This window comes from Desmodus rotundus, chromosome 11, assembly GCF_022682495.2.
Source record: "Desmodus rotundus isolate HL8 chromosome 11, HLdesRot8A.1, whole genome shotgun sequence".
NCBI classification, from domain to species: domain Eukaryota; kingdom Metazoa; phylum Chordata; class Mammalia; order Chiroptera; family Phyllostomidae; genus Desmodus; species Desmodus rotundus.
The window spans coordinates 100,067,877-100,356,234 of record NC_071397.1 but is presented as its reverse complement, the minus strand read 5'-3'; the positions used below and the strand labels follow the sequence as shown (position 1 = coordinate 100,356,234).

Genomic DNA, 288,358 nt, shown 5'->3' with positions numbered 1-288,358 from the left:
TGACATGAGGGTGGAGGTGGGTTTGGGGGACTGCCATCACTGCGGGACCATTCTGGCGCCACGTGGAGAGCTGCCACAGCTGGTAGGTGAGGGCGGATCAGCATCCCTTCAGATTCCAGAGGAGTCAGAGGCAGAGCAGGGGATGCTGGGAGAATTAGCATCCCTAAATGAGAGACGTAAGTGCAATGGGAACAGAGCCCATCCCAAGGGGCCCCTCCGGCCTGCTCTGCAATCGTGTGAGTGTTGAATATACAGCAAGGTTTGGGGGAGCCCATAAAGAAATAGTGTGAGGGCTGAATATATAGCAAGAAATGGAGGGACCGTAAATGAAATAGTGTGAGTGTTAAATATACAGCAATATTCAGGGCAGGGAGACCCATGAATGAAATAGTGTGGTATTAGAAATAGACTTTGCTCATGTTCATAGGCAGCTCACCCACAGGGCTGTTTGGACACAGAAATCAGGCAATATTTTTTAAGGTAAAATATTAAGTAAGTTCATTGCAACTGGATCTGTGTTCTGGACACCCTGCCTCCGTGCCTGGGCAATGGAGACCGCGCCTCGTCAGCCAGAAAGTCTGCAGGGTGTGCCCCACTCCGATCCAGGAACGAAGACCGCCTCCTGCACGGAGCGACCCCCTCTGAATGTCAAAGCGAGCTGAGTCGCCTTTCGCACGTGTAGAATTCCTGTTCCCGACCTAGTTGCAGGTTCTTTAAACAGAGAAGGTAATAGCAGGCCCACATGCAGGCCTGTCTCCGTGTCTTCATTCGCTGTTGTCCTGGAGACACTCCTGTCTCCCACAGTTTTGCCTTAGAACAAATTTGTTTCCAGGGTGCACTGCCGGTCTTCCTGTACAGAGAGCCCCAGGGAACACCTGTGGGTCTTCCAGGGGGTCTGACCCTTTGAATAATCACCACTTGGGCTCAGAAGGAGAGGTTCCCCTGCCCCCCACTCCAGGCACCGATAGCATCCCTGTGATTTGAAACAGCTTATAAGACATTGTGCGCACTCAGCGGTCCTAGGAACCGAGGGTCCATGAAGTGGCCACAGCTGCACCTTTAAGCGGAGCAGAGTGGAGATTCCAGCCAGGTGCTCTGCATCGAGACCCAAGGCCCGAGTCCACAGAGGGAGGTGTCGCTTGCACGTACCTTTTATTCCTTCCACTTTCAGGCACACCTGTGAACTAATCAGAAAAGGCAACACTTGCCTAAGGAGAGCCAGCCACAGTGAAAACAGGAGGCAGACAGAGCAGGCCTAGCAAGTGTCCACGTGGCTGATGGCAGCCACCTCAGAGCTCTGCAAGCACCTCACCATGTGAGTCGTCATAACGTGTCCTCACGGGGGCCACTCAAGCAACGGGCAGTGCTCCTTCCATAGGCAGCCCTGTACCCCAACTGCCCGGCCCTCATGGGCCCCTTCCAGCAAAGAGATGATTGTTTGGCCACAAAAAAGTACACACCTCCCAAAGCATAAGCTCACTGTCCTGGAGTCCCCCCCTGCAAAGGTCCTGCTCTCACATGAGATGCCTTGGGAAATGCCTGTGCCATGGAGCCCACGTAAAAGACAGGCTTAGAGCTTCCAGGCAGGACGGTGGCCCAGGTAAACCCAGTGCTCACCACCTTGCACCACCGCATCAAATTACAGCTGAACTACAGAACAGCTATCACTGAGAACCGCCTGAAATCTAGCCGGACAAAAGTCCCACAACTAAGGATGTAAGGAAGAAGCCACATCGAGGCTGGTAGGAGGGCGGAGACCCAGAGCAGGCTGGTTCCACACCCACGTGCAGCAGATAAAAACTGGGAGAACTAGAAGGAACATCTCACCTGTGGGGGTCCTTGCCTGAGGAGCCAGGGGTCCCAGGCACACACAGGCCCCAAAGCCTGGAGTTCCAGTCCCAGGAAGAGAAGTTCCCATAATTTCTGGCTGCAAAAACCAACAGGGATTATGGCTGAGTGAGAAGGAGGCCCCTGGAGTCCCAGGTGTTCCTCCTAACTGGCCGGCAAGGACTTACTCAGACTCACTGGCTCACTCTGAGCTCCAGAGCTGGAGTAGCAGGGACATTCAGGGAGGAACCGAAGCATCCTGCATCGAGGCAAGAGCTGGGGGCAGATTTCTCCCAGACAGAAGTGCTGGCAGAGGCCATTGTTCCTTTTCCGGGCCCTCCCCCCACAGAGCCACAGAGCCCACAGGCAGGCACCATATCTGAGTCTCTATCAACCTGGCTAAAAACGGTGAAGGAATTAAGAAGCACATTGGTAGTTACAGAAAAGTCATCAGGATATAAAGTACAACATAGGGAATACAGTTAATAACACTTTAATAACCATATATAGTGTCAGATAAGTACTAGATTTATGGGGGTGATTACTTAGTAAGTTATATAGTGTCTAATCACTGGGCTGTACATCTGAAACTAACATAATACTGTATGTCAACTAATTTAATTTTTTTTTCATTTGTAAAAAGAAACTTAGAATGCCTGAACATCTGAGAGGAACACTTCACCAAGGATGACAAAGGATTTCAGAAAATTAATGGAGTGAGGACAAACTAGCTAAAGATATCATAGCAGCTAGGAAATGAAGTGTTTTCATCCAGCAGTTGAAATGGGCAACTCTGCGTGACTTAAAAAGGCTCTCTTGATTTTCCTAACGTGATTGAATTTGTACAAAAATGTTATTCTAAACAGAGTCTTTGATCAAAGCACAACTTCACGGTTACACCACATACCGAATATCTGCATATAATTACATAATTATTCATTTAAAAGGCTCTCTCTGGACTATTTAAAGTTTCAGGTTGGCTTTTCCCTAGAAACTAGCGTGTACTCAGAAAACACAAACTTTTAATTTTGTTCTGTCAAAACAACTAACAAAACCAAGTTTCCTAGTCAGAGTTAATTAATTAATTAATAATAGATAGAGCAGCTTCGTCACCCTCCTTTTAAATGAATCTCGTGTCCACTGTTGACAAGGCCAACCGCAGCCGATTTAAATCCTGCCTGTGGCCGTGGTTTGTGGAAGGCCCGTCCGTGGGAAGTTGTTGGTATATGTTACACGTATTTCGGGCAGGGCCAGACTGACATCCGCCTTTGAACCGTCTTTGAAAACACTGCCTTGGCTAAGCAGCCAGTGTCACTAGACCCGCCCAGAAAGTGCTCACTGTCAACACCCACTTTAGGAACGAAGGCGTTGCCTAAAGACAGGTCTCTTGTTCGTGAGTTGTTCTAGTACCAGAATACTATGTATTTGTAAAAGCAACACAACTTTTAGTTTCCTTACAAGTTTCCTGTGTGGGTCTTTCTCGCTGGCTGTTCCTCCTTTTAAAATCTAACAGACAGTTTCAAAAGGCGGCTGAGACAAGGAGACGGGGCTGTGCTGGAAGAGCAAGAAGGCCAGGAGCGCCGGACTCGGCCAGGGAGGGGAAGGTGGACAGAGGCACCCGGCTCGGCCTCTGCTAGTGGGACCAGCTCTCGGCCCCCCGGGGACAGGGCTGGCAGCTCGCAGGCAGGCGAGTACACAGTCTCTGTTTGCTCTGGACTGTGGGAAAAGGCCCACCGAGCTCCCGCCAGCTGCTCAGAGCTCCTTGCCAGGCTGTGGGTTGGATGACATTTTCCCTAACCTTTTTAACAAATGTGGGATGAGGACCACACTGTTTGGCTGAAAGACTACATTTCAGAAAAAAAATGGATAGAAGGGGAATTATTTTGGAGCCTTCAGCAAACAGTGCTAATCACCATGATCCCGAAGTATAGCAAACGCAAACTATACTGGGACAGCTGGGGACACCCGACATTTTTGGACTAACCTCTGCCAGTCTCCAGGCACGCTGAGCTGCACAATAGAACAGCCAACTTAGCACATTCCTATGGACCAAATATGATCGCTTTTCAAATCCGCCTCAGCTACGGCTTCCCTGTGGCTGTACATGTGAGGAGCCCTCTGGTGCCATGAAAAGGGACCCTCACAAAGTTCTTCAAGGAAATGGAACCATCTGGAACTGGTCCCAGAAAACTCTGGGGCACAGAAGCAGGTGCTTCCTCAGGTCTCCCTCAGGGTCCATGGACCCCATGCATAGCATATCTGTCTGCTTTCTGAGTGGGCTCCATTCTCCTTTCAACCACTGGTATCCTGGGAATTCGCAGCACCCAGGATGCACCCCAAGTCAGAGTCTCTATAGTGGGTTGAATGTGCCGCCCGAAATGTGCCTCTCCCTATGCTGAAGTCCTAACTCCCAGACTTCAGGAAGGGACCCCATTTGGAGATGAGGTCTTCAAAGCGAAGATAAAGTGCGGAGAGGTGACTGGGTCAGGTGCTGATCCCCCGCGATGGGGTCTACATCAGGGGAGATGAGGACACAGCAAGCCTGGGAGAGGGGCCACGGGGGACCCGAGGAGATGATGAGTCTCTCACACCAAGGAGAGGCCCGTGGGGAACCCCCCGCCTGCCCCTGGCCACCTCCACGATCGTGAGCACAGGATGGTCTATTATTTAATCCACCCAGCTTGTGTCACAAGCAAACTCACGGTCTCCTTCTGGAATGTTCACCTCAGATTCTCAGCAGCAGTTCCCGGGAGAAGAGCCCGGTGGCTCCAGTTCACCTGCCAAGCCAGTGCCACAGTCACAGGACACGGCTGGCCTGGCCCCCATCTGTCTGTCTGTGGGCAGGACAGCCCATGCTCAGTCAGCATGGGGCGCGTGGGGACACAGGTCCTCCGGAGGGCGGGCCGTAGGTGAGCAGGCACCACCTAACACTCCGTGTTGCCAGTCTGCCAGCTTCCGAAGAGGAGGTGGCCCAGAGTTGACGGGAACATCGTCACTGCAGCCACGCTCATGCAGACAGAAGGACGCTGAGGTGTTTATCCCACCTTGAGAGAAAGCAGAAAGCGCTGCATGGAAGGCGCCTGTGACGGCCAGGCTGGGGACTGGGGAGGGCACCTCCATGTTTAATGAGTGCAGAGCTGGAAAAGCTCAGAAGACAGACAGGCGGTGGCGGCGTCTGCCCCTGACCGCAGTGTCACTGCCACTGAACCCGCACACTTAAAAATGGGTAAAATGGTCAATTCTGTGGTGGGCGTATCTTACCACAATAAAAAACAAACAACCATCTTGAGGAAGTATGCGATCCAATGAGACGAAGCCTTCTCCTCTGGGGGAGTCACGGGGAGCTGGTCGCGTGGGAAGAGCCCTTCCGAGCAAGCAGGAAGCACAGAGAGAGAAGCCGCTCCTCCAGGCTGAAGTGCCGCACCACCTGCCAAGAGGGGGAAGGGCGACCTGCAGGAATCAAGCAACGAATCGCATACCCAACATTTATGTGTAGTCCCAGAATGATACTTTTTCAAGAAATATGCATATATTCAAAAAAAATTTTAAAGGATTTTGAGTGAATAATGCTCAAGCACCCCCAGATATCCTTTGCGTACCGCGCTAGTGAAGTGTCTGAAGGAAGAAATCTGGAAAGTGACTTTGCAGTGGGCCCAGCAGGGTCCTGGAACATCTGATTGCTGCTAACAAATAGCCTTTTAGCAAATTAAGTGTAAATAAATCAGAAGCTTATGGATCATGTTTTAGCTGAAACAAACAAAGGATCCAAATTTTGTAAGAAAAGGTGCTTGGCAAACTCAGCGTAGTTTGTTGAACCCAAGCATTTGAGAAATAGTTTGATTAATTTTGCCAACTCAAAACCCTGCCAATTTTCTATTGTCCCCAAGTATTTACTAGCATTTTTCCAGATTGAATTTCCCATCCATATTTCCAAATGTTCTTGGCCGCTCTGCCGATAATCATTTGGAGTGCTTTCTACGCACAGGGCAGGGCGCCTCATTCCTAGAGAATTAATCCAATGTCATACCAACTCTGGATGGCTTTACCTTCCACAGAATTCTTTCAAGGACATCACTCCATTTAATTCTCCCAACACCATGGATCAAGAAACTAAGTCACTGAGGGCAAGCGACTCCCTCAGAAAAACACAGAACAAGGATTAAAACCCAGGCCTCCTGATTCCAATCTATACCATAGGTATAAAGAGGGTGCTAAGCTCTCCCCAAGCTCCTCCTAGGAGGGAAATCTGTGAGACACTTGCCAGGGAACAGGTGACATCTAAGGAAAGGGAGGAGGCCCCCCAGGGTCAGGTTCGAGGCCCATCTTGAGCCACTGAGGTAGCTGGCCCCCCACTCCTGCGTCTGGTGTTCTGTCCTGGCTTCCTACCCCCTCACTCTTTCAAAATTATTTCCTCTCCAGTTGGGTCCTCAGTATACAAACAGGAAGAGTCCTCATTCTGAAACTGACATAAATAGAAAGGCACCCAGTGTAAGAACACACATGTGAAGAAAGCCAACCAAAATGCCAGCTACAACTTGAGCAAAGTGTGTCAGCCAAGCAATGCTCCACTTTCAGTGGGCTGCAGACCCACGGCAGGGCAAGCTCTGAGCCCCGAGGAGATGAGAAAGTGATCCGTCCGTCTGTTGGAACACCTCTGATTTAGTGTTCAGGCATTTAATTAATGTTCTGTTTACACCCCACTTCCAGGTCATTAATGAAGATGTGTAATGAGAGTGAATTCACACCTGTCTGCGTGCACAACACCCTGCCGAGCCTCTCCCCCGAGGTGTGTGCGGCCCTTTCCCTCCCCACCTCTCGCCCAAGACACTGGGTGTTGCCATCTACTTAAAACCCTAGAATTGCCTACTCTGTGTCCTCACACTAGAAATGTGACATGCGGGGGCCTAGGGGGCACTGGAGAGCCTGTCTGGGTGCTACGTGTCCTTTAGCTGGAGGGATGGAGAAGCCACCTGGAGGCGGTGGGGCAATTTGGAGTACGACCCAGGAACCCTGGACCCTACCTTGCTCCACCCAAGAACGGCTGTTGAAGACTTAGTTGGGTCAAGAGGAGGAAGGAGCAAAGTGGAAGCACGCTAAAGATGAGGGGCTCGCAGCAGCACGGCCTTGGGCCTGCCCAGATGTGGCTCCCATGAGGAGAGCTCCCTGCCCCCAACACACACACACACTAAAGGCACTTTGACCTCGAAGGTCCCTGTCCTGGGGGCCGGCTGGTGTCTGCCATGGTGGTGGTCCCTGGGGCAGCAGAGGTCCCTGGAAGTTCTGGGGCCATCGGGAAGCAGCACCCCTGATTGGAACCCACACCCACTCTCATACCCATCTTCCAGGTACGGCCACCGAAATTCAAGAAAGGTAGAGCAACTTGGCCAAGGCCCCAGTATCTGGGTCACTTGCCCCCTGCACAGAATTAAACACAGCACCCGGCAGCTCCCAGACACGCCGTGCCCGAGAAAACCCAGGGAGACAGACAGATCCATCAACGTGACGGGCCGCAGCATCCATCCACTGCGGCCTGGAGCAGCTGACGCCGGGCTTCGCCCAGCCCGAATACACCAGACAGCACCGTTTCTTTTCTTTTAATTTGTATTTATTGATTTTCAGAGAGAGGGGGGAAGGAAGAGAGAGAGAGAAACATCGATTTGTTGCTCTACTTATATATGTATTTATTACTTGCTTCTTGGTGTATCAGGATGATGCTCTAACCAACCGAGCTGCCCGGCCAGGGCCCAGAGGATCCTGTTTTCAGTGCAGGGACAGCCTGGCCACATGCCCAAGGGGACGCAGGGAGCTGCCCTGCTGTCTGGGGCCAGCAGGCCCCCATGGGAAGAGGACTATGCTATCGCCTCCTCATTGGGATGCCTTGTGCCGTACACCCCACCCCCACCCCCACCCCACCCCGTTGACAATAACCAAGCTACTTCCACTGAAATCTGGGAACCAGCACAATTCTCTACCAAATTCCTCTCTCGAAGTAGTCGTCAGCCTTCCTTTCCGCGCGAAGCAGCATGGGACAACATGGCCAGTCAAGGCTGCGTCCAGGCCTCTCTGCGCATCAGTAAATATCTGCTTCCTCCCAGCTTCCTCAGAGGGAAGAACCAGCCCTGCGAGCTTCTGCTCGGCACTCGGCACTCGGCACTCGGCACTGGGCACTCAGAGCCCTGCCGCTGGGGAGCCATGGGGACCGAGTTGCCTTTAGGCAGGGAAATTAATATCCCTGCAAATTAATTAATAAAATAATTAATTCCAGGCAAACCCGGTTGCATCAGGGTTCTCCCCGACAGGGACCTGGGCACCCCGCAGATTCACATTATAGGGGAAATGCTCAGAGGAATGAAGACATGGGGCCCACAAGGGAGGAAAGAGGCGAGGCCTCAAGATCGCATTTCCGAGCCCCGGGAAACAAACTGAAATTCATACGAGGCCTTTCAGCGAAGGCTTCAAGCACACAAGAAACTTCCTCTCCAATGTTTCTGAACTCAGATAAATGTGGCAATCACCAGGTTCCCACCAAGCAGTTCTTCCTTCCGGGGGCCTTCCCAGGAGCAGGCTGCAGGCGGGACTGGTTAGCATGTCCCTCCTGATGGAAGATTCTGGCTGACCAGGGGTCCAGGCTCAGCCTTGAGGGTCCCTCTGCTCCATGAAACCCATTCCACCTGGGAATTAGCGAACCCTAAGTCTTCCCTAGTAGCGGAAAAACACCACAGCCCAAGCACTCGCCTGACTGGCCGCTGAAGCCAGCGGGAATTGATAAATTGCTTCCTGTCCACCTCGTGGGCATCTACCAAGTTTCAGATTCAAACTGTATGAGAAATTACTTCTGCAATTCAGCCAACAAGAGTACACAGAATTGTGTTTTTAAATCCCATCAGAGTGTAACTAAAATCAGAAAATTCATGGACTTCAGGCAGCAACATACAAAGACCTGAGTTGCAAAAACCCTGTTCAGAGAATTGCAATGCAACCTGCACATTTGCCGGGGTGGTCTGGGAGGTGGGGTCTCCCATCACTGCAAGGTGGCTTCTAAAACCCCATTAATTTCCCTGCCTAAAGGAATGTATTGCAAGTCCCCTCCCTGGACGGCCCGGGCCATCTCAGGCGAGCCCTTTGCTGGGGCTCCAGTCTTTCCAAGTTGTCCCAGGCTCGGGGTCTAGGGGCAGGGGCGTCCTCGTCAGAGCCCAGCTCAGAGGCTTTGCATTGACAGCTGTGCCTCATAGGAGCCTCGAGGTGAGAGAGAATGTACTGGGCCAGCTTCCCCGAAGTCCTGCCCCTAAGTACCCACACTTTCGACCGCACAGGCTGTGTGCCCAAGGGTGCCTTGTGTTTCCAGGGACTGAAGCCAAGTTAGGGGTAAGGAGAGAAGCAGGATAACGAGAGGGGGCATTTGTCGAGCACATGGACAAGTCAGGCTTTGTGCCATGCCCTGTGCCTGTGTTAATGAAGTGAGCCATCGCCAGAGCCACAGACAGGGCACGTTAGGGTCCCCACTGTGCAGATTAGGGACGGAGGTGAGAGAGGGGTGGAGGCTGTCCTGAGTCACACAGCAGAGCAGAGCTGGGATGGGAGCCCGTGCTCTGGGCTGCCCACCCACTCCGGACAGTGGGGTGGGCTTCTCTCTCCTTCCCTTTTGTCTCTTTCTGGTCCATATTTAGGGATGGGGGGCTTCTGATAGATGGGCCGCGCCAGCCCCTGAAAGGAGGACAGCCCCCAGGAGGCTGCTCGGCTCACAGAGAGTGCTCACGAGAGGGACTAATGCCCAGGTTGCAGGGCTCGGACCCTGGCGGTGTCTCCCCGCCGCAGGGGGTCACCGGTGCTCTGTGACACGGGACCTGCTCTGCTAGAGGCCAGGGGAAGGGAGATGCCCCGCAAGCCCACCTAGCAAGTGGGTGTGGCAGGAACAGTGCGCTGCCTCAGCTGGCCTGCCATCCACGCAGATACCCTGCGTTTCCAAGTACCCCCGGGTCTCCCCGTCAGAAACCCTGCTGTCGAATCTTCATGCAAATAAGATCTTTCATGTTGTCTCTGAGTTGGGAAGAAATCAAGGAGAAGATTATTTTTCTCCTATGGCTCAACGCTTGAAAATTAAACAAACTCGGAACTGATAACCTCCAACAAGACAAAAAGGTTTTAACAAGAGGAAGTCAGACTGGAAGTTTTCCAGATGTCACAGTCTCTAGATTTACAGAGGTTCGAAATCTGGAGGGGACCGTAGACACGGTTACCCCAGCTTGCTCACCTGATAGAGGGGGACGCCGGGTGCAGTGTGTGGTGACTCCCATTGAGGGGGGAGGCGCCAAGACAGTCCCCACACTCAGCTACCCGCTGCCTGTGGGCGGGACGACTTCACTGCACATGGGCCCCTCAGGGGAGACGGAGCTTCCGAGAACCTGTTCCAGTGTCTGGACTCACTGCTGTTTCTCTCAGGAACAGTGTGTTGTTTATTAATGCCTCTGTTTGTAATGAATATTTATTAAGCAATTACGACATGCCCAGGAGTTTTCAGTGTCCTGAAGGAGACGTAATTACGAGAAGTGTGAAACTATCACACGTGAGATTTTCTCACAGGTGCTCATTGGCGTGACAACCACCCTGGTCTGGACCCCGGACAGTTCCTCACAAGGACCCTGGCCCTCCCCTTTCATGGAAGTAAATGCACACGCGCACACACACACACACACACACACACCTGTGTGCATGTAAAACTGGAAAATCTGAGCGAGGTCAGTGGATTGTATCAAAATCGATTTCCTGGGTGGAGTGTAGTCATGTAAGACATCTTAACCACGCCCCACTGGGGGGGGCGCTGGGGAAGGCACACCGATCTACCTGTGTTATTAACTCAGCAGCTTTGGTTAAAGTCATGAGAAGAGGGCAAAGTCAGAAACAAGGAATAAACAGGTCGGAGGGAAAATGCAGGAGCTGGCAGACACTGGGGAGGGGCGGCCTGAAGAGTCCTACCTCAGTGTCCCCATGCTGTGCAGGGCATGGCGAGGGGGCCTGGAGCAGGAGCAGTGCAGAAGGTGAGCCTGCCAAGTGCCAGAGCAGGTGGGCTGGGGGGCACTTGGCCCTGGGTCACGGGGTCACAGAGGGAATGGGGAGCCCAGGAGGAGCACAGAGCCAGCATCCGCTCCTCTCAGTGCAGACCCAGGGAGCTGACTTAACCCTCCTGACACCCTGGGAGGGGAACCCCGGCCCCAGGTGGGTGGTTAGTGGTTAGTGGTCAGCGGTTAGGGGTGGCTCAGCCAGCCTTCCCCAGACCCATGGCTTGGCCACCCCCGGGAGACAGCACAAGGATTGGGTGTATTGGACGCCGTTTCGTCACTGGCAGCCACTATGGAGGGAGTGCGGATGCTACCCTGCAAACCCCACCTGCTCACTGCTCCCTGCCCCGCAGAGGGGCTCGAGGCCCGGGCCCAGGGAGTGCGGAAGCGGGTCCCCGTGGTTCTGGCCAGGCCCAGGGGCCATTTACTGCCGGCTCATTTCACTGTTCCGTCCACCGGTCCCTGAGAACAATCAGTCCTGAACTCAGGGGCCAGATTCATCTCATGCCTCTTCTGACAGAACGGGTGTGACAGAGGCAAGCACACTCCCCCAGGACAACTGATACATCTTCCGTCTCCCATTATTTCCAGCAGGTGCCACAGCCAGATCCCTCCCCCTCAGCAGCTGGAGGCGGGGCTGCCGGCAGTCAGACTCAGTGACCTATTGCAAATGGAGACGCTGCAGCCCACAGTCCTGACTGGCCCACATCATAAATTCCTGAAAAACACACTTCCCGTTCCAGTTCTGCTCGGTTCTTCCCACCCAGAGCCCACGTGCAGCCTGGCATGGTCGCGAATCAATGCCAATTATGCGTAAGGAGAGGTCCCTCCGGCTCATTAGAAACAAACCAAGACAGCCCGAGGGATCGGCCAGCTTTTAGGGGAGTGAGCAGAGCTGCGCGGCCGCCTTCGGCGCATTCTAAACCCGCGGTCCAACCAGGCTCCCAAAGTCCTCATAAAATATCGCCTCCGATGACAGAAACGAAGCACAGAGGAGGGAAGTAGTTAAAAAAGAATGAATAAGGTTTTTGGGGTTTTTTTTTTTTGCTTCGGGAGCAAGTGAGCCCAATTTTAACTGTCGTGTGCCATCTGCAGCCTCCGTCGTTTCTCATCCAGGATGCCCGGGAGGAAGGAGGCCCTCCGGGATACCTGAACCTCAAAGTCCCCTCGGACTTCTCCACAGCCCTGTGCACACAGTAACTGGAGCTGAGATGTCCCCGTCAAGAAATAAAGTGCTTTGAGACAGGTGACAAACACACACCTGTCGCCGCCCCTGCCTCCCCAGCCTGCTGTCATCTTCTGCCCAAGTCAGGCACTGTCCCTGAGAACAAGAGGCCACTGGCCCTGGTGGTGACCACGTGCTCCTGTGGTGGCTGAAGACTGCGACTGGGGCCCTTGGAGGTCAGCGCAGCTTCCTCCCGCCCTGGGCCACCGCCACACCCAACCGCACCCTGCCCGGCCTGGTCTCAGTCCAAACCCAACGTGCTCAGGGCCCTGCTGGGCCCACAGGGTCCTCTAGACCCGCAGCTGGACCTTCCGCCTCTTGGAAAGAGCAGTGTAGAGTGGGGTTTCTGCCCAGCAGCCCCGGGGACATTCAGACTGGATTGTTCCTGGTGGTGGGCCGTCCGTGTTGTGCAGGGTGCTGTGTGTCATCCCCAGTGTGTCCACCCATTAGAGTCCAGTGGCACATCTGCTCCTGTGTGATGACAACCGAAACTATCCCCAGGCACATGAGACGATGTGTTTAGAGCTTCGGGGTGTAGGTTTGGAACGATCGCTGGCAGACAGTCCTGGATCCAGCCACCTCTGCAGACAACTGCAAGTGGCAAGGAGGAGGGGGACAAGGCACCTTTGGAGAGAGTCCACTGTGGAGCTGGGGAGTCCCAGGAAAGTGCCATCTGATTCCAATGACCACAGCGTGTCCACTGTCCACTGGAAGTCCTGTCCCACCGACCACTCACCCCTCGGGGAGAAGGCCTTATCAGGACCGGAGAGCCGCTTGGGCAAGGACGCACGCCCCTGTAGTCTTATTGGTAACGGCAGGCTGAAGGCCACACAGCTGCGTCCTCACCAAAGGACGTCCTCCTGCTTTAAGAAGTCCCCCCCATGCAGCGATGTTCCAGGAAGCCACTCGAAAACGCAGCGTGTGCCGCTAAGGAAGGGGCCCAACCCCGACTCGTGAAGGAGAAGAGCAGGGTGCACTGGCGTTCATGGCACGCCTCCTTTTCCATAAAACGAAGTGCGTTCAAGGGCGTTCAAGGGCGTGACTGCGCAGGCTCTGTCGGAGACAGTGCACGAGAAACCGCTCTGGTTGCTTCTGGTGGGCCGGGCGTCTTCGGGAGAAAGGAGACCATCATTTCCATTGTGTCTTCCCGTCTAACGGTTCTTCCGCAGGCATGTGGCTTCGTCAAAATAAAATACAAATACGTAATTTAAAAATATACATGTGTTCACATCCACGCATACATACACCTCTGCCCACCCTGGACCTTAGACATCTGACAACAGAGAGAGTGGTCTTGATCGAAGAAGGACATGCTGCGTACCCCTGACGTTTGTTCCAGCGCAGGTCTGCTAACTCAAGTCCTTCTGCACAAAGACGCACGCCTACGGGTCAGGAGACTGATCCAGAACCGTCTTCAGAAGCACAACCCTGCAAGGTGACCCAGGGAGAGGCAATTTCGCTAAAAGTTGTTGGCAGCCAAGCCCACTTGGCACGGCCCTGAGCTCTCCCGCCTTTAAATTTAATGTGCTTTTTAAGTCCTTGGTGCATGTTCACACTTGATAAATGAAGTCCAAACATTTGGTGGGTTTTTATGTGACTGTTATATTCTCGTGATTGCTTATTCAAGACAAACACACAATGACACTGTAAACTGGGGAATCTGCTAACATCCTCAGACTGGAGTAATTTCTGCAAAACATGAACATTCCTTAGTGGAGGCGGGGGGTTGGGGGGGAATGAGGAAGAGGCGGAGTAAGATAGGCAGATTGCAGAGGTGGAAGATGGGACGATTAGGAGGGGGAACCTGTTTGTAGGTCAGGGAGCAACATAATTTTGTAACTAGCAGTAATCCTGACTGATTCAGTTCCTTCCAAGGCACAGAAACGGAAATCTCCTTGTAAACCAACAAAGCCACATTTTCTAAGCCTCAACACTACCCCTCCAGTTGGTGCCGAATCAATGGGACAGAAGCTAAGAAGACAAAGAATTAGGAATAAGTAAGAATAAAAAGAAGAACATCCCAGTCTATTTCTAAAGTCATAAAGCTGTGTGATTTCTCCAAGTTTTAGGTAGGGTTTTAAATGTAACTTAAAATTACCTAAAGTCGCCAAATTTTAACAAAATGATCAGCTCTTGGAACGTTAAGCTGCATGTTCTAAGGTGTGTTAAAGGTCTTTGGCACGGAAAGCTCTCATTTAGTTTGACAAGTGGAGTTCTGTGTTTGCTTTTGGTCCGTGCCCTAAGCCACCTAAGACAGGGGACTAGGTTGCCTGCCTTGTGTGTAGTAAGGTCTCCCTCGGGGGACCGCGGTCTCGGCCGTGACATATATTGGCCAATTGCTAGGAAATTTGCCAGTTTCTGCTCCTGTGCATGGGCAGGTAATCTCACAAAATATTTGTTTTGCCAAGAAGAGGAAGAAGCCAAAGCAGGTAGAAACTGTCAGGGCTCTAGCTCCTCCCCTTCTGTCCTCTGTGTCCCTGGAGGCTCGGCGGGGCGAGGTGCCCAGGCCAGGGGACAGGGCCTCTTCCGGCTGGAGTGCGGCAATGTCTCACCTCCCGGGGTGAGAAGACACAGTGCCGGGCATGATCCAGTGGTTTTCCACCAGTATTTCAGCTCATGGCAGAAGCTGGAGTGGCCCCAAGCTGCACCCCAGGCCCAGCTACAGCACTTGGGACAAGTGACATCAGCTGCCCTCCATATCGGGGGTTCTGCAGCCGCAGATCCAACCCACCACCGAATACTCAGAAAAAAGTTATGTTGTTGCTGACATGCACCATGGTTGCATCTGTACAGAGCAGGTACAGACTTTTTCTGGTCATCATTCCCTAAACAATACAGTGTAACAACTGTTCCCACAGCAGTGGTGGTGTATTGGGTATTACAAGTACCCTAGAGATGATATGAAGTATACAGGAGCAGGCAAACGGAAGGTCTTGTGCAAACGGAACCATCACCCCTTATCAGCAGTTTTGCTTTCCACGGTTGCAGTTACCCATGGTCAACAGAGTTCCAAAAGTATCAAATGGAATATTCCAGAAGTAAACAATCTGTATATTTCAAACTGTGCACCGTTCTGAGCAGCGTGGTGGAATCTCTCACTGTGCTGCCCCAGCCGGCCAGGACGTGAATCCCTGCCCCCATCCAGAGTCACCACCTCACTTCATCTCATGATGGAGACACTGTGCCCCCTCATGTCAGCAGGAGAGGAGGAGAGGTAGGTATAGCCCACTAGGGTGTTGAGAGAGGGAGAGAGCCCTCATCCACATCACTTGCATTATCATATACTGTTATAATTGTTCTCTTTAACTACCAGTTACTGTTAATCTCTTCCTGTGCATAATCTACAAATTAAACTTTACCGTGGGCATGTATGTATAGGAAAAAACATAATATACCTTAGGTATTATCCATGGTCTCAGACATCCACTCGGGAATCTTGGAAAGCGTCCCCCATGGATGGGGGATGACTGTTCTGGGCCATTTTACTTAAGGGGCTTGAGCATCCTTGGAGTCTGGTATCTGTGGGGGGGCCTGGAACCCACCCCCACAGAAGCGGAGAGACCACTGCAAGGGGAAGGGAGGCATCCCTGCCGCACAAATCCACTGCCGCCTCTTTCCCTGTGTGAGGAGAAATGAGGCCATTTAGAGAGTCAGTTGAATAAACTGATGACTCCAATGGGCTGGAACCACAAAACAGGTCCCACGGTGGCGCAAGTCTCCCCCGGAGGGAAAGACCAGAGAAATATGCCGAACCCCGTGCTCTCCTGGTTTCATCGGTGAGGAAAACCCTCTTAGAAAAGAGAACAAGGAACAATAAGCTGGCCTCATTCTTTACATTTCCCATGAGCGAGCACCCTCCTGGCAGGACCCATCAATTCAGCTTTTGGACGCCTGGAGTCCAGCCAGGAAACACGCAGCTTCCATATGCTCAGCAAAGTGCCGGGCAGCAGCTCTGCCGAGCCGCCGGCGGGCACGGGGCTGAATCACCGCAGACGTCGGCGCAGGCCCGATGTCCCCAGTCTATGACTCGATTTTGGGAAATCTCCTCCCTGCACTTGCCGCCCAATCCTGGCCTTGCAGGGGTCGATGGGGCGCAGAGCCCACCAGGAAGAACCGGTTTCCTGGTTCCCTTAGCTCTCACCTGGCCACGTTTCCACCCATCGCGTCCATCACACTCCGGCTGTGGAAGCGAGAAGCCGACATCTCAGCCGCGACACTGCTGGGCCCGTGTTCCTCCAAGCCCTGAACCGGGTCAAGGAGAAGTGGCGAGGACACACGTGCTCACACAGGCACTGTGCACTCACAGGCATGCACACATGTTCTCATGTGCATGCATGCAATCACATGCACAATGCTCTCCGAGGCATGCACATGTGGGTGCTGTGCACGCATGGGCATGCACATATGTTCTCACACGTGCGTGTGCAAGCACATACAAATACACACGGCTGCCATGGTCATGCACATGTGGGGCGCTGTGCACTCATGGGCATGCACATGTGTTCTCGTGTATATGCATGCAGGCACGCACACAATGCTCTCAGAGGCATGCACACATGGGTACTGTGCACTCACCAGCATGCACACATGTTCTCACATGTGTGCATGCAAGCACACACAAATACACACGGCTGCCATGGTTGTGCACACATGGGGCACTGTGCTCATGGGCACGCACATGTGTTCTCACATGTACATGTTCAGGCACATGCACAATGCTCTCGGAGGCATGCACACTCAGGCACTGTGCACTCGTGCACTCACGCACATACCCACACACGTTTTTATGCTCCCTAGTCCAAATCAGGCCTGCTGAGCCCACACATTGTTCCGGCCTGGAACTGCCTGTGCGCTAAGGCCTCTGACTGGTCGGCTTGGCCCAGGTGGGCCCCATGGAAACGTCCCCTGGGTACAGAAAAGCCCAGTATTTGACGCCCAGGGGGCATCAGGAATGACTGGGCCTCCTTCCAAGCAGTAAGGCTACTTGGTTCTCCCCCACAGAGTTCAGAATGTATTGAATTGATCTAGCTGCACAGACGCCGGCAAGTCATTTGACCTCTCTGTGCTTCAATGTCTCCACTAGTAAACCGGAGAGCCACAGCCAGCTCGCCAGGCTGCGGTGCAGATGACAGACTTGCACAGATATTGGTGTCTGCCACTGAACATGGGCCGTCTGTTGATGCCTCCTTATCGATAGGACACAGAGCAATGAAGGCGTGTGGTCGAGGCGCCTCTCCCTAAGAGGTGATTAGTCATCGTGAGGATGTCAAAATGTGCATAGCAAGCAGACCACAGGGGCCTGAGACTCAGAAAAACAAGGCTGACCCTTCCAGCCCCCAGCAGGCCAGCTGCCTCCCCCCATCCCGCACGGCCTGCCCCCACACCCCGGCCCTTTAGGGACCCCACCACGGTTCCAGAGCTGCAATTAGAGAGGGTGTGGCATGAAGAAAGGGGGGGGAGAATGAGCAAAAGGAATGCATTCAAGAGATGCACCCAGCCAAACCCCTAGCAAAAATTCCAAGCAGGAACAGGTCCAGATTTGGTGGGGTCTGAATCTCATACAATCTCAGGGATGCTCTTTCGGAAAAAGAGCACAACATAATAAATGTACAATTAGGGGTTCGTAAGAATATGTATTTATAATGGGAAGAGAAAGAGCGACAAATTACCAAAGATTGGAGTCCCTTTTTTCAAATACCTTGAGCCTGCTGGACATTAAACTCCCACAGAAAAGCATCCGGATTGTGAGCTGGCCTCCGCACACCCAGGACGCTCGGACGGCCATGGGTCAGCATGTGCGAGACACTGCTGGTGTCTCTGCTTCAGTGCCTGCGAGTCCCTCGGGGACGGAGGGGCTGCTCTCACTTCATGTGTAAGGAACGATGGCAGCTTTGTCCACCCTGGAATTATCTCGTGATTCAGAGTGTCCACCTGCTGGCTTCAGGGAGAAAAATGAAGCTGAGACTCACCTGTCTGTGTGTAAGTGACCCAGATCACCTAGTAATCCCACCAGAGCCTGTCTACATTCCGAACGTGAGTGGAACCATGGCTGCATTAGTGCTGAACGTTCGAGCCGGCGAGCACGCTGACGGGCTCCCACGGCTGTACCTGCAATGCAGCAGGCTGGATCCCCCAGTAAGCACTCTGCCAGGCACACCTGCCTGTCCCATCTGTCCACAGCCCACCCGCCCCTTCCTCCCGCTGTCCACTCGCCTGCCCTTATGATCTGCAGAGCTCCATTTGGGTGACAGTAGCCTTGGGTTGTCATTGCGGAGGGTTCCAGAAATCTATGCCATAGATCTCATTCCATCTTCCCCAGACTAGAGTGTGGTGGGAGAGAATGCCCACCTCCCCCAAACCCACACACAGCTCCACCCCACCTCCATCCACAGAGTTGCATCCCTGTGATTAGTCTTCAAGTCCTACCCGTCTGTGCAGATGGGCCCAGTCACGGGTCGCCTTCACTGGGAGGGGCCTCTCCTTGCTTGAAGTCCTGTGGCTCCACCTCTGCCACCTCATGCTGAGTCTCATCCCAGCTGCACAAGGGCACAGTTCGGCTGGCCTCTCTGGATGGCCACCTTTCCAAAGCCCAGGTCCCCAGGGTACCCCATACGTCTCCACAAAGGAATGAAGGGTAAAGGAACCAAACATGCTTTTTATACTTTCCACTGAAAACTACAAAACTTTGAAAATTATTGTTAAATTCATGTTCTTTTTGAGAGCAACATTGGATGTCCGGGGGAGCCTGTGTGCCCTTGGACTGGCTGTTTACCCTTTTGTGCCGAGGTCCCCTCAGCAGACAAATGACAGCAAAGACAGCACCTGCCTGCTGGGCTATTCGCACACTCAGATGGGCGGGGGGAGCGCAAATGGGCACACTGTGAGCACCCAAATAAATGGTTAATTGTTCTGGCCTGGACCCCTCGGAAGAGTCACTTTCCTCCCATCTGCCCGTCTCACCTCCTGCAACAGAGTTAAACATGCTTGGAGGAAGAAGGCCTGATGGAAGTGGGATTTCTGGGAGGGGCAGTTCTCGGGCTGTGTGGGAGGCTGCTGTCTGGGAGGCTGCCAAGGCTTGCTGGCCCCGCAGGGCCCATGTCCACGTGCATCTCCCACCGCCTCCAACGGTGCCCCTCCCAGATTTGTCCCAATAACAGTCACCGCCTGAACACCACCCATGCCTGCTGCCCCGGTCTGCGTGTGAACAGGGGTCAAGTCCAAATCTCCAGGAAAGTGCTGATCCACGCCGATTCTCTCCACCCAGGAGTCCAAACCCTCCTTTTACCTGAACCTCCTGACACATGAAACTCCTCTAGATTAACACCTGGACTTGACCATGTAAAGCGGGGCCTCATCCACTCTGCACGGGTCTTCTGTTCCATCAGAAATGGCCCACAGGGCAGCATGCTCCGCTTCCACCAACTGCAAGGTGACCCCCCTGCTGGTCTGACTGCGCATCTTTTTAAGGGTAAAAGAGGAGACCCTTAGCCTGCAAGGCCCAGGACAACGAGTCACATTGAAAGTGCCCAGAAATGACCTATCATGGCTTCACTCTGCCTGAAACAAGGAGCCAGCGTCCTTTGTCACCATCTCCGCGGCCACATGCCACACCCCTGTGGCCCTTGGCCTGACCTCCTGCAGCACGTTCCAACTGGGCTCCCAGCCCCCAGCCCGCCCCCACCCCCACCCCCCTGTTCCTTCTACAGGCACCAGCTAATTTTAAAAACTCTTAACTGATGGGGTTTGGGAGAAAGATAAATAAATTATAGCTGAACTTCAATATCAAAAGGCTTACTGCTGAAAATAACTAACATATGTCATTTCTGCTAGGTCATTCGTTTAAGGTCTTGAATTTTCTAAAGTGATTTAGAACCCCCCACTTGGCAAATCTATAAAAAGACATTGATCAGTGAGTGATGAGTGGGGAGCAGCGAAGAACAGCTTTGGAATTCTGCGTTTTCATAGTCACACCCTGTCCTCAGTCTCTGCACCTACCGAAAGTGTAATTGCGACTGTAATTACCACGTGGCCGCAAAAATGGGGGGAAACCACCCTGGCCACACCTCACAGGGGAGGTGTCAGGTGCTCTGTGTCTCAGTTGGTTTAAAACTTCTGAGTGTGTTTCAACCTGAAGACCACCCATCGTCCTGGGGGGTGAGGACATTAGTCAGCATACTTCACTACTCAGTGTCTTCATTTTGAAAAACTTAAAAATAACATGCCACCTGCATCCGAGCACACAGGTGACGGTACCCTGCGTCCCGCCGTGCGGCGTCAGGGCTGGTGTCCCTGTCACTGGTCATAAGCCCGGGGACACACCTGTGCAGCCCGCACCAGCCTGGTGCACACACCAGGCCACCTTTTGGTGTCGTGTCCTCCTGTCAGGGCCCGTTAGCTCCCCGTTGAACTCGCGCTGAGTTTTTTTAACTAGCTTTCAAAAGAAAATTTCTGCTTGGAAGTGCTCATTGACAATCAGGAAAGATATTTCAAATACTAAAAGTCTGTTTTCTCCAATCACTTGGTGGGTTTTGTTTGACATGAAACCCACCCCCCCAGTGGGGGGGGATGTCCAACATCTGAGGGAGGGTGTGCACGGGGCAGGGGTTATGAGTGGGGACCCGAGAGCCACAGTGGCTGGCTTCCAGTTCCAGCACTGCCCCAAGTGACCTATCCGTGCCTCGGTTTCCCTGACTATAAAACGGATATGCTCGGCTCGTGGCAAACATCACATTCAGCAAGACTTCTTGTTCTCCACTATTTCCAGGTACACGTGCCCTTGAACTTGGGGGCATGGCCACACAGAGTGCTTCAGCCACTGAAATGGCAGTGGGAGTGGTGTTCTTATTCGTGCGCCCATTCATATAACGGAATAATGGCGTTATTTAGTAGAGAAATACCGAAGAGCTAGTGCACAATCCTCCGAGTTTTCCTCTCCCAGAGAGATGATCCAGAAACTCACGTTGATTTTGAGGTGACGCAGATGGAACCTGGGCCTTCGTAAATGACTTGACATGTGCGAGAAATAAACATTTGCTGAGTTAAGCCACTGAGATCCGGGTGTTGCTTGTTACCATAGCTCCGGCGGACACATTTCCCCACAGGGTGTTGGGAGGTAAGCGACTAGTGTGCATAAACACCGCAAAATGCCCAGCCCGTCAGAGCCACACAAACACTTGCTCAGTTGCCTCCACTGCGTTTGGTCTAACACGCATATTTGTCACACTTTCCCATCTTATCATCGATGGCATTTTCTATTTTAATCAGCAACACCATCTCTCTCTTAATGGTCCACAAGATAATGGTGCATCGCAGATCCCATGAGAAAACCTTCTCATCGTTACGATTCGAGGGACCAGTGAGTAACAAACAGAGGCCACGGTCTCGGTGTGTGAGTGCTGTGTGCTCGCGGCACAAACCAAGGTCTGCAGTAGGTCGAGGAGAGAGCAGGGGGGGAGAACGGAGTCGCTGTCTGGGACACAAACAGACACGCGCTGCATTGAATTCGTCCAGGGACCCCGCTTGCTTTCGGAGCAGGCGCACTGCTGGGCTCGATCTTGGCACACGCCCACTGCCAGTGGTCTGTTAGTGGCAGGTGTGACAGGGAACACGCACGGAAGGGCTGTTTGGCAAGTGCTTTTACTTAAAGGTTCAGGATTATGTCTGGGCTGCACTAATAAATTAAGTGGCCTATCAGAATAATAGATTGGCAGTTCAAAGAAAATTCATTGAGGTTTTCTTTGTAGCAAAACATCACTTATCACAATAAATCAATGCTAATCTGAATTGTATTTGTTTTATCATTTCTGTATTGAAATTATAAATTAGTTTTAGTTTTGTAATTGTATTGGGATTAGAAGTATACATTTTTTTCTTGTCTTTATATGTGCACATATTAATGTAATGGAATAAAACACATAATTAAATCAAAACAGGAAGCCCTTTAATTTTGAGAAACATTGTCTCAGTATTTCTGCCAACATTCTGAACACATGCTCCGTGGTAAGTCCTCACAGCTGTGCAGCCTGGGGAGGAACCTGGGCGTGCAGCGCCCCGCAGGTCAAGGTGGGTCTGCGTCCGCCCTCTCCATCCACGGCCTCATCGCTGTCCCAGCCTTTCTCCTCCGTGTGGCCAGGGGTCTGTGGTGGGGCCGATGCTCGCAGCTGCTGGGGAACGGGTGGGACTTAGCAGGGACAGAGCATGTGCCCAGCAGTGGATTCTGGGAATCAAGTCCTCCACTTCCAGGGAAGACCAAGAGATGGGGCAACGGTAGCTAGTCCACACGCGCATTGACGGCCCTCCCCCACCTCGCAGGCCCAGGCCCGTCTGTGCGAGTGAACACGCAGGTCGAGGGCTGCCGGGTGGAACAGGGGCGGGGGGGGGGGGGGGTGGCGGCTGGGGGGCCGGGTAAAAAAGGTGAAGGGATAAAGAAGTACAAATTGGCAGTCACAGAATTGTCTGGGGAGGTAAAGCCCAGCACGGGGAACAGAGTTGATAACGCCGCAAGGAAGACGTACAGCGCCAGGTGCGTGCTCGACCCGTCAGGGGTAACACTCCGCATGTCATACAAATGGCCAAGCACAGCACGTGCACCTGAAACTAATGTGAAGTAACACTGAATGTCAACTGCAACGGTGGGGGGGGGGGGGGAGGAACCCCAGAAAAATGAGAGAAATGTGAACATGCGAGGATGGGGTCAGGGTGTCGTTGACGGCTAAAGTGTGTCCCCAAAAGCTCTGTGCCGGTTCCGACCCCCAGTGCTTGTGAACATGACCTTCTTCAGCAACAGGGTCTTCGCAGATGTCATCCAGTCACGACAAGGCTGTCAGGGTGAGGTCATATGACTGGTGCCCCCACAGAAGCAGACACATGCAGAGGGACGGCCATGTGCAGACGGCACCTGTGAGAAGCCAGGTGATGACAGAGGCAGAGGTCAGGGCAACAGGCCCACGAAGCAGCCCCAGGATGGCTGGCACCCACCAGGTGCTGGGAGTGAGTGGCAGGGAAGGGTCCTCGCCCACAGGTTGCAGAGAGAGCACAACCCTGCAGACACCTTAACCTTGGCCTTGGCCTCCAGAGCTGTGAGAATAAGTTGTCTTCAGTCCCTCAGTGTGTGGTGCTGTGTGGTGGCAGCCCCGGGATCGGACACAGGTGGCAATACAGCGCGCACTCGCTTGGTGGTAGTGGTGGTTTTAGACTTTTAAACTCTTATGCAAGGGCACCGCCCAAAACTCCTGGTATCTGAAAATATCCTGCAAACATGAAATAATAGAGAACAGCTGCCCAGACGTTCTCATTTTCCCCAGACGCCTGCGTTTCTCCTAATCACTGTTTACACCCTCACCAGAGCCTGCCGGCTCTGCCGTCCACCACAGCACAGAGCCCCTCCCAGCTGTCCACGCCCCGGAGTGAGGGCAGAGGCGGGGAAGGCGAGGGCTGACTGTGCCTGAGCCTGCTGCCCGCATCACAGCCACACCCAGGTCACTCCTTCCAGCCTTCATTCAGGAGGCACCTACTGAGCCCCTTCCACCAGGCGGGTGAGGCCGGGGCCTGGGGAAGCTGCCGTGAACCGGGGATTACACAGACAGACAGATTGAGTCAAGACACAGAGATGGGACAGGCCGACAGAGAGGTAAATGAATAGAGAGAGATGCTATGTGGATGGATGGACAGGTACCTGGATGGGTAGATAGATAGACAGACAGATGATAGATGATAGATACACAAATGAGAAAAAGATCAGGTGGTGATAAATGCCAGGCCAAAAAAAAAAAATGTCGTGATTGATGTGGCCTGCCAGGTGGTTATTTTGTCTGGGCTGACCGTCGCCGAGGGCGACTGGAGCCGAGGACTTGATGAACCGTCTGCTGCAGCCTCTGAGGGTGCGGTGGGGGGAGGAGGGGTGGCTGAAAGAGCAGCACTGTCTCCCGGGGCGCAGAAGGTAAGCAGGGAGCCCTCGGCCCTCCACTGAAGACAGCAGAGTGCAGGACAGCTGCCCGAGGAGCCTTCGACGAAGCAGCACATCCTGAATCACTGCTCTGTCTGTCTGTCCCACAGGTGCCTGCACCCCCCGAAAAAGGCCCAAGGCTGCTGAGAAGGGGCCCAAGCAGGTGACCACACTTAGGGGTGGGGCAGGGCTGGCAAACGCAGGGATGACCTAAGAAAGGGTGAATAAAACACAGCTCCCAAATGTTCCCCTAGTAAACACCACAGCATTCATTCATTTTTCACTCTAACTTGCAAACCTCTTAGTAAGTAAACATATTATAAATTAATGACGATTGGGCACTGGCTCCCAAGCCCTGATTTAGTGTTAACAGCATCATTAGAAGTAACCTCGCCTTTGTTCTCGGGGTGTGAGCTCACGGCACCCCTGGGCTTCTTCACAAAGAGTGAGCTCACCCACCGACGCACCCTGCAGATTGCAAACCCAGACCCGGAACGGGGCAGCAAACGCCACGCTGACCCTCGGCGGATGCGAGCTGTCCCACCTGCAGCAGGGACTCCCTGTGCATGGAGTGCTATGGGACCTGAGTGTAAACGCTGGCCTTGGCAGGAGACATGGTCCGCGACGAGGGTGCTGGCCCTGCCTGGTGCCCGCCGTGCCCACCCCTGAGTCTCCAGGGGCCCCAGAAGCCCGGAGGGCCCACCCGTGGGATGTTCAGGCCCCACCCCCATCACAGGAGTGAGCGGGGAGCCAGGGAGCCCCCCGAAGACGCAGATCGATCACTGTTCCTGACCCAGTTCCTCATGTTCAGAACTGTGAATCACCCCCTCCTTCCCCTGCTCCCTGTCTGCCACAACCTTCTGGGGGCACCTTCTTCTCCTGCCACCTGCTGTCACCCCCCAGAGCCAGAGCTCTGCCCCACCTCAGCTCCTTCTCCACCCTTCCTGCCCCTACAGCAGCCTCCTCTCACCCCAATCCCGGTGCCCTCCAGGCAGGCTACGCCCACAAGCTCAGGGTCACCCCGCCATCCATCACCTTCCCTCTTCCTCAGGTCCTTCTCCTCCTCCCTGGTCTCTTCAGGGAGCCCCATGACACCCCGATTTCCTGAGCTGCAGAGTCCCTGGCTTCCCCTCCCTCATCTCCAGTCAATCCTATTCCCTGGCCCTGCCCCCCCACAGCTGTCCCCTCAATGTCACCACAGACCCTCCAGTCTCCATCCCAGGGTCTCATTTCAACCCCTTCCTCACACCTGCACCTTCTACCCAGCCTCCCCCAGAGATGGGTCTCTCCTTAGAGAACAGCCCCTCCAGCACCTGCCCCAGATCCTTGGGGGAGACAGGGATGGAGAACTGGAAAAGGGTGAGGACAAAGAGGGGAGCAAAGGATGGGCAGGAGTGGAGGGGGAGAGGGAGTGAGAGAGAGAGAAGGGAGGGAGATGGTGGGAGGAGGGGGGGTAGGGCTTGGGGAAGAGTACAGGGGCAGGGAGCAGTGGGGGAAGAGGGGGGAGAGTGGGTGGGAAGCATGGGGGGAATGGAAGTGGGTGTGTCCACACAGAGCTGCCCTCTCTGAGGGTCACCGTGGACCTAAGGATGGACGAACTGGGTTCTCTCCCAGCACAGCTACAGAGCAAGGTGGATGGGCCCTGAGGGGCCCCCAAAGCCGGACTCTCTGAGCAGCAGGGCCACCGAGGAAGGGGCCGTAAAGGGACGCTGACTGGTGCGGTGGGCGTGGTCCTCACAATGGAGCCTTCCTGGGGGGCGGGCGCAGTCACCTGGGCACAGCAGGCCCCTGTTCCCCACAACCTTCAGAGTGCTCCCGGTGGGGCGCCGGCCCGAGGGGCCACACTGAAGGTGGTGAGGGGGAGGCTGAATCCAGTCCTGTCGCTCGTGGTGTCCTTCTCACACTGCCTCATTGAACCCCTTCCTGCACCCCCGCGTGGGGCCTGCGGCCGAGACAGGGCCGCCAGGGCAGGGGGTCAGAAACATGCCATCACTGTCACCTGTCCAAAAGCTGGGGCTCAAAACCAAACAAGGCCAGCCACGAGAGGAAGAGCGCCGCGGGGTCAGGAGGTGGGAAACACCCACAGGCCCTCATGCCTTTTGTCTCCCTAAAATAAAGGGGCAGGAAGCGACTGTCCAGCTGCGGCACCCACCCAGGCTGCCGCGGGCGTGGGAGCCCCTTCTCACAGCCGCCCCGACTCCACGTTTGTCTTTGTGGCACCGGGCTATCTCCACCCGAAACTCCCTGTGAACAGAGTCCGGCTCATCTGCACTTTCTCCACCGACGTTCCAGTCCCGCGCACAGTAGGAGCCTTTCAGCCCCTGTGCACAGTAGGAGCTCAAAGGTCTGTGGGATTGAGCTGAAGTACACAGAACTGAACAGAAGCCTGGCCCCCACGGCCTCTGTGTTTCTGCAAGACAGAGGCGTCCAGCCACTGCCAGCCTCGCTTTTCCTCAGCAAAGACTCCTTCAGGCCCACACGGAAACCCACCCACAGGGAGCCGCCAGCCCGGCCCTCCCACCGCCCGGAGGGCTCTGTGGGCCAGGGCACCGTGTTCGGGGGGCCACCCCCACAGAGCTATATCTGTAACTATGTCTGCGGGGGGCTGGGAGAGAAAAGGAAGCGCCACCGGAGGCCAGCAGGCTGCCTGGAGGTGGGGGCTACCCAGGCAGCCTCTCAGCATTTCCCCAGCACCAGACATTAAGTCCATCTCTCCTCAATAGGGCCTTCTGCTTGTTCTACAAAATCCTTTTCTTCTTCTTTTTTTTTTACTTTTAAGCATCACATTCCTGCCAAAAAAATGAGTTGGATTTGCTTCAAAACTACTACAAAAGTCAGAATGGGAGAGTGCAAATGGCTCTAAATTTAGCCAATCCTGCTCTTCTAACCAATTGCAACCTTTCTCTTCCCTCCCTTCCCACCCTTGCTGAGGACTGGAGGTCAAAGTTGAGCTGGACGCCCACCTCCCACGCCCGTCCTTGCCTTTCTCTCTCACGTTCTACCTGGCTGGGTACCTGAGAGAGGTGCACCCTCAGCACACGGGCCGGGCCGAGCCCCCTGCCCCCGCCAGCAGCGAGCTGCATGCCCCCCCCCCGCCCCGCCCCACTCCCCTGGCAAACAGCGGCGGGGCAGTGGGTGGAGATGACAAAAACATCTGCCTTCCTCATCTGGCATCCACAGTGCAGCGCTCCCTGGAAGGCTCCAGCAGGGAGGACAGGGCGTTCTCACCGGCCGGATGCTGCTGAGCAGACAGGCGGCTCGGGAAGCTGATTCCATCCCCGGTGATGGGCGTGGACAGCTCTGACCGCTGGGCAGCAGGCCCGTGACCTTTCTCCCTCCCCTTCCACCCGAGACTGTTCTGACCATTGTTTTTCTCCTCGATGTCAACAGCGTGGCGACTGCCAGCCGAGGACACGTGTTCAATGTGCAGCAGGCCCATAGTTTCCAAGAGAACACGCAAGGCTTCCTACAAGGACTATTTTGACATTCATTTTATGTGCTGTGCCAGCTTATGACCATTCTATAATGTTTTAATAAAGCGTCTTACATTCATAATCAAATCTTGAAAGGGGAGGGCCCCCAGAGCTAATTTTTCTCAAATTGGCTTTATTTATTAATGCAAAATGACACTTAGGGGCCACAGGTCTAGACCAGCCCCCAAAATGCTGCTAAATTGCAGCACCCTCAGGAAAGCGTTCCCTATTGCCCAGCCTCTGGTGTGCTTGCTAAGAAGTGCGGCATGCTGAGAGCCCGCAGCCTGGGCGGGGTGCCGGGGTGGCACACACAGGCACACTTCAGGGCCTGCGCTCCAAGCACCACAAAGAGAATTCCCGTCCGGCTCTGTCCTCTCAGCAGGCCATGCACTGGGACCCTGCAGCTGGGACGCTGAGCTCTGCCTGCTGCTGCTCAGACCCAGCCAAGGGAGAGCCCGTGGCTGGGAGATCGAGGGTCATTTTGCCAAGACAGCTATGTGTCCCCTCCTCCTTTCATCCTTCCTGGTCGCAATCAGCGCCAGAGTGCGGGAGTCACACTGAAGCAAGGGAGACATTGCTGTCTCCTGTCCCTGTCTGGGGGCTCCTCTCCTATGGGAGGGAGACCGGACAGGTCCTCATCACCGATGTGGGCTGGAGGAGACACAAAGAGTATCTGTGTCCCTGGGGAGAGCAACTAGGACGTGACCACAACCAAAAGGTTCCTATTCAGTCAAAAATTTCAAAGGAGCCCTGGCTGGTATGGCTCAGTGGATTGAGAGCCAGCCTGTGAACCAAAGGGTCGCAGGTTCGATTCCCAGTCAGGGCACAAGCCTGGGTTGTGGGCCAGGTCCCCAGTAGAGGGCACATGAGTGGCAACCACACATTGATGTTTTTCTCCATCCCTTCCCCTCTCTCTAAAAATAAATAAATAAAATATTTAAATAGAAAAGAATTTCAAAGGAGAGGACGTCGAATGTGCTGGCCGCCCTGAGGGCCTGCGGATGGCAGCTGTCAGAGAGACAGACGCCAGGGGTCTCTCCCCTCCCTCAGCCACCTGGTCTTGCATCTCCAACTTGAGATCACCTCTTGGGCAGCGATAGAGAACATTGTCTTCCAGTGGCCCCCCTCAGCCGCCCACCCACTGGGAGGACAGTCACCTCACTGGAGCAGAGCGAGCCACACTCCCTGGGCAGGACAGGGAGAGGCCACAGACTCGTGTGTGTTCTCCATGGGAAGCGCGTCACTGAGCTGAAGGGAAACCCCTCTCACACCACAGCCCGGGCCTCTGTCCCTCCGGTGCTGGGGTGGCGGGTGTGGCGGTGGCCACAGGTCACACACCCAGGAGCACCGCTGCCAAGGCCTGGGGCACATCTGAGCACCCACCACGTCTAAAGACGACGCGCGCCAAATGCCCAGAGGGCGCTAAAGAGAGGCTTGGCTGCGGCTGCCCCCACAGACCAAACTGACCGAGAGAAAACTGCCCCGGGCCTCCCCTTTCCCGGTTTGATTGGGAAGGTGAAATGCCGTGTTAAATAAAGTCTTAGGGGCTGTTTGCAAACCGGCACGGCACGTAAAGTGAGTCTCAAAGGGATGCTCAGTAAACACTGTCTTTAAATAGCATGGGCATTTTTTCTTTGTCTTTTACACTCACTTTTCAATCCTTGTTAGAGGAAAGCCCAACATTTCCTTTTATTAGGTTGGGGGTGGGGATCAGGTGGTTTTGAGTCAACGAAAATGAGCAATGTGGCTTCACAGTGGCCAGTGCCATAACCTCTCAGCGCAGAATGAGGGCCAGCATGCCCGCCTGCCACACCGGCGCACCCCCAGGGCCTGGGCACGCCACGCCCAGCCCTCCACCTGGCCACTGCAGACGGAGAGGAGGCCTGAGTGCGGGGAGAAGGCTGAAGAATGCTTCCAGCCAACAAGTCTCCATCCCTCAGCACAGAAAGGAAGTTAAGGTCAGCTTTCTCCAGAGCCTTCTGACCACTGGGCCTGAGCCCCCCAAAAAACAGCACAGATGTCAGCTCTGAGAAACCAAAGTGACTCACACCCTGTCTCCCCAGTTCACCTCCTCCCCGGCTTCTCGGATCCTCCGGCTGCTGCCAGTCCTTCTGGGGTGAAGAAACCCAGCCAGTGACAGAGCCTCTCACCAGTCAGGGCCGCCTCTGTGTGGGAGCTTGGCAGTGGTGACATGGGACATGCTGCTTGCTGGGGGCAGAACAGACCCTTCCCACCTGTATTACACTGTGCCGCTGTGGTCGGTTTCTGCCACATAAGGATTGGGGTGACAGGTTTTCAAGATTCCTCTGGAGCGCCTTATGTGAGTCCCCATCCAGGGACTCAGCTTTGGAGGAAGGTTTCGGCCCTGTCCTTGGGATACTCCCTCCCTTGCGGCCATCGGCAGCAATGCTGCTGGCCGGAGGGCGGGCCCTGGACCACGCTCCAGTGCCGTGTGAACGTACAGCCCAGAGCCTCTGACGTCACTGTTTTGTTTCCTAGCCACAGCCCTCGTGCTGTGAGGCATGACAACCTCTCGGAGGAGAAAGAGGCAACTCTCCGGGGGAGCATGGAGCCAGGGAAAGTCTCACAAAATTTTTTTCTTTTGGAAATAGAATCAGCTCGTCCCTAGTCGACATCATGGCCCTGTGACTTGAATCCCATGTGTTGGACCAATGGCGCAAGTGGTTTGCCAGACCTCAACATGACAGGGTGTCCCCAGGGGGCTTGGTCAGGGGCTGCCTCCTCATCTCCCCTCGAGGTTACAATTTGATTCTTCCTCCTTTTCTTTCTTTGCCTTGTGTCTGGGAAGACTTGGAAGGAGGTTTGTTGTTCTGCCTTCTCAGCCCTACTTTCCAGAGAAATCACCCTGCACCCCCATCCCAGGAACCTCCCAATGCCAGGCCTCTGTCCAGAGGCCAGTGTTTTGTCCTTTGTTGAGACGTTGCTCATGTCTTCGGCAACCACGGGAGTGCTGGCTGAAGGTCCTCTAGGGAAACCCGCGTTGTTGGAGGTGACCCTCGTCACAGGGGTGTTGCCCTGCGGATGTCACCGAGGAATGCCTCCTCCTCCCTCACTCCCTCCTGCCTGCCTTCGGCAGACTTCCTATAAACTGCCTCCCGCATCCCCAATGCCTCACCTCTCCGCATGCTCACAGCTTGTCCCAAGGGCTGTGTGTTAGATCACAGGGTCGCACTGGGGGCCGCACTGGGGGCTCCGGACATCTAAGTCTCAGCCTCTGGCGATGGGGTTTAAGATGGCTCCGTTGTACCCAAATTCCAAAGTTATGAGAGAAAGGAGCAAGTAAAGTAAAAGACGTGAATAAACCCATCAATGGAAAGAGGGGAAAATGCCACCCAGACGGAAAGAAACGGCGCTCCTTTCCCACGGCATGTCAAGGAGCTGAGGGGCTCTGATAAGCAGCTCCCATTCCATACCCATACCCGCAAGCTTTTATCCCAATGGCTCATCACCATGGGAACCAGGTAGGTTTTGGCTGACACGTTAAGTATGACAAAGACTCAGAAGAAAGAAAAAATTGCCAAGATACAGACCTCCTCTGGGTGTAGGGAGCTCTCCAGGCGGTGATTTAGTGAGTTGACAATTTGAGGGATGGGGCGTATACACTGTAGCCCCATCCTGACACCAGACCTCAGCCTGGTGGTTCGCGGTCTAATGCAGGCCTGTGCGGGCCCCGCCTTTCCAATCCCCTGGGCCGGGGGTGGGGTCCAGGGGCCTGCATTTCTAACAGGCACCACCCGTGCTGCTGCGCGCGGGGACCACACTGTGAGCACCGTGGCTTCACTGGGGGCTTTAAGGTTTTTGCAAAGGGGAGGACACCTGGGAGACCAGGCTGACCGTCACACCCACCCACGGGCTCAGGCTTTGCTGGGACAGTCCTTGCTGAGAGGCTCCTTCACGTCCGTGTTCAGTACTCGAGCGCTCACGCTAACCACACGGCATCTCAGCCGCAGGGAACGAGCCAACAGCATTCTAAAGGGTCTCGAGTTGACGTTGGACAAATTGAATTTGGGTTGAACAGGAACTTTTACATGTTAATTAAACACCCACTGATTCCTAAGACATACCCACTGAGGATTACCGTGTCACCGATGTGGACTTGAGACACGACTGCCGGAGCCAGTACTTAACGAGGACTAACCAGCCGTCTCTGCCGAGAGCACGGACGTGGCTGTTGCAGGAACCATTTTGGTGTGCGAGCATTTTTCGTTGTTCGACTTGCTGGAGCATGGCAGCAGACATCCTCGATTTGAGGCAAAATATTCAAACTATTTTTCTTTTCCTGCCCCTTTTATGAAGTGGCTCACACCACAAGCGGACGGCTGTCTCACCTCCTGGTAGTGACTGGCACACGCCAATCCTCACGGGAGGTCCGCGCAAACCTGACCTTGACTTCTAACCTCAGGGCACAAAAGAGCAGCCACTGCAACAAAAATTCCAGCACCACCTACTGGGCCTCCTATGCTTCGGGTGCTGTGTGAGACAGGGAGGTGGCCATGTCCAGGGGGCGGAGCCAGGGCTCCGGCAGGCCAGGGAGCTGACCAAGGCAACACATGCATCCCTTGTGGGACTAAGGTGAAACCGGCCGGTCTGGCCCTGGCGGTCTTGTGTTTAATCACTAAGCTGTACTGGGCTTTACACAAGCTAGAGTTTATAAAATCTTTCACATATTTTGTTAAGTACATTTACGTGGCACCTGACAGAAAGCTATTTGCATTTTGCAGGTAAAGGACTGAGGCTCAGCAAGGTGGGGACATTGGCACAGGTGCACAGAGAAAGTCCACAGAAACCAAGACCGGAGCTCTCCTGCAAAGGCCCCTCTAAACTCCGCCTTCCGTTAGGGCGAGAGGTTAATAGGCTTCACTGAGTGAGTTAAAAGCTATTCACCAAATGTGTGTTATGCACTAAACGCTGCTAACGCGTATTGCTGTGCATTCGTACAAATGCTCCTCCCTTTAGCACAGGGCGAGTCTCTGGCCACGGCATTCATGAACAGGGTGGGGAGGACAGTTCTGGGCGGAGCCTTCGACGGGACTGGCAAGTCCCACCTTGGTCTCCTGGAGCCCACAGTGGTCAGGTAAGACATCTGACACTATCCTGCTTTAGAGGATGACATGGGGAGGGAGAGGGCCCATGGAGCCCAGCCTTCCAACCATCTGAGAGGAGTCTTCTCGGTCCCCCAGGCCAGCCCACCCACGAGCTGAACAATCCCAGGTCAGCGCCACCTGGGATGAAAGACTCCTCCAGGTGAGTCCACTCGAATTCCTCATTCCCCAAATTATGAAATATGATGAAACTGTTCATGGTCTTAGTCACCAAGTTTGAGGTTAGCTTGGTGCACAGCAGCAATCACAAGAAAAAATCTTGGGACCCAGAAGTGGCATGCTGCTGTGACCAGAATGACCACGGCAGTGTTGGGACCGGGACCTGGTATTGCAGGCAGGTCTGAAAGGCTGGGGGCACGGGTTCGTGGTGAGGAAGGACAGTGAGAAATGGCTCCTGGAGGCCGGGGGAGGGACGGCCCACGTCCTGTGGGCAAACCGTTTCATGGAAGCCCCCTCACAGTCACGTGGGAAGTAGGAGGTGCCTCTGAGTTCATGAATTGGCCGAGGACCCTTTCAGGAAGCATTAGAACTCTTCTTCCAGGGGTTCACGATGAAATTCAAGAAGACAAACATGAAGCAAAGAAAGAACTGTCCTTTTTTTTTTTTTTTTTTTTCTTAGCAGCATGTAGAGAAAATATAAAGGAGCTGGGACTTGCTAGGTTTGAAAATAAAACTCTTACCCTTAGCTTCTCCAAGCAAAAGATTCTCAAAGGAAAAAAAGTGGCTTCGGGGCCAAGATCTGTGGGAGGCCTGGGAAGATCTGAGAGGTGTCTCACGGGTGGGTTCAGGTAGACAAACACCCCACCAAAAACACCCCAGGCCTTCTCTGTTCCAAAGGCGGTCTCCCCGACTCCTAGCGGCCTGGCTCTGGAGCAGCCTCCCAAAGAGCCAAAGATGAAGAAGGGCCTTCGTGTCTCGAGGACATGGGTGAGTTTTGAGAAAGAGGCAGTCCACTGAGCCCAGCCCTGTAGTCAGCCCGTCAGGCCTCAGGGTCGTGAGCAGCCATCTTCCACCCTCCGCTCCAGCCCGCTCACCACTTAGCACCGCCAGTCAGCTCCCCTGAAGTAGAGGAACTGCCCAGGGCCTGCCCAACGTCCTGACCCACAAAAGGGGACATGTAATAAAATGGTGGGCATGGCAAGCCACTGATTTCGGGGGTCACTTGTTATGCATCAAATAATAACAATTATTATGACATGAACTCTCACAGTAAGTGACATAAATAAGCACTCCGAATGCCAAGCAGTGATTCCTGCCGCCTCTTCTGTGTCTATGACTACAATAGTTGCCACCAAGGTATGACCTGCTACTAACGACCCAGTAACCAATTCCAAGAGTTCCCCACATTTTCTGAAGCAGTAAAATGTGGCGTGCTACTGACTTCACCCCCCTTTTCACGAAACTCCTCTTGCCTTCGACTCACTGCTCCCTGGGCTTACAATCCATTTAGCTTCACTTTTGTAAATGGCTGTCATTGGACTCTATTCTCACTTCTACCCCTCTAGTTTGAGCCATCCTGTGTCTTACCTGGACCCTTGTCATTGTTTTCTGACTAGTGTCCCTACATCCAGGATGCTCTAAACCTCATGCCGGAGTAACGTTCCCAAAGCGCAACTCTGATTATCCCCGGCCTAACTTCCTGCGAACTGAAAACACTTCATCAGTTGAAATAACTTACTCATCATTCCCCAAATAGATGCCCCCTGGAACTTTTCCTCGCCGATATCCATCCTGGCCTTTGAAAATCAGCACCATTCTAGTGTAATCCCAAAGGCACGACTGTACCGTTATTTTTCTCACTGAGGAGGTATGGGCTCCCACGGTTTGGGGAGACGGGTTTTTGGCCACATCTGCCCCATGGTCAAGTAACTAATTCATAGCTTTATCTTCTACTAGATTATGTGCTTCCTAAGATTGGGGGCTCTATTCCGCCTATAGGTTTCACAAAACTGTTAGCCGGATCCATTGGGAAAGATGGACTTTGCCCTCAGAAAAACATTATATCCAACCAAAAGACAAGGCTAACACCATGAACCATCTGAAAACAAAATGGAGAGGGTGTAACTAACTTCCAAGTTCATGGCCGGAGTCTAAGTACTGCGGAGTCTGGAGAGGTGGGGAGCTGTGGCTGCGAGCTGGACTCATTGGGCGGAACTTGATGAACGAGGGCAACACGGCACCTGGACCGTAAGCCTGTTGGGGGGGCGGGGAGGTAGCCACGGCAGATGCAGAAATCAGCGTGAATGAAGAGTGGTGAGAATATGCAGGAGGACGCGAGGGGCAGGGAGGAGATGGGCTGCCAGGCCTTCTCCAGGGAGGTCAGTCAGCTCAGCCCACTCTCCAAGGCCAGGCTAGTCTCCTGAGCCCTGAAGTCCTCATTTCTGTACTAACCACAGTCCTAAGATCTTGGGCTATAAGTCATAAAACTATTCCCCAGACAGAAAATTGGGACTTCCAGGGGTAAAATATTTGAAGCCAGTACTGTTTAGGAAAATCCAGGAAATACGATAGCCCTGCCCACTGAAGTTCTAGGTAAGTATTTCCCCAGCGTGTAGGAGGCGCGCTTAGGAGGCTGGGCCACTCCCACAGGCTTCTCCACCGCACAGAACACTCGGCCAGAGGCCCTCCGCTGCACGCTCCCCTTGCAGCCTGGAGACCAAGCATCAGTTGTTAAACACACCGGAGGGGGCCTGGAGGAAAAGGGCGCATGGCAAGTGTGGCAGAAACCCCAGTGCTCCTCCGTGTCCAGTTCTGCTTTGCTGGGCACATAGGAGGCCATGCTCCTGTGCCACTCTTGTGGTGAGGCGGGACTGGGGGCCAGCTCTGCCAGGCATTGCTAGGGAATGTCCCCTGTCATCTCCACCAAGGTGACCACAGAAGCAGGTGGGAAGGTGGGGCTGCCCCAAGACTGAGCCAGTCACCCGGAGAGTCACTGAGACCCTCAGTCGACAATGTGTGCCAGAGAAACCAGCATGTTTGTTTGACCGCCGAGACTTGGGGGCTGTCGCTGCAGCATAACCCAGACCATCCTGACTCGTTCGGTGAGAACTGAGTTACACGTGCTTCCTCGGCCAGGCCTCTGACCCTCGTTGCAGAGATACTGCACCTGCAAACTGGAGAGGTTTGGGGGCATTGCCCGAGATCCCACTTCCTAGTGTAGAGTGGATCCACCCTACAAACCAGCTGACTCTGAGCCCCAGTGGAGTTCACCTGTGTGGTCCTTTCTCCCAGGAAAATAAGGCCTTCCACAGGTTATGGACATTACCTAGAAAACAGGCCACGCCACAGAAATAATCTCACAGCATAATTCAGTAATAGGGTGTTCGTAAGGGGAGCAAGCCCTCCCTGTCCTCCCTGCTTCCACCTCTTGGGGGGGTTGGGGCAGAGGCAGCTGCCTTCTCTCTGTCACTTGGCAGCTCTTTGCTGGGTGGGTGAAGAGGATGTGATGTGTAAAGAGTGGGAGCCTGATGACAACTGGTCCCCATTGCTCAGAGAGCCAGGCTTCAGGAAGAAGATGAAACTGCTCATGAGGGACCTGCCGCTGCTGTCCTTGGAGTCCCTGCAGACCAGCCAACGCCCTGACCAGCAGGCTGCCAGGTCCTGCCTGTCACTGGGTCTGTCGACTCAGCCCGTGGGTTCAGATTCGGGGAAAGGAGTGGGAGGCTCATTTTTGCCTCACATATAAGCCCCACTCTACCCAGTTTTTCCAGTAAAGAGCAAATTGGACCCCTCTCCGAATCCTGCATATCTTCCTTCCTTAGTTCAGAATTTACAGGGTTAAGAACATCGACTCCCTCAAAACCCTCAACAGCACCATCCTGAAAGGAAAGTCAACAAAAATTGGGCTTTGCGTGAGACCTCAGCTCAGGGGACAGAAAGGACGCAACTCGCCAATTACTCATGGGAGGTTCCTGGACCTCCTTTAAACAGGAACTGGCAACCCCACCCCCAAATAAATAAGAAAGCTCCGGGCTGGACGGCAGTCAGCTCATTTCATTCTGTTCTGGGGCCGCACGTTAGTCCCCCCTCTTTATCTTAGGTTCTTCTCCGTGCGTGCACAGGGGAGGTGGCTTCCTGCAGGGACCCCGGGGTGCCACCATTGTTATCAGAGCTGACGCCAGCCCCGGGGGGAAACTCTGACTGCACCATCACAGCCTCGGAAAGAAGCCCCGGAGCCGCAGTGCCTGTGAGGGGCCCGATGGCAAGCGTGTGTTCTCACAGTTGCCTTTAAAAATGGGAGGCCAAGGAAACAGGCCTAGACCCACAGAGAAGAGCGGAAGAGCGGCTGCTCACTGCTGCAGCCCTGGATCCCCATCTGCTGCTCGGGCTGATGTCTCCGTCCAGAGTGGCCAGGGCACCTCCTCCCAGCTCAGCTCTTTAGCCTGGAGCTGGGCCCCATGACTCCCTCCTGCTGAGGCCTGGCTCCTTCCACATCCCGCCCAGCTTCCAGTCGATCCACTGACTGGCTTTCTCCAGCCTACAAGCGTGTCTCACTTGCACCCATCCAGGGACAGGGACAGGGACAGGGACAGGGACAGGAAATCCTCTACCTGCCTCCTTCAAGCTGCCGCTGCTCTTCTCTGTCTGGCCTACTCCCGAATCCTACCCGCCTCCCATGCTGGAGCTGAGACCATCCTCTCTCCCACCATCTCTGAAGATGACCTTAACTGGGGTGACTGGTGTCTCCCGAAAATCCACGTCCACCCAGGGCCCGTGGACGTGGCCTAACTGGGAAACAGTCTTTGCAGGTGTCATCGAGTGAAGGAGAAGTCATTAGGGTGGGCCCTAGTCCACCATGACCTGTGTCTGCTCAAGAAGAGACAGAGAGAGACAGCCAGGGACAACACCATGTGGGGACAGAGGCAGAGAGACAGCCAGGCAACGCCAAGGGCTGACAACCACCCGCAGAGTCGGGAAGAGGCAAGGCGGGGTTCTTCCCTGGAGCCTTCGGAGGAGCACAGGCCCGCGGACACCTTGATTTGGGACTTCTAGCCTCCAGAACTGAGAGATTTATTCCATGTGTTGTTTTATGCCACCCAGGTCATGATGCTTTGGGACAGAAGCCCTGCGGAGCTAACACCTAGCCTCTTCCAGCCCACACTGGACATCACCTCTTGGCAGAACTGGGCCTCTTTCACAATGCATCCTTCCAGAAATTCCCTTCGTCAGTGATTCCTGCAAGGGGACTTCCTGGCTGTGCTCCTAGCTGTCTGAGTGTCCCTTGCCTTTTTCAACGTTGGTTTTCTACAGAGGTCTGTCCTTGCCCCTCCCTTCTTTTCTTCCTAGTCTTTTCAAGCGTAGCTTAGTGACTTCCTGTAGGCAGTGCCTCCAACATTTGCACCTTCCGTCTCTCCTGAGCTCCAGGCCCAAATGTCCAGACCCTGGCCAGCCGTGTCCACCACCTGCACCCCCTGTGCCACCCACCCAAAACTAAGCTCGTTCTTGCTTATCTTAATTTTATTCTGGAGCAACACAAAGTACCACCCACTCCCCACAACACAGGTACACATACCTCATTGCCCCACCGCCACCCTGCCCCAACCCGCCCCTCTTTTGAGATTCTCTCTTAGCTCAGGTCATTAAGAGTCACCAAATATGTACCATTCTACATGAAAATCATCTTTCATTCTCGTCTCTTTTTCCATCCCCATTGTCATTCCCGGTAGCATGCCTTCAACCTCTCTCAAAGAGTCTACAGCCATGGCTTCTGTCCCACGACCGTGGCTGCTAAATACATCCTCCCAGACTTAGGGGCCTAAAGCAGCAACCATCTACCTTGATCACAGGCCCGAGGGGGTGTCAGGTGGGAAGACTCAGACCAGGGCAACTGCATGGCTGGACCTGCCTGTCAGCTGAACACGTGCATCTGGCATTTTTTATGGCTGCTTGCGCTTCCTTGCAGCATGGCGGCCAGATTCTGAAAGTGAGCATCTTAAGGGACACAGGGAAGAGACTGTACAGCCTTTTATCACCAAATCCCACCAGTCACGTGGCATCACTTTCACTAAAGTCACAAGGGCCCAAGGGGAGGGAGCACAGATGCCACCTTTTAATGGGAGAGCTGGCAGAGTCCCACTGGAAGAACCTTCCATTAAGGGAGAGGCATGTAAGACCAACATCTGCCCCACAAGCCTCCTCCCCATCCCAACCTCCTCCCCACAAGGCTCTCTGCACTCTGGCCACACTCCGGCCTCAGGTTTTTCCCCTGAAACCCTTCATTTCATTCGTGCCTCTGTGACTATGTACAAAGTGCATGGTGGACACATGAGGGAAGGAACTAAGTCTCGTTCATTTTCATCACTTCCTTTTGCACCTCCTCGCAGTCCTTACCGAGGCCTGTGTAATGTCTCACATGCAGCACCCATGGCTGAAGGGACGCAGAGTTATCAATTCACCCGTTACGTGCTGGAGAGGCGATCACTGAGTAGACTTCTGGCATTGGACACAGACAGGTAGGGCGGACCCTGAGGGCTGGGTCTCACCTGAGCCTCACACACCACACCGCATCCCTGAGCAGCCTCCCCTTGGCCTGCAGACTAAGGGAGGCACGGATACAACCTGAAGGTGTTTTTTTTCATGTATTAACTGGAAAATCCCAAGAGGTCAAGGCATGAATCTGAGCCACAAGCACTTGAATATGCTCATCGCAGCTTTGACATCTGATTGTGTGGCCCGCGCCACAGCAGCTCTGTCCCCAGTGCACAAGGGGAAATTACGAGGAGCCAATGGGGTTTGAGTCCCCCTGTGATGACCCTGAGAATTAATCTTGTCCCTTTTGCTAAGGTATGCAGATGCCCACTAATGATAACATCAGAGCCTGTAAGAATACCTAGTCGCTGGTCCTCAGACACGAGGCTCGGACAGCAAGCTGGAGTGAGTCTCCCACCTCCACCAGCAGCCAAAAGAAGGGCCCAGGAAAGCCTTCGCCAGGGGGAGATATGAATAATGGAGAGAAGTTTCCAGACACTTTGAATTACAGATGAGTCAACGTACAAAACCAACTTTGCCTTTCATTCAGGTCTCCAGCGAAAACAAATAAGCAAACAAAACCCTAAATTAGTCTAAGTACCCCAAAGTCCATTTGTTTTTCATTTCTTCTCCAAGCACGTAAACAAATTTCCTTCCCTTTAGTGTGTTCCTGTTTTGGCTTGTTTGGTTGCAGAGAAAAATTCCCTGTAAATAGAGCAGAGATGGAGGCATTTGCTTGAGGAGTGATGAGAGCCCCTCATGGGGCCTGAGAATCGATGTCCTAATTGGGCAGGAGCCCTCTGGCCTCAGAAGGAGGGACAGTGGGGACTGAGGCAGACCCGGGCCCCCGGCTGGAGGGTATGGTCCTCACCCTACTCTCCACCAGCTCTGCCATTCCCTCATTGACAGTCACAGAACCACCCGCGGCCTTTGCTCTTACTACTGACAACTCTTTCTTCACTGCCAGTTCAAGTTCTTCAAGAAGAAGGAATTGGCCAGACTGGCTCAGCATTCTTACGGACACAAATCTGTGCGTGTGGACTGGCCGCCCAAAGCGTTGGGTGCTCACATCTCACTAGTCGGGTGTGAGTGTGAGATGCTCGTGGGGGGGGCAGGGGCGTGGTAAACTAAGCAGAAGGATATGGGAGTGCACCTAAAAGCATATGAGAGTGCACCTAAAAGCATCGAGGACTTGGGGGATTTTTTCTCCACTAAAATACATATTTTATAATTTTAGATCAACTTACTACCGCATTTCTTCCCAAATTCCAATTTCCAATATCAGTTTATCTTAGAAGTATGTAAGATGTGCCTTGAACTCCAGCAAGTCACCTAGAAGCTTATGTTTTTGTATTCGGGAAATCGTCTAGTTATGTCAAGTTCAGGCCATGGCCCTGAGGACCCTGTATCACCTAACACGGCTCCCCACTGTGCGAGCTGGCTGCTCTGCAGGAGAGGACCGACCTTGTCTCAGGACCTGACCCCCTGGAGGAAGTGGGGAGGCTCCCATTTGTGATTCTATTGTTAAGCTCTGCGATAGGCTGAGATGCGCCCAACCAGGGCTCCACTGAAAGCAAATGATGCAAAAATAAATAACGAAGGAAGATGACTCACCTGCTGCCCTACCTGAAAACAAGGACCTAAGATTTCAGGGCTTGGAGGAAACCTGGGAGCCCTCTGAGACCCAGCATCCCAGAATGGTGGTTTGGGAACAGTGACTACAAGTGTGAACCTGAAGCGTGTCAGTCATGACACCCAAGAGCGAGGCCCCACGGTGCATAGGTGTCTCCTGAACCACGGGAGAAACCACAGGAGAAGCCACGGACACCCGGTCACTACACCTCTCAGGGAGCCAAGGGGCAAGGCCGGTCTGTGTCCATGCAGCCACCTCTTGCACGTGTGAAAATTGTTCCTTCTCCCCACACCCCTCCTTCCCCATCTCCGCCTGGCACGTCCCTGCATGCCTTTCAAAACTCAAGAGCAGTGTGACCATTCAAGGCTACCCCAGCTTCTTCCTCTGCCACCAAATTCCGGGGTCCATTGATCCAACTAACCACACAATACGGTCATTAGTTGTCAGTGAGTCTGTTTCCCCCACTAAACTGTGAGCCAGAGCTTCAGGGCGCTCTTCATAGGCAGAATAAATACATGGTTTGATTGACACTTTATGGAATCGAATATAGCTTTTCATTTTGAATAACTGATAAGCACCACACTGGGCTCAACTATCGCTGCACTTCCAGCCAAATGCTCCAAGCCTTCTGAGCCAGGGGACAGACCCCAGCAGGCCCACCTGAATGGGAAAATACACACTGTCCGTGAGAACAGAGCGACCCACGGCAACCGGAGCGTGCCTTCCACCTGCAGACGACAATCACATTTATTAAACGCCTGTTGCGTGTCGGGCTGAGGGGAGGGGAGGGTCAAAACCTGCAAGATTCCCTGAGGAAATAGGGTACAGAGAAGCAAAGGGGCTGCCCAGTGACACCGAGCTGGTGAAGGACGGAGCAGGGCTGTCACTGCAGCTCTGACCACATGCCATCGCTGAGTAGATGCGGCTTTCCCCGTGGCTCTCCCTCAGGAGAGGCTGTCGAATCCCTCGTTGGAGGTTTGGTTCTGTGGATGAACAGCACCACCTGAGCCTTGCGTAGGTAGGCGTTGTGACCTCTCAGGTGTTTCAGTTTGCTCTGCTCCAAGCTTCTTCCCTGTTCTGAGCCACTGCAATCCCCAGTGCCCCTGCCCCGGGCCTCTCGCTTCTCACGGGCGGCTGTGAACTCTCTCCGGGGCGCCCAGCCTGGGCCACCCTGTCCCGCCCTGGAAGCATGGAGGGGGAAGGTCACGGCCCAGTTCCTCTCCCTTCCTGCCACCCGGGAGCACATTTCGCAGGTCCCAGGCTTCCTTCTCCTCCAAAACCACAGCCCCTTTTCAAAGGAAGGGCTGGATGTGAGAACCAGAAAACGCTGTGCTCGCAGGAAGACAACCAGGCCTTGGCCCCGTCCATCGGGGCTGGTCTGCCCCCGTCCAGGAGACGAGGTGCAATTTTCACGTCTCTCAAGCGCCTGGGGCCTCAGTTTCCCCTCCTGTAACGTGAGGAATGCTCTAATGCAAAGACAGACATGCATTAGGGTCCGCCTGAACTTTCCTCAGCTTCCTCACCCGGGGCTACGAATGCCAAAAGGGAAATAAGCAACTCTCTTTCTCAAAGGCGTGACGCTGTTAGAGAGCCCACACTTGATCGACGTCTACAATGCTGGTGACCCTCGAATCAGACGGGAGTGTTCCGGTAGAAAACAGTTCGAATGGGATTTTCAGGGACCACAAAGGTGTCCTAAGAGCATGTCCACAAATCCCTTTCTTGGAGATCTCCTCTGCGTCCAGAACAGCGTTGGCAGGTTGTTAAGGGAGATCACTTCTTCCTCCGACGGTGGAACCCGCCACAGTTTATCCTTCAGAAAGGCAAAAACGAACTGGACTCCAGCCCAGACTATTCCAGCCTGGGCTGTTCAACTCACACACGAGCACCCGCGACCTACAGAACATATGCAGAGTACACAGAAGACTAGAAAATATTTGAATTCTTCTACTTTATGATAAAACCACTGAATTGGACATAAAATCTGATTTTGCCACCTTCGCCCTCAAACTCCAAGCCAGCTGTGCACTCCCAGGGAGACCAGTAACTCCAGGAGCACAACACCCGAGCTTGCGTGTCCAACACGCCTGCTGGAGGGTCCTGCTTGGAGCTGCATCCTTGTCACTAGTCACAGCTGACATAGGCATTCCCAGCAAGGCAGTGGGCCCTCCAGGTCTGTCCTTCTCCGCAGCAGAGGTGGAGCCTGCTCCTGTGTATAGCAAAGTTCCGAGGCAAAGCGGCTGTGTGACATAGACCAGGGTGGTCCCACCCAGGACACTCCTTCCTGAAGGCTGGAGCCAGGGACACAGCACCACGCCCCTCCGCAACAGAATGAGAGCAGAGCTGGGCCCAACATGGGACCTCTCCGGCAGGTGGAGCCCGCTGCTTTCTGACACCTTTGTCCTGCTCCGCACTATTTCAGAAAACAGAATTAGCCGACCTGACTGCATGGAACTATGCTCTGGATTTTATTCCAGTTATTGCCAGGGGGTCATTTTGTTTGTGTGTCTATTTGATGGTCAAAAGGGGAAAAGGACAGAACAGGGAGAGGGAATTAGAGAGAGGAAATTAGAGAGAGCATTACCCTGTTGGTGCTTCAGTTCATTCGGGGCCTGGATGTTCTCGAGAAAGAAGCCTGTGGCCATGGACTCACGCGAGGGTAGGTTACGCAGGGAAGATGGTGCCCAGGCAAGATCGTGCTCACGCTCACACACACTCATTCATGCTGAAACTTTGGGGATACGCAGCACATTTTAATTTAGGAGAAAAAGATTTAAGCATGGCAGCCAAAGGGGTGAAATTTTTCAGGTTATTCACTAGTATGAACATGACCGGTTAGTTACCACAACGCGGACGCTTCTCGCTATGTTGTCTCCTGGGTTTAAAAGCACTGGCTAACACTTCAGTAAGGAAAGCAGATTTCCTGACCCCAAAGCAGGAAGGCAACCCCTTTCAACTTGGCCTAAGGCAATGGCTAATCCTTCACAGCCACAGACAGAGAGCTCCCCATGAGCCAGCATTGCACTTGGCTCCGATGGGAGATGCCAGAGTCTGGCCACTGTCCTCAAAGTGCCCCCGTCCTCATGGGGGTGGAGGGGAGTAAGTGTGGAATTACCTTTAGTGCAAAGAACAGTGTTCAAAGTGCTGAGCTGAGCAGAGGCTGCTGGAACCCCGGGAAAGAAGGCACCCATCCTGCCCGGTGTGGCCTCGGAGCCTGCCCACTGTGCCCAACCTTGAAGGGACGGACGGTTCTCACAAGCAGACACGAGGAATGACAGAGCCTCAGAAGGGAGCAGTGTGTTCTGGACAACAGGGCCCCTGACAGCTGTAGGTAAACCAGAGCACACAGTAGGTGCCGTGGTGTGTCTCCCTCAGGGTCTGACGGGGACAGCAGAGTTAGGCGAGATATAGGCAGGAAGAGGTGGATTCCAAGACATTAGCTTACAGGATGGTGGGGCTGGCTAGGCAAGTCTGAAGTGCACGGCAGGAAGTCAGGGAGAGCAGACCATGGGCAGGAATCTGTAATAGCCCTAACTCATCAAGAAACACCCCGCAAATTTAGGTCTCCAACAGTAGGTCCTAGATAGCATAGCTCGACTTAGGAAAGAATTAATTTACCATCCTGAGTCCCAGGGGCTCAATACCACACACAGAGCTTAAGGACACCTCTGCTCATGACTTTTCCCTTCCATGGAGTTAGGTTTCTCCTGATTTTTCTCTAGCGGTAAATTTAAGTGAAGCAATAGATACAGCGGCTGATACCTGATATTAAAAGAATAGCCTCACCACATTGGCACTGCTAAAGGATTTTATTTTACAAAACCTACAACCAGAAAACACTGGCTTCGCCTTTTGTACTACAGATGTGATGGAATTAAAGGATTCAAGATCGCAAAGCCTTCATGAATAATTTAGAACCCTCCACTCCCAGCCAACGCTCGCTTTGCTTTCGGTGGGCCAGCATCGCACTGACATTTGAGGAAGGTCTAACGGTGCTGAGTGTTTCTTAATTCAGGATCATCTCCAGCCAACACGCACACACACACACACACACACACTTTTTTCAGGTGTTCTGTGCCACTTTATGTCTAAACTCCCAGAATTCCTTCATTCTCAATACGCCAGGGCCTGTAATATTTATGTTAACACACACTTGATTGACATTTACTGAGCACATCCCAAGTAATAACTCATTACCCTCCTCACAGCAAACCTAGCAGGTAGGTTTGTTATGCAAATAAGATAATATAAGCACAGGTCGAGTCCCTTCTGCAAGCCACACCCCCAGGAGAGGCGGAGCTTGGACTCAGAGGCAGGTTCTCCGCTGAGTCTACCCTCTGGACCATTACTCTGCCTGTCGTGTCTGTCATTAAAAGAGTAACAGTGACACACAAGGGGTGCAATAGCTTCTCCGCTACATGCTCAGGAAGGGTCAAGACATTGGGTGGATCCCTGTCCAATTTGGAAACTCTATTCTCAGCTTGAATCCCAACTAGCAGTTATCTTCCCATCAACCCGAGGACAAGAGAGATGTCCTCCGTTGACACACGTGGCAATGACAAGGCACAAAGGACAATGATCACGCATCCAATTAGAACTGCATCCCCACGCAGAGGAAAAGGCCTTCCCCAGGCTACAAGAAAGCTGTGGGACAATGCACAGCCCACGTTAGGGGAACAATGTGGACACCATTGGGAGACATTTAAAACTCTGAAGAAATGTTGAATGTTTACCCCTGGAAACTCGGAATTTTCCCCTCAAGGTCACAAAGCTCCTCAGACGACAAAGTGACCCTCCGAATGCAGATCCGCATGGGACCCAGAGAAAAGCGCCCTTCAGCCTGGACCACTCGAGGAAAGGGGGAGGCTCTAGACCAGCAGGGTGTGTCCCCTTGCCCAGCCTGGCCGTGGGCTCCCACCAGAGCTTTGCAAATCTTGCACACCGTTTGCATAGCAACGTCTGATGTCATGAAGACAGTGATGAGAAAGAAATTGGGAGTCCATGAGAACTGGCCGTTCTTCTATTGACTGGTGACTTCTCAGGCTGTGACGACTTTTATTTTTCCTAAGCAGACTTGTAACTAAGGAGACCAGGTCCATAAGAGCAGAGACCAGGAACCTCCTGTTGTGGCACCCCCTACAGACTGATCCTTTTTATGTTCCTGTGAGGACCTGCCATAGAGAAGCTCTGCAAGGATTCTAGTCCCCTAACAGGATCAGGCGAACCTCGCCAAGTTCCTCCAGTACCTGCCATTTTCGTTGAGATAACCAACGGCAAAGACTCAAAAGCATGCAAATACAGAACTATGAGAATGATATGCATAAAATCCATAGTTAATTTTTTAAATTTTAGTTAGTATACAGTATCTTCTATTGGTTATATTAGTTCCAGGTATATAATATGGTGAGTCAATGTTTTTATACCTTACAGTGTGATCACCCCACTAATTCTAGTAATCATCTGTCACCACGCATGCAAACTTACCGTGATATTACTGACTATTTTTACTTTTTCACCCCTCTTCTCTGACAACCAACCCTTTGGTCTCCATTCCTATGAGACTGTTTTTGTTTTGTTTTGTTTGTTCATTTGTTTTGTTTTGCTTTTATATTCCACATGTAAGCAAAACCATAGGGTATTTGTCTTTCTCTGTCTGGCTTACTTCACTTAGCGTAATGTAACTAGCCTGGCAAAAATTTAAAGGAGATTTTGACATACCCAAAATGATGACAAGTGCTAAATAAAAGCTGGTAAGCAAAGGCTGAGCCTGGAAGGAGCAGCCATCTGCTCACTTCTGGGGGCTGTGCAGGGAGAACAGGAAAGCAGGGCTACTCAAGCAGGTTGAGGCCATCACATGACAAACACAGGACCCCGAGCAAACAGCACCCGCAAGGAGGAGACAGTGTGGAAAGATGGCTGCAGTGTTGGCCCAGAAGGAGGGGAGATTTCCCACTCCGAGGATTTCTAACCACATGCGAGCCCTCCTCGTGCCAGGGACCAGAATCGTGCTGCCTGCGCGGCCCCGTGACAGCGAGTGTCTGTGTCCACAGGCACCAGGCAAAAACCCAAACATGGGCCTCAACGAGTCCTGAGCACACTGCTCCCAGTAACGCCTTGCGCAGCTCCAAAGCAGGCGATACATACAGCTCACAGCCACCGCGAATAAGAACCAACACAAGGAACAAACCCCGAAAGCAAATCCACAATAGGATGTAGAATGACCAAAGAGAAAATATAAAATACACACTTCCAGTATGTTCCAAGAAGTTTTAAATGACGTCACATTCATCAGGTAAAACTACTGAAAATCATTAAGATTTGAAAAAACAAATTTACTAAAATTAGAAAATATATAAATAAAATTTAGTAAACAAAAAGTAATAAAGTTAACAATGCCAAGGATGAGTTAAAAGAGATTATACATCTTTGGCGAGAGAATCAGTGAGCTGGAGGATATATTTGAAAAAGTATGTCAGAATCAATCTCAGAGCTATAAAAAGGAAAAGGAAATAGTAACAAGAAACTGGGAAATATGGTCATAGAGTCATCATCCCATCCAATTAAAGTTTCTAAAAGAGATAATACAATGGAGAAACAGGAAATATTTGAAGAGATAATAACTAAGAATTTTCTAAATTAATGATAGATCTATAAATCTTCAGAGTCAGGAGACCCAAAAGATCCAAGTAGGAAAATAAGTAAAATAAATGCTGAAATACTGCAGAACAATAGTACATTAGTCGGAAAGGGTGTGATTGGAATTAAGACAGTCTAAGTTCCTGTGTTCTCTAAGAGGAAGGTAAATATATTGATTAACTTTCCATTTTTTAACGAATATATTTTAATTTTTTAGGGAACCACTATATGATATTATTCCAAGTAGTAGAAGGAAAAATTATAATAAGGAAGGAAAAGGAAGAAAATCACAGTCAATCCAAAAGTAGGCAATAAAGAAAAAGTACTAAGAAAAGCCAGATATAGAAAGCACATAAGATGTTATAAATCAGTAAAATATACCAATAGTAACAATAAATATAAATGGCTTAAATACATCAGTTAATAGGCACAGACAGTCAGGCTGCGTCTTTTCTTTAAAAATTATACATGCAGTATATTGGTGACACGCCTAAAACAGAAAGATCGAAAAAGTTGAAAATTAAAAGATACACATAGAAAATACTAACCAAACTAGAGTTGACATTAATAATAGAAAAATATTCTTAAAAGCACTAAACATTAATAGAGATAACTGAGGTCACTAGACCATAATAAAATGATCAATTTTGTTATCATCTCTATTAGGACAAAAAAATCTTAAACTTGTATGCATCCATTAATATAACTTCAAAATATAGTTTTTAAATGGCAGAACTTCAAGAGTAATTGATAAATCTCTAATATAGAGGAAGACTTCTAACATTCTTCTCTAAGTAATTGATAGACCGAGCAATTTAAAAATCAGAAAAAATATAGAATATTTAAACAACATACTTAACGATCCTGACTTGCTACCTAAAATTCTTTTCAAGCATATATGGACTATTTATAAAAATTGACCACGTCCTGGGCCACAAAGCAAGCTTCAACCCAACTCTAAATTTGTTAATATAAAATCCACATTCTCTAGCCCGGTACAAATAGAAATCAATAACAAGTAAGATTTTTTAACGCTCCTTTCATGTGTAAAGTTTTAAACGCCTTGTTAAATAGCCTTAGTTCAAAGGAGAAACCATAATGGAAATTTAAAATATACCCTGAACTAAACAATCATAAATATATATATCACATAGCAAAACTCACATGTTGCAGCTACAGACTACTAAAGAGAAAACGTATGGGTTTGAATGCTTATTTTAGGGGAAAAAAGCCTTTAAAAAACTAAAAGTTAATGAACTAAATCTACAACTTAAGTAATTATACTCTTATAAAGAACAACAGAATAAAAGTTTTCAAAATGCAGAAAGGGAGGAACAGTAAAAATGAGAGCAGAAATGACTATATAAAACACAAAGATACACAAAAAGGGAATTAAGTGAAACTCACTCCCTGGGTGCGGGTGCTCAGGGAAGTAAGAAAGTGGCCTTTCCGTGTGAAATGGCAAGTAAGCCCCTGCGCGCTTTTCCACCCGGGGTCTATGGCTAACGGCGTGTTACAATGTGGAAATGAGCCCGCAGTCTCTCACAGAATTTTGCTTCTCATTGCTCCATCTGCCTGATTTAGTGATTCATTCAGCAAACATCTTCCTCCTGGCTACAGCCTAGCAACTACTGTGCTAACTGCCGGCACACAAAAATGAATAAGGAGCAGTGCTTGTCCACCTGGGCACCTCACCACCGGAACCTGCTTATACCACCAGCTGCCCAACAGCAGAGGGAAGTCGGCCTTTCGTTGCCCCATTAGTCAGCCATTGTGCTGCACTGGTTGGTGTCTTCCTGAAAAACCTTCCTCCGGCAGGACCGCAGAGGTGGTTACTAACCCTATGTTCTCGCGTCCGAGAGTGTTGCCGCCCGAGGCGACACACCAAACCAGATGTTCCAGGAAACCGTCCGGACCTGCTCTATCATTAGCGAGAAGACTAATGATCTGTTTCAAACCAGCCATCCGAGCAAAGATTCAGTCATTCTCTTCTACAACTCATCAAGGCTAAGAGGAAACCTGCTTCCACCGCAGACGGTGGCCCCGGCAGGCCCAGCTGCGAGGGTCCCGACGCAGCCACGTGCAGAGCCAGCCACTGGCACCCTGGATAGGTCACCCACACCCAGCGCCCTCTGAGCACCCGAGGCACATCTGCGCTCCCCACTGGGACTCAGACGCTCAGGCGGATGGCCTTCTGCCCAGGAATTAGCAATCGATCTAACTGACTTTGCACCGCGAGCCATGGAACACGTGCTGTTCCATGAGTCGTGAGGGTGGCCCTTCTGGGACCCAAACCAGGCCCGTGCGCCCTGAGCCCGGCTGTCTCGTGAGAAAACACAGACAATCCTGGGGGCGGGTTGTGTTCAAGGTGTTTTCCAAAACTAACCACAGACGCTTTGCTGCTGCCCAGCTGTGCCTGCACTATAAGTACATAAAATTAATTGCTTGATAACAATTAAGTGGAATGTTTATATTTTATCTAAGTGTCCCATCACCCTAGGGAGAGGGCCAAGGACCCAAGCCGTCAGCTTCTGGGTGGGTGCAGGGCACAGAGCTGCCATCACCTTGGATGGCCCAGCTTCATGATTTCATATGTAATAGGTAATATATAAATAATGTTATATATAATACATTAATAGGTACAAATCACATATAAAAACTCTTTAAAATGCATAGTGAATATGTAACTCTACATTACGTAATATATAGGGGGTAGGAGTATATCGAAAGCCACTTCAACAACAGACAAGCTGGCAGGCGATGGCTGCTAGGAGGGGAAACGGTTTCAGCCGGTTCGAACACCGCGTGTCCTGGGCCAGGCTGTCACCCCCACTTGCCCAGACTGACACCCGCGCTGACTCGTCCCGGCCTGTGTCTTCTAAGAATACTTTCTGGTCAGTTACACTAACTGATTGGTCGTAGTGGCCATAGGGAAAAACAACAGTAAGAAAAAGAAAGGGAGAAAAGAACTCTTACTGATCTACTGGGAATTACCCTGCGGGGCCACAACACTACACTTCCTTAACAACATCTACCATAAACTTGTCTCATTTCCCCCATTGAAGACCACTGCCATTTTGGACATTAACCCAGCGCCCGTCTCCAAGGAACAGGAAACGCTGTTGGCTCAACGTCACAGCCCCACCCCATCCAGCTGTGCAGCTGGCACCTCACTGTCACCCACCGTGCCTGCTTCAGTAGTCACACTCCTACCGCCATGTTCGGCTGGAGGGGCACATGGAGAGCTTGGGCATCAAATTCCCCTATAGAATCCCACCTTGCCTCTCCAAATCTTTGGCTCCCCATCTTCTCTCCCCCACAGCCCTTCCTTCTCCCTCCCCCAGCGGTAATCACATGCACACACAAGCACACACATGTGTACACGCCCCTGCTCGCCCACCTTCCTGGGTCGCAGTAGGCCTCGGTGACCGGTGCTGCACGCTTGCTGTGCACACCTGCAGGCCCAGGAGCTGGAGGCTTAGCTGGAGATCAGGAGTAAAAACCACTGCATTTGAGTGATAACACTGGATTTTGCAAGGCTTCAGATACAGTATTAATTATTTACCAAAAAATGAGTTGCACCTGCATTCCAACGTACCCATATCAAATAAAATTTATAGCATGCAGGTGATTTCAACTCCTTTATCACATATTTGTTTCTTAAAACAATCCTTTTAAAAGAGGCTCCCTCAGGCAATAAATCCTTATGTTTAACTTAACTCCCATTTTCCATCCTAACCAGGCTCCTCGGTAATAAAACCAAAACTCATCTGACATGTTTGTAGAGCACTTTATCCAAAGAGTCCCAGAGGCTTACAGATTTCATTCTATTGGAGGGAAGGGAGTATATTATTCACTTTACAGAGAGCTGTGAATAACATTTCCTGGCTACTTCAATCACTCCCTCCAACAGTCAGGAGCCCGATGAGGTGCAGCCAGCATCCGTCTGCACGCTTGCGGGGGCCCAGGGAGGCTGGGCGGGCGGCCCCATGCCTGGCCTCCGTCCATCTTTCTGGCCTCCAGTCACAAAGCACCTTCCTTCTCTCCACTCTGATTTTTACTCACCATGTCAAAATGTGGAAACGGAAAATGAGAACACTCTAAAAACTTCATAGTCGATACACAAACTGGTCCCCTGTTACCGTGCAGTGTTAACGTCATTCCCAAGCACACGCCTCCATTCTATCTTAAAAGCCTCCTCTTGCCATCCAGCCCCAACAGGAAAGGCAGTCTCCTAACCCGCCCAGGACCCACTGGGCTGAGCTTTACAGGTTCTGCCGCTGACTTAGACATATCTGGGCGGTCTCCTGGAAGAGCTAACCTCAGGATATTCAACTTCTCACTAGAAACACACACACACCCCCAAATATTCTTTTTAATGTTAACATTACTTAGAGCATAGGAATAAATACACGCAGAACAGCAAATAAACCACTTTACAGATTACAAATCGATGCACTAAACGTTTCAGCATCACCCTAGTGCCTAATCACTCCAAGAGCAGCTTATGGCTGTGCATGCTCCAAATCAATAAAACAATACACCTTAAAACACCCATAAAGTAGAACACTATGGAGCAGATACTGTGGGACTACGAGAAGCAATCACACTGTACAATTATGGAGCATAATACCAGGAGCAAGCAGTTACCTTAACTGCCCATGAAAAATTACGGGATGTTTAAAGCTAACTTGCTTCCCATTACATCTTTCTCAAGGAAAATCCAATATCGGGAAGTATATTTATAGTCCTTTACCCAAGTATTCTGGCACTGTCACCAAAATTGAAATTATCAGTGCTAAATAGGGCTCATGGAGGGATTGAAAGACTCTATGCAAACCACGAGCCCCTCTGGGTTCCAGGCAGGACACTGCTTGAGGCTGCAGAAACACCATGTCCCCACGCTCACAACGGCCATCTGTGCTTCTTCACCCACAGAGCGGTACCCTGTCCCGGGTCCCGTCATACGTCTCTGCCCCACTCTGGCACATGTGAGATGGAAGCAGGATTTCGCCAACCGTCCATGCCATCAACCCTACGCCTCCCTTCTGCTGTGACTTCCTCCAGCCAGAGTCCCCGTGTCACTGGACCCTCCTCAGCACCTGGAAGGACTTCCCTTCAGCAGCAGCAGTCCCGAACAACAGCTGGTCCAGCCAAGGACAGGGACGGACAGACAGGGGAGAGGAAGAGAAGAGAAGAAAAGAAGGGAAGGAATATAAGAGAAAATAAAGACGTGAGGAGAAATGAAGGGAAGTGAAAGATGACCCAATCATTTGAAAGGGGTGTCGACCTGCCCCGGCAGGTGCTCTGGGCTCTGTGAATCCAAGCATTTCCCCGGCCCCCATTCTAAGGTCTCTACCTGATAGTGAGGAGGTGTGAACGGCCAGGCTCAGGTCCTGAGGGGTGTCTCTTTAAAAGGGCCATGCCTAGTACATCTGAAACAAATGCAAAATAATAGTGCATGGAAACTGTAACTGAAAAATAGAATTGAAATCAAAAGGCCATGGCCATAGAAAAGTGAATGGATGACTTGTAGGGTAAATATTGTATGAAGAACACAAGGAAAAAAATGCTTCGGTATAATCTGAACAAAACATTCCCAGAGGGAAAGGATCACTGTCCTCAAATAAACGGGTGTCACATAAAGAGAAATGAGGCCCTCTCCAAGGACCCAAAGCCAGGAGAGTGGGAGCTACAGGGAGAAACCGTTTTCAGGGTAAGGAACCATTCTCTAATCGTTGGGCCCCGGTTCAGGGATAGGTCACCGCAGGCCCCAGGGAGTGCCTGTCACCGAAGACGGCCGAGACCACACAGACACCTGAAGGACAAGCAGAAGGGACCCTCGCCCTCAGAGGAGAAGGAGCCCCATGCCCTCCGTGGGCCCTTACACTGCAGTGTCTTGAAAGATTGGTGCCCCGTGCATGTCAGTGGCCCAAGCAACTCACTCGTGACTTCAAAGGGGGCGGAGAGAGTGGCTCTCCTGGGGCCCAGAAGCTGAAGGGGGCAGTAGCCCGAGGGGCTGCCACCCAGACAGAGCAAGTCTGACCTAAGTGGCCCAAAGCAGGTGTGCAGCTGAAGCCCCTGACTGGGAAGCAGTGTGGGTGTCCCGGACGGCCACCAGGGATGTACCCTGATGCTGACCAGGGTCAGAAGGGACTAGACCACGGCTTTGCAACAGAAGTACCTGATCTCACTAAAGAAGCACAGTGACCCCGCCCCCAGGGAAGTCCCCTGAATGGACTGCAGTTTCTGGGGGAGCCACAGAGACAATGGCCTCCTAAGGCCCTCTCCCACCTGGCCTCCCCCATGTCCTCCAATCTACGGCCTCCTGAGAACTTGGACATAGAATGACCTTCTGGCCAAATGTGCTCACGCCAAGTCCCTCGGAGCATTGTGGCATCCCTGCCTCCTGGCTCTTCATAGTCCTCATGTCCAGTTATCTGGTCCAAGGGCAGTTGGGAGAGGGCAAAGCTGAGATCAGGGCAAAGTGGACGCTCCAGTCCAGCCTCAGCCTTTCGCGGGGCAAACATCTTCCAGGAAATCATCCCAGGGAGACAGCTGCCTCGTTAGGGTGTATCGTTAACTGAGAAAAGGAAGAAGTCTGTAAAGCATCATTATTCTTTCTTCCTGAAGGTGGCTAGAATTTCAATCTTCTCCAAGGAAACGTGGACCCATTAGGTTGCGTTAGAAATGAACAGTCTTTACAATTCCTGTGGCGGCACCGTCTCCCCATCATGGCGTGCGTGCTGGGGGACCCTGGAGAAAGCAGCTGGGACCTCGTCCTCATCAGAGGCAGCGCCGGCAGCCCCTGCTCTGTCTGTCTCAGCTTCAGGGGCAGGAGATGATCTGCAAGCAGCCAAGGCAATTACCATCCAGCAGGGTCCAATTGTTTTCAATTAAAAGCTTTACTGCAGTCTTCAGTTTCCAATACCACTGTGGCCATCTGCTTCACTGACGATCTACCAGCCAAGAGCCCCGGCCACGTCTAGTGCCATTAACTCCGGAGAGCCATTTTCCTCCTAAATGAAGAATCTCAATCGTCCATGGAAAACATGGGAAGGCCTGGCGCATCTTTGGTGACCCAGGGAACGCTGTAGGACAGGACTTGGGATGTCACTTCTAGGAAAGATAAGCCTTTCCTCCTGTTGCCAGAAGTACTCGACAGTTGTCTTAATTCTCAGCCCTCTGTCAACTGGGAAAGGTCAGCGTGGACTGCTCCCCTTCCCGTTGCCCATCCACCTCGAGAGCTGATGGTGCTCCAATAGAATGTCTCCAAACTACAATTTTATCACATGCATCATTTGGGTGGAGACAGTTTTTTATTTGTCATATTCAGTATTGATCCTACACTGCATAGTTCACCGTGAGCCAAGACCTAGGTGGAGTAGGTTGTACGGAGCCACCCAGGTGACCCAACAGGAGCTGACAGAAGGAATGTTCGCTGTGTTTGTAACTTAGAGCCTGGACTCCATTGGCAAGGTCAAAAAGTCATTAGGAGTTAACTTGGGTGCTTTAAGGACCTAGGAAGGGGACATACCAAGGGCTGGACTTGGCGTTTCCAGCACAAATTCAGCCCGCTCCTGGTACTTATGCTGGAAACTGGCTCCACAAAAGCCATTCACACAGCTCCATGCCCCTTGCCTCCCTCTGCAACAGAAGTTCTACTGCAGCTCTGGGGGGCCATGGGCCACAGCCCTGGCCCATGAGAGGGACGTGCAAGTCCAACAGAGGGGTCCCTTCCCAAATAAAAAGGCAAAGCCTTGCAAAGAGAAAGCACGGGGCCCTTTCGATCCCTTTCCCTTTGTCTTTCCTCTGCGTGAATCTTGGACAGGAGCCTGAGGGCCAGTGGGCACAGAGACAAAAGCTCAAGCCCTGGAGATGGTCGTACAAGATTCAGAAGGAGCCCGAGTCCCATGTGACGAGGGCCCAGCCGAGGCTGCTGGCACGTGACCTGTGGTCCGCGAGACAGAAAAATCACAGGCTGTGTCTGACCTGCCAGTGGGCTTTGCTGCCTCTTGGGGGTAAACGCATTCCCAACTAATCGAGCGATCAAACCGAGGAAATAGCCACAGAAGGACTTGAGGAAACCAGAGGTCCTCTCCTCCTGGGTCCAGACCAAGTATTTCCATCTTGAAGCATCAAGTTTAATCTCTTGATTCTCAAAATTGTAAGAAATAAAATTCTTGAAGATCATTAACCAAACTAAAAGAATTTTAAATGCAGAATCAGAAATCCAAGGATAATAGTTGATGCTATTTTCCCAATATTGCTGGCCTTCTTCCTGGACTGTGATAAGATTAGTTTCCGTGCCCCTTTGACACAAGGCAAAACCATGTGACTTTCTTTGACCATTTTAAGAATCAGTGTTCTCTCTTTTTCTGAGGTGATGGGGAAGCACAGGTCAAAATGGAGCATCTGGTCAATCTGGGTGCCCAGAGGTCTACCATGTGTGGCGCCCCTTATGGACCCACCCTGGAAATGCAGCCTGAGTGAAGAATAAACCTACGTTGAGGACTCCACGGAGAAGCAGCTAGTGGCTTGTTACAGCAGCACAGCCTGTCCTGTGACCGGTTGTGCTCACTGCCACTCTGTGCTCACACTCATCTGGATAATGCAGGAATATTGTGTTGGAGAAAAGGACCTACAAAAAGCCAGAAAGTCTCGCTAAGGGGCTTTTAAGCACATGTGCCAAGGAACGCCTCAGCAAGCGAAGGACCAGGGCAGCGGTTCCCACACTTCACGGCAAGTCACCATCACTGTGGAGCCTCCGACACCCTGACAGCCCACTCAGCACCCCACGCAAATTGAATCCCAGCAGCTCGGTGGGAGCCATGCACGGGAATTTTGTAAAGATCCCCGATGTTTCCAGCGTGCCAGAAAGCTTAGGAACCATTCTATTGTTATCTTTTTCCTTAACTGAAAAAACAATCACTTTTTTGTTGGGCATAAAAATATTCACTGCAAGGAAAGCGGAGAACGGTGGCTGGCCATGCTGGAAAGGCTGTTGTAGAGCCGAAGACCTGACCAAGATGGCAGATCCCTGCCTGTGCATCCACAGACGGAAGGGGGCAGCCCTGCCCCCAAACGCTCCTGTGACGCCGGCTTAGGACACACTGTCTGCAGCTTCAGTCACCTAATGGTGTCTGAGAGTCGACTTTTCAGCCAAATGTGACAGCATCTTTCTCAAGGACACAGATTGACCATGGGCACTGAGATCACTTTCTGAATGACTTCTCCCCAGACTCTTTGGCCTGGGTTACCCCCCAAGAGGCTGGTGCCCCCCCATTTTGGGTGTCAGTCTGGGCTGCTGACAGGAGAGGGCAGCCTGCGCTCTGCAGCCCAGTGAGCCCCGGACACAGAGCCCTCCCCAGTCTTCCACCTGCCCACGCCCTCCTGCAGGAGAGTCCCACTAGGCATCTCATCGTATTGCATTGCCCTTTCTAGAAAAGAACAAGGTAAGACAGCAGGTACTTTTAAGTTCCTCATGCACGACGTGGCCCCTGAAATACCCCCAACTCTTCTTATAAGGCGTATGACGAACCTGCATGGGGCCAGCTCAACCTGGAGAAGTCCCAGGGGGGTGTGAGAGAGCCAGGAGCACAGCAGGCTGTGAGCCTCAGCACACTCCTCACTAGGCCATCCCCTGCCTCCTCTTGGTGCCCTCCCACCCCCTCCAGCAGGTGGTCCTGTGAGCACCCCCTCCCCCGCAGTTATTCAAGAAACGAGCGCGTAGCCCAGCAGGCAGAGGCTGGCTCCTGAACAGCTTGGCTGCTGGCCACTTCCTGTGGTCATCAAACGAAAAGAGAAAAACTGGTATATCCCCAATGACTTATTGTATCCCTTCCCGTATCTGACTCTCTGGCGGCGGCATGATTTAACATCACTCGTAAATTAAGCGCCTTTTGTGAGGGCGCCACCGCTGAGCCCAGCACCCCGTTTTGCTGATTACAAAGAAACTTTGCCAGGACTTCCATTACGAATAGTCATTTCCGAAAACGTAACCCCAGCGACACCGACACGGAACCATATATTAAATGAATGGAGGTTATGTATTCGCCCTGTGTCCCTCTGAGCTCATTCTGATGATTAAAGTGACTTCCTCTGATGTTCTGCCAGCATGTGCCGTCCCCACAATGTCAGCTTTCCCCTGGCCACCCCCCACCCAGCAGCCTCAGGTTCGGGTCACCTCCCCCCACCCACCCCCACAGTTTCCCCCAGTTTCCTCCGCTCTTGCACTTTGCCCGACCCTCAGAGGCTGCACAGCCCCAGTGGGTGCCCAGGTGGCATGGGCTTCGCCCAGCTGAGGTCAGCAGAGCCTCCCCCTCTGCCTGGCTTGTACTGGGGGGGGGGGGGGGGGAGACTCTCTTGCTGCCATCGGAGGTTTGCGTGTGTGTTTGCTTTATTTTGTTCACTCGCTTTGTTTGTTCGGGTTTGAACCGTGAATGGGCTCGAGACCAGGATCGATTTTCATCCCGCTTTTCTGCACACGGCGTGACTCCAGCAGCCCTGTGGGGAGTGAGCTGGGTTTGGGCAAATCACAACCTCTCTGACCTTCAGGGCCACCATCCACACAACGAGGACACTGCCAACATCTACGCTCACAGGGTTGTTGTCAGGACCCGCAAAATGCTCTGTGAAAACACTTCACAGAATGAAAATATATCGGCTGTTCTACTGCTAAAAGCCATAAGAATGGACTAACCAAGCCAGTTCTAATCGTGAACTCACCCTCTCTGAGCCGCATGCCTCACCTGAGGTGCATCAGAACCCACAGCTCGCTCGTCCCTAATACTGTTTTGAAGGTGACAGCGAGATGATGGGGAACACACACCGCAGCACTCACCAAAAATCCAGAGCCCAGTGGACAGCAGCTGCTTTTATTTTTGTTGTTAATATCATTATTAGGTGACTAGGGTGAGCAGATAAAAGACGTGTGCCAAGAAAAATAAGTGAGATGCCCTTCCTTTTATCTGACGAGTCTTGAAGAGGAGATCGGGAAGCAGGCGTCTCACATTCCCGAAACGACATCGATTCCGAAATAAAGGCCAACACTGAGAGCACCGGAATATCGTCGAACGGACTCGGGAGTCTGGAAGAACATAGGAGACAGCTGACACGCTACAGCTCAAGCGCAATCAGCCACCGAAATTGCTCTGCAATTTGCTTCCGTTCTTTCTGTGGAGCTAGTTCCTTTTTTAACCATGCGTGTGTCCTAAATATATAATTATATGGCAGAACAGAATGGCTCATTTGGAGTTATTGAGGCCTGTTAGCTGGTCCAACAGGGCCCTGGGGCGGGGTGAGGAGAGGAGGGGGGTGCTGACGTGAATGAGTGTCAAGCGTGAGCCTGGGCAGAGGTCAACGAATGGCCGGGGCGCCGGTTCTCTTCTTGTGCTGGCTGGTCTTTTCCAAAAGACACATCGCTGTTCTCCCAAAACTCAGTTGCTTTAAATCGATGGCACATATTCTTTCAAAAGATCAAAGCAGTTTCTACACAAAATGTGGTAAGGGCAGAGTGTAAGTGTGCGCATATGTGTTATGTCTATGTATGTGTCATGTGGGGAGGGGGGCTACTTCTCTGTATCAGTGTGCATGTCCGTGTGTCCGTCTGCCTAAAGTCTGTGTGTTCCAAAATGCTAACAACTGTGTCTTGGACACAGCAGACACTCAGTTCTTCAAGGAATAAATAAACAAGGCAACCCCCCCTCCCTGGACATCTCCCCCCTGACCGGTCCATGAAAGGTGCGCATGTGTGTGACTGTCAGGCCAGAACACTCTTCGTCTGCCCCCCTGACTTGGGTTTTCAGTGGAAGTGGGCAGAGCTAATCGCCTCGTCAGTATACCCCTGCGATGGACCAATGGATCGCATGCAGGCTTTCTGTCAATTTCCGTACCTATCGGAGAGATTCTCCCCCTTCAGGACACATTCGTTGGGGCATTTGAGACCACACACTCAAAATTCACTACTTAATTTATTGTTAATCCCAAGAAGCGCCAAGATGGAAGAAGCCTGGACATGCCTTAAACGGTTGTCTTCTAAGGGTCCAGGGACAGAAATGCCTCCCGCCACCCTCCCCATGTGTCCACGGACCCCCAGGGCCCGAGTCGTCAGTGAGAAGTCCATTCGGCTCACTTAAGCCGATTCGAACTGACCTGGGCAGCCTTTCGCTCTCGCAGTTAAAGACTGTAAAGAACAGCATGTCATCCGAAGTGTGTTCGTCTCCTGGGGGACAGCCCCATCACTGCCACAGCCCACCACCCAGAGGCCGACGGACCACAGGGCTGATTCTCACGTGTGGCTAAAACGCCGCGCAGGCTGCTCCCGAGTGTCCGCACTCACCGCCCTGGGAACTTCCTCATGACTCCTGGGTCTCACCTTCCAAAGACTCACATCTCTGAAAGAACGGCTTTAATGGGGCGTCAGTCTCCTCCCTGGAATTCCAGGAGCCTCCGGGGGGCTCCAAGGATGGTGACTAGAGCAACCACCTCGGGGCGATTTCATGTTGAATTTTGGACTCTAAGTAATTGCAGCCAAAACTTCAATTCTGGGATGTCATTTCCAAGATCGTTTGTTCTCCAGGCTGCATTCCAGAGCCAGGCTGGGCCAGGCCCACCTCTCTGACCCCTTAGTCCCCACTTCCCCAGGAAGCTGGGCAAATGCTGCATGGACTACATTCTGGGGGTGACTGCTTCCTTCCTGTCACTGGAAAGAAGCCACTGTGTTGCCCAGGGGGACATGGGTCTAGGCCAGGCAGAGGGGCTCAGGGTCTGAGGCCACTGAGTAGCAGCCTCATATCCAGGCTGGCCCGTTGGTCCCCAGTGCAGAGGGAAGGTGACCACAGTGAGAGAGGGGCTGTCTCCAGCCAGGGGCACGGGAGTGAGAGGGGCACCGTGATGCTCAGCCAGGGAGCAAACAAAGACGGACAGGGGGACAGAAGGGAGACCCCTGGCATGGAGACCATGCAGCCAGCCCATTCTTCCCACGGTGCCCTTAGAGTAGCCCCTCGTGGACGGAATCCACTCAGGGTCGCTCGGAGGCTCCACTCTCAGGACGGCACCTCAGTAGAACCCTCCTTCCCCTCCTCCAGCCCCTTCCTGCTTCGGCCTCACCCTCAGTGTCCCTCACCACCCCCCGAAAATGAGCCTCTGCCCCAGCCAGCTGGCAGGTGAGCCAGCTCGCCTCTCCCAGTGCCGGCAGCGTTGGCAGCCCTCTGTGACCGTCCTCAGGATCCACCAAGACCCTCAGGCGTGAGTGGCCAAACAGAACTGGGTGCTGCCCTCCACCCTCACCCCGACCCCAAACCAGCTTCCTGCCTTGGTTCTTGCAGCTCCTCCTACCAGGAATGCTTTCCCTCGTTTTCTTCATCAAGCACGCTGACCGTCTCCCAAGGCTCAGCTCAGATCCCTCCTCCTCCATGAAGCCTTCTCCACTCGGCCCAGCCGGACAGCATCCCTCAGGCCCATGAATCTACAGGCCCTCCGCTCAGCCAGAGACGCCACGCACCTGCTGGGAGCCCAACGCCCTTCCCGGTTCTTCGCGTGCAGCACTGGTGTAACCCTCACCGTCAGCCGCCTCCATTCACAACTTAGGAAATGGAGGCACAAAGAGGACAGGTGCCGTGGACAAGGTCACCACGAATACGCAGCCCTGCCGAGGTCGGCTGTCGCCTCCTCCCTGGTGTTGCGCTCTGTACCCCACCTCACCCTCTCGGGGCACACTCCTGTCCCTCTTTCTCAGGGGACACTCTGCCCAGCCTGGCCTTGGGCCAGCTTTTGGTTTTGCTGTTGTATGTGACTATGGCATCACTCCGAGGGACTGCCTGTTCCGTGGCGGCAGGGACCCCAACTCTGACTTCTCAGGATGAAGCTGACAGACACGAATCAGGGCTCTCCTGCCTTCAAGCATCAGGAGGGCCCTGGTCAAACCATCTCTGTTTTGATGCAAGTCCACAGCAAAGCCAGCCTTTCTGTTTGGGGTCCCTCCGATACGTCACTCTCCAGGCCCACAACCCAACTCGGAGTCACAGGGTCTCTGTCTCTGTGGTGGGGTGTCTACACGCAGTGCCACTGGACAGTGGAGCTCAACCCCTCCACACCTCCTTCCTTCCTGGCAGATGGACTTTCCGCCCGAGCCGAGGAGAGAGTGTCTGGGCTTGGGAGGCATAATTATTTTGAGAGAGAAACCAGTCTGTACGAGAATCCAGACTCGGCCACGTCCAGCCTAAAGCCCGTCCGGTCAGGGCTGAAGCGGGAGGGACAAGTCGAGTCGCTTCCCCCACATGGGGAGAGTCAGCGTGGACGGACCTGCCCCATGCTCATCCATTTCGAAGTTCCTGCCAGGTCAAAAAGTTCACAAAAATGGAAGGAGAGTGTGTTACTGGCTAGTGTGCCATGGTTTCAATCAATGGCGTATTAAATGTTCAAAAATAGGATTGAAGAAGAGGCTCTTCATTTGTATTCAAAGGTAAGTTATCAGAAATGCCATTCCTTAGGGTAACATCTGTTCTGTAACAGTTCATTTTTATTTAATAAACTTTATCTATTTTTAAGTGAGAAAGCTACGGTTCTATTATCTTCTTCTGTTGTGGCAGAAACACCCTGTGATGTAGAAAATAAGCTTTGAGAAGATATATCTAAAATAAATAAGACAGAAGATTCAATGAGGTTTTTTTTTCGTTATGCATTTGTACAGATGACAGCCAGTAATTCTTGAAATTATGTGTCGCCTCCCGAATCGCTCAGCTTTCCAGCACTGGCGTGGGACAAAGGGGCGTGACCCACTGCAGCACAGCCCGCAGTCAGGGGGACTGACCACACCAGCAGGCGCATCTGTGGGAGCCCGCCAGGAGCGAGGGAAGGACAGCCATGGATTGGATGTCCCCGACTGCCAGTCAACTGATCAGACAACGCCCACTCACATTATCAAGGATAATCCTAAAGTCAGCTGACTGTGAAGGTTCATCACACCTCCAGGAGGCGCCACTGAAGAGGCGCCACTGAAAAGACGCCCCATGGAGCCCTGTGGGAGAGTCACAAGGAGTCTCCTGGCTCTGCAGTGAGGGCATGCCACCTGCAGCGGGAAATCATGAACCTTCGACTCCTGACACTCGGTGGGACTCTGGTAGAAACAGACTGCCCGGCCATGGGCCCCGAGTGGCATGGGCCCCAAGTGACGTGTGGCCCAAATGCTCAGGAGGAGCTGGCGCCTGTCTGACCCACTAGGTCCTCGCAGTCCCAGCACAGTGCCCACAAGAAGAGGTCCGGAGGGCACAAGCGAGGTGCACAGCAGGTGGCCCAGACCACTGTCACAGCGGCACCTGTTCCTGGGGTCACACCTGTGGCTGCAGGGGCTGATGGCGTGTGACCGGGAGGGTAGGCTGGGTGTATGCTGTCAGCTGGGCATGTGTGACGGACATGTGACCATCATCGGGGTGACCTTGAAAGATGCTGCTGAGGGACAGCCCTCCCAGGGGGCGGAGCTTTGGGCAGTGCACCTGCTCCTTGCTCTTGGGGCAGTTAGAGGAGTTCACTGACGTTACACTAGAGGTGGCCTATAGGTGGCAGTTGTGAACGGCCTCGCAAGTGGGTCAGGGACCTGAAAATAAAAAGTGGGGAGGATGGGGGACAGAGGAGTCTGAGGTGGAGGCATAGAGTCACCTGAGAGTGGGCACAGAGTGTAAAGACACTGTGTCACGTGAAAACAGAAGAAGCTGAGAAGAGCTGAAAAGGCAGGACACCTCCCTCAGCCTTCCCTTCTCCACGCTAATGAGCTCTGGTCGGTCCCCTTACCCCTGGGACTTAGATGTGAGCCTGCGTCATAATGAGCTGGAGAACTTGCTAGAATACTGAGTGCTGCTCCCGCCCCTCAGCATTCTGATTCCAGGGATCTGGACTGAGTTCGGATTTCTAAGAGGCTCCTAAGGAATGCTGATGCCGCTGGCCTGGGACCCCATTTCCACAAGAATTGCCTTAGCCTGTCCTTGTGGTTCTTAGTTTCCAAACTTAGACAGCTTTGTGACCTTCTCCTGACCTCTAGCATGGACTCTTCCATGAAAAGCCCTGTTTGCAAAGCATGTTTTCCACGGACTGCCTGGCACAGAGCATAAAAGGAGGATTATTCTGCCCGCTGCTGCGTCAGCCGGCTGTGCACGCCCGTTAGCGCGGCGACCGCTGTGACTTTCACTCTGCCGGGGCGACACCCGGTGCCCCCCTCACCCCATCTCCCTGCCCTGAGAACATCCGCTCCAGCCCACACACGAGACCCACGCATGACACCCGCAAGCAACCCTAATCAGCAACGAGAAGTTTTCCATACGTCCCAGCTAAGGGACTTGTTTTATTCGTGACCACGATGAAAAAAATACGAAACACAAACTATTTCCAAATAACGCAGAATCGTAAGTGACTATTGATCTCTTGAGTTGAATGGAAATAAATTGCCGAGAATCCATGCATCGACGCCCCGCACACCCGTGTTTCCACCTCCTTTTCTTTGCCTGCAAAGGAAGTCTGCGTTTGACACTGAAAAGCCTCTACCTCAATTCCAAGTAGCAGGCTCAGTTCCTCCTGCGACAGCAACGCGGGACCAAGGCGGGCATGGCTCTGCTCCGCGTTCAACAGGACGCGGTCTCGGGGATCATTCCTCGAAGTTTCCTCTTCTCTTGACTCTCGGGCTATAACCACATTGTCAGCTGTGTTCTCCCATGGGTGGCCAAAGTCCCCCCGAGGGTGTGTCTACTCTCAAGACGTCACAGTGACACTTTGGAGGAGGTCCCTACCCGCCCCCAGCACGCTTCCCGAGGGTGAGGGGGTGCTGCTTGGAGGGCACTGGTCCTCAGGGGTGCATGCTGACCTTGCGCGTCTCACCTGAACACAGTGTGTGTGCTGGTGGCGGCCCCTTGCTGCCTGGCGTAGCGGCAACAGGACGACACTCTGCTCAGGGACCTATCCGAGACCAGAGAGCCTGATGGGGCTCCTCAGCTTCTTGAGCCTCGGACAAGATGAAATTCTCTCCAACGGTCTAAGCCTCATGGTCAAGGGCTTAGGTCAACAAAGCACCCTGAGCCAAGGACCCAGAGCCAAACAATGCCAGCTGATCAGGAATCCCCCCTTAGTCTCCCCTCTGAGTCAGAATCTTCTGCCATCGTTTCTGGCTGTTCTGGGAGGTACCCGGCCATCGGTCGGTCGTATGTCTGGCGCATAGCATTCAGCTACATTAGCTGACCCAGTTTCTGCGCGTATATCGCTTTCATTTTTATTAATGTAGGTGATGTTTTATACATTCTAAGCTACCGTATTAATAATAAAGCATCCGTAGCATAATATAAAAGTTGGGAATTCACATACCATAAGGGCCAGCAAGTACCCTAAATGAAGTGGGCCAGCTGCAGGGACTGGTGGGGACTGTCCACCGAAAGCCACTGGAACCAGCCCCAGTAGCCGCTGCCATGTGGAGCCTGTCGCCAGAACCCTGGACGCTTCAAGAAAAGCGGAAACTCCAAATCCGCATGCGAAGTCCCCTGGCTTTTCGATGTTGTAGTTCAAAAGTATGGCAAAGCTTGACCAGCTCAACACCACAGGTCTAACCCCTAAGCTGGCCCCTGAGTCTGCAGCCTCCCCTGCTTACTGACCAGATCTGAGTTGGAACAGCACCTCCGCTTGGCAAGGCAGGGAGCTTGTCTCCTCTTCCCAGGGGAGTAGACAGAGTCGGTGGGGGGCTAACTGGAGCAGAGCCAGGACACAGACCACAGGCCGCTTCTGCCCAGGACACGCCGTGGGCTTCCCCTACAGTGAGAAGCCCCCAGAAGGTGTTCGGAGTGGGTAAGCAGCTTCCTCCCTTCTTCCATCAAGGGGCTCAGCCATCTTCAACCTGTGCCTTCTGAAACCACCTGGCCCAGGATGAGCAAGCCATTTGTGGGGACTCATCTGGGTAAGCCCAGAAGGGGCGTGTGTCACCTGCTTACCTCCAGTTGGCCATAACTTGGTGACATGGCAACGGTCCCAGCAGCAAAGGAAGCCGGTACGTGGCATCCAGCTGCATGCTCAGAGGGAGGGGCAAAGTGATTTGACGATCTCTTTGCTGCGCTGCCAAAAACTTCCATGAACATAACTCATGTTTTCCGATACTGTCCTTGTTTTGGTTGGAAATAGAACTCTTTTGCAATGAGGCTTCAATTTTTCAAAATATTCAGATTAAAACTGGAATGCGGACTGCCAGATCTTCTACCTGGTAAAACACCCAACTTCCATTGGGGCTCATTAACCCTAGAACAGTGCTACGCACGTAGGAGGCACCTGTGACGTCTACTGGAAAGTCCTGAATTGGTCCTAGGGGTTGGCACGGTGCTGAAGGGGTCACGGGCAGAGGCTGCATCTTCTCCCCAGCCGACCGGCTTCCAGCTTGGCTGCACTTCCCCCTGGGGAGCCGGGAGACCCGACACCCCGCTGTGCTGGTGGCAGTAACCTTATCTAAGTCACCCCACCTCTCCGAGTTTCAGGTCCCACTAGCAGAATGGAGTGACCATCCCATGACATTGCTTTGGAGCCACGTAACGTAACTGACCTGTCACAGTGCCGAACACAGAGGGCCTTCAATACACAACTGCTAAGTAGTCGAGAAATTAGGCAAGGCCCTGTGGCTGCAACAACCCAAAGGTGTCAGCATCGCTGGGGAAATCCCAGGTGACCAGGTGAGTGTCCTGAGTGAGTGACATCCTCCCCAGCAAAGACAAGCTCCTCATACACGTGGGGTTGTCACAGGAACCAGAGAGCAGAGGGCTGGTGGCCACCCAGGAGAGAGGCTCTCTAACCAGTGTGCTGGGGTACATGGTCACTCCACAACCCACGGACCCAACCAACCCTCGGGTGACTGACAAGTGGGCTCCTATGTGTGACTTCTAGCCCCCCAGTGGCTGGGCCAGGGCTCAGCTTGTCCCTGAGACACCGTGACAGAAGGTGGGAAGCTCTCTTTCAGCAGAACACAGAGTTTTCGTCCCCAGAAGCCCAAGTCAGGCCTCTCCCGTTGTGGGGAACAGGTAAGAGAGAAGCAGCCCAGCGTCAAAACAACTGCACCAACCCCGCTGCAGCCCCAGGCTCCGCTCCAGGAGGGGCGGTGGGCTGTGTGCAGACGCATGTCGGGTCCACAGCCTTGCAGGTGCATACGTCCGCCATGACAGAGCCATGAAATCGGGCTAAATCAAACATCAGGTACAGCTTTAAAAGGGAGAAAATAAAGTCATCCGCAGGCAGAGAAGGAAGTAGAGGAAATGGCGACCTTCACTTTAGTGAGAAGGACAAGGGAGGTGGCACTTCCCAAACTGGGAGGGAACTGCAGACCCCTGAGGGGGCCTCTCGCTCCAGGTGTGGGGGGTGGGGCCCAGGAGGCTGCAGCTGGGTGGGGCTCCCTGGGAAGTCCCCGCAGCACCCACTCTTTCAGAAACACTGACCTGAGGCTTCAGGAGCTGGGATGTGTGCTGAACCCAGACGGCCTGAAGCGTCGGAAGCTTCTAGAGCCTCCCTTTCACTTGACAGCTTGTGCGGACAATCCCGTTGGCCACAGGCCACTCGCCGGGGTTGTTCTCAGATGGTGGTGTACACCAGGCTTCCCTGGAGTGTTTGCTAAAATGGGTGCTGGGCCCCAACCCAAGTGTCTGACTCAGTGTCTCTGGTATGCACCCCCAAACCTGCATGTCTGACAGGGCCCCAAGTTCCCAGGCGAGGCTGATAGATATGTGGTCCAGGGCATGGTTTGAGAAGCTCTGCTCTAGACCATGGCCTTCAGGTCTGGCCTCCCGAGTCACGGGCCGGTGGCTCCCTGCTGGGGGCTGTCCTGGGCGAGCAGCACGGTAGGCAGCATTCTCGGCTTCTACGCACAATGCCAGCAGCACCCCGACTTGTGACATCCAAAAGTGTCTCCCGACATCACCAAATATCTTCTGTGGGGCAATTTTTCTCCACCTACCGCCACCCGTTTGAGAACGGCTGGTCAGGGGACCCAGAGCCTGTCTTAAGGCGGTCACGGCACCCTGAGGGGCTCCGGGGTTGCAGCTTTCCTGCCTCTTTTATACAGACCCCCACCTGTTCTGACTGTGACCCCTGCCTGCCCTGTGCTCACCTTGACCTTGATTTCCCCTAAGCACAGAAGCAGCTCGTACTTCCCATCTTTAAGGAAGTTTCCCCCCAACTTCCCTCAGTACAAGAACCTGCTGATCCTCTTATTACATGGAGATTCCCTGGTCCCCCTCAGGGGGTTCTGAGACCCAGGGCTGCTTGGGGCCCTGGTCTGCATGAAAAGCAGCCCCGGTGAGGCTGACATCACATCACCTGCAGTTCTTATTAAATTCCCAATTTTGATTCAGTTGACCTGGGGTGGAGCCTGATGTCCTGCATTTCTAAGAAGCCCTCAGTGACGCCAACAGGCCCGGAGCCCACAGACCGTGCCCAGGGTTGCAGGACCCTAAAGGCCCAAGCAAGGCTGTTGGGCATATCCGGTGGTGGGCGGAGGCAGGGGCCGTGGAGGGTGGGGCTTCTGGGCATTCGTCCACCCTTTCCTACCACAGGGAATCTCTCACTAGCCAGTCTGTCACTTCTTGTACACGTATCAGCTGTACCCCAGTCCTTCAGCCTTTCCCATCCTCTGCGGCCCCACGTCTGCTCCCCAGCAACTGGTCAACCACAGCTCCCCACTGGGCACACAGAGCTGCTGCCCTTTCCCCTCTCCGCTTGACTTACTCTTTTTGGAACAGAACCAGCTCGAGTGGACACCCTGACCTCATCAGCCTAAAAAGGTTCAATCGCACTGCTCTCCTAAAGGAACTCCAGCTGCCCCTGCACAAGGCCCCCTCTGTTCGTCCAGCCCTGGGGTTCTCCACGGGTGACCAGCATCCTGGGGACCTTGCCAGACATGCAGAGCATCCAAAACTCCGGGGGTGGGGCCCGGCCATCTGTGTATGAGCAGGTCCGCCAGGTGGGTCTGCACCTTCAGGTTAGACAGCACGGGGGCAGAAGGTCACCATCTGCACAGGGAGTCGCAGGCCTTGAAAACACCGGCCAGGCAAGTCCCTGCTTCCTGGTTTTGCTGTGCGCCTCTGTCAGCCAGTGAGGTTTAAGGATTGGACGAGCTCTGCAGGCTAGAGGCGTCTTCACTAAACACAGTGTGACCCCCCGCAGGCGAGTCTGGAAGCAGGAGCTCCCCTTTGGTGCCTGTAGTGACACTTAGCCTAAATTATGGACACGGACGCGGTGTGACGGTCTCACAGTCGTCGTCGGCGCCCTGAAGTGAGCCTAAGACAACTGCTCTCCTTCTTGAAAATAAAATGTGTCAAAACAAAATAACGCGGCATTTTCTTAAGAACAAGGTGCTGATGTGATTTGCAAACGCAAGCTTTCGGGGAGTGAGGAATATTCCTGTTCTTCACAACCTCCACGCCAACCCGGAGTCTAGGAGATGGTCGCAGAGGCAAACGAGGTGGAAGTCCAGGTCTAAATATGCCAAACGCGTTGGTGTTTCTTTTTGAATTATTTAGACTGTATCGCCCACACACGCTGATTGCTTCGTGCCGGCGTTAATTACCTGGCTGAGTCACCTCCGTGCACAGTGCCGACTGCCGCAACACCTCGGAGGTGGGTCTGGAATCGGTCGTGCCCTAAATGAGCAGAGAACACTCCGAACAAAGGAAAGGATAAAACTGTCACCTGGAGACCTCAGGAGAATTTAACGAGGTGCAGACGCCCTGGGACTTGGCTTCCCATCGGCATTTACAAGGACTGCCAACCACACAGCAGCGGCACCAAACTGAATGCTCTGGGAAGCGGGGCTGGCATGGAAGATGGGCAAGCATCTATCTGGTGAGTATGATCTTGCACTTGTAACATCCAAGTTAATTAACTTGACAAACGTCAGCTTTTCTCTAGGCGGTGTAGACAGAGCCATTTTCTGGGAAAATACCAGATTACTTTTCCCCATGGAAAAGCTCAGTGATGGAAAGTCATTGGCCTACATCCTTCCAAAGTCTAGAACTTCCTGAAGGGCGAAACTTTCACCTTTTTCCTCTGACGGGAATATCCTGGATGCTCACACGAACCTATATGGCCACTCAAAATTGTCACAGTCGAAAGAAGCAGCAAACCCACAGAAAGGATCTTGTTTTCCAATTTCACATACTTAGGGATGGGGAAAGGATGAAGAGAGACTATTTCAAACAGGCAATTTAGCAATTATGTTTTGGGGGAATTTTTAGAAAGCAGCTTGGTGCATTTCTGTTTTAAAATTAATGACATGTACTTGATCAAAAATGCTATTTTCAGCAAATTGCACAGATAATTAAGTCTAATTTCAATGATGTTTGAAATAATAGCAATAAATCTTTATGGGTTCTTGCATTTAATCCATACTGAAAATTCATTCTAATACAAATTTTTCTCATCTTGGTGACTTTTTTGTGAGTTTAGTTAACTAAGCCTATGTCTTTATAGACAAATAGACAAGAAATAGTTATTTGGCTAACTTGAGTATTTTAAAAAACAGATTTATGTTAAGTGAAATAAGGCAGGCGGTGAAAGACGAATACCATATGATTTCACCTATAAGTAGAACCTAATCTACAAAACAAACAAGCGAGCAAAATAGAACCAGAGACACGGAAATAAAGAACAAGCTGACAGTAACCAGAGGGGAGAGGATAATGGGGGAAAGAAGGGAAGGGTTGTCAGGGAACCCATATAAAGGGCCCATGGCCAAAGACAACAGGGGAAGGATCGAGGGTCGGGGGTGGTGGGTGGGGGTGGGGCAGGGGAAAGTGATGGTGGGAAAATGGAGACAACTGTACCTGAACAACAACAAAAAAATAAAAATTAAAAATTAAAAAACATGTATCTTGTGTATAGTGTCACTTCAATTCTTCATTATTTTCTTTTTGTGGCTTTGGTACTGATATTGTCAAATCCTCTCCCTCAAGTTCCAGAATAAATGGATCATAATTCTCCCACACTCCTAATTTGGATTGAAAGTTATAATAAATACATCATGTAACAAAATGACTCCCAAAATCTGAATGAGGGTAGGCTGGGGAAGGTGGTAGAGAGTTGTTGGTTTAAATAGGTCCCCGGACCAACTGCTTTGGGAAAAACCATAGCTCAGGCCCACACGGAGCTCACAGACCCCCCCATACCTCCTGCCACAAAGTGAGGTTACAGGGAAACCCACTTCCATGATGTCCTCTGCCCCTCGCACCCCCGCTGAGAGGTGGGAGAGCTGCCGAGGTGTGTTGGGGAGGTGAAGGGCTTCCCAGAGGCACTGGGAATCTATCCAGGGAGGGAACATACAGTGGGTCCCCCTCCCTGATGCCAAGACAGGCTTCGCCACCCAGGAGTGACCTCAAGTGCTGTCACCGGGGGTGTTCACTCACGCCTGCAGGTCCCGCCACCCACAAAAGGTGCCCCTATTGTTTTACCATCAGGCCAACTGAAATTATCTGGAGACATGAATTTCTCTGCTACCTTCCTTTTACATTGTAGTTCAGGGGTCAGCAAACTGCTATAAAGGGACATAGAGTCGCCAGTGGGCACTTGCAGGCTCTGAGGAAGCTCTCTGTCACCCTACTCAACTCTGCCATTTTAACACCACGACAGCCACAGACGGTCCATAAACAAATGTGCGTGGCTGTATTTCACATAAAAGTTGATTTGCAAAAATATGCAGTGGGCCCAGTCCAGCCCTAGTGCTGTAGCTGGCCACCCCCTGCTGCGTTAGGGATGCGAAGACACAGGATGCGGATGCTGCCTGGCGGGCTCATCACATCACAAAGTAGAGGGAGGGACGAGCTGGATGCATGGAGTGAAAGTCTATGGACCCACATCTCCATTTCAACACCCACCTACTTCCCAGCAAGAATTTAGAAAAGGCTTCCAGTAAATCTCCTTTTGGAGATGGGCAAAAGATAATCAAAATGACTTGAAGTTACTCCGGGAAAGCAGGAACACGTGAGGAATCGGGTGTTTCACCCTCCCATGCAGAGGCTGTGTGCGATTACATTTCAAACTGGGGAAGCATCAGTCACGGGGTGGGCCCTCAGGCTCGTGGTGGGCCAAGCTAAAGGTCACACATCCACTCCTCGGGGACATAACATTCCTCCTGGCAGCCCGTTCAAGGAGAAATTCAAGAGCCACGGTTGCATGTGGACGTACCTTTAGCAGAGACATAATGTGGCTGCATCGCTGAACCTCGGTCAAGGCAGCCCCTTCTGCAGAGGAGCATGTGAATCGAGCGTGTGAATCGAGCGTATTGCTTTCACGCAGTGCCGCAGAGATGGAGCGGGGTGTTGGGGGGAGATTGGGGGGGGATGTGCATGTCCCATAGGCCCACCTTTCCAGCCTGAGTTTTCCCATGAAAGAGACTGACCGTGTGCCAGCAGTACGGGAAGTCGCAGAATGAACATGCAGCTGCTTTCTGGAGCAGCGAACTGATTTGTCCTAAGTCAAGATGTGGAAGACAGGCACAGGACACGGTGGCACTATTTGAAAGGCCATTCCCTGTGGAGTAAAAGGCAAAATGGATATAACGTTCAGATCAACCCCCGGGCTTCCAAGGACAGTGCCGAGCAGTGGTGAAGAGCACACATATGTTCTAAAACCTGAATATCTGCGTGCAAATTCGGGCTAACCTGGGAAGCCTCGAGGAAGGTATGTTACCTGTCCGGACTCGGGGCACGAAGCTGTAACAGGGCTGAGGAGCACCTCGTGGGGTTGGTGGTATAAGGATGAATCATCTGCCTCAGTGCAGCTCTTCCCCGCAAACTTGCCCCACGTCTCAGTCTCTGGGAGGCTGGTCACACCCCCTGTGTCCTCCACGCTCTCTCCACCCCTGGCCTTCCTGGGACACTGTTCTCACTCAATAAACAACCGACTGGTGCTTCCAAATACCCGGACGGTGGGCACAGGAAGCTTCTCGCCCCGCCGCTATTGCGTCTCTTTGTTACCTCCCGGAAGTGTTGCAGAGAAAGGCTCGGGAGCTCTCCGGCCACCGTGGGGTGGACCCAGCAGGGAGCGTGCAGCCAGCGGGGCCCTGCTCACACCGGCAGAGAAGCCCGGAAAACAGTTCAATACCACACTTGACATTTTCAAAGATGAGATCTGAATTATTTTCCATGTTGAGGGAGAAATGAAATAATTCATAACCCCGAACCACTGTCGTTGGAGCCGATGCGATTTGTCAGAAGTGCGCCGCTGTCTGCGGCCGAGCAGGAATTTGCATTCGCCGCAGCTGAGCCATTTATTATCTTTACAAATACCAGGTTCGTACAGAGTGTGCATTTTTTTAAAACAATGCTTTGCACCTCAACATAAAACCACTTGTATGTTATACTTAATCCCTCACATTATTTAATTCTGTGTAATTATTTGTTCAGAGCAAAAATTATTAATTGCCTACTGTGCTCAAGCCCCTACCTTCACAAGGCCCAGATCCCGCAGGGGAAAGTGAAGAGGGTGCAAATGGCCGTGATTCACAGCAGAGCAGGTGACCTCACGGGGGTGGAGCTCGGGTGGGGAAAGCAGGTGTTCAATCAGCCCCTCCCAGTCAGCTCCCAGCTCCACCTCCCGCAGGGGGAGCTGGCAGGTTGCTGCCCCTGTCTGGCTGCCCACCAGTACAGTGTGAGTTCCCATCCCAGCCGGGAGCGCTGCCTACCCATCCCGTCCCAGGATGCAAGCGCTGCTTGGGCCCCTGGGTGACCACGCGTCTGCGGGGATGACGTGCTGTGGTTCTCTGACATGGGCGGGAAGGTTACAATGCTGATCACGGCACTGTCGGCACAAATGTGTTATTTCATTCTTCCTCCAGAATCCAAGTTCAGATTCTGACGGTGGCATTTAGGTGACCACATGGTTGTGGCATTGTATTTGTGAATCTGAGTGGTCACGTCCTGTGCACAGTGAGGAACAGGGGGTTCTCCAAGCCCCAGGCCTCTCAGTTGGTTGCAACCTGAAGAATGGGGACACGTTTGCAGGCCCCCAGTGGGGTCACGAGGCTTCCAGCCCACTGCTGCACGGTCAAGCCCTCAGTCAAGGGCAAGGATGTGGTGTGGGGCCTGGGGGCCAAGGTCAGGGGCCTCCATCAAAGCGCACGAACGCCTGGGAACACTGGGGCCGTCCACCCAGACTGCCGCTTCTGTCTCCATTCTGTTCCTACCGCCACACGCCCAGACACATGGGGGGACAGCGCCCTTGGGGATCTCTGGCTTCTGTCTGCCCAGGGGGGCTGCTCCCAATTTCTCCTGTTCACCCTCCAGCTGTTAGCATCCCTGGAACTCCTCCTGGTCCACCCCCAGTCAGACTCCAGTCAGGAGTGGAGTGTTGGTGACTCCTCCGTGTGTGGCAGGGAAGTGCCCTTTGATGGCAACCAGTGTCGCTCACACCAACATCACACTCCCAGGCACACACTCTCACACTCGTGTTCACACACACACGGTCTCATGCATTCAGCACAGCTGGGCAGACCCCGCCCGGTGTCCACAGGGACTCCAGGCTATCCTGCGTGTGGGCGGTTCAAGAGCCACAGGGGGGGTCTCCTGTGGCCTCTGTCTCACCGAATGACCTGGTCCTGAAGGAGCCTCAGCAGGGGACACTGGTGCCCCACCCACTGCTCCCCGGGGACACATCAGAGCAGCGAGCACGTCCTGTCCGGAATGCAAGTGCGGACACATCAGGTCAAGGACAAACACGCTGCTCCCTAATCACTAGGGAAACACTCACCCACCCCACCCTCCCCCGGAACTCACGTGTAATCGAAGAAAAAGGGGTGAGAGAACCAAACTGACCGAGGCTGAGAACAATAGGAATAACTTATGAGAAATTAAGTAGCGTAACTTTTCTAGATCACCCGAGTGTGTAATCTGAAATTCAAAGCTTCTGCATGTGCCCCTGGGTCACTTCCTCTCATGAGAAAAGCCAGAGCGGAGGACGAGGAGTGAGGGGCACGGTGGACGCAAGGGTCTCCTCTGACTAGCCGGGACCAGTATGCAGCCTCACGGCGCCTGGTGAAGGGCCAGCTGCGGAACAGCACTCTGCTGTTTGAAATGACCCTTTTTAAAGAAGTATTCAAAGGGCGATGAGATCCAGCACTCAGCCTAGGATCCCTCAAAGACCCAGCCCTCTCTCCTTCCCTCTTTCTTAACTATCAAAAACATACTTTTGCCCAAAACATCCTTACGGGCATTCCGTAACGTGACATGAGCTCCCTTCAAACTTCTCTGCTTAGACACCATGAACGGACCGGGATTTGGAGAGTTCTGGTGAGCACCAAACAGCAGGAGGTTAGGCCGTCGCTTCTGAGGTTCAGATGTGAAGAGACCGTGGCTTCCAGCTTCCAGGCCCTCTCGTTTTCTATTTTACTTTCTTAATCCTCACCCAAGCATATGTTATTGATTTTAAAGAGAGAGGAAGGGAAAGAGAGAGAGAAACATTGATGGGGGCCCGAGGGAGAACGGGTAACATCCATCAGTTACCTCCCCCATGTGCCCTGACCGGGAATCAAACCCACAGCCTCTGGTGTACAGGGTGACGCTCCAACCACCTGAGCCTCCCAGCCACGGCCTCTCGGATTGTCACACTCCCTCAGAGGTACACCAGTCACCATGTTGTAAGCTGTCCTTCAGAGAGGGGCACGTGGCAGGGACCAGAGGCCAGCCTCTGGCCGGCAGCCAGCAAGAAAGTGAATCCCGCCAGCAACCATGCCCGTCGTGAGCTTGGAAGTCATCGTCCCCCAAGTCAGCCTCGGATGAGACCGCAGCCCCAAGGACAGCAGGACCTCGGCCAAGTGGGGAACACAGAGAGAGAGACAGGTGAGCTGTTGAGCGGCACCGGACTCCTCGGCTACAGAAACTTTGAGATGATAAATGTTTGTTATTTGAATCCATTAAGTTTGGGGTGACTTGTCATATAGCCACAAATAACTGAGACAGTGCCTACATACAATTTTCTTTAAAAATAACTTCAGATTTTCCCTACATTGAGGAAGAATTGCCTTCTATGTGTTCTTTTAATTTTTTCTCAGTGACAATTTTTGGGTGAGCCCTTTAGAAAAAACAAAGTGAAATTCAGCTTCCACCATTAAATAGCCTTTCCCATGTTCTACCCTGCTTTTAACTGGACTTTAATACATTCTCCTTACATTTTAAGTGTTTACATTTTTAAGTGTTAAAGATAAAAAGGAGAGCTAGAGATATTTTCTCGGCGCATGAAATTCCTGCTCTTAAAACAGAAAACACCATTCCCCTCCATCTCAATTTCTAGCCTCGTGCTCTACCAAGTGTTACAAAATTAGATTCCTCCCTGCATTACCTGAAAAGATTGTTCCTGTTCCTGTCGCAGACTCTGGCTGTCCTGACAGTGCAATCTCTGCGCAAAATACAAGGAACCTGTTATTTGGTAAATTAATGCTTCGGTCACTGTGGGCGTTTTATGGGATCGTGACATTTTTCTCATTCCTGCCCCCCGGGTGGCTACACTGAGCATCACCAAACCTCCCAACTAATTTCAGCCGTACATCAAGACTTTGCTCTCAGCAGCGTCTGCCGTATTAGCCATCTGTCCTGGGTGCTTTCTGCAAACAGAGGGTAAGTCTTAAGCAGAGTTCATAAAAGGAGGCTTTGAAAGAGAATTTGTCACCATGTACAAAACATAGTGCAAAAGTGAAGTCACCTTCTGGGGTGTTCAAGGGCTTCCTCCATCAGAAGCTACTTGCACTGGAAATATCTTGATAAATTATATTAAAATATAGAGGAGGGAGTTTTCAACCATCAGCATCCTGTGGCCCTGAACCCCCTTACTGGCTGGGCCATACCCTCTTCTCTGTGAGGGGAGGGATGGGGCACTGTGGCTGGACCCTGCAGGGTGAGCTTCATTGGCGTGACCCCTCACCTCTGGGCAGGGTCCCGGTGGGAAGGCCTGCTGACCCCTCCAGCCCTGCTCTCCACCCGGCAGCCCTTCCCCTGCCTGCCGGGACGCAGAGGCCTCTCAGGTACAGAGACAGCTCCTCCCTGCCGCCTCTCTGGTTCTCTGTCCCCGTCCTGACTGGTTTTCCTCCAGCCCCATCACTTCCTGAAATGAGGTGCTTGCCGGTTCATTTGCATGTTACTTCTCCTGCTCAGACGTAAACCCCAGGAGGACGGTGCTGCGTCACTCCCCGTGGACATCCCAGGCACGGAAACATGGCGTGGCAGCCATGATCGAGCCCTGAATGGATGGGTGTGACCAGCTTCCTGAGCAGAAAGACAAGAGAGGCAGCTGGGGGGGGGGGGGGAAAGCACATGGCATACCAGCAGCCAAAGTAGCTGGATTATAAGAACATAAAAGAAGAAACCTTTTAAAAATTGGGAACACAGAAAGAAAAAGTGAGCTCATCTTACAGCACGAGGCGTTAGAGGAAAAGTCTGCGTGTGACTTTAAGGAGCAGTGGCTCATCGAAGGGTGCTCAGCCACCTGTGGGACCGCCTCCCCCCACCGCTCAGGTGGGGTGAGTGGAGCCATCAGCTGGGATGACAGGTCCACGGCTGGCTCTGTGTCACCCTCTCCCGTGTAAACATTTAAAGGCCAGAAGAAGCCAAGACGGATGCACCCAGAGCACTGGCGGACAAGGCCCGCTCCGGCACTGCAAGGTGGTAATAACCAGGTAACAGGGTCAGGAGAAGCCACAGCTGTAACTGAGCCTTAATGGCAATGGCAGTGAAATGACTGGGAAGCATGTGTCACCATGGGAACAGCGTGCTCATGCTCACCATATGGGGAACCTTCTAACGATGACAGACTCCCTGTGCTTCCCATTCCCGCAGAAGCTGCCTGACCTGTGTGCAGGGAGTGAACAGGGGGATGGCTTGGCCTGGAGTGTGGCTGCAGTCTAACCTAGTGAAGTGACATCCTTTTCTCCCTTAGAGGCCACGTCCCTGTGCAAAAGAAGTGTGCAGAGCCTTCCATATTTTCCAAACAAACTATCCAAGACATTGTCCACTTCTACATCATTCCCGGTGGGAGAGATTGGCCACTTTCAGCCACACACAGAATGTGATCGGCCAACTAACATGAACACAATCGCCACGTGGTTAAGGGCATGGGATTGTCTAGTCCAGACCCAAGGGGCAGAAAACGTCATCCATTAGATTCTTCGTGGTCAGCACTTAATAGAAGGCATAAATCGCTGTCTTTAATCCTGGTTGTGTTGGGTCTGCTCAGTATGTCCCGGGAACTCGCGACAAGCATGGTGCCAGGGAGAAGGCTTGGGAGGAGGGGCAGACTCAGAGAGAGAAGGTTGATTTGTGTAAGTCATTTCTCCGGCGGAACAGGCTGGATCCAGTTGGCCAAGTTCCAAGCATCCACAGCTTCTTCCCTTTCCCTGGCAAAGTGGCCTTTCTCCCTGCCAGGCCACTCCCTGCCAGGCACAAGTCTGCTCTTGCGCTCGGGGCCCCGCAGGCTGAGGGCAGCTCTGCCAGAGCCAGAGCACCCCTATCTGCTTCCACATGTGTGCACGGACACCAGGCCTCTCCCGGGCCCGGACGCTTCACTGACCCTCCAGCTCCTCTAGGGCAGAAGGACCACCTCTGAGGACCGAGCTTGCACCAATGGGTGGGCCCCTCCTTCAGACACGCCTATGCCAGCAGGCCATGCTCGGGTTAGTCTGGATCCAAGAGTGACTGGCACACCGCACGGGGCACCTGGGGCGGCTGGGCAGGGTGCAGCTTCCTTCGCAAGGAGGAGGGCGGCTTGCAGCTTCCCCATGGTTCCAAAGTCCCCCCACGCCCTAATTATTTATAGTTTTTAGCGTCCAGGCAAAACAGACAAACCTTCTCACGACCTTGGCATTATAACTTAAAATCACCTTATGAAGGGAAAATATGGCGATATTAATTTTTACAGGTACACAAAATATTTTTTAAAGATTGATTGATTGATTTTAGAAAAAGGGGAAGGGAGGGAGGGACAGAGAGAGAAACATCGATCAGTTGCCTCTCGTACAAGCCCCAACCTGGGACTGAACCTGCAACCCAGGCACGCGCCCTGACCAGGAACCAAACCAGCGACCTTTTGCTGTGCCGGACGATGCCCGACCCACTGGGTCACACCGGCCAGGGCTACACAAAATATTTATATTAAAGCAGAAGATTCAGATTAATAATTATATTTCACAATGGCTTCTCGGGTATGACATTACCACATTTAATCTTTATCACAACTGAAGAGAAAAAATTCTCGTAAGTGAAAATAGTGAAGTTCAGAAGGGCGATATGCCTTTCCAATTCACATACATAATGCTATTTCTAATTACCTCAAAATGTACTCTCTTCTGGTTTGACATGTTGTTTTTAAAACCTGAAGCGTGAACCATTTATGTCTTGAGATGTTCAAGAGACTTAGATGTAGCATCGAAATGTCCAATCCCGCCAAGCTGCTCTTTAGAAAACACGACAACCACACCCCCAGTGCTAGACTCCGCCCAGACAGCTTCCTGATTTTCAGTTCCAATACCCCAGATGGCCAATGCGGTGGAGCCCCTGTTCTCCTGGTTATTACTCATTTTAACTTACCCACAGCCATTCGCTTCTGAAAGTCCTGTTCATGACAAGGGAATTGAGGAGAAGTGGGGATGTTAAGAAAACTTGGGAAAAGTAGGGAGAGGGAGGAACTCAGTCTCCCAATTTCCAGCCCTGGAGCCGACCCCCACCGCCCCAGGGTGGCCAGCCCTCTCCCCTCACCTGCCTTCCCTCTGCCTGAGCCGCACCCTCTGCCCCTGCTACACTGTTTCTGGCGAGGCCTGCCAGGCATGGGAGGCTGAGCTGGAGGACAGAAGACCTCAGTCCTCGGCCCTGAGTGCCTCTCAGGTGGAAGTCTTTATGATGAGATGCCACACAATGTTTGGTGAAATAAAAATCTCAGCAGGTATTTCCAATTCCTCGGAACTGCAGTCACTAAACTTACAGATAGGTCACTGGTCACCGCAGCAGCGGGGCCTGAGACTCTGCTCTGGTGTTCCATGAGCCCCAGGAGCTGGCCTGACACAGTTACCCAGGCGCTGGTGCTGCCATGAGCCGGCCCAGCAGGCTTCGGGGTTCTCCTGGTGAACACGAACAAGCTCACAAAATGTCACATCGGACAAGGCCACGCTGTGACCATGGTGGGTCAAGACAAGAACAAGACCACTTATGTTCATGTCTGGACACAGACAGGAGGTGTACATGACAGGTGTTTCCAGACCGAAAAAAAAAAAAGGACCAAATGAAAGAACAGGTCAAAGCTCCAGAAAAATACAACTAAGTGAGAAAGAGACAGCCCACTTATCAGATGCACAGTTCAAAACACTGGTCATCAGGATGCTCACAGAATTAGTTGAATATGGTTGCAAATTAGAGGAAAAAATGAAGGCTATGAAAAGTGAAATAAAGGAAAATGTACAGGGAACCAACAGTGATGGGAAGGAAATCGGGACTCACATCAATGGTTTGGACCACAAGGAAGAAATAAACAGTCAACCAGAACAGAATGAAGAAACAAGAATTCAAAAAAACGAGAAGCTTAGGAACCTCCAGGACATCTTTAAATGTTCCAACATCCAAATTATAGGGGTGCCAGAAGGAGAAGAGGAAGAGCAAGATATGGAAAACTTATTTGAACAAATAATGAAGGAGAATTTCCCCGATCTGGCAAAGGAAATAGACTTCCAGGAAGTCCAGGAAGCTCAGAGAGTCCCAAAGAAGCTGGACCCAAGGAGGAACACACCAAGGCACATCATAATTAAGTTACCCAAGATTAAAGATAAGGAGAGAATCTTAAAAGCAGCAAGAGAAAAGGACACAGTTACCTACAAAGGAGTTCCCATAAGACTGTCAGCTAATTTCTCAAAAGAAACCTTGCAGGCAAGAAGGGGCTGGAAAGAAGTATTCCAAGTCATGGAAGTCAAAGACCTACATCCAAGATTACTCTATCCATCAAAGCTCTCATTTAGAATGGAAGGGCAGATAAAGTGCTTCCCAGATAAGGTCAAGTTAAAGGAGTTCATCATTCCCAAGCCCTTATTATATGAAATGTTAAAGGGATTTATCTAAGAAAAAGAAGATAAAAAACACGAACAGTAAAATAACAACAAACTCACAGTTATTAACAACCACACCTAAAACAAAAACAAAAACAAACTAAGCAAACAACTAGAACAGGAACAGAATCACAGAAATAGAGATCACATGGAGGGTTATCAGTGGGGGAGTGGGAGGGGAAAAGAGAGGGAAAAGGTACAGAGAATAAGTAGCATAAATGGTAGGTAGAAAATAGACATGGGGAGGTTAAGAATAGTATAGGAAATGGAGAAACCAAAGAACTTACATTATAACCCATGGACATGAACTAAAGCAGGGGAATGTGGGTGGGAGGTGGTGTGCAGGGCGGAGGGGAATAAAGGGGGAAAAATGGGATAACTGTAATAGCATAACCAATAAAATATATTTTTTAAAAAAAGAAAGAAAGAAAAAAGCCCTGGCTGGCGTAGCTCAGTGGATCGAGCATGGGCCTGTGAACCAAAGGGTCACTGGTTCAATTCCCAGTCAGGGCACCTGCCTGGGTTGTGGACCATGTCCCCAGTAGGGGGTACGAGAGAGGCAATCGCACATTGATGTTTCCCTCACTTACTCTTTCCCTACCCCCCCTCTAAAAATAAATTAATAAAATATTTTTTTAAAAGAATAAATTTTCCATGAGGCAAAATTTTGAAAAAAAAAAAGAAAAGCATCTTTGAAAAGGACTGAAAATATACCAAAAGTGTATCCAGCTGGTAGCTTATCCATGCAGAGAGTTATTCTTATAATAACCCTAAAACACAATATTTTGGTGGTATATTCCTAATGAGATAGATCCTAAGTCCAAAAACATCTGAAAGTAATCCTAAATTGCTCTATCTTTTATTAATTATAATATTATTATGTCAAAAATATGTGTATGTACACATACTAGGGAGAAAACAGATAATAATTATGCTAATGACATTAGGAAAAAGGTTTTCAATGTTAGAAAAAATATGCTTGTATTTAAAGTGCTAGCTAATCTCTATATATTCATTCACAATTATCTTCTTAGAATTTCATAAAAGTAAAAGTATGATATATGTACAATATTAGGTTTTTCAAAACACTCTGACAAAGCAGCCCGAGGGAAGCTGGCAGCAAACCTGAACACCAGCCGAGTTACCTGAGGGGCCCCGGCCCGCAGCCGCCCCGCTCCCGGGCCCCCGCGGGTCTGCGGCTTCTAACGTGGGCAGCTGGCGAACAGTGACTGCTGCCATTTCAGTCCATTTCTTCGATTGCTGGGGAAGCAGGAAGTTCTTCCCACGCGTTCGGCCCCTCAGCTCCCTGTGTGTGAAGTGTCTGCTCCTCTCTTTTGTCCACTTTTTCCTTCTGCCTGTGTTGACTTTTATTCTGCTCAATCCCCTTATACACTTGGCCTTTACTACTATAAGCTGCCCGGAATGTGTATAAGAAGCAGGCAGTATGAACAATAAGTAAATAAGGAAAAACATTGCTGTAAAATACCTATTTCTTGAAAACCCCTTATGTGTGAGGGCCTGGGAGATGGCCTCCGTGGCCACGAGATGACCTGAATGGGGCCATGGCCTCAAGGAGGCGTAGGGACCAGACAGAGAGAGGGCCAGGCATGTGCAGACAGGTCACAAGGAAGAGATAATGACCTACTGTGTAAATTCAGAGACAACAGAGAAGATAAAGCACAGGCTTAGAGGAGAAGGGGGCGGTTAATCTCTGCTGCCGGGACGGATACAATTCTGATCTGTGGATACTGAGAAGAGGCATTTAATACAGTGCCTAGACGTGATTAAACCAGAGCCTCGAGTCACGGAGCATGGTTAAAGAAGAGCAAATATTTATACTTGGCGGTGGCAAAAATGATGGAAGTGAATTATGGACACTAAGGCTGTAGTTTTCCACTGAGCCCAGAATACGTGGACCCCGGAGGACAGGCTACAAGATTCAGCACCCACTCTGTATCCACTGCCAGTGAGCCTCTGATGGCTTGACTTGGTGGGGAAGTGCTCCAACCAAAATTGCACTTGCGAAGGACCCGCCTAGCCGCTTGGGTAAGGGTTGAACGCGTTGCACCTGGACAGGGGATACCTTGTTGGGAAGCGGCCAGAACAGCCAGGCCGGGGGTAGTAAGGACCATGCCTGGGGAGCCAGCAGGGGACAGTGAGGTGGGGCAGCAGCACAAGAGACCACACCTGCAGGATATGGCAGAGGATGGTCAGTGAGTTTACGGAAGAGACGGCCAACCCTTGTATTAGGGGTGTGAGTGCAGGGGTTTGGCGGGTGGAGAAGGAAGGTGCAGAGGAGCAGGCCAGTTTGCACGAGGATGGAAAGGAAACGGAGAGCACAGAAGTTGGAAGAGCTCAGATGGCCTCAACTTCTTGTAGGTAATTTAGTAAGCTAGAGAGTTAGGCATTTTCTTCCCCTCATAGAGCAGCATTTGAGTGGGAGGGTGAGAAGGGTGGGTTATGGTGAGCATTCTGTGAGGCCTGAGTGAAGGGGGCACTCAGGACGAGATCAAAGACTGCCCAGCAGTACCAAGGGCTGACCCCATTTCCCCCCATAAATCTGGATTGATGCCAGTCTTCTGGATGCACAAGTTTCTGTGCAAAGTGCAGCAGCAGAGAGGTCACCTGAGATTGACTAATGGGTTGGTTGGGAAACAGCGCACTCACCCATTCGACCAATGCTCAGCGAGCTCTTGGGAAAGCACTCCTGGGGACGGTACTGCCACCCTCCCCTGCTGAAGATTTAGTGGCACATCCCATAGATGTCTCCTCAGCAGCCCTGTGTGTGGTCCGGCGAGGCAAGGGCAGGAGGATGAGGAATCAGAGACTCTACAAAGAGCATATTTGAAGGGTGATCAGGGGTCCAGTGGCAGACAGGCTGGTGAGGACCAGTGCAGCCTGGTGAGCCCAGAAAAGGGGCTTCAAGGCAGTTGGAGCAGGGGTACCGAGCCTACTGTGCTGTCTTTGCATCGTACGAGGAAGGCCTGCCGAGGAGATGGGGGTGGACATCTGAGCCTATGGTTCTCCGAGCACGTAGAGGGGGAACTGTTTTCCAATTGGCCTGTCCAAAAGGGAACCCACTTTTTATTTGCATACACGCACTCTGTAGGTTGGGCTGAAGGTCACAGTAAAGAGCCAGGATTACCTGAGAAAGAGAAGAGTGGGGTGTGGCCAGACAGAATGTCAGCCTTCAAGATTGGGGGAGCTGGTGAGTATTTGAAGAAGGAAGCAGGGAAGGAAATAAAATTAGGAGCACAGAGCTGGAATAGGAGACAGAGAGCTAACAGAAGACACACGAATGGAGGAAAACAGAAAAGAGACACGTGGGAAAAGTTATATCCTCTGCACTTGGTGACTCTTGCTGCACCGTCCCTCATGTCCCCTTGCAGAGCAGCTGCTGAGCTCTCGCTTCCATTGCTGCCCCTTCTCGACCCCTCAGCCCCCCTCTGCTTTAACTCCTAGGGGTGAGTCTTTGTACACATTTGGCTCAGATCACCCAAAACAGCAAAGCGAATAGCTTTCTCGTGTCGTTTCCTTTTTATTTGTGTGTGTCATTAACGTTAAGCCCATGATGTTGCAACAACAATATAATTGATGACTTAAGGGGCTGAATTTAAATTCAAGTACTATCTCTGTTCCTCTAAAAGCTATCCCTTAAAAGTCTGTAAAATTAATTTATTGAAAAAATTCCAACATAACTCTACCAGAAAATCTCCTCTGAATAATAATGCCATAGACTTTTCAGGTCTCTCTTTTTCCCTTCTAAACTCTTTTGGTCAGCTCATACATAGCTTCTTCCTGCAGACATGTTGGCAAAGATGCGACGGAAAACACATGAGGTTGTACAATATGAGTCTCCGAAACCTCCAAATTTCTCAGAGACGTTCGGAGAAAGACAGACCACCAGAGAGCCGTGCGGTACACAAGGTGTGCACCGGAAGGGTCACCAGAAAGGAGGAGTGTGCTCTCTGCTCGGATGGGAGCTGCTCCACACCCGAGCAGAGCCCCGTGTCCACACTGCAGGAAGGACCAAAGAGCCACAGCACTCAAACCAACCTCTCACCCAGGATGTCTTTGTTCCCCGGGGCTGCCATACAGATCACCACAACCTGGGGGCTTAAAAACCAGGAATTATCCTCTCATGGCTCTGGAGCCCTAAAATCTGAAATTAAGAAGCCAGAAGGGCCCCTGCGTCCAAGAGCTCTAGAGGATCCTTCCCCATCTCCCCCCCCAGCTTCTGGTGGCTCCAGGTGTTCTTGGCTTGTGGCCACATCACTTCAGCCTCTGCCTCCAGGGTCACACGGCCACCTCTGTGTGTGTGTGTGTTTTCTCTCCTGTCTCTTAGAAGCACACTTGTCCTTGGACTTAAAGCCCACCTGGATAGTCCAGAATGACCTGGTGTTCGCCCTCCCCCAGCTCTGCTGAGATGTAAGCAACATCAAACACTGGGGAGGTGACGGTGTACAGTGTGCTGATTTGATACACTTGTCTTTGCACGATGATCGTCATCATAGCTAACACCCTCCTCCTGTTACAAAATTACCATTTTTTAGGAGTGACAACATTTACCATCTACTCTCTTAGCAGTTTTCAAGCATGCAATACGGTGCTATTAACCATAATCACCACACTGCACACTCGATCCCCAGAACTCACTCATCTCAGGGCCACAAACGTGCACTCTGACCAGATCTGCCACCCTTCCCAGCCCCCAGCCCCTGGTAACCATTGCTCCGCTCTCTGTTTCTGTGAGTTCAGCTTCTTTAGGCCCACATGTAAGTGACAGCAAGCATATTTGTCTTTCTCAGTCTGACTTATTTCGCGTAGCTTAATGCCCTGAAGGTCCATTCCCATTGTTGCAAACAGTAGGATGTTCTTTCTCGTGGCTGAGTGAATACCGACTCCATCGTGATGCACACACCATGTCTTCTTTACCTACTCCTTCCCTGGAGGACCCTCGGGTTGTTTCCATGTCTCGGCCGCCGTGAGTGATGCTGCATGCAGCAAATGTGGGAGTGCGGGTATCTCTTAGAGGTCCTACTTTCCTTTGCTTTGGATACATGGGGTCCGGCAGAAGTAACGTCTGCTTGAGCGTGGTTGGCAGGGTAAGTGAATGTCTCTCACCAGATGACAGCAGCTGAACATTTCACCTAAAATGTCCTACAGTGTGCTTGAGTGTGATATTGTTATGCTACAGAATGACATGCTTATGCTTTTGTAATAGAAGATTTTCTAATTAAAAAGGAGCATTATTTGTGCTGGACCCTGAATTTCCAGAAGTGGGCTTGCTGGGTAATATTTTAGTTTTATTTTTTAGATTTTTTAAGAGCCTCCGTACTGTTTTCCATAGTGACTGCACCAATTTACATTCCCACCAACAGCACACAAAGGTTTCCTTTGCTACAGGTCTCACCAGCGCTCGTCTTCTGTGTTTTTGACGTCAACAAATGGGAGGTGACATCGTGGTCTGGATTTGCATTTCCCTGCTTACTGAGGATGCTGAGCACCTTTTCATGTACTTTCTGGCCATTTGAATGTCTTCTTTGGAAAAATGTCTGTTCGGTTTCTCTGCCCATTTTTAAGGCAGATGGTTGGTTGTTTTGCTGTTGAGTTGTACAGAACAATCTCATCTCCATACTTCATCCCATCTGCAAAGACGCTTTTTCAAAATCTGGTCACACTCACAGTCCCCGGGGTTAGGACGCGCATGTACCTTTCTGAGGGTGACCGTGCCACTTGCCACCCAGGTACAGAAAGTGATGTGTGTTTCAGACAGGAGTATCAGGACTATGTTGGCTGCAAGTATCAACTCACGGCTCAGACCAACTTAGGAAACGAGGAAGTGTATTCACACCCAGAACTGGAGACACAGGTGTGGTGCCGGCCAGTGCGGGAGGAACCCCAGACCCAGGGGTCCTTCTTCCCACCCCCTCCTGTTCTAGTAGCACCTGCTTCCCGAGGCGTGTTGTAGGATGGCCACTGCGGCCACCACGCAATGTGTGTTCCCATTCACGGCCAACAGAGACATACGTCTGACCGGGCCAAGTTCGATCCTGGCTTCCACGAAGCCACAGTGGTCCCCAGGAGGGTGGCTGGCCTGAACTCCCGACCGCACCCTGCACTGGCGACATGCTGAGCGTCCTCTGAGCTGCATGAAGAGGGAAGAACACGGGAACAAAATTCTAAAACTGGAAGGAGAAGGTAGACACTGAGTGGGGAACTGAAAGCTGCACTAGGATGAGTAACGGGCATTTCAGAAGGACGGTGACTGACCACCCGCACCCCAGCGAGCACCCAGACCCCTCCCGGTTCTCTCAGTGGGCCCCGGGCCTCGAACTGACCCCACGATGACCTAGAGAGTCTAGAACCGCCCTCAGGGACATTTGGCATTCACCCTGTCGTGGTTCCGCCTCTGCAAGTGTGGGGAAGAAGACAAACAAAGCCAGGGGCAGAGGAGAGTAGGGAAGGCGACATGAGGCTAACGGCTGTTTTCAACAAGGATGTCACAGGAGGAGGGGGCACTCAGATGCACTGCTGCTGCTGGTTTCAGAGAGCACAGCGTGGGGTCCCCGTGCCCCTCTACATGTTGCGATGCTCAGTTCACCCACTCCATGGGCTCACCCATCTCTGCACAGCTACATTCGCTCCAATCTCAACCTCAGCCCCTATTTCTCCAGGCTCCCGGGGGACTGGCTTCCCCAGTCCCTGTCCTATTTCTTCAGCACAGAAAGCAAATGACAAGGCTTTCTTTGCTCCTCTGGACTGACATCAGCCACTGAGGCTCCCTGAAGCCATAGCGTGGTCTGCACTAAGAGCAGCCCACACTGACCAGTAAGCTCTGCTGTGAGACACACGGGCTCTTCCACCAGACACCGACCGGAGCCACTCGTGAGGACTTCACTGGTTTGACCATTGAGGGTCATGGAGTTGCTGAGGCCCAAAGCATCTCAAAACCCCACCGTGAATCCGGTGTAGGACTTCTACTTCTACTCTGTGAGACCAGGGTCAGAGGGGAATCACCGAATCACAAAGCAAAGTGGGTTTTTTCTTTCTTTTTAAAGTGGTATTTCATGTGCGTGCTCCCCCAAACTCGGAAACTTTCGAAAATACAGACGAGTGGAGGGAGAAAGCGCCCTGGGGCCCTCGCCCGGGGCAACAAGCACAAAACTGACATCTGGGCGATCGACTGCCTTCTGGTTTCATTTTTACGGATAGAAACCTTCGCGGACAGGCAGGTGGGAGCCAGACGTCTGAAGGGCGATAGCCAGATGGACTGACAGCTCAGGAGACTCGACTTTCTTTTTACTTAAAAACACACTGAGCATCTTTCCATATCATTAAATGGACAACATGATTTTTGTAACTTTTTATTTTGATAAAATCTCAAACTTGTAGGAAAACTTCAAGGCAAGTTCAAAGGCAAGTTCAAAGTAATGTACATACATTTTTTCTCCAAACCATCTGAGAGGGAATTGCAAATACCACACTCCTTTATCCCCAAATACTTCAGGATGTATTTGCTGAGGATACGAGCCTTCTCTTACAACATCACAGTGTAAGTATCAAAATGCAGGAGCTGAACATTGATGCAAATGCTATTCACTAACCCACAGTCCATTTTCAAATGTCTTTAATTATCCTACTATTGTGTTTACAGCCGCTCGTCTTTTCCCAGCCCAGACTCTAATCAGGGGTTTTACGTTGCAAGAATAATTTAGTAGATCGACCGCGTACCGCCACACGGATTCCTGTGTTTTATTAACCAGCACTTATTCCTGCATGTTTATATCTGACTTCTCATTTTTCTCCCCTGTAAATAATGCTGCGATGATAGCCTTGCCCTTGACCCTTGGTCCCCATCCTCTTCATTATCTTCGAATACATTAATAGTTCACCCCGTGAGAAATGCCGTCTGCGTAGGTTGAAATGATCGGCTCTTGGTTATTCCATGTTTCACTGATGGAAAAGTGGAGGGCTGGCTCCGCGCAGGGGATGACGCGGGCCTCTGGCCGGTCCGACCACGCCCAGGAGAGACGGCAGTTTGAACTCCCGTCGGACTTGCCGCTGCCACAGGGTCCCTTCCGTTCTCATCCTACCACTCCTACATTTAAATCAGGAGTTGGGGGGTGGGGGGGAAGGAATGACATCATTGTTTTCATTTACACTCTTAAAACCCAGGGTTTAAAATATTTAAGGTCTACCGGCCATTTATACTTTCTTGCTCTGTGAATTTGTTGCTCTGGTCCTGTTTTTCTACCACTATGCTCTCCGTCATAACATTGATTTTAGGAGCTTTATGTGTTAAGGAATTACCTCTTTGTGTTCACGTAATTTCTCATTTGATTTTATGTTGCTTATTTTACTTTCTGATGATTTTATCTTTATCCAGTGAGCCTACAATTCCTCAATAATTAAAAAGGACTTCTTTCTCCCTATCCAGATTCAGAGAAATATTTACCTACTTTTTTTTTTAATTGCATAGCTTCGCTAACATTGAAAGTTTGCCCATATGAAGTTTATTTCAGGGAATGGCCCACGTGATGTGAAGCATGCATTTAACGTGAATTTTCCCAATTGTTAATTTACTGAAGACGTTTCCCAAATGATCGGATGCATCAAAGGGTCTGAAAGGCAAAATGTGCAACCAGCTGATGTCACGTGAAGAGTTAAATTCTTATGCTGGTGGCACGTAAGTGTCCTGCTAGAGGGACCCTTTTGTGAGGTCTACAGCCGTGCAGATTCGATTATAGTCACTTTATCATGTATGCGGCAATTATTTTTATAAGGAAGACCTCATCATCGCTCCTCTTTTTCAAAATTTGTTTAGATATTTTTCTTTCTTGAAACCATTTTGGAATTAGTTTGTCAAGTTGCCAAAGAATCCATTGTAATTGAAGTAAAAATTGTCTTAAATTTTTGAACTGATTTGAAGCAAATGGGAAGTTTTTACAATATTCTGTTGCCACCTTGCAAGATATGTATTTGTATATACACTTTTGGTTATTCCCATAATATTTTATGGCCCTTCGTAAAATAATTTTATTTATATACCTTGTATTTATTATTAACTTTAGTGAGCTTTATAATCTAGTGAGTTCAAGGAATTTTGAAAATTGGTTTTTAATGGAAACCAAATTTATTTGGAAGTTGCAGGCGAGCACCCATAGGCATGACCGCTGTGACTTCCTCCGTCCCTGCTCACCAGCGGCTTCTGTCTAACACCCCACCCGACCGAGTCCTGCGAAGAGGAGCAGTCAGCTGGCCAGGACTCTGGGTCCATGTGTGGAGCCACGTCCCCATGAGACGAGGCTGCAGGGCCCGCCAGGCAGTGCAGGCGCACCTGGGGAGACCCCAGACGGTGCCATGGGAGGCCCCAGCCTCAGGCTCCACTCACGGCTGGCTCTCCTGGGAGCACACCGCTGCCCAGCCAGCAGCAGCCAGCGGAGCGAATCAGGAAGGCCCGGCGGGAAAACGGGCCTCTGCCTCCCACCCAGGGCCTGGTATAATCTGTTCCTTTCCGCACCAAAGCTGTAGGTCCAGAAGCATCAACGTGTCTCCAAACTCAAACACAATTCCTTAATGTTGCAACTAGACTCTCTGGTTTCAAGGCAAAGGAGCTCAAGCAGCTCAGATGGAAGGCAGTCACCGTGTGGTGTCCTGGGCAGCGTGGGCTGGAGCCACCCCGTTGGGGCCCAGGGGCCTGAGGTTCCGCCTGCAGCTGTGGGCCCATTGGCAGCAGGGGCAGGTGGAGGGGAGGCAGCAACATCTCCCCCGCCCGTGTCCCCAGTTTACATCCTCACTGTGGCTTCCCAGCACTGTGGCCCGGGGGTGCTCTCTAAAGGTCCTCAGGGGCCTGCCACACACTCTGAGTGGTCACTGGTCACCGTCCCTTGGACTTGATGTGTCCAGCCACGACAGAAGCACACAAGCAGACTCGCCTCCTCCGCCTGCATCCTAAAAACACACCAAAACCAGAGACCAACTATTTCACACGTGTCATTGGAACACACAGTCACCCTCAAAACCAGAGGAGCCCCTCCGAGCCCAGCGAGGAGGTTGAAGTCAAGGTCACACGGCTGTCAGGACACCAGCTGCAAACTGAGGCTGACACATCTCCTCCCACTCTTGAGAGTGACCAAAACAGCCCCACCGAACTTCGGTGGCCACTTTCACGTGTCACCTTGGTGAAGCCACAGGGTGTCCACCTGTGTGGTCACGTATTAGTCTGGGTGTGTCTGTGAGGATGTTTCTGGAAGGGATTAGTATCTGAATCAGCTGAGTAAAGTGGGTCCCCCTCGCCGCATGGCCGGGCACCATGCAATATGGTGAGGGTCTGCCTGGAACAAAGAGACAAGGGAAGGGAGATCTGTCTCTCTCTCTCTCTCCTTCTTTCCTGTCTCTCTCTCCTTTCTCTCCTCTCTTTCCTCTCTCTCTCTACCTGACTTTTGAGCTGGAACATCAATCTTCTCCCACCGTCAGACCGGGATCTGCACCACCTTCAGCACTCTTGGTTCTGGGTCCCTCAGGTTCGGGGCGCTCTGCCTTCACACACCACCGTAGCCCCGCTGGGCCCCAGTTTGCAGACAGCAGGTCATGGGATGTGGGTGCCGCGACTGGGCAACTCAGTTCCTTTTCATAACTCTGCTGGCTCTGTTTCTCTGAGCAACCCCGACTAACCCAAAACACAACACAGCCCAGAAAGGAACCTGAAAAAAAAGCCGGTGCGGGAGGAGGGAACTCCGCACACAGGAGCTCTCCAGCAAAAGTTACAAACACCACCAGGAAACCGAGCTGAGGGGAGAAAGCCAAGCTGAACCCACAGAACAAAACAGGGAGCTGAAGGCCAGAGACGAGGAGCAACACCCTCGCAGTGCTCGGGAAGAGTGGCCGAGTCAGCACGGTTCTTCTGGCTGAGTCTGGAAATTAAGACCACAGACCGTGCCCTTTTTGTCTTTAATCAAATGGGTTTTTTTTAAGAAATAAGTCCTGTCAAGCCCCCACACTTGGCGAATGATCGAAGGCCACCAAAGGGACTCACCCCATGTTAATACCGAGCGGCAAAAGCGCGTATCTCCCTCCTGCCTCCTATTAACTAAATTACAGAAGCGTTATGTGAGCAAAGCAATAAAAAGGCAAAGGAGATGGAATCGGAGAGAAACCTATAAAGTGATTAAGCTTATTAGAGGAAGAGCGTTAGTGGACTAAGCTGCGTAGCTCCGAGCGCACACTGACAGCATCTTTCTCAGGCTTGGATATCTGCTAGAATGGTAATTCCACTATTGATTATACATAATTATTAAAATCTCTTCCCCAAATGAAACGCAAACTAGTTTTCTGGATGACAGACTGTTATTAACTTATGCAGCTAAATAATCTTAGTAACTATGATGCATGAAAATGGAAAAATTATTTGCCTTTCTCCATTAGAACAATACAAATGAGGCAAAATGAGAAGAGACGACTTAAATCAACAAGTTAGGGCTGAAGACGCAGTTTCAAAGCGATGTTATCCAATGAGCGAAGCTTCCCAGTGGGAAGTTCAGAAGCAGGACATGTGACACAAGGCGTGGGGATGGGGCAGGTGTGGGTGGCCGTGGGCGGGGCTCGGTGGCCGGACAGGTCAGGGCGGCGGCCCAGCTCTCCCCCGCACGCCTGCCCCAGCCTCAGCGCCTCCCGCCTCCTGTCCAAGCTCCGTTCAGAGCAAAGGTGAGACCAGCTTATTCACTGAGCCATGAGCATCCAAATGGGCCCTCTCCTCTCTCAGGGAAATTTGAATTTTAATGAAGACAAAATTTCACTCCCTAGAACCGTCTGCTAGAACAGGAGAATTTTAGGAACCAGAAATCTAGATGCTGGTGGCGTGGAAGGTGGGCCTGAGAGGAGGAGGCCGGGCAGACCGCTGTCCCACCTGAAGCACCCAGGACGTCTCCCCCCCCCCCCCCCCCCCCCCCGGCCCTAAGACAAGATGTCTGTTTCTCAGCGTTTCACTCAGTTAACTTCACGAGCTTTAACTTGGCTTCAGAGTGACCGCATGAATGACGTGAGCTGCGCCGGAGACCAGGGGCTGCTTCCTGCCCGGACACCGCTAACGCAGGACCCCTGTTAACGCTCCTGCTTTGAGTACCGCTGAAGGGAGTGCTGGGCCCGGCCGCCCTGTCCCCCGTCCATGTCCCAGGCCCCTGCGAGGGGAGGTGACTGCCAGCCGGCACACAGTGGACAGAGCTCCCAGTGGGGTTAGGCTGTGCCCACAACCCCCAACGTGACCAGGAGGCCTCTATGTCAAAGCTCCTTGACACCTGGATTTAAGTCGACCAAGTAGGTCACTCCTGTCTACCCCCTCCCAGCTCTCACGTCCCAATCTGTAAGAGGAAATCTTTAACCCCCTTCCACTCCTCCATGCAACCCGGCTGGCCCGTGGCTCTTGCCCAGGGCGGTGCTGCCAGTGGCTGTGGTCTCATTGTTCAGGAAGACTCCTCCTGAGGGGGCCAGAGCTCTGAGGAGGCATCTGAAGACAGTCTCACCCCTGAGACAGGCATCTCTCGTCACCTGTGTGTGTCCCAGCCATGTGGGGAAAGAAGGCAGGGGCGATGGCTTTTTACGGGGGAGACCACTGGGGCCCCTGCTGATGAAGCCAATAGGGTCGCCGATCCGCCACCCATGGAGGGTGTGTGAACCCAGCTGCTCGGCTGCCATTCCCGGGTTTGGGGCGCTGTGACCCAGCCAAGCCCACTCTCCGTATGCTGGCAGTCTCGGACAGAGAAGCAGGCAGTGAACTGGCAAAGCAGTACGACAACTCCAACCAGCCGTGCTCTCAGGGATAAAACTGGGCGATGAGGTGGGACTTGCTGCAAAGGCTGCTTTGGACGCCAGGAAGGAGGAGACAGTAGTTGTGGCACTTAAGTGGCAAGGACGGAGGCCCTGGAGCATCGGGAAAAAGTTCTGGGCCAAGACCATTGTCGCCAGGTGGGCGTGAGCCTGGCACCACGCAGGCACCGAAAGAGGTAGGGGGTGGGGCCTGGTGAGCTAGAGGAACAGTGGTCCCAGGTGGGGTCCTGCTGGGGTCCTAGGTGGGGTCGCAGGTGGACAGGAGAGACCTGCCCTGGTCCTTGTTGTTCCAAGTGTTACAAGAGCCAGTAGAAGACTGAAGGCAGGAAGGAGATTCACTTGGTCTGGCTGTTTTCAAAAAGACCCTTCCAGCCGCTGTTTGGGACCAGACTGTCTGAGTATGGGAGCCAGCAGGGGCTGCGGTCAGAGGTGGGAAGGAGCCGGGCTGGAAGCCCCGCTTGGGGTCCAGGCCGAAGGCACGTTCGTTTGCGCCATTTCACAGATGGTTCTTATTCCAGGCCCACGGAGACAGGTGTGGATTAGGAGGGGCTGAGCCACGTCAGAGGGAAGGAGGGGTAACAGCAACGGCAGAAGCAGCCCTGAGTCCTCAGAAACCTGAGACCGAGACTCGGAGCAGACCCTGCTCTCACGTCGCACCTTGAGTGGGACAGGCCGACAACCAGGATGGGTACTCAGACACCCTGCGCTGTGCGTGACTAAACTAATCTGCAGGAAAACATCGGCCTGATGTGAGCCAAGAACTGGTTCTCCCGTATCAACAGCCCAGACCTCAGGCTTTCCACCAGCTCTCTGGGTCTCTGCGCACCCTGATGTCACCCTTCTATCCTGGGGTCTCTCCAGAACCTCCTTCTCCACCACAAGGGGACTCTTCCCAGACACGGAGACCCCTGACATGTCCTGCTCTGTGCACATCAGGCGACCTGACACTGGGAAAGAGAGATGCCCCGTGCTCACTGATGCCACCCCTCCTGCTCTGACTGGGGCCACTTACACGGGGCCACAGGTCCGTGTTGACCAGCCAGCGTCCATGGGAAAATGAGGACAGAGCCACTGACACCAAGGCAATGCACAGCCACGTGCACGGGGTCCCGGGGGGAGCCAGGCAGCACCTGCGGGGGAACATCTGCCCCCCACGGCCAGAGTGCACATCTGCGCCCACCTCCCAGCAGCGGGAGCTCCTCACGGGCTGCCCGAACTCCTGCTCCCGGGGACTGGACGACGAACTGACATTTTTCTCAACAGCCTGCGCTCCGCCCTTGATTAGAAACTATCTTTAATTAAAACGCCACATCGGGATTCTGAGCCAATTTCATCCTGGCTCTCCTAAGTGCTTTGTACAAAACATTAGCTCTGGAATCTCATTACACATTTGCAACCCCTGTGACAAACACAAATGATAATTGAGCTCTAATGTCTTCTTGAGCAAGCCGTGCTTTCCACGGCCCGTGGATGACAGCAGCACGCGGAGGGGGAGGGGGCTTATCTGTTTGGAACAAAGAGCTCGAGCTGGGGGAGCAGTGGGCTCCGGGGCACGGCTCTGAGGGACCCCAGCTGCGCTCACCTGGGAAGCCGGCCCTTCTGCCAGCCCCGCCCCGTCCTCAGGCGCCAGTGACAAGGGGCTGGCGCTCTGCTAACCGAGGAAAGGCAGGTCTGAACCGTGTTGCTAACGACTCGCGGGGGACACCTCCAGGGGCCTGTGTCAGGGTTGCAGGAGACCCTTCCTGGAGAGGGAACACAGACTTCCCGGGCCAGACCCACGGGAGGAGCGATAAGTGAAGGTTGAAGACTGGCGGTCGCCAGGGAAGGGGGTTGGGGTCCGGGTGAAAAAGGCGAAGGGACGGAGAAGTACAGATTCACCGATTACGTTATGGGGCCGTGAAGTGCTGTGCAGGGAATACAGTCAATACTGTTGTAATCGCCATGTCTGGTGCCAGGGGGCACTTGAAATACGGGGAGAATCTCTTTGTGAAGCATGTGATCGTCTAACCTCAGTGCTGTACGCCTGAAACGAACGCGAAATAACATTAAATGTAAACTGTAATTAATTTTTTTAACTTTAAAAATGCAAAAAATAATAATAATTGAGGGTTTACATCTTCGGTGCTGCTCTGGCTCATCCCACTTGTCCCGCTGCCCCCGAGTGGCCCTGGCTGTCCCCTCAGTGTCCCCTCACGGGTGGTGGCGGGCTGTAGCCCGTGATCCCGTTCCTCCTGCCTGCGGTGGCTGCGCTGGGGGCGGCCCTCGGCCTGGACCAGCAGCGGATCACCCTTCGGCTCACGGCCCGCAAACGCTCAGCCCACTCACACAGGGGCCAGCTGCGCCAACCGGGTGCTCAGACCACAGAGCACGAGGGAGGAGACAGAACCGGACAGGTAACGGTCACGGACTGGGAGATAACCGGTGTGGCGTGTGAGGCAGCCGTGGAGGAGAGACAGGCCCAGGTGTCACAGGGAATCGAACAGGCCCTGAGTGAGGCCGGGGGTGCGAGGGACTCGGTCACAGTCGGGCCCCCCACCCCTCGCCAGGCAAAGCCGACCGGCAGCTGCAGCAGCTTCCGCAGCGCGTCACTCGGGAAGGGTTTAAATACCCAAGACAGCTGCTTTCTAGGGCTTATTATACACTGCTCTGGAGATGGCTATGGATAGTGTATGACATATTTTCAGCAAAAGGTAGAACTCCTTTCCCGCTCTCGGTTGATAAAACTTTCGCTGCTCAATGAAGCAGATCTTTTTTGTTTAGCTCTAACGTGATGATGTCCCACAACCGAATGTTAGACAGGCCATGGGCCCCAAGCCGAGCTAAAGGCTCGCCTGCGATGCGGGAATCCAGTCACTGCCGCTTCGGGACCCTAACAAAAAGGTCGTGCCCCTCATGCTTCCTAGAATCTCTGACCTTCTTAGTTCTCCTGATCTTTCTAGTTCACCAGCTCCTCAACAATGGTGACACCGACTTCCTCAGCCTCCGTCCCCTCTCAGCGGGTCTCATGAGGACCTCCCAAGTTCAGGCTCAGTGTTGTGAGCAGCAGCATGAATCCTGGCATGCTCCTCCCTCTTCCCAGCTTTGCTGAGATACGACTGACAGAAAACATCGTGAGCCTAAAGAGTGTCGTGTGATGATTTGCTCTCCGAATGTACTGTGAGATGAGTATCGCAATACAGGGAACACGTCCGTCACCTCACACAGTCCCCTTTGTGACTGGTGTCGTGCGAACTCTGAAGGTCTGCTCTTGCGGCCACTTTCAAGTCCACGACACTGTGTGTTCGCTGCAGTCACCACGGTGCACGTTTTGCCCTGGGGACCTGTTCCTCTTAGAAGTGAAAGTGTGTACCTTCGACCTTTAACCTCTACCCTTAACTCCTCCCCACCCTGCTCATCGCAATGACCGGTTTACTGTCCACTTCTGCGAAGTCGGTCTTTTTGAAGATTCCGCGTGTAGGTGACATCATGCAGCATCGGCGTCTGTCTGCCTTATTTCACTTAGAACGACGCCCTCCAGCTCCCTCCGTGTTCTCGCCAGTGGCAGCCCTTCCTTCATTTGGGGCTGGGTAAAATTGCTCCGTGTGCATACACCAGGCTTCCCGTATCCACTCACCCACCGATGGGCGCATGGGGCGTCTCCTCGCTGCGGCTCTTGTAAGCAACGCCACTGTGACATGCGGATGCAGATGTCTTTCCAAGGCAGTGTTTCTATTGTCTTCAGATAAATACCCAGAAGTGATGGGTCATATGGCAGCATTTTTCTAATTTTTGAGGAGCTTCCATACTGTTTCCCCAGTGGCTGCACCGGTCTGCATTCCCACCAAGAGTGCAGGCGGGTTCCCCTCCCTCCTCAGCCTCCCCAGTGCTTGTTACTGTTTGTCTGTTTTACGGCGGCCATTCTGACCAGTGTAGGGGGAGTCATCGTGGTTCTGACTTGCATTTTCCCTGACGGCTAGTGGTGTCGAGCACCTGTTCGTGCACCTGCGGCCATCTGTATGTCCTCTCTGGGAAAATGTCTGCTCAGTCCTCTGTCCATTTTTGAATTGGATTATTGGGGTGGGGGGTGTTCTATTGAGTTGTATGAGTTCCTTTTGGATATCAATTCCTTTACATATATATATGGTTTGCAAAGAGTTTCTCCCATTCCATTGGCTGCATTTCCATTTTGTTGATAGTTTTGGGGTTTTTTTTTTCTGTGCAGAAGCTTTTCAGTCTCATGTCGCCCCACTTGTTCATTTTTAAATTTGTTGCTTGTGCTTTCTGTGTCATACACAAAAAATCATCGCCAAGACCAATTTCAAGGAGCTTTCCCCTCTGTTTTCTTCTAGAATTTTTAGGTCTTGCATTTAAGTCTTTAATCCATTCCAAGTTAATTTTGTGACTGGCATGATCTTCTTTAGCAGAAACATGAGGGGAAAACGGAAAAGTACAGATATAGGTTCCGTGTGCTGCCCGGTGCCGGTATGAAATGAGTGCGGGACAGACTTACTACTAAACGGCGTGTTTCACCTAATGCAACAATTGTCCCGTCGTAACCCTTGCTCATACGTAGTCCCACTGGTGACTTCACTTGGCCCCTTTCAGCAGCTGGCAGATTTATATGCCTAACAGGTTCTGCTCGACTTTTATTTCTCCCCCTCCCATGTTTATTTCCAGCAGAGCCACCCAGGGGTCCAAACCCTCCACGTCTCGTCATCTCAGCGGCCGTTTCGGAGCTGGCGGCGCGTTGCGATGTCCTAGCACAAGACGGCTTCGCCTGGAGGCGGTACTGACTCCAGTCAGGGGCCATTCTGGTCAGTCAAAGAGATGACTGCAGTGCTGTTTTCCATGTTAAAAAATGGCTGAGATGCCTGGGAGTAGTAGCTCATGGAAGGGCTCACACAGGATGGATACTTAGTGTGTGCAGCCCCACAGAGCAGACCCAGGGCCTAAGCGGAGAGAGAGACAGACCTCCGTGAATGCAGAGTTTGATCACTGGGGCTGAGAAGGGACTAACTGGGGAAGAAATCCACCCTGCGTCCCCACCAGAGTTTAAGAACAAAGTGGGTGTGGGTTACATCACTATGTCCAAACACTGTCCTCTTCCACGCTGGATGGGAGGTGGCCCTGGGCTCGTGTGATCCCTAATGTCCCTCCTCCAGCTGTTGGACTTCCCCACCACCCACCTGCACCCGTCAGAATTAGTGGAATGGATTCCAGGGCGGTGTAGCCTTTTGGCATCTCTGGGCCACACTGGAAGAAGAAGACTTGTCTTGGGCCACACATTAAATACACAAACACTAATGAAAACTGATGAGCAAAAAAAGGTTTCAAGTAAATTTACGATTTTGTGTTGGGCTGGACTCATGGCCGTCCTGGGCCACAGGTGGGCCGCAGGCTGCAGGCCGCGGGCTGGACACTAAAAGCCTGAAAGAACTGTTGTCGGTTCCGCCAGGGGAAGAGCTGAGCCCCAGTCACCTCAGCTGTGGCCGCCTGGACTGGAGATTCACAATGCACACACAGATGCACATCCACCGCACGCGAGTCCATCAGGGCTCTATCCGGGGCTCTTATTGAGAGCCGAATGCCAGGGGAGCAATCAGATCATTGACCAGCACCTGGGGCCTCGACCTGCACAAGCACAGAAGCAACTTTGCACTGGAGTTCCCTTCTGAACCTACAGCAGGGGTGTCAAACTCATGTTCACGGGGGGCCACATCAGCCTCGAGGTTGCCTTCAAAGGGCCGAATGTGACTTTAGGACTGTGTAAATGTGACTACTCCTCGACAGTTAAGTGAGAGCTCGGCGCTGCCACCGGTACCAACAAGGTGCTGGGCACATAAAACAAGGTGGAGGGCTGGATTTGGCCCGGCGCCTGGTGTCGCCATCTGTGACCTACAACCTTGTGACTTCCTCCCAGCCACTCCTCCCTGCTCTGTGAGCGCTACCCAAGTGCGAGTCCAGCTCTTTCATTCATTCCTTACCTTCCTCCCCCACCCCTCAATCTACCCACCAGGGTCCCAGTACCCCTCCGGGGGGTCGTCTAGGTCCCCATTCTGCAGCAAGCCAACTCAGCGTCAGGAGGGCAGGTAGATTTTCAAGTGGGTGTCACTCCTAGTGGAAGACCGGAGCGTGGAGGAGAGGGGTTCCGCGGGGAAGACGCCCCTGCATTCCGTACATGTCCTGTCCTGTGAGGCTTGTGACCCAGGATGAGCCCGTGGGTGGCCAGGGTGACAGTCCTTCCAGGCTCACGTGTGGGAGAAAGACGAAATGAGGGAACGGAAACAGTTGTCCCCAAAGCTCTTCAGGAATTAAATAAAGAAAAAAACACTCGCACAGTAATCTTGTTCTTGGTTCCAGAAAAATTTGAATTTCAAAAGGATAAAAATAGGTATTGTGTCTAATTTTAGCTCATTTCTCTCCCAAAGCTTCTGTCTCTCCGGGTTTTATTTCAGGTGCTACGTTTTCTCACTAGGATCGCGGCCGATAGCGGCTTGCTCGGGGGCCTGCCCAGCCCTGTCCGCAGGCAGGCGGTGGAGCAACCCGACCTGTCTCTCGGGCAGAGGAAGAGCTCAGTGAATGGCAGTTTGCAAAAAAAAAAAGAAAAGAAAAAAGATTTTGATTCATAATGAAGAGAGAGTAGTCGGTTTCTACTCCAGAAAGGCAGCACCTTGGGAACTTTTTAAAAATAAAAATCCCCCTCCACACCCTCACCGGCTTCTCCGTTCCCCATAAGGGAACTGAACTCAGACTGGGAGAAATGAAAGTCCGAAATGATTTCTGGTGGAAGAGCGCTCGCTGTCCGCCCAGGGGCCCGGCGCTGCACGGAGCAACCGCGCCTCCACCCCTCACTCCTCCACCTCGCCCTCCTTCCTCCTCTATTATTTTATTTCAAATACTGTTTTCTCTTTACAACTCACTTGTTTACATACACACACACACACACACACACACACACACACACGCATCATTTTACATAATATACCGATGTTGATCTAATTTTTTTTGCTTTCCTTTCCTTTTCTCTTTCCCCTCTGCAGTCTCCCCCAAGGGTGCCCACAGCCTAACCCCAGCTGGTGAATGTTACCTCACAGGACAAAAGGGACTTCGCGGGGCTGATTAAATGAAGGCCCTTGGGGTGGGAGACTCTCCTGGATCTCCAGGTGGCCCGACGTCCCCACCAGGGACCTTAGGAGAGGAAGACGAAGGGACGAAATCCAGTTGTAGACGGCAAGGAAACGGAGGTAGCAGGCTGGGTTCGGGGAAGAAGCCTCGACCGTGGGTTGTTAACGATTGATTATATAAAGTGTCCTGGATACTCTTCCTGTGCCCATCCAATCACAGACATGTATTTATGGCAGGCTCCTGCCCGTGCGTGCGGGATGAAGGGGCAGGTGATCATTTACCTTGTCAAAGGCTAGTCATGTTGTGGAGGGTTTTCTCAATGGTCTCGCACCCAGGGAGACCTTGTAAACAATCCCTGACACTCACCTGTTATGGTTCCCATCCACCCTGGTCGTAACAGTTGCAGAATATCCCCAGCGACTGTACTAACACATAGTCACTCATCTCCCCGACTCTGGGCCTCCACCCGGCTCTGCCACTCGGGAGGGTGCTGTGATAAATGACCCAGGAGAGGGACTGTTGGGTCGAAGAGCTTATATATATTCTTTTCAACAAATATGGCCAATTTATTTCCCAAACCAGTTGTGAAATTCTGCATTCCCACCAGCAATGCGTGAAAGGGCCCCGACAGCGCCCCCAGCGGACCCCACGAGCCGTCTCCTGCGTCAGCCGGGCTTGGACGGCGCAGACCCACGGACGCCCCTTCTTCCAGCCTCTGACCACCCTCCAGCCTCTTTCCAGTCACCACCTTCGAACCACCTCAGCCGTCCCAGCCTCCGAGACCAGCCAGCACCGGGTTTGACCTTAACTCCTCCTTACTGGACAAGCTCGGGCGCCCAGGGTCGTCAGAACGACCCCACCGAGGTGGAGGCCCCGTCAACCCCCAGCACCTGCACCTGCGGCCTCCCACACCTACCTCCCTCTGGGCTTCTGTCTCCACTGTGACGCTGTGTCTCCGGAGGGCCTGGGCTTCTTCCTCCCCGAGGTGGCCGGTGGCCGAGGAGACGCCAAGGGCCCTGAGTGTCTCTTAAAGCTGCAAAACCAGCTCAGTGGCTGCACCCTCTTCCAGGACATGCGGAAGCCATCCCAGATGAGGGGTGACACTCAGGACACCAGGGAAGCCGCCCTGGCCTTGGAGAAGAACCTGACCCAGGCCCTGTGGACCTGCAGGCCCGGGTTCTGCCTGCCCAGCCCCTCAGCTCTGTGACTTCCTGGAGAGCCGCGTCCAAGGTGAGCAGGTGAAACACATCAAGATGGGTGACACCTGGCTCCCTCCGCAGTCTGGAGCCCCCCATGCTGGACCAGGAGCCTGAGGAGCCCAGAGGCCTTCAAGGGGCCCCTCTGCACCCCCTGGGGTATGGCTCCTGCCTGAGCCTCTCCCTGCAGTCACCAGGCAGCCTTTCAACCAGCTCGCGCCTCGAGGTCCCAGGCCCTGGACCAGATGGAAACAGGAAAGTTTATTGCAGCAAAAAGAAGAAAGAGAGGAAGAGGAGGAGGAGGAGGAGAATAGTGCCCCTAGCATCACATCCTCACCAGCTCTCTGGGGGGGGAGGGGCACTTTTTGGTAGTTGAGAGAAATGACGTGAAATGGGGCTCCCACCTCACGCTTCACCTTGCACACGACCGCCGGTTATACTGTCGTCCTTCCAAATCTGTTATAATTTTTTGGAGGGATGGCCTCTCCAAACCTCTTGCCCCTTTTTAATTGGGCTATGCACATATTTCTTGCCAAGTATTAAGAATTCTCTCTATTATAGAGATAACCCCCTTTCTGAACAATGCCTATTTTGTTCATTTTTATGTACTTTTTCCCCGTACAAAATTTCTAATTTTTATGTATTCACATAAGTCTGTCTATTGTTATATTGTTTCCAGGTTGCCCAATAAGATCTCTCTCTCCCTAGATTGTAAATATAGTCACTTATTTTTCTTGAAGTATTTTATTGTTCTTTCATTTTTTAAGTGTAATGCACCCCGAATTTGTTTTCACATGATGTGACGTGAGACTCTTGCACATTTTATTTGTTTTTATTTTCTTACAGACAGACGGCTGTCTGTGGCAGAACATGGCGTATTAAATGACCCGCTGTTTGCACGTATTAAACTCTCGGGGACCTCGGGTCTGTTTCTGGATGTGCGTCTCCTTCGCTGACACGCCCGCCTGACCTGCCGCTGACAGTCTGCTGTGCGAGGACGCTTTCTCGTTCTGTCCGCCGGACGACCGAGTCCTCCCCGTCTGGTCTCCTTGTTCTCGAATATTCCCAGGCATAGTAGATCTCTCCCCCATCAACATTAGGGAAGCATATTTCTATCACAATAAGCAGGAAAGCAGCCACCAAGGGGGTGGCGCACAGGCGGGAATGCTGATTCCACAGGTTCTCTCGGGGACGGGGTGCAGGTGGCCCAGCAGCACCCTCCCTCACCCTGGCCGCACGTCCTCCCGCTGCGACAGCACGCGGGGCGGGGCGTCCCGGGAGCACCGTGGGTGCGCCAGGGGGCGCGGTGCAGAGACGGGGCTGCTCTCCGGGGTGCAGGGAGCCGTGGCTGAGGGCCCCTTCATCTCCGTCTGCTTGCTGGTTTCTCCACCATTAGCATCTAGAAGAATAAACTTGCAGCCAGTTTTACGGTCGGCGACAAGGGACAGGAGGATGACCCGCCATCGCAGGTGGTGGCTGCAGGGCCTGGAGGTGGCAGAGCGGAGTCCAGGGCAGTGTGATGTGCGTTTTCTGGAAGTTCCTTGGCGGTTTGTCAGAGGCCATGGGCGCAGGCTGGGCACGCTGGGTCTTCTCCAGGCTGCGGCTCGAGTCCTTTCCACGCACGCGTGTCCTCTTAACATTCATAGTGCAGATAACGAGGCCAGGGAACGGGAATGAACACCGTGACCTCGTCGTTGGGGGGATGCGTAGTTCCGTTTGCCTCCGAAACTCTGGGGTCACGCAGACGGATGTGGAACACACAGAGCAGCCCCCCGTGGGGGACACGTAAGATTTCAGTGTCCCCGACTGCAGGGCCTTTTCGGGCAACCGCAGCTGCGTGTGTCCTTACAATTGTGGGAGGGGTTCAGCTGGGTTTCATCTGGAAACCCCCGATTCCGTATAACATGCATGCATTTTAACCGTGTGGAAAATGGGTCAAACGTCTTAACACTTCAAAAGCACCCGAGCGCATTGAGCTCCTGCCCTTCTCAGGAAGTCACGGTCCCTTTTTCGAGACCGCAGCGACGCAGAGGATGCTCGCCCTCCCCGCGACGCCAGGTAGTTTAAATGCAAGTCTTTTGTGCAGAACCAGGAGAAACAGCAGACACGGTGGCAAACGCCCAGTGAACACACCCAGACCCAGGCCAAGGGCGGAGAGGTGGACCTTCATTAGCGTGGTTTGCCGCGTATAATGCGCACCTGCGTTTATGGCCCAAACTTTCAGTAAAAACATCTTTCGTTTCAATTTTTCAATTCAATTTTTTATTTCTTTATATTTAGCTACTTGTTTTTTGTATTTTAAAGACATTTTAGCATTTAATTTTGAACACACACATATCATTATCACTTTCTAGAGTCACACTTAATTTAACGCATAAACACACATAAAAGAATTAAAAGAATAAAAGAATATATCCATTTATATGGATACAGAATTAGTACTACCCATGTATTATGCTCATCCTTATTTTTTCCTCAAAAATTTGGGCCCTGGCTGGTGTGGCTCAGTGGATTGAGTGCCGGCCTACAAACCAAAGTGTTGCTGGTTCAATTCCCAGTCAGGGCACATCCCTGGGTTGCAGGCCAGGTCCCGTACTCAAGACATACAAAAGGACATACACACTGATGCTTCTCTCCCTCTCTTTCTCTCTCCCTCCCCCTCTCTAAAATATAAATAAATAAAATCTTTTTTAAAATTTGGGCAAAAAAGTGCGCATTATACACGGCAACATTCGGTAGCCCCTTTATCCGTCCAAGGGCCCACAGTGCAGATACTGTGTCCTGCTTTACAGGTAAGACATCTGAGACTGGAGGTGACCTGTCCCAAGTGGCCGTAAACCCAAAATAGCCTGAGGGATGGTGATACGTAGATACACTTTGGTGTGAGAAAGACATGTATAAAACACCTCAAATACGGATGTTGCAACTGGAAATGCCGGAGATCGATAAGTACTTTCTAACTCTTTCAAAAGCAGCACATCTTATTTTTTCAGAGACTGCGAGCTCTGTTCAGGTGGGAGCGGGCTGCCAGGGGCGGCGGCAGGAGGAGACCTGCTTCTCCCCTTCCGCGGCTGTGGTTGGTTGACTATCACTGCCCGGCGGTGTGCACCTCCAGATGTGGCCGTGGCTGTGTCTGAAACTGGACAGATGCTCCGTGACACCTCGGGTCTTCTAGGCAATGGATTTCGAGGCCTGCGCCCTGGTTCCTTTGGGCAGGTCTGTGACACAGAGTGCCGGCTGCTGTAGATGGCAAACTCTTATTTAACCTGAAAGTCCCTTACGGCAAGCATCAACCAGGCAACAAGCACCTTGCACTGCAAAGGTGGGGGTGGGGGGAATCGCCTTATTGCCCGTATTCGGAAAGTGCAGATTGCTCCAAACCACATTACCGTGTTTGACAAAAATCTAGGTGAAAGAATTTGGGAATGAGAACTTCTCCCCTTCCTTCCTAGGGAGAAGGAGAAAAAAACGTCATGTAGAGAAATAGGGTTACAAATTGTTACAAGCCTCTCAAAAGGACGCATGAGAATGGGCTCTCTGAAAGCTCCTGGCTTCCTGTTTCCCAGGCTCTCCTGAGAGTGGGGAGGGCCGGCCCTGTCCCCCCCACCCCAGCACGCGTGGTCTCAGCACCTCCCTGCCGGTTCCCACTAGGCTCCCTGTGCTGACCGGTGCACTTCAACCTGTGCTGGGCGCTCCCTGCTCTCTGATAAGTGGTTCAAATGAGGCGATTTCAGTTCTCTCTGAGTCCTCATCTAAGTCTATACTTCCCCTGGAGTTATCAATGAAAGTAAATCAAGATCAATTGATTTTTGCTGTTGCTCAAACAAGGGCAGAACTCTCTAGAAGCCCAAATACTCACATTTTAAGGCAAAAATTATCAGACACCTATTTGCAGAGTGCTTTTAAGTATTCTGTGTGCCATGTCAAATACTGGCAGTAGGTACTTCTAAAATCTTATTTTACAGAAGGAGGCATTTGTACTCCCTAGCCATTATTGCTGTAAATGATTTTTAGGTTAAATGAAGAAGATTCTGTAGTCTAGGGTTCAATGTAGACATGGTGTAGCATTTTAACAGCAAACATTTCAGTGGGAGAAACCACATCGGGCGTCACAGCGTTGGAGGCCCCGCTGGCTGAGTTTCCGGGTGCACAGGTTTGCCTGCTTTACAAACTCACGGAACACAGGACACTTCGATCACTATGCTGGGGCACGACACCCACCGAGAACTACACTCTGTTGGGGGGGCGGAGCAAACCATGCTGTCTTCAGGGGGAACCGAAATCCCACAAAGCCAAAAGGTGAATCTGAATCAGGTCTCAGTGGGGCGGGAAGACGAACCAGAGTTGACTCAGAGTCACTGAAACCAAGACGACGTCTTCAATGGGTGGTTCACTTCCCTTGGAAAGGTGTGTAGCAGCGGGGTTCAGACAATTAGTTGACCCAGAGGGACCTCCAGGTTCCTGCTAATTCGAAATGTCCTCACCGCACAGCCAGGTGGGAGGTACCCTCAGAATTTTCGAAGCCTTCAGCTTTCTCACTGATGTACACAGTGGTGTAAAATAATTTTCCGGAGGCCAACTGTTGGTAACATGCTCTACTGCTCAGACTCAGGAGTCCTGACCAATGATTTATTTTTATTCTTTCAATTTTGTTTTGCATTGGTTTTAGGCATACAGCTTAGGGGCTAGACAATCACTTATTTTGCAAAGAGCGTTCCCCTCGATGTTTCCAGTACCCCAGCTGACACACACATAGTTACAGCAGTATTACTATGTTCCCTTCGGGTACTGGACATCCTGTGACTGTTGGTAACTGCTGCCTGGGTGGGAGGCGAAGGGAGAAGGTGACGAGTGATTTATGAATAGAACGCGTGGACTGGGCGCCAGGAAGACCAATAATCGTGCCTTGCAGATAACGGCTTGTTTCCGCAGGAAGGGAGATCAGCTTGACTGCCACCTCCAGAGAATGGCTGTTGTTCTAAACCGTGAACCGCGTGCCGTGGGCTGTGTTCTGCATGGAACGGGTAAGGGAACGACCCCAGTTCCCACAACGAGAGCACCACCCGCTCGTCCCACGCCCACCCCGGTGCAGATTATGGGCGCATCCAAGTCTGCCCCCTCAGCCGCTAACTCCTGACCCATTGTCTGTGGTTCCGTGGTTCCCAGTCACCTGTTCCATTATTTTCCGCATGTGCTAAGGCAGGAGAAACTTCTAGAAGGCCTGTTCTAGGGAACCCACTAGGCCTGCGGTTTGGGGGCAGGACCCAGGCCTCCTTTTCCCTCCTCTTCGTGGAGGATGGATATGGCACCAGGGAAGTGCCATACATAATAAACTGTGTCTGCGTGGGTCAGGATAGAGGAACTGTGGGGCGAGCAAGAGGCGAGAGTGTGGGCGGGGGAGACTGTGCAGCCTCAAACGTGAAGGGGCGCATTCGGGTAGATGTCTCCCCGGGCACCTGTGTCCCCGTCTGGATCCCCGGGGTCTTCGTCACCCTGTATGATCCATCACCAAAGGCGCTTTTATCTCAGGGGGTTTGATCAATGTTTTTATATGCTTATGAGAAGACGCCGGGCTGAAACCTGGAGAAGCTCTCTGGCTGCCCTCCCCAATAACATGGCCTCAGGTGGGTTACACCTGTGGACCCTCCACCCCCTCCTCCCCGGCTGGATGCCTCGGCATAGTTTCAGCCGGTCAGCTGGTTGGTCTCCCCACCAATGTCAAGGCCTAAGTCCACTGCCTGGATGCGCAGCTCTCTAGGCACAGCTCCGGAAATCGGACCTACAGAGACAAGTGTTCACTCCACAAATACTTGTTGAGATTTAGGTTTCAATCGCAGTTAAATGCAGAGAGATATGAAAGGGAAGGAAAAGGCTCTGGGCGCCCTGTCAGACCCTGCTGGCACACTTCCGCTCCCCTCTGCCTCACAGACAGGAAGTCTTGGGAAAGAGTAACTGTGCTGAAAGTAGACAGACTGAGATTACACGCCAGGCTGCCACTTTTAGGTAAAATTCCTCTTCTCAGACCATGACCTTGGCAAAAGGATGAAAGGAGAGGGGTTAATTTCAATGTCATTAGGTGGTGGCCCAGAGGCGCGTGAATGGTTACTGAGATTAGTAACGGATTTTACAGGGGCACAGCACCGTCCCCTGGGGGGGCTACATCACCCGAGGGCTTGGCTGTGGGCAGAAAGGAAGCCACTGGACTGGAGGACACCAGGTTAGGGGTGGTGGACGGGACTGAGCTGCTGGGCCTGAGAAACGCCTTTCTGATAGGGGAGATGAAGACGGATGGGATGAAGGGGCCCTTTCCCCAAGACTGAGCAAGCAAACCCGCCTGGCTTCCTAAAAGGTATTTTTCTTAAATAGTAATTTAGTAACCAGGCTTTTAGGAAATGGGATTACTTCAGCTATGGCTACACAGAGATGCAAAACTTCCTACTGAAATTTAGCCTTCTTTACTATTAACAGACTTTAGCTGCCTTCTTTACAAGAATTGTAACTTTACTAGGTGTGGGCAGACTTGGGGTGTGGAATGCGGTCATTCTATAGGCTGGATAATTAGCATGTTGTTGTATTTGTCTCTCCCCACCCTAGACGGGGAGCTGTGCTAACTGAGCAGCCAGACCTGGTATCCCGCTTGGTCATCTCAGCACATGAATACTTCTGAATGAATAAAAAGGCTTAGTAATTTTGGGAGTTCTTTCACTCCTACTTGGAATTTTAATACGTCAGCATAAATTCCAAATTGGATTTGTCTGTTGAAACAATGTCACTGACAGTTCAGTCTTGAAATGCCTCTTTCCATTTTTAATTACCTCTAGTCACCATCCCATTACATTCTGAAAGCAAAATGGAACAGCCACTTTGGAAATTTCTTATAAAACCAACCATGCTGTTACCACCTGACCCAGCCACTGCACTGCTGGAAATTTACATGAGGAAGTGCCAAACTTATGTCCACACCAAAACCTGCATACGGAGCGTCCGCAGCAGCTTCCTGCACACGCACCAGAACAGGGAAGCGACCAAAGATGTCGGTCAGCGGGCGAGAACATCAGACGCACTGTGCTGCATCCCAACGGTGGACTACTACTCAGTGCGAAAAAGGAAGCAAGCATCAACCCGTGAAGGACATGGGAGATACTTAAATATGTAGACCTACGTAGGAGCCAGTCTGGATAAGCCACATACTTTAAGATCCCAACTGCAAAACATTCTGGAAAAGGCAAAACTATGGAGACAGTACAAAGACCCGTGGTTGCCAGGAGCTGGGAGAGGTGGTGGAGGAATTGGCAGAGTGGAGGATTTTTAGGAGAGTGGAACTATTCTGTATGATAGTGTAACGGCGGACGCATGCCATTACACCATTTGCCCAAATCCAGAGGACGGACATCGCCAAGGGTGAATGCTCCTGTAAACTGTGGACTCTGGGTGGCGATGTGTCTGTGTAGGTTCATTAGTTGTAGAAAAAGCATCCGTTTGGTGGGGCATCCATATGCTGACGATGCGGGAGGCTGTACATGCCTAGGGGCAGGGGGTGCATGAAAAAAACCTCTACTGTCTGCACAGTTTTGCTATGAACCTAAATCTGCCCTAAGAAGTGAAGTCCATAAAATAAGACAAAACAAAAACACTTTGCCAAAACTGACAAGTGTGGTAAACAAAACTATTTGTAACGTTTCCTATCATGAAAGGACCATACAAAAAACCTGATCAAAGAGCCTCAAAAAAGATACTCTCTCTGTAAACACGTGTACTCCAAACTGGTGTACTATAGTGCGTATGCAGAACTGGCATCTTTATTTGGACAGTGGACACACAGTTTGTATTCCTTTTCACAAAGCACAGAAACTTGTAAGATGCAGGCTGCTTACATTTTGCTTTACAACACACTGAGCTTTTAGACACTTGGATGCTTTTGGCAAATTAGGTCCTTAAGTGCAACTGTGGAAAGCAATCTCTGTTGCCCTAAAAAATAGAAATGCACAGCAAACACATTGTACACTTTTTAGTTAACGGCCTTTCATAGATGTCTTACCTTTAAATTTCCTAGAGCTTTGTTGAAGAGCATTAACTTAGGGGTGATGGTACAACATTTGTATATTTTGAAGCGGCTAAAAATAACTCATGAAATGAAAGATGTCTTTGGTTAAAATGTCCTGCCTTTGTGTCTACCTAGACCACGTATTTGGGGGAACAAGAGTAACAGCGAGGTCTCCCACCCAGGCTACTAAGGGAGCATTTTTGGAAGGACACGTATTCAAAGCGTGTGTGTTCCTCTTGGTTTCTGATTCTAAGGCATTAATCCATTTTATTACATGGCTTCCCCATACGTGGTAAGTTGGGTGCATTTCTATATGCAGAGAAATGGCTTTACAGCATCACATACTGATTATAGCATCTGACTTCCACCACGTGTCCAATCGGGTAGGCTCTGAACAAGCTGGCTGAGGTGCTAAGACTTGGAACGGGACAGACACAATTCCTGACGGGTTTGACTTTGAAAGTCACTGGATACGACGACACGATTCCTTTCCCATATGCAGCCCACCCCACAACTTTCCCCATGGTGTTCCTGTATTTTATTTTCACCACAATTCTGGCTCCTGCTCTTATGAAACTTTCATGGGGCGTGCAGGCGGTACTTCAGTTGGGAAGGGGTAAGAGAGGCTACTGTGCACGGTGCTCTCGCGGCACTGCGATCTGCCAAAGCCCCGGCAGCACGGCTCACCTCGACACTGTCACCACATTCTGCACAAGCAACTGCTAGCTCACACGTGCACACGGGATGCCCAGCACACCTTACTTTCAACACTTTTGGGTCTAGTAGGATGGCCGGAAAAACGTAAGAAATGAAGTTGCTGTGGTAACCGTGTTTTCAAGTTCATATTTATATACAATTTGCATTTCCCCCGCGTTTCCTTGCAATTTACTCTGCTCAGTGCTGACTTGGAACAGTACTACTCTGAATTTAGGGGCTACTAAGAATGAGCTTCCTGCTACTCCCCTTCACATGCCCTGCCCTGACCATAATTTATTGCATATTTCCTCAATGGAAATTTCTCCTTCATTAAATAGTAATGTCCTATTGAATCATTACTGAATCATGATTGGCTAACAGTTTTCATTTAGAATCATATCCATCTGACTTTTCAGGAGGAAAAATCAGTGAACCCTGTTTTACACTAGACCCTGAGTACCACTTAGGTGAACTCCCACTCTGGATCAGGAGAGGCAATCCCAGGTGCCTGCAAGCAACGGGGAGGCGAGCACATAACTGACCGGGGCTGGACTATGGAAACCGTCAGCCCAGGTGTGGTAACACAAGGGCAGGCAGGGGTGGGGGGCAGGGACTAGGCAGGCAGCACTTGGTGCGAGGACAGCCACACTGGAGTTTCCAAGGGACGCCATGAGAGCGTGCGCCTCAGCTTTCTGGACTCTTGACATACAACGTAGTGGGGGAAGGGCTGCCCGACTGGATCCTGTGCTCTTAGAGGTGCGTGAGAAGGGTGCTGCCAGGGCAAAGGAGGTTCCAGGGAGCGATCAGACGGGAGGTAAGAGGCGGCAAGATTGCATGCTAGAGCTGGGACTGTCAGGGTGCATGGAGGCTCAGCACTTACAGCTCAACACGAAACCGAAGCAAAACGGTTTCAAAATATTGGCAACTTTTTTTTACATCAATTCTTTGTTGAGGGATGGATGACACTAAACCTTTTCATGTAGCAAAGACCAAGATCTGAGTGGCATTCCTTTCTTCCTTCTTACATCTCAAAACACCATACAAATGGTACATGAGTTTCCCAATCAGAAATGACATTTTTGCCCTGGCTGGTGTGGCTCAGTGGATTGAGTGCCAGCCTGTGAATTGAGAGGTTGCTTGCTGGCTGGATTCCCCGTCAGGGCACATGCGCCTGGGATGTGGGCCAGGCCCCTAGTAGGGGGTGTGTGAGGGGCAGCCACACATCGATGTGTCTCTCCCTTTCTCCCTCCCTTCCCCACTCTGTAAAAATAATAAAATCTTTTTTAAAAGAAGAAGTGACAACTTTTTTGGATGCGTATCCAATCGAGAACACCGCACAAGCCTGCTGACCCATTTCCTCTTAATTGCCGCAATCAGGGAAAACATTACGATCACCTTCCAGTTAAGTGATGTGAGAGCTCCAGAACGTCAGATTCTCGTACTTTCTCTTAAGTAGTAAAAGCGTCAGTAAAAATTAGAAATTGACAGTGTGCATTCTTTATTTACACGTGAGCTTTGGGGGTGGGACACAGGCAAGCATTTTCCAGTTGGTTTATTGTGCTCGTCCGCGTGCAGTCTCGGCTCTCCACCCACATGCCGCCGGGGAAGACCCTGTTTCAACTTTTCCCTGTATGCACAATTTCCACAAGTACGACTCTGCATGTTTTATGCACACCACTACAATACACACCATCAGAGATGTATTTGGTAATCAAAACTTCAATCATAGCATTTTCAAAAAGCCACATGAATTTCTTATCCCGGGAGCTGAGCTCTTCTCCACAATGCGGTGTCTGTTGCTAAGGACAGCAAGGTTGTAAGCAGTGCGAAACCAGCGTTGCTGTTGGCCGCACTTACCATCCGCATCTACCCGGAACCTGTACCTGTTCCTCCTCCTCCTCCTCCTCCTCCTCTCCCGGCCCTAGCGATTAGTGCAGCAGACAGACAGCAAGGAGAGGACTAGGCTTAGGTGAACCAGTTTGATTCGACATTGAGGACCAGTATTCATAACAAAGGTATTTCTATTTGGATTTTATATTCGAGAGACCACTCGTGTGTGTACCATCAGTGTTCTAAATAAGATCAATTATTTTCCACTTTAAATAAAGATATTAAGGAATCTGTGACTATGTTAAAAAAATTACCTTTTGAACTACTTAGAAAGTTTGTAAATCCAAAGTGTTCTGAGTTTTTGCTATTAAATAACTTATCAATACATCTCATTTTACTAAAAAACCAGTTGCTGTAAATACTGTAATTGTTATCAAGGAATACAGACGGACATCCCAAACAAGCAGCCCACCCAGCCCTCGGAGCAGCCTGGAGAAAGCTCAGGCTGCCCCGTAAAGAGTGGTAAGCTTCGCTGGTAAAGGAGATTCTCCATTTGGTAGTGCACGTTTTCATTTAAACCTGCTGGCCGCTCTCGGCCCGCCAGAAAATGCAGACCCTTTGTGCTGGTGCACCGAGTGCCTCCCTCCCTGTTTGTGTACACATGCAGACAGCATGGCATCTCAGCAGGTGGGCGCTTCGGCCCCCCACCCACGGGGGGCCCGGCCTCCATGAGTGACTGCGTTGGGCATGCATGAGTATCTACTGTCTTGCTACATTCATACTGACATGTTGCCTAAGAAAAAATGCTTAACTACTGAGTACATTCATTTCACCACCGTCTTGACTAAAAGCTTAAGTTTCAATAGTTTCATTCAACTGCTTTACAAGTAGTAAAAACTAATAAACTGACTAGCATGTTTCCCCTCTAAGTTCTCAGTAGTGTCATGTTTAGTGCCGCCACAGCCTGGGCAGAAATGAAATCTGCAGTGCCATCCTCGCCTCTGAAAAGCAGCCTCGTCCAGCTTCCCCCACAGCACAGGTGCCAGTGTGGTGTGACTGTCCGCAAAGGGCCCTCACACGAGAGCGAGATGAGCCCGCATCCACGGGCTTTGGAGTGAGCATAGTAAACCGCAGAGATCCACCGACTTGGGTGACATGGTACCTGACGGCTTGTGTATCAGCAGCTCGAGAGACATCTCTGAACCTCCAGATAACGTAGGGGCTGCGGGCAATGAGAGCTTTGCAGACAGTACTACGTTAAAGCTCTGGCTACCCAGCGATACCACACGCCGCCCCCACTCCTTTGGAGAGACCACTAACCTCATTTAATCCAAACGCCCATCTCTGCCACCACTGAATCAGCTCTTATCGCTACCCTATGTATTACATATACATGTACATATTATGGGAATAAATAGACACAAAATGAGAATACTCTGACAGTCTGATTAGTTTAAAGCAAATTGGTCATGTGTTCTGTAACATGTGACTCATTTCAGCCCCCAAATTTAGAACTTAAAATAAAATGTAACTTATAAAAATAAGCCACTATTTATGAATGCAAAAATTCATCTCGAGAATTTTTTATCTAGATGTTTCACAGACAAGGAAATTAACAATTCCTGTGAAATAAAAATGCACTTCCAGAGTTAAACTAAAGAGCCCCTGTGCAGAGGCCACTTTACCTCGGCTGCCGCCGAGAGAAGCAGGAGTGTATTTAAGGGCTCTCCAGCTGACTCGCACACAGAGCTGGACAGGTAACTTCCAGCTCTCGCACCCTCGCGTTCGTGCCGCACTCCCACTGCACTGGAGAGGAGATGCGAGAGGAGGAACACCTGAGAACCCACCGCTGCCGCCTGTGGCGGGCTCAGGGCTGTGGGGTGGCCCTCGTGATTGACGGCTTCCTCTGCACTGTCCTGAGAATCAGAGCCACTCTGCCTTGACCTGTGATGAGCGCCCCCAACATGAGCAGCAGGCTAAAACAGGTCAACAATTTATAAAGGAAAAATGTCCACTTAAAATGACAAAACATCAGCAGACTCTTTGCTGTACAATGTAACCAACAACACTACCTAACTTACAGAAATTAAAAGAAATGGTTCAACAAAGAATCAAACTGGTTTCCTGGGGTACGCCATTATAATGAATCTCTTCACTCTTAATGCTGTGAGCAGACAGGGACTATGTGGGAGAAGGAAAAATGAGGAAGTGTGGAATTAGTACTGCAGAGGCTAAAGGCACGTGGCAAGACCAGGAGAGCCCTCACACCAAAGCTACTTTGTTCCCCCTCTACCGGCACCTCCCCCTCAAAGTAGCACAGTAAACAAAGCCACTGTCACAGCAGTGGGGACTGTCAGCTGACAGACAGCATACAAACAAGTCACGCTGTGTTATCCGTGGTCAACGTTCCTCAGGGTTAGTCCAGTAACTCAAGACTTTACGTTCTTTTGTCTTTCTTTCTTTGTTTTAATTAAACACGTAAAGGTTAATAAACAGACATAGTCCAGAGTTAGTAGGTTGGTATTATAACATTTATTAAAATAATGCCATGGGTTAATAGAAACAGCAAAGAACCAAAGAATTAAAATGCAAGCTATGTAAAATCCCAACTAAAACCCAAAAGTATCTAATGTATTCATTCATTAGCTAACTAAAAAGCCCAAGAAAGACAAGACACCCAATATAATAAAGTACTGCAAAACAATTGGCGATTTTCAGTTATCAAAATTGTGGATTTTGCATTTTGTATCCTTTTCTCAATCAAGAAAAAAATTCTTTTTGAATGTTATATAACATACATATAAAACAAGATAGAAAAATACATTATAAACTTGTAACAATGGCTGTAAATACATTATCTTACATGTTTCTCATAGGCAATAGGTTGGTTATGGTACATACACAGCATGAAACTACTAGGATAATAAAGAATAGACAAAAATACATGTCAGCTGTACGGTAACATACAAGCGACACTCCCATCTACCCACGCTAAAAAATTACATAATACTGTCAAAAAAAAGTCTTAAAAACTACATATTTTAATAAGAAATAAATTCAATAAAGAATGATAATACTGAGAACCAAGGCATTCAGAGATTTCAAAAGTCATGCTTATTTTCAGTTGATCCAAAATTGTTTCAACTAAGTTTTCAAAAGTTTGTTCAGAGCCAACATTACTCCTAAGTGTCACACATCTAATTTCATATATGTACTTTCTTCCCCATAAAAGACCTTTGATAAACATCTAAAATGTCCAGGTACAACATAGTTGAGATGAAACTGGATCCAATACTGGTGTTGTTTTCAAACTACTATCACCTCAAGTGTTTGAGTGTCGCAGATTTATTCAGTCAACCAAACAAAATAAAAAATCAAAATGGCACAGCATGTACGGTAAATAAACCGAAACGACGGTGCGTGTAACGGGAAGACAAAGCAGTGGCACATTAAACCAGAGCTGGCCGCTACAAAATGATGCATGTCTATTGCATAGTAAATGAACTGAAAACGTTTCTGAGTGAGACCAGATGACGGAGGAGGTCCCCGCGAAGGTGCTTACTGAGCTTACTGCTGACGTCTGACTGTGCAGGTGTGTACGAGGGAACGAGCTGAGCAGCTGGCACCCACTGCCCCTTGATATTTGCCACGTCTGGTACTGAAGCAGCTGACGATCACTAAGTGTTCAGAGAGATGCAGGCTCTGTGCACACACCACTTCAACTACAAGGAACTGAACTTCGTGAGAGACTGGGAGCTTGAAACTCGTATGTAGTTGAGTATTTATATGCACAATGACGCTAGATTTTCACATTCTTTTAAAGTTTAAAAAAAAAGGTGTGTGTGTGAGGGTGGGGGGGGGCATCTTACGTTATTAAAACTGGCAAGAGGGGTGGGCTGCCCAAGTGACCTGGTAGGGGGAAAGAAGTCTGATTAAGTTTGGGTCATTTAGAAATCACTGTTTTCCAGAACGAAAATCAAGAAGATTCATTTTTGTGAAGACGTTTGCTAAGTATAGTATTAATCTTCAAATAATAAGGTAGAATTCAACATATACCCTCGTCTCTGAATTTAAAAATAAAGCTCTAATTTTGTCTGTAAACTGATGTTCAAATCATACATAATTTTTACCTCAGAATCCTTTGGGGTAACATTAAATATTGCAATAATCAAAAGCAATCAATTATGATTTTAAAAGAATGATGTTTGAAAATACATGTCAGGCATTAGAAAAATTATCAAATTTTTTCACAGTATCAGATTTGGCAAATTTGTATCAAGGTAACGTGGCAAAAAATATGTAATTCGAATCATCAACTCATTTATCTCCCTCTATCTGCTTTCACATGCTGGGCAGCTGAGTAATGCGCGCTAACTTGCACTCTGAGGGAGGAGCTGATCTTACGAGACACTTGACTAAATGACCATGAAGAAAAATAAGGCACTTCCTTTTCTTTAGACTTATTCCAATACTTAAAAAATAAAAAGGAAAGACAAAAAGGCTCTTTTGGTCTTTTGTTTCTTGACAACCACCAGAAAAAATCATTTAATGAAATAAAGGGTTTCTTTGTTCTTTTTCTTTTTTTATAACACTTGAAAGTATAAAATGCTACATTTCCAAAAATATATATATTTTTTCTGCACCAGCACCCTTGTATAGTAAAAGTATCTACTTTTTGTTCATTGTTTCAATGCACTACACTTTATCTACAATTTCATTACATGTATACAGCAAAGAGGCAAGCATGGCTTTTACATCCTTAATGATTTCTTCTATACAGGGAGGTTTAAAAAAAATATTTGAACAGTTTGCCCAGTAATGTGACACATAATGCATGTACCTTGTTCTCGTATATTTTTAAGGAGCTGTAAAATAAAGGTTTAGTAATTTAAACTCAGATATTTTTTTTTTTTAAATAGTGTTGCAGTTTTGTTCTTTGCATTACTTTTCAAAATTCCTTGTTAAGTTTTCTCTCATGGCACACTTCTGATACTTCAAATGCTGGCAGGCAATACAGAAAAGGCTGCCACTGCCGCCCTGGGCGGGCGCTGTAGTGACGGAACAGCGTATCGAATTTTGAATACTTTTGAAATCCCTTCACCAACGACATCCCTGACCAAAGGTTCATGCATGATGCATCACCACACAGTACATTCAGAGCTTGGACCCGCCATGAGAAGGAAGGGCTCCTAGGAAGTCTCTCACAGTAACTGCCTGTCACTGAGTAGTTAAGGGCCACCCGTCTCCCCTCCTGCGGTGAGGCCTTCTTACCGTTCGCTTAGGGCGGGACATTGAAAGATGATCAGTGCTGTGGCATGAATTGGGCCTTATTGCTTTACTACTATTCAGTGCAGGTTCTAGAACCATTTTCACCCAAACAGGAAAAACAAAACAAAACAAAACAAAAGCTGAGTTGGAGGACAACAATTTCTTTGTCTTTTGTTTGGTTAGATGGTAAGACGAACGGACAAGTGCCTCAGCTCGCTGCACTGACGACAGGCAAGCAAAGGCGATTACCAGTTAACTGATCAGCAGGCAGGCATGGTCAGGTCATCATTGGGTGAAGAGTTCAGAGGTCAGAAGGTCATAGGTTAGTTGCCGGTGGCGGCTGGGTGGTTAGAAACAAAAAACAAAACAAAAAAAAAAAAAAAAAGAAAAGAAAAGATAGAGAAGAGATTAGTTTCAGCTAGTGACGGCTTAATGACAACATGAAAAACTAATCACAACTAATAAAAAAAAAGCATGTGTAATTCTGACAAACTGATTGACACCATCTACAAAATACAATAAAAATCATGACAACTTCATATCATGATTTGAACAAATGAAGGAGAGCCCTCTCCCACAAAAACAAAAAAACTGGTTAACAGGAGAAAAATGGAAATAAAATATAACTAACAACTAACAGTTAGTAGCTCAATGGAGGAAACCGGAGGACGACGACGACGAGGTCTGGTATACAGAACTCTGCACAGTCAGTGCGGTGTCAGGGTCCGACTGCCGTTAAGCATTAGTACTCTCTCAGATGCAAGCATTAAAGCACTATTAATGATGGATGTGATTATTAACAACTGATGATTAACAGAAATGAATCTAAAGAAATTTAAATTTGTGTGAACAACTTGGTTCAACATAAACTCTGGGCCAAACAAGGTTTCTTTTGTTCAATAAATGTTTATTGCGTTTTCAATTGTTCTATGTACAAACAACAAGGGGTTTCTTGGCCTCATGATACAGAGCGACACTAACCTGCAGTCTAGCAGTGTAGGCAGCGTCATGGGAACCAGAAAAGGCCAGGCCCTTTGTGCGCCGGCCAACACTTTCCAGTTGGAAATACTATTTTACACATATAGAACACTTATAAAATGCACTTTGCATGTAAACACTGTAAAATCCTGCCATTTAAAATTCTATACTCAAAAGCTCTAAGTACATCAAAAAATAGAAGAAATTTCTAATTGATACCAATAAGGCATTTTAAAACTACAGCTTTCTTTATTCAACTTCAAAGCTAATTCTCTGCAAATACAATAAAATCTGACATTTCATATACATTCCTGCTTTATATATTTTAAAAGAAGCCACCTGTAAATACTATTTTCTTTTGCAAAATAACAAACAGAACAAAAAAAAATTTTAAAATTACAGTAAAACATAAAGTAGTTCTCAAGTGGAAAAGTTCTCGTCCCCAATGTCCTTGAGTTGTTCCTTCCTTAATCAAACACTGTCACGTTCTGCTTCACCAAACTTGGTCCACTTAACAGTAGTATGATTTTTAAGACTCATTCAACAGCTTAATTATTTCTACTATGTTCTGAGGTTTGAAAGAATTTTCTGTACTGTGGCCACTGGGACTACGGCAGAGGAGATGTGAAACGCTTCAGTGCAAAGGTAGGTCCTGTGCCGCTTCGTACATCGAAACCCGGTAGGTCTAATGCTCACAGAGTCAGCTGGTTTGCCCTCAAATAACAAAAATGCTTTCTACAGTCTATCATTTAGAATAGTTTAAAAATACTACAAAAATACTGTATCTTTAGTGTGACCAAATCGTCCCTGAATTTCTTAAAAACAGTGGAATTTTATTTAAGATAAAAACGGCTATTCCATAATCAAAGAAAATAAATATTTCACATGATGTAGTCATATCATTTCCTAGGTATTCCAGAAATAAAGAATCTTAAAGCATTTTTGATATTAACTATAATTTTGATTAAAATTGTATTAAGTTTTTATACAAATTGTATAAATAATGGTTTCTGTAAAATCACTATTCAGAAATATTCTCGTTTTTGCATGTGGAACCCACAGAAAAAGCAGACTACCATTTCCATGTACACCAGTACACCTGGAATGCCTCCTCTGCCAAGTCCTGGCCCCTACAGTACACACAGCTGTGTCAACCGTGCAAAATAACATATGGTTCACTTCAACTATAAAGTCAGTTGGTCTTTTATAGGCTTCAAATTCGATTTTGAAATATGCAGAGGTGGGTTTACTTTTAGTAAAGAACTAGGTATTTGTCAACCATGCCATAGTCTGAATGCTCACATAGAATTACACGGCTGTAGGTCCAAGGGCTGAGTTTCCTTGCATTAAATGAACACTTATATTAAGCTTCCCTTCAAAAGATTAAAAAAGCAATAAAAAACCTCAAAAATAGAGAAAACAGTAGTATCATAAAATAATCTCGGTGAAGGACCTCAGACACCCCCCAGACCCCACGAGTGCGCACAGCGGCTGTGGTAGCAGCGCACAGCAAGCGCTCTGCTCTGCGGAGGAAAAAAGTAGTGTTTCGGTTTGCTGACATTGCATTTTGAATAAAAACAGTGACAGGACTAATGAAACACATGTAACTACAAAAGAGCCACACATGGAATGTGTTCTTATTGTGAAACACGATAAAATCTTCCTGGTATTTTCAACTACCTCAAGGCACTGGAGTACTGAGTAGGCCAATTATTACTGTGTTAAAACAAATGATGAAAACTCTAAAAGGAGCACACAAGGAAAGGCTAACAAAAAACTACTCCCAAATACGCCTAACTGTTTCAGACAATAACTGTGGGAAAAAGTTTCAAATCATTCACGGAATTACTTGGATTCTTCAAATCTACATGTTTTTTCCCCTTTGAAAAAACGCCCTCCTTTGCGGGGAGACAAGCTCTGGTGCGAGCAGAGAGCAGTGCGCACTTGTGCACACACACTCACAAGAAGCACTGTCCTCCCAGATGCTCACTGAACTCGGGGGCCTCTGCATTTTGTTCACTAAATCACTACAAGTGACACATGAGTCAAAGACCTTCAAGGCCGTTTAATTATACACTATGCTAAATAAATACCATCGACATCTTTGGAAAGGTATTCTACTCTGGTATGGACAACGGCTGTGTCCAGTATTTATCATCAGTATTCAAGATAACTATGCAAAGTATAGGTAGATCTTTCACAAGTTCGTAGAAGATGCAGAATTGAGGTTTCAATCCATTCTTTTCTAAACTGATATTAGTTTTAGGATCAGCTAAGTCGGTAAGTAATAAATGTGCCATAAAAAAAAAAGCTTATAAAAAATTCTCTCCTACCTTGCTTTGGATTCTCTCCTATCTTATGATCTCAAACTCAGAAAAAGAATTCAATGTCAATAAACCGAAAATATCACTCCTCAATAAACATAAATAATTCGTAAAGGGCCCAGGGGAATATACAGGACACAGACTGCAGGTGCGGAAAAGGAGAAAAATGAAGACTTATTTCCAGTCACAGGTCAGTCAGAAAAGACGCCCAGACGCCGGGCTCGCGTCACCACAGAACTTCCAAAGACAGTTCACCTTTAGAAAATATATTTTAGCAGCAAATGACAAAAATCAAAGGATCCATTTTGGAAGAAAATATAATAAAAGGGAATTGATTTTCCGACTTATAAGTAAGATCCAACTGCACCAAAGTTCTCTTCACAGTCCGTCCTTTGCTGACTTCAGCTAAGTACTTGACATGTACAACCTCATGTTTGTACAGTGGCTCAAATGTCATATTAAAAAGGAAAATGGGACAATAAATCTTCAATTTTCTCCAAAGAACACAGGAGGCATATATTCCTTTACTTCTCTCATTAAAGCACCATCCGCTCAGTTCATTTTGCAAAACCAACCCAAATTTTCAAAATTAAAAGAAAACTTTTATCAAAAATTATTACTGAGAAATAATTAAGGCGAAAACAAAAATTAATAGCTCCCCAAATGGACTAATTTGTGTTTTAGTAGGAATAAATCATAGTACATACTAATAGGATTTAATAAGTTAAAATATGAAGGGAGGGAAAACCCCCCCACAAAAATCCATCCCCAAAAGCCCACCCCTTAAACCTGTCAATTATTATAAATTAATTTAGAAAAGGAAAAGAAATGCTGTGCAGGTAAACAGTTACATATTTTTCCATCAGGTGTGGTGTTGCAAATTGTACAGACACCCAGCGCATTTCTCATAAACAAGAACTGCAGAACTAAACTAACCTCGGTCTGCGGTCACAATCCTTTGGTAAGGATGGACACGCATATCGTGCCTTCGAACTTTAGTAGCCACCGCACCTAGTTAAATTGCAATTACCAAGACAAAGTTAGAAAACATTCACAAGGGGGGAAAAAACAAACATTAACAGGTTTATCAAAATGGATTTCAAATGTTCATTTACTACAAAAATTTTGTTTTAAGAAACATGTTAAGGCACAGTAGTTTTAAAATTAACCATAATATGTTGCGTATATATGCATCTATTAATATTGCATTTATTTCAAACATCTTGGCCTTAACCTATTTTATCCATTAATTTACAATCCCAAGACACAGTATTTCATGAACTCTACGAGACCCAAACATTTACGCTTTACTAGTCACATATTCACTGGAGTGCCTTTCTCACAGCAGGACCACTTAAAAGCACGCCATGCTCAATGCTGACAATGACTGGCTAACCTTCAGACCACTTCCAGAGTTTATCACGTAAAAAGGTTTATGAGCAATTCGTAAAGCCTACAGATTGTGGTTTTAAACTTTGAGTCAATAAGTATGAACTGCAATGAATTAGGTGATTAGTAAAGCAAACAGTATAGTACACTTAGCAGTCAGTATACTACTATACACTCCTTTATAAATTACCGTTACTTTGTAAGGTTATAGACTAAACCAAATTAATAACATACTTTTACTTCCTATCAGTGTGCAAAAAAGTGCAAGTAAGTCACTGACTGCTAGGCTAAGCTTCCCTCCCCCCCGGAGGCTGCTGAGACTAAGCATTTGTTAAATTCAGATCTGATGAGGGTTCAGTTAAGACCGTTCTTGAATTCTTAGCCTTTCGTTGGGAAAGCCATACCTAAAGATAAAAGGAAGGGAATTAAAAATTAGTCACCAATGAAGATTTGATGCTATTACCAATCTCCTCACTACCACCAACACACATGTCTGCATCTGTTTTGAAGGGCACTGCTTATTTTAAAATAATATGATGTGAGACTTGATATATAGCATGCATGTTATCTGTGTGCAAATTTACTGTAACTCAGCAATTTGAAATAATTTTGTCAGTTCTCCAAGTGGTCAATCAATATCACCTTTTACTGCTTAGGTAGCAAAGCAAGAAATAAAATTGATTATAATGGACTTTTGTCATTTAGTAGTCATTATTATTCATCTTATGAATGCCAATTAGATATCTGTATATTTTGCTTTTAATTGTCAGTCTAATAATTATTATAAATATAAATTTCCCAACACAACCAAAAACACATTGCTTTGAAATGAGAAACAGATTCTGCAGTGCCCCTTGCTGATTCTAAGCAGTAAAGTGGTCCATCACCCCTTTTACATTTCAGGTAAACTAATCTCAGACAAGTTTAATCCATGAGGCAAGACCAGTGAGCTCTTGCTTGGAGAGGGCTGGAGCAGCAGCCAGGCCTAAAGCCCGCCCTGCAGGGAGCAGCAGCCCCCCTCCCCCAGCAGACGCTGTGCGTGCAGCAGGGAGGAGCTCTGGGGAAAGGAGCAGGCAGGGGCCACAGGACAGAGCGTTAACAGAAGAAGAAACGTAAACAGGTTATATGTTACAGGTTATTTAAAAATGCTTCAAGAAATGTGCAACAGAAATAAGAATCTCATAAACAGCTCTATGGTGTGATTCTGACCTGGAATACTTTATACAATGATTTAGAGATAACCGAAAACATGTACAATAAGATGTATTTGCTCATGAAACAAAAGGCACCTGAGTGCATGCACACACACAGATAACATACAGAGCACTGTGGTTTTCTTTAATTGAACAATGAATTTTCAAGTTTAAATCTTTGTCCAGGTTCATTAAAGGCTTTCAAATTTTGATAAATCAATGTTAATGCTGGAAAAAAAAACCCTTAAAAGATCAAAGTCCTAAAAGTGAACAGCATGCATGCAGCACCAAGGTCATATCCAATTCAAGGAAAAAAGTATTCAAATTCTGTCTGGTAAAACAAGGGCAGCGTGGCAGCGGCCTGTCCCACACTGCCTGGTCGTGTTACAGCAGCTGCTGCATTCTAGTCCTTCATCCAGCAGTCAATGGGCTGAAATATCAGGCATGACTGGCATTTCAATCCACTCTATAAAAAAAAGGCATCAGTAATGTCTTTTTCAAGCACACCACTTTTTGTTCATGTAAAACTGAGCGTTTACAGTATGACCTTAATTTTTGCCTCGGGAGTGAATCTACCTCAGTGACCTGGTCTTTACTCATCGATTCCATACTGTGCTACTGAAATTATGAGTTTCTCTTATGTTTGATATTAACCAGGACTTCAAACGAGAAAAAACGAAAAAACCTGAAGAATGCAGCTACTGACTAGGACCCTTTCATATTTTAAACGATCCCAAATATTAGAAAGCACACGTAACTACAGCAGTTTTAAAAATCTCGAAGTATTTTCACATAGAAAATTAAAACTTAGCTGACAACTAACTCTCTGAGATGAAAAGAATCTGACTTCGTGGCAAAACTGAAGGAGGGAATGTGCCAGGGGAGGACTTCAGGGAGGTCAAAGGTGACAAGTATGTCCTGTCGAAACGTTCAGATCTGCCCACCCGAAGTGAACTGAGTTAGTTACCAGAGCAAATCTGACAAGTCTTAGGTGCGGTTATTTAAAGGGGACCCTTCAGCGGGCAGAAGTAACAGAATGAGTCTTCAGCCCTTCCTAATGGAGACTTGTGCTGCTTCTCTCACACTGAGGCAATGACGTCAAAGTCTGGGGCAAAAGTTTAGAAGAAAAATGTTCACCCTACAGAGAAAACAACTTACCTAATACACCACTAGGTTCAATGGGATACTCAAGGATTGACGTAGCTGGTGCCAACGTGTAGGGGTATTCATAGGGGGTGTAGATTAAACCAGCTTCGGGCCCAGGAGGAACTATTGCAGCAGTGGGGTGAGGAGTTCCGTTTGGCATGACGGCGGTCTGTATCTGTCTGATCAAAGGCATTATGGTGGGGCCAGCCGGCGTCGGGGTGCGCAGGGCAGCTGGGGGGAGAACAGGCGCAGGCCCAGTAATAATCCTTGGAGCAGCCTGGGCTGTTGCTGCAAGAGAAAAGGCAAGGGCTGCTACAGTAAGCAAAGAAATTCAGAAAGAAGTACAGAGATAGCAGTGCAAAACACAGAAAACAAGAGGGAAGTAGGAAAAAGGAAGAAAAAAGCAGGAAAGAAGAAAAATAAAAGGAAACCATTAGTACATGCGCTGATCACACAACAATGCCAAAGCACACCAATCAAATGCAACGGCTCCCCTTTCCCACATGATTAAGAATCAATGTGCAAAAATTAAAAAGCCACTGTAAAAAAAATTGAGACCATTAATAGGTTATATTTAGCTCATATAGTTGATATATCTATGTTTTTAAGATCTCATAAGGCTAAAGGTGCATGCAGAAGCACAAGAAAAACACTCGCATTAAAAGATATTTTAAAAAATATTTTGCAATTGGAGTCCACAGAAACAGTTTTGGTATCTTTCTAAAAGAGTAGATTCATTTTCAAATTAAATAAGGAATAATTTTTATTATATTAAATAAGCCAACTACTATTTATATATAAATTTCCTGCATATGTAGAAACTAATTTCTCATACAAAAATAATACAGGGTGGGGCAAAAAGTAGGCTTGTAATTGTTTGTATGGAAAATAATATGATTAATAAATAATGATACAAGAATAAACTGTTTTGCATATTCACAACTACAGAACTACTTTTGCCCCACCCTGTGCAACAAACGTCCCATTCCTCAGTACACAGCGTCCACAATGTTCGCTTTCTCATGAGTCACCGGAGCCGGCCGTTTGTAAAGTGACCACCTCTGAACCCAACAGGTTGTATACTTTTTGGAAAACTGCCCAGAACTTTAAAATTCAATTTCTTTAAAAAAATTAGTAGTTTAACCTTAGATTTTCTTAAAATACAGATTTCACATTTCATTTTAAATATAAAAAAGCATCCTCTTATAACTTGTGAAAGCGTATACAAATGCGAATAAAGGAAAAAACGGGATTAAAATAGTCAGCACCTACTGTCCTCTGTGAACTCACATATAAAATCATCAGAGAAACAACACTGGAGGGAAAACATGCAAGAAAGTTGAAAGGACAGAATTCAACAGAAAGATCACTGCATTCAGACACATTGCCTATTAGCTCTGAAGTTTCTATTTATTTTTTGGTCCTTTTCATGAATGTAACAAAATAAGCTAGAAGTTTAAATCTGAAGCCTTAAATGTATAGTTAACAGAATAGGAAATTTCATTAAACTCTTGAATTTAGAAGTAGAAATTTCATCAAAAGAGTAAGAGTTTATAAACCCCAAACTTGGAAGACATGCTGGAATACAGTACAAACAAGTACAGCATCCACAATTTGTGAAAGCAGTAAAAATGGGACTGTTGGTCCCCTATCAAGTGAACATCGTTCCACCCTTCATTCTGTTTAACTGTCCACATGCTGTGCCACCGAAAGGAGAAAGGTGTGTGGACAAACAGCTGAGGCGGCGGTCAGCCTGACCCCAGTCTCTTTCTTACGTGATTTGATGTTGGCATCTCTGTAGGTGCCGTTCAGAATCGCCAGTTCCATCAGCTGCATCTTCTTCAGGCTGTCTTCTCCCTCTGCCTGGACAAGGAAACCATGAGAGCAGTGAGCGCGGAGGGTGACGGCTGTGTGCGGCACAGCCACACCCATGGGCGAGCCTCAGAACAGATGCTGTGTGACCACAGCCACCTGTCCCAGTAGGACAAGAAGATCTGGGGACCAAGGGCTCTGACACACCACAGCCCGCTCTCTCACTAATGGCATGTTGGTACACAGGACACTCAACTGCCACGTATGGCATTTCTATTTGGAATCTTTTAATATAAGTTACAGTGATTGATTCAAGTTTTCCTAAAACACTTAGCTTTTAAATGGAGTGAATTAGGTAAGAGTAAATACAGCATGTTCTCTTCAGTATCTATCATTTTGAAGTTTTCAAAGCTCAAATGTATTCATTAAAAGACAAAAAACTAAAACAGGGATTTTAAACACACTAAGGTTTGATTGTGATATTCAGATAAGAGAATATTCTGTTTAATTCTCAATGAAGGAAAATTTAATAAAGTCATAAGAATGTCTAAAATCTGTATCTATATTCTAGCAACATCCCTCTCTCCCTTAAATTATAAAGTACTATCAATTCTAAAGCAAATTTATCTTTAGGGTCAGCACTGGGCGTACTGTCCAAACCACTGAACCACTGAAAGCGAGCAGGGCACTGGTAATAACCCTGCTAGGACAGCAGGCAGCACCCAGGGCTGTCTCTGATTAGCAGCGTGTTGAGCCACCCCATCTGCCTTGGATTCACTCCAACTCTCCAGTTACTGATGTCGCCCTGGTCCTAGTCATTATTAGGCCCCCATCAAAACTGCTGCAAAACTGGAAATGATGTCTCTTCACCAATCTATACACAATGGCCAGATTAATTGCCCAAACTGCAACTTTCATCTATCTTAATGCTACTTAACAATCTCAAAACCCTTCATGGTTTCTTACTATCTAAAAGTATAAACCATTTAAGCTACCTATGATCTGGCCCCAAACTATGTTCTCAAGTTAAACTCGTTAATCTTCTACATTTTTTTTACTTACATCTTGCTATATGTAAAACCAAATCCTCCGCTAGTCCTTTCTGTGTGCATTCCGTACCCACTGTCTTGAGTGCTCCTCTGCACCCCACCAGCCCTTTTCCAAACCCTGCTTTATTCTGCAAACTTCAACCTAAATGACACCTTCTCAAGGGCCATCCCTAGATGGTACTGCTTCTACCTTGAATTACAGTGTACATCATTATCACCAAAATAAGCTCCTTAAGAACAGAGACTACTTATTTATTATTGCCCATCTCCTCATTCAGCCCCACCCCTGCAAGTTATTTGCTGGGACTTATCTTTTAAACGACTGGTATGTGACATCTTTAATTTCATTCCACAGTCTCAAATATGTACACCCTACAGGATGAACTCCCACCACTGCAGCACCACGAAGCAGTTGCTGACAGCCCACCCTCTAAGGCCCACCTCTTGTGACGGTGGAAGGAAACTGTGTGCTGTTCACAGTTTGTGCATTACCTAGTGCTCAGGTTCCATGAGTAAAAAGTAGCCGATTATACACTGCTCACGTAGTTTTGGCCCCCTTTCCAATCAAGGAAGGAGCAGCACTGGGTAGGACAGCCCTTCTTGTCTGTAACAGCTGTAAATGATACAGAATCGCTGACCTGGGCACTACAGCAGAAAACTGAGGACTATAATCTGAAGTAAAGAGAACTGGCACTAAAACTTGTAGTCAACAAGACACAAAGAAATTAAAGAAAAAGATGAGTGAAAACATAGTGTTTAACGTATAGCTGCCATCTTTTCAGAGACCTGCTCGGCAGTAAAAAACTTGCATGCTTCTGAAATTACTATTTCCCGATTCCCATGTTATTTGTACAGATGGAAAAAAACAAAGCAACATGATTTCTTTGAAAGACAAGCAATTAATTGTTAAATATAAAAACTAGTAAGCACTATTACTGGAAGGGAAGAATTGATTGAAAATCCATTACGATAAAACTTAAACTTGGTCACTGAAAACTAACGATACTAAAAATTAAAATCATGTCATTTCAAATGTAAATCTTGCTACGTAATGAAGCATCAGACAACAGGATATAAATTCTACTTTATGTAAGTCAGAAGAAAAGCAATGGCTATACTAAGGGCGCCTTCCACAGTGACATAGTTGTTCACATTTAAAAATGTCAGCAAACTGAGCCCGAGGATTGCAAACCATCCTACCACTTACAGCAGCCTGGCGACTCCTAGCAAGCCTTACCAACCTAGCTCTTCCCCCAACCATTAATCTAACTGAAGAGCTATTTGTAGTTATATCAACAGTCTCCTGATCCAACTTATCTGTTACCCTCCTAGGATTCAACACTATCATTACAACTGTACACTCCTTATATATACCAATTACAACTCAACGAGGTAAACATACCTATCATATTAAGAACACTAAACCCTCCTACACACGAGAAAATACTCTCATAGCTATACGTACACTTCCCCTATTACTCTTATCTGTTAACGCTAAAATTATTCTAGGAGCCTTATACAGTAAATATAGTTTACTAAAAACATTAGACTCTGAATCTAATGATAAAAACTAAACTTTCTTATTGACCGAAAAAGTATGCAAGGACTGCTAACTCATGCCTCCGTGTCTAATGGCGTGGCTTTTTCAAACCTTTGAAGGACAGGGGTTATCCATTGGTCTTAGGAACAAAAAACTGGTGCAACTCCAAATAAAAGTAATAAACCTATTTTCTTCCACAAGACTTACATCACTAATGATTTTAACAGCTACATTAAAGCACTTACAATCACACTAACTACCCCAACTATATAAAAACTATAGTCTCTTATTGCTCCTAAGAGGAAGAAATAAAGGTGAACCAGTGAAGTGACGCAATGCTTCACACAGGGCCTTGTGCAGAGGAGAGGCCCTTGACCATGGGTTTTCCTTGGCTGCCTCTCTGGGATAAGCCAATTACTGCTAGTGCTGGAAGTAGTGTCAAACAGGGGAAAGCCAAGGATGATGGAAGACGAGTGTGTACACCAGGGGTTGTGCGTGCAGGTGTGTGCCTTTTCTGAGGTGCGGGAAACTGAGTTAACAGATGTGTGACATCACAGAGACCTCTGTGAGAATACAAGCCAGAGCAGCAAGCACAGCTGTCACTGGGCGGGGTCGGGGTGAGCCTTTCTGACGTCACTAGAGGCTGCGAAGACTCACAAATTGTGAACCCCCATGTGTACTGCACGGTGTCACAAGACAGTGGGCCACACGAACACTTCCTAGCAGAGCACAGCATTCAGCAGGCAAAGCTCGAATGTGAACCTGGGTCTCAGTCCAGAATGAGCATCACCCTGGGTGCTCACCACTCAGCACTGTGCACAGAAAGCAGGATGCCCTGAGTCTCAAGAGAGGCACAGTTCACTGGAGACTCGCTTTTGCGCAGAAGGGACCGTGCTGTTTCGGCCTGCTGTCCTAGTCTGTCAGTGACACTGACAGTGTACCCCTCCCTGAGTACTCTGGGAGGGGTATGCCTCCTTGTTTCCAAATGCGATTCCAGACAGGAGCACTGGCTGGTTTCCTCAGCTCTCACTGCTAAGTTTTTCCTATAGCCTGGCCTCCGACCAACCTATCTGACCTCCTCTTCTCTCAAAGATGAAAAGGAGACCAAATGTGCCACCCTGAAACCATGCATCTCAACTCAAGACCTTTCCAGAAGTGCTCTGTACCACATGATCGGAGCCAAGCACCTCTCCAGAGATGAAACACTGACTTCTGCCTTTAACAAAGGAAGCTGTTCTTAAGCAACCAAACCTAAGGTCTTAAAATGCTACCTTACCACAATGAATATAAGAGGTCATTTGGAACCTCAATTCTTCTCATTTCTCGAGTGTTTGCTCTGCGTTAAAAAAAAATCAAGGTGTGATCTGTGTGCAGTGCAATCCTGAGGTGTCAAGCACAGCACTCCCTCACTTTTGGTGAGTGTGCATCCCCACCACTCAGAAAGCCCCCTGTCCCTCTCCCCAGCCCAGCCCCACACAGAAACTACTGACAGGTCCCATCACCTTGGTTCAGAGTCGCCTATTCGAACACTTTATGTGGTGAAACAGCATATACTACTTCTGCGCCTGGCTTCTTTCGCTCCGCATAGTTACGAAACTCTTCCATGTTGTTGCATGTATAATTTGTTTCAGCAGTTGAGTAATATTTTGTTTGTTTATCCATTCTTCTGCTATGGACATTTGACAGGTTTTAGTTTTTGGATATTGTGAATAAAGCCACTAAGGAAAATTTTGTTTGTACAGGCTTTTTTTGGTGAACATAAGTTTTCATTGCTTTTGGGTAAATACCTGAGTGCAATTTTCCTGGATCATAGGGTAGATGAGTATTTCTTTCATATTTTGCATGGAAAACATTATGAAGATTATTAAAATATGCTATGAATAACACTCTTACGTTTGAAACATAAAAATATAACAAACCCTTGCTAAATTCCATAAATGCCCACTGCCCTGAATTGCTCTACTTTATGACAACTGAAGTGAGAGCTTCATCGTAAGCATCTATGCTTCATTAACAGGCTTATGGCATTGATATTATCCCCAAGGTGCAGACAGATTAGGTCACTGGCCCAAAACTACAAAAGGTCACAATGCAAACTTGGCTTCCAAGACCAGAGTACCTGTTCCAAAGTCCTTGTTATACCTTCTCCAATGTTGTAGTGCCTTAAAGTGGAAGTATCTTTTGAATTCATCAAAGATCTCATATAAGAAATGAAGACAATGTTTATTTGGTATCTTTAAACCTATAAATTACACATTAAAAAATAACCCACTACAACAATGTAAATTTTAACAATGGAGAACAAATGTATGAATATTTTCAAATCACTGAAAATGTGTCAACTCAAAAAATAATTTGAACCATTGTCTTTAGGAAAAATGCAAACTCTCCAGCTTAGCATTCAAGGCACTGACAGACTTCCACAGGCAGCCCCACGTGCCAACGTCGTGCCCTTGGTGAAACCCTCTGTCCACGGTGCCCTACCCCTACGGCGTGTCTGTGCTTTCCGCTCCTGGGTCAGACACAACCGCGAGCCGCCTGTGTGCGCCCAGCCGTCTGCCCTGGCTGGCCCTCAGCCTTTCTAACCACTCCCCACCTCACGCATCATCTCCCTAAACCTGCGCTGCTCCATTTGGGGGAATCAGTCACATACAGGCATCTGTTACCCATCCTTTCTATGTTTTGTTGCTTTTAGGAAATTTCTCATGACTCATATCCATAAATTAATCAACTGCCACTCTTCTCTGCAGCCCTTAATGCCTTGCAAAAGTGAACTTGCTCAATACATTAAAAAAATTGAGTATTTCTATAAATCTGAAATGAATATAAAAGGCTTTACAAACAAAGAAAAATCACATGACTTACATGCCTGGAAAAACAAAGCCTGGACAGGAAATTAGTAGAGAAAAGAGGAAAGGAAGAGTGACTGATACGTATTTTTAATTCCAATCATCACCGGCATTTACCTGCCAACTAAAGACAAGTCTGACAAAGAACTTGACTGACTTGAATTTAAAGAGGGTTTTAGAGGCAGCAGAGTGACATAATAAGAATTGTCTTCAAAGGCTCATTCTGCTATTTTGTGAATGGACTATTGGGAGCAAACCAACCAAACAACAACCAACCCAGTCACAAGCTTTACTCTAGTCCAGGGGACAGAGGTTAAACTGGACAGGGGTGCAGGTTATAAGAGAGATGCTAAAAGTAAGTTCCCTTGACCAGACTTGACCAGTTAGATGTTGGAGCGAGGGAACAGGAGACATTAATGAATGATGTTTAGGTTTTTAGATTAGTATATGGTGGCTCCGCCTGATGAAAAAAAAAGCTAAAGGCTAAGTGATATGGGATCCAACATTAAGCTTGAAATGCCTACTTTAAACACGTAAGTGAGGATGTCTTGTAGACAGCTGAAAGCAAATGTGGGGTCTACTTAACTCCAACTTAGCCTATTAAAGCTGGCAGAAGAACTATCCTCTCACAGCATTTTCAGAGTATTTTTCTCCAAGATGATTATCTTATTAAGCTCCAAAATGACCTGCTAACTGCTTTCAGGTGCTGGGTCTAGGGCTCCCTGTAGTGCAGCTTCCTCTTTACCAGCTGGATGTGTTATAGCAGAGGGATGGATGTGCTGGCTGAGGGCAGGAGGGGGCTCCTTCCTGGGACAGTGTGCTCCCTGCATTTCTGGACCCAGTGCTCTGGGGCTCTGGCACCTGCCTGTGGGCAGCGGCCAAAGGTGTCTCTATGCCTCAGAGCTGCCAGGGTCCCAGCGATGGCAGTGCGCCCCCACTGTCAGGTCTCAGTCGCTCCCCTGCACCGAACTTTCTGAACGTCTAAGATGTAATAACAGCACCAATCTCTTTCATTTTCCAGCCATTAGAGTAACAGCCACTTCCTGCAGTTTCTAAGTCTGTACCACACCCTGTCTCTTTTTTCCCTCATCAGTTCCTGACACCTACATAACCAATTCCTTTATTAATTCTCTCTGCTGAAACACTGGAAGATCTGATCTAATGTCATTGTTTTGTTCTGCGACTTTAAGTGAAATGACATAAAACGAAACCAGTTTCACTACAGGCTGGCTGATAAAAACAAGAGTGAAGTCCCGATGGCATCTCAACATTGTAAGAAATGATGTAATCCAAGGACTTGGGGCACCCCACGTAGTTCCTGTTTTTCTGATGCAGAAGTGGCTCCCCATTACTACTTCCCAGAATCTGATCCTCAGGCTGGCATTCACAGCCACACCAACTCCCTCTCCTTTATGTCATCAATCCCATTTTCTGTCAAAAGTCTATGTATACTCTGTGACAGTCTGCTACCTATTTCTTTAGGTCATTTAAAGGTTCCTCGATTCCACATTCCTTATTTTTCCCAGTCTTCAATGTTCAGTTAACAGATGGCTAAATAAGCACCTACTATGATGTTGATACTTAACACAGTTTTTCTATGCTAAGTCCCACACAAAAAGTGATGTTCACAAACCAAAGCACACTACAGAAATTCACAGAATTGTTAGAGAGACCCAATATACACACACTTTGGAGAAACAGAGTTCACTTGCGGACCACGTTGAAAAAATAAACAACTATTGCAATAAAGCAGGTCACACAAATCGCACAAATTTTTTGGTGCATATAAATGTTTGTACTACACTTTATTAAGTATGCAATAGCATTACATCTAAAAACGTACCCCCTAAATGTAGTTTACAGGTCGAAAGGGCTGACCATTACCTGAGTCTTCAGTGAGTCACAGTTTTTTGCAGGTGAGCACCCTGCCCTGATGTAGATGCTGCTGACTTACTAAGGTGGTGTTTTCTGAAGGCTGGGGCGACACTGTGCCAATTTCTTAAGTCAATAGAGAAGCGTGTCTCATTGACTGACTCTCCCTTTCAGGAATGCTCTCTCTGTAGCATGCAATGCTCCTCAACAGCATTTTACTGACAATGAAACTCCCTTCCAAACCAGAGACCACCCTCTCAAACACTGCTGCTACTCTATCAGCTAAGCTGGTTTAATATTCTAAATCCTTTGATTCCATCTCAAGAAACCACATTCTTTGCTCAGCCGTACAAAGCACTTCCTCAATGACTACAGTCTTATCAGGGCCGCAGCCATGCAGCCGCATCTTCAGGCCCCACTTCGAGCTCTAGCACTCTATTTCCACCGCGACTGCAGTCTCTTCCTCTGCTGAGGTCTTGAAACCCTCAAAGTCACCCATGAGGGCTGGAATCAACCTCTTTCAAATTCCTGTTAATTTTCTTATGTTGATTCAGTTTTCATGAATCACATGTTCCTGCTGTCGCCTAAAATAGCGAGTCCTTTGCAGAAAGTTTTCGATTTACTTTGCCCAGATCCATCACAGAAATCACTATGGTGACTATAATCTCATGAGGTATATTTCTCTAATAATAAGATGTGGAAGTCAAAATTAATCCTTAATCCATAGGCTGCTGAAGGGATGTGTGTCTGGAGGCATGGAGAAAACATTCACCTCCTTGTCCCATCTCCCACAAAGCTTGTGGGTGACCAGCTGCACAGTCGATGAGCAGCAGCACTATTGTGAAAGGCAACTTTTTGCCGAACAGGTCTCAGCAGTGGGCTTTAAACGTTTAGTCATCCAGACTTTATGGTTCCACTCACAGAGCACAGGGAGAACAGGTTTAGCCTAATTCTTTTGGATGGTAAATGAGCATCCACTTTGGATGGCTTCAACTGGAAGTCACCAGCCGCATTAGCCCCTCGCCAGAAGGTCAGCCTGTCCTTTGAAGCTTGGACGCCAGAACTGACTGATCCTCTCCGGCTGTGCAAGTCCCGCATGGCGTCCTCTTCTAATAAAGAGCTGTTCTGTCTGCACTGAAATCTGTTTAGTGGAGCCTCCTTCATTCATTTATCTCAGCTAGGTCTTCTGGACACCTTGCTGCCACTTTTCCATCAGCACTTGCTGCTTTACTTTGTAGTTTTATTTTGAGAGTTTCTTTCCTTAAACCTCATGAACCCACTTCTTCTAGCTTCGGGCTTTTCTTTTGCAGCTGCCTCACCTCTCTCAGACCTCACAGAATTAAGGAGTTAGGGCCTTGCTCTGCATTAGGTTCTGGCATAAGGGAATGCCATGGCTGCCTCGCTCTGCCATCCAAACCACTAACTTTCATCATCAGTAATAAGGCTGTTTCACGTTCTTATCACTTGTGTGTTCGTTTGTGTAACACTTTTACTTTCCTTCACGAACGCTCCCTTGACATTTGCAACTTGGCTAACTGCTCAAGAGACTCAGCTTTCAGCCTACCTTGGCTTTGACATGGCTACCTCACTGAGCTTAATTATTTCTAGCTGTCAATTTAAAGTGGGACATGTGTGATTCTCCCTTTCCCCTGGACACTTAAGAGGTCAATGTAACATCACTGATTGGTCAGGTTTCAATACTGCTGTGTCTCAGGGAATAGGGGAGGTGGAGGCGTGGAACGGGCGGGGAAATGGCTGGTTGGAAGCAGAACACATTAAAACATTTATTGACTAATAAGTTTGCTATGTTATATGAGTACAGTTCATGGTGCCCCAAAACAACTGCAATAGTAATATAAAAGATCACTGATCACAGATCACCATAACAAATATAAAAATAATGAAAAAATGTGAAATATTGCAAGAATTACCAAAAAGTGACAGAGACACAAAGTGAGCAAATGCTGTTGGAAAATGGCACCAAGCCTCACTGGACACAGGGTTGTCAAGAAACTTCAATTTGTAAATAATGTGGTATGTGCGAAGCACAACCAAGCCTAGTGCAATAAGACAAGGTATGCCTGTATTAGAAAGCTGCATCGAAACTGCTCTGCTTCAGTGGACAGCTACAGACCATTCAGCACCGTCACTTTCACTGGGCAATCTGGCCTGCGCATCTCTTACAGAGCAGTCTCTCAGCTGTGACGATGTGCGGACATGACTGTGTTGCTCCACTGAGAAACGTGGGGGTCGAAACATCAGAGGCACGTCGGGGGCAGAAGCTCGGCCTATCTTTTTTATCTCCTGCGACGCTACCCAACACTTTACCATATTATCATATTGACGCTTGGATTCACTTTATCACACTGGATTTGGATTCTGACTTTACGGTGGTGCCAAAGTGGCACCACTATGGCATTAGGTAAAAACTGTACTTCAGATTTTGAATGTGGATCTTTTCCTGGGCTAGCGCTCTGAGCACGACACTCCAGTGATGCTGAAGAGTGCCGTTTGTTCTAGACTGAGACTCACTGGATTTCCTTGGTCAGAAAAAAATCACACTAATCAAATCATTTCATTATTTAAGGTTCCTTATCCCCACCCCCCTGAAATTTGAATAAAAGTCTTCATTGTTAAAGTATACAATCTGTAAAGAATTTAACCTTTCTTATCCTCTTTCACCTCGTAACCAGTCTGTATGGCACGTAAGAGAGATATTAGTTGCCCCACTGGTAAAATTCAACAAAGGACAGGAATCTGCACCACTGTGTAATAAAGCACTTGAATACTTTTCATTGTGCTTAGCTACTCGGGGAGAGCTAGCAAGCTGGGTTTGGGTTATTTAGCCACACTAGAAGAATCAAATAATAACAAAATAAATTTGGATTGTAAACACATTCCTTTTGGCATGAAAAATATTTTACTTCTGAAGTAAAATGCCAGTACACCTCCACTTCTTAAGCGGGAAGCTAGATAGCAATCTAAAAACCTCATTTTAAAATAGGTATAAGATAAATCAGGTGCATACAGGAGCAAACTGTTTTAAGAGCAGGACTCAATTCTAGAACACCTTAGAAACTTTTCCTCCACAGCAAGACCAACTGTAAGTGGGACAAGTGTTCTGCTGGAGTTCAGAAACTTTACTTAAGAGGAAAAAAGCCAAGATAAGAAGTTCCTCTACTTAAGCACTTTGAAACTTTTACAGTTAATAAAACAACTCTCATTAAGCAAGCCGATTATGCACGGTCATTTTGATTTCTTGGCCATTACTGTATTCTTTGTGGCTACTATGTTTACCCTGTTTTTTGAGCTGTTTTATGGATATTGAAAATGATGCCATATCTAATAAGTGCAAACAGTAATAAGGCTGTAAGCTTTCAGTGACATACAAGTATCAACAGAAACAAAAATTTAAAAAGTGGTGAGAAAATGAGAAATGCTGGAAAGCATTTTAAGAAGCCAAGGGCGCTTAAACTGCAGACAGATGGGCGGCGTCACAGACGGGGTTGCGTGGTGTGGCTCCTAGGCTCGGGTGAAAGCTTGAACCGACACGTGTCTGCATGAGCTCTGTGAAGCTGCGGGCACACTCTGTCGGGCTGCCTGGGAACTCCCTAGGACATTTAATTGTTCATCAAGGAAAAGAGTCACCTGCCTCATCAGATTTCTTTCCATATATGCAGAACTAGTCTATTTTGGAAAAGATGTCAATGATATACCACACCAAGGGAGGAACACTGACAAAACCTTAAACTACTAAGGATAGGATCTTCATACTATTTCGTAGGGAGGTACCCTGGGACTAAAAATAGCAAATGCTCAGCCCTGGCTGGCGTAGCTCAGTGAATTGAGCGCGGGCTGCGAACCAAAGGGTCACCAGTTAAGATTCCCAGTCGGGGCACATGCCTGGGTTGCTGGCCAGGTCCTCCATGGGGGCCACATGAGAGGCAACCACACATTGTTGTTTCTCTCCCTTTCTTTCTCCCTCCCTTCCCCTCTCTCTAAAAATAAATAAATAAAACCTTTAAAAAAATAGCAAATGCTCGTTAAGTGATATGAACTCACAAACAAATGGACTAAGGTATTATCTTTCTAAATCTAGGTGCTTCTATATTACTTTAAAGTGATATTTTAATTTTAACCCATAATCTGCTACTCTATAGAGAAATGTAACCTTTTTGTTCCCATCTAGATCTTTTTATGAATGGGATTTTTCTTTTAACATTTGTTATATAATTTTAAACCTTACTATTTTATTAATGAAATAGTTATTAAATTTTCATATTATAGTCCTTGAAACTTTAAAAATTAAGCAATTACAACAAATTACAGATAAGGAGTTTGCAGGAACATCCTGGAAAGTTGCTGAACTAAGTTTGGGCAGGTGATGAGCAGGGTAGAAGGCTGTCAGGTATCAATACATCATAATATCCACTCTGAGACCAAAAAAATGACCAAGAGCTGAAGATGGGAGAATGAGTAAAGGTGGTTCTGAGAAAAAATGAAAAACATGTTCTAAAATCTAGAATCAGGAGTATGACATAAATAATGAGGCTGGTAAGGTAATACTGATTTGTAAGCCACGTTAAAGCAGGTGGATGCACTCCTTGGAGTAACTGGAAATTATTCAAGTGTTTTAACCCAAGGAGAATACAGATTAGATTTCTATTTGAGAAGCACCTCTTTAGCTCCAGTACGAGGAGTACAGTAGTCCCGTTTATCTGCAGGGAAATACATACCCCCAGTGGGTGTCTGAAGCTGTTGATACTACCAAAGCCTGTACATACTAATACACGTGTTTCTTCCTATACATACCTATGATAAAATTTAATTTATAAATTAGGCACACAATAAAAGATCAACAATGATAACCAGAACAATTATAATAACATACTGCAGCAATTTTCAACCAGTGTATTGTGGCACACTGTTGCGCCACAAGAATTTTTAAAACATTCAGTATCTGACTTAGTCAGGGGCACTGACCTCTTTTCCCTTAGAATGACAAGTAAAAAAACAACAGCAGCCAACACAACAATAGCTGTCTGGTGTGAATGAATGAAAGTTATATCTATTTCTTTTAGGTCGGCAAAAAAACCCTGGTTTTTTGGTGTGCCGCAGGACTTCTGTAATGACTTTTTATGTGTTGTGAGACGGAAAAGGTTGAAAACCACTGATACACTGTAATGAAAGTTATGTGAACATGCTGTCCCTCTCTCCCCAAATCATACTGTACTGTACTTTCCTTTTCACTTACAGAAAGCTCCTTATGGCTTCTCTTTGGCATGTGAATTGCTAGCATCACTATTCTTGCACTTTGGGGACATTATTAAGTAATGTAAGGGTTATTTGAACACAGCGCTGTGATAAGATGACTGTCAACCTATAACCAAGACGGCGACAAAGTGACTGATGGGTGAGAAGCGCATACCGCGTGGAGACGCTGGACAACAGGCTGATTCGTGTACCCAGTGGGATGGAGCAGGCCAGCACAAGGACATCATGCTACTCGGAACAGTGGGCAGTTTGAAACTTACGAATTATTGATTTCCAGAATTTCCCACTTAACATTTTCAGATCACCAGCGACTGAAACCATGGGTAAGTGGGGACTACAGTTTTTGGAAAGGTAAGATCACTCTAACTCGGAGGCAACGTATGACGATATCTAAATGGAGAGAATTCCAGTAGAGATGGAGTTAATGGTCCCCACTGCTTAACATTATTAACCTCCTCCCTTCATAAAAACTACTGTTACCAATTAGTTTTCTGATTGAGGACTATGTCTTTTGAGTCATACCAAGAAGACTAATTGTGTCCCTATTTGCTTTCTGGTTGATTCCAGAAGGTGCTCACGCTCTTAACTGTGTCCTGAAAAGGTTTTTCCAATGTATATGGTTACACAAACACATGGCTATTAATTTTACGACCCCTTCAATAACTTTATTTTAAAAAATCTAAAAGTAATTTCTAACTGAGTAAGAAAATGCCACTGAATTCCTTAAACGAAGGGTCAAACTAGACTTTTTTCAGGCCTTTTCAAGAGCTGGTATACCTCTACTTTGTCTTTTCTAAGAAAACTGTCTGCTAACATGGTATTAAAACATGCTAGTTCACTGAAGAGGCTGCACGCAGGGTGACACTAGTCACTCTGGGGCTGGGGCCGCTTATTTGACACGCGAGCCCAGTAAGCCCCAACAAAAGGTTAGAGTACCGACATCCACTAGTGTTTTTGTATAGTTCATACATGTATACGTGTGTATATAAATGTAATATGTGTATGAAGGTGTGAGTGTGTACAATACATTGTTTTTAAAAGTTACCTGTACTTTTAGGTTTTTTCTTTTTATCATGGAAAATAATCAGACATAAAAAAATTAGTATAGTCTTTAATATGTTAACTCATTTCTAGTGACAGATTTTTATATTCAAAATACTTCTAATTTATAAAAATCAATAGCTAAAATGGAGTTCATGTAATAGAAACATGCTTCAGAAATAAATGCATTTCTTTAACTTAAGAACGCAACACACCACACCGGCTGGCTCAGAGATTTTTGCCGGAGTGTGTTATAACCATGATCACAGCTAGGAATCATTGCTCTACTTGATTTTTAAGCTACAACAGCAGTGTTTCCTCGTTTCACAGGCTCCAGGGTTTCAGCTGTGTTGTTATTATGAGGGCAGCACAATTCTCACCTCGGGCACCAATACGTAGTCACTGCGTTCCTTCTCAACATTGGAGTTTTCATGATGAAAGATGAAGTGAGGAAGGGATGAAGGAGAGGACAGCACAGGCGCTGGCTAGCTACTACACCACTGGTTAACTCAGACTAATGTCCCCCCGGTTAGCACTTTTTCATCAAGGTGGTTAGTGCTTTACATTTTGAGTATGGATATTTAAGAGATAATTAGCTGCCCTGGCTCAGTGCACTGGGTGCCAGCCTGCGAACCAAAGGGTCCCCAGTTCAATTCCCAGACTAGGGCACAGGCCTGGGTTGCAGACCAGGTTCCCAGTAGAGGGCATGTGACCGGCAATCACACATTGATGGTTCTCTCCCTTTCTTTCTCCCTCCCTTCACCTCTAAAAATAAATAAATGAAATCTTTAAAACAAGAAAAAGAGCCAATTAGCTGATGGTTAAACAAAGGCATCACCTCTGATTCCTGTATTAGAAGTAATGCAACCCTGGATCTGTCCTATTATTTATTAGTTTTGTATTATTAGGTTTAGGGATTTTTCAAAGATCTTTTATTAAAATTCCCACAGAAAATAATAAATTGGTTATTGTGAGTTTGAAAATGTCCTCATTCCCCATGAAAACACTTTTTATGACCAAAGTTCTGACTGCATTTTGTTAGGAGCACACCTCTCCTTTTGCCGGAGAATGAATCATTTACAACTGTATTATCAGGTTCCTGGTATACAAAACACTAGTAACTATTGTTCAATGAGTTTAAATAGATACTTTAAACAACTATTAACACAATACTGGGTTAGATTAAAAAAACAGAACTCTTCCTTTAAGAGGTTATTAATAACAAAGTGAAGACTACTTCTATTGTGTAATAATCACTATGCACTTATCTTAAAAATCTGACAAGTACTGTGTAATGTTTTTAGGGAATACGTCTCTCTTTGCTGATCCTTTAGTACTGGAGTACTAAGACAAATGTTTTTTGTGGTTTTTCCTGAACCCAGTCCCTCCGCACCCACTGCAGAGGTCAACTGCAATACACCGTGTAAACAAGGAGTGCTCTGGACGCCGTGTATTACTGAAGGTACGGAGAGTGTAAGAGGGTGGGGGAGTGGGATGAAACAAAGCTGGAGGGCTGGTGCCCACCAGACAAGGACAGGCTGGGAACGCTGTGGTGACCAGCTTTCGTTCTGACTATGCCAGGAAGCCAGCCCGTGAAACCTGCACCAGGAGTGGGATGCTGCTTGTTATTACACAGAAAGCCCCAGCTCCAACGAGGTATAGTACTGCCTGGACCTAGTCCAACAGCGGAAACAGAACCCGAGAGAATGAGGTAGATGAGGCAGTTAAAGAAGAGGGGAAGGAGTGGGGGCAGGGCGAGAATGGGAAGTGAAATGAAGGATGCAGGACCCCCAGGCCACTGATGCCATTTCCATAAGGATGGCAGTGGGCAGAGAAGGTCAGGCTGCAGTTTGGAAAGCCTTCTGTGTGACAGGGACATCAGCCACTCTGGGGTGGTGTGGAATGGGGGTGACTGGAGTTCAAGGTTGGCAGCCACTTACAGAGTGACCCCACTGGCAATGCTCCCTGGAGACACGCTCAGGGGACAAGAGTGCCCAAGAAGAATGCACTGGAGAGAAGATCACTCAAGAAAGTGTCTGCCTTTAGTGAAAGCTCTGAAGAGCAAGCATCAAGTGATCAAATAAATAATTGGCAAACTCATTACTTTTGTCCTGAACTCATTTATATTACTAAATACAGATCTTTGTACTGAAGTCTTGATTTCTCGCCAGCTTAACAGCTATTTTTCAGTAGAAGTTTGTGAAGTGAATTGGTCAGCAGTCAGTAAATGAATCTTGTAATCTCCACAAGTGGGTTGTAATTCCACAGAATCTGAATTCAGTGATCAAAGTATTTTATTTAAATAGAGTATACTGCCATCACCCACAGGTGAACTCATAAAATAAATATCACAAAGTAAATTCATAAATCTGTTGGCTAACTCAGAAATGTATTCTACAAAAAGTGGTTAAACGAAATAAGATGATGCTATATCAGTTTAAAGGCAAAACTTTAAAAAATGATTCAATTTACATTTAAAGTACACATTAAAGATGAAATGTTTCCCCCCACAAAAGCATTAAAGGTTGAGAGAATAAAAAAAGCAAACCACATATACTTATGTAATTCTGCACTATAAGATTCAGAGTAATTCTTATAAAGAAGGAGTCCATTATTCATAAGTGTGACTTTTGAAATTAAATTTTCAATACTCAGTTATCCAAAACAAAAGGAAATTAAGCCATAGGATGAGCCACCAAATAAGCTTATCTGAAACAATCTTAATATTAACAGTCTGAATCATTAGTACACTATTTCACAATGGTAGTATCTGAGTAATTTTACTAGTAAATATCACAACACTTCAAATGCCAGGCGAAATTAAATGTAAGGGTTATTAACATTACAGGCAAATTAAATCAAATAAGGAACATAGGGTTTTCTTAACTTTTTGCCGATTCAATTTCAGTGTTCACTAACACGAAGTGAACGGATTAAGAATGCTCTGCCTGCATGTGAGGAACATGGCGATACTGACCAACAATCAGGAGGCCGTGCAAACCCATTAAAGGGGCTCACGAAAGTAACTGAGCTGCAGCAAATACAGTGAGAAATCACTCACCTAGTTTCCTATCAAACAATTTTAATTCTTTAATAAATTTTAAATTAATTTTTGGGTTATCTGTGTAGAATATCATACATTTAACAGAAATACATATTTTTTAAAAATCAAAACGCATTATCCCAGCCAGCGAGCAGCTCATTTACTTAAGGGATAGAGATATTAATATTTAAGAATAAACACGTACAAGCAAAAAAAAAAAAAAAAAAGGATTACATGATAAATTCAATATAGTCTGAGGGATGTATGAAATACAAGATTAAACAGAAGAACTTGTTATACGAACTGCAAAACTATTGCTTAGGAAGTAGAGGGCACACCCCCCAAAAGAGATTTATCTTCTGGAGGGCAGGGCCCTTGTAGTACAGGCTTCACCTGCTAGGTGAGTGTTCTAGGAACCCATCTGGATCAGTGTACCAGATGGTGGTGTTATGAGAGGCTGCATTCAGCTTCAGTGAGGTTTTTTTTTTTTTTTTTTTTAAAGACTCAGTGCGTTTGCCCATTTCACGATGGGTGATTCATGAGCATACCTGCCCACATCACGCTGAGTGTTCAGCACTTTTTGACGAAAAACAGCGTGACCCTCGAGCCCCACCCTCCCTATTCATGTATCTTGCCTAGGTCGACATTTTTTTGTTTCCCTGGATATAAAAAAGTCCTCAAAGGGAAATGTTTTGCTGATGTGGAAGAGGTGACATAAAAAACGGCAGAAGCACCAAAAGGCATCAAAACTGGTGAATAAATTTAGCCCCGGCCGGTGTGGCTCAGTGGACTGCCAGCCTATTAACCAAAGGGTTGCTGGTTCAACTCCTGGATGGGGCACATGCCTGGGTTTTGGGCCAGGTTCCCAGCTGAGGGAGTACGAGAGGCAGCTGATCGATGTATCTCTCTCTCCCTGTCTTTCTCCCTCCCTTCCTCTCTCTAAATATGAATAAATTAAATATTTTTAAAAAACTGACAAGTTCACAAACTGTTTTGAGCAGTGGAAAAAAAGTCTTGATAGTTGTAATGCACGAAAAAGACAGTACTTTGAAGGTGACTAAAGTTAAAATATGTCAAGAATACATATACAATTTTTTATAAATAAATTGTGTTTTGGGACCACTCTTGTAAACACATACTGCCCTATTATTTTAGGCCCAGAATCTGTTTTTAAAATATTTGCAACACCACAAACTTTAGCCTATCGAAAATGTCAATCTAGACAACATTTTATGTGTAGAGAAACTACTCCTCAATGGATCCTTGTAAGAATCAAAAGGACGATGGTTTTCATACTGAGTGTATTTGCGAGAGCTTGCTCAATCACCCAAGACAAGGCCCATTTCATTAGGATCACCAAGGGGCTTCACCAAACAGCTCCACAGGTGGGGGGAAGCCACCCTGCTGGTTTTTAAAGCCCTACCCCCTGCCAGACAGCATCTGGGCTAGACTGAAAGTCCAGAGAGCTCACACAGCTCTCAGTGATCTGTATGATGTTGGTATGGCAGCGACCGAAGCCTTAAAGACCACATACACCTTGTCATACTTCCGCATACATCCATATGGATTGCTCTCCAAAGGTATAGAACTTCTAATTGATTGTGAAAATTCTAGTTGGAACGATGCTATTGTGGCTGCCCCAATGCAGAATAAACAACAAGCCACAATATGAACTGGAGTATAAAACGGTATTGATTTAGAATCACATTAAACTTTATTTAGCATTGTCCCTGTTTGCAAAAAAAAAAAAAAAAAAAGTAATCAGTACATGTCAATTTCTGCACAGGTTTTTCTCACACCATGTTTCCTATAGCAGTGAACACCCGCCCACTCCTGCCCGCACACATGGTAAACAACTTGGGAGGCCACTTGGATCCCAGGGGTTCACGAGCTCTCTAGTAAGAACATCCATGATGGTCTTTTAGAAAATCTTCTCTGTCACTGGGTTAAGTTTTATTAATTTACTATAGGATTTTAATCAGACTACTTTGATAAGCAATTGTACATTAAGGAGTAAAGATTAATATATAAACAATATATTTATTGTACTTTTAATAATACTGTATATCTTCTCATCTGAATCTATCATTTGGCATACCTGTAATGCCTTGTGAAACATTTTTGTTTCTCATCTATATTTTCAGGCCACGAAAATCAGCAACAACCAAATGATTACTTTCTTATGAAACTGTAACCTAAGGGCTTGAAAATGTTAATAGACTTCCACATAGACCTTATTTTATTTATTACAAGAGAGTATTTTACAAATATTCTCAAAGTTTTAAGTACTTAAATCTCACTAAGAGTTTTTCTTTCTGGAGGGCACAGAAACCACTAGCGCAGGAAATAGGGCCCTGGCTGCTGTCTTGAGGAGTGGCTGCGGGGGTGGGTGGTGCTGGCCCCACCTCTGGCATTAAGGGAGCAGCAGCTCATTAGGAGGTCTCACACTGAGACCAGTTCTCCTAAGAGACAGGGAAGGCTGATGCTCCCTCTAAAATATTTGCCTGCAACCTGTATAATCTACTTTGTGAGCTGAGTACTCTGTTTTTCCCAAAACTCTAAATGTTCATCTAACTTTGTGAGACAAATATGACAAGTGTGAAGATACAGACTTATTACACGTACTGAGAAAAATGAGAGTAAACATCAGGTTAAGGTTTATTAAAACAAAGAATCATTTTACTAGAATCATTTGAAGATATATTTAATTTAGGGAGGGAAGTTAGATGTAGAGTTGTCTCTTCTCTTCCCTCCCGAGATTCAGAACAAAATATCTTTTCTTCATTAGGCCTATGTCACTCTATTTGGTGAAAAGGCAAGCCTTGGGAATGGACTGGCAGCTTGAAAGCATGGACTGGCCTGCTTCGTAGCCCTGCCTCCATGAGAAGCAGCCAGGACTGGCTCCTTGCAAACCTGTAATTTATGAGTTTATTCAAACCTGCCAAATTGCTTTAAGTCAATGCCTCTCACATTTAAAAATTCTCGTGGCAACTCATCAAGTTTGGCAGCCGGGCAAACCCAAATTCAATCCTTTTATCCTGCAGCTAAACCACTGCAATGGTAATTCTGCTCTGACACTCTGAAGGGCCTGCTAATTGCTGTCCTCTGGGTCCCTAGACAGATTCCCATTCAGATCAGAAGGGCTGTGCAAGGTGAGAAAGGCAGAGACACCTTTCTTTACATGAGAGATGGTCTCTCATAACACAGCTCTATCAAGCAACCAGGGCGTTTCAACTAGATGTCTTTTAAAACCTTGCCTTCCTTCTTCCCCAATAAAATGAAAAGGAGGCCAATAATACCATACATTTCAATTACTAATACCTTGGTCAAGCACTAAATGCAGAGCTACCAGTTCTGTAAAAAATCCAGTTAAAAATCTTTAACCATAAGACTAGTATCTCTAGTGTCAGTATCTCTCTTCCTAACTTACTTTTTACCTATTTTTATGTATTTTCAGGTTATAATCAAAACACAATTAACTGAGTCAAATGAATATGGCATTAGACAGAAATGAATGTTGAGAAACATGAAAAGCAAACTTAAAAAATATTTTGTGATGGATCTCCTCTCTACTACTCTCTCAAATTTTGATGACCTTGACTTCTGCAGTTTTTAAACAACTAAATTAAAATTATTTTTGTTTTGAAAATATCTTCAAATTTCATACTATTCCTTGAAATAACTGGCAACAACCTTAAATTTCAAACCCCCCATCTGGAAATTTGACAGAATCTTTCAGATCGATTATTTAGTTAACATTACTGAACTCTATGTATATAAATGCTTTCATAAAGAGATCAGCTATACATTCAAAACTGACTCATGCCCTAGCTGGTATGGTTCAGTAGATTGAATGCCAGCCTACAAACTAATAGGTCCCCGGTTCAATTCCCTGTCAGGGAATTCCCAGGGCACATGCCTGGGTTGCAGGCTAGGTCCACATGCTAGAGGCAACTGATTGATGTTTCTCTCGTACATGGAAGTTTCTCTCCCTCTCTTCCTCCTTCCCCCCTCTATAAAAATAAATAAATAAAATCTTTAAAAAAACCACTGACTCATGTTCAAGTTCTCAAACACCTATAAGTACACTTAAAGAGAAAATGAAAGACCAAACAAAAAGACATAATTATACCTACCATAAAGTACAGAAGCCTCAAATAAAACACTCCCAATTCTCTGGGAATGGCAGCACCCTGGGTGCCCACGGCTGTCCTCAAATACGATACCATAATACCGTGAGTAATTCCAGCTGCTCATTTAACCTTTCCAGGACAGTATTCTACCTCACCAGAAACCTTCTACCTCACTCCTATGGAGAGGGAAGAAAAATTAACGGCGAGAAGAGGACATTTAGGGAAGTATCTCGCACCTCTACGTTCTCAGTCTTCCTATCAAAATAGTCCAGCACAGTATCCCCCTACTTCTACTTCTTGTGCTTTTAGGTTCTTTGGAGAAGATCAGAAAAAACCATAGAATGCACATCCATAAGGTCCTAACTAATGAATACAAAAAATAGCATGTATTGTTTTCTAACTCACTGAAATGAGGACTGAAAGAGAAATGGTATTTAAGACTTCAGATGGTAGGTGCCAACCCACAGTGGGTGATTAAGGAGAGAGAGTGTGTGTGTGTGTGTGTGTGTGTGTGTGTGTTGGGGAGTGGGGCAATGTACAATGTTTTAGTAGCATTAATATGTGGTTTTCATAATTTCCTTGTTTATTATGCCACTGAAAACAAAAGCATATATTGAGATCAAAACTAGCAATGAGAATTTCTGTAAGTAGGGAATAGAACTACTACTTTCTTTCGGTGAGTGCATCCATCCTGTGACCAGGAACTGAAGCAGTAACTGATATGGTCAAAGATGTAGTTGAAGTAATCAGTCTATGTACCATATAAGAAAATAAGAGGAAAAGAGGAAACATGTGTCTTGTACTTCTACATAATTAAAATAATAACTATGACCTTCCAGGGACTTCTAAGGCAATTGAGCAATAATAACCCTATTTTACAAATAAAGACAGTCCATCGCCATGATTTGTGTAAATCTTATTGCATCTGTCATCACTTTTAATAACCTCAAATGCACAACTTGTCATCCCTAAAATGCATATACACTAATCCTCTCTGTCTCTGTGAATCTGTACCTTGAACTTCTAGTTCAAGTCTCTCACCAAACCACGTAAGATCTTCTCCCCTAAGCACCCAGCTCACCTTGCTTGTTTCCTATGAACCCCTCTAGCATTCTCTGTGACACTGACTGCCACCTATGTACTGCTTGGATACTATCTGCTTGAAAATGTGCTGCAAAACAGAACTGCAATTGTGGGGGAAAAAAAACAGACTTCAAGTTTAATACAAGGGGGAAAGCTGCCATTATACAAAAAACGAGTGAAATCTTTTACTGATGCCAAACCCTGGCCATATAGGTTGTGTATGCTAAACAAACATTAAATATAATACTTGGCAATGCACATGAGTACACCAAATTAGTTTGCATTTCAGTGAGATCAAGGAGAACACACTAGTGTGGATATTTTTACAATGAATGAATGGAGATCTTCAGACACCTCTTTCAGTAATTAACACAACTAGGGGAAAAAACAGATTAAGGAGAAGAGAAGATCTGAATATTTTTCAACCACCTTCACTTAAATGACATTTACACTGCACATTCACAACTACTGCAGAATATATGTGCTTTTAAGTGTACATGGGATTCACCAAAACAGACCACATGCTGGACTATAAAATCCTAAATAGATTCAAAAGGACTAAAATGTTATAGAATACAATTTTTTGTGCAGAACAGAATTAAATTACAGATCAGTCACAGTAAGACAGAGAAGTCCCCAAATATTTGGAAAAATTTGCTAATAATCCATGCGTTAATGAAGAAATCATGGAAGAAATTAGAAAATACGTTGAACTAAATGGTAATTAAGATACAGTATTATTTGGGGGGATGCAGCTAAAACATTATTCAGATTGAAACTTAAACCTTTAAAAGACAGGTCTCAGAAGTAAAAAAGAAAGGTCTCAAATCACTAATCTTCCACCTTTAAGAAGAGTGATAATAATATTGCACCAAAATCAGGTAGAACTATAAAAGGGGAAATAAAAAAAAAATTAAAAAGTAACACACAGAGAAAATCAACAAAAACAAAAGCTGGTTCTTAGACAAGATTGATAAAATTAATAAAGCTCTCCGAGGCAGAATGATCAACAGAAACAAGAACGAACGGGACAGGGAGTGCTGCTACAGACTCGAACGACCTTGGGATAAAAAGGGAAGGTCATGAACAGCTGCATGGCAGAAACCATAGCAACTTAGATGACATAGATAAACTCCCTGAAAAATGTAAAAACAAGAAAATAATCATAAGGGCTCAATACTTTACAAATAAATTAAACCTGTAATTAAAAGCTTTCCCACAAAAATATAAAAGGAGGTAAGCTCTACAGACTAGAATATTTGTCTTATAAAAGATTCCCAACATATACAGAAAACTGTTATATTGGGTTGGCCAAAAAGTCTGTATGGTTTTTTCCATAAAATAAAAGACATCTTTTTTCATTTTCACCAATAACTTTATTGATTTGGATATTCTGAGTGTGCTGGCTCTCCCTCGTGTCCCATGGGGTGGAATGTTGATTATCCTCCATTAGTATGTTGACTCAATCACTGTCAACTCCAACTGGTCTGCCCGACCGTGGAGCATTACCCAGCAAGAAATCTCCAGCATGAAACATCGCAAACCACTCTGACATGTTCCATCAGTCACAGCACCTTCTCCACACACAGCACAAACCTTTTTTTTTTGCATTTCAGTTGTGTTTTTACCTTTCTTGAAATAATAAGGCACAATATGCGGAAAATGTTACATATTTTCTTACATTTTCAATATCAAAATGGCTACACAAAAATTCACCAATACTGATGAGTTCTTTAAATGTACACTTACATAACAGCTGTCACAATACAACCCAACAAAATTGTTTGGAATGAAGTTAAAAACAACTAAGTGCTACCAGAGCCATCTTGTGAAAAAAGCCAAATGAACTTCTTGGCCAACCCAATTAACTCAGTAAAAAAGAAGACAATAAAATAGATTTAAACAGATACTTCATGAAGAAAGATATATGAACTGCCAAAAGGCACACAAAAGGATGCTCAACCTCATGTCTTCAGAGAAATGGATATTGAACTGCTAGGACTATATCCTAAGAACCCTGAAACACCAGTCCAAAAGAACCTATGCACTCCAATGTTCATAGCATAGCAGCATAATTTACAATAGCCAAGTACTGGAAGCAACCCAAGTGCCCATCAGTAAATGGATGGATCAAAAAACTATGGTATATCTACACAATGGAATTCTACACAGCAGAAAGAAAGGAGCTCCCACCCTTTGCGACAGCATGGATGGAACTGGAGAGCATTATGCTAACTGAAATAAACCAGGTGGTGGAAGACAAATGCCATATGATCTCACCATTAACAGGAACCTAATCAACAAAATGAACAAGCAAGCAAAGTATAGCCAAAGACACTGAAATTGAGAACAGGCTGACAGTGATCAGAAGGGAGAGGGAAGGGGATAATGGGGAAAAAGGGCGAACGCTTTACAGAACAATTATAAAGGACATATGGACAACAACAAGGGGGGCTGGAAATGGGGGAGGGAGGTGGGGAGGGTTGGGGGAAGAAGGCAGAAAACTACTTGAACAACAATAAAAAAAAAGATGCATTACATCTCTCTCTCTAAAAAAAAAAAGTAAATAAAATAAAGTAATTTCTCTGGTTAAAAAAAAAAAAAAAAAAGAAATGGAAACCACAACAGGGGAGAGGATAAACAAACTGTGGCCTATCGACTCAGTGGAATACTAATTGTCAATGAAAGGGACAACCCACTGATACATGCAACAGCATGAATGAACCTCAAAAAAAGCCATGCTGATTCCAGGCACAAAATAAGTTCCCTTTATAGGGAATTCAGAACAGGTAAACTGCACATATACAAAAGCTGACCTCACACAACCAAACTGGAAGGGTGGGTGCCAGCGGCTAGGAGGTGAGGGGAAGAGGACGAGAGATGCCGGTCACAGGGTGCAAACATTCAATAAGCAATGAATGAATCATGGGGAACCAACATTCAGCACGGTGATGACAATTACTGATACTGTATTGTGTTCTTGAAATTTGCTAAGAGAGTACATCTTAAAAAATGGTAACTATGTGAGGTGATGGATATGTTACCTATTTCACAATTTCTATTGTTTATCAAATCATCATGTTCTATAATTTTTGTCAATGATAGGTCAATAAAACTGAAAAAAATCAAGTTTTGAGACTATAAGGGAAGAAAAGGCAAAAGTAACCGCAGTACTTGTCTGGGGGCAGTGGGAGCAAGGTCGTTAATTGATAGAAAGAGTAAGAGAACGTTTGGGATGACAGGAATCTTGATGGAATAGTGATTATAACTTCATACAGATTCAAAACTCAAAACTCTATACTTAAAATGAACAGGTTTCATTGTATATTTAAAAAGGAATGGGAAAAAAAATCTTAAGAGGAGTTTTCTTTCTTCATGTCTTGAAAATACCTCCACTAGAAAAAATAATGTAGCCCTGGCTGGTGTGGCTCAGTGGACTGAGCACTGGCCTAAGAACCAAAGGGTCAATAGTTCAATCCCCAGTCCAGGACACATGCCTGGGTTGCAGGCCAGGTCCCCATTGGGGGGCATGCAAGAGGCAACCACACATTGATGTCTCTTCCCCTCTTTGTCCCTCCCTTCCTGTCTCTAAAAATAAATAAATAAAATCTTAAAAAAAAAGAAAGAAATGTAGCTTAACTGTATTTAAATCAGACCTGACAGTTCCCACATTATTTCTCAGATTATCTCTAGAACACTAAATGAAGTATTCTCAGAAAAGATTTTGATGGACAATTAAATTTGGAAATGGTTCCTACCAGAGGTTCACAACCCTTCCTACCACACTAAAGGCTTTCTTTACCCAATGAAAAAACGTCTCACAGAATCCAGTTAGGGAAATGCCCACTGCTCTAAGGATCTCACATTAAATAGTTTTCTGTGCTCCACAGCCCTAAAACACAGTCAACCTGGAGTACGTATCTGTTAATCTGAACATAACACCAGCACAGCTACACTTGGATAGGCAACAGGCATCTCAGATGTTCTAGGTCCAAAACTAAACTCCTAACAATCCCCTCAGTCTTATCCTACTAATACCATCTTCATCAAGGTAATAACATTATATCCTTCCAGTTGTTAAGGCTAAAAACTTTGATGTCATTCTTGATTCACTGCTTTCTAACACCCCGCAGACAGCCCATTAGCAAAACCTGCCAGCTTCACTTTAAAAAACATACTAAGAATCAGACCATGCTTCGCCTGGGCCACTATGGCTACCTTGGCCCCACCCATCATCATCCCCCATTTGGATTAATGCCAGAGGCCAGAAACTGGCAAACTTTGTTTGTAATGAGCCAGACAGTAAATGGCTTTTCTGGGCATAAGATCTATGCTGCAGTTACTTAACTCCTCCACAGAAATGCACAAGCAGCCACAGACACTGTAAATGAATTAAGCATGGCTGTGTTTCAGTCACATTTGTTAATGAATAATGGAATTTGAATTTCATATAAAGTGCTATTTTCCTTTAAAATACAAATTGTATGAATTTTTTTAAAGTTTCTTTTAAAATCTATTTTTACCTTTTAATATTCAAAGACAAATAATTTTAGAACAAAAATGGTGGTTAGAGGACATTTGCTCCATTCTCACTGTGTAAATGAGAAAACAGACACAGAGAAGTTTGCTTACTTTCTGAAAGACAGCTACCGTATTTTGCCATGTATAATGCTACCGTATTTTGCCATGTATAATGCGCACCCACGCTCTAGCACTATGCATGTATAGTGCACACTCTCAGTACTACCCATCTGTCATGCGCATCCTTATTTTTCCCTCAAAAATTTGGGCAAAAAGTGTGCATTATAGCACAGTAGATTTCTAATTGAATGTTCTTTTCCACGTTAACAACTTTTAGAACTAAAGTAGCTTACAGAATGATTAGAATAATCTAATAGGTCAGTAAGAGTTTTTAATTATTAGAAAACTGCCTATTTAATGTACTAGGCGAAATCATTTGTTTAGTTATATGAGCTGAATATTTTCAGTTATATACAACATAAAAAGCGCTTAATGTTAAGTTACTTTTGTTCTGATCATCGGCCTAACAGCCCACTATGCTTAGGAAAAAAAATCCTTTTCTATAAATTTTTACAATACTGCACAATTATTTTTAAAAAGGAGAAAAAGTACATGGTTTAACAGTATACATTTACAGGTTTTAGTTTATATTTAAGTTGTTTATATTCCTTATAAGACCTATCAAACAGAATTTACATGGAATTACTTTCTTACAAGGAGTTAATTCTGTTAGTTAAATGGGAACTTTTATAATTTTTAAGTTTACTTGTAGAATACACTACCTGGAAATAGAGAACAGTAGACCTCCTCATTTATGTAAATGTCAACAAATTTCTGTTAGAATATTAACAGTAGTCCTAGTTTTTTTCAATAAAGTTAGAGCCCATATTTCCATATATTTTACTAATATAAAAATTTTAATGTCTTAGAAAACCAATAATTTACTTTTATTTTCTGATGGAAAAGATGTTATTCTGGTAGGAGCTCAAACATCATTTCTGAAGTTATGACAGGTTTCTACAACCATGAGGAAAAGATAAAAGGGGATGTGGATTGGGCAGGCTAGATGGCAAAAGTGAAAATGGAGGGGAGGGAGGGAGGATGAGAACACAAAGGTGCCTGGCACACTAGTAAAAGTGACCTCTTCCTTTTGTAAAAACAAACAAACATACATATATACATTTGGTCACGCCATGGGGATATTTCACAATGGGACATTAGCCTTTCTATGGGAGACGGCGGTGTGCCAGGAGAGCACGTGGAACCCACAGGCAACTCAAGGCGCTGCTACTAACGCGGCTCACCCGACGGAAGTATCAGGCGTAGACTTCTGTACGCTCATTACTTGCACACGGAAAAACTGTTCCATAAAAGAAGGAAAGCTTCCATCACCCTGCTTATGCTTTACCGTGTAACAAACAGAGTGATTCAAGAGTAACGACACTTTGGAAAAGTAGGCCGCTGAGTTTGCTCCCTCACTAAAAATGAACAGGCTTTCCCATGTATAGATATAAGCACATTGTCTGTTTGTTTATGTATTAAAGAAGTTACAGATTATTGTTGTATTTTAAAAATAAAATTTCTAACAACTAAAACACTGTTTATTACAATAACCTTACAATAATTTAAAATTAAACTGAAAAAGGGGCTGGAGCCCAAATCTAAGATTGGAAACTGTTACTTACTGCAGGTACCAGTAACTTTTTCACTTCTTCAACAGCTCTCTTCAGTTTGATCTCTGCTCTGTTTTGAGCGTCCTCCACAGTAATCAGTACATGTAAATCTTCATTGAGATGCTCCCAGTTGGGCTTGCCTCTGTTTTGTTCCTCCTAAAAAGTTTACAAAAATCACTATTACAAATTTTTCTTTTAAAAAAGAAAGCATATTTTTCACAATACTAATCTGCTGTCAATTATTTAAGCTATGTTTGTTATTTTTCTATGATGACATTATAAATATTTTGAATTATTTTCCTCACAAAACAATCCAGTGTGTCACAGCTAATTCAACACATACTTGTGAAGCATGTACTGTGTACCAAGACTGCAGCCAGAGGCCCAGGATGTGACAGTGAGCAAGGCCACCCTGCCCCGTTGTGCTCTTCTGTCCTAAGAAATTCGTCTGTGGTGCCATCCTTAGGTTGTTGTGAAAAGCAGGCTGTTACTTCTATAGGAAGTCATAGGGTTACTGGTAATTTAAGTTTGTCATTATCAAGGTCACACAGCTAATAACTTGCCAATTTAGGATCTCCATCAAAGTTATGGAAACTCAAATTCAGTGATCTTTTCATTTTGTTACAATTACTTTTTAATAACACTGACTGAATTCAACATTAAGTAAATATTTTATAAAAAGACATTATATGAGAGAAATGTCATCTGTTTTAAGTATTTCAAGTAGAATTTGTGAAGCTATTTTGTTATAATTGCAGTAAGAAAAACTACCTTTCCACCATTAGCTTACTTAAAAAAGAGTGAACTGTAAGGTTACTCTTTATCTGTACCTACCCACAAGTACTAGTTTAATAGAGAATGTCTACACTCCCTTTCCTTGAGGTGCTCAAGCACCCTTGCGAGGAAAGCTCTGGCCTGGAAACACGGTGGAGCTACAAAGAGGCTGAGGAGCAGAGCTGGCCACGTGCATGTCCCTTTCACCTAAGATACAATCATGCCAGACCTGCCTCTTGAATTAAGTTTTAGAGATAATATATTTATAAATAACTTATAATGTATAACTTTAAAATATAATTTTTAATATTAAACAATGAGAATATAAACTTATTTTAAATATAAAAGTGGTATGATAAATGCACCTGTCTCAGAGCAAGGTACCACATAAGCAATAAATAATACCACTTGTAGGTCTCTATTACTAAATTGTAAGATTCCAATCAAAGAGAACTGTTATATGAAACAGCTTTCTGCTACAACTTGCATGTTTGACAGGCCACACTAGGAAAAAAAAACATCTATGTAGAGCTTAGCCAATAAAAACAGGAATAAGTTGTAACTTCTGCCTTTATTTCTGTTCAAATCATTATTATGAAAATGCATCCAAATGTTGTGAGGGGAAGTGAGAAACCAGGCAAAGCACAACACCTATGGAAGGTCACTCATGTGCTTCCAAAGAGTGAACTCAGAGTCACCGCAGTGTGCTCACAGGTGTGAAATTGGGTTTCTTAAAATTTCAAGGGCAACAGCAATAGTCAATGCCCCAGAACAAAGATCAAGAATACTCACATAAATACAAATAACTGCCTCACAAGTAGCACTATCTGGCACCAAATCAGAAATTACCAGCCAGGCAAAGCAGCACAAAAACATAACATACAACAAAAATATTAATCGAAACCAAACCGACACAGATGTTATCATTAATTAAAAATGACAGTAAAGTCTAGTGTATGTGCGCATGTCTGTCTGAGAGAGAGAGACACTAATGCATAAAGATACTGATACAAAAAGAACTGAGAAATATTTGTAATTCAAAATATTTTAGGAAGGCCTAAGAATGAAAACTAAAATTGTAAGTGACTTACCACAGAAACTTTTATGCATTGAGAAGACAAAACCAGATTTTAAAAGGGAAGGATATTTACTTACATGACATAAACAGAACAAAATTTTGGTATAATTTTACTTTATGCTTTATTAAAGGAATAAATTTATGAGTTGCAAAATGCCTTGGTAAATTTATACTCAATTCCACAACTTAAGTACCAATTAAAAACACTTATACATAGGACAATGACACCTCAGTCCCCTTGAAAGTAGGCACTTTGGGACCTCACACAGTTCTCCCAGTCACCATCAGCAGCCCTGTCGTAGTTGCCTGAATCTCACTGATGGCTGAAATCTCTTCCCTTTCAAAGGTGATTTTAGTTTTGGGAAAAGCCAGAAGTCCCAGGGCACCAAATCTGGGCTGTAGAGGGGCTGAGTCACCTGGGTGATTTGATGTTTCACCAAAGAACTCTGCACGAGATGTGATGCATGAGCGGGCGTGTTGTTGTGATGAAGCTGCCAATCACCAGTAGTTGCCCATAGCTGCAGCCTTCTGAATCATCCGAATAGTTTCCATGAAGGAATGTTCAAGCTCAACACAAAATTGGATGCAGATTCGTTGCTTGACTCTCTCACTCATTTTGAATGCAATGGCCACACGGCAACACAAGCTCACTCAGCAGCATCTGCCACCCCCACCGACTAGTACAGTGAAGTCGTCATTGTTCACGCACGAGCATTCCAGTCCACTCTCCTTGCCTGCCAGGTTACACTGATGTCACACAAACCATTCTTGTTATATTGACAATGGCTGGACTTTTCCTGGAAGGACTTCATATAGTAGAGTTTAAAATGTGCAAAATCATAAAGAAGAAGAAAATGAGAAACAATTTAGAAACTAGAAAGCAGATAGCTAAGTTAAGGAGGGACTTAGCCCAACCCAAGTGAGAAGGAATCAATTTACACTGCAGACTGCCCCCACCCCCCATTCCCCAGAAAGGCAAGAAAAAATGGCAGCAATGAGGCAAGGAGGGGGGAAGGCTGAGACTGAAATTCTGACACTGAATTCTCACTAAAGAGCTGCTGGATCTCCACATCTCTGCCCCCAAAGAGCTGCCTATCTAGCACTGCCTAGTTCTTGGCAAGACTAGAAATGTATTCCTAAAGAGTTCCACTTTCTGGAGCTCCCCTTGTACACTGAAGCATGAGGTGTTCAGTCTTCTCCGTCACTCTACACCCACAGCAAGGACTGCCAGCCCACTCACTGAGGGCAGGTGATTGGCAGACCTTTCTATGGGGTCTAACCAGCCCCAAAAACAAAAGAACGAAAGCAACCCCTGAGCAGGAAAGAACTGAAAAATCTCCAGAGTTAAGAAAAAATACTGCATCCTTAAAACTAGTAGAAAATGCTCTTAAAAGAATTAAAAACATATTGGATTGGTCAAAAAATTCATTTGGTTTTAAGTAAAAATAAAAGATATTTTCATTTTTATCTGTAACTTTATTGAACAATGCAGTCACTGTTTTGTTCCAGTACCTTCTCCATCTTTCAGGCAACTTCAGAGTTCCATCGTCCCAAAACTTTATCTTTTTGAGCAAAGAACTGTTCCAGGTGTCTTTTGCAGTCTTCCAGGGAATTGAAATTTTTTCCATGAAGAAAATTTTATAAAGACCCAAATAAATGGAAATCTGAAGGTACAATGTCTGGTGGATATGGCAGATGAACCAGAACTTCCCAACCAGGATGTAACGGATTTTGCCATCAAAGAAACATGTGGTCTTGCATTATCCTGATGGAAGATTATGCGTTTTCTGTGGACTGATTTCAGACATTTTTCATGGAGTGCTACTTTCAGTTGGTCTAAATAGGAGCATTACTTGTTGGAATTAATCATCTGGTTTTATGGAAGAAGCACACAATAGAGGATTTCCTTCCAATCCCATCATATACACAACATCACGTGCTCTGTACTGGCCCGGCCTTTGGTGTGGTTGGTGGTTCATTCTGCTTGCCCCACCATCTCTTTCCTTCCGCATAGTTGTAAAGTATCCACTTTTCATCATCAGTCACAATTTGTTTTTAAAATGGAATGTTTTTGTTACAGTTACATTTCAGTAGAGAATTGAATGCAGAAATAAGGTCAAGAATGTGTCTGCCCCCTCACCCCTACTCTCCAGTGAACTTATGTGCAACCCAAACATCAAAGCCATTAATATAACTAAGCTGGTGCAAGTCAATGCTTGATTTCAATATTCTAAGTAGGTCAGCTACCTCTAGTGTGGCATAATGTTGATTGTTCTCAACTAATGTCTCGATTTGATCGCTATCTACTCTAGCTGGTCTACCTGACTGTGGAGCATTGTCCAGTGAGATACCCCCAGCAGGAAACTTCGCAAACCACTTTTGATATGTTCCTTCAGTCACAGCACCTCCTCCATAGACTGCATAAATTGTTTTTTTGCATTTCAGTTGCATTTCTACCTTTCTTGAAATAGTAAACTATAATATACCGAAAATGTCACTTATTTCCTTCCATCTTCAATATTAAAATGGCTACACAAAAATTCACCAATTTTGGTAAGTTTTTTTTAAATGTACGCTGATATGACAGCTGTCACGATACAATCTTAACAGAGTTGTTTCGAATGAAGTTAAATACCTAAGCACTACTAGAGCCATCCTATGGAAAAAACCAAAAACTTTTTGGCCAACCCCAAACCAAAACATAAGAAAGAATTGACTCTAAAAATATGATAGTAGAAATGAAAAGCTGGATAGAGTAGTTAGAGGATAAAACTTGAGGAATTCTCCCTCCAACTAGAAGCAAGGACAACAGACAGAAAATGATAGAATAGTATTAAAATTATAGGTCTTCTCCAAGAGGTTCAGAATGACAAATGTCTCACCAAGAAAAAGGAAGAAGAGAGAAAAATCATCAACAGAATACATACTTTTAAAATAAAACTGAACTGTAAGAGCTTCAAATGAAAAGGGCCTACTGAGTTCTTACCACAATTGAATGAATGAGATGAAAAAAATAATCAACTAGAAGCATGGTAAGCACATAGTGTAGTAACAAAGAATCTCTTTAAAGAGTGGAAGGCTCGGGGGAAGGAGGACAGTTAGACAGCAAAGTAGGGAGAAATCTACGAACTCCATATCAGGCCTTACAGAATTACGTATTTTTAATCTGTGACCATATCAGTGACCATATCTGTGACCTCATTTTAAAGAAGATTTTAAGATAATTCCATTCTTATTATATTTATTTATAATTATTATTTAACATAACATCTCCCTTTGTTCCCCTTCTGTTTCTTAAATAGATAATAAAGGAAATCTGGAATTGGCACATACTATAGAAGTCTAAAAATATCCATAAAGGTTCTATTTCAGTCAAAAACACGGAAGAATTAGAGTAAGACTACAGGGTGTGTCCTTCTGTATGCCAAAATGCCTACATTAAGAATACATTTCCCACATTTCTCACTTCAAAAAATAATTTAGGACCAAAAAAAAAAAAGGTTGAAACAAAGCAAAGAACGGAGTTAACAAAAAGAATATACATGAAAAATGTTAACCCTTAGAAACAGGGACCTATGAGGCATTAAGTCCTTTTTAGTTACCTTTGAATAGTATTTCAGGAGTCAACAACTGAGACACTAATGTAGGGAACAAAACAGCTCAGTATCACTAATTATTGTAATGTCTGTTGTATTACTAATTACTATAGTATCTGCTTATGGTCACCCAAAGCAGTCTCATTTCATATTATTCACCAATAACCCTTCACCATGCAGAGGAACATCGGTCCTCCCCGCTGACGCCCAGAACTTCGCATCAGACTGCCAGCTGCACGTGTGCACACTGTCCCCACCGTGCTCTCAGTCAGCACCTCCAAACTGCAGCACACTGTAGTCCCTTCTCCAAACTGGTCCACAATTTTTGTCTCAGCTATTATAATCCTAAATTCCCTGAATAAATGTGCACTTGTTAAACTTGAGGACAAAGACCAACTGATTTTTCAGAAAAATCTCTGCAATTCAGCCATAAGAGAGGTCAGACATTCACCCACTCATTTCAATCTGCCCTAACTTCCAGTGCCATGTCTTGCTCACTGCCCCACAATACCCTTACACTCCACTCCCTGTACATGGTGAATAAACTGGCCTATTCCCAAACATGGGTTATGACACCCGTAACTTTATGCTAACTAGCATAGTTACCACCGATGTCCAGAATGTCTCTTCTTTACCCTTCTTTAATATTTACTTTTATTTATCTTTTAAGTATCATACTATAACTTAGGGTTATAAGAGCTTGTCTTATTCTAGCTATTCAGAAGTGTAGTCCCAGTTAAATACCAGAACCATGGCTCACTGATTTTTATACTCTTAACAGTATGTACATACTGGCTTTACACATAACCAGCCTTAAGCAAATACACACTGAATTCAACCGCTGAGCTTGTGTTACTGAGGAGCATCATTACAAGCAAGTACCAACCTGCACTGCAGCTTTCCCCACAGGGCTCTCCCGTATCACTACTACTGTGTCTGTCTGTACTGTACCAGGCTCCTCAGGCTCCCTTGGCTCATATACTCTACGACAGTTTCTGGGCCTGCCTCTTTTTGATCTCCTCCTCAAGTTGCCATTCCACTTTACAACTTTTATTCTTGTTCTCTTACTTCTTCTAGTCACCTCTCCCAGATTTTCTACAACAATGCTGCTGAGGTCTGATTTTCATATCCCACCAAAGACACTGTTTCTCCTTTATTCTATCACCTCTATACCTTGTTTCAATGTAACAGAAGTATAAGGGTCAAAGTCTTTTTTGAAGTACAAAACTAAAGTTATATCTCAATGTAACAGCAAATTGACAGCAAAAACAAATATATGCAATTACTGTACATACATATGTTCAAAGCACAAAACCACTGACTGTTTGGTTTAAGGGAAGTTGAAATGACAAGACAGTCTTTAAGGAAATAAAATATAGCTTTATTTATATAATAAATTGAAGTTCAGTAGCATATGAAACAACTTTATAATGCCCTCCAAACCTGATCATAGAGCAGTTAGACATGACTACCACGATAGACATGATACTTTATTATGGGTCTATGTTCTCGACAAGTATACTACAAAGAAGTAAATTCCAAATAACGCTTAGTCTTTTCAGGCGATGAGAAAGAACAAACCGAGAAGTGAAAAGGATGACGACGACCGAACACTGACTGTTCTTCTGCTGGGTGCTGTGCTAAGCAGCGCGGACACACCACCTCCTTCGATCCTCCTAACAGTCACGAGTGCAGCACTACTATTCTTGCTAGCACGGTAATAAGGAGGGTGAGGCAGACTTGACTCACCCAAGTCATACATACGCTAAATATGCTACAGGGCATGATTTTAGAGCCTGCATCCTCAACAACTCATTCCTAACGCTAGACATTACCCATATGAGAAACCTGAAATTAGTCACATTTCTCCCAAATAGCCTCATTTATTAGTAAAAGACTCAGAAACAGAAAACTGAGATCTTCAATCTTTAGAATTTTTTCTACTTTATCATTTACCCTTAAACATTTTTTTTTTTTGCAGAAGTTCTAAGCACATCTTGTCCTGAAAGAATTTTAGATATGGTAGAAACTTTGGAGGCAGATAAAAAAAAAATCAAATTCACTATTTGGTAAATTTGGGTTTTGTTTTTTTTAATACTAGTTTATCTCCCAAAACCAGGTCAAGTATTCTTTCTCAGTAAATGAATTCCTGAATAAGTCACGTGAAAAACAGTATCAAAAGCTAGCAGAGAAGCACTGGTTAAGCAAATCTCTTACACCCACAAAAATGTTGTTTTCCAGAATGAGAAAACTGCCTATCAAACTTCAATGACACAAATATATAAAAATAGTAAGTCTGTGGGCACTTACACAGAATTCCTCCAAAGGCTCAAATGGTAAGGTTATTAGAACTAAAATTGATATTAATACTATATATATTATTAATAAGTTAGGGATAATTACAGGTTCTAACCATTACTTTTCAATGAAACACATTCCATTTCATTTTGAAGCTGCTGTTTACAGTGATGTGAAAATATTTTTTTAAATTCTCAACATCTGAGAAAAACTATTATTTTTGTTTTATTAAAAATGAACTTAAAAACTTAATGAGTCACTGCCCTATGAAGTTTTAAATTATGCTCTAATTACAGTATCTGTTTGAACAATAAAGTAATTCTATAACATAAGGCATCAGAACACACTGATTGTCCCAACCCCTGCTGAGAAACTCTTTTAATTATAGATTTGTAGTCAAGCAAACGAGGAAAGACTTCTCCCCTACTGTGCTCTTAATGTGAAAGTTCATATGCCCAAACCGCCCAGACAGGAATTCCAAATGTTATATATTCCAGTAACCAAGGTTCCAGTGAACTCTTATGACTATATATCAATACATTTTAAGCCAAGTGATAAAGCTTACCCACAATACCATCTCTGTTTGTTTAGGAAATGTTCATTAAGAAACTGGACATAAAGTGATTTTACATAATTGCTCACTGACTCCAGTTATAAAGTTGACCTAAAAAAAAATTTTTTAACTTGAACTTGAGTCCAACAACAATCATGTTTTTGAAGCAGATTCTTTTCTAATAATAACAAAGATTAATTTTATATTCAGGTTGTTGAAATTATCTAGAAAAGTCTCTACAGGCAGCAGAAACGCAATCAATGTTTACTAAATTAGGCACAATGAAACAATTTGTTAAATTCAAAGAACATTACTCTTTTGGTTAATGATTTTCCCAGTTAAAAACAAAAGGAGTATTCTCTATACTTCCCCCTCACAAAAACATCTATCTCCTACAATCACAATACTAAAAGACTGCCAGGTAATGACCTCCTTGCAATGTTCATATATTTATTCCACTAATTTAATTGTAATTAATGCATGTTCAAACTAAACTTACATATTCCCAGTTCGGGACAAAATGATGAGCAAAATTAAAATTACTCTAGATCAGAGCTTCTTGTAATATGCAAAAACAACTTTGGACGCGGCCATTTAAAAATAGAGAACAGAAATTAAAATCTGGCAGAAAATCCTTATGGAAACTTTGGCCTGAGTTGTTGCTGCAAATATCTGAACCTCAGTGACCTTGCCTGTAAAACGAAGGTAAGCACAGCAGACAGGCACTAGCACGGCAACGCGCTCTACATGCGTGTCCTGTTTGCAGAGCTCACAGAAGAGTGCCTAACATCTCTTGAGAGGTTTGAACAGGCTGCTATCTATAATCAAAGAGGAACAAGTGATTGTAGAAAATGACATAAGCATCAATACACGGAAGGGATAACAACTACAGCAAAAAACTAACATGACTAAAGGTAATCATTTAAAAAATAAAACTGAAAAAGTACTGTAGGGATAAAGAGCACTAGCCTAAGATAACCTATTTTTAAATTAACTCAGTTAATAAAAATACATTAAACATATTAAATTAAAACTCAGAATGATTTTTAAATACAATTTTTAGGAGAAAGTAACTTAATGAGGACCCCCCGGCATCTGGGGACTGCTGACCTGAGCAGAGGTCAGCAGAGTGAAGAACTGGAGGGAGCGCCCTCCCCCCAGGGTTTGGATCTGAAGCAAGAACAAAGGAAGAGAGCTGAGTCTCCCAGAAGAGGACTAGCCCATGCTTATTTCAGGAGGGTGACATAAAACAGACTGAAAAAGCTACAAAAGGGATTTATTGGGAAACAATTAATGAAATTGAAAAAATGAGTGCAAATACTACTGCTTCCATAATACTTTCCCAAGTAGCCCCCCCTATCAGAATTCACTTCCCCCACTTTCCTTCTGTAGGAGCTTTAAACCTACTGCTGGGCTAGAGTCTTCTGCCTCTGGCACACGGAGCAGTAAGCATCCAGAGAGCAAGAAGGTTGGTTCCTTTACACTTTTTTCCATTTTGCGGACAGTGCTTTTAAAAATGCCTAAAAAGGATTTTGGCACAGAACCAACAGCTTCGTATTTACTCCTCTCTGCTTCGACCCCGCACAGATCTGAACCTGCACTTCTTTTATGATGTTTTCACTAGTGTTTCTTGAGTATTTGGGTATTTGCCTTATTTTATATGTACACACATATTTTATAAACGAAATAACGTGCCACACATAATTGTCCTATTAGCTTCTCAACATATATACATGCTACCATAATCAATTCATAGCTTTTTTAAATCATTATGAATTTTCTTCACTCAATACATGCTAAACACTACTCTCCTTATATGTTAGAAACAATTTACCTAACATCCAACAAAATTTTTTTTATATAGTAAGCACTTAAGAAACATCTGCAGTTGAATTTCTACATTGTAACTTGAAAATAACAAGTAAATAAAATATACTGGTTACATGATTACTAAGCTCCTAAGCCACTGTTGTATTCTCCTGCATTTTACTTGTGTACTTTTCTATGTGGAAGGGGGGGGGGGGACTAAATACCTGAAAATTTCAGTGCAAGATCTAATTTTTATGAAAAGCAATCAGGCAATATCAAGACCGACTATTTTACTTGCTTCCTATAAAATCAAAGTGAAAACACATACACAAAGTAAAACCTGAATCAGATGAATGAACTACAGCCCCAAGCAAAGTGAGGGCCACCCTGCAAACCCGCAGCCAGCTTGCCTGTTGCGCTGACACTGCACGATTAGGGACAGCAACAGCACACGGTCGTCAGACAGAAGGCAAAGCAGCTCCCGCATTTGTAACTGTTAGCTGGCAATGTCCTGTTCAATCCAATGCCACCATGAATATTTATAGCATTCACATCGCCCAAATATTAATTCACAGCTGCCTTCATGTAATCTTGAGCCCATCAGTGACAAACAGCATTAAAAAACCCCATAATTTTGTAGAACAATGACTTTAATTTATGGCTGCTGATTTAGGAATTGCATCTCTGTGAGGGAGTTTGGGAGGAGAGCTATATTTGGTAAGGACAAGAAAGCATGTGATTTATAATTGTCTTACATTCCATGTGGTTTAAGCACCTATCAATTATTCACACTTACTGATAACTGGAGTGTTAAGTTTGCTCCAAATCCTCAATCATCATTTGCTCATTACAGAATAGAGAGCAAATAAAACGAATTGGTTAAATAGGAAGGCAACAAACAAGATGGTCTCTCCTCACTCACTACCCTCCAGAGTGGCCAGGACACACAAAACAGTGAAGAAAGGACACAGACTCAAATGCCAGCCTTATTTCAGTGCCTCAGTCCAGTTGTCTCTGTGACACTGAGCAACTCATTCATATACTCATTCATTTATTTTGTAAACTGGCTTCTACTCCACAAAAGGCACTCTGCTAGTAAACAAGACGTGTGGCAGGTAACAGGACAGACAAGCCCCAAAGAACTTACAGGCTAGCAACGAAGACATACATGAAATAAGTAGTAACACAGTAACTATTTATTTTTAATTAAGGTGAAACATCAAAATTCACTATGGCATGAAAGTGTATAATACACCTGACTGATCTAGGCTGTTACAATAACTATCCTCAGAAAATTTATTCCCTGTGAGGGTTGCAAGGAGTAAATGGAAGAAAGGATTTTTGAGACAGTGACTGGTTCATAATACCTCACGCTTTAACATATAACACCTACAACCTCCTACGGCTTATAAGGAAGACCCTTCCTAGGTCTTCTGTAAGGGGTTCCCCCTCAGAAGTGTGGGGTCTAAACCCCAAGCAGGGCTCCAGGAAGGAACCCAGATAACAAACTGCTCTGTCTGCCAGGGGCGGATGGCTGGAAATGCAGAGAGCCTCTTAAAGCGCCAACACATAAAATTTTGCTTGCAGCCAATTACCCTGGGGTCCAGTAGAGGGAGGGCAGAGTGAACTTGAGATGCCTGAGGAGAGTCTGGGGCTGGTGGATCTGAGGAGATAACTAAAGGAACAGCAACAGGACCCCTGGGCCGAGTCAGGTGCTGCTGCCCACACTGCAGGAGCCGTCTTTCTCAGGCAGAGAACTCCTCTCCGAATGGCATCAGCCTGAGAGGAAGCAGGAGCCCCACCTGCAGGAATTACTCTGCCCTGCCCTGTGGTGCTTAAGCTCAGCTGCTGATCACAGCTTGATTAGTTTAGCAACTGACTGGCTTAACTGCTAATTAGTTTAACAACTAAGGCATAAGATACAGAGAGGCAACCAAAATGGGAAGACAAAGAAACAGACCCCAAATTAAAGAACCGGAGAATTCTCTAGAAGAACTACCAATTAATTCATCAGAGAGTTTAGAGTAATGATTGTAAGGATACCCAAAAGCATGAAATAAGACACAGAAACCATAAAAAAGGACTAGTCAGAAATAAAGAATGAGATACGTGAGGTAAATAATACACTGGAAGGAATAAACAGTAGGTTAGATGAAGCAGAGGATCACATCAGTCATTTGGAAGGCAAGGAAGAAAAAAAACACCCAGGCAGAGCAGCAAAAAGAAAAAAGAATCTAAAAAAATGACGAGAGCTTAAAAAACACTTTGGACATGAAGCAGAACAACATCCGCGTCATGGGAATGCCAGAAAGAGAAGACAGCAAGCAAGGGACTGGGAACCTACTTGAAAAAATAACGACCAAAAACTTCCATGACGTGGTGAAGGGAAAAGACACACAAGTCCAGGGAGCTCATACAGCCCCAAACAAGGTGGGTCCAAAAACGCCTACACTGAGACACATCATAATTAAAATGACAAGGCTTAAAAACAAGGAGAGAATCCTAAAAGCAGAAGAGCAGGTAGTTACCTACAAGGGAGCATCAATGAGACTGTCATCTGATTACTCACCAGAAACATTTCTGGCCAGAAGGGAGTGGCATGAAATATTCAAGGTGATGGAAAGCAAGGACCTACAACCAAGGCTACTTTACCCAGCAATGCTATCACTTACAATTGAAGGAGAAATATGGAGCTTCGTAGACAAGAAAAAGCTAGAGGAGTTTGCTAATACCAAACCAGTACTGAAACAAATGTTAAAGGGCTTGCTTTAAGGAGAAGAAGGAGAAACAAAGCCAAAAAACCCCGGAAAGCCGTGTAACAAGAAAATGGCACTACATACCTATCTTCAGTATCATCTTAAATGTAAATGGCTTAAATGCTCCAACCAAAAGATACAGGATAGCGGAGTCGATAAGAAAACAAGACCCACGTGTATGTTATCTCCAAAAGACCCATCTCAGATGGAAAGATACACACAGACTAAAAGTAAAGAGATAGAAAAAGATATTTCCTGCAAATGGAAAAGAAAAAAAGGCTGGGGTAGAAGTATTTATATCTGACAAAACAGACTTTAAAACCAAGGATACAGTAAAAGACAAAGAAGGACGCTACATCTGATAAAGGGAACAATCCAACAAAAGGATATAACCCTAGTAAATATTTACGCACCCAACACAGGATCACCTACATATGTGAGGCAAATCTTGATGAACATAATGGGTATAGACGGACAGAAATACAGTCACAGTCGGGGATTTCAACACCCCGTTGACTTCAGTGGTAGATCTCCCAGGCAGAAGATCAACCAGGATAGCGGTCTTAAATGCCACACCAGACCAAGTGGGTTTAAATGATATCTTCAGAACATTTCACCCCAAAACAGAATGTACACTCTTTTCAAGTGCACACAGAACATTTTCTAGGATAGAGCACGTGTTGGGACACAAAATGAAAGTCTCAATCAATTTAAGAAGATTGAAATGACATCAAGCACTTTCTCTGACCACAATGCTATGAAACTAGAGATCAATCACACAAATAACACTGAAAAACACACAAAGACAGGGAATCTAAACAATATGTTGGTAAACAACGAATGGGTTAACGAGATCGAGGAAGAAATCAAAAGATACTTTAAAACAAATGAAACTGAGGACACATCAATCCAAAATCTGTGGGACACTGGGAAAGTAATCAGAAGAGGCAACTTCACAGCATTACAGGCCTATCTCAGACAGCAAGAAAAAGCTCAAATAAACAATCTAACATCACACTTAAAGGAACTTGAAAAAGAACAACAAAACCCAAAGTGAGTAGAAAGAAGGAAATAATAAAGATCAAAGCAGAAATAAACGAAATGGAGTCTAAAAGAATGATACAAAAATCAATAAATCCAAGAGCTGGTTTATAAACAAGGTTGATAAACGTTTAATCGGACTCATCAAGAAAAATAAAGATAGGGCCAAATAAATAAAATCAGAAATGAAAGAGAAATAACAACCAATACCAAAGAAATACAAAGGAATGTAAGAAAATATTATTAACAACTATTTGCCAACAAACTGGACAACCTAGATGAAGTGGATAAATTCCTAGAAAACATACAATTTTCCAAAAATAAATCAGGAAGAACCAGAAAATCTGAATAGACAGATTATACTAGTGAAATTGAAGCAGTAATCAAAAAACTCCCAACAAACAAAAGTCCTGGACCGGATGGCTTCACAGGGGAATTTTACCAAACATTTCAAGAACTAACACCTCTGCTTCTCAGACTATTTCATAAAATTCAAGAGGAGGGAAGGCTCCCAAACTTATTTTATGAGGCCAGCATCATCCCAATTCCAAAACCAGATATAGACACTACAAAGAAAGAAAATTATAGGCTAATATCCTTGATGAACATGCTAAAATCCTCAACAAAATGTTAGCAAACCGAGTACAGCAATGCATCAGCATTATCATACGCCATGAGCAAGTGGGATTTATTCCAGGAATGCAAGGTTGGTACAACATTCGCAAATCAATAAATGAGATTCACCATATAAACAAAATGAAGAATAAAAACCTCATGATGGTATCAATAGATACAGGAAAACCCAGCACCCATTAGATAATATCCAGCACACATTTATGATAGAAATTCTAGCAAAATGGGAACAGAGGAATCATACCTAAACAAAATAAAAGCCATATATGACAACTACATGTGTTCCCCTTAAGATCGGGAACAAGACAGCATTGTCTGCTTTCACCTCTCTCATTCAACACAGTACCAGAAGTTGGAACCATAGCAACCAGACATGAAGAAGAAATGAAAGGCATCCAAATTGCAAAGGAGCAAGTAAAACTGACATTGTTTGCAGATGACATGATATTGTACATAAAGAACCCCAAAGATTTCAACAAGAAACTACTAGAACTGATAAATGAATTCAGCAAAGTAGCAGGATACAAAATTAACATACAGAAATCAGTTGCACTTTCACATGCCAATAATGAACTATCACAAAGGGAATCAAGAAAACAATCCCATTCACAATTGCTTTAAAAAGAGTAAGATACCTAGGAATAAACCTAACCAAGGAGGCAAACGACCAGTACTCGGAAAATTGTATGACAGTGAAGAAACTAAAGAAGATACAGTAAGCGGAAGCACATACTGTGTTCAAGGATAGGAAGAATTAACATCATTAAAATGTCCATACTACCCAAAGCAATCTGTAGATCCAATGCAATTCCTATCAAGATTCCAATGACGTGTTTCACAGAACTAGAACAAATATTTCAAAAATGTATATGGAACCACAGAAGGCCCCACCTAGCAACAGTGATCCTGAGAAAGAACAACAAAGTTGGAGAAATCACACTATCTAATATCAAACTATCCTATAAAGCCATAATAATCAAAACAGCCTGGTACTGGCATAAAAACAGACACCTAGATCAATGGAACAGAATAGGCAGCCCAGAAATAAACCCACACCTTTGCAGTCAATTAATATTTGACAGAGGAAGCAAGCACATACAATGGGCTAAAGATAGTTTATTCAATAAAAGGTGTTGGGAAAACTGGACTAGAAAAATGAAATGTAGACCACCTTCTTACACCACACACGAGAACAAATTCAAAATGGATCAAAGACTTAAATGTTAGACCTGAAACCATAAAAATCCTAGCAGAAAACATAGGCAGCAAAATCGTGCACATAGCTCACAGCAATATTTTATCAGATATATCTTCCCAGGCAAGGGAAACAAAAGAAAAAGTAAACAATAGGACCACAACATCAAACTAAAAAGTTTTTGCACAACAAAGGAAATCATCAACAACATAAGGACAACCCACAGAATGGGAGAACATATTCACTGATACATCTGAGAAAGGGTTAATATCCAAAATTTATAAAGAACTTACAAACCTCAACACCAAAAAACATCCCAATCACAAAAATGGGCAAAGGACCTGAACAGACACTTCTCCAAAGAGGACATACAGATGGCCAACAGACAGATGAAAAAATGTTCAATGTCACCAATCATCAGAGAAATGCAAATTGAAACCACAATGAGATACAACCTCACATCTGTGAGAATTCCTATCATCAATAAATCAACAAACAACAAGTGCTGGAGAGGATGTGGAGAAAGGGAACCCTTTCGCACTGTTAGTGGGAATGCAGACTGATGCAGCCACTGTGGAAAGTAGTATGGAGATACCTCAAAAAATTAAAAATGGATCTGCCTTTCAACCCGGCTATCCTACTTCTGGGAATACATCCAAAGGAACACAAAACACTAATTCAAAAGAACATAAGCACCCCTGTGTTCATTGCAGCATTGTTTACAATCTCAAAGATATGGAAGCAGCCCAAGTGTCCATCAGTAGATGAGTGGATAACAACTGTGGGATATTTACAAAGTGGACTACTACTCAGCAGTAAAAAAGCTAATTTTACCGTTTGCTACAGTATGGATGGAAAACATTATTGTAAGTGAAATAAGCCAGTCAAGAGAAAGAGAAATGTATGATTTCACTCATATGTGCAATCTAATGAACAAACTGAACTAACATGCAAAAGAGAGACAGACTCATAGATACAGAGGAAAATGACAGTTATGGGGAGGTTAGGGATGGAAGGATTGAACAAAAAAGAAAAAGGATTCAGGTGGGGTGTATGACTAAAGGTAATGTAAAAAAATACAATAACTTTTTTTTTTTTCAATACAAAGTGCAGCTGTCCACCTCAAATGACCTGGTTTGTAGCAATTCTTGGTAGTGACCCTCAACTTTGGAAAGCTATAAAATTAAGGTGAGATTGATAAAAATAAATCAAACTCATGATTAAGTCTTTGCGTGTTTATTACCTAAGGTATTTGTAACGCTTAAGATCACCTGGCATATTTAAGTCTTCTAAGATTATCTGATTTCAACTGAAAAAAAAAAATTTAGATAGGCAGCCACACCCCACCCGACATTATCATAGGGATGGGTCTGACCATCTGTTTTTTCACAAGCTCTACAGATAGGTGCAATGAACAGCCAGGATGTAGCAGATGCAATTCCTATGAATAACATACCTCTAAACTTCTTGCCTAATAATTTGGAGGACATAACGTCTGGTGGTGACCAAAAACATAACACTGGATTATCCAAATGATTAATAGATTATAAGCAGACTTCTTTCTCTTCCTAATATTAGGTCGGCCAGAAAGTTTGTTCAGTTTCTTCATAAGATGGCTCTAGTGGTGCTTAGCTGTTGTTAGGTTCATTCAAAACAATTTTGTCAGACTGTATTGTGAAAGCTGCCGTATCAGTGTGCATTAAAAAAATCATAATTGGTCAATTTTTGTGCAGCCATTTTAATACTGAAGATGGAAGGAAATATGCACCTTTTTCAGTACATTATGTTTTATTGTTTCAAGAAAGATAAAAACACAACTGAAATGCAACAAAAGATTTGTGCAGTGTATGGAGAAGGTGCTGTGACTGACCTAATGTGTCAACAGTGGTTTGTGAAGTTTTGTGCTGGAGATTTCTCACTGGACAATGCTCTATGGTCGGGCAGACCAGTTGAAGTTGATAGCGATCAAATCAAGACAGTAACTGAGAACAATTAATGTTATACCATGTGGGAGATAACCGACATACTCAAAATATCCAAATCAATAAAGTTACTGGTGAAATGAAAAATGTCTTTTCTGTTACAGAGAAAATGAAACGGACTTTTTGGCCAACCCATGAATTCCAAAGTGTTAAGATACTTAACGTATCTATACTTCTCAGTAGATAAAGAGTGAGGATAATTTTACTTTGTAAGAGCTAGGTGAGTCCAGGTTCTCCAGGCATACATTTCCTCTATATTACACTGCCTCCGGCGTCTAAAACCTTAAAAAACCCAAGACTTTTCTTCCAAATCTCTTACTAAAATTTGGCTAACAAAATACAGCTATATGCTACAAAAGGAATTTTAGGTCAACAATGAAGTATCTAAATGACTCTAGTCCGTGGGAATTTTTCACTCCATTATAATCTTATCACCTAGAACACCATCACTATCTTCTCGTCATAGTGCAGACTGCAAAACTCAACAAGACCAAGACCTTTAGCCTGCCTGGATGAGAGTGACACTGAGAAGCTCGTAGAAGTGGTTCCTGAAGAACTGATGCAGAGAGCTAGGGAACTGGAGCAGGAACACACACTAAGTAAGAGGCAAGAGAAAAAAAGGCGAAGAAAAAGAACCCCCCAAAATTTTACAACAAAGGGTTTGTCACAGGGGTGTCAAACTCATTTTCACCGGGGGTCACATCAGCCTTGAGGTGGCCTTCAAAGGACCGAAAGTAATTTTAGGGCTGTATAAATGTAACTACTCCTTAACAGTTAAGCAAGACGTTGGCACTGCCTGCCGCTGGGTAGAAACAAGGTGCAGGGCAGATAAAACAAGGTGGAGGGCCAGGTGCGGCCCTCGGGCCTTGTGTTTGCCACCTGTGGTTTAGCATAAGCTTTTGTAGACCTCAACAAGCTCCTTAACTATTTTAAAAACATGAACACCAAAAGGTTTTCATTAATAGGGAAGAATGTTTATGGTGCATTATCTGCTTATGAGCAAATCTATAATGAAAAACAGAAACAAACCAAGCAAACCACCATGGACCTATTTCTAAAAAGAAGGACACCTCCTCAAGCAGAGCCTCAGGCAGGTCCTGGAGGAGGGATCCCCGAAGAAGGCAGTGTTGTCATAGGAGATGAGGGCTGAATGGGTGTTACAGCCCCTGAAGCCCTTCCGATGGAACAGGAGGTGGAGGCAGAGACAGTGATACTGATGTTCTTGACCCTCTGTACAACTAGGCTAACGTGTGTGTCTGTCTTTAGTTTTTAACAAAAGTTTTAAAGTATAATATATAAATAATTTTTAAAATAGGGAAAAGGCATATAAAGACATAAAAACGTATTTTTGTACAGCTGTACAATGTGTTGCTTTGAGCTATTGTAGGAGCTAAAAAACATTTTAAAAAATTAAACAAAGTATAAAAATTATAATAAGCTAAGGTTCAGTTATTGTTGAAAATATTTTTTTATAAATTTAGTGTAGCCTCAGCTTACAGTGTTTATAAAGTCGAAATCCGTGGACAGTAACGTCCTAGGCTTTTACATTCTCTCACCACTCACTCACTCTCTCACCCAGAGCACCTGCCAGCAAGCTCCCTTCATGGTGAGCACAATCTTTTATACCGCATTTTTACTGTACCTTTCCTGTGTGCACTTACCATTATGTTACAAATGCCCGCAGCCTTCAGCTCTGTATCATGCTATACAGGCTCATGGCCAAGGAGCAGCAGGCTGTATCCTATAGCCCAGATGTGTGTTAAATGCACTCTATGATGTTCGCACAAGGAATCGCCTAAAGACATGTTTCTCGGAAAGAATCCATGTCATTAAGCAATGCATGACTATAAGCTAAAGTGATAACTTTCTTATAATCTTTCGCTGTAACTTTATAAGCAAAATATAACCATAAAGGTGATGTAGTTAATGCAGCACAGATTATTATATAATACAATTTTCTTTTTCTCGTAAAGATGCTAGTGAACTATTTTCACCTCTTGTGGGTACCTCTGAAATATAACCAACCCACAGTTAAGACTGCTAAGTACATTCAAAAATGTTAATAAACTGAAAACACTTAAAAATTATTCTTCAGGGATGTTGCGGGCATGACTTAAGTGGGCTGCAGCACAGCCTGAGTGTGAGGAGGCACGGACACACGGAGCCACTTTGTGCGCCACTGTGCATACCCGCATTTCTCATGCACTGGTCAGTCTGAGAATTTCAGAACAGCCTCTTTATCTTTTTTATTCACTCTATAGGGGTTTTAATAGGTAAATATAGATTGTTGCATAAATGTTTTTTAATAAATCAGTGATATGTTCAACATTTATAATTCCTCTAAAAATGGTTTTAAAAAAATTCCTAATTTACTAACAGTTAACCTGTTATACTAATGACTTTTTACCTCTACAAACTGTCACTTTGTATGTTTTATACACTATCCAATGTTATAACTGATGCTCAAGTTAAATGTTAACCATTTAGTGTTATTTTTACATTTTACTGAAAGTACCTGAAAACTCAACTGTATCAGCCAAGAAAAAAAGTACTCACTCAGCAGAATAAAAAATAAAAATTCACAGAACCCATATTTTGTTTTGTTTATTAGATATCATTTAAAGCATATTCAAGTTCAGAGATAATGAACTAAAGTGACATTCTTTTAAATTCTTCTCCCTGTTGTCAACTGACATCCATTTAACTGTGTAATCAAAAAGTTATTATTTCCTTCAAGGTCTTGATAACAGCTTTAAAAGTGTTCCCACAGTGACCAAGGTAATGTTTTCAGTGCCCAGAACGGGATATCACTTCGCCTCTAGTGATTAAAACATCTCACCCAGCACAAGAGACCAGAGTGGACAGGACACCCGAGTCCCTGCTTTGAAAATAACCTTGCTCCACTTCCTCTTAATTAATGAAGAAACAGATGTAACAGAAGCTATTCAACATCTAAATGAAATGTGAATGTAATGAACACCATTTTCTGAGGCATAAAACAAACTTTATGACAACCATATGAAATCATTATAATGCTTATAAATTAAGCTACCATTAACAATTAATGCGGTTAATTTTGAGGATGAGGTTCAATATAAATCTTAACAATAGTCACAAATGGAGAAAACAACTTTCTGAAAATGACCACAAATACCATACCTGAGATCTATCAACTACCTATATTCTAAAACAATAGATATAAAAAGCCTGAATATAATCCTTCAATAGTTAGTAGCCCTGAATGGCAGATATCACTAACCTTGTTTTACAGATGAAATGATTTAGACAGAGAAAGTAACTTGTCTTAAGTCCTTCAACCACTAAGTGAATGACCCGGAAACTAAAAGTCAACCTGACTCTCCCATGTCCTCTCCACATGTGACATAATGGCAGCATCCTAACTGGACCCGTTCTTTCCTCAGGTCCATGTGAGACCTGACCTCTCTCAGGCCCCCTTTTCGACAAGAGCACTTTCTCCCTGAATTTCTTTATCACTGTTAACTCATTTGATTCTCATTAATTATACACTTTTATAAGGGAACTCTATATGGCCATAAATCTCATCTTTTCATTTCTACTATATGCTCTTTAAAGCTAGGATTCCAGCCTGACACTTTTTACAATATCCTTCATACTCAGATGTTTCTTTAGTGAAATGAAAAGAATCTCTTGAGTAATGGGAGAGAGAATAACATGTTCAATGAATAACATCTCTATACCAAATTAAGCTAATTTTGTCTGTAGAGGACAACATGTACCAATGAATGCTCACAGCAAACAGTAAGTCTGCTGACTACTTTTGAGCTAGTCTAACAAGAATAAGAAATGCAAATAAATTCGTGCAGCCATTAAAAAATATGCAAGCCTCTGTGAACACCTATTGCATTTGGAAAACCTGGATACAGGTGAATTACTGGGGCCTTCCTAGGCTTACCTCATAGGATCTTGCCAAAAACACAAATCTGACACTCTAAGCGCGTGCACACACACACACACACACACAAAGAATTTATAAATAGTCCTGGCTGGTGTGGCTCAGTGGACTGAGCACTGGCCTTCAAACCAAAGGGTCGCTGGTTCGATTCCCAGTCAGGGCACATGCCTGGGTTGCAGGCCAGGTCCCAGTGAGGGGCACATGAGAGGCAACCACACATTGATGTTTCTCTCCTTCTCTTTCTCCCTTCCGTCCCCACTGTCTAAAAATAAAATAAATAAAAAATCTTAAAAAAAATTTATAAATGTAATTAACTTGTCTTTGAAAAATAGTGTTTTATTCTGATTTTTCCATGCTGAAAGAACTGATTTTTAAACAGTTAGTAGAAAGTATTTCACAATAAATCAAAGACTGTCAAAGTCTGCAACTATAAAATGCAAACCATCTACATATACAAATTTAACTTTAATGTTAACAGTTAATAACACCTAAATGTATACCCCTATTCAAAGAAATATAAAACCCTTTTATAGCAATAACCAAAATAAAGGGAGCTACTACCTAACAGTAGGTATCTGGGTAGGTCAGAGTTGTGTTCCAGTGGGCCCCGTTCGACGAACAGTAAGGTGTACTGCTTCCAAAGAGTGGGAGGACGAAAGGAAGACAGCGGTCCTTTTGTAGGACACACACAACTTTCTCTCAACTATGCAATCAAAAGCTAATTTGGTGCTGCAATAAAACATTTTGTAGGCGTAATTTAAGTCACTGACCAGTTGACGTCAATCGTAAGGGGAGAGTATCTTGGGTGGGCCTGACTTATTCAAAATGAAGCCTTTCAAAGAGGGATCAGGCTTTCTCTAAACTCAAGCTACTCCAAATGCCAAGTGGGTCGACAACTGTTCTCCCTTCCCCCTGGATCGTCGTCCTGACCGCCTGCTCTGGACCCCTGAGCAGGTGCAGACCCCACTGTGAACCCTCATGCATGTGTCTCCTGTTGCTCCTGTGGTTTAACGCTTACTTACATGTTTTCCACTCACACGTCACTGCCATAAAAATTATGAAATAAATTTAAGTATCTTACTAAGTAACTAAAGCCATGATCACAGTCCACGTCATGAGAGCAAGGGGCTGCCCTTGTCAACCCCTGTTTTGAAGCAGTCACAAATTAAGTCTAGGAGTCTTTTTAGGGTAAATAAATTAAAATCTATTCCACAATGTTAAATAATTTGGACCAAATCCACACTGATAAGAATTCATTTTGATATGGAAAAAAAAATTAATAAATGTTAGATCAATCCTCATTTAATAAACATGATAGAAAGTAGTTAAGATGGGAAAATATTTTCTTAAAGTAAGTTACCATGACCATAAAGGCATACTGGAAGACCATAAGCCCCCAAATCTGACCAGATATAACAAGTAATTTAATCATTTTTCGACATTTTCTGTTTTGCCCAGGAGACCCTCTATAGTACTGAGTTGCAAGCAAAAGATGGACACTGAGTAGAATGTATTTACAAGAGGGACCTCCCCACAGAAACCGAATTTGTAAAAAATTGTACATTTATTCTTTCATGTTTAAACTTCAGTCACCTTCAAAGTACTCTCCATTTCATGCAGTACATCTATAAAGACATTTTTTCCACTGCTCAAAACAGTTTTTTAACTCATCGGTTTTGATGCCTTTTAGTGTTTCTGCCATTTGTTTCACCTCTTTTACATGGTCAAAACATTTCCCTTTGAAGACCTTTTTCATGCGGGGGGGGGGGGGGGGACAAAAAAAGTCACTGGGGAGAGATTGGGTAAATAAGGAAAGGGGCATGGGGTCATACTGTTTTTGGTCAAAAGCCGCTGAACACTCAGTGTGGTGTGAGCAGGTGTGCTTGTAAATCACCCATCATGAAATGGGCAAATGCACTGAATCTTAAAAAAAAAAAAAAAAAAAAAAAAAATCGCTGAAGCCGAAATAGCCTCTTACAACAACGCCAGCTGGTCCACTGATACAGATGGGTTCCTAGAATGTTCACCTAGCAGGAAAGCCTGTACTACAGGGGCCTACCCTCCAAAAGATAATTCTGGTTTTTTTTTGGGGGGGGGTTCCCCATCGTATGTGCATTGTATGTGTGCACATGTATTTTTAACTTCCTATAGTCTGCACTCTTAAGGACAGACATTAATAACCCATAGAAAGATATTAATTGCGTTTTCACTTTAACATTCCAGAACACAATTACATTTAGTTTTTTACTATGTAGTCAGGAGAGGACCGTCTTTGAAAATAGCTTCCTAGATAAATGAACAGATTACATCACAAGGAGGAGGCAGATTTGAAAAAGAAAAATAGCAAAAAGCTTTGGTCACTTATTAACTACCAAATGATGGTCTAATTTTGTACTTTAAAAGAGAAAACACTAGCTAATTACCTATGCCCCCTCCCAAGTCCACTATTTGATATTTAAAGTGCTTAATAGTTTAATAAATTAGACATAAAATCTCTTGAAATTCCATCTCATACATGGCACGACCCGTCGACGAATCACCATGTGATAAGGTTCTACTTTAAAATTATTCTATGTGTAAAGAACATATCCATGTATTTTAACACTGAACAGAAAGTACCTAGAATAATAAAACTGTGCCACTGAAATTGCGATGAAATAAAACATCCCAATTTCAACACGGGGCACACGTGAATCAATTGTACATAATAAAATTTATTCCTTTTCTTTACCATATAATATTCTCTTACATGATAAAACCAGAATTCCATCTTCCCCATACCTGCCATTTACGCTGTTTCAAATTTTTCATTAAACAATGCTTGCAGTGAACCCACTCATATCCATCTTCTAAAACACGCATATTAACAGTGTCTTAAGAAATTGACAAATAGTAGAATTCACACAGATAAATCTGTTTTCAAAAGTCACTATTAAATAGACTGTCAAACTGCTCTCCAGGGCGGCTGTACCCATTTACACTCCAAACTCAAAGTGCAGGACTTCCTTCTTCTCCACACCCTAAACCTTGGCAGTATCTTTATTTTTGACCACTGTGTGGGTGTCACATGGTACACTGCTCTCACTGGAATGGGCATTCCCCCGAGTGTTAATGAAGTAAAGCACCTTTCCTGTGTTCAGTACTCATTCTGGTTTACTGGTCAGTCATTGCCCAGTCACTACTGGATACGGGATCTTGTTTTTATTTTTGAATAAATTCTTTATGTATTCTGAATACAAACACTTTGTGTGGCTTGACACTTAATAACTTATGGTGTCTTTTGTGTAGCAAGTTTTTTGCCAGTATAGCCATGTCTATTCATCTTCCTTTATGAGTTTTCTACTAAAGTAATCCTTAATTACTTACCCTGAAGTCACAAATACATTCTCCCACAGTTTCTTCTAATGGTTAAATTTTTTGCTCTTCACTTTTAGGTGTTTAATTCATCTGGAACTTCTTTTTGCATATGCAAACCCAACTATCCTAACATCAATGAGTAAGTTGCAACTCATCTGTCTTCCCACCACTTATATCCCTTCTTTCCACAACATACACATATTTATTATACTAAAATCACTCTTAGTTTAATCCAATTGATCTAACAGCTGCCCCTCAGTAATATAACCATTAGTAAAATAATAGAAATTAAATGCACTCCAACCCTCCTCCAATGTCTTTTCCTTTTCCTTTAGAATTGTTCCAGTTACTAACAAAGTTTTACTACCTTAAGAACTCTGAAATAATTCACTTCCACCTGCAAAAAGTTGTATTTTCTAATAAGAAAGGGGAATTTCTTATTAGATTTTATTGACTATAGAGACTCACTCACAAACGGTATCTTCAATATTTTAAGATTTAAGCTACATTTTCTATGATTTAAAAGATCTAGTGTTTCTAACTTGGCCCTCATTTCCATTCTTAATATTTTCTTACAGGATGTCACCTATTCTAAGACTTTTAAATAAGTAAGTTCCTATCCCTGCAACCTGGTGTGCCATCCTAATGCTGTAAGCTAGGCAGCAGCAGCACACAGCCACCCCTGCCTAGCCCGCTGGCCCTGCATGTCCCCCCAAATCTCCCCAGGATCCATCTCCTCAAACAGAGCAGTTTCTGTAGTCAGTCACACAGGGCACTTAGCAGGTCTCCCTGTGGGAGCTGACTGTTGTCTGTTGCTTGTCTGTAAGTACTGGGACCTCCACCCAGTTGTCTTCAGCAATGCAACTCAATGCAAGTGTAGTGAGCTGGGGACCGAGGCCCGGGGACTCAGGGCCAACACGCAGACATTCAGCTCCTGCTCCTGCTGCAAATGAGCAAGGCCGGTCTCGGAACCTTAGTCTCAAGTCTTTCACCAGCATCCTTGAAAACCGGTGGCAAGTTAACATGTGAGCTTACAAGCAGGCTAAGTCAGACCTTTTACTGCACCTGACAACAATGTGTATTAAGACCTGCAATGGCTAGGGGAGGAAAAACTCCAGGGAAGCATAATGGAGAACTTCTAAAAAATGCTGCATCATCACCATGCCTACTCCCATGGACTACTGACTGTGTGGCATGAAAAGCATGACTGAATAAAAAGGTGATAAAAAAAACTCTGAGAAGGTCTTAGAAATTTACTAATTTCACTTATATTTGCCTTTTAAAATGTCTCAAAATAAAGATAAAAGTCTGTCTATATATAATTACAAATTCTACGTCAACAGTAAAGGCTGTTCATTTTGCTGTTTTCCCTTGGTGACACATAAAATAATAGTGCTACAATTAATGACACCAAATTTAGTTCTGCTTATCTCTTTTTAAATTTTTTTTCCGTTCCATCACCATTTATCCCCTCTATATCCTCTTCTACCTCCCCTACCCCCTTTCTTTCTGTTATTTACCATACTGTGGTCTGTGTCAATGAGGTTTGTTTGTTTATTTATTTTTGCTTAATCCCTTTACCTTTTCCACCCAGCCCCCTTAGAATTTTCAACATAAACAATCAGGGAAATCTGAAAAGAGACTTTTACTTCTCCCTCTCCAATATGTATGCACATTTATTTCTTTTTCTTGTCTTATTGCACTCGCTAAGACCTTGAATGCAAACTGGAACAACAATGGTGACTGCATACAACCTTGGCTTGTTGGTGATTTTAGGAAAAATGCACTGAGCTTTTCACTGCTGAGTATGATGTTACTATAGTCCTGTGCTGTACAACGATGCTTCTTTCAATCAAGGGCAGAATGCACGGAGACAGTGGTATGCCACTCAGCCTCGATGTGCAGGAGACTCTACCACCCAGGTTTGTGTAAGTATACTCTGTGATGTTCCACATCAACGAAATCACTTAGGGAAGCATTTCCCAGAATCTATCCCTGTCATTAAGTGACAAATGACTTTTCAGGTATTTCCACATACAAACTTCATCAAATTGATCAAGTTTCTTTCTATTCTTAGTTTTCAGGTTTTAATATGAAAGTGTATGAAATTTTGTCCAATACTTTCTTATGCGTCTATTGAAGTAAATCATAGTTTTTTTAAACCTTTATTCTATCGATATGATGAATTATACTGATTAATTCCTAGATGTCAAACTAACCTTACATTGCCAAGATATACCCTATTTGGTATTAATGTAGTATCCTTTTTATATGTCATTGGATTCAATTTGTTAAAATTTTATTAATAATTTCTGCATCTATGAAGAATACTGATTTTTTTTTTGGTGATATCATAGTAATACTGGTAATTACCAACCTGTAGAAATAAAATAAAATACTCCATTCTGTATCTTCTATGGTCTGTAGGAATCGGTACCACCTACCATGCGTGACCCCAGACTAAAAGCCAGGGAAGTAAGTATAAACTTCTCAGCTCCATTCCAGCTATGCTTGTGATCACTCCTCAGTGCCCTGGGACTTGTGTTATATACTTATTTTAGAGTTGCTTTCTGCCGGCCGCTCAGACTGACAGGAATTTTATTCACTCCTTACTGGAAACAGAAGGCCTCACATTCTTATTTCAAAGCTCATTTTTCCAGAGGGAGAGCAGTGATTCAGTATTCAAATCAGAAGCAGCCTGGCAGCCCTGGGTCTTGCTCTCTCTCTTCCTGACACCAAGAACATTTCCTGGTTGGCAATCATAGTTTTTTAGCCTCTATTTATAGGTGGCACAGCCCACCCCCAAGTCCAGTTATGTCTGTGAAGCTGGCTCCAATACCTACTACCCATGCTCAGAGTCAATTTCCTGACCATCTAGCCCTTAATCATCCCAGAACTAAGTCACTCTTCTATTTTAGTCCTTGCTTAGTGTAAACAGAAAATTAATTCAACAGCAGACGTGAAGAGCTCCAGTGATTAACTCAAACACAGGACACTTAGGATCATATTAATCGTTCCCAAGCGCCTGCAATGTGCCAGGCATTGTGCATGTCATAGAGATCATTAAGACTACGGCGTCACTCTTAAGAGAACTCTGTGATAAACCAAAAAATATGCTAAGTGCTTTTATGGAAATCTGAGTATTATGGGATCAGTGGAGTGGGAACAACTAACTTAGTGTTAATATATTGTCTAAGACTTAGAAAAGGATTTCAAAGAGCCAAATAGAATCCAAAACATAGATCAGGCACTTGGAAACTTTGTCCTTCCAAAGGTTTAGGGGTTTTCTTTAACCATAAAACTCTAATATACTCAGATGTTATTGATCAATCCCTCAATTACATAGTTTCATAAAATAATACTTCAAGTACATTAATCATGTAACCAGACCAACATAAATGTCAACTCAATTAGGAAAACCTCACAAGAGAAACTAAATCCTCTGTGATAACTTTTTCTCAATTAATAATTTATTAAAATATAAATATTTTTTCTTAAATTATCAGAAAACAGCATTTTCAGAAGCCCAAGAAGAATACGCAGAGTTTTTAAAATGAAGCTGGAGAGTGTTTGTATTCAGAAATAGTAAGATATTTAAAAGGAGAAGAAAAACAAATGAACCGTTGTGCAAAAGTTACATTTATAATGACAATGACAATGTTTCAAAGTTCACCCTAAACAGAACAATTATTTTTTTCTATTGAGTTAAAAATATAGTGGACTTCCATTTCATTCAGAAAAATTTTAAGAGGGCACAAATACCAGGAGTTCTTAAAGAAATCATAAAGCTTCACCTAAGTGCTTAATATTTTGTATTGTCCAGTTCTGAATAGTTTGTTTTAACTCTGGTCCCAGGCTGAACCTGTTCAGAGTTTAAATGATCAAGAAAAACTTTAGATTTATATATTTAAGCTGAGTAATTTACAAAAGTATTTTCCAACTGCCTCCAAAAACTTCAAAGATTAGTATTCTATTAAATATTCCCAACTTAACCTTGTATTTGCAAAATAAAACTTAGGAAGAAATTTCTACATACCAATAATGTCTATCCTACTTCTATACCTTTACAGTAAATAATATAAATAAAATATTCTGGGAATGTTTGCAAAAATTTTCTCCTTCACAATTTTAGTAACTTAGATGTTTGATATTTTTAATATAATAAATCTTCTCTGACCCCTAAATTCTATGTAGGCTAACTGTGATAGCAATGTACACTGCTTTCAAGTTTTACTGTAACACTGAAAATGTTTGTCTACCTCTCCCATTTTAACTAAGATGTGATGACTCAGCACTTTCTAAACCCTGTCTTCCAGATTCTTTGGTCAATTCTCCTAGACCATCCTGCTGACAGCTAGCCCCCTTTTTCTTCCTGGAGATATCCAGGACTCTCCTTAGAACTAATTTTCTCATTCAGTACACTATCCCAAACTATAACTTACACATCTTTTAATGGCATGTATCGCAGGTCAATACTAAACTCAAGCACAGAAAATGAATGGCAGGGAGACCAGAGCCAAGCACACCCTACACGATGCACAACGGCTAGCTGGCTGGAGTGCTGCGACTGGACGCAGGGCACTCACTGGGAAGCAAGCGTGTAGTGTTTTCCACTGTACATTCTAGTGTTCACTGGCTTGAGAGCTGACAGCAGGCAGCGTACAGGGAAGCATACAGTTTATGGTAAAATATTTATAAATACATTTTTAAAAGACAATTATTGTAAAGACAAACAAAGAACTGGCACCGCATAGGGAAGCATCAAACCAAACACAGAACAGGTATCTACCCTTGACTCACATCACCTGTCATCTCCCTAAAGCAATCATTAGTAATTATTTAAATACCCAAATCACAGAGATTAGAGACCCAAAATAGGAAGGTGAACTGATACCCAACAAACAGGTAATTTACTGATTTTACAATAAGAAAACTAAAAAAAACAAAAACAAAAACAAAAATAACCCCCAGAATTTTAAGCTTGTGTTAGATACAGAACTTCCAAAGAATAAAAAGATTTAACTAGCCTGAAACTCTAGTAATTAGTAGCTACGAAACTTCAAAAGGACATTTAAGAATATTAATAATATAATATATTTTAAGTTAATAACTCTTTCATGAGACAGCAAGAAATAATACAAATTTTAAGTCTTAAAAACAGATCTCAGAGTAGTTTTTCTATTCTCGAAAAGATTTAACAAAAACAAAGCTGCCAACAAACAGCAGGAAAAAGTCAAGTTAATTTTCTTCACCTCATGTCTTCCCAACAGATAAACAAAGGCATTATAGCTGCTTAATACACATTGTAATTGAGGGCTGTCACTGGTAGGAAGAAAAGTGTGGAACCACTACTTTCCATATCAAACAAAGCAGGTAATTAACTGCCATTCGGCACAATCCCTTATCACTGAAATACACAGTGAATGCTAACTTCTCTGAGTGGGTGTCTCAGGGTCCTGTTCACCTCTTCATTACACAAGCATACATTTGCTGCTCAGTCAGACACCTATAATTAAACACAAGAAGACTATAATGCTAATATTCAGGCTAGCTTGCATGTGAAGGGGTTCCCCTCCTCCCAGTACAGATGATTGCCTTTCATTTTAGAGTTTCAAGTAGTTACAGTTCACTTAGTTTTGATTACATAGCAATTAGATAGCAAATGCATAAGATCCGGAAAAATACTTGTTCAAACATCAGATTGTGAGCAATCAGGCCCATTCTCTTCTCTTGTATATACAAGCAGCTCATTAAATAACTATTGTCTAAAAAAAAAATCTCTGCCTCAAATGCCTTGGTTTTTTTTTAAATGTTAAAACATTTGAAAGGCATCCTTGGAATAAATCTGTCTTGCCAACCTAGTACATGAGTGCAGGATGGGGAGGCATGGTAAGTGGCCAAAGGAAAGCATACACCCTAATTCATACTGTTCAGGGCTACTTCTGGACTTGCTGAAAAGTCAGTTTAATTTTTAAAAAATATACAATGTAAAACTTACTACTGAATAAAACCTGTATACATAATATAAAATAGTGCCACATATTCTTAAATATTCCAACCATTTGTAGAGAAATTCTTTTCATCTTACTTTATGGATTTGCTTTATAAGCCTATTCACGGGCATTAACATGGAAAAGAAGCAAGCATGTTCCGGACAGGAGGCAGGTAAAAACACGTGCACCTCGAGGAGATCAAAACTGTTACCTATGTCTGTGGGTGTGACTTGAAAAATCGATACGGCCACTGGTGTTCCTGCAAAATGCACTCACATACTTACTTGTCTCTACACCCTGGCAACTAATTTTACTTTTAGGTTTTAAATTTCAACTTCAATTTCAACCATTACCTTAAAAAGCACCTGTTGCCTTTCTTTTTCTTTTTTTTTTGTAATTTAAGTCATGTATCAGTTGTTTATATTTAAATGAGTTTTTCAAGTATTTCTTCTGCATTCTCTATTTGATGCTCCTATACTTCAGAAAATTCAAGAAACTGGCTGTGGTAAGAAAAACCAATTTTCAATGGGCACCAATTATGCCCACACTTCACTGGGGAAATCAGAAATACAGGGTGCTGCTCCTGGAGAAGGCAGCCAGGGTAAGGAAACAGAAACAAACCATATAACTAAAGATTAAAATGCCTATCTAGCAAACAAGTGCTTTGGAAATTCAGGGAAGGAAGACTGGGGTAGCTGAACAAAGTCCTCTACAGGCGCTAAAAACGACATGAACCCGGAGAAAGCTGCCCGTCTGCACCACCATCTCCCTCCTCTGTGACAGCAAGCACGCAGGCACCTACTCACGAGTCCCGTTGCTTCAACCCTTGGCCACATTCCACACACCCCTTCACAGTCTCTAACTGTCCAGACACAATTCTTTCAGAAAATGTCAGATCATGCCACTCCTGCTCAAAACCCTCCACTGCCTTCCACATGCTCTCGCAACACAAGTCAAACTCCTTTCCAGGTCTACAGAGAGGGTCTAGACAGCACCCCCCCCCATTCCTGCCCCCTTCCCACCCACGTGGCCCATCACTCCTGGGAGCACTGGGGCTCCCTCCCAGCTGTGGTCTGGGCCCGTGCACGAGCTCCCATCTCACCCAGAAACAGCAGCCTCCAGGCCGCCCTGTGCCCACCCCTGCCGCAGGTCACCTGCACCTCCTCCTACACCTCCTTGGGCCACCCTTGTTAAAAGCAGTCTTCCTGACCACCTCATCTTATTTTCCCAACCCGTGTCATTCTCTTCTTCTCATGGCACGTACCATTACCTAAAATTGTGCTGTTCATTTCTTCACCTGTTTGTTTTCTGTCTTCCTCTAAGGTAATAAGCCCCATGAGAACAGGAACCTTCCAGTTTTCTGTCTGACCCAGATCAGGAAAGTTTAACAACTTACTAAATTATTAAACTTTGAAAGGTAGAGGAAGGAATATTCTGGGTGGAAAAAAGCATGTGAATAAGATGTGTAAGGGACAGTAAGAATGGTCTGATCTCTGAGAAGATGGTGAGACGGGACTGACAACATGGAAGATACTCGAAAATAACACCATACGAGGGAGACAGTGGACTTGGTTGTATTACTTGTCATTGAAGGTTAAATTAAAAGTACACTGTTGGTGGTGGTGATGAAACCAGAGGACGTGCTTGGGCACAGTGATGCTAGTATCACTGCTTCCTGCCTCAAAGACCTTTCATCAAGTCTGGCACTTAATGTCACAATAGAACCTGGTCTTCGATGCCAGCTTGATAATGTTTTTCTTTTTCATCTAATCATTTCAAAGGCGAATTCCATAAAAAAATGATGAGTCAGTGGCAGTATTCAAATCTTTGTTTCCAATAAAACTCACCTGCTGTGTCCAGATTAGGTTTTGCTTATCACCAGTCTATCACATTTCTATCTACTACTGCAAATTGGTCCAACATAAATCATACATCTAGGTGAATATAAAATATGTACGTATGAGATTTAACTCATACACAAGCCAGGACGGGTTCAAATCTTACTACACAGCTCACAGGCCAGGTGAGAAAAGGCAGTTTAACACTGACCTATGCCTCCTTTTCCTCATGGATAAAAGCAGAACAGCAACCATAGCAATGGCAGCCACTTCTCAGGGCTGTCTGAGGATTGGGGGGGGTCGATCCATGTGGAATGGTAACAGCAGCACCTAAATCACAGGAAGTGCTTGGTGTACCGCAGTCTGGATACTACCACCTGAGCACTCCACTCCCGTCACCCCCCTGCTCCAGAGTCACCCCGTGCCCCCTGCCATTCCACCAAGTCGTGATGGTGAGCACCTGGAATCCAGTACTGATTCCAGTTGGGAGACGTAAATTCTGAAGTCCTCAAGAGCAGTGGCGGGAGAGGTAGATGTGATAGAGAAAGAGATCTTAATCTGTCAGAAATGACAGGTGATATCTTCATTACAATGGAATGCCAACTAATCAATGTAAAGGGAGTGACAGAATTAAAAAATAACAATTATGCAAACTCTGTATTAGAGTAATAACAGATTTGAGCAAGTCATTAATCAAAGCTAAAACCATTGGGAAATGTTGTTGGGAATGAGATATTTACAAAGTTTCAAAGTATCCCCCTCAGTTATTAATTTAAAAGGGGAGGAAGAGTAAGTCTACAGTGAAAAAATGATTGACACCATTTTAACCAAATGATTGAAGTTACCCTCAAAAACGGGACACAGTAACGTAACTGCTAATGTGATGTCCTGAGGACAAAACTTCGCTTTTGAAAAATATTCTTGCCAAAAATGATAACCTGTATCTAATCCTGAGACAATAAGAGAAACCCAAATCATAAAAGAAAATGAAAAGCTGAGGAACTATCCCAAATTACAGATGAACAGACACAACTGCAACGTGTGATCTAGCCCAGATTCCGAGACAGAACTATTTTACACACACCCACACCCACACCCCAATCCTCATCAATTATTTTCAATACAGTCATTGCAAACACTGAATCAGAGAACACTGAAATACAGGGTTTTGCTCCTGCAAGCCTCTGGTCACGGCATTTTCATTTACCAATCAATATGACCCTGTGTTGTGTGTGTGTGTGTGTGTGTGTGTGTGTGTGTGTGTGTGTTTAAAACCTTATTTAATATATACTGTTGATTCATCAACACTGACCTCATAGCCAACAGCACTGTAACTCATTCTTGAATGAAGAAGCTTCTCTAACACATGCACTGCAACCTTCTTACTCTCAGAAACACTCCAAAGCCTTCTGCACTATGCTTCTGGCTGGGGGGGAGGGAGCATTTTGACACTAAAATCACCAAAAAAACGCACAAATATGCAAATAGCATAGCACTGTACAGACAATGAAAAAGAAAATCACCCACAGTATGAGAACTACAACGACTGAGGTCGCCTGATTTGACCTCAGCTGGGAACGACAGTGTTCGGTGGCTCCAATTATTCTGCTAATCTGCACATGTCCATAAATGACTGAGAAATCATGAGCCACCTGTATTAACTTAGTGATCACTAATGAATTTTAGCAAGTGGGTGAATTCGCAAATATGAAATCGGCCAAGTAAAGGCCTTAACTGTGTGTGTGTGCGCGTGCACACGTGTGCGCCTCTGCATACGTAAACTGAGAAAGAACAAATAAGCGTGCACAGATGTACATGCTTTTTTAAAATGACAAATCTAGGTGAAGGGTGTTCAGGAATTCACTGTAGTACTCTTACAACTTTTCTGAGGTATATTTTTTATTTTCCAAGAATGATAATTAAAATTAAAGACCAAAGTAGAGGCCCGCGGTGGTAGAAGTGGCAAAGCCAAGCAATATAAAGATGAACATTAATATCCAAATGTACATTAACAGATTTAACCGTGCTAACCAAAAACATACAAAAAAGTATAGTTTTGTCTCCTTAAAAAAGTGATATCCACAATTTTAGAGATGCTTCACATAAACATTTGCATTTCTTGCTGGGAGGGCTTATAATTTTTAAGAGTGGCTTTAATTGGCAATTTTGGAATACATTTTCAACCAACAAATTACACTTCTATAACTTTATCCTAATAATGATATATGTGCAGATTTCTTTACATTTTCATAGTAAAAATAATTAATTTTAAATGTATAAATCAGTTTTTATGGCCACAGATAAAATATTTTTAAGTAAAATAAATGAGGTCACAAAAATATAGTGTCTCAAAATACGTATCAACCAATAAATAGCACCTCTAAATGGGAAAGGTTATTTAAAACAAATACCAGTACTGCCTGTTTTTACATGAAACATGACTTTCATAATTACGAAAAAAATTGATTTTGCAAAAGATCATGTTTTCACTACTTGTGACTTCTTTCAGAGTTGTGACCCCTTTTAAATCTTGAACATTTTAAAATACTCTGTTGTTGTAACTGCTTGATCATATTACACATCTTCACACACCTTTGTATTTCCAATTAGTCACTTGTTTCTTATTATTCAATAATCCTATAATTTAAATAAATACAGGTCACTACTGAGAAGTTATCTTATTTACAAAGGTGAAATTATACAAAATTTTCTTTACATTAAATTCTTAAAAATAGTATTTTCTATGTGAAGTTATTAGTTTTGTATATTTAGAATACTAGGATTTGAATTTGGCAAAAACTTTAAGAAACTTATGAAGACCTTTATAAAATGTTCCTAACTATCTACCATGATTTCTATTTACTCTTTTCTACATATCAAATAATTCCCAAAATAAATCACTTTAATAATGAGACAGTCACCTGTTTAATTTTTTTATACCCACAGGCTATGAACCCATCCTGGCCTTAGTAGAACTTGTGACTTAAAAAAAGCATTATTCGCATCTTTAGAGGCATTAACAATTACGCATGATTTTAAATAAAAATTAAACATGTTTTAAAATAAAAAGAATAACCTAAGTATCTTTAAATAGTAATCTTTCATAACCAAAGGAGTAAACAGAAAAATAAACTGCATAGAATAGGGTGGGTCACTATGTTTATGGAACAGCCTAATAATATATCACTAATATGACTGAAAATTCTCCTATCACAGTTCCTTGTTAAACCAATTGATGAAGCACGATGATACACATAAGTAACACGCCACTACTAATTCTGTCAACAGAGAGCTGAACCCCTAAAAAGAAAATTTGTTATATACAACACAACTACAAGGTGCTCAAATATTCCTTAACTAAACTGACTGCAATCTAATCAAGTCTTAATTTTAAAAGGCTCATTAACAGCATCCAGTGATAAAATGGACTCTCCCTTTTCATTGAAACTCATGTCTCATTTCATCAGACACAGGCAATTAACTCTTCTTGGTATTAGATCTATGGCAGAGTAATTAGCTTAAGTTTTACAGGTTACTTAAGTGTTCCTTTTCTAATGAAAACAAAGGTTTATTTTCATGGGATCCATCATTTTACCCCTCAAAGAGTGTCTCACAAATTTTAATAACTGTACTGTAAAATACACAGTAGAATTTTTATTTCAAATCCTATACATCTTTGTTAACCAAAGCAGGCAAAGCAGTGGCTCCACTATAAGTGTATGGAAATACTATCCAATCTGAAATAAACACTGGATTTTTATTGCACTGCTTTACACTCTTGTATTTTAAAACAAGGCTAAGCCAGTTGAGCCCACAATGAACATTTACCCAGAAACGGGACAAAAAAATTCAATATTCTAAAATACATTTTATTTTAAACAAAAAGCGAACCCACAGCAAGCATGAGGGAGGGAGAAGTGGGTGCCAGCAGAGGTGGGGCACCATACAGCTAGCCCAGGGGTCTGAGGAAGCAGCGGACCACCCCACAAGTTGGTTTTCCCACCAGGGTGACCGGTGCTGCCTGGAAGGGCATCTGCAGGTAAGAAATTCGGAGTGTTTAAGAAACTTTCACAGCGTTCTGACTGGATAATGTTGCCTGTGACATAAAAAGTATTTGATAGGATTAAATTTGTATCTTTTAAAAACTCTGTTTCTCTGACATTTAATTTTATTAGAATTTACAAAAGGGATTGGTCTACAACAGATTAAATTTTTTTGAAATGGTTTTTTAGTGCAGATTATTTTAAAAACACCGATTTAAACTTTTCCAGAAAGGTAGGCCTTCCCTTCAAAAAAAAAAAGAGCAATCATTTGAGGTTGAATGCAATGGCATGTCCCATTACATTAAAAAAGAAAGTCTAAAGTTACCTGGGAATTAGTTGATAGCTGGAGGAGGATATTTTTAAGACATAAGTACTGTAATCAAATATGTTAAAGATTCTATGGTTTAAAAGAATAATTTGTTTAAAATGCAAAGTAGAATTAAGATCAAAGGATTTATGTTTCAAAGATTCGGATTTTATCCCAACACAAGGAAGAACTCTCTAAGCAGAGCTGTCTGACACCTGGTTGGTTGGTTGTGGCCTTGACCCTCTTCTACCTAACACTCCATCATCCCTCCTGCTGCTGGGTTACCTTTTTAAAACAACTGACATATCATGTTTCTTATCTTAAACACATACGGGTGCCAACATACTGGTTTCAAAATAAAAAAACCTTTGAACATAGTATTCAAGGCCCTGTGTTTCAGACCCGGCCTTGTCTTCAAACACCCACTCGTAACCCCGAGGCAGTAGGCCATGTGAGACAACAAACGCTGGTTGATCATTTGGAGCATCTAGAATGGCATCCCACTCACCTGCCTTGCTCTCTCTAGTTTTCCTGGAAACCCTGGACATCCCATAGCACAATGTGTAACATCTTGTAGCATTTATCACACGGTGTATCAGTTTACTGTCAATACATCAGTCTCCCAGGAGTAAAAGCTCCTTGAGGGCTCATTCAAAAATTATTTGCTGCCTGAGAAGGTATTACCTAGGACAGGAGGTAATGGAAACTGAGTAACAACTACTTGCAGTGCAGGAACTAACATAAACATCACAAGGGTGGTCAGACTCCATGGCTTTAATGAGGGTCCTTCCAAACCAGATTATACAATGCTGTAATTTTCATAATCACTCTTCTAAAGCAATTGATCTGTTTTTATGAATACTGCTATTCAGTCAGATTCCTGAAAGTATGCAATTTACAAGAGTAACATTAAGAATCTGTTCCTACTCTCCGATGCACTGAGTCAAAGAGACCAATGGCAGGAAAAGGAGGGACCCGAGGCGGAGATATAATAAAGTGGAGGGAAAAACCTGAGGATTCCACAAGAGAATCAAGTCTTAATGCCTGGCCCAAGGCAAAAATTATATATAAATAACTTCACTCCTGCACACACATAATGACACTCATTATGAACCACTCTCAGTAAAACTGCAGAATTTCTAAGTTTTGTGTTTCATATGAGGAATCCTAGCTGAAAAAAAGTTATGTAACCTAACAGAAAATCACAGTAGTTTTCCTCTTGAAAACATTTTAAATAGTCATTAGTTTCTTAGGCCCAATCAGGAATTTATGAGTTATAATGTGCCTTAAGACTAGTTACAATAATACCATTTCAACTATGTCTAACGATTACTTATAAATGGGCTTGATGGGAATATAACCAATACATTGCAAGCAAATGACTGACTAATTGGGAAACCAGAGATGATTGTGGTGTTCACAAGAGCAATAACTATTTTAAAACACAGACATACAAATATACACTCATGAAATAGTTTCTTTAAAAGTGCTTTTGGGATGATTTTGTTGTTTGCTTCTAGTGTTTTTCAGTTTCCTATTATGTGCACATGTTAGCTCTTAAAAAATAAATGTTATTTTAAAAACTTCAAAAAATAGTCCAGGCTGGTGTGGCTCAGTGGACTGAGTGCTGGCCTGTGAACCGAGGGGTCACTGGTTCGAATCCCAGTCAGGGCACTGGGAACCCAGGACCTGGGTTGTGGGACAGGTCCCTGGTAGTGGATGAGCAGGCAAACCACACACTGATGTTTCTCTCCCTCTCCTCCTTGCTTCCCCTCTCTAAAATAAATAAATAAAATCTTTAAAAATAAGTAATTTAAAAAATGAAAAATGTTTTGAACAGCTGTTCAGTTTCCTCCATAAAATATAAAAGTTTAAATCTGTTGGTGAATCTGTTAAGAAATTGGTACTCTCGTACATCGCTCATGGTAATGCAAAATAAGAACTCCTAGAAAGAAAAATTTAGTACAAGTTAGCAAAATTATATATTATAATGCCACTTTTAGAGCTCTAACCAATAGGTAAACTAGCAAATACATGTAAAGATGTATAAAAGCTACTGAATGCAACACTCTGCCTATGTTTAACAACAAAAGCCTAACTCAATCCAAAAGTTCATTAACAGGGGTATGCTGGAGTAATTCACAGTGCAGCCACACAATGGCATATGGGGAAATTATGAAAAGGATTAAGACTGTCTCTACAGACTCCCAATTAAGTGATCTCAATGATATACCATTAAGTAAAAAACACATACTCAACAAGGTGTAGGAAAGTATAGAGTATCTAACAATCTATGAAAGGAGTGAGAAATTATACCCACACAGAACACCCAACTGTCATACTTCTGTAACTTTTATGTCGAAAATAGAAATGGAAGGCTAAATCAAAAACTACATTAAAAATTTACACAAATGGCAAAGGGGGAAATAGATAAAGGAAGCAGGGATAAAAGTCAGACTTCTCTGAAAATTTCCTACATTGTACATTTGACTTCAGAACCATGTAAATATTTTATAAGTAACAGAAAAATAATTTAAGCAATTCTTAAAACTAGAAAACCAACTGCAACAAATGAGCTTAGCTATGGATCTATATGATGGCATAACTTACACACTAAATAACTATTGTTTAAAACATAGTAATTTGTATCTCAAGTGAAATATACCCTAAAAACAAAAAGAAATGCAGAAAAATTGTTTTCACTGATAAATACTGTTGGCTGTAGTCTGTGTTGTAATTCTGAGATGTTTTGCATACTTCAGAATAAAGTATATTGGTTATTTTGTGACATTAGGAACCAGAAATTTCAGTGCAACAGAAAATACAGATACAAGTTCAATTAAATAAAACACTGTAGTCTTGATTTTTTAATGAGAATGAACTTGTAGAACTATATTGGGTGTTTGTGTGTGTGTATCTCCTAGCTCTATGATGAAAAGGTCTACAAAATAATGAGCATCACTAGACCCCAGAATGCAATCTCTACATACTAACACTATTTTTTCACTAACAGTAACTAGGGCTCCTTAAAGAAATGGCTGATTCCAAGTCTGGGGAAGAAATCTTAAAAGATGAGCCGAGACTATCCTATCACACCAGAAAGCAAAGCTACTAGGTACAACTACTGAGATTGTGTCAAAAAGGACTCAGAGGTGAACTTGAAGAGGTACCCACAGGCCAAACACCTTAATTAGTTAAAACCACTAACTGCAGAGAACTAAAGCACATCAAAACTGTTTAAATGCATTCACAATGATACTCAAAAGAAAACAAAACACACACTACTTCTTCACCTTTGGAGGATCACTAGGAACCAAATTGCTATTTTAAAACTAGTGAATAAAGAATTAAGCATTTATTCAGCCTTTGCTATAAAAGTAAATCTGGCTAATACTAATAAAGGAAATAGGATACAGCTCTTTGCAACTCCTACTGAAATAAAGAACCTAAGAAACCATCAACAATGATTGCTAAAATCAGAGAGAGGAAACTAGATTTTATGTGCCACCACAAAAACACTACTTGTGAAATATTCTTTCAGAAGGAAGAAAGGAAACAAGGAAGGAAGGGCAAGAGCTCGAGCGTGATTAAAACATTCTTGCTACCAATTCACAAGAAATACAGGGAACAGAGTATTAGATACCACCGTGAAAATGCAATTAGCATTTCTTCACAGGAATTCTTCAGAACAAACAGGTCAGCTCCTTCACAAATGAACTGCAAGGAGGAATGGAACTGAGGAGAGAATGACATTAAGAGCTCTATCAATCAACTGCTATGTGCATGGCCCTCAACTGGATGCCATTCAAACCAACATTTTTAAGAACACATTTATGAGACAAGAGGGAAATTGAATGCTGACAAGGTATTTGATGACATATAGAAAATCCTGTGATTAAAAGCAAACACACCCTTGGCCAGCATGGCTCAGTTGGTTGGAACGTCATCCCATAAACCTAAAAGTCGCAGGCACAATTCCCAGTCAGGGCACGTGTTAGGCCGCAGGTTTGGTCCCCCATCAGGGTACACACAAGAGGCAACAGATGGATATTTCTCCCTCACATTGATGCTTCTCTCCCTCCCTTCCCTTCTCTGAGGTCAGTGGGCATGTCCTTGGGTGAGGATTACAAAGCAAAAACCAATAAACAAAAACACAGTAACAAAGAGGCTTTCTATTTCAGAAACACCTAATAAAATATTTACAGCTGAAATTATGTCTGGAACTGGCTCCCCAAATCATCTGGGGGACACACAGGGGAGTGAAGGCACACATGGAAGGAGGCAGGCAAGGCTGACACTGGGTGACTAATAAATACTGTTCAAAATTTACCATGAAGAAAGTTATTTAAATATAAACTATGCCTATGCTAAAGGTTGTGAAAAAGCTAAGTATTCAAAAAGATCAATAACACAGGCTGTTTGGTGACATGTTTGTACATGATGTTAAGTCACAGTGATCATAGCCACTTCCGCGGATTCACCAAACACTTGTATTAATTCAATGTGTTTTAAAGTGTCGGGACAACAGGTAACATCTTTTATTAATGAGCCACTCCCCAAATCAAGCAAATATATTATTGCATATGGCCATCTACACTGCCTTGAGAAAGCCTTTGAGTGTGCTTTGCCATCATCCAGCACAGAGTCTTAGACATTATAAAGCTCAATTATTTGGTCAACTGACACAAGACAGAACATAGAGTTGCAGGAGAAAACACTAATTATAAAGCATTATGTATAATACGATCCACATTCTGTAACGCATGTCAACATGCATATAACCACATGAAGAAAAATCTACGAGCAGACATAACAAGCTGTCGGCAAGAGCGCATCCAGAGAGAGAGAAGCAGGGATGTTTCATATCTTTTTCAGACCATCTGTACTTTCAAACTTTTCTAAAAACATCACATATGAAAATATATATTAACTATAAGAAATAAGCTGAGATATTTAAGAAAATATGTAATGTATATGAAAAGCAGCATGTAGAAAATATTATGTAATTCTACCTATGTTTATAATTATATTATATACCTTCTCTAATAACATTTCATAAATCATATTCCAAAAAACTGTAGTTTCTCAGGAAGTTACAGAAACATCTCTTAAAAAGGAGAGCCTATGGTCAAATATGTCTGGGAAACAAAGGGAAAGCTAAAAACTGATTTAAAACTTTATTAAAGATATATCTAATTTTAAATTCAAAGCTCGTATTCTCATGAGAATAATCTGTACAGTTGAATCTGAGTGTCTGCGATACATGTCTGTATTTCATGCAGGCATTACTTAGAAATAAGGAACTGGATTGATTACTTCACCTCTTCAAGCCTCCCAAGTTAAGAGAGTAAAACTGCCTTCTGCGGTTGCGTTGTGGTCTGAGTAAGACATCACACACATTGTGAAAGCAGCTGATACCATCTAGCCGTCGTTATCAGCGGCTCTAGAATGGCCATCTGATCCTCTCGGTGCACATTCCTTCGTTTCAAGCAAAGAGCTCTAACTAGAATTGCTGAGTCTCGCTGGAAATTTCCAGAAGACACAACATTTGACTGAACTGAGTTTGAACAACTGTACACATTTCCCCCCTCAACATCTGAGGCCAGGAGTGTGGGGTAGACTCACTTAGCCCCAGCCTGCTTATGACAGGGGAGGTCTCAGAAAAGAGCTAAGGGATGTGGATTAAGACAAATCTCCAAGAGTGTTCCCTACAGAAACCGTTCCTACAGCTCCCCAAAGAGGGGGGCTTCATTTGCCACTTTGACAGTAACTCTAACTCACCAATAATTTATCAAGTATGAAATTATGTGCAAAACACTCTTCGGTTCTAATGACTGACATGTTTTCATCTGATACACTGGAAACTAGCTGACTGCCTCCTCTAGTTTTTGGAAAGTGGACCAAGCCTTCTAGCACGAGACAGTTTTCCCACAGCTCTTCATGCAGCCCCTGCGGCTCTATTGCCTCAATTGGGAAACTACAAATAATCACTTTCTTTTCCCAAAATTACTTCTCTAGCATTTCTTTTCTTTTAAGATTTCATTTATCTATTTCCAGAGGGGAGGGAGAAAGAGAGGCAGAGAATCATCAATATGTGGTTGTCTCTCGCATGCCCCCAACTGGGACCTGGCCCTCAACCTAGGCCTGTGCCCTGACTGGCAATCTAACCAGTGACCCTTTGGTTCGTAATCTGACACTCAATCCACTGAGCCACACCGGCCAGGGCTTCTCTAGCATTTCTAATCTGTTCAAGTATATAGTTTCCCATCAGAAAACAAGGGATTAAAATCTTGTCTAAAGGAAGGATTTATGAAAACCAAAAAAATAATACATACGAAAATTTCAAAATATATTATCATTCAGAGAATGAACAAAAGCTTAGAGAAATATTATTGACTTCATAATGTTTAGAATACTCAATATTCAAATTCTTCCAATATTTCTGAAGTTGATACCACTCTTAGAAAGGGTGTGTAATTAGAAGATAGTAGGCCATAGAATAGAATACAGGGTTTACATTCAAATTTTGACTGCTGTTTTTTAGCACCTGACCTTTGGTAAATTATGCAACCTCCCTGAACCTCAGTTTCCTCATCTACAAAGTGGAAATAATAAAGCTCACAATAATTAAGTGTACGTAAAGGACTTAGAATAATGCATAATACAAAGTTCACTATAAATCAAAAGGACTACTCATACAAAATTGGTTTCCACATGCAGACGCCCTGTTACTATTAGAGACAGGGTGGCCTGCTAAAGATCAGTAGCACCCTGCGCTGGCTTGGAGACAGAAACTTCCAAGTGTCTCATGAAGTCTCACTGCAGTTCCTGCTCTTCGGTTGTATTCAAAATCAATGCTCTGATGCCCACCAATAATGCTAAAGTAGTATCAATCCAAGAGAATGAAAATGGAAGTGGCATATTCACTCCACTGCTTCAAACCAGCAGCTCAGAATGATACAGTACTGCCTTATCGTCCCCAAAGAATTAAAAGCACATTAAGTTTTATAATTTTCTCTATTTACAAAATTCGTTATAGGAGTCTGGAGGTCAGGGAGGGAGGTGCATCGATGCCTTTCATGAAACATGTATTTGTTTCCCAGATATTTTTCCAGGTCCTACTACATGACAGGTATTCCTCAAATACCAGGGAAATGCTCCATAAAACAGACAGGGCCTATTTGCCCTCACTGACTTTGCCCGTGTAGTGACAAGTACAGATCAGCAAACAGCATTTCCATCGTTACATTTTAGGGCAATCAGTAAATTAAGCTTTATTTTCTAGCTTTCTGCTCTTTGACATAAATGGACACCTCTGCAGAAGAGCTTAAAGTCAAATGGATTTTCCTCTGAACCACCAGAAATACACCTCACCCAGACTTGCTATGTACGTCAATATCTCTTTTTGTCCCCATCTGTTTGTCATGGTCTCCCTCACAATAACAGTCACCAACAAATGATAGTACTTTCCATTTTGACTTTACTTTTATTAACATTTTTAAGAGCTCATTAATAAATTATAGCATAACCCAAGGTGATTTGATTAATTTACTACGTGTAATACATTTCAATTACTATTACAGAAGGTATTCCCGATATTATAAATCTATAAACTCTTCACAGAACCCACATACCACAACATAAAACACGTGGTAGCTATTCCAAATAACTTAATATGCCCAGGTTGTGTTCATCTGTAGCTTTAAATAAAACTAAAAATGTAATCTATAGTCAATCTTTCAATGTCATCATAATATTTTCTTGCATGTATATTCTGTAGGCTTTTTAAAATTCTAATAGGGCAACAGTAGAAATTAAAACCAAATAAAACGTGTGAACTACTTATACATGTGGTTAAGACACGACAGAATATGACCACACCAACAACCAGAGGAGGAGAACAGAAAGTCATGAGAATAAAGGATATTCAAAGGTCACAAAACAAGTACTGTCATTTTCAAGCTTAAAAATCTATAGAATTTCAGCCTGGCTGGTGTGGCTCACTAGATTCAGTGCCTGCCTGTGAACCAAAGGATAACCGGTTGGATTCCCAGTCAGGGCACAAGCCTGGGTTGTGGGCCGGGTCCCTGGTAGGGGGGCGCACAAGAGGCAACCACACACTGATGTTTCTCTCCCTCTCTTTCTCCCTCCCCCCTCTCTAAAAACTAAATGAATAAAATCTTTAAAAAAAAAAATCTGTAGAACTCCTATTATATACCTGAGAGTTTAAACATAAAATGTACCATCAAACAATGTTAAGATAAAATTTAAGAAGATTAATATTAACTAATCATTTACTACATGACAAAACACCATTCTCAGTACTTTAGGATTAATGTAACCCTCATAAGCACCATAAGAGGTAAGTGACATTACAAATACGATTTCATATTCGAGGTCTGTCCAGAAAGTATCCAGCCATGTACTATGAAAGATATTTCTTGAAAAAGCTACAAAGTAGAAGAAACATTGTAAATACGACAATGACACCTCAGTCCCCTTCAAAGTAGGCACCTTGGGACCTCACACAATTCTCCCAACTGCCATCAGCTGCCCCATGGTATTTTCCTGAATCTCATCAAAGGTCTGGAATCTCTTCCCTTTCAAAGGTGGTTTTAGTTTTGGGAAAAGCCAGAAGTCGTAAGGCACCAAATCTGGGCTGTAGGGGGACTGAGTCACCTGGGTAATTTGATGTTTCTCCAAAAAACTCTGCATGGGAAGTGATGCATGAGTGGGCATGTTGTTGTGATGAAGCTGCCAATGACCAGTTGCCCATAGCTGTGGCCTTCTGACTCATCTGAATAGTTTCTGCAGAGGAATGTTCAAGCTTCATGCAAAATTAGATGCAGATCCGTTGCTGTACTCACTGTCATTCTGAATATGACAGCCATAGTACACACGCTCACTCAACAGCATCTACTGCTCCCACTGACTAGTACAGTGAAGTCGTCACTGTTCACACATGTGCATTCCAGTCCACTCTCCTTGGCTGACAGGTTACATCGATGTCACGCAAACCATTCTCATCATATTAAGAATGGCTGCACTTTTTCCAGACAGACTTTGTATGTACCACAAAGAGATTAAATAACTTGTCCAAGGTCACAAAGCTGCTAAGTGAAAGAACCAAGAGTGAAACTGAAGCAATCTGGCTGCAGAGCTCCCTCTCCTAACCATTCTGTTCTTCTGCCAATCAAAAACAATTCACCCTGTCTCACTCCACACTTCCAGCTCTCAGCCATGGTGTCTGTCACACAGGAGTAAAGCAAGTGGAACCCGTTACTGCAGAATGAACAGAAGGTGAGGAGAGGACAAAGCATGTGCTGTTCGCTGACGCTAAGACTAACTTTTTTAATTGATGGGTACACTCATCTTTTGGTGAAGGTTTATTTATTCTGCAGTTGTCAAGATCTCACCTCCTGGTCCCCAGGTGCTGAGAGGCACTACTCAGTGACAATGAAACTGTGAGCAGAAATGTGGGATCCCACACTGAACTGAATGACAAGTACATACAAGACTGCCACGCAGCTGATTCAGAACGTAGAGTCTTAACAGTTAAGATCGTAACAAAAAATGGTTTAAATACAGTATCTAAATACACTAAAGGGGAACTCACATGCTTGTCTCATCTTTACACTCAGATGACAAGATCAAGTTATAGTAAGATTTAAAAAATAACATCTATGAGGACTTTTTAGCTACTAACTCATTATTTGTCTGCAGGGAGAAAAAAATGATGGCAATTCAGTCAGCTCACGGGAGAGCTTAGACAGCAGGAGATGGGAAGCTCGGACAGCAGTCTGTCCGCACGCAGTCAGAGCAGCCTGCAGGTCTGTGTCCTCAAGCAGCTCATACACACGCGCAAACACAAGCTGACCCCAGGGCTACCACCCGAGAGCCCTTTCCAGGCAAAGCATTCAACAGAAAACAACAAACAAACACACACACACACACACCTCCTGACAATAAGTTTAATCATTGGCAACATAATCTAGGTTTTTTCTAAAAAAACAAATCAAATGGTTTTTACACAAAGTCAAAAAAAAAAGTATTCTGCCTCATGGTATCACTAGATAAAAGGACACTAGACTAGGCAAGTAAAGCCCTCCTAAAAACAAATTATAAGTACAGAGTTAAGTCTTTGTTAGTCAAAACAGCAAAACAAGAACTAGCAGGATAAAAGAACAACACACAGAAACAACATGTTTTGAAGTAAAATGTCTATAAAACTTAGGATCAACACAAAATGCTGGTGAAACCAAAAATGCGGCTGGTTGACCTCATCTGCATCTCAAAAAAAACACCTTGGATCGCCCAAACTTTTAATTACGTGTTTTATACACACATGACAGTCTCACTAATTCCCAAATCAGAAGCTTCTAGATCGTAAAAACCAAGGTTAACATGATGGATCAAGTGGCACTTCAGCTGGCTAAATGACAAATATTAATTAGCAGGGCAAAATCATGACGGACACTTTAACGCGTTCAAGTTTCTGACATGAAATAACGGGCAGTGCTGCACACAGCACTGCAGATCTATTAAAGATCTGAATACTTCATTAGAACACAGAAGTCTAATTAAATTACTCACATAAAGAATTGCCTCTGTTTTCAAGAACTTACCTTCTTTTTATCCCTCATCGAGCCTTTGCCTCGGACCATTATTTTACATCCCGTTTCTGCTTCAAGCTGTTTAGCTGTAAGTCCTCTAGGTCCAAGGATTCTCCCAACAAAATTAAACTGGAAAAAAAGTCACCATACATTATTTTCTTGAATTTGTAGCTGTTAAAATTATTTAAAAATATATCTTCACGTTCTCAAATTACTTTTTAATACTAAGCTGAAATAACATTAAAGAGTCCTTCAATTCAGAAATTCATCCTTCCAAGTTGAGGGATGTAAGTACAACAGCTCATTTTCTAGCACAAAAATTTTCATATGTATTAATACAACTTATAAATTAGGAACAATACAATCCACCTGAAATGGTACTACACTGTACTGTCCATCAATGTGTAATATAAAACAAAGCATACGCGAAATTTTGGATGCTACCCAAGAATGCAAATATCTTCCACAAAACTCTGTAATGATGGTCCTCAGGGAACTGTTAAACAGTAATTGCTTTTCTTTTTTTTAACTAAAATCCTTGGGGAAATGCTGTTATTTACCTAATAAGTAAAGTTATACTTTCTCAACACAAATGTTCAGAGAGACTGTATTTTTAGGTTGTCTACCAGAACTCTACTCCAGTGGCCAAATTTGGATTCCACCCTGTACTAAATGTTTAAGTCTTAAATTAAAAGTATGCTTTTTCATCACATGCCTTGCAAAACTTTACATCTGTATCCTTCTTTTCTTTTTTCCAACCTACCTTTAACTTATGCTACTATTTTTGGAAGGAAGCTTACTTCTTTTCATGAATAGGACAGTGATAAAAATAATTGTATAAATAAAGTAGTAGCATCCCTCAACAGAAACTTCTAGCGCTCCTCTACAGAGGTTTATTGGGGGGGGGGGGGAGATTGGGGTGAAGAAAGGCCAAGGTAAAGAATAGAATAACTCAACACTGAAATGTAAATGTTCCGCATTCGCATGTCATCTTCATGAAAGGCAAAAATGTGTGTGTATCATCACTTCCACGAAAACCCATAGGTGATGATTCTTATGGGTACAGCTTCCTATTTTTTCCTTGCATCTGATCCACTGTTGGTATGTCACTACCTGAAAGTCATATGCTGTCAGGGCTTGAGGAGCTAGGGCACTTCTTCAACCTTCTGCACCTCAATGGCTCTTTCTCCACCTCCTCAGCTGCTAGCCAGCATTGCCCTATCCGACAAAAAGTGATTCCTACATAAAAGATGGGAAGTACACGTGTACACATGGATAAAAGTCCTCTTCCCTCACATACAACTTTGAAACAACTTTTTCCACCCCCTCTGATCCTATAAGCACTTGATCTAGCTGTATAGGATCCCAAATTCTGAAATTTGCCCGAACCACCTCTACACATTCAAATAAAATCCCTTACCCCTGTTCAGCTCCTTGGCATATAGTGCTTGGTACCCAACCTAAAGCCCCGCTGTCACCCACTTGCACTGCTGCTCCTGTGAGGGTAACCATTTTCTTCTTTTTGCCACTCTTAAGATTTCCTCCTTACCCTCAGTTTTAAGCAGTTTTACTATGGTAGGGCTAGGTATGGTCTTCACTTTATGGCTCAGAGTTTCATAAATCTGGACTTTATTTCTTTGGTTTGGAAGTTCTCAACCACAATCTCCCCCCACCCCCACCCCCCTGCTCCTGGCCCCTCTCTCCTCTTCTTCTAACTCTCCCATGACACACATGAGATGCTCTGACCGTGTCCCTGTGACTTCTCACACTTCCTCCTACTTGCTCCTTCCTGCTGCCACTCACAGCTGAGTCGTTTCTTCTGAGACTACTCTTCTGAGTCGTGCCTTCCAGTTCACCGATGCTCTCTTCAAACGGCTCTAAACTCCTGTTAAACCTGTTTACTCCAGTTCAGGAATGTTTCAGTTTAATATTCCTTTCGTAGTTTCCATTTCTGCCACGTTTCTCCAACTTGTCTTTTGCCTCACATATAGTATGTAAAGACTATCAGCAGCCCCTGTGGATCTGTTTCTATTGTGCCGTCCTTTCTTCACATGTGTGTTAACGTCATCGTACCTTCTTATGTGTTTGGTTATTTTTTAGCTAGACACTGTGAATGCTAAACAGCTGACAGAAGTAACACAGGGCCTAAAGTGACATGACCTTCCTCCAGAGAGGACATATATCATCTTTCTGCCAGGCATGTACTGCTACTAGCAACCCAAGATCACCCAAAAAATTTCACTTGCAGAGGCTGAGAGAATGCAATGCTGACCTGCTGCACCTGTGCGGGCCTGGGCAGCCCTCGCCAGCTCCCGCAACCACAGCTAAGACTGGAGATGAGATGGTGCCATGCAGATGGGTTACAGACTCAGACTCTGCCCCCAAAGCTCAGCCTCCCAGCTCTCCTCTCCAGATTCAGCAAACACACCCAGAGTAAAAGAAGCTCTCAAAAGCCAGGCTTGCATTCTGGATCATCCTCTGCCCTCCTCAGGATCCTGAGCTAGCATTCTGCCCGGTTTGCTGCATCTCTGATGCATTCAAGCAGATTTTTTTCTGTTTTGTTTTATTGTACTAGAATTGCTCAGATAGTCTGAATTACCCTATTAGTCCTTAACTAGAAAAGCCCATGGCATTTTTCAATCCTCACCCAAGGATATGCTTATTGATTTGAGAGAGAGAGGAAGTGGGGCAACATTGATTGATTAACTCCTGTATACACCCTGACCACAACCTTTTGATGTGCAAGACGATGGTCCAACCAAATGAGCCACCAGCCAGGGCACCCTTGGCACTTTTAAGTGGTTGCCTTTTAATATAAATAGATCAAGAACTGACATAACTTCAGGCAGCATAAAGTAAAATGTATTAGAACAAGGGTGGGAGGAAGAGAGAAAACACACACTTCACAGAAAGTTTATCAACAGGCCTGGCCCTATGTTCACTTAGAGCAAGCTCTTCCTACTTTTCCGCAACTTACTATTGTAACTTCACCTTTTTACACAGTCACAGATTCTACAGAACTTCCCTCCCCCCCGCCCCTCAAAACCGCTGAGACAGAGACAAAGATCTGCACATCCGTGCCTCACTCACTGTACTTACTTTGGGTATTTTTCAGTTGAATAGAAAAATGCCTTCCATTTTTAAATCTGACTCAATAAAACATTTATGTAAGGTCTGCTATGTGATAAAGAGTAAAATAAATGCTAGAGATTAAAAAAAAAAAAGAGTAGAAAGAGGGGAAACCCCCCGTTCCCATGAATTCTGTAAAGCCCCTTTCCTCTGGGTGTTACCCCGACTGCCTGTAACACAACCGGCCACGCCGGCTGCACCTCAGTCGTTACACTCTTCACAGACCCTTCTCCACCTCAAATCCTGCATGCGCGCTCCGTATCGCAAATGTGGCAAAGGAGGTCTGCAAAGACGCATGATGAACACAGGTACTTTTGTGCTTCAAATAACTAATTGTTTTTCACTTCTGTCTTCTACCCAACTGGTTGGCCTACACTTCGTAACATACATACACTTGGTAGATACTCTTTGGCACATCTTATTCTTTTCAGACATTCAACCTCTTCTGTGCAACCACATCATTAAAATTACATAGAAAAAACTTCCCACAGCTCAATAATCCTCACAGTTTTATTATTTATTAATAAGAAATGTTTTAAAACCACTCAAAACCAATATATTAATTCTGTAACAACATTTTCGTAACCTTAAAAATGAACCAATCTCTATTACCCAACCAAAAAGCCCAGCTCAAGGGTGTTTCAATGCCTACCACTGGGACTCCAATACAATTGAGACTGTCAAGGTCATCCTTTTCAGAATGTCGTAAGTGGAGAATGAAAAAAATTAATCATAGCAGCTGCTTTGTCTACTGCAACCAATTTCCAAGTTAATATTGTTTGCCTTGCATTAAAATTCATTCTGTGTTGATTTATCATGCTAGTTCTGCAGCTTCATTCAATTAAAACAATGTCGCAACACATTCAAAGAAAATCATTTCAAACAGCCTGAGCTAACTGCAACTTTAAAGACCAAAATAAAGAAAAAAGACATTCATTAACCCCACTGTTTAAGTACAGACCTTCTCCATGGCTCACCGATTATATTTATGCCAAGTGGCAGGTTCTTTTCTAAGAGGTTAACAACAATTATGTCTAATGCTGTTCATTGCTGCTCACTTCGTTTTAAACAGAAATGACAGATTTCTACCAATGACAATATATAAAGCATTATGGCAAATCTTTCCATTAACTTTTTAACATATGTACAACTAAAGATAAAACCTCCTGTGACACGCTATCAAAATAGGTAACTAATTGTCAGTGAAACACTTTTAAGAAATAGTAAAGAATAATTTCTGCTCAAAATTTTGGAAAAATTTTTTTTAAAAAACATGCACTTCTTTGGGTTACTCTCTACACAGACTGATGATTTTAAATATTGTGTCTAGTGTTTCTAAAGTGGTAATTAGGTACCTTACAAACCTTACATTATCATCACGTAAGTGACATAATAGGTGTGACACACACACAAGCATACTCGTCAAATTAAGCCACTTAGCAAATGACAAAAAAAGAAAATGAGCCCCCTCAAGTGAGCCTATCTCACGCGCATGTGTACGATGAGAGAACTGTGGCTACCTAGCAGTAGAGCGGGTCCTCAAATTACACCATTTTATCCAATGTCGTTTCTCTGTAACACGGAGGAGTTGCCCTACGGACTTTACATTTCTTTGTGTCAGCTAACCTATGGCAAAAACTGGTTTCATTATACCTCATTTTGCTTAAAGTTACAGAACCTATGGATGACACTGAGTGAGAACTTATTGTACAACTATTTTTCATTAAAAAATACCAGAATGAATACATCAAACTGTCTTGTTTTGGGGGAAGACAAATGTCTTATCCCTTTTGTATCCTCATATTATTCTTGATAAGCAACCAAATGTCTCCTTATGCTACATAATAATTACTATAGAAATCATTTTTCAAAACTTTTCACATATGCAAACTTTATATACATCTTCTGTTGGTGGCACAAGCATATGTAAGAAAAGGCACTTATACCAGCAACTTAAGGAGGGGAAATAATAATCAGGAATAGCCAAAATAAAACGCCTGTGGCATATGAATTTGGATATCCTAAATTATGACAAATCATCTTTTGAGTACAGACCTGCCATACTTTGTCGTGTGTACTGCGCTCCTGTGCACAGTGCGCATCCACGTTTTTGTGTGCACTATACACGGGATTATTAGACCCATTATTAGCCCCGGGTATGTAATTATTACACCAGTATATAATGTGCATCCTTATTTTTCCCTCAAAAATATGGGCAAAAAAAGTGAGCCTTATACATGGCAAAATAAGGTAATTGGGGAAAAGTCTAAAACCATTAAAAAATAATCAGGTGAATAAGATAAGACAATTATCCTCCTAGAAGCTACATAACAAGTGCTTGGGAAAAAAATTATTTAGTCAATTAAAATAAAAATATGAGGCAATGAAAGCCAACAAGGATTTCATGACACAAGTATATGACAATGTATTTGATAGTGTGAAGTACAAACTCTTATTACACACAAGGCCCTTTACAAAATTCCAAACTACGTTTCAAAACTTTATTTTTGCTACCGCCCTTCTGTTCAGACACATAAGCAATCACTGTTCTCTAAAAATATCATATACTTTTAAATCTTCCCTGTAACACAGTCCTTTGTCCTTCCTTCCACCAACCATGTCAAATCTTCCTCATCACACAATACTGAGTTCAAAAATTTCTTCTGTGATTTCCTTGTGTATTCTTTGATTCCTAGACAGCTGATTTTTTTCTCCTCCAAAGTGACCATCTCGGGAGTGCTTTGTATCCACCCCCTCAGAGCCCTTCTCACACAGTGCATTCAGAGGTCTGCGTGTCTCTTGCAGGTGATTCCCAAGTTAGGAACCAGCACCTGGCCTCTTTTCCTTCCTCCACAGTGCCTCAAACAATATACAGCACATAGAAAACCTAATACTTATTCAAATTGTTGAATGATAACAATTTAAAAGTGTTCACAGAAATCATAGTGATTTTTTTCATTCCCATAGCAAAAAATACAATCACTAATTAAGTTATATGCAGCCTGAGAACTCTCATACATTTCAGAAATTTCTCAAATGGTAAGCCTGACTGACTGATCTCAGAATTCCAAACAACAGATAATGTAATAAAAACAAAACTATTATTTCCATGTGCCATTTCAATATAGAAATACCATGAGTGCAAAGACCATGTCATCCCATATTTCTTAGGTGCTGAGTATGTGGAAGTATGTTGTATCAATGAGCAGTAAAGTATGAGCCAGCCTCCAATGCTTGGCCACTTTATACTCATTAAGTTATTTAATGAGGATAATACTGGAAGGCAGTTACCATTATCACTTATATCTAATAAATGTGAAATTACAAAAGTAGCCCAAATCCTAGGACACCTTGATTAATCAGCACAGTGTAATGCCTTTCTCCTAAAGACCTTAAACATATACTCTGTTCAAATCAGAAACTCACATTTAGTTTGCTCATTCTTGTTGCTCATTCAAAATGTTCAGTAGAAAGTTTATAAAAACCCTCTTCAGATTCAAGTTTATTGTTTTTATAATTTCTTCTTCACCTATATCCCAAAACATATCATTATACTAATTTTACTTATCCATAATTTGCCTTCTCAATATGAGGTCTGTCCAGAAAAAGTCCAACCACTGTTAGTATAATGAGAACAGCTTACGCGACATCACTGTAACCTGTCAGCCAAGGAGAGTGGACTGGAATGCGCATGTGTGAACAGTGACGACTTCACTGTACTAGTCAGTGGGAGCAGTAGATGCTGTTGAGTGAGCGTGTGTACTATGGCTGTCATATTCAGAATGACAGTGAGTACAGCAACGGATCTGCATCTAATTTTGCATGAAGCTTGAACATTCCTCTGCAGAAACTATTCAGATGAGTCAGAAGGCCACAGCTATGGGCAACTGGTCATTGGCAGTTTCATCACAACAACACGCCCACTCATGCATCACTTCCCATGCAGAGTTTTTTGGAGAAACATCAAATTACCCAGGTGACTCAGTCCCCCTACAGCCCAGATTTGGTGCCTTACGACTTCTGGCTTTTCCCAAAACTAAAACCACCTTTGAAAGGGAAGAGATTCCAGACCTTTGATGAGATTCAGGAAAATACCATGGGGCAGCTGATGGCAGTTGGGAGAATTGTGTGAGGTCCCAAGGTGCCTACTTTGAAGGGGACTGAGGTGTCATTATCCTATGGACAATGTTTCTTGTATCTTGTATCTCCAGTAATTGTCTCTATTTTTCATAGTTCATGTCTGGATACCTTCTGGACAGACCTCGTATTTTCACCTGTCTTTACTGATTGGGATTGCTGTCAAGGTTTCTAAACTACAGATAGCACCGAGAAGCAGGTTTCTCTTCAATTTCTGCATTACATTACTTTGGTTATTTCAGTGAGAATCTTAAGAGATATGGGTATTAGATGCCTGTGACTAGGTATCTTACTGATTTATTAAGTCTTTTGCAACAAATTTTAACAGAGTGGATCTCAAACTTTTTGGATAAGAGAAACCACAGACCAAACTGTATCTCAGCCAAGGCTGACTACATTTGCTTTCATGCAACAATTCTTCCCTAAAAACTAACTCCATCTTCTAATTTGTTCTTCTAAACAGTATCTTTTTAAATACTAAAATATATTACTTAAAAAGGAAAGCATTTTAAGACTCTGAGAAGGATTATTATTCTTAAAATTGTTAGACCTTGAAAAAAACATGAGTTAAAAAATTTATTGTTTTCAGGCTCTCTTGAAACCCTTTTTAGAATATTTCTATCAACATCCTAAGAAATTCAGTGTTTTTCAGACTATACAGAGCCTATTAAATATTTGGTACTCGGCAGGCCCTCAGTACTCTCTTGCACAGTGAAATAAAAAGCAAACTTCAAAACCAAAAAACTGAAAGTCATGAAATTAACCTTTACTAAATTGGTATTTTTTTAAATTCTAAGTCAACAATAACAGTTTTCTCTACCTAAAACTTAAAAGACATGCTTCATTTCATCAATTCATACTACTAAATTAAAAACTTCAATGGGTTAATATGTAATCTGAGGCACTTTTAACTCTATTCAAAAGTATATATTAACCTTCTTAAAATCAAAAGTCTATGTTTAATAATTTCCTTTATATACTATCAAAGTAGAGATGTGTAAACCTTACTTTTAAAATATTGTGTTTTCACTCATAATTAAACATACCCATGCAAAAGTTAAGATTTAACTAAGTATTAAAAAGGAGACCTTGAAGTTCATTAAATTTGGATTCAACATCCATTTGTTTCTCAGAATAAAAAAGGTACAAGTTGTTTACATCAAAACTCTTAATTCCTTCAACACAATAAGAAAGCCACGGCAGTCAAAGGGACTTGGCTGCATCATCATCCCACACATCAAAGGGTTGTGGGTTTGATCCCTGGTCGGGGAGTATACAGGAGGCAACCAATCGATGTTCTTCTCTCACATTGTCTCTCTTTGTTTGTCTCTCTGTCTCTCTCTCTCTCTCTCCCCCCCCACCCTTCTTCTCCTCTCTAAAATCAATAAACATATCCTCAGGTGAGGATTTAAAAAATTTAAAAAAGTCAACGAAAAGATGACTGCATTGACCATCTCTTCTCAGAACTTTCAAATCCACATGCCAGCTCAACAGCCAATCTGTAGGTGACAATATTAAGAACTAGAAGAAAACCACCAATAACCCTATACTAACTCAGTAGCTATGACTAGCCAAATTTTCTCTGCAAACCCAGGAAAATTAAATAAAAGGAAGCTTTAAACTCACATTCCACCAATAACAAGAATATTATTATAAAACAATAGAGAATACTGTGAATAACATTGTAAATCTGTATTATTGTTGTTGTTGCCAGGCTGGGATCCTACAAGCTTGAAAAACTACTTGGAAGGGCCTTTATCCAACTTATAAACCTCTGATGATGTGCATCAAACTGAGATCCTAGACCCAACACACACCTTCCAGGGCTATAATCATTCAAATTAAAACCCATTTATAAACATCAGAAAGAAAGAGAGTTATCTTCATATACAATCTCTGGGGAAAGTCTCACTACAATTTCATCATCTCACATCCCAAGCAAACAGTTTAGGAATGTAATCTGTCCATAGCAACTTATATCCCTAAAAGCTAGACCTGGCCATATTTGAAACTTACCTACCATCAATCTGGTAGATCCTATAAAACAATTTCTCAGTAACTCAAAATTGGTAACCAGGCAAATTTGATGACAGAATTAGTACTGACTTACTGAAACACAGTCTTTTACTTAATACCAATCAGAGTTAAACTATTCATACACTGCCTATACGCTCTCCACAGATTCAAGAAAGTCCTTAATAACTAAAGGGGCCAAAATGCCAGTTTGATGGCCTAGCTTTTATCTTCATTCATGCCTATCACCTTATGAATGTATGATAAACTTAAACAGTATTAAATGATTTAATGCAACATCTTCTATTTTTCCCCTAAAGACTGTGGGCTCCTTCAAGTTTAGGAGTTCTTTTCTTATTCACAATCACAGGAACATATTGAGTGCTCTATCAGATGCCATACCTTTGTTATCTTTATTCCTCCAAACAATTCTGAGATACACCTTATAATTTCACAGACAAGAAAACAGATTCTAAAAAATGAACAGGTGCACAAAGCCAATGGGAAAGTCTCTATTATTTTCAGGAAATATTTATCCCAGTCTCCTTCTCACTGAGAACAGAGTGACTTAATAATGCAGTTGCTTCATCTCGGCCCCACTGACATTTGGGGCAGAGTAATTCTTTGTTGCGGAAGGCTGTCCTGTGCATTGTAGGATGTTCAGCACTGGATGCCACCTAGTAATCTCTCCAAGTTTTGTCAAACAAAAATATCTCCAGATATTGCCAAATGTCTCAGAGGGGCAAAAACCTTCCCCGTTGACCACCGCTGAGCCAATAAAATGTTAACGGATGGAACTGGAATGGAGGCCCCGCACTGCGTAAGCTGCCGGACCTGCCAGTGACCTGCCGAGAAAAGACGAACTCCAAGTAACTGCTGCCCCTTTGGGCTGCGTCCAGCAGGAACACCCACCGGCAGCTGGCCTAGATCAAGACCTAGATGACCTCAGCTCAGCCCAATCAGCAGAACCTTAGCCTACATCCAGTGCGGACTCAAGAGCACAGGCATCAGTGTGTGTTATTTTAAGACACTGAGCTCTAGGATAGCCTATTACAGAGCATTATGGTGGCACCTGTTGAGAAGTATCACCAGTGACGGGATAAGCCAGAATTCAAAATCTAGGCCAGTCTGGCTCAAAAACCCACTATTAGTTCCATTATGATGAGTTTTCTCAACCAAATTAATACCCCCACCCCCAGGATGTGCTTGGTACAATAGAGTACATTTTCAATAGGCTACTGATAATACGTTCTCATTCCAACATCAAGCCACTGATTCAAAACCATGGTGAAGGCCATTATAGAGTACTACCTCCTTTCTGAAACACTGAATCTAAGACTTTCTTCTCCTATCATCCCAGAACTGTGCACAGCCAAGCCCAAAACAAGAGTTCCAAATGAACACTTCTGTAAGTTGCTGTGTGCAGATAGATGCAAAAGTTTTTCTTAAGTTCACTCGTATCTGAAAGAGTGAATCTTTCACACAGATATGCACAACAAATATTTATCATCCATCTAACATTTACCAGATGGGTAATAGGAGTATGAAACAGACAAAATCCTCACCCTCATGGAGTGTACATTCTGGTAATACTTAAGTAGCATCAACGCATTTTCCAAGTGCTTTACATGTATAAACTCATTCGTAAGTCACGTATAACTCCTCATAACCCTGTGAAAGAGTAATAACCCTATCACTATGTCCATTCCAGAGATGAGGAAACTGAGGACCAGAAATGGCAAGTAATTTTCCTGAAGTCAGAAAACAAACAGCAGATCCAGTCAGGGGTCTGGGTCTGAGCCCACACTTTTGTCCACTATGCTATACTGCTCCTTTGAAACTTTGTAATAGCAGTGGTTTTTAAGTCAAATGGGATGAATTCATTTACAAAATCAAGCTTATATACAAATGGGAAGGGTGAGTATATAGCCTTCCCATACTTCAAAGATATGCTAAGTGAAAAAAAAAAAAAAAAGCAACAGTATGAAGAAAATATTTGATTTATTCTGGCCAATATCTAATTCTTAATTCTGAAATAAATCTTCTCCCATACCACAAAAACCTGACGCAGACTCCCTTGTTATATTTGTTTGATGCTATTTAATTTTTTTTAAAGATGAGATAAAGTCCCTAATACAAACCACAAAACAGAACTACTCACTGCTGTATATTAATTACCTCAAAGAAAACTCAAAAATCATGAGCAGATCCCAGTTTTGCCCAACTTCAATTCTTTTAACAAATTCAAAATCAAAGTATTAAAAACATTATCTGGAAGACCAAAGTGGTTCTATATTAATTTCTTGTCTCCGATGAATTATAAGTAAATTTCTCATTTAAATAACTTTGTTAAAATAGACATTTTGGGGTGCCAAGAGTCGTCTACAACTCATATACCAACCTGCCTATTTCACATGCCCGTACCTGGATGCCTGACTTCAATTCCCCACCTCCCTAACCTGTTTTTCTTCTCACTCCTCGCTCTGGAAGTGGAGTATCCTCTGGAAGTGGAGTATCCGTAACTCCAACTAATCAAAACCTTTGAGCTATTCAGGACTTTCCCTCACACCCCATTATCCAATCAGCAAATCCTATTGGCTTTCAGTGAACAATCTATGTAAGATTCATGTACTTCTACATCCTCTTGTTCACATTCCCTCCTCTGTTCCCTAGCTGGTCCCCTTGCTGTGACCATCATCCAATGGTCTTCCTCCACACAGCAGCCAGAATGAAGCTATGAAAACCCAGGAAAGCTCATGTCACCCCTTGGCTTGAAACATCTGAGTGGCTTCCCATTCCTCTCAGAACAGTCATGTGAGATCCCTATGGGGGCCGCAGCCCTACCTGATATGGCCTCTCTGCTTCCTCTCACCACCCTTCCCAAGCACACCACTGCCACAGTGTCACTGCACTTGCTGTTCATGCTGCTGGAACATTCTTCTCCCACATGATTTTCCTGCCATCCTCCCCAACACTCGTTCATGACTCCGCATTCCCTTCACTTTATGACAGATTTCTTGACTATAAAAGCAGTCACTATATGTCTGCTTACCCCACTTTATTTCTCTCCATAGCAATGACTGCACCTGAAGAATTATATTTTGCCATATATAACGTGCTCCCATGTATAATGTGCACTCACGTTTTTGACCCAAACATTCAGGAAAAGAGTATTTAAGTTTAATTTTTTATTTATATTTACATATTTTTTCTATTATGAAAGGAATTTTAGCATATTTTTGAATATGTTATGGTACAAGAAATTTTACATAATAATTACAAAACACAACAACAGATACAAGGCACAAGAAATTTTGTGTACCAGTAACAAATTAGTACTACCCATGTATAATGAGCATCCTTATTTTTCCCTCAAAAATCTGGGCAAAAAGGTGTGCATCATATACGGCAAAATACAGGTAAATACTCATTTGCTATTGTCTGTCTCTGTCTCTGCAATGTTTGCTTCACAAAAGCAGAGGCTTTGTTTAGTTCACACTCTACCTGCCTCTTGGAACACAGCCTGGCAAAAAGGACCACACGTCATCACCTCTGTGCCCGACTCATTCTGATGACATCAAGTGAAAGCAGTGCTTCTCACACTTGCATGCATCAGAATCATCTACAGCAGCAATTTTCAACTGGTATGCCACAGCACACTGGTGCCACAAGAAATTTTAAAGCATCCAACACTGGACTATTTAGTCCAGGGCACTGACTCTTTCCCCTTAGATCGTCAAATAAAAAAAATGACAAGTCTCCACAACAACAGCCATCCAGTGTGAATGAATCGAAATCATACCTATTGTGCCAGATTAGCAAAAAAAAAAAAAAAAAAAAAAAAAAAAGGGGGGGGTGCCACAGATTTTTAGTAATTAGCTTGTGTGCGCCTTGAGATGAAAAAGGTGAAAATAGCTGATTTATAGGGCTGGGAAGGCAGACTGCCAATTCAACTACCCTGGGGTGGGGCTTGAACATTCACAAGTTCCCAGTAGGCTGTGGATGCCCTAGTCCTGGGACCACATTTGAAGAACCACTGATCTACACCATGCTATGCCTTTTTTTTCTTTTAAAGAAGAATGAGGACCAACAGGATCAAGGTTGTAGTTCTAACAAGGTGTTAAAAGTATTCCATGTTAATGACTAAGGCTGAAACTTTATCCTTTCTAGCTTAGATGAGAAGGCTGACATACTTCAGGAGATACCAAAACACCAGAATAGCAGACTTCAGTTGAGAGCTGCCCAAATCACAACGCCCCATTATCTAGGAATCACCCCAATACCCAGGGGCAGGCCCACAGTGGTCATGTTTAAGTTATATAAGCTCGATCACATCACGTCCCTAGTCATGGCAGATTGGTCCAAAACACATTCTCCCTCCGAAGAATCTTAAGTTCAGACAAAGTCTGGGGGGCACTAATTCCAAGTTATGTTAAAAGCAAGGCTTTCAGCACAGAAGGTGCAAACTCCTGGGGTTCTCACAGGGGCCTGACTGCCACCTTTAATCCTTTTTACTGTGCCCAATTATCTTCTAACAGATTCTCTCTTTGACTACGTTATCAATTTTTATATATTTACAACCAAAAGTACTAAAAAACAGTAAATGCATTAGATTTATAGAAAATTATACTGGCGATACAATTTGTGAAATATCAAAGCTTTTTTCCATCAATCCACCTTAAGACACTTATTTCCCTTCTCTAGATTAGTATACTGTCCATAAAATCACTGAATTTTAAGAGTACACATCACATTTTTGACCATACAACACCAGCTTTTTCTTGTACTTGCTTTCAGAAAAGTCCTCTGAAACCTAGCGAAAAGTCACCCATTTGCCTTTATTTATTCAACAGGTAGTGGATTCCTATTATGTCCAATATCATGCATATCTGTAACACAGCAATTCATAACAAAAACAGGTTTTTAAGTACCTTTAAATACCTTGCTGGGGACACCAAGAAAAAATAAATAAGAAAAAAATATCAGATAATAAATGCTACTGGAGAGAAATAAAGACACTTAATGTGAAACAATGACTAACAAGATTGCTTTTAGATTAAGTGGTCAGGGGAGGCGTCTCTGAAGTGACATTTAAGCTAAAACCTTAACAACAAGCAGCAGCCAGTCAGCAGAGATCAGTGCACAGCTAACATAAAGGTCCTCAGGCTGGAAACTGGCTCAACCTGTTCTAAGAGCCACTGTAACTGCACAGTGTATTGAGGAAGAGGGAAACTCATTTAGTGAGGTCAGAGAAAAAGGACCATATCAGGTAGGGCTTTGTAACGAATGCGGGCTTGGAGCTATTTATAAGTTAACTGGTATAGGACAAGGAGGCTATTTGCAACAAAATGTTTACACAGAATAGTTGTGTGCAAGGGATTAAGAAGAACAAAAAATAAGTTATAAACAGTGGTTATCAGAAATTTTAGAGCTGAAAGAAACCTTAGCTGTCCTAGTCCAAACTCTCATTTTACTGAAAAGTCAACATGGCCCAGGCTATGGCTTCTTTGAGGTCAGTTCAAAGTCGAGCTCAGAGTTGTACCCAAAGCTCTGGAACCCTCAGGCCAATGCTCTTTACATAATTCTTGCCTTCATCTGAAATCTAAAACTGAGTCTTTACCACGTGCACTGCCAAAAGTGACACAGCAGCATTCAAATTAAAACATATTTATCCACACCTAATGAATCATACTTCTAGTCCTCTCATGAAATTCTTTAAAGCGGCTGATAATGTCACAGAATTTACTGCCAGATAACTCTTCCCAAGGTATGTGAAGCAGGAAAACACTGACTAAAACAAGAAAACACACTCACGTCTGGGTATTCTTTTACAGGCACATAAAGTTTCTCTTGCAGCTGAACGACAGGCCCCACAGCGTCAGGCAGCTCTGCACTCCTCTTCTCTGTGCTGCCATTCAATGTGTCGTTGTACATGTCTTTCCGTACTCTGCTAATCTCTGTTGAAAAGAAAAATTTTAAATGTATTAGACAAAAACGTTCTTGCTAGTCCAAGGGGGGAAAAAAAGAGGAGGGGTAAATTTCGTTGGTAAAGTGTTAAAACTCAAAGAAGTAAAGAACTGCTGACCTCATCTATCATTCTCTGGATATGTCTAACAGGACTACAGCTTAATTTCTACCCAGAAATCAAATTTATACACCAAGTAATATATTTTATTAAAACTAACCTTGGAGCCCAAGTTCTTATCCACTATGATACATTAGGTAGATGTTATTTTATCTAATTTTTTCCATGTATAAATGAGGCCATTAATTCCAAATGATAGCTTTAGTCAAATAACTACCTTAAGAATGCCTATCTGACAAAACAATACCAAAGGCTCTCTTCTACTTCAGATAAATACATTTTCAGTTCAGCAGAAGTATTAATTTGATACTCAAATTTAGTGACTAAAGCTTTAGGAATAGAAAAGTTAGAAAGGGTGTAGGGGAAAAAAGCAGGATGGCATGAACCTTTGGGAAACCAACATATAAGGGGTGAGAAAAAGATCCAAACCAAGAAGAAATGGAGGAAGACAGAAGTAGGGAAGAGTTGTCAAAGAAGCTAAGAAATGACAGAAACAAGGACAGGGTAATCAGAAGTGTCAAATATCACAAAGATATGGCAAGGTAAAGAGCAAGGTACCTTGGATTTGACCACTAAAACACTGATGATCAGAGACATTTTAAAGAAAAGACGGTTATGAAAATTAAACTATATTGGCTTATTGAAATATAAAAAACAAGAGAGACACCTAGTCAATTACCTTTTTAAAAAACTATTGTGACATCCCAGGTATAAGTATACTTCTTTAAAAGAAAGTATAAGAAATCTATTTTAATGAATAGAGCCCTGTTCAAAAAAATTAATGAACTCTTTCAATAATTCTTTAAGCTTCCACAAAGTGCTAGAGGATAGGCTCCTGACCACTGGAACATACGGGCTGTAGCTATTAAATTAGCTGGACGGGCCCTAGCAGGGTTGCTCAGTTGGTTAAAGTGTCGTCCCAATGAACCAAAGTTGCAGGTTTGATCTGCTGTCAGGGCACATCCATGAATCAACCATGAATGCATAAATAAAATGTAACAACAAAGCAATGATTTTCTCTCCCCACCTGCCCCTTCTCTAAAATCAATTTAGAAATTTAAAATTTCTCCAAATAAACTAATAAATTCTTGAAAAAAATTTATTTCTTGTAACCATCTCTTCATTCTATAGATTACATCCTCCTTGGGGGGAAAGGTTTGTGTCCATTCGTATTTAAAAATAATGTTTTTATTTTTAAAATGTGTTTTTTATGCTTTCCAAACATGGAATTTCAATCATTGTTATTAAGTAACTATCAAATATGAGTGCACACTTCGTTTTTAGTTATTTAAGTCACTTTTAGTTGAGTAAAATCTAGCACAGCAAAAAGGCATTATAAAAGATGTTCTTAGTTATATAGCATAGTCTTAATCAGTGGAAACACTCCACTCTAATACATTTTCTGCTTCTGTGATGGCAATATTTATAACAAATTTTCTCTCAAAACATGTGCTTTGACAAGCAGATTGACAAGCGCATTGTTTATTTCTGAAAGCAAAGAACCAATGTTTGTTTGTTTATTTCTAAACCAACGCTTGTTTCTGAAAGCGAAGAAATTTTGAAAATATTTTTAAAATGGTATCTTGGATTGAACTGTAATACATTATAGGAACAAGACCTCAATTCTTTACTTTTTATACTTCCAGTTTCACGATGAAATCCTTCCTAAAGATGTCCAGTATTGAATTACTGTTTTTCTTAAATTAGCATGTGACTGTAATTCTCAAATCAAGTTTTCAACTTCCTAAAGATGTCCAGTATTGAATTACTGTTTTTCTTAAATTAGCATGTGACTGTAATTCTCAAATCAAGTTTTCAACAACCAAGTAATAATTTAAACATAAATGATTACTTACGTAATTACAGCAAATAATTAACTGAAGGGAATTAGAAAAAGTTAATCTAGGTAAAATTACACACATCCTTTAGTCCCATTCTCTATATAAAAACACTTACATTATTAGTTTATTACACTTAAACCTTCAAACTGACCAATTCTGATTGTGAAGTTAATAATTGCTGATAGAGAAACCTGACAATATCATAAAAGGAAAATACAGATAAAATTTGCTTAGGAATATAGATGCAAACATCCTAAATGAAGAGGCTTCCCCAGCATATTAAAAGAATAATGCACCAAAACAAAGTGGAATTTATACTATTAATGCAAGAGTAGTTCAATGTTTAAAATCTGTAAGTAATCAAAATAATATAACTGTTTGAGGCGGGGGAATGATTTTCCAGGTAAACAATGTTACCAAACTTAGAGAAACCAAAAGAATCAATTATAAATGAGAAAATTCAGATGCCTCCATTTAAAAAACATAAATACATAAAAACCAATAACCTTCCTATAGCCAATTAGGTGACATAATGGAAAATATATTTACAACTTAAGTTATAGTTCTATAAACATTTGTGTGATTGATTAATTGCTGAAAGTTCCATGAGAAGCTATCACCCTTTGTCTCCCCAGCTTCTAGAATCCTGCCTGGAAGACAGTGGATCCTCAATTAATACTCAGTGGATTGGGTAGACGGGTGGGTGAATGAAAGGAGGAATGAGCTAGGTTCTAGGGCATTCAAGTTAAGTAATGATTCCAGTTCTCAACGAACGAACAGAGAGCCAAGGTACAGGAACAGTAGGGATGCAGAGACAGCGGTAGCATGAAAGCGGCAGTTATCAACTACTGCAGGTATCAGGGTCAAGAAAGAAGTCAAGAGGAAGGAAACTCTGATATTTGTTTTCCAATGATGGGCAGTTGTGTAAAGCAAAAGCACAAACAAGAAAATTAAAATTTGAGTTCCAGCCAAGATGGAGACATAGGTAGAAACCCTCCGCTTTCTTGCACAACCAAAAGGACAACCACCAATCTAGACCCTCTGGGCGGGGCTGATTGAAAAAGTAAGTAAGACTCAGAACTGACTGTGGACTACCGTGACCCAGTGGGAAAAACTTCCAGTCTCACATGAGAGTTCATTGTAAAGTGGGCTGCAGCTGAGCAGGCGAGCTGCATTGTTCCCTCTCTGGCCCCTCCCCCACAGCGTAGCAAGGAGGGCTGCCCGGCCCCTTACAACATAACAGGTGCTCTGAGACAAAGAAATATGCCCCAAACGAAAACAGAGCAAAACTTCAGAAAGAGAGCTAAGCGATGAGGAGATAACCAACCTATCTGATGGAGAATTTAAAGCCCTGGTAATCAAAATGCTCACAGAACTGAATGAGCTTGGACAAAAAATGAACGAACAAAGGAAAGATACCCAAAATGAAATAAAGCAAAATATTCAGGGAACCAAGAGTGACAGGAAGGAAACCAGGACTCAAAGCAACGATTTGGAACAAAAGGGAAAAATAAACATCCAAACAAAACAGAATGAAGAAACAAGAATTCAAAAAAATGAGAGGCTTAGGAACCTCCAGGACATCTTTAAATGTTCCACATCCGAATTATGGGATGTGGGATGCCAGAAGGAGGAGAGGAAGAGCAAGAAATGGAAAACTTATTTGAACAAATAATGACGGAGAATTTCCCCAATCTGGCAAACGAAACAGACTTCCAGGAAGTCCAGGAAGCTCAAAGAGTTCCCAAAAAGTGGGACCCAAGGAGGAACACACCAAGGCACATCATAATTACATTACACAAGATTAAAGATAAGGAGAGAGTCTTAAAAGCAGCAAGAGAAAAAGAGACAATTACCTACAAAGGAGTTCCCATAAGACTGTCAGCTAATTTCTCAAAAGAGACCTTACAGGCAAAAGGGGCTGGAAAGAAGTATTTGAAGTCATGAAAGGCAAGGACCTACATCCAAGATTACTCTATGCAGCAATGCTATAGCAAAAGCTATCATTTAGCATGGAAGGGCAGATAAAGTGCTTCCCAGATAAGGTCAAGTTAAAGGAGTTCATCATTCCCAAGCCCTTATTATATGAAATGGTAAATGGATTTACCTAAGAAAAAGATAAAAAATATAAACAGGAAAATGACAACAAACTCACAACTATTAACTGAACCTAAAACAAAAACAAAAACAAACTAAGCAAACAACTAGAAACCCTCCAGAACCACAGGAACAGAACCACAGAAATGGAGATCACATGGAGGGATGGATATCAGTGAGGAGGGGGAAGGGAGAAATAGGGGTGAAAAGGTACAGGGAAGAAGCATAATCAGTAGGCATAAAATAGACGGGGAGAGATAAAAAATGGTATAGGTAACAGAGAACTCAAAGAACTTGTATGTACAACCCATGGACATGCACTAAGGGGGGGATGCTGGAGGGTTGGGGAGTGCAGGGCAGAGGGGGGATAAACGGGGAAAATTGGGAAAAACTAATAATATCAATAAAAATACTTAAAAAATAAATAAAATTATAAATTCTACTTTTTCTTAACATGAAAAAGTCTTTCTACCATGTTTCTTTCAGTCTCTAAGATATCTTGCTCAATGTAGTAATAGAACACAAATTATATACAAAACAGCACATATGGGAACAAAAGATAACTCAGTTCTAGTTCTCAAGACATTTACAGTCTAATTCATTGTTGATCTAACCGCCTGAGTATGAGTACTACCCTTTATTAACAGCAACTTTCTAGCCAGGAAATCACTAGTGCTTCTTGGCATGTTATTTTACAACACTCAAGTTAGAACAAGTTTTGATTCCAGTTCTAACAGTAACTGCTTGTGTGATTTTAGACAAGTTTCTTGCTTAACTTGTATGTGCCTGTGCCTCATATATAATTAGAGGTTGCTTAGAGTGAGTCCATTGAATCCATTGGTTTCCAACCTCAGTATGCAAAACTCCATTTATTTTCCCTCATGGTTAAAGAAGTTCTGTTTCCGAACTTTTCTTTCTATAAGTCCTGGCAATCAGAGCTTTGGTTAATGGTGGTATCAGCTGGTATAATTACAGCTAAAAAAAAGCACATCCTGGGAATGGGTGATATTCTGATTCCTTTGTAGGCAGTGGATTCACAGGTGTTCATTTATGAAACACCAGAATACTGCGTGACTAGTTATGTTTCATATATTCTTTTGTTGTATTAAACATGATGTGGTAACATGCAAATGTCCTCTCATCTCCACACTACCTTCATCAACCTACAACAGGGGCTCGGAGAACAAAAAGCTCAGAACCATTTGTTTACTCTCCCAGTACAAAAACTACTACTACATTAACTCAAAAATATCCCCAAGATCAAGAAAATTTGCTTCAGACATCTCTGAAGTTCTTAAATGTTACAAATTTATTTTACTGAGCAAAATCATCCCTAAAATTTCTCATACTGCCCTACCACTCAACACTCCAAAGCTCATTGGTCATCCAATGCCTTTCACATGACAGCCTGTGACATACTTGAAGAGCTCTGTGACATCTAGGCGTCCTCTTCTCTAAATGCACGGTGACATGGTTTTACACACTCCCACTCATCTAGACGCATTCCATTTGCCTATGTCCCCTTTAATACAGAAAACCCTACACTGCATACACATCCTTCCCTGACAGCCAGTGAGTGTACCCCCAGCCCCAAGCACCCGACCCTCCATGGTGTGTTCAGGAACCCCTCACTTCTTTGGTGAGCACATCGCTCTGCTGAAGTGCTGGTGGTGCCAAGACAAGCCTCCACCACTGACAGCACCACAACTGAGATGATTTAAATTTTTGTGTGTGGATCATTTTCGTTAATCTATCAGTTGACCTTTTTTAGGGATGACTATTCTATGAGTCAAAGATCCAACTAACTGCGGCTTCATTGAGCTCACACTTCTCTGGCCTGGATACTAAAATACAGATGCACCTTGTCATCTGTCCGATGACATCTCAAGCTGCAGTAGGACCTGAACCTCCCTCTGGATCTGTCGGTTTCAACAGGAAATCATCTGTTTGGGAACCTACAGGTTGTGCCACCAAGTTTACAATATAAATTTTTCAGTCTGGGGGAGTAGTCACCTTTCCGTCATTCAGGCTCCTCTCATTTTTCCATGTTTTCTTGAACTGATATTCAGTTATCATGCTTTTTCAAGTCCCAACGTCCTCAAAGCTACTTTTGTTTAGTAGTAAAAACTTGTTTCGCTTATGCTACTTATCGTCTCCTCACATTCTTCAGCTTTAATTATCTTGATTTTTTTTTCCTGTTCCAAACTAAAGCCCAATTATCTGTCAGTAATTGTGCTCCTATTTACAATTTAGGAGGAAAAGTAGTCAACACAGAGTTCTGTTTTTATGTGACCTGTTAATATACATCATCTGCCCTAAGCCTTTTCCCTTGCCCTTATTTCACCTATGAATTTAAGTAAAAGCTTTGTTTTAAAATCATTCTGCTATTTCATAAGCCTCAGCTCATTTCTGCATCCCACCCTTTGCCACCTTAATATTTTGCATATTCTTTTAAAACCTAAGCTATTGGATTGAATAACAGATAAATCACTCTATGGGAAAAGTTAAATGTCAGAATTCAAGACAACATAAATAATGTAGAAGAGAAAAATAGGAGGAGAAAAATCTAAGTTATAAAATTAAGGAGTCATTTTTGAAGATGGACACTGTATAAATTCAATATGCAATGTTGGAAGACAAGATAAAAGAATAAAATGTAGCCCTATTTCACTTTCTGGCTTAGAATTTTTTCAACAAATTTAAACCAAAAAAACAAAAATTAGGAAATAATAAAAATATTACTAGCTCAGTAGTAAACAAAAACTATCAATGATATACCAGTAAAATGCATAAAACTTATTATTTTGAGGATTTGTAACAATCCAAATTAAAAGATGACTGTTTAAAACACTGAAAAAGATGTTATACAAGACACAATTCTGTAGTCAATGTTATGGTAGCTAATTCTAATTGCTCAACTAGCTATTCCAATGTTAGTAAGCATTATATTTGGGCATCTGTTTTCTTTGTGCCTTACACTTAAATCCACCAAAAAATTACTTTATCCTTGTAATACAGCTGGAGGTAAAATTAAAAAGTTGTAGTATCAACTGACCATTATTGCCTTTTAAAAAATTTCACATTTTCCATTAATTTATACAGTAAAATAAGAGCCAATTATTTATAAAAATGTTTTGATGTACACAATATAAATTTTACTGGCAATGTTAAAATGAGAGCTTTTACCTTTTCAGCTGAAGCTGAAATGAGCTCGTACTTCCTCACTACTGCAACTGGTCTCTAGCTGGACACTAACCCAGCACACACACACAAACAGCAAAGTAAGCTTTTAGTTAGTTTAGGTCTTACCTGACAAATTCTTAGCCTCTATTTACATAATACTCATTAAATATTAAAAGAATATTAGGGGTGTATTTATAACCGAAGAACTGCCACTACACAGAGGTGGTTGTCATGTCATGTCAATACAGCTCTCTTCTGCCAACAGAAACCTCTAATTCAGGCTTTACTAAATACCGGGGAAAACTTTAAAGATATTTTGAGCATAGCAAAACCCATGGAATAGTGTAACTTCACTGTGCTCATTTTAAAAAGCTACATTCACAAAGTACAGAAAAGCAAATGCATTAAAAAACAGATAACTAAACAATATGCAGTAGTTAATAGAATGTTTTGCTTACTCAAACAACCAAAATAGCTCAAATCTGATTTAATTGTGAGAAAACTGCTTTGAAAATGACAAGAAAAAAAAAAAGCAAGCTATCAATAATTCTCTAGATGGGACCTTACTTTTTAGGTTAAACAGTATTTGTACTTCAGAACTATAAGCACAAAAAGAAAAACTACAAAATTAAATTTATCACAGCTCTCCTTTAAATTGCCAAAATTAACAACTGTGCAAAACTGTTGATACATCTCACATAAAAAACATGAAACAGCCAAGTCTCATGAAAATATATACATCCTATTTCCATGATTGTTCTCAGCAGCTGTTTTGTATTTTGTAAGGTATTTAACAATAGCTGCACCTTCCTGAAAAAGCTCTTTCAAGGGTTACAGAAAAGAATGTTTGTTATATGATCCAATTTATACTAAGTATGTGTATTTTTAGATGGACACATTAAAGTAAAAAAAAAACCCCAATATTATACCTCAAAACTTAAAAAATAGAACTACCATATGATCTAGCATTTCATGCCTGGACATGGGTGGACCTAGACATTATTATGCTAAGTAAATAAGTCACACAGAGAAAGACAAATACCCTACGACTTCCTTTACATGTGGAATCTAAAAAACAAAATAAACAAGGAAAACAGAAACAAACGCATAGAGAACGAACAGATGGCTCCCAGAACTGGGGGGTAGGGGGGAGGTGAAGGGATCCAGAAGAACAAATCGCCCAACAGTTGCCAGGGATATAAGCACAGGTAACAACCATGTATGATGTCGGATGGGTACTAGACTTACCAGAGTGATCACTTTTTAAGTTATATAAACGTCTAATCACTATGTTGTATATCTTTAACTAACGTAACCTATATGTCAACTGGAAAGATGTAACAACTATTAACAGCAGTCCTCTCTGGGAGATGGATTTAGAGAGACTATTTAGCTTTCACATTACTATATGAATATTTTATAGTTATCACTTAGAAAATAGAAGATATTCCCATTAGGATAGTAGAAAGTAAGTCAAATGTTGCATTAATGTCACAAATGCATTATTCGTTTCTCTATACAAAATTATAGTAAGGATTGAGTCGGTGACTCCCAATTCTTAAAAAATCTCACAAAGACCTATCTAATTATTTTTTAATATATGAGAACCCATACTATGCTAAAATAACTTGTATGAATTATCACCTGATTCTCATCAGAATCTGAAGTAGAATACCTACTTTGCAAAATAATAATAATAATAATAATAATAATAATAATGCTCAGAGAGTTAAAAAATTGGTCCAAGGGCATAGTAAATCCAACCACCTTTTATTTAAAGTTTCATAAAGGACTTCCTGAAATAAGACTCTTAAAATTCACTTTAAGAGACAGTAATTGGAGAATGTAAGAGAAGAAAATGAAACAAACCAGCTTTTGGTTTATTACTAGCTATACTATATTAAGTGTAGTCCGATAAGTTCAATTTCTTGGTGACTCCAAAAAACCCCGTATTTGCAGCCTCCTTCTTTCACTCCCAGCTTCCTGAACGAGTAGATGGATACTGCTGTTAGACACAGAAGGCCAAATGGGCTGCTATTAGAAAGAACAGAACAGAGTGGTAAAAAGGGTTTTTTAAAAAGTGAATAAAACCCTATTATTTAATTGGAATATGTATCTTTTATCATTTAAATTAAATTCTGTTTGGAGGTTACTTACTTTTGAACTCAGATAAATTAATTGTCAAGTATTACTGAATAAAAATGTTGCTTTCTAGGCATTTAGTTCTTTAGAATACTCAGGAGAAACCCGTCCTTATTTCTATATAATATGCACTGTCTGAAAATTTAAATTTAATCTGAAGACTAATAAATGTTTGTCAAAAATATCTTAAGACACAAAGTAAATCAGTAGATATCATCATAATCCACGTAAAAATACTTGAGAATCTAGCAATTTTTATTGAAGATTCTTTTCTCAACTCTTTTAATATTTCTGGATGAATAAAAATAAACTCATTGCAATGGAAATGGGTACCCAGGATATAGAGGTGGAAGAGATTTTTTTCACCATATACTTTACAGGCCTTTGAATTTTTAGTCATCTCAATGTATTAAAATTTCAAAAATAATTTTATTAGAAGTTCTTATAATTTGATAATGATGGTAGTGGGTTATAATCCATGTCACCAAATGACATAAACTGGATAAAATAAATACACGGGAGAGAAGGGACAGATCGTCTTTCTAAAATTCCAATTAATAAATATAGAAGAAAGGATGGATATAGAAAATCGACAATAGAAAACCACAGTAATAATAACTGCAGGCAAGAACCATTCAATAGATGCTAAAGTCAGTGAACAAAAGGTATGAGAAATAGGAATATCTGTAGGAATAGGAATTTCAGAGAATCTCCCCACAAGATATTTATTAATTACAAAGGAAGAAAGAAAGACTGTACAGTGGAGAAAACTGGCAGATACCACCTTAACCAGGTGATCCAAGTTAATATTACCAGAAACAATTAAACCCCTAATGTGATGCACTGAGAACAAATGGCCAGCCAGTACTTTTGCAGTTTTCTTGCCAAAAATGCATAACCTCAATTTAATCATTTGAAAACATCAGACAAACCCAAATTGAAGACTATTCTACAAAGTAACACACCAGTAATCACCAAATGTGTCAATAAAAGTGCCATGAAAGAATGTGACACTTTCACAAACTTGAAGAAACTACAGACATCACCAATTAGTTAGTAATAATGTATCAATGTTAATTTCCTGGTTCCTGTAACTGTCGTATTGTTGTTATATTATTAATCTCTGTAACAACTTTATCGTATTTTTATCAAGCCTAAATTAATTTAAAAATAAAAAAATTTTTAAAGGAACTTTTGCTTTGATTTACTGAGGGATTTAATTGGGGGTGGGGTAGTGGTAGAGAATGAAAGCCATGCAAATGTCTAGTTTTTGAAAACAACAACAAAAACCCTGCTCAAGAAAGCATTCAAAATAACCTCTACAGATTGCTTTGAGTAGTACGGACATTTTAATGATGTTAATTCTTCCTATCCATGAACACAGTATGTGCTTCCGCTTACTGTATCTTCTTTAATTTCTTTCTTCAGTATCTTATAATTTTCAAAGTACAGTTCTTTCTTTTTTTTTTTTCTTTTCATTTTTTATGGTTCCGGTCTTTTACCTCCTTGGTTAGATGTATTCCTAAACATGTTATTCTTTTTGAAGCAATTGTAAATGGGATTTTTAAAAAATCGCCCTTTCTGTCAGTTTGTTATTGGAATATAAAAATGCCAGCTGATTTCTAGATATTAATTTTGTATCCTGCTACTTTGCTGAATTCATTTATCAGTCCTAGTAGTTTCTTGGTGGATCTTTGGGATTCTGTATGTACAGTATCAAGTCATCTACAAACAAAGGCAGTTTTACTTCTTCCTTTCCAATCTGGATGCCTTTTATTTCTTCTTCCTGTCTGATTGCTGTGGTAGGACTTCCAGTACTATATTGAAATTCCTACCAAGATTCCAATGACGTGTTTCACAGAACTAGAACAAATATTTCAAAAATGTATATGGAACCACAGAAGGCCCCACCTAGCAACAGTGATCCTGAGAAAGAACAAAGTTGGAGAAATCACACTATCTAATATCAAACTATCCTATAAAGCCATAATAATCAAAACAGCCTGGTACTGGCATAAAAACAGACACCTAGATCAATGGAACAGAATAGGCAGCCCAGAAATAAACCCACACCTTTGCAGTCAATTAATATTTGACAGAGGAAGCAAGCACATACAATGGGCTAAAGATAGTTTATTCAATAAAAGGTGTTGGGAAAACTGGACTAGAAAAATGAAATGTAGACCACCTTCTTACACCACACACGAGAACAAATTCAAAATGGATCAAAGACTTAAATGTTAGACCTGAAACCATAAAAATCCTAGCAGAAAACATAGGCAGCAAAATCGTGCACATAGCTCATAGCAACATTTTATCAGATATATCTTCCCAGGCAAGGGAAACAAAAGAAAAAATAAACAATAGGACCACATCAAACTAAAAAGTTTTTGCACAACAAAGGAAATCATCAACAAAATAAAAAGACAACCCACAGAATGGGAGAACATATTCACTGATACATCTGAGAAAGGGTTAATATCCAAAATTTATAAAGAACTTACAAACCTCAACACCAAAAAACATCCCAATCACAAAAATGGGCAAAGGACCTGAACAGACACTTCTCCAAAGAGGACATACAGATGGCCAACAGACAGATGAAAAAATGTTCAATGTCACCAATCATCAGAGAAATGCAAATTGAAACCACAGTGAGATACAACCTCACATCTGTGAGAATTCCTATCATCAATAAATCAACAAACAACAAGTGCTGGAGAGGATGTGGAGAAAGGGAACACTTTTGTACTGTTGGTGGGAATGCAGACTGATGCAGCCACTGTGGAAAGTAGTATGGAGATACCTCAAAAAAATAAAAATGGAACTGCCTTTCGACCCAGCTATCCTACTTCTGGGAATATACCCAAAGGAACACAAAACACTAATTCAAAAGAACGTAAGCACCCCTGTGTTCATTGCAGCGTTATTTACAATCTCCAAGATATGAAAGCAGCCCAAGTGTCCCATCAGTAGATGAGTGGATAACACAACTGTGGTACATTTATACAGTGGACTACTACTCGGCAGTAAATAAAAAAAAAAAAAGTTTTAACCTTTGCGACAGCATGGATGGACCTGGAGAACATTATGCTAAGTAAAATAAGCCAGTCGCAAAAAGACAAATACCATACGATTCCACTCATATGTGGAATCTAATTAACAAACTGAACCAACAGGGAAAATGGGGACAGGCTCACAGATGGAGAGCAGGACGACAGCTATGGCAGAGGGGAGTTAGGGGGGTGGAGAGATTGAGCAAAAAAGACAAAGGTCTCATGGACATGGACAACAGCGTGGTGATTGTGGAGGTAGGAGTGTATAAAGGGACTAAATGGTAATAAAAATACAATAAAATTATTTAAAAAATAAGTGGAACAACAAAAAATCATAATCTCTATTTCAAAATAATTAAAAAATATTTAATTTTAACATGTATTGATTAAAAAACACATGTACTTTAAACCTACCCTAACAACATAAAGAAAATCTACAATTCATCAACAGTAAGTTTTTTCTGTAGAAAGCAAACCTAATAACTACATATAGGTGGGAAAAAGGAGTGGCCTTCAGTTTACATGACCTAGATTTTATTCCTGATTCCCTGCAAGAACTACATGTATGGCTTTGAACCTAACCCTGTGGGTCTCAGTTTCTTCGCCTGCAAAATGAAGTTAGACCAGATCCCATTTATGGTTTCTCTCTGCTCTGCAGTTCTATCACTTAGGAGTCTGTACCTTGCTTTTCTTCAGAGGCCCCATGACTGCAGCCTGTCTATGTCAATGCCCCGTAAGAAGTAACTGTACATATTTCATGACTGATTGAGAACCACATACAGGCAACCCTATTCCTATCGGAATCACACATTTCCAAAATGTATTAGACTACTAATATCCCTTAGAAGCACTAAATCCTAACATAACCATGGCTCTGCACATTTGTATTTGAGAAAGTGAGAAGGGATCTGTCACTATGCATTTTATCATCTTTAAGACCCAACTCCCTAAGGGCTTTAAAGATATTTTGGTAAATCAGAATAAAAATGAAACATAACTCCCAAAAATTTTGAAGGACTTGTGTCTATTAGTGGGAGGGATGGGTTACCTTGCCTAATCTATTTCTTTGATTTTTTAATTATCCTGTTCAGTTGTATCCAAATTCCACCTAAGCTCAATAGAAGAAAAACCCAAGATTGTAATCATGTACCACATGAGTACCACCTTAATTTCATAAACAAAATCAAGTGAATGTCAGTAGACAATCTACTATACCCAATATTCCAAAAGTTCCTTTACAGCAAGCTCCAAGATTAACTTAGAAAAGAAAATCACACTTCTATTCTTTTTTAAAAAAAACAAGAGCAACACTACAGTAACCTCAGATGTCAATATGACTGGAACTGAAAACATTACTTTAAAATGGTAAAACAGTAGGATCCCCTTCACGCTGGTTTACTATACAAAGAACTAGATTCAGAACACCTAATGTCCTGCTACTGGCAAACTTCATTTACTATATTTGTACCACCTCTTAAAAGTGTGTGTTCTTCTATCATATGTTCTTGTAAAGCAATTTTAATGAGTTTTAAAATGCAGAATAGAGTACTCTTATTGAGATAAAAGTTTAATTTATTGGAATGAAAGCTAATTGCTATCATAAAGTATTATCAAAACAATCCAACAAAAACTTGGTCAAGGACATTTCTGAACTCCAAACACCTACATCCAACTGCCTTCAAAACATGAAATATGTCACCTTGACACATTCAAAACCAAACTTATCTGCCCCCAAAGTTGTTCCTACTGATATCAGAAAATGGCAAGTCCATTCTTTCATATATTTTATCTAATCCACCAGCAAAATACATCCAGAACCCCACTTCTCACCACCTCAACCCCCCACCTCCTAATTCTAGCCAACAGTCACTTCTCCCCAAAACCACTGAACCTCCGCAGTCTCCCTGCTTCCACCCCTGCCTCATGTCAAGTCTATTCTGTATTCTCCAGAGTTAGCCTGTTAAAATCCAAGTAATATGTCACTCCTCTGCTCAAAACCCCTCAATGGAGCTGTTCTCAAACTTTGGTCTCAGGATACCACACTTCAAAAATTACTACAAGGTGCCTGAAGAGCTTATATTGGTCAGAGTTATAACTATTAATACTTGCTGTAATAGAAATCAAAACTTTAAATTACTTTGGATTCATTTTGTAGTAACAGTAAACCTCATCAATGTGCTAACAAAAACATTTTATGAAAAATTGATATTTTCCAACAAAACAAAATAGTGGGAAGAAGCATTCTTTTATATTTTTTGCGAACCTTTTACCTCTCTTCCTTAAAAGAGAGAGCAGATTCTCCTATCCTCTAAATTCAATCTGTTGCAACATCATGCAGCACACAGCCTATAGAATACTCCGTTGCACACTGATGTGGCAATGAATGAAAGTCAAATAACATTATTATGAAAAGTCTGACCTCACACCCTCCCCGAGAGGGTGCCTGGGCCATGTTTAAGAACCAGTGCTTTAATGGGTTAGTACAAAAGCTCAGGTCCTCACAAAGATCTGCAAGGACCCACAACACCCACAGAAGCTCCCTGGTACCAGCCCCACTCTCCTAACCAATCCAGCCCTCCCCCAGTGACCACTGATAGCTACAGCCATGGAGGGAATTACTGGCCCTGGCCTCACAGTTTTGCAATGACTATTCCCTCCATTTGGAAAGCTAGTCCCCCGGGAGCAGTATGGCTCACTCCATTACCTCCTTCAAATCTCTGCCCCAATGTTACTCTCTCAACAAGGCTTTCTCCAACCTCCCTATTCAATAACTGCAATTTGCTCCAACCCATCCAGAATACTCCAATCCCTTTATCCTGTTCAATGTATTCCCATAATCCATATTGTCTAACATGGTATAGAATGCATTTATTGCTCATTGCCCTGTCTCCTACATGAGAATGTGAAATCTGGACAGCAGTGAGCTTTGTTTTTGCCTTTTGTTATATTCCCAACATCTAGATTGGGGTGGGGGGAGGAGCAGCACAGGAGGTAGAATATGGCTTAAACAAACCTTATTACGAAAACATACAAAGCTCCAAAGCATTCTTGAAACTACTCAAGCATCAATAGGTTATATGTTTGATTCCTCATTCCTTTGTCCTTTTAAAGTATCAGAAATGAATAATGAATTCCTTCTCCTTAAGATGGTTTGGCTGTCTTTATTCTGGATTTGTGAGACTCTGAAACACTTGGTAAATAACGTATGTTCATTACATCAACCTCAAACTCTCTAGTGCATTGGTCTTCAATCTTTTTGGCACCAGGAACCTGTTTCATGGAAGACAGTTTTTCCACGGACCAGGGGTATGGAGGACGGTTTCAGGATGATTCAAGCCCTTTACATTGAAGCTCACCACCTGTTGTCAGTGGCCCTGAGGTTGGGGACCCCTGCTCTAATGTATTTTAGATCAAGTGAGAAGATAAAATACATAAACATCTTAATATGAATGGTCTTAGCTTTAAAACTCTCTCTCTCTCTCTCTCTCTCTCTCTCTCTCTCTCTCTCTCTCTCGTCTGAGGAAAAGGATGCCCCTACCAGGATAGCACCAAAAGGATTGTAATGATTCATTTCTCAAGGTTTTTCATAATCTCTATATTTACAGTCTGCACAGTTCAACACTTTATTCAAAGCATATTTAGCGAAAAGTTTAATAGGAAGTTTTACTTCCTAAAAGTACGAACTGTCATAAAATAGATTGCCCTGAATAGAGTACAATCTGAGCTTTTTAAAAAACTGTCAATAATCTATTGTACATACAATATAGTGGTTTTTATTATATGCATTCACCACATTTGTATTGCATACCCACTATGAACTAGGCACTGACTGAGGCGCTAAGGATACAGTCATGTGCAACACCAGACACGGCCCCTGCTCTATCAGAAACTACGTGAGCAGAAGTACTAGCCGAAGCAGATTACTCAGGGATGGCCGGCCTCAAAGCACCACCTCTCACCTGACTTCATACAGTCAAGTAATAGTAATTCTAATACTTATGGAATTTCTATTCCTGTTATCCTGTAACAAAATCTAAGAAAACATGAAAATATTAAAAGTAATATGTTGGATTTCATGGTCATGTGGTCTATATGGTAGGAGACAGGCATGTTAGAAGTAATTATTCAGGGAAAATTGAGTTCTCAGACAGGAAACCAGGAAGGGCTCCTGCTGCCTCTAGACGTCACATTCCTGCTGGAGGCTGGGTTCCCAGGAGTAGGCACGTGTAACAAAGCCTTCTGGAGAAACCATGCTGACCAGACAGCCGCACAAGGAGGCAATACTAACAGGAGACAGTATAAAATGAATTCTCCTCTGTAAACGAATTATCCAGCTACCTGCTACTCCATCTCCGTTTCTCCTGTTATCCAGACTTTCCCTGGGCTGATTTAAACGCCACAGCATCCTGCTACTAGGAAGAAAAAACTGACAGACTGGTGGTGGTAACAGCAGCACACAATTAGTTAGGAGGGGCAGTTCTTAGCTCACAATTTGAGAATAACGGGGTCTAACACTTTTCCAAGTGCTAAGTCCGTCTTCAAAGTCTGCCTTGGAGGTCTCAGCACTTTATTATCATAGTCTGGTTGGGTGGATTTTACAGATAAGTACTATTCTCATCTCCACTTTATAGTTAGGAAACTGAGAATTGAGGATTAAACACTTTACCAAAGATCACTAAATTTGTGAGTCAATATCCAAGCCAGATCTGACTCCGGAAGTTGTATTCTTTTACTCATACCACACTGCTAGAGAAAGTGGTCTTGATATGATGAAAAGCAGTGATAGCCGAAATGATAGCAGACAGTAAAAGAGAACTGGAAAAAGATGGGGAAGAGAGTAGAAACTGAAGATATGGATAAACAGAAAAAGAAAAACATGTCTACACACACACAAATAAAGGAAAGAGAGACTGGTATAATCTAAACTAAACCTACAATGCAAGTCAGTTGAGATTCTCATTTAAGATCTACCAGGAACTTGCTGCGTGTTCTTCAACAAGGCACTAAAGTTTTTCACGGTCTATGTTTATAAACTCTATACCTAAACGTCTAAGCCTGGTAGAAAAAAATATTTCACTGAATGACAAACAGTTATAAACTGGCACCTAAGAGCCTGCTGTTACTCTGTTCTGTCTTTCCATGGCACGAGGCAGGGTGCCTGGGATGAGCTGGCAAGCAGCATGGCCTCTGCTGTCACTGTTCTTCCAGCAGCAAGAAGTGGCTTCTACGTAAATAGACTAGAGGCTGGAAGTTACTGACAGATGAGGCTGGGTATCCTGGGATGTAAATACCTGGAACCTGAACAGTACACAGAGCAATTTTTAAAGAGAGTAAATGACAAAGTTCTGTCATTTACTGTCATTTGGTTCTAAAGCAGGAAAGACCAAGCTAGGGAAAACAGTATTCTAGATACGTAAACCCTCACTTTAATGATTTTGAAGGAAAGAAGAATTAAAGTGGCAAAAACATGGATGTATACTATTCACTCTGATTACATGTAATGTTGACATATCTAATACTTAAAAAAATAAAATATACACTTCTGTCCCCTCTCAAGGATTTTTTTCCCCAAACCTTAATTTTCAGACTCCTAATCCCATCTCTGTACTAGACTGATATGTTTAGCAATGCCTCCGATTATCCAGGCAAAGGCTTCTGTTTATCTTGCTCAAGGTACTTCATTTACTCAGAAACTTCTCAAAAACACGGGCCAATAAAGAGTTGTGTATTTTAGTGCAGCCACACTGAGGTTTAAAGATAGGCACATTACCATTCAAATTAGGAATTTGTTCCTTGAAACCGATACGTATTTTTCCCTTAGAAAACTCATAATGAATGCAATTTCTAAAAACAAAGTTCTGTCTTCACCAAGGCCTGCATTGATAGGAACAAGGAGAATATTACTGACTTAAACCAAAATCTAAAAAAATAATCTTATTTCAAACAGCACTCCACCACCACCATCACACTGGAAAATGGAGTGAAATCTAGTCATTAAGAGATGAATCTCTCCCTAATATTGGTTTAAAAATCAAACATTCTTAGGAAGACTAAGTATAGCAAGATTTATAATCTTTAGTTAGGTAATTTCACAGGCAACAGAAGAAAACAGTGTACATTAGAATCCTACAGTACACTTTGTTTAAAAACAGGCAAGTGTATAAAAGACCATAAAATCTCTCGAAACCAGGCCAATTCACAGCCACCTGAGGCATTAGTAGTAACCTTTGTGTAAGAGGTACACCAGAATGAAAACATCAAAAAGTTAACCCACTTTCAGGTGGTATTACATGAACAAGCTTTGAAAGAAACTTAATGGACTACCTGCACAGTGTATGTCTTTTCTTATGTGAAAAGTGGACACTTTAAGTCAAGCGAGGTAATAACGACTAGTCAACAGACCACCACCTTCCTTAAAGCTGTGAAGATAATTTAATGTAACGTACATACAAAAGAAGGCAACTCATGATAAGTGAAAAACTGACTCTCCTTTGTCCCTGCCCAGAACTAACCTAAATGATCAGTTCACATTAAGTAAAATTTCACTTTTAAGGAAATTTACAAAACTGGTGACTACTTGGTGGATCTGTAATGACGACTAGAGAAACAAAGTGCTGAAGTGCAATTTTTGGAAGGAAAAAAACTATTTGTAGTATCTCAGTCTGCTTCCATTTCTTCATCTAGAGAATAGATTTGTTTCCAGTTCACACAGGATTGCTGTCGAGATTAAGATAATGAAAAAGAAAAAAATATATATATATATATACACACACACACCTGATACATACACATAAGTATGTCTATATCATCAATGATTGTGATGTAAAATAATATAGTCTGAAAACTCTGTATCCTGACAAACAGTCCTAAAAGATAATTATCTGCTGATCTGATGAATATCAGTTACCTAAAACTTGTAATTATTCTTTTCTCACAATCTATAAGCATTAAAGATACTTAGAAAGGGTACCCACAAATAACCAAATACTGTTTGCAAACATAAATTGATCATAAATAGCAAAGTGGAGGTAGATGTAACAAAGATACACCTTAATTTTTCCAACAAATTTTTATTAAGTTCCGCTTCAAATATTCAATTAAGCAAACCTTACAAACTACTCAAATGTAAACCCCAGAGTGCATTCTGCTTATTAAAAATGACTCTTAAATACTTGAGGCAAATATTCTCTATGGCATCCCCCACAACACATTATTTAAAAATGGTAAGAGCTTTTGGCTCCAGGATGTGACCTGTTTTGGTTTAACCGCTTTTCTAGAGTTTAATTTTTAACCTCAAATGAATAACCTGGGGGAAGAAAAATGGGGGGAACATTCTGGCTTACAATGTATATCTGCATAACTACAATTCAATACCTTAGGACAGTTATCTACACATCAATAACAGAAAAGGATCCCATCTTATACTGTCACCTGCAAACTGCAGTATTACCGAGAACACTCCCAGTACTTTGTTCCGCTCCGCCAATCCTGTAAACCTGAGCCACTTCAGTGATGCGACTGTTCCAACGTGATTCTAAAACCCTTCCAGAACAACTCAAAATCTGAGATACTTCAGGTGTTTCAGACTCTGGCATACACAATCTTGAACTCCACTGTAGCTACCTTCAACAGAGTAATAGATTTGGATATGAATTTAAGCATATCACTAAAAAAGATAAAATAAAAAGGAAAAAAAGCCCTTTTTAAAAAGTAAATCACCAACTGCATCTATAGGAACTGAATTTAGTTTAGTGTCATTTTATAAACAACTGTACTTGGCCTGCTACAAAAAAGTAGCAAAGTTTTAATAAAGTATTATATACATATATACATACATGTGTGCACACACATGCACACAGTACTTGTATCATTAATGTGTAATACATACACAATACTATGTTATACGAAATACATTAACTATATTAAAAGATTAATATATTATATATGTTCATATTTTTTATGTATTCCATATACCTTATTCTTGCTTTATCATATGTTAAAATACATGAAACATTTTTTTCCCTGAAACTGAATCTAAGGTTTTCCACATTCTGATTTACTGAATGAGGAGCACTGACATTAAATATACTTTATTTCTCTCACAAAAGCGTAGCATAAAGAATATTTATCTCTGGGTTCTATCTCTGAATGGTAAACTTGCCACAGCCCATGTAAGTCAAATAAACAAAATGGCCAAGAGACTAATCCCTGATGAGGAAATAGAGGAGTTGATTTATTTTAAACTTTGAAAATTTCAGAGGTGACTAACATTCTAATTCATCTTAAACGTCAGATGTTAAGCTTACTTCTCCTATGGATATAATACAACCAATCTAGCACTTAAAGTAATTTAAATGAAATGACTTTTAATGACAAAGATACAATTACTGGTACATACCATATTTTGCTGTGTGTAATGTGCTCCTATGTATAATGCAAACCCACGTTTTGTGCACATTATACATGGCAAAATACAATTATTATACCCATGGTATGTACTCATTATACCCATGTATAATGCACATCCTTATTTTTTCCTCAAAAATTTGGGCAAAAAAGTGAGCATTATACATGGCAAAATACAGTAGATTAACAAGAAAAAAAAATAATACTCCTAGTTGTTCTTGGTTTTCATACCTGCAGTCTCATGCACCACCTCAATAAATTATTTCCTAAATATGAGAATTTTTAAAATGTTTTTCTTCCTTATGTTTTCACTTTCTCAGCCACCAAATAATAAATTCCCACACTTACTTTAAAACTAAACACTTCTATAATTCTATACTTAAGAACACAGACCTAGCACTACACCCCTACTATATAATGTACTATGCTGCCCAGAAGATATAATTTATCACATCATGGTCATGTATCCAAGCAAAAATCTAATAACCTCCTAGAAGCAATCCTTAATTTCCTTTAGAACCCAGTGAGTTCAATAAATATACCAAGAAATATTATTTGTTAGCACTTTTACATTTTAAACACCACCCTCAGATAGGTCTCACAAATAACTCTCAACTTGAACACAGGTATCTGTTAATGAGTATGTGTATCACTGGGGGAAAGCGCACCTCGAAATACATGCTACAATATATCAAGATTCAGAGTTAAATACTCTAAATAGTGTATATTAGGTCAAGGGTTAGGTTATTCGTAGGAGTTGACAGGCATTAGTCACTTAGAATTAAAAGTAACAAAGTGCAGATTTCCCATAATAGAAACTCTACCATTCTGTGACTACATTTTATAAATTGTTTAAATACAATGTAAAACAGTAAATACTGATGGTTTCACAGCTCTTCTATCAATTGACTCTTACAAACCCAGTGTATTTTGCATCCTTTAAGAGTGTGTCCATGATATATGTGGAAGAAGCATGAACTACATAGCATGTGACCATAAATGTATTAAATGGATTTCAATTCTTTAGGCATATCATGTGCTAAAATATAAAAAGGCAGCAATACTTTAGATATTTAATAAAATACAAAACTGTATGTGCTAAATGCTTAATATACACAGCATAAACAACTTTAAACTGACTATCTCTAGCTCTTAAATAGAACACTCAAGTGTCATTCATCTGAACTAAGCAGGCCAAGCACAATATCCTGTGATTCCTGTGTTCTGCTCCTCAATGTCTAAACGGGTGGGTAAATTTAAAGCCTCTTCTCTCAAGAGTTGCTTTATAGGCAATTTTCTCCCAGTATCAAGGTCTGCAATTTCCATTTGGCTGCCAGTTTGCGATTAAATTCATCACCTTTATTATAAAAATGTGCTTTACTCCATGGCCTGCTGCACAAGAACTATAAGGAAAACATTTTTCATTGCTAACGGCAAAATCATTCTAGGGCAACCACCACATCCACTCAGACATTAGCTTCTTCAACCTGATATAGTAGCCTATCACTCACAGGAAAACCTGTAACAACTGTGTAGCCCACAGAAACTAAATTCTATAGAAATGCCATGCTTTAAGGTTTTTTGTGGGGGTTTTTTTGGAGAAAGTGCAACCAAACTCCTAATTTTTGTACTGAGTTTTATTATGAATGAACGAACTAACCACAAGATAAAAGACATCAATATACAGAATATTTCCAAATTTCAATAAGATGACAAAATAATTTCCAAGTGTTGGATAATTATCTATCTTTTATTCCATTATTTAAAAGTTCATGGTTTGTTTTGTAGCTTATCTTTCACTATCAGGGCAAACAGCCAATGGTAAAAGGTAAATAATCATAAAGTATGTTTATATTAATGCTTCCTCACTTTACCTTCTCAGTAAGTCACAATATAAGGTTCAGAGAAAAGAAAAAAAGAAAAGAAGTATTTCCCAAACAAACAGCATTAAAGCTAGTCACCATGACATATTTAGGATAATGAAATAACTCAGTTGTGAGATTTAGGTTTATTGGAGATTATCTATGTAACATTTACTTGTATAAACTAGGCCTGTATGCTAAAAGTTCAAAAATCTCCTATTTTTAAGTAAACTTGATAGCATTCATTTTAGAATTTAAGGGGGAAAAAAACAACTAAATTTCACAGTAAGTGAAGCCTGTAATCAGAGGACTGATCAGATCACGCAATGTAACACGTGAACCTAGAAGGGTTCCTCTCCCTCTGCCCGGACCTGCACGTGCCTGTCGCAGCAGTTATAGCACCACAGGCAGTTTCTTATCTCATTTCTGTCCAAACCACTGCACGGCTCCTTAAGGACTGAACTAAACCTGTTCATCTTTGTATCCCAGCACCTCGCAAAGTGCTGGATTTTTAAAAAATGCTTGTTGAAACCTAAACTACAGCAGGAGTCAACATCAGTTTTGATAAAACCACATAGGTTACAACCCATTAAATCTATATTATTAGTCCCAACCAGCATTTTTTAAATAGAAGAAGAAAATATTAGATTACATCATAGGTAATACAAATATTATTTCATGGAACATCCATTTCAGCTATTTAATATGTCTATGTACATAATATATATCTCTATAGGCAGCATTTAAAAAATGTAGGATACATACCTTTTATGGTTCATATTTATATCATTTTTCTATTTCGTATTTATACTGTCAGGATATATGTCCTTGTTATTCAGTAAGTAATATCATCCAAGACTCTCTTGATTCTCAAAATCAAAGACACTATCAGAATCCTCTTAATTATCACTATTGGCTCTAATACTTTTACTCTTTCCCCCTTCTCAGGCTCTAAGCTGTCTCTAAATATCAATAAATAAGCCAACTAAAAATTTAGTACTCAAATTTGAACACACTAAGACATGGTAGCATGCAGTTACCATGTAACAAACTTAAAATGCTGTTCTGGTATAACCTATTATGTTCAATTAATATATTTCAACAGAAAATCAAAGGTGTTTGTTAATCCTTGAAGAATAATAAAATGTGAAAAATAATACTCTCATACCTCTTACCACCATGTAAAATAAATTTTCCTATCACCAAAAAAAAACCTAGGGTATTCTCACTCAGACCTTACTTTCATCTTTCCCAATGACTGTCATTCCCTTACAGGATCCATTTATCCCTCTACTACCTGCTCCTTTTCATACTTCCTTTTATTCAAGATTTATAAAAGAACAGCCAAGCATCTTTTCTAAGCTAACCACCCTTGCAAATGTAGGTGAGCCTGCAACAGCCTGTGGAGCTACAACCTGCAGGGACACGACCACACACCTGCTGGTCCATGAAAGTGGGTCTGAACTGTGTTGTTACGAGACAAGTGGCGTCTTCACTTCCCCTCATCTTTTTCCTAGTCCTTCATCACACTACTGGCAAATGACCTAGACCTACAAGGAAGTGGGGGAAGTGAAGAGGGAAGTGAACAGTTTATGCTAACAAAATTATTTTAGAATATTTGTTGTGTAGAATATGGACAGTGGAAGTTCTTATGAAAAAGATACTGAACTGTTCCTAGACCTAGGTTCAGCCTGCTGGGAACTGCTAACAGAGTCCCATGGCCTAGGAGAGAGCCTTTTGTCTTTGACTTCCATCGGTTTAATGATATCACTCTTTGCATTAGGTAATTTTTTTGATTTGGAATAGAAGGTAAAAATATCCTGGCTAGGTATTTCAAGCAATGAAATAAAATTTAAATAATTAAGACTACTCACATCAGAACGTAGCCACATCTCACAAATTATCAGCCATAACATAATCATCCAGAGAAGGGATCAGGCCCAGAGGTGCTCTGACCGGCTAATACTGCATCACATTCAGATATATCTCTGTCACAAGAGCCAAATGAGCTACCACTCCCGAAAACGGCTGTTTCTACTACAGAAAACTTCCTCATGGGTTCTGTAAATTAACTGCATTTACATATACAATGAAAGGATGGAACTGTCATCTCCAGTGTCCATACCAGATGTAAAATCTCTCAATTATAAGGCTTTCTTCTTTGAACAAGAACCAATTTTTTTTTGTAAGAATTCCTTGGGTCTTTCAGGTCAAATGCTACTCTGCCATCTACCCTGTACTTCCTGATTTTTAAAGGCTGCTGCAAACTAAATGTCATCAAAACATCACTTTATTATATGACTAAGTAACAGCTGTAAACTACTATCTAACAAGGTAAATATTTTCCTTTTCAAAATTTAACAATTCCTCTTCACCTTACCATTCCCTAGTTTAAAAAATTTAGGCTTAAGCTGGTCATATATTAGAACATGAACATATTTTTCTGTGCATATCTATTTTAAAGTGTGTTTGAATTTGATGTTTAAGTTGTTAGAACTCTACATTGATTGATTTTCTTTAGTGAATTACATTTTAAAACAGAAAGTTCCAATTTTTATTTAAATAATACATTGAATTAAACAAAATTTACTATTGTAACCATTTGCCTCAGCTATTATATAATTAAAACCAAAAAGGGCATTTTTTTCTTGCTTCCTTTCAGCTAAAATTTGAAATAAACCCAATCTAAATGAAATTTAACTACTTTTTAAAAATGATACCTTGATCTGACTTGAACCAGCATTCTCCACCAAAACTAAAATTCTCAAATAGTCACTTAACCCCTCCTGCCCCTAGGAGCCACAGCTCTTCATAAGCCTTTCTAACATTTCCCATAGTGTATCCTCAGACCACTAGCTCCAAAAAGAACAGGGAAAACGCATTCCTTCACCAAGTAATTTCAGAAAGAGCTCAGTTGAACCAAGTTAGCTGTCTTTACTGCAGATCCTGGATAGTTAACCTGTCAACGCACGCTGATTGCACAAAAGGAAATTGCAGCACTTGGACTACAGAACCCTTCCGTTCTCAGACCACCTAGGGGCCAATACTGCAATGGAGCACAGTTTGCAAACATGTCCCTAAAGCCTCCCTCAACTCAAGAGTTAAATTAGCCAATCTTCAATCTCTCCCAGCAAACCTAAAATTGCAGTCTTTCAAGCCACTAGAGCAAAAGTATGAAGAGAGGATGAGGAAAAGCAGGCATAGGGCTAGACCCATGCATGCCAGGCCTCACTGACCAAAGTACCCAGCAACTCACACATTCACTAATTCAGGTGTCCCTCTTCTTCCATGCACCTAGAACGAACACATTTACCAAACACACGTACAGAAAAGAACTAAAATAAATGGTGTCATAGAGAATTAAATAAATTCAGCTGTACTAGTGAAACAGAATAGAAAGCCAAAGTATAGACAGATTTTTAAATAGTTAAAATAGAAATTAAGTAGCAAAATACAGGGGGTTGGGGAGTCAAGAAAAAAATCTGTAAATAGGCAGTAAGCATAACAATCTGCCACATTTACATGAAGTAAACAGAAACAGGGAGGCAGATAAAAAGGGGGAAAACTAAGAGAAAGATATAAATGAGTCTCCTGCTATCAACAGGACAGCCAGGCACTTAAAGCTTTCTACAGCAGATTACTTCTTTCTTTCGCCTCCGTGAAATGTCCTCACATTCAAGGGTATTGTTCCCTACGTCTAGAACACTACTCCCTTAACTCTTCTTCACTTCAATCCCATCTACCCTCTTTAAAAGCCAGGTGAAATTTTACCTTTCCTGAAACATTCCATAACCTCTGCAGCCTAAAGTGATCTCTAGAACCAGTCAGTCTTCAACCCTCTTTGGATATGTCTGTATTACCTATATTGCTTTTCTTTTGGGGCTATCTACCACTCAGACAACTCAAAAGTAGGAAGTGAGTCTGAAGCTTTGTTGTATTTCATAGCATTCATTCAAACATTTGCAAATAGGATAAAAAATTTCAAGTATGTTAAGTCATAAAAAACTAATGTGAAATATACAACTGACATTACTCAAAAATTGCATGTCACATAATAGTAATCACTGCCGGAATGTGGCACAGAATGCTGATATACAATTAACTGCACTGCAAGAATAAAAGAACTTGGTATTCACAGGGTCTAGTTACAATACTTAGTAACTGAAGGCTTTGCCAACAGTGAGTAATAAACTTCTGAAACCATTTCATATCATAGAAGCTTCCTGAAAGCAAAGTGACATGTCCAATAGAGAACAGTTAAGTAAATTATAACTCTGTAAGATAAACAATGTTATCACAAAAATATATTGTCAAAGAATATGGAATAGCAGGGGGAAATGTTCATAATGTAATTTACTTTTTTTAAAAAAAGATAGTAGTACAAAAAATCCAAATGTAGAGGAGAGAAAAAACAATTAGAAAAAAATCCATCAGAATGTAAAGAGTGATTATCACTGAATTACAGGTGATATTCATTTTTCAATTGATACATTTTCGCATTTTTCCAAGAAGAATACGTAAGAAAACAATAAAATAAAGGTGTATACCTCTTTATTACAACATATTTTAAATGTGTATATTAAATGATTACTAAAAGGAATTTAAACCTCTCATAAACTCGCAAACAACTTTAAGAAACCTTTAAAAATGTATACACAAAATTGGCCTTTCCTAACTATCCCTGAAAAAAAAAGTAATCCACATTAAAGTTCAAAGATAATATGCTGTACTTCTCCACTCTCACCACCACCTTTCCCAGGATTCAGAGACCATGAATCACACTATTGCCAAAGATGAATTGAAAATGTTTACATCTTTAACGCAAATTAAAACCACAATGAGATACCACTTCACATCCGTGAGAATGGCCATCATAAACAAAGCAACAAACAACAAGTGTTGGAGAGGTTGTGGGGAAAAGGGAACCCCAGTGCACTGTTGTGGGAATGCAGACTGGTACAGCCACTGTGGAAAACAGTTTGGAATTTCCTCAAAAAACTAAAAACAGAACTGCCTTTTGACCCGGTGATTCCACTGCTGGGATTATACCCTAAGAATCCTGAAACACCAGTTCAAAAGAACCTGTGCACCCCAATGTTCATAGCAGCGTTATTTACAATAGCCAAGTGCTGGAAAGAACCTAAGTGCCCATCAGTCAATGAGTGGATCAAAAAACTGTGGTACATTTACATGATGGAATACCGTGCAGCAGAAAGAGAGGAACTCCTACCCTTCGTGATAGAATGGATGGAACTGGAGAGTATTATGGCAGTGAAAGACAAATACCATAGGATCTCACCTATAAGTAGAACCTAATCCACAAAACAAGCAAGCAAGCAAAATAGAACCAGAGACATGGAAATAAAGAACAATCTGACAGTAGCCAGAGGGGAAGGAGGAGGGGGAGGGATAACAGGGAAAGAAGGTGAAGGGTCAAGGAATGTGTAAAAAGAACCCAGGGACAAGGAGGGGTGGGAGGATTGAATGTGGCAGTAACAGGGGAGAGTAATAGAGGAAAAATGGGGACAGCTGTAATAGAACAATTTTAGAACTTTTTTTAAAAAAAGAAAATGTTTGCATCTTCAATTTTCTACATTTTAGTAACAACAAAAAAGAAAAAGAACAGGGGGGGAGGACACAGTTCTACAAAGAGATCACAGAATCTCTTCATCCCTGGGCCTCTACATATAAGCAAAAAGGACATATAAGTATATGAGGTCCGTCCAGAAAAAGTCCAGCCATTGTTAATTTAAAGAGAATGGTTTGTGCAACATCAATGCAACCTGGCAGCCAAGGACAGTGGACTGGAATGCACATGCGTGAATGATGACTTCACTGTACTAGTCAGTGGGGGTGGTAGATGATGCTGAGTGAGCATGTGTACCGTGTGGCCATTGCATTCAAAATAACTGATAGAATAGAGCAATGAATCTGCATCCAACTTTGTGTTAAGCTTGAACATTCCTCCATGGAAACTATTCGTATGACTTAGAAGGCTGCAGCTATGGCAACTGGTGATTGGCAGCTTCATCACGATAATATGCCCACTCACGCACCACATCTCGTGCAGAGTTTTTTGGCAAAACAGCAAATCACCCAGGTGACTGAGCCCCCTACAGCCCAGATTTGGTGCCCTGAGACTTCTGGCTTTTCCCAAAACTAAAATCATCTTTGAAGGGAAAGAGATTTCAGAATATCAATGAGATTCAGGAAAATATGACCGGGCAGCTGATGGCGATGGGGAGAACTGTGTAGGGTCCCAAAGTGCCTACTTTGAAGGGGACTGAAGCGTCACTGTCCTATGTACAATGTTTCTTGTATCTTCTATCTTCTTCAGTAAATGTCTCTATTTTTCGTATTACATGGCTGGATACCTTCTGGACAGACCTCGTATATTCTTCTCCCATATCTGAGTTCAATTCCAAGTAATTGAAAGAAAAGGGGCATTTAACAACTGACTTGGCAATTTAAAAAGCTTAACTACAAAAATATAATTTAAATGTGTTATTAATAAAAACACATACTTCCAAATCATATCAAGGAAGGAACTTAAGTAAGCAATTTTTCCAACAATTTTGTATGATGTATTTTAAAGCCAACTATATAATATTTACTTAACTATAAAAAACTGACAAGGAATGCTATAAACTATAATAAAGTGAGATAAGATTACTTTTTTACTGCTGATAATATTTTATTACTACAATATAACTATAATCCCCAAAAGAGCTTACTCACTCTTCAAATAACACACAATAAACAAACTCTGGCACACATTTTTGTTTCTGACTTCTATTATTAGAAATCAACCATCTGGTTTAAAACTATAGAAATGCAAAGGTAATACACAAATAGAACACCTTTCAACATACTGGACTCAGTTCCTGCCAAAACAAACAACACCCTCCAAACTTAGTGTAAAGACAGAAAAAATATTTCAGAAAAAAATGCTGTAATCAATTCGATGTCCTAAACCAGTTATATTTTATATAGTCAACATACTAACATATAGTCTCTTAAAAACGCAGGTTCTTTAAAGAAATATCACAACTGATTTATATGCTACCCCAAATACTAAAGTCAGTAACACCCATTAGTCATATTCCTAATCAACTATTCTCTTACAGTTTAAACGAGAAAAAAATTCCTATTCTAGCAAAAGGGTTATTTCTCAACATATTTTAATCACTAAACACTGTCTTTTGTGTACTAATATCTCCATCTGCTGGAACATAACTTCCTTACTATTAAAAGTTCTTAAGGACAAAAACTTTGTAACAGAGATTTTACAACTACTTAGAAATAAAATTCTAGTACTTAATTTCTACCTAAGGATTTTCTCTTACCTCATAGAACTTTAAAACCTTTAACAGCTACACTTATTTTTTTTTACCAATATTCTTCAGAAGAATTAATTAAAAAAATTTGCCTGTTCTCTTTTTTCTACCCTTCGTGCTTAAAATACAAAGCACTAGTCTAAACAGACCAAACTTCTCCTTATAAGTTAGCCACCTTTACGTATTTCTTCTAGTTTCTGCTGGACACGGGGTAAAAGCAGTCAGTACAACAACAAAAGAACTTAGCCAGTAAGTGACAACATCATAAGGCCAATAACAAAATTTCGTAAAAAATACTCACTATAGATAAAGAGAAAAAAAAAAAGAAGAAAACTCATCAAATTAGAAAACTCTTATCAAATTAGAAGAACAAGAAGTCACTGGCCATATCTGTAATTTGTAATGTGTCTAAAATGTATTTTAAAAGTTAAAACATATTCAGTATTTTTACTGTTATTAGTAATATTATTTTGAAAGTATTTTTTTCCATATTGTGGGGTAAACCAAATAAGTAATGTTGTCACTGTCAGAAATCATATTATTTTGGTATTGGCAGAAAAAAGATATAATATAAAATATGTTAAAATTGAATTGAAAATACAAACATGAGCTCATGAATTTTAAAATTGACACTGTCTAACGCTGTCCACTGAAAATGCCTGAAGTAACTTCATCCTGACAGCAAGAAACACAGTGGCCAATTCTAGCTGTGGGGGCAGGGAAGGTTCAAGGTGAGTTTGGAACATCAAGCTATTTCAGAAAGTGAAGATTTCAAAGACACAGTAGCCAGGTAGACTACTGCTGGCCAAGTTCTGCCATTTTGAACCAAAAGGAGTAATTGCAGTTGACTTAAATATAGTAGGTCTATGAAAATCCAGGAAGCCTGTGATGATGATCATGAAAGAGAAAGAAAAAATTCATTAGTCACCATCTGAGGCAGCTAGCAAACCAATAATTAGTAAGAATAAGCATCCACCTGGCTTTTCCATTAGGAAATTATTTCGGGCAAGCAATATATTCCCTGCTGGTGAAAGAAAGCTTTACCTTTTAAAGAATACCTAATTTTACAGCACGCCACCTATGATGCGATACCTGAACCTATTCATTGTTTTAGACCTAACTTCCAAAGTACTGGAATACAGTGGGCATAAAGAAACAAGTCCAATGACAAGGAAGTTATATTATATTGATGAGAGAAAGAGGGAGAGAAAGAGAGAGAGAGAGAGAGAGAGAGAGAGAGAGAGAGAGAGAGAGAGAGAGAGATGGTTCTAGATTTAAGAGATTTAAAGTCTTAACAACCAGATTCAGTGAGTGGTTCTGAGTCAGATTCCGGTTTGGACAAGCCAGTTATATTGCAGGGGCAACTACATAAATCTGAACATAACCTAGTCATTACACCACATGTAGGATTAATCCATTTTGCTCTGTGATGTTACTATGTAAGAAAATGTTAGCCTTTAAAGATACATAAACATTTAGAGATGGAATGTCAAGGTATTTCTAATTTACTGGAAATAACATAAAAATAAATATAATTAAAATAAGAAAAATGGGTTATGAGTATAGTATAGAACGTAATATAAAGTTCTCGAGAAGTGCACATTGTACTTTATAACACACAGATTTCACAATAGATAAGTGAGGTTGGAACAAAATTTTCTCCAAGTCAAACTAATGTAAGAATTCCTAAAATCCGAAACCAAAAGTTTCTTCAATTCTCCTCAATTCAGGGAAATAAAAGCTCAGTTCTAAAGTAACCAAAAATTGAGCTGATAGCTAAACAAATGAGCCCCACATGTTCTCAATACTGCAGGACGAACACAGAAATTTGTAGGTAAGAAAAAAATGTGTGCGTATTTTTAGTTAAAACACATTTCTGTAAAAAACCATAGAGCTTAAAACTAAAATACAGAAAGCTCAAAACATGAATATATTTTTATTAAATATTATTTTGTCTGAACTCTTCACACTGTGTCCAGTTTCGGCCTCCATGAACCCTTGGAGTTTGTGGTTGTGAAGGCAGACCCACACTCTGGCTGGTCTACTCCCAGAGTCATCACTACACCCTGATGTAATCCAAGCTTTCAGTGGCTCCTTCGGACACTCAGAATAAAATATAAACTCCTTATCCTGGCACTCGGGGCCCATGTCAATACAACCCTAAACTAGTTTTCTGGCTCTACTCTTAATTCTCGTTACTTCTCCACATGCATTTGCCATTCCTACTAACTTAAATGTATACACAGTTCCTGAAAAGTCTTTCAGTTTCCCATCACCACTGTCTTAACACTGCTACACTTTCCCTTGTCCTAGAATGTCTTCCACCCTCCCATTTACCTCATTAAATCCTACTAAGTATTAATACCAATTCAGGTTCCACTTCTCAAAACCACCTTCCTAGAAACTTCAGCTCAAAGTGACTTCTGAACTACCAGAACGTCTGCAGTGACTGACTCTCCTACACATAAGGATAAATAATCTTCCTCTTTTTTTTCTTCTCTATTCTCTATAAGCGGCTTTGTTTATCTCATTGTCAGTCCTATCAAAAACAACCTAAAAATACTGACAGAATTAGATGATGCTGCCTTAGAGTCTGAGAAACTTTTCTGTATATAGTACTCCAGCCTCTGAGTACTCTGATTGGAGGTTAGCGTGGCAGTTACAGAGCTTAGATGTGCCATCCCAGATAACCGAACTAATTAGTTAATTGCAAAGTCATGATTAGATCCCACATCTACTAGTCAAAGAACTCTTACCACTTTGCAACCACTTTGCAACATGGCCTCATCAGCATGTGAACAGAAACAGAAAGCATCTTCATCTTCTGCTGGCACACGTGTGTACACATGTACACACCCCCCCAAACTGACACCTGAGTACCTGGCATCACAATGCGAGCATCACTGCAACAATGGTGGTAGCAGTAGCAATAGCACAGAATTAGGTACAGACACTTTTATTCTTAAAAATTCTATTCACCTGACATCATGTAGCATCAATTCTAACAGAGGGATACAATTACTGTAATACAGCATACAAAGAACTGTAATTTATACTTAATTGTTTTGAATATACAATGCTCGATAGAAGCCGTCCACGCTCTAGCTGCGGGCATCAGGACTGGGATGCATTGGCTACCTACGACAGCTCCTACTTCCACTCAATTCAGCATCATCCACCTCCCAGCCGTCACTCTTCAGAGTTGCTACCTGATAAAACCACTGGGCAACAACCACCCACACTCGTCTAAGCTGATGCAAGTACACGTCCCTGACTTGAATCACCTCCAGCAATCAGTGTTAATCCTCCACATTAAATCTTCCTGTCAGAATGTTAAGTTTCCCCCTGTGTAGTTAATTAAAGTAAATAGTTATTGTAGTAATAACAGCAGCAACAATGCTAAATGCATGCTAGATTTACTTTTACCATATTATTTAAAGAGCAAAAGCTCTATCCTTTGGTTACTAAGAACTTTAAGCAAATAAGCTGATACTCTCTATGAAGGGGGACCCAAAAAACAATCGATTTATAAAAAATGGTGTATTTATTCTTATGTTTAAACTTCAGTCACCTTCAAAGTACTCTCCATTTGATGCAATACACCTATTAAGAGGTTTTTCCCACTGCTCAAAAGTTTTTGAACTCATCAATTTTGATGCCTTTTAGTGCTTCTGCCGTTTTTTGTTTCACTTCTTCCATGTTGGCAAAATATTTCCCTTTGAGGGGAATATTTTGAGGGTTTTTTTTCATCCCGGAAAATAAAAAAACATCGGCCAGGGCAAGATCCGCGAATAGGGAGGTTGGGGCATTGCAGGGGGGGTCATGCTGTTTTTAGTAAAAAACTGCTGAACACTCAGCGTGATGTGGGCAGGTGAGCTTGTAAATCACCCATCATGAAATGGGCAAACACGATGAAAGAGTCTTCAAAAAAAAATTCACTGAAGCCGAACACAGCCTCTCACAACAATGCCAGCTGGTCCACTGATACAGATGGGTTCCTAGAACACTCACCTAGTGGGGGAAGCCTATACTACAAGGGGACTGCCCTCCAAAAGGTAATTCCAGCTTTTGGGGGTTCCCCCCTTCATAAAAATACCTTTACTTTCTCCTTTTTACCCTCTTAACTATCATAAAGATATACCACTTAAAAATTCTAATCCAAGACTTTGACCAGCATTTGCTCCAGTCCTACATATCATACACCTAATAAAACCCCCCAACTGCATGTTCCCAACCTCAGATTACAGCAGTTTTTTAGCACATAGAACTCCCCTGGGATTTTCTTCTCCAGTGTCACTTACATAGTGGCAGGCACAGTCACGGAACGCATCAGAAGGTAGAACTGAGCTCTGATACTATCGCGCCTTGTGATCTGGTAAGTCACGACCTCTCTAGACCTCAGTCTCAGTAGCTATGAAATGAGGATAGCATCCCTAGACTCTCAGATACCTTGCAGCTCTGAAATTCTATGATCTGATATTACTTTAGTTTTCCTTATACTTTAAAAAGATATATTTTGTATTTTAGTTTTCTCATATATACCTCTCTTCAACTACTCTTTGTAAAACACTTTTGAGACATCATAAAATATTATGACGTTAAGATAATGAAAAGAGGTTTCAAATAAAAAATGTCTAAGCTTGATTTTTACCATGTGATTTCCTACTTATCTTAAATGTACTAAATATTTGTGTATTACATATTTTTGTTAATTTCCTATAATTTTTTATCTGTTAAGTTAGCTCAAAAGCCAAGGGTTTCCCCAATAATCTGTAACTGACCAGGAATCATGGCCTTACCACAACCTGTCCTGCTCTAAAGCCAAAAGCAAGGTGTTACTTCAGACCCATTCCCTTTTCCACTGCTGATACATAATCGTTTCAGTCCTGGTCCACGGACAATCCCTAACCTCCAAAATCTACCCTGTTTTGGAACTTCACCCCCCCCAGCACCCACCGCACTTCTCCCTTTACACACATGCATGCTTGCACACATGTATATGCTCACACACACCCCTTATTACAATGGCCGCACAACATGGGTCCACTTTTGCATTTTGTTGATTTTCTGACTCTTCAATACCCTTCAGAAGCACCCAAACTAGCAATTTCTGCTTTGTTGTAAATAACGTATAAATGTTACAGAAAACTGATTCAATTCACCAGTCTCAAAGTTTAGTTTAATAAAATATATAGGTTAGAATCAATATATGAGGCAATATTACAGCCGCAAACAAAATTTTGTTAATTTTGTTAAGATTTAATAGGATGGCTGGATTTTCAAACTAAAACTTCTGCTTCAGGAAGAGAAAAACATTAAGAACAATCATTTGCTTGTTAATTACAAGAATTCTGGACAAATCACTTATCTAGTGCAAGCTATATTGTTAAAAACTCATGACATTTATTTTAAAACACTGTTAAGATTAAAGCAGAAAAGCAGACTCCTTTTCAGAGGGTTAAGTTCCAGTTAACTGAAAATTTCAATTTATTTTCTAAGTAATGGCACTGTTTCAAATTAGCTTGAAACACCTGTGTTTTAAAAAATTGCTCTTTGTGTTAAATTACTGTAACTGCCACATAAGTTTATACTCGGCTTTCTTCTAACTAAAACCATTCAAATAATCTTTTTTTGTTCTGAGCACACACCAAAGCAGCGCTTAGGGACAAGCATCCTTCCTATCTACTGTGCGGCGCACGGAGTAGCAGACCTTGATACCGGCTGAACGCTCACACTTCCGAGCAGTTGGCTGGGGGAAAGGCTCACCTACATGATTCCATCAACACCCAAACTTTCAAGAGCTGTGATGAGCACTGAGAGCTCTTCCCTCCTTATGGAATGACACACTCTGAATGAGGACTGGCTAGAAACTACTGCTTAAGTGGTTTATCTTTCTAATTCTTATTCACACCAATGGTACTAAAGTAAAATTAAGATTAAGCTCCTTGAGGGCAAGTACTACAAATAATAGTGTAAGATTTCTAAAAAATACCATTTTTAAGGGAAAAAAGTACTTTTTATAATTGCCCAAAACCATCACCAATTGTTACACACCTTGCTTAATCCTGTATTTTGGAGAAACTAGAAACCAAAAAAAGAGTACAAAGTGTCAACGTACTTATTAATTCAACAATCTCACAGTGTATATGTGCCACACTATGAGGTGGGCACCCTCAAGAAACTAATCTTAACAGGGTAGACAGACAGACAATATTACAATGTTAAACATGATGACTACATAGAGAACAATACCCAATGCAGACTTGGGTTATATTTACAGCTGAAGGGAATCAAAGTTTTGTCATCCTGCAGCTGCCTTAAGAAACTTAAATACTCAACAGGCCCTTTGGCCCAAGAGACTCAGAAAGAGAAACCTGCTCCTGGAAGGGAGTCGTAGGGTGCAGACTTGGCCTAGTCTGTATTCAGGGTGGCCGGCAGGAGGGCTTCAGGCAGGGACCTGTTCGCCCAACACCCCAGGTCTCAGGGTTTCTGGGCAGCCCAGCAGGGCTCCACCTGCCCTGTGTGTGCAGCTCTCCCTCCGCCACCTGTGAGTCACCCACTCTCACGTCTGAAATCTAAGACCCCATCCCCCTTCCTTTTCTCCTTTCTCCAAAGTGTGTCCAGATTCCAAGTATGTATCACGATGTTGCCTCACTGTTGGAATTTTCATGCTTATGGGAATTCTGAGTATGTATTAAAAATCTGATTTTCTCCTGGTAATCTGTCCCTTAGTTTGATTATTAGCCCAGCTAGAATTTAGAAGGTGAGAGGAAGAGAATTAATTTTTAGCCCCTCCCCAAATTTCATAAAACTAACAAAACAAACTGCACTCACTATGAAAAGCTTGATGCTATTTTTGCTGTCTGATAAAAGAAAATAATGCACAAAAATCTTGCTTGGACATCAAACAATGTAGCTACTTTGGGCCACAAATCTGAAATATTAATTTTGACAAGAGATATAAGCATTCCCTAAAAGTTCTCAGTAAGGAAAAATACCCTATTGCACTTTAAAGTCATACTGAACTGTCTTAAAGTCAAAAAAGAGGGGTCCAAGTCCTGTCAATCATGTAAATAAAATATTGGTACGTAATTCCATCTGTGACATCATGACATAGGCCCAAGCACCACCCGCATCCATTGGCCCTAAAACAGATCCTGGGCATCCTCACATTGCTAGCATAGGGACAGCAGAAAGTTGCCCGGTGGGCTGTTTTATAAGTTATCAACAAACAAGACATAGCATTTTCCATCGCCAACAGAGAAAGAAAAGTTTTACTTGTAAGTACACCGTAAGTCAAAGAAATTGTATTAACTACGTGGAACTTTTCAAGTACATTAAAATGTAGTTCCATTCCAGTCAGATTATAAAAAGCTGCCCCTGCGATCAAACTGGTATAATTCTTTAAAGCAAACAAAAAAAGTCAAAATACAAAGCAAAACAAAAACCTTACGTATCTAAGGAAACTGGCCTCAAAGAAAAGGAGAATCTGAATCACGCCCAGTAAAGACAAGGTCAAACACAGGGGTGGGGGGTCTCCCCCTTGGATCTTTTGTTGCAGCAATCTATTTCCCTTAAAAAGCAAACCAAAACCTTTTGTTCTCATGGAAAAATGGTGCACTTCAATCAGCTTCAGGACAGTGACTCCATGAGCAGCCAATAGCAGAAATATATGTGAAAAAAACATTAAAAAAGCCAAGGTATCTTGTTTTCACTGATATTCCCAAAGACATTTAAGAAAAGGTGTTCATGTCAAACACACCAGCAAATGCAAATACTATTAGCAAAGAGACCTATTTGTATTAACTCAATTATATTACATCCTTGGGAGTATAGCTTTTACTACAGAACATATAAATTGGAGAAAGTTAAGAAAAAGGAGTCACCTTCTACTTCATAACATCTAAATAAATATGCTGACTGTGGGGGAATTAAGCTTCAAAAGTACAGAATGAATGTTGAGTAAATGACCTAAGGTCCAGATTATTTCCATTATTACCTTATACAGCTGGGACACTCCTGGGTGAGGAGTGACAAGGATAATGGAAAGAACAACTCATTGTAAATACTGGCTTCCTTCTTACTACTACTAACTCAAAGGGCTGTGCATAAATGCAAAATCTTTGCTTCTAAAAAACAGATTTAAAAAAAAACAAACAGATTAATTGCTTTAACTTAAGTGAAAACTATTTATCACAGATATCGATTACTGCCAACAGTCTTTCAGAAAAGAAAACCCTAAAATTGTAATAAATGTATATAGCGAGAAGCCTCTCAATACTAACGAATAGTCAATTTTCAAACTATTGGTGATTGCAGACAAGCTAGATTTCTCAAAAAATAATTTTTGTATTAGAAAACTGAGGGTTTTATACAGTCAACAATGAATGTGCAGTAAGTGGAAATAAACATCAACGTGGAAAAATTTTAACTAGCAAAGCAGGTTTTAATTCAAAATATTTTTGCCCCCATTTTTAAGTAACAGCAAAGTTGAGGTCAAAAAGAAAATATATTATCTCCCACCAAAAACAGGCCAGAAGAAAATTAAAATGCATTTTTCAAACCAGTAATGCAGAATCTAATCTAACATATTTATATTTGTTCACTTTTTCTAAGCCACACACTAATTTTTCAGACATTCACAATAAAAAGATTTAGGCTGGCCTTCTTCATAAACCATACTATGCATCTGTTAATTTTCATTATCATCAGTTTTAGACTCCCCTCTGCCTAAAAAATAAAAAGTCAAAATCTGATTTCCATTTTCCTTTATTTTAGATTTTTAAGTCAAATTGGTTGTATTTTTCAATAAAATTCTTCTCATTTCTAAATTGCAATACTTCATAAAAACAGAGTTTTTATTCAAGTACTGCTGTTGCCTAGGTTTCCTTTTCATGACACAGGTTTAAAAAAAAACCTTACAACTACTCTTTCCTAAGTATGATTCCAAAGTTCAACGGAAAACTTCTGTCTAAAGAGAGCAGTTTAAGACTTTAAGACTTCGGTTTTATCTATAATCACCTCTATCTTCAATGAAGGATTCTTAAGTATTGGAATTATCCTCTGAAGTCACATCCTTTGTATCGACTGTTCCTACCTAGAATGTACTAACAACTTTAAAAAACAACCAGGTTGAGGGAGGAAAACAACCAGGCTTTTCCTCTGTGGGAGGAAAGCCTCACAACCATTCCACCTCCCTCTACTCCCCCCCAAAAGACAGTCAATCCTTAGTCAAAATGCAGGCTAAATGTTTACCTGAAATAGAATTAAAATACTCATCTAAAGCATTCAGGTATTATAGACTAAGAAAATCTAGAACAGCTAAATCTCAAATTTATAACTAGCCAAATAAAAATTCTCCAACTGACAAGCAAAAATTTTTAGGACTCTTGAAAAATATTTTAAAACAATTTCAAAAATACAATACTCAGAATTTCTGTAAATAAAAATTTTGGTTATCATAACTAAACCATAACTAACCATCATTTGGTTAAATATTCAGTTATCAATAAATACATCTACTGCAACTAAGTACAGTATCTTCACTTGATTAAAATAATCACTAAAATTCGCAGTTTAATCTAAATATAAAAAGAATTTTTCAGTAAACCCTATGGACAAAGGAAAACGTAATTCCCAACCACAGAAGTCATGATTAATTTGTTTTGGACAATGACAAGCCACAAAGGGGCAGAGCACAACTTGCCAAATTTCACAATTAAATAATCTGGCACGGAAAAACAAAATGATGTACTTCAGAAACCAATTTTTTTCTTCAGTCAAATTAAATTTATAATAAGGCTAACAATTACAGGAAGCAGCTTATCCCACACTAAGGAATAGCCCCTTTTCCTGCATGTTTGTACTGATAAAAAAAATATCAAACTTCCTAGTCATTTTATGCTGTCCATTCTAAAGATCCTGGCTACCATACAGAAGCCCTCTTTACGCTGGGGAGCTGAAAAAGCTAAAACAGGGTAGACTAAGCCTTATGAAATAAAAAACATTCTCTCTCTCTCTCTCTCTCTCTCTCTCTCTCACACACACACACACACACACACACACACACACCACTATTCAGAATGTGTCACCCTCAAGGAACTTTCCCCCTGCTTTTAAACCACAGAGAAATAAACAAACATTTGTTAGAGATAATGCCATAATTGGAATTCTAAATTTGGAAAATTAAAATGATCGAAGCTAAAGGTTAAAAACTTTCTAACAGAGTACCAACGCCAAATTATCATTTAGAAGGTTTAAAGCAACATAGCATAAGAGCATTTTAGAACTAATCAGGAAAACTTAAATTTACTTTTTAAAAAGACGCATAAGATGAAAATATTTCCAAACTTGTTTTTATCTTATGCCATTTGATTGAATTCAACGTTTTAATTCAAAGAATGCAATTTAACTAATCCTAAATATCGTCATGACCTATTTTCATTTTAACGTTTATTAAGGATTCCTTCTAAACAGCTGTTCTTAAAGGAAAAATAAATAAATTTTCACTAATACTACTAAAACTCCTCACCGAAATACGCCCAGTAGAAAATAATAGCATCTTTCTGACATGTGATAAAATTGTCCCAGTTTTAAAGAAAATACTTTCAATGTTTGTAAATACATGTATGGACACCGAATGACAGATGAAATGCTCCACGATTTAAGTTTCAACTAAATTTAATGCAGGTGAGGTTACTTAGCACGTTACACATTTTGCTCCAAACGTTTCTGTTTTAAAAACGATAACTGGCGCCCCTTAGCGCTCGCATTTGGAAATGCCCGGCTCAGGAGTTCCAGCTTTTTTTTTTTTTTTTGACATTCCAGAAAGTTTTCTGCCTCCACAATCTTCCAAAGGCCAACACAAATAGGGGAGGCAGAACCCCCTTAAAGGGACAGCTCGGGTGTCGCGGGGCGCAGGCGGCCGCCGGGCCGCTCCAGGGCGGTGGCGGCCGCGCTCGGGCCCGCAGGCGGAGGCGAGAGCTCGGCAGGACCGGCTCCGCGCTTCCGAAACTGTTTCTGCGACTTTCCCGGCTGCGAGGCTCCCGGGCGTCCTCTCGAACCGTCTCCGCCGCAGGAACGTTTCCGGTCTTTTGTTCTGCAGTGGCATTCCAACTCCCTTAAGCTTCGGCTTTCTTTTGCCCCGTTCCACTGTCCACATTCTTGTGAAAAATCTGAAGTGCACTGCTGGTCCGTGAAAAACACTTTTCCGTTTTATTGGCGCAGTCCTCCTGCGCGCCGCCGCCGGCCGGAGAGGAGCCCTGGCCGCTGCGGGTGCAAAGCGGACACGGCCGGCGCTCCCGGGCCCGCGGCGAGGACGCCGCCCCGCGACTCGGGCAGAGCCCCCGGGCGCCCGACCGGCCTCGCCGCGCCCCGCGCCCACAGCCGCCCCACCCCCCCGCCCCGGGAGGCTGTTCGGCCGCGCGCCCTGCCCTCCGGGTCGCCCTCTCGGCGGCCGCTCTCCCGTCCCGCCGCCCCGGCAGCGGCGCCCGGGCGCAGCCCTCCGCCGAAGTTCCCAAAAACTCGGGCTGCGCGCCGCGCCGGCCTCGCGGTATTTCGTGCTCGCCCCCCGCCGCCCCCCCGGGAAGTTGGGCTCCCGAACAGTTCTCGCTTCCCCAAACAAAAGGACGCAAAGTGCTCCCCGCTGTCATTTTGTGCTCGCCTTCGGCTCCGGCCGCCTTACTTTCGCTCTCCGGCGGAATTCCTCCAAGCGAGCGAGCCCCACGCGGCTCCCCTCCAGCGTGTCCGTGCTCCCCAAACTCCCACAAAGCACAGCCCCCGGGCCCGCGCGGGGGGCCGCCCGTCTCCCCCGGAGGGCCCCCCGAGAGCGCCCCGCGCCGGTGTCCTTCAGGCGCCCGGGGCGCGGGCAGGGCTCCTCCTGGGAGGCCCGCGGAGCTCACCCCGCAGCCTCGCCAGAGCACCCGCCCGGGCGGCGCGAGGTGCGGGGTCCCGGGTCCCGGGTGCCGGGTGCGGGGCGCGTCCGGCCCGCCCGCGGCGCCGCGCGAGCCCGGCTCCGCGCCCTCTCCCCGTGCCCCGCCCGGGCCTCTCGGTCCCCGCCGGCCGCGACCTCCCCACCCTCCCCGCGCGCCGGCGGGCGTCGGGTCCCGGGCGCGGGCCGCGGGGGCCGGAGCGGCGACTCACCTTCGTCCAGCAGCCGCTCCAGGTGGTTGAAGATCCCGCAGAAGTTGGGCAGGCTGCTCATGAGCTTCTTGTCGTTCATCAGCTGCATCAGGTAATCTGGGGTGGGCTTCGGCTTCTCCTTCGTTTCCATTTCCCCGACCATATTCCAGGCTCCGCAGTTCACTCCGCCCGCCGCCGCCGCCGCCGGAGAGGGAGGGAGGGGCGGGGAGCCCCGGCTGCCGGCCGCTCGGGACTCGGCGTCCCGCTCCGCTTCGCTCCCGCGCCGGGCGGCCGGACCGCGCGCCCTCCCCGCCCCCGCAGGCACTTTCCGCCGCGGCTCCGCGGCCGCCGGCTCGGCGCGTCCCTCTCGAGGCCGGCGGGGGAGGCGGATCTCCGCGGGCCGAGTGCGAGCGCGGGCCGCTGGGCGCCGGACGAGGAGGAGCCGAACCGCCTCTCGCTCGATCGCTCTCTCCGCTGGTCGCGCCCGCTCAGCCGCCGCCGCCTGCGCCGCGGGCTCGGGGTCTCTCTGGGCTGGTCCCCGCCGCGGCCGCCTCTGCCGCTGCCGCTGCCGCCGCCGCCGCCGCGCTCTGACTCCGCTCCTCCTCTTCCTCCTCCTCCTCGCCGCCGCCTCCTCCTCCTCACTCACTTGGCGGCGGAGTTCGCCTCAGTTCAGGCGGCGCTGCCAGCGGCGGCGGCGGGGGAGGGGCGGCGGGCGGGGAGGGCCGGGGGCGGGCGGCGGGCGGGGCCGCGCAGGGCGGCCGTTAGCGGGGCAGGCGGCACGCTCCGCCCCCCGCCCCGGGCCGCCGCCGCGCCTCTCCCTCCCGGGGGGTGGGCGCTAGAACCCGGCGGCGCGGGGCGGGCGCAACCGGGGTGCCGGGCCGGGGTCGCCACCCCGGGGCGGACGAGCGCGGAGGGAGGGGCTGGTGTGGGGAGCCTGGTGGCGGTGCTGTCGACGGGGGCCGAGGGCTGGCGGACTGTGGCAGTAGGTGATAGGGACTCCCAGCAGGACGCGCCACGGAGCGCCGGGACTGCTCTAGCCGCCACCCGGCTCCGTTCTCCCCTCTCGTTACTATAGTTCTTTAAAAAGCTCTCGTCGCCCTCCCTGCCACCAAAAAAAATTTATTTTTTTTAACGTCCTGTTGCTTCACAGGGGACTTTCGTGGTGGGCGTCACGTGGTCCGACACGTAGCCGTAAGGTGCGAGAGCGCGTGCGCGCATCTAGGCCGACAGCCACGCCCCTTCCGAGGGTCGCCCCGCCCCCTCCCGGGCCTAGCTTGCAGTTGGGGAGGGGGTGGATTTGAGGGGCCTGGCGTGCGCCTGCGTGGGGCAGGGGCAGGGGCGGGCCTGGCCAGGGAGGAGGGTGCGCACACGGAAGACCAGGAAGGGGGTGGTGTGCGGGCCTTTCGGCAAGATCCACGGCTCGGGGTGTGGGGCCCAACGGACCCCGAGGGGCGAGGACGGGAAGCCGAGAGGTCTGTGCTCTGAGGCCTTGGCTGTATCATTTGTGCAGCCCCTTTTCGCTTTCGCAGGACTTGGTCACGGTGGGCTGCCGCCGTGTCGTTGGTGGGACCGCCCAACGGTCTCTCCGCCCCTCGCTCCCCCATCCTGCATCCCCAGGGTCTTCTCTGGTTCCCAGAGCTGCGCGGTGGCAGGGAGCCTGAGGAGTGGCGGGTCCCGCGTGGGCGCGCCATGTCTCCCCGATGGCGTCGCCGCTGCCTGTGCAGTGGCCTCTTCCAGCGGCGGGCGCGCCTCTGGGGACAGGGTGTGATTTGTTGCCACATCCCGTTATTCCGAAAGCTAGCCACGGTCCGGAGCAGGCGGCATGGTGCACGAAACTCTGAGGCTGTGAATGGCGTTCACAGTGTTCTGCTTCGTGATGGCATCGGCATCCAGAAATAAGATGCAGCTGCAGTAAAGAAATGAAATAAAGAGCATATGCCCTGTTGAAAAGCGAAAGTCAACATTTCTATTTGCAAGTTGCAGAAATAACCATACGGTGGGCAGGAGGGTTTGCCAAGCAGAATGATGGATTTTAGATATTTAGGTTAGTCTGGGAAAGAATTTTCTGAGCTGCAGCAGTATAGTTGTCTTTGGAATGTAACCAGTCCCTAAATCTGCATTTTATTGCAAGCTCTTTATGACGCGTGCAATTAATAATTGAGACAAAATTATTTACTATCACTGACCTTTGTGAGAGTTACACGTGCCTGAGATCTTTCTATTAATCATGTCTGCTGTTTTGAACTGTGAAGTTGCTTCAAACATTCTTAGCAACACTTTTTAAGACTGGGCTGCATCGAAGCTACTAAGTAAGTTTCAAACAAATACTCTGAGTTGCAAGTAATTTCTGGCCTGTTCATTTGAAGAACACAGAATGAGTTCGTTTTCAAAATTAAGCTACTTTGATAGAGAAAATGGAATTGCCTTGGCAGGTAGAGTTAAAAACATTTAACCCCAAAATTTTAAGTTATCCAAGATCCATCACTGTTAAGAGCCATAGAATATTCATGTACTGATTACCTATTTAAAGGATGAATTGTATAAATATAAGGAATAACAATTTGACTGAAAATATGCTGTCTCTAAACACTAAAAGTAAGGTATGCTTTTTTGGTATTTAGCAAAATGGTAAATAGTTTTAAAGGGTTTAGGTAGTAAATTACTTATTTGATATGCTAGTGTAAAAGATTCAATCTCCTTTTTTATTTGGTTCACTTCTGTATTAAGCTCCCAAGCACTGTTTTAAAGGTGTTACATGTATAAATGCTTTACATATATAACTTACTTAATTTTCAGTTCAACCTTCTGGCTTGGGTTGTGCTGTATCCCCATTTTACATAACAGGAAACCCAAGGAGAAGGAGGTTAAGTTACTGGCCCAAGACTACAGCTCATGAGTACTGGATCTGGGATTCAAATCCACTTACACTTTATTCAAAACCCTTGTTTTTTGCCCATATCCTGGCCCTATCCAGTGAGTCACACTGAACCTTTTGACAGTGTGTGTCCATTTTTGACCCGTAGGAACTGGAAGAGCATAGCTCACCCAGCTCTTCACCAAGTGAACCAGGCTGGAGTTAAAGAACCATGTTACGCCATAGTCGTTTCCCGGGTATTAAATCCCTTATGGTTGCAGCGTTTGCTAAAAGTCACTATGTATTATCTTTCCAAACAGACTGATCACATCACCTCTGCTCACAGTTCTTCCGTTACCCGTTTCCAATAAAAAACCCCAAAGGCCTTATCAAGGCCTATAGCCACACATACTCTGACCTCTGCCTCCTTGCTGACCTGTCCACCTCTTCCCCTGTCACAGTGGGCTGTAGGCCCTGGAATCCCCTGCCCCATCCTTAAATAGGCCAAGCAGTGGGACATGGGGTGTCCAGTACAGATGCTTGGAGGCTTCCTGACTAATACGAGGCTGAAAATGTTTAAGGGAAGTATGCCCAAGGTTCCCTTCCTCAAGCAAGTCTTTCTACTGCAAATCTCTAAGGAAAAGGGGGAGTAAAAAACCCTTGTTCAGTTAGTTGGGCTTTGCACTTCGTGTTTCCTCTCCTTGCAGCGCTTTCCCTGCGTGCCTGCAAGCCCTTCTCCAGGTATTTTGCCACCAGAAGTTGAAGCAGAGCAGAAGTGTACACATACATCCTTGTTGCCGTCTGCTGACCCTCCTTTTAATTCTTCTCATAGCATTTATTTCCTCCTGACACAGTCTGTCTACAGGTGAGTGTGTCACATCCCCCTCCCCGTGAGCTCCATGAGAATAAGGACTTTACTTTGTTCTATTTGGAATTCCCAGCTCCTAGAACAGTGTGGTATGTGTAGGTACTCATTAAAAATATGTTCAGGAAGGGTATTAAGCACTTGTTCTGCACTAGGAACTGTACAAAACCCTTACCTCCATTACTTCATTTAATTCGTGCAGTAGACATTCAAGGTGGGCGCGAGAGCTGGACGCCTCTCCTTGGAGACAAGCGCACCACATACAATTCCCGGCCTTTTCTCTGTCACACCCCACCTCGGGCACGTGAGGTGCACAGTACACCGCTCACTGCCCTACCTGTAAGTGCAGTGAGAATGCAAAAATTCTTAGGGTACATCTCTTGTCTTCAAGAAGCTTAAAAATCTAAAAATTAATGTGGGAACACTAATGACATTATTCCAAAAATGTCCCATGACCTCGGCAAGTTACAGTGTACACAGAAAGTATGTGTGGGCGGTCCTGCCGTTGAAGATCCCTGTAACTTCTCTCGTGAAAAATGTCTAATATGTTGACCCTAAAAATGGTTCCATGTCTAATATCAGTAATTAACTACAAGTTGTCTTACATTTGATTTTATTTGCTTGTTGCTATTCTTGACATTCAAAATAAAAGAACTGCAGTATCCCAAGCATTCTTCTACATCACCATGAAGTTCTTGCAGGAACAAAAATGTTCCCTGGACTTAACAATCAGTGTTTGATGGCTTTTTGTCCCAAATGTTCTTTCTAAAACTCTTAATCCTTAAATTTTTCTAAAAGGGAACGGGCATTCCCGATTTCTTTGTAAAGTAAATCTTTGTTTATTGTGTTAATAGATTTGTTGAGACTTCTTTTAAATTGTGAGATGGCTTCTCAGGTCTGTTTAAAAGGTTGAAATGGCACATTTTAAAAGGTTGAAATGGTGTATTCGAGTCCCTGGCATTAACCCCACGGCACTCTGGGGCTAAGCCAGGAGTTAATGTCACACACAGAAGGAAAGTTAACCAGTGAAAGTGAATGCCATGGGGAGGGTGGGCCCTGACAGAAACATGGCTATCTCGGTGGCCATGTGCCAGGCTTTCGGGTGGGAGTTTCCTGTGTGACTAGTAGCTGCCAGAGTTTGGTCGTCCTCGAATGTCAAGCTAAAGCGTTCGTAGAGAGGAGACATAGGATTTTTTTTAACGCGAGGAAATTAATCAATGAAATAGTAACATGGATTCTGTTCAGTGAGGCACGTCTCTATCTGACTGGACAAACACCACATTGGTCAAGTGAAAGGCACTCCTCACACAACCATTGTAACACCGATCGGGTGGCCTTTCAAACCACGAGCCCGTTGCAGACGCAACACTAACGTTCAGCTTAAACCACTGCACAGCAGTTAGATACTAGCTGGCGGGGGTCAGGTTTCTACTCATTTGACGCTAAAGGAAACCCGAGAGGTAAAAAGCCTCTCAGCCAAGAGGCAGGCCCTCGTGCCGTGTAATCCAATCTTCTTTCCACATTTAAACAGAAACTTTGACTTAAAAATAATTGTTATATATAGGAACCTGAGAGAATTAAAAGTGCACTTTGTTTTGATCAACTTTCAGGCCACTTCATAGTTTTGTGATTGCGAAGCAATTTCCATGCGTTCCCCTGGATCGGGTTGATTTGCTGTGTTTTTCCTTAGGGAAGAATCTGTGATTTGATTTTTTAACATACTAAAAATGTTAATAATTTATGTGTTAGTTTGAAATAACTAAGGTCAGAAAACATTTTAGGAGCAAGGGAAGTCTCTATTTGTGTCCTAGACATTTAATCAAATGCCAGTACCCTTTACTAAAATTCAACTGACACCTTAATGTTGCATTTTTCCAGTAATTTCTGTATAGTCTTGCTTTCCAAACAGAGCTCCAAGGGGGACCATGGAGACAGAAAGAGGGCCGACATTTTAGAGTCCCTACCAGCTGTCAGGCTCCGCAGTTATGAGCTCACTGAGAGCCCGGCTGCGCTGAGTTCATTGTCCCCCCCATTCACAGGCAAGGAGCCGAGGCTCAGAGGGCTAACCGAGTGATGTGACCCCTGTGACACAGCTAGTGCATGGTGGCAACCATCCGAGTCCTGAGCGGTTTACAGCACAACGCTGGCCCTTTCTGTCAGTTAATGGTGTGCAGCCCAGGAGCTACGTCTGAGTGACTAAAACACTGTTCTCTGAGTCTTTTTTTTTCTTCCTCGTTCTAACCAATGAGGGTGTTGAATCTTTTCGAACAGTAAGCTCTGTTGGCTCACTGAAATACTGCTGATGTGTCCTAGGGAAGAGGTTACTGTGCTGGGTATAAAAGGCAGTACGGGTCTACCCTAATGAGCCGCGTAACTCCGAGTCAATCACTCAGTGTCTCTGAGATTTGAACCTAGTGATCCTGGAAGTCTTTTCTGAGTTCTGTGATTCTGAATAACACGCGCTCGTCCGTATCAGCAAGCTGACTCTGCAGAGATTTAACGTCTGTGCCTAGGATAGCCTTGCGTACATATGTGCGGTCGCGTAATGGCAATAAGAAATGTATTTCAAAATCGTCGGTGTTCAATTTTGCACTCCTCATTGAAATAAAAAAATTATTTATGGAGTTTTGTTTCCCTTGGACAATACATTTGACTGAAAATGTTACATTTTTATAATTTCCAAAGGATTAAACCAAATCTTTTTTTTTTTTTGAAACCTATTACGACTTAATAAAAAGTAGAGCACTAAAAAATCACATCCAGAGTTCCTGGTGGAGAAGCTCACTCCCAGGAGGACGTGAAAAGCCCTGGATGGGAGAAGCCAGGGCTCTGTCTTCCCGTCTGCTCTTATTTTAAAAATGCTTTACAAGTGGTCTACTTTCAATAATGACTTGTTTGAACAAACGAAAGAAAAAAAGAAACACACAGACATACTTGGGCTCCAGGAAGGGCAAGCTGTGTAAGCTGCTCACGGCCCAGAATACTGATCTGAGTAAATAGTAGCCTCTGGAAATCCTTGCCTTCTGACCCAGGGAGACAGAGCAGGAGGAGGGGCCTCAGTGGTTGTCGCTGTGGGAACAGTTCTGCGATGTGATTCGGTGGTTCCTGAGAAGTGGCCTGGAATGCCAGCTGTGTCTCACTCCACAGACAACCTGCCGTCCGGGGTGCGGGGCCCGAGCATCCGTGGTCTGCTGAGTCTCCGACAGGTCTGAAAGTGACACTCGTGTTATTCCGTGTTTGGATTTAAGATGAAAAGTGATTACTCTCGCAGCACAGATATTCAGCCAGTACACACCAGCACAGCTTTATCAGTGTTTAAATTTGGAAGCATTTCCATCACTCAGAGCAGTGACCACTCTTAGCCGCCCTGCCCAGCCCTTCCCTCAACCCTCCAGCCCCCCGACCCTGTGGCAGCAGGCGAGATGCCTGGTGCCCACCCCCCCACCCCCTCACCCCCACCGGGCTGGCAGCCCCGAGCGCATTCCTGCCCAGGCAACTGTAAACAGAGTTTGAATATTACCTCTGTTGCTGTCAGCTTATTTACATATTTAGGAAGTTGTTTACTTCATATCTTCATGTCTATTAAACCAGAGTTGACTATTTTTTTCTAATTGCAACTGAAATGAGTATTTTTTTTCTCTAAAGTATGCATAGGTTCCTTGAGCATCTAGCCAAATTTAGAACGATTTCTGCAAATCTTGTCTACCCAGTTTACAATGAAATACCCAAGTCTCCAGTTTTACTTTCTATTTTGCACCAAATGAAGTTTTCAGAAGCAGGTTGTTGCCAGAGCTGACACACAGCTAATCATCCTCCTTGTGGTGGACTCTTTCTGCTTCACACCAAGTAGGTCCTCGGTTCCACCCCCTCCCCAGCCCTCTGTAGCGGTCACGTGACTGTGCTGGACTCTGCGAGCAGCACCTGCGAGGCCAGCATGCACTGGCTCCTGATTCTTCGGTCCAAGCCCATCTGGAAGAATGGGTTACATTCTATAGATCTTTGAGGGCCGCGAACTTGATTAACTGGCAGTAACTACACTCTTGTTTTCCACAGTATTCACTGGTAGTAAGCATCATTTGTTTTTTTTAATGGGAATAAGATGTAGCGGTAAAATGAGTAACACCTTTGGTTTGTAAGTTCTGCAGTGGGTGGGAGGAACACTGTTTGTTTAACAGCTCTGTGTATAGGGCAGCCTGGAATTAGGGAGTGGGTGGGCCGTGGCATGCCCTAGCTGGGGCAGACAACAGGAGGGGCCCTCCCCGGTGCCAGGATCCTGTCTCTGTCCAGGTGAAGCTTTGAAGGAGCAGCAAGACCATGAGGAGGAAGTCAGAAACACTCAAGTGTGAAGCTGTGAAATGAAGGAAGAGAAAAAAGCCTTGGGGGTCACAGAGTTCAAAGACGGGCCTATAAACTGTCCCATCAGTGGACATGCCAGCTCCCTCTCCAGCAGCCCGGTACCAGCGGGCAGAGGCAGCAGGGCCTTCTCTGCGCCAGCTTCCTTGGCCCCTGGGGACCGATAGCCAGACTTGACTTTCTCCTCTCCCTCAGCTGACCGGGTTTCAACATCTCAGCCGGTCCAGCTCCTGATTTCAGATGGCACTCTTTCACTTAATCAGCTGGCTCCAGCCAGGCCCGGTCGCTGTGTAGGGGACAGACACTAAGTGGGGACAGCAGCGGGCAGCTGTCTTGGTGTCAGGGCTGCTGAGCACCGAGCCTGATGGGGGGAGGAGGCACAGACAGCTGGTGTCCAGTAGCACTTCCTCCTGCACTGTGAAGTAATGATATCTCAGCCCCACTGCGTAACCTCACCTGCCACGCCATGGAAATGCTGTCGTCACAGGTGATGTAGATGGATTGTCTTTAAACCCCAGCAGTGAAGCAGAGTCCAAAAACGTTCACCCCCCAGAGGTGCTGGTCCTGGGAGGAGGCAGCTGGGCACAGGAGTCTGGAGCAGCAGCCTCGGAAGTGCTGGGTTCATACCTTGGTGGTGCCATTTAACTACCTATGCCTCCCTCTCCTCTCCTGTGAAAGGGGTAATGCCACCTAAGGATGTCGCCAGGGTGATGTGGGTGAGTGAACAGGAAGGGCCCCACAAAATCTCTGGTACAGAGCAAGCTTTCAGTGCACGGAACTGTTTTAAACACTAGAGAGAGTAAGGCCTGGATACAGCTCATTCTTACCAACGCACCTGAGTTTTAGACTGGGTACAAATATCTTTACTTAAACTGAAAATGTATCCACAGGCTGAAAAGTAGGTAGTCATCAGTTTTCTCTGCTTCCTATTGCACAAACCGTTTCCTGTTCCCAGGACTGCTGACACTGGGAAGTAAAGGACAGACAACCCGAGGAAGAGGAGCCCGGGCCCCAGGCTCGCTGTCTGGTCAGTGGCAGTGACGGTCCATCTTTGGCAGGCCTGGGTCCCCCATGCCCTTCGGAACCCAGTGCTTAGCTGCTCGACAGTAGAAACAGCGCTGTAGCTGTGGAGCAGGTGTGGTGAAGGAGACTTCCCCTCCCCCCCACTCCTGCCCTGAAGCACCCGAGCTGGCAGTTAATGAAGGGTCGTGGGGAGAACACATCTTCCAGAAGGTCCAGGACCAGGGGTGAGAGGCACCTGCCCTCCTGGACTTGCAGGAGCTTCCGGGATACCTGCACCGTGTCCACTGTCGTGTCCTAGCTCACACTGACAGTAGTGGGCTGACGCAGGGTATAAACTGGGATGTCCCAGCACCTTCGGGCTGCATTAGCCCCAGTCAAGGGCTTCCTGCAGTGCCTGGCAAGGGCAGGTGAGTGAACCTGCTCAGCAAATCTACGCTTTCTACATGGCCACAGACATTTGGTAAGCAAAACAGTGAGCCTCCGCCTCCCCACCATTTAAAACATCAGATTCCATGGGGAAAACAGGCCATGCTTTGAGGAATTTAAAATTGGAAAGTAGTCTGGGAGGAAACTGTTGCGCACACTCTCCGAAGTGGCTTCTGCACGGGTCGCACATGAAGCAGAGAAGACAGTCACAGCCCTGGGTTCCCTGGGCCGTCCCTGAAGCAGACGTGATCACTCCAGGTGAGCCCCCAGAAGGCCTAGATCTTCAGCCAGACTGGATCTCTGAGCCCCCAATGTCTGTTACCCAGCGTCTGCCACCAGCACCCAGCCACCAGGCCACACATACAGCCTCCAAAAATGTGCCCCAGGAGCCAAAACTTTCTCTGCCTGTCTTTCAAGGCTTCCAAATGAAGGCAGGAGCACACAATGAAACCAAGGTAGCTGAAAGGAAAAAAGAACCTTTGTAATAAACCATTTTGCAATTGTGAGTCTGGCTTCACAGTGGATCACATACCCCATCACAGTAGTAATGTTGAACAAAATTTATATTTGCATCGCATGTTTTCTCGTTACAAAGAAGGCCTCGTGTTATCACTAGATACCTGGGGGGATGATTCAGTCTGAATTCCTGACCAAGGCTTGATACAAATTTTCTTCTCAGTATCTCCTTTTATAGAAATGGCTTATTATTATACCATGTACACAACAGTCATGCGGTAAGGGTAATGTTATAGATCACAGCAAAAAAATCCAAAAGCATAAGTCACCTACTTTCATGCCGGATTCTTCCCAAGGCAAAATCTTGGTCATGCCATTGAGTTGTCACGTGAATGACACCAATCTGAGCTCAGGGCCTGGCGCTCCCTCTTGGTGCTTCCCCTTCCCCAGCTGGTCTCAAGTTCAATAGCTCTCCGCTCTGCCTCTGCCTTTTCCCATTTTCTCTGTCATCTTGGTCAAGGGTCATTTCCTACCAGCCCAACAGCCTCTCCGCACAGTCTCAGAGGCGCCTCCAGTTACTCTAATCTTGAAACTTGCTGGCATGATGGGATAGCATTTTTTATTCATAACATAATGTGTGCATGTCGATGCGTGATGTGTACATCCATAGCCTTGTTCCTAACGTGTGTCGTTGCACTTTCTGGCTGGAAACTCTGCTGGCACTTTAACATGGCTTTATAAAAAATACTTGACATGAGATTTATCATTTGTGAATCCTTCGTTGGCACTGCATCCAGCCGTCTCAACTTTGTACAGCAATCCTTAATGACGCCACTCTCTAAAGGAAGGGAAGGGGAATTGCGTGAGGAAGAAAAGAAAACGCGGAAAACATTCCCAAAGGATACATTTGCTATAGGAAGTAAGCTTCAGAGCGGTTTTATTTTGCAGGCCCTACCCAGAAAAATCCCACTCCTTGCCAGCTAGCTCAGGGTTGAGCTCATCTGTGCGCCCACCCCTCTGTGTGTACGTGGCTTCAGTCACCCTGCATACCCTGAAGTTCAGGTTCCGGCCCTAGAGCTTTAAGGTTCTGTGCCCTGTTTGAGATTGTTTGCAAGATAAGATCTGCATTGTTGAAGCAAAGATCCTGGCTTCTGTAAAATGTTAACCACAGGAAAATATTGGAAAGCATTTCAGAGAAGAAAAAAATAAAAGAGCCCTAGGACCTGCCATTTACTTTTTTGTTAGAATTGAATTAAATGAGTGGTCAACTTCCCAAACTAGAAACATTCACTATCTCTTTTCCCTCTTTAGGAAGAGTCCAAAGGAGGCGTCAGATCTGGGGAGAAAATCTTGGTGCCACTGAAACCTCACAGCGTGTTCTATGGAGGCCCCATCCGCACAGCAGCTGGAAGCTCCCACGGCCCAGCAGTTCCCACCGCATGGCCCAGGAGCTGGTGTTTGCCCTCCGCAACGGCAAACCCCGCGTGATTGAAGCTGTGAAGCGTCTCTGATGCCCGGATTCCTGCAAAGGAGATTTGCCAAGCTTGTAGTCATTCCTTCCTAAATTAATTTAAACTGTGCTTGTAATGAAGAGGTAAGTGCGTGCACTGGCTTCCCCTGAATTCTGGCACAAAATTCTGTCCGACACACACATCCTTCTCAGGCCTGAGAGTTAAGTTCTAGAAGTGTCCAAAAAACTGTGCCACCCCCTCCACCCACTGCACTCAGGCCAGAGCCGAGCCCCAGCCCCTCGCTGCCCACTTCTTCTTTCCAGCTCCTCCCACTGTGTCTCTGAGGCCAGCTGCAGGATGACACGGCTTCCTCCGCCACTCCTCATCCCTCTGCCTCCAAAACAAACACAAGTCAGAACAAGGCCAGAGGGTTTTAGTTAGGGAAAGCCCAGAGTTTTAAAAATGACGGACATCGGGGAAATTATAAGGTTGGTGAAGAACCGCAGAGAAAGCCAGCAGGGTCCCCTCCTTGACATTCACGTGGAGACCAGTCAACCACTGCAGAGAGTTCCCAACTGCCCTTACTAAACTTTCTGTAGTTACAGTTCCCTGGGCACTTTCCCTGTCCCTGGGGCATGCTGCCCTAGCTCTTGGAGAGGGGTCCAGGCCCAAACTCTGACCCTTTGACAAAGGAATCCCTTCTCCTTCCCCTTCCAGGCTTCGCCTTTGGGTTTCAGGCTACTTGTTCTGACCTTCAACTTGCTACCATGGCCCCTAATGGAGCACCCCAGTTGAGGGTGCAGGGATCTACCTGCCCCTCCTCCTGCACCCAACCCAACCCCACCTGGCCATTCCGCACTGGCTGAGCAGCTGCTTCTCTGCAAATCCAGGGTGTGGGTCTCCTTGTCATTGAATTAAAGCCCTCCCAGCAACAATGGAAAGCTCTGGCTCTGCTGTGACGCTGAGCTGATAGCTTATCTCAGCAATCCTCAGTTTTCTCAGCTGCACAGTGGGGATACTGATACCCACTCGGCAGTGTACTGCGCGGATGAACAGAAACAATGGCGACAAAGCCCTTAGCAGGCCTGGAATGCTCCTGTAGCGATTGCTCGTGAAGTATTGGCTCTTACTGTCATCAACACGCCCTGACCACTTTTACATGGACCCTCTCTGTCGTGCATGAGCTGGGGCACTGGCATACAAAGGGAGTAATTGTCTCCAGCAAAGAAGGCAAGTCAACCAAGACTGACAAAGCAATGGAATTGTGCTTTAAGCCCTTGAAGAGTGTTGAGCGAGGAGCAGCTGACCCCCTCCCTGGCCTGAGGACAAGCAGGGGAAGAGAGTGCAGATCTCGATGGCAACGTGTTCCTGCGCATGAAGGTAACCTGCGTGGCTGGCGGTCATGGCTGCGCCTGCCCATGCGAGAATTCGGCCGGTTCAGCAGTTGCTCTAATGTAGCAAACAGATCCAGGCTCCGCAGTGGCCCCTTGGACCCAGTGGGGAAGAGCCTGCCAGAGGGAGGCTGTCTCTGTGGACGCCCTCCCCTCCCCTCCCCGCTGAGGCGCGGTGCTCACACAATGCCCGCTGATTGCTTCCCGCATGCTGGGCACAACCTAGGCCTTTGCACACATCATCTCTCCTCGGGTCCCTGACAGCCCTGGGTGGTCAAGTTGTGTGGCATTGAATCCTGGCTCCAACGATTTCTAGTTTTGCAACTTTGGGCAAGTTAAGTACCTCTCTGTGCCTCTGCTGCTTTGTCTTCTTACGAGGATGTTCGTCCTTCCTCGCAAGGTGATGAGAGCACTGTGTGAGCTGAGAGAGAAGCCCTCGGCCCGGGCCGGCACACAGTAAAGGCTCAGTAACTGTCATTAGTCCGCCACTGCAGATGCTGCTAGTTCTCAACCCATTTGCAGAATTCTGGTGACCGCCAAGGCAAAGCTTGACAGTGGTTCACCAGAGTGTACTTCCTCTTCTTCCTGGGCACACAGCTTATCTGAATTTCCTACCTCTCTTGAAGTTAGGTATGGCCACGTGACTGAATTCTCGACAGTAGAATACAAGCTGAAGTGATGGGCCCCCCTCCTAGGCCTAGCCCGGAATGGCCTTCCCCTGTCCCCCAACAGTGTCTGTGCCGTTGGGGCCTGGAGGACAGAGACTGGTTGAGGATGTGGTCCCAGAAGGACTGCCCACAGACCTCTTCGCCTCTCCTCTGCTTAACTAAGAGACACACACCCATCGTATTCGCACTAGCCGGTGTGCATCCGGCTAGCTGGCTGGCCAGCCCTGACCCATACAACAAGCTCACTCAAGGAAGGGTCAGTTTTGCAGTAACTGGCAGCACGATGGTTCTCTACCCAGCATATGTCCCCTTCCTCGTCCTCCTTTCCATAAAACCTCTCCTGTTTCATGTGAGGTCTTGTGTGGCTTCGGTGCGGCCTTCCACCTCTGCCCCACCTGCAGGCCTGAGCACGGGGCCCCGGGCCTGCCCGGACGCCACCTCGCCTGGGCAGGCTCCTCCATCCTTGCTCCTGCCGACCCTCCGGCACCAGAGGATCTCTCTTTGGATGGGATCTCTTGGTGTTGGAAAATGAAGACATTTTAAGGACATAGTGGCCATGGAGCTAATGACCGCCAGGAGAGAACTTTCCACACGGAGGAAGGACCTTCCTGGCATCATGTGAGCTTCTGCGCTGGCTCCTGTCTGATTCCTCTTTCCCAGTTTCCTTGGTCAGGGAACCTTCTTTTTGGTTGAGCTAATTAGAGCTAGCTTTCCCCTTATTTGGAACTGCAAGTGGCCAGTCCCCCAGCCTGCCCCCCTCCCCCTGTCTCTCTGACCTCTGGCTCCTCACACACTCTCCTCCCCCAGCACCTGCCCTGAAAGCCGTCTTGATAATCCCATCTTCGCTTTATATAAAATATTAAAATCCCTTAAATAAACAGTGACAGTAACAGACATGACTTCCACAGATGGAAGAACAGTATTAGTCACTCACATGTGGCCTCGGCTGATAATACTCACTTAGGGAGGGGCCTGGCTGGCTGTGCTATGAAGATCCCATCAAAACAAACCAGGTAGGACTACCCACAATTTTTTTTTTTAGTTGCACTCATGGAGGTTGGGAGTGAGTGTCCCTTGAATGTGCCACCTGACAGGCAGATTATTTCAAACTGAAGTCAATTAGAGCTCAACGAATTGAAGTTTTTTTACTTCCCCTTTCCCTTAAGAGTTTCAGTTGAAAGACCTGCTTCAGGAAGGGAACCTTGGGGCATAACCCCCTGCAGCATCAGTCAGGAAGCCTCCAAGCATCTGGACTGGATACCCCGGGTCCCACGGTTTCGAGCGGCCCAGCAGGGCTCCGCCTGCCCTGTGTGTGCAGCTCTCCCTCCGCCACCTGTGACTCACCCACTCTCCATGCCCCCTCTTTCTCCTTCGTCTGAAATGTCACATATCCCCAACATTGCCTCCCTGTCTTTGGAATTTTCATGCTTGTGTGAATTCCCCATACGCATGTATTATAACCTGATTTTCTCCTGTTAAATTGGCTGTATGTTGCTTAAATTATTCAACCAGCCAGAGGAACTAAAAGGGTAAGAGGAAAGTTTCCCCCATCCCAACGCACTGAACTAAAGATTTCTTAAAGTAATGCTGAATTCTGGGATGGGGATTCTCATGTTGTTTTGTGTGGCACTTGACCAACAGTAATTCTTCTGCATGTTTTTTCAGTTAAAGCAACGTAGTTTGCAACCCCAGAGGTCTGCAAAATGGGAGGTAACAATATAAATTAACTTTTGCAGTTACTCAGGTTACCCTCCCACACTTCACTCCAGTCTTTTGGTCAGGTGCAGAATACCCCCATGTGGTGGAAATGTTCTGTAAAATGTCCACTTGTTTTGTCTCAAATGATACCAATATTACAAGGCTTTGATCTTCGAATTTTATTTTAAAATTCTTGCTTAAAGCAATTTATGAAAAATGGACAGTGTTAAAATGCTGCTGCACTTTTTATCGTTTTCTGTCGTTGTGGTGAAAAGCGGGCTGGCCGTGTGACACGCAGGTTGTCTTTTCCCACGTCCGTTTCCAGGCTGCGCCTTCGCTCGCTCTGTGCAACCCCTCTCAGGAGAATGGGCTGTTCTGACTTACACTCACTGGTTTTCATCTTTGCCCTTGGTTACTGGGCCTTGCTCTGCAAACTCCCCCACCCCTCCAAAATCAAGTGCCAGCAGTTCTGACTCCATGGAGAGTCTTTAGGAATGGAGTTTTAACAAACTCTAGTTCGTGCTGGGGGTGGGAGAGTCAGGAGTTACAGTTTCATGTGGACAGACCTTCTGTTTAGGATGATGAGAAAGTTCTAGAGACAGAGAGAGTGGTGAGGGTTACACAGCCTGATGAATGAAGTTAATGCTGCCGAACTGCACACTTAAAAATGGTTAAAATGGTCAGTTTTATGCATATGTTGCCACAATAAAAAAAAAAAAAACAGTCTTGCTCCTACTTCCTGTCCTGCATGTTGGCACCTATCACGGACTATAGACGCTATCCACAAGGAGAGCAGCAACTACCACGGATGAAGAAGTCAGTCAAATATAAAGCGTAAAGCAATTTTGTTTCTTTAAAAACTTATAAGCTAGAACAAAGCATACACATGCTTTGCCAGCGGTCTTTGGGAACTGCTCATGCGCAGGAAAAAGCCAAGCCCGCCCTGGTATTGAGGAGAACGAGATAAATGGCCCCCTGGAGACCACAGGGTTTGTATTCGAGTTTCCAGCACCTTTTCATCCCTTTGTCCCCTTCTTGATTCACATGCAGATTAACCCAGAGCAACTCCTCACTAAATAGGCTTTTTCACTCCAGTTTGGAAGGTAGAAGGAGCATCTAAATATTTATGAGGCTTTTTCTCCCGGGTTTATGATGCGCCCTTGTTGGAGGTGGAGGAATTACGTTAATGAATGCGTGCCTGCACACACCAACACAGAAACCAGGCAGAGGGGAAACACACACACACAGAGCTTTGTCGGCGCCCACCAAACAGTTCCCATGAAAAGGAAGAAAAGAGAGAGGGGGAGGAAGAGAGATTTAAAATCTGTTGCCAGGAGAGAAATAAATTGTACAGCTCAACACAAAAGCAAGAACAAAGTTTCATCTTTGCTTTCTGGAGTTTCAAATGTAACTGTTGTTCAAGTCAGTACAAATGGGAAATAAAACATGGGGAAGGACAAGCGAGAGCTGGCCGGCCTGGCTCTCCCAGTGACGACGGAGAAAATCAAGGACAGAGTTTAGTAGACAACAAAGAGCCAACCCACATTTCCTTTTCGGCAGTCCTTTGTACATGTCCCTTCAACCCAGATGATTTAGGTTGGAATCCATACAGCGGTGGTTCGGGTGTTTTGTAATCGAGTCCTTTTTCCTCTGTCTTTTCAGCGCCTTGCAGAAGCTGTTTCCACGAGGCCAGCTAAAAAGCGCGTTCGCCCTGCATGTGTTGTGTGAAATGACGTGTGGTCGTGGCTGAGACTGTGAATCATCTTTAATTACAGGTCATCTTCATGACATTGTAATAGACAGAATAATATAGTTGCACACGAGAAGTGAAATGCAGACGTATTAATGGCCTTCATATTGCTCCGCCGAAAGAGTCAGCTTTCCAACCTTTAACCAGCTCCCTACCGCTTCCATCCTGTTCCCAGGGAGCGCAGAGTGCTGCCCAGGGAGAAAGCGGTGGTGGCTGTGTACGTGTCTTTAAGGTTTGTGCAGGATAGTGGGTTGCAAAGTGTGCTTAAAAATATTACGCCTCACCCGGTATTTGTGTTCCTTGTAATCTCATGCTACACAAACAGATGAAAGTGGCATTTGTAACTTCCGCAGGTTCTTGCTGGATTGAAGACACACTGAGACCGGTTCTGGTCTCATCTTCAGAAGGGATAAAAAGATTGAGGAGTCCTGCCTCAGACCCCACCCAGCCCAAAGCGCTGCCCTGGCTAACAGTGGAGAAGGCAATGTCCATGCAAGAAACATCTAAACCTGTAGAGAACTTTCGCGAGTTTTTCTGAGCCAAACTGATGACTGTTTGCCAAGAAGCAAAATAGCAAGGGTTTGAGAAAATGCTCCTAAGAACGGTAGCTATACAGCTTATTTTATACACTAAAATCGGAGGAGGAGACGTAAGGGCGTTACGTGAAACCTGCTGGTGGAAGATTAGGGAGGTGGAGGAAAGCTAAGCGGGAAATCTCTGGGGTCGGATGAAGGGTGAAATGGACAGACACGTACTTCTGTTGCACAGGTGGGTACAGGACAGTTACCAGTTGACATTCGCAGCACGTAGGAGTGGTATGCCGGGAATAAGAACACAATGAGGGGTGCTGTGGTCTCCGCTCTGATGAGAGGCAACCCTGAGGGATCTGTTATCTCAGATGCACAAAGGCCATAGACGGGCTAACTTAAGGTAAAGATCGACCTTTGTCAAGGAAGCAACAGGCTTAGGACCTGACTGCCCGCCACGAGCTGTTTTTAGTCGGGAAGGTTTACTTTCAGAGCATCCTGTGTGGTCACTGTAGGTCTCTGCGTTCGCGAGGCCGCCGTGCGGGCCTGCCCTGGGCGGGTCAGGTGTGGCATGCGGCCCCTTTCCCATCCACAGCGGAAAAGAAGCCTCCAGCTCTTCTTTAGACATGGAAGGCTTCCCTACACATTTTTGTGAGAAACTGAAAATAAGTTGTTGATTGTTAATATATTATTTGTTTTTCCACACTAGAGTAAAATACAGAATATACTCTCCTATTCTCCCCCAAAATCCGTTTACTTGACTCTTAGTTATGTCAAGTTCAGGCCATAATTGGCCCAAGCCTATTTGTGGAACTGTTGTTCAAATCTAAGCATTACATATTCTTGGCTTACAAACAGAGTGTCTTCAAATCAGTTTCATCAGCACGAGCCAAGATAAAATGTTCACAGAGAACTTTTTAAGTCTTTCATCCGCTACGCTGACAAAGAATTGCATCAGCTCAGCATTATTCCATAGGCATTTATTACCTACGTGCTTGCGTGAACAGGCACTTGGCTAGATCTAAGCTGAGAGGAACTATATCTAAATTTCAGAGAAAAATTTAGTGAAGGGTTCACAAAGTTGCCCCAAATTCCCTTAGGGGAAACAAATATTGCTTGGAATGTATTTCAGAAGGGCACTTTGTACGAAACTTGGGAAATCGGCGTGAGTAGTCGGTGAGTGTTTTGAAACGAATGTCACATGGCTTTGGTCAGAAAATTACACACACACCTCGGCATTGTCCTCAATCTGTGCACAAATGAGCGTCCACGGACAGAACAGTCACCCGCCGACCGGGGGGACACATGGCTCCCGCCCAGCGTCTGCCCCATGCGTGGCGCCCACGGGTGCTGTGCACAGTGAGCCGTCACTCTGAGGCTGCCTGGCCTTGTGGCCAGGTGCAGGCACGATGGGCATTCCCCACGCGACAAGCGGCAGCCAATGGGAGAGCTGTCTGTGTGTGACACCACGCTACTAGCCATGACCTACATGGGGTAAGTTGAGGGTCTTCAAGAAAGCTTTCCCTTCGTTTTCCTCACCAATATGCCTTCCTTCTTTAAGTTTCCAGGAGTCACATCTTTAAAGAGCATGTATATATTTGGGGAGATGCCTTCCTTGTCAAGTTCTGACTGACATCATGGTAGTGGGTTCACATTAGCAGAGGGGATAAAAATCTGTATTTTTAAAACACTGACTACACTAAAGGAAGAAGAGTTCAGGCCCTGGCCACAACAGAGGAACATACTAGAATGTACTAGAACAGGGTTCCCTGGGAAACCGAGACACATTTTGGTGGTTGCACGGAAACTAGACATAAAAGAGGCATCTAGCAGGGTCAAGAAAGCTGGAGACTAACTCTGTACCTTGTTGAAGTTTGTCCCAGAAATAAAAACTAATTTTTACCTACAAAATTGAAAAATTTGTGTTAATGATATAACCCGCTCTTGAAGCAAGGAAACAGACATCCTCATACACCGATGATAGTACTATAAGTCAGTAGATTTCTGCAAGGTAACTTGATAATCCATACCTAAAGACTTAGAAGTTCGTGCTTCTTTGGGCTTTCAATTCTGAAAATTTATTTTTATAGATAATCAAAGATGGGCAAAGATATAGCAATATTATTATTTCTAATATGAAAAACTTAGAAGAAAATGTTTATTTTATTATTGCTGAGCTGTATTTTCTATAATAAAAACAATTAATTATGTAATGTGAAATCAGCAATGAAATTTGTCAAGAAAAAAAGTTTGGCTGTGGTCAGCAAACCCCGTTGGCGTCTTCCGGGCACGGCAGAGAGAGGCTCTGGCCCAGGCACACACGGTCACATTCTGACAAGTGTGGACAAAATTGGAAAGTTTTGATTAACTCCAGTATATGTATTTCTGAAAGTGGTGTATAATTTTTCATAAGACAAATACCAAATGATCTCACCTATAGGCAGAATCTAATCAACAAAACAAACTAGCAAAATAGAACCAGAGACATGGAAATAAAGACCAAACTGACAGTGACCAGATGGGTGAGGGGAGTGGGGTAACAGGGAGAGAAGGGGAAGGGGCGGCAAGTCAAGGAACAAGAGCAGAGGGCTCATGGGCACGGAGAGTGGGGTGGGTGGGGTTTGACTGTGTTGGGGGGATAGCGGCAGGGGGCAGGGGAGAGCAATGGGGAAAAAGGTGGGACAACTGTAATTGAACAACAATTAAAAAAAAGAAAAAGAAAATACAACGAAATATACACGAAATACAGGCAACAGTTAAACAGCTAGCATCTCCGCTCTGAAAACCCGGGAGGTCTCCTTTAATCCAGCTTCTGTTTTTTCTAGTGCAGCTCATTACCATGGAGCTCCACGCAAACAGACAAGCATGGCAGAGCAGCAGCTTTTCTCAGGCCAGAACTGATCTGAATTGGTATGAAACAGCAAGGAATAAATAAACACACTTGTATGAAGTGTTAACTCGGAACCGAAATATTAAAAATGACAGTTTTGCACTCGGTCTCATTTTTCACAAGGGTTTAGCTCATGGTATTATTTTTTGTTTCTCAAACATCTTCAAATTTTTGAGCTTTGCAGCCTTCACCCAACTCATTGCAAAGTGTAAAATTGCTTCCTGTTCCAGCGTGTTTGCCCTGAGTTCTCGAACAGGACACGGACTGGCAACTGAGCCCCCAGCCATTCTCGTGGAAACACTGGGGGTCACACCTCAGGGTGTTTTTCCAGCCTATCACAGCCACAGCCCCACCTGGAGACATGCGTTTCACAGCTGAGCCTGAATCCAGATTGAACTGAAAAGTTTTCTGGGTAAATACCAAATCCAGAACCTCCCTGACCTGTCTTCCCCATTCCTTGATAGTGCGTACATGTTCTGGCTTGCAGAACACAACCGGTTGGTAAATAGGCAGAATTTGTCCGTCACGTATTTGCACAATGAAATGCTCATCTTATTTTGGTTATATAGACAAACAACCAAGCAATGCAGTGGGGGAAAAAATGCAAACATTTTCTTTTTAATATTTGATGAGTTGACTTAATTGCATGCTTTTTTTAATATTGGTTAGTGATTGAGTTACAATACCTACAAAGAAAAATTCCCATTGAGTAATGTTTTAAGTTATGACCAAACTACTGTACTCAGTATTTCAGCCCATGATTCAACGCAGCGGATCATTAGAGATGAAATGCCTGAGTGAGAAAGATGCATCGAGTTCGCCTTGGCCAGTGCCTATCGAAGAGCCCCAGGCTCTCCTGTCCTTCCGTGAGGCCTACGAGGACAGCAGTTTCACCTTTGACTCTTTCGTATGTTGGATTGCCAGAAGCAACAACAATAAAAATACAGTGTGCAAACCAGTTATCCAGCCCAACCCTGGACGGATTTCACCCCTGTACAGAATTGCACAAAGACGTGGAAAGCAGAGCAGCTCAAATCTGGAGCCTACCAGCCCTGGCTGCTCGCGGGCAAGGAATGTGTGTGACCTTTCTGAAGAGTTTCTGTAATGGGGCTTTGTTGCAGCCGTCTTCCCACCATTTTAGAGTCTGCCATGGATTGTTCCAGAACAATTTAGTGCCTGTTCCTGGGGTTTCTGTATTGTTAAACCAGTTGACACGAGGGAGAAAATGTGGAATAAGACTTATGTAACCCTCAATTTTAAGTATAATTCATCTATAAAAGCATTTGGTCTTCCTAAATATGTAATGGAACTTGTTTGCATAAATCTAATTCCACCAAAGACTTCTAAATTGAGAGCTAATTACATGATCTAATTTCAGAACTTTTCTGAAGTTAATCTCTGAATCAGTAACCTTTTGCTTTTTCTGTTAGTTGCTCCTGGATTAGGTGTCAAAACCAGAAGAGACAGCACCCTCGACGGTCCCCGCGAGCCGTCTCCTGCGTCAGCCGGGCTTGGACGGCGCAGACCCACAGACGCCCCTTCTTCCAGCCTCCCACCACCCTCCAGCCTCTTCCCCAGTCACCGCCTTTGAACCATCTCAGCCGCCCCAGCCTCCGAGACCAGCCAGCACCGGGTTTGACCTTAACTCCTCCTTACTGGACAAGCATGGGCGCCCAGGTTCGTCATAATGACCCCACCGAGGTGGAGGCCCCGTCAACCCCCATCAGCCTGCACCTGCGGCCTCCCACACCTACCTTCCTCTGGGCTTCTGTCTCCACTGTGACGCTGTGTCTCCGGAGGGCCTGGGCTTCTTCCTCCCCGAGGTGGCCGAGGAGACGCCAAGAGCCCTGAGTGTCTCTTAAAGCTGCGAAACCAGCTCAGTGGCCTCACCTACTTCCAGGACGTGCAGAAGCCGTCCCAGATGAGGGGTGACACTCAGGACACCAGGGAAGCCACCCTGGCCTTGGAGAAGAACCTGACCCAGGCCCTGTGGACCTGCAGGCCCGGGTTCTGCCTGCCCAGCCCCTCAGCTCTGTGACTTACTGGGTGAGCAGGTGAAATGCATCAAGATGGGCGACACCTGGCTCCCTCTGCAGGCTGGCAGCCCCCGCCATGCTGGGCTGGGTGGGTGTCCCTTCAAGAGGCTCCCCCTCAAGCAGGACCAGGAGCCTGTGGAGCCCAGAGGCCTTCGAAGGGCCCCTCTGCACTTCCTGGGGTCTGGCTCCTGCCTGAGCCTCTCCCTGAAGCCGCCAGGCAGCCTTTCAACCAGCCCGCGCTTCTCCCAGGCCCTGCACCAGATGGAAACAGGAAAGCTTATTGCAGCAAAAAAACAAAAACAAAACAAAACAAAAAACCCCAAGAAGATACAAAGTACAAGCTTATTGATATTTTATCAGGTCTCAAGATGATGAAAAATATTTTATCCCAGTTTGATCTACAGAAAAGTAAGGTGTCAGGAAATAAAAGCATAAATAATTATGGGCAACACTATTTAAAGCACTTTTTAAAAATAATCCAAGAGGACAGTTATATTGCTGAATTCGGTTTTCATTTTTCATTGAAATGATCTTCATGTGCACACAGGCCTGTCCCATCACCTGCTGGTTGTTTGACAGTTGGGAAGTCACCTACTGTATCAGACGAGATCGGGCGCGTTCAGGGTGGTATGGCCGTAGTCACCTACTGTATCTGAACCTCAGTTTTGTCATCTAGAATTAGGACTAAGTGCTTGTCCAATCTGTTTCAAAGGCATGTCATAGCCATCGAAGGAGACAGGGTACGTGAAACTCTATTACTTACACACACGGCGTCCTAATAACATGTACTGGTGAGTGGCATCATTGTGCCAATACCTCCACATGAGATTCGGGGCAACTTACTCAACTTTCCTGAACCTCATCTCTTCACATGTGGGAATGGATTATAATGAATTCATGGGGATAGAAGTGTAACATTAGCTATGACTCCTTTGGATTTTTAAGGAACATAACCTCAAATGGAAATAGTCTAAGCAAAAGAAAAAAGAAAAAAAAACCCACAAGTGTTTATTGAAAGTCTCCAGTAACCATGGCAAAGAAGCAATTGAGCTTCAAATCTCACTGGACCCAGAAGTTTGAATGCTAAGTTGTCTGCTCACTGCAAGTTGTTTTTATTTTCTCAAACGTCCTCCCTGTGGCTGGACACACAGCCACCAGCCACACCTCTCAGAATTTTGCTCCAAGAAGGAAATTTGACTAAAGTTGCCCACCTCCACACCCCTCGAACCTGAACCTCAGTGCAAAGTCTCAGGAAAAGCCTTTAGTTGGCTCTCATCAGGTTGGGGGCCCTGGATGGGAGTCACTGGTAGCCCCAACTTGAACCAGAGGGCTGGAGTGAGAGAGAAGCAGTTTTCTCAAGGAGAAAGGTGGTGTCCCCAGAATCAAGCCGGGGTCTGAGGCAGGCAAAGCAGTAAATGCTCTCATAGAAGCACAGAGCACCAGCCAACCTGGGGCCTTTCTGCCACTACAGGGGCACCTCTATCAGGTGGCACAAACAAAACCCCCTCCCATTTCCTGGCCGGGTGGCTCATTTGGTTGGAATGTCATCCCATACACCAAATGGTTGAGGGTTCAATGCCCGGCACAAACCTAGATTACAGGTTTGATCCCCGGTTGGGGCATGTACGGGAGCAACCGATCAGCGTTTCTCTTTCTCTTTCTCTCTCTTTCAAATCGATAAACATATTCTTAGGTGAGGATTTAGAAAAGAAATCCTTCCCGCCTTCTCAGGTTGACATGAGGGGCAGTTTACAATCTAGGTATTACGGTGCCTTGAAAGTTTAAAGAGCTATTGCGGTGAGAGGTAGACCAGGTCACTCTTGTTCTCTGTCTGCATTTTGGTCACCGCCTAAATGAATCCAGTTTATAATCTTGTAAAAGCACAGAACCAAGGATTAAAGCCACTCTCTGAATCTGTTTTGTTAGGAAACAGCACTATTTCAGAGGGGTTTTATTTTTTTCCATAGTTAAAATTTTCTTCAGCTCCTATTAAATCATGCATGCAATTTACTTGGGGCTATTGCGGCCATTTTTTCAATTAGAAAAATGTAAATTACCAAATACATTATTTGTAATGTGCACATAGAAGACGATGTCTTAGAGGCCCACCTGGAGAAACGGCAGCGGAATAACACCAATACAGAGACTTTGATACTGCATTGGCTTACATGACCTGCTTACTCCTTGCAGGTCTATTCGTAGAGCTTTTCCAATCTTGAACCATGTTCTCTGGGGTGACTTGTCTGCAGTGGAACCTGTTCTGTTTGGCCACAGCGTGCCCATTGCATGGAGTTACTCTTGGCCCCGAGATGGGGGCACGGACATCCCAGAGTTCAGTTACTTCTCTGCAGTGGCTCACGCGGGTCCCATCTACCTGGAGTGTGTATCTCGCTGCCCATCCATGGGAAGTGCCCCTCCTGCCCTTCAGCACTGGGTTGAAGGTATTGCTCTGTCGGCCTTTCCCCTTGGGGGTGGTTCTTACCTTGGGTGCGTACGGGAGCTGAGCATATCCATGGGCACTTCCAGGTGTAGCTTTGTGCATCTCCTCAAGTTACTACATGTGTATGTTTTGTCTCCAAAGGTGACAGCTGAGTGCTTGCCAACTTCTTTGCAGGAGGAGTGCGGTGACCTTCAGGGCTGCCACACGTGTTTGGCACCTCCTTGGAAAAATAGGAGGCACAGCAGACAGACCGAGCCAGCTTCACCTCTGCCCCAGCCTCCGGTGGGCCTCTCACCGGACAGCAGCTGGGTGGGAGCTGGAATAGGACTGCCCTGGCCTTTGTCCCTCTGGTCTGGGATGTGGGGCCCCAATAGGACAGAGTACCTCCTGCCCATGGTGGCAATGAAGCAGCATCTAGAGGATATAAATGCTGAAAATGATATTCTGGGGCGATGGCCAAGGTCATGGCCAGTGAGTGTGTCCAAACCAAGTCATAAATTAAAGTAGCTATTGGAAAACTGGGAGCTGAGTTATGGAGCCAAAAATGAATGGTGCTGAGCCACAGAGCAAGCCAAGAACTGGGAGAGGGAGGAAGTGTGGCAGACCCACTGTCCAAGGTCAGTTAGGCCAGCGAGGCTGTTCTGCAGGCTGGCCAGCGGGTCGGGAGGGTTCTGGGTCTGCAGACACTGCAGGCAGAAGCCCACCTGCTCTCTTACCGGATCAGTCCGTCTGCTCCGGGGATCCCCAAAGTGAACTCTAATTTAAAGCTCCTCGTAGATGGGCGAGGAATTCTACTCTTCCGTTATTCTAATCCAAAACAAGCCACGCGACATGCAGAGCCAATTTCAGACTTAATCACATTACCTCTTTGTAAATAGCACTCAATCCCCATTTGTGTCATCCTGCAGAACACCCAGAGCCTGCAGGGAAAAGCCCGGGCGGCTCGAGGTGCTCAGGCCGCACAGGGTGGAATGCCGAGTCTGCGAGCACACGTGTGATTTCCTGCCCTGCGCCTGTGTGCAGGGAGGCGGGGATGCTGTTTTGTGACAGGCTTATACTTTATCTGACTATCCATACACTTCCTCCTCTTCTCTCCTTTTCCTGCGGGGACATTTTTGTTGTGTGCTCCCTGCCATAAGGTTCCAGAGGAAGTGTGAGTACTTTAGGATGACTAAATCAGCGCCCAGTTGCAAGGCCAGGCTCTGTGCTGCCAATTCAACCATGCCATAAAAACGATACCATACTCCTTAAAAATGTTTTTCAGAACCGAAGTATAATCTCTTCTGCAATGCTGCTGACCTGTAACTGTATACTTACCTCATACAGAGGCAAAACCAAATCGGTCCCGTTACTCAGACCTGAAATCGTTTAATTCTTTAAGAAACGTCCCGGACAGAGAAAAAAAAGCAGGACACATACAACTATTCGGAGTTCTCACACGTTAGTAATTCCAACTGTTTGGTGATGGGGTTATTCTTTCCATGTAATTAGGGTTTGAAAGGCTGATGTATCATCCCCTTGTCCACACGTTCAGGGGGAAGGGCCTCTCTTTGCTCCTCCCCCCCATACCCCTTTCCCACTGCCAGAGAGGAGGGAGGAAGGAGAGAGAAGGCTCTCTCTTTCCTCAGCACCTGAACTGGGTACCTGCATGGAGACTCACCTCACAAGCGGGAGATGGAAACACCCACGTGGCCCATGGGTAGTCCAGAGCCGGCTGTAATTTTTGTCCTCTGGGCTTTCCAGTGGGATATTACAGCTTCAGGACTCTGGAGGACAAGAAAACAAACAAGCAAAAAAAGTCCCCCCCACTTTTTTTTTAACTAAAAAGCTTTCTTTATTCACAACCCCACCGCCCATACTGTGAAATCGATCACTTTTATAAAACGTCTCATTTTCTCTGGTAGGAAAGTTTAAATCCAGCTGAGGACTATATGCCCTTCTTTGTATCTATGGAGGCTAAAAAAAGTTAATACTTTTCTTCTTACCTTCTAATTCTTGTACTTGGGCTTATAATCAAATTAACAGAGACAGATTAACAGTAGAAAATAAAAATTTTAATATACGTGCATGGGGGAATTCTCATAAGCATGAAAATTCCAAAGACAACAGGGCAATGATGGAATATTTATGCGACATTTTGGAGAAAGGAGAAATGGAAGGGGGATGGGGTCTTAGATTTCAGACGTGAGAGTGGGTGACTCACAGGTGGTGGAGGGAGAGCTGCACACACAGGGCAGGTGGAGCCCTGCTGGGCTGCCCAGAAACCGTGGGACTCGGGGTGTTGGGCGAACAGGCCCCTGCCTGAAGCCCTCCTGCTGACCACCCTGAGTTCCGAGTAGGCGAAGGCCGCATCCTGCAACTCCCTTCCTGGAGCAGGTTTCTCTGTCTGAGACCCTTGGGCAGGAAAGCAGGGAGGCCAAAGCATCTTTCTGAGTCTTCTGTTTCTTAATAATCAACTTAAAACCAATATCCCAAAAGGCAGCTTCAGGGTGGAAAACGTGAGTTCCCTTCACATCTGAACATTTATATGTACGATTTCTCTTAACATAACTCTCTTTCCGTGAATCGCGTGCCACTCAACAAGGCCGGCAGCACGAGATTCCTCCTCTCCGTGACAGAGAGGCGGACTCACTCCAGCACGTCTCCTGCTAGGTGACACGTTGTCCTGTCGGGATGAAATAGCCATCTGGGGAGAAGTGACTCCCTCCCAGGCTTATCGTTTTGGGGACAGAACCATGAGGTAGTGAGGAGGAAGCAGAACTTAAAACAAGGGGAGATCACATGGTCCCTTGGCCACGGGTCACTGCAGCTGCCACAGGGCAGAACCACAGACACCGTGTACACAGCCACAGGGAGCGTCCCCCCGGCTTTGGGGGCCCCTTTGTTGAGAAGGATCATTCACGTCAGTACCCGGAGATGAGGAAGACGTATTCACCTGACGGGCGATCGAGAGTCAGCTGTGATCCTTTTCAGAGGGTGAGCAGTTGCCGCAGAGACAGGGAGCCCTGTACCTGTGCTGCCACACTGAGCACACAGTGTCAGACTTAGAGACCCACATGCTAGTGCTGTTTCACCCCTAAACAGCTGTGTGACTTTGGACTTCTCCCTGGGTCTCATGTGCCCTGCCTTTACAACAGCTGAGTTCAATTGCATCTTCTCCGACTTCTCTGCAAGCTCTAACATTCCATAAATACTGCAACCAACACCAGGTAGAATGTCAAGGTTACTGGGTGAGCAATAACTTCTCGATTGTGAGTGGAACCACGGATGCCCTTGGCACTTTAAGAATGGCCCCGGTGTCATTTTATCAGGTGGTCTCCAGGAATAGCCTGAGTTAGAGCCTTAATAACAAACCGATAAATCCAGACAGTGGCGGAACCGTTCTGTTGTGTGAACAAGCTAGCAATTAGGGGAACTGAATGACTTTCGTCTTAATTAGGAGAGCAATAATTTATTGAGCACCTACTATTCCAGACATTCTGTTAAACTCTTTACATCCACCCCTTCATGTAGTCTTCAGAACAGTCCTGTGAAGATCATACCCATTTTACAGGTGAAGAAACACAACCTCTCACAGAGAGTAAGTAAACGTACCCACGTCGCTCAGCTCAGACGCACGGCCACGTTGCTCTGACTCCACACGAACGCTCTCGAACCCTCGGCCGCCCCTTCGGTAGGAAATCACAGAACCCTGTAGAGAAACTATAGCCACACTTCCGGAAGTGTGGGGACTCTGGTTTGATCACACCTCACGTCTTGTGAGAACAGGGCCGGCACAAAGCTGGTTTTCACTGAAAATGGGTCCAACAGAAAGTAACCATCCATTTGCCCACAAGGTCTCCTCTTGGCGTTCCCGTCTTCAGAGCCGGGCCGCGCGATGGAATCCTCCGTGAGGACGGAAATGTTCGTCATCCACATTATCCAGCTGGGAACCACGTGTGGCCACTGAGTCCGTGAAATATGGCTAGAGCGGCTCAAGAGCTA

General features: G+C 44.7%; 2 protein-coding genes and 1 long non-coding RNA gene across 9 annotated transcripts; 1 reads left to right on the top strand and 2 right to left on the bottom strand.

The window, feature by feature from the left end:
* Positions 1 to 111,794: 111,794 nt before the first annotated feature.
* On the bottom strand, positions 111,795 to 260,199 carry QKI (QKI, KH domain containing RNA binding). 7 transcript variants are annotated; one of them, XR_008425598.2, is made up of 8 exons: positions 259,568 to 260,199; positions 217,232 to 217,374; positions 202,151 to 202,267; positions 154,351 to 154,494; positions 126,224 to 126,311; positions 124,461 to 124,760; positions 121,657 to 122,513; positions 111,795 to 117,758 (listed from the first exon to the last, which is right to left on the bottom strand). XR_008425598.2 is itself a non-coding variant. In XM_053914228.2 (8 exons), exons 1-8 carry the CDS (start codon positions 259,707 to 259,709, stop codon positions 117,742 to 117,744), a joined length of 1,026 nt encoding a protein of 341 aa, XP_053770203.1. In that variant the 5' UTR covers positions 259,710 to 260,199; the 3' UTR covers positions 111,795 to 117,741. The 7 variants fall into 7 exon arrangements, 6 of the variants coding, with proteins under 6 accessions (XP_053770203.1, XP_053770199.1, XP_053770200.1 ...); XM_053914228.2 differs by having other exon boundaries at positions 121,657 to 121,731; XM_053914224.2 differs by having other exon boundaries at positions 121,657 to 121,731; positions 124,461 to 124,757; positions 259,568 to 259,856.
* Positions 259,727 to 261,237, bottom strand: LOC139440345 (translation initiation factor IF-2). The gene is made up of 3 exons (XM_071219630.1): positions 260,891 to 261,237; positions 260,298 to 260,648; positions 259,727 to 260,177 (listed from the first exon to the last, which is right to left on the bottom strand). Exons 1-3 carry the CDS (start codon positions 261,235 to 261,237, stop codon positions 259,727 to 259,729), a joined length of 1,149 nt encoding a protein of 382 aa, XP_071075731.1.
* A 9,610-nt stretch (positions 261,238 to 270,847) lies between these two features.
* Positions 270,848 to 277,157, top strand: LOC123478873 (uncharacterized). Its single transcript, XR_008425619.1, has 3 exons — positions 270,848 to 271,117; positions 276,394 to 276,713; positions 276,835 to 277,157. It is a non-coding gene; the product is annotated as an uncharacterized lncRNA (long non-coding RNA).
* Positions 277,158 to 288,358: the final 11,201 nt, after the last annotated feature.

Coding starts and splice junctions, on each gene's coding strand:
- QKI (XM_053914228.2), bottom strand. CDS start 259,709: ATGGTCGGGGAAATGGAAACGAAGGAGAAGCCGAAGCCCACCCCAGAT. Junction 202,268..217,231: donor CTGTAAAAGAATACCCAGAC/GTGAGTGTGTTT, acceptor CTTTTTTTCCAG/TTTAATTTTGTTGGGAGAAT. Junction 126,312..154,350: donor AAAAGTTACTGGTACCTGCA/GTAAGTAACAGT, acceptor TTCCTTGTCCAG/GCAGAGGGAGAAGACAGCCT.
- LOC139440345 (XM_071219630.1), bottom strand. CDS start 261,237: ATGGCGCGCCCACGCGGGACCCGCCACTCCTCAGGCTCCCTGCCACCG. Junction 260,649..260,890: donor GCACCCTCCTCCCTGGCCAG/GCCCGCCCCTGC, acceptor TTTTGGTGGCAG/GGAGGGCGACGAGAGCTTTT. Junction 260,178..260,297: donor GCCCCGCTAACGGCCGCCCT/GCGCGGCCCCGC, acceptor AGTGAGGAGGAG/GAGGCGGCGGCGAGGAGGAG.